General features: G+C 41.1%; 2 protein-coding genes, 1 non-coding gene and 2 pseudogenes across 30 annotated transcripts; 2 read left to right on the plus strand and 3 right to left on the minus strand.

Annotated features, from left to right (window-relative positions):
* The first annotated feature begins 2097 nt into the window (after positions 1-2097).
* ERBIN (erbb2 interacting protein) lies at positions 2098-128865 on the plus strand. Of its 21 annotated transcripts, none has more exons than XM_036309240.1 (28): positions 2098-2231; positions 46566-46613; positions 50558-50755; positions 55352-55469; positions 61746-61824; positions 63407-63496; positions 68799-68855; positions 71989-72052; positions 75384-75458; positions 76059-76203; positions 77443-77515; positions 77820-77949; positions 78289-78404; positions 83986-84055; positions 94425-94524; positions 97674-97795; positions 99615-99788; positions 100630-100812; positions 106736-106850; positions 108639-108822; positions 110965-112513; positions 117076-117219; positions 119123-119164; positions 119846-119962; positions 122487-122696; positions 123673-123765; positions 124865-124939; positions 125640-128865. In XM_036309240.1, the coding sequence occupies exons 3-28, from the start codon at positions 50567-50569 to the stop codon at positions 125745-125747; spliced, it is 4422 nt and encodes a 1473-aa protein (XP_036165133.1). In that variant the 5' UTR covers positions 2098-2231; positions 46566-46613; positions 50558-50566; the 3' UTR covers positions 125748-128865. The 21 variants fall into 21 exon arrangements, with proteins under 21 accessions (XP_036165133.1, XP_036165138.1, XP_036165136.1 ...); XM_036309245.1 differs by having other exon boundaries at positions 122568-122696; XM_036309243.1 differs by having other exon boundaries at positions 99615-99776.
* LOC118657143 lies at positions 23783-23886 on the minus strand. Its single transcript, XR_004967880.1, has one exon. It is a non-coding gene; the product is annotated as a U6 spliceosomal RNA (small nuclear RNA).
* On the minus strand, positions 23889-24807 carry LOC118655988 (annotated as a pseudogene).
* A 10568-nt stretch (positions 128866-139433) lies between the features above and the next one.
* LOC118655989 lies at positions 139434-144635 on the minus strand (annotated as a pseudogene).
* A 13135-nt stretch (positions 144636-157770) lies between these two features.
* On the plus strand, positions 157771-207176 carry SREK1 (splicing regulatory glutamic acid and lysine rich protein 1). 8 transcript variants are annotated; one of them, XM_036310466.1, is made up of 13 exons: positions 157772-158051; positions 168986-169119; positions 174919-175034; positions 180623-180787; positions 180906-181084; positions 182252-182382; positions 183259-183373; positions 189469-189588; positions 190257-190643; positions 197428-197523; positions 201128-201269; positions 202365-202510; positions 203085-207176. In XM_036310466.1, the coding sequence occupies exons 1-13, from the start codon at positions 157891-157893 to the stop codon at positions 203131-203133; spliced, it is 1941 nt and encodes a 646-aa protein (XP_036166359.1). In that variant the 5' UTR covers positions 157772-157890; the 3' UTR covers positions 203134-207176. The 8 variants fall into 8 exon arrangements, with proteins under 8 accessions (XP_036166360.1, XP_036166359.1, XP_036166358.1 ...); XM_036310465.1 differs by having other exon boundaries at positions 157773-158051; positions 201125-201269; XM_036310470.1 differs by lacking the exon at positions 157772-158051 and adding an exon at positions 159354-159373 and having other exon boundaries at positions 201125-201269.
* The last annotated feature ends 81182 nt before the right edge of the window (positions 207177-288358 follow it).

Genomic DNA, 288358 nt, shown 5'->3' on the forward strand with positions numbered 1-288358 from the left:
CTAGCTGCTGCTTAAGCGCTCTTGCCTCCAGTTCAGCAGTGAAGGAGCCTGAACCCTTTGGTCCTAACAGAGAGTGAACCCTCAACCTCTGCTCTGGGAGAAGGAGCTACCTGTGTCACTTCCAGCAGTTGTGGAAGTCGTTTAAAACGCTCCCGCCCCTAACAATGTCTTCCATGTCGTCGGGAGGCATTGCACACGTTTGTCGGTAGCGTACAACTCAGTGCGGTGAAGGATTCTGATGGGCTGGATGAACTCCTTCCTCCCTTTGGGTGCGAGTCAGCAATCATGTGCAGGGCGCACAGCTCTTTATTCCAACTTGGTGACACGGAATTATCTCTGGGACCCAGGCGGAAGGACTGAACCGGCGACTCGAGGGACACGGGAGAGTAATTACGTCCCGCGCCCGGTTAAGCACCGCAGAGCCTGGGGGCGGGGGCGTGTTCCGGAGCCAGGACGTGCCTCCTCCGGGGGAAACCAGGCCGCCTTCTCCGCGAGCACATTTAAAGCAGTAACTGCGAAAACGGCAATGTTACGGCTGAGGCGCTCTCTGCCATATGTGTTGACAGGAAGCGCTGAGTCCCTGCAGTAAACGCCGACGCTGCCAGGCTGAGCGGCGGGGGCCAGCGCCGCTCAACGACGGCCCCGCCGGCACCGCGGGCGCTGGAAGCCCGCGTCGCCTTCAGAGCGCGGCCCCGGTTTCCTCTAACAAAGGCTCGACCTGGAGGCGGGTTCGCGGGCCGTCTCCCCCTCCCACCGACGGCTTTGTCTGCCCGCCCGCCCGGGCGAGGCTGGGGCTCGGAGGACCCCAGCGGCTCGCGGTGCGGGAGCTCGCAGCCCGGCCGGCGTGGGACGCGGCCCCCCGCGCGCGCCCGGAGAGGACGCGGGAGAGCGCGGCGGCGATCCCTGCAGCCTCCGCCGCGGCCGCCCCGGACGCCGAGCCCCCGCCGCAGACGCACAAAGGAACTCCTGCCCCGCGCCGGGGCCTGCGGGCTCCGCGACTCCCGGGCGGGCGCGGGGCGGCCGGGATCCTAAGCATCCCCCCACCTGGGGCGGCTCGGGAGCGGCCCGGGCCGGGGAGGGGGGCTCAGGCCGCGCCCCCCTAGCCGAGCCTCGCCACCCCCGGCCCCCCGAGCCGCCGCCGACGTGGGCCGCCCCGCCCCCGCGGCCGTGACGGGCTCGCGCGCCTCGGGCCGGCCGTGGGCGGTGGGGGCGCCCCCGCGGGAGGCCGCCCCGCCCCCAGCCGCCGCGCGCAGCCTCCTCCCCGCCCCCTGCTCCCGGCCGAGGCCGCCGCCGCGGAGCCTGGGAGGCAGCACCTCCCTCCGCCCCATACCCCTCCCCCCGGCCCCGCTCCCCTCCCCGCCCCTCGCTCTCTTGCTCTCGTGAATGTGGCGCGGCGGCGCGGGACGCAGCCTCTGCCCCTGTGGCGGCCCCGCGAGCTCGTGAGGAGACGCAGCCGCCGCCCCCTCCCCTGCGCTTCCCGGGGGAGCCGCGCAGCCGGGGAAGAAGGACGAGGAGGGAGCGGAGGCGCGGCGGCGGGAAACCGAGAGCGGGAGACGAGGGCAAGTGGGGAAGGCGGGGCGGGCCGGACGGAAGGACGGACGGCCCGACAGACGGCCCGCTCGGCCCCTCGGCCCCGGGCGGCGGCGCGGCGAAGGGCGCGGCAGGCGCTGTCGAGACAATAACCCCGCCGCCCGGCTCCGGGGACGGCGCGGAGGAGGAGGCGGCGGCCTAGCGCGGCCGAGGTCCCAGCGCCCCGCCGCGTTCGTGTCCCCGCGGCCGGGCCCCGCCGCCGCCGTCGGGAGAGCGGGGCGCGCCGGGGGCCCGGGCCGAGGCCGCCGCCGCCCCCTCCGCCGCCGCCCCGGCGCGGAGCTGGTTTTCCGGGTTCCCCTGGACCGAGCTGGATCCTGCCGCTCGCCAAGGCCGGAAGTGAGTTTCGCACGGTAATTCCGGGCGGTGTCACGAGTGAAAAGTTTTTTTTTTTTTCTCCCGGCGGAGATCCTGGTCGGGGCTGGGAAACTCCTGCAAAACTCGAGACGCGAACGCCAGCCCGCTCCCAGCCCCAGCCCCAGCCCCAGCCCCCGCCGCCGCCGCTCTTCTGACCGCGGGAGGCCGCCCCGCATCCGCTCTCACCGGGAGGAGTTCGGCCGGAGCCCCAGTGACTAATGAAGGGGAGGAAACCATGTCTGGCGGAGCCCTGAGAAAGCTGCCCTGAGACACCGTCCGACCGAAAGGTAATGGGCACGAAGGGTGTCTCCAGGTCCCGCAGCTCCTGGGCAGGGAAGAGAAGAATGCAGCTTCCTTTCCCCCAAGTTGTCCTCCGTTCTCCTTTGCTGCTGTCGAGCTGGGTAGTGTTTCAGGTGCTAAAGAGCAGAATCGGCCCCCATGCCACCCCCCCCACCCCACCCCCTCCCCAGCACCATCTGGACTCGAGTTATTTCAGCAGAGGTCGGAAGAATGCGGTGGGAAGAAAACTTTCAAGCGATCGGAAGAAAGACCGCCTTTGTTCAGCACTAGGTCCCGAAGTCTTGCTTTTCCGGAGCATATGCGGTATATATAGATACACACACACACACACACACACACACACACACACACACACTTTTTATTTATTAAGTTGCTGAGCCTGGCAACTTTTGCTGTGGGAGAAAGTTAGTTAGGTGGCTGCAGCGAGTGATTTGCTGCTGTTGAGATGGCTGCCGCGTTTGTTTATACTGAGACCGAGTATCTGGCGTTTGCGTTTCATCCTATAGAGAGATTTTTTTTAGTTCCAATCTTTATAACTATGTGAGAAAAGCCATATAAACAACAAAAAAAGCGCCATTCTTAGTTGTTTTTCTAGGTAGGTAATATTTCTTCAGTATCTGGTTCCTTTCAGGCATTTAGAACCTTGTAATAATCGTCGGGTTAATTAATTGAAAGCAGCGTCTGCTCGATGTTTCTGTGTAACTGACTTAGTGGGAAGAAAAAGGAAGGAGTCGTGTTATGGATGAAGAGAGTCAGGATAAAAAAACGAACCCCTGTGAGTGGTTGGATTTGTTGGGACTTCTCTGCAATTGAGAGCAGAACACACAGGAAGGGAAGTAAAGCCCTTGCAATGATTTTCATGGGAATCGTACTGACTGATAAATAGCAGAGTGTTTTTTGAATAGTAGAGTGTTTCCATGGTTGTGTCGGCCCTAACGTTGTGGCCCGCTCCACCTCCGTGGCTGGTAAGAGGTGCCCCACTCGGGGGGCAGGAACTGGGGAAGCGCGGGCGACATTCCACCGGTCAGGGCTGCAAACACTTCGGAGCCCGTCGGCGGCCCTGAGAGGTCCAGCCAGCTCTGGTCGCAGCAAGCACAGTGGTGTCTTCAAAGTGTGTGTCTCCACCCCCCCTTCGCCCCCCTCCCCATACTTTTGAGGTAAAGGGAGGTGAAAGTTAATACTGTGCTTTTGACTAGTTATTAAATAAATGTGAGATTCTGTGGGTAGGTATATCTTAAGTATAAATTGTTGGGTTTGTCCATGCTTCCCCAAGAAAAATTGTTGGCTTAAGTTCAAAGAAAAGAAAAGGTAGGTCTTAAAGAGCCGGATCAAATATTTCACAGCTTGTTCTTTGTTATTTAGTAAATACATTTCAAAATGGAATTCTTTTGACTGTTTGTTAGTATATATTTTGATTTTTTTCCCCTCAGAGCTTAGTCTCTGGAAATTTTTTTTTTTTAAGTTGGTAAGATTTGGGAACCACCCAGAAATTCCTGTTAAGTCAAAGTAGCCTTATCAAGGAATTTAAGTGCATAACTGATCTACTTTATGATTTTGGAACATATCATTAGGCAGCGAAAGGTTATTCTTGGGCACCTGAAAGAGCGGAACAAAATAAATGGCATTGAACCTCAGTTTCCTTATATGGCTTATACTTGGCCTCAGAGCAACAAAGCCTTAATGGAGCAAATCTTTTATAGAGAATTATCACTTTAATTCTCTGCATTAGTAAATTTTACATATAAAAAGTATTGCAGCACTCAACTACTTAAATCCCTGTTTTTAGATCTTGTTCTTGAATTTTTTTCTTGAGGGGGCAATATGTTTGCAGAGACACATTTTTTAGAAGCGAGATATTCATCTTTGTAGTTGCCATCAATGCCTCCCTGCCCCTCCCCCTGAAAGGAAAATTTACTTTGTGGATTACTTACACTTTTGTTAGTTTAACACTGAATTAACTTAATGAATATTAGGCCTTATGTTATTGTCACAGTATAAATATTTTCAAAGCCTTGTTTAAATGTGACAATGGTTTGTAAAGAAATTTTAAAAAGGTGATAATGAGTTAAAATATCTCTAAATGACTTTAAATTTCGGATATTCTTGTATTTGTGTGGGTTTTCTCGGGTTAAATTGTCAGATCTAGAGTATTTCCAGTATTTGCTTATACTGCATAAAATGTACATTTAATGGAGCTGTTTATTTGAAGGTGCTAGTTTTCAGTAGTGATAAACTTAATCCTTCAAGTAATTAATTCAAGTATTACATTATGAAGTCAGTCTACTGTTTGAGAACAAGCGGTTGCAGACTTTTCATGTATTTTTCTAGCTTACAGAGGTTAAAAAATGGAAACCATTATTTTATTGTAATAACTATAGATATTTTACATTTATCATTAGTAAGTCTTTAAAATTCAGCTACTTTAGAGATATTGGTGCTGAGCTCTTGATAGTAAACAATATCATACTTTAATAAACACACTTTAACTTTTCAGAAAGTTAGATGCATATATGGCACTTATTTTAAATAATTGCTTATAGATAACCTGATTTAGAGTTTAAGCTATTTTTGGTTTAGAAATAGATAATGGCAATATTTAAAAGTATTTGGGATAATGCAGAATTTTACTGGTTTTGGATGGCAAAGCACTTCTTTATGTAATTGTTATTTATCTAGAATTTTTTTTAAACACATTTCATTGCCTTTCACTCTTTCCCATCCATTTCTGTTACATGCTTTGTTTTTTTCTGGGAACACTGGATAAAAGTCCTAAAGAGGTCCTTTTCTGACAACATATTGTTCACAATAGGTTATTCCGTTTTTGAGTGCATACTATTTGCTCTTGAATAGAAAATGTGTACATGAATTGTTGCTGTGTTATATTTGCTTTTGAATTTTCTAAGGAAATAAGCCCAGCACTTCTGTTTTTTACCTATCTTTGATTTATTCCACATTATTTGCTTTTTGTTTTTTTCTTGGTGCTTATCATCACTAATTATTGAATCCTACTACACTCATGTTTCAGTTTACCTTTTAGCTGTCTCCTCTATCTTATATTTCCTAATTGTAAAAAAAAAAAAAATCTAGCTGTTATTCCACTTTCTTTACTAATTCCTTTAGCTTCCTATTTTTAGTTAGCTTCATTTACTTCTCCTATTTTAGCTTCATTTACTTCCCCTATTTTCTCTATATTCAGCTGATGTTTCTTAATTATATTTTGTCCTTCCCCTCTCCTAGACTTTATTAGTCCATGTTTATCACCTAAAAAACCTGTTTAAAACATGAGTAGATAAAGTTTATTTTGTCAGCCCTGTGTAATTCTGAATATCCCTTTTGCATTCCAACTCAGTTTACATATCAATATTTTAATCTGGTATTTATTAATGTGTTGTTTTTATTTGTACTTTGTTGCCTCAATTCTTTTTTTTTCTTTAATATCCCTTAAATTACCTTTGCTAAGATCAGGTTGTTATGTACTATTGTATTAAGACTCTCTACAACCACCTATCCATATTTTATGTGTTTGGCCTCTTAAAACACACAAACCTTTTATCTATGTACCTACCTTCTACATTTTGTTCTTTTTCTTCCTGTCTTACCTCTTAAAGTTAGATGTCTTCTCTGTAGTGTTCCTAAAATTTTGAAATTGCCTTTCTTTGTTTTTATGAAATAAGCACAGTGAAATTCTGTCATTCACTTTATTCTTGTCACTTCAAATTTTGTTCCAGGTGTCATTGGATGAAGAAGGCCTTGCCAGGCTTTATAAATAAGTGATAGTATGTAAGACAATAAAAAAGAATATCAAAAAATTAAGTTAATAAAAGAAGTACCTACTTACATGGTGGTTATTTATGACTTTAGATATAGAATGTAGTAGAAAAACTTGAAAATAAAAAGACATCTAAGAAATCAAAACAGGCAAAATAAAGTCAGAGGACTTCATTCATAAGGCCATCCTTATGCCAAGCCCATTTAATTTTGTATATAGTAAGCTCTTTCCTGCCTTTTTGGTGTACCAGAAGGGGTGAGGAGGCAGTTTGACAGCATTATAAAGTTATGGCCTATGGCAGTGGTTCTCAACCTTCCTAATGCCGAGACCCTTTAATATAGTTCCTCACGTTGTGGTGACCCCCAACCATAAAATTATTTTCGTTGCTACTTCATAACTGTAATTTTGCTACTGTTATGAATCGTAATGTAAATATCTGATATGCAGGATGTATTTTCATTGTTACAAATTGAACATAATTAAAGCATAGTGATTAATCACAAAAACAATATGTAATTATATATGTGTTTTCCGATGGTCTTAGGCAGCCCCTGTGAAACGGTCCTTCGACCCCCAGGTTGAGAACCGCTGGCCTATGGTGTGACAGCAAGGGAATAGAAAAGGAAAAAAGACTGAAAACTTCGAAGACAGGGTTGTCTTAGACAACTTGCTTTGGGACAGAGTGCCTTATATATTTCATTTGTCCTTAGAAGGAGACACTCTATTATAGCATAGTATAATTAGAAGTAAATAACCCTAAGGTCTTGGGATCTCCTTATATTCTAGCAAATTACTGAGAACCCAAAGCTTTGGTTTATGTGGGTTATATTTCCCATATTAGAAATTTTAAAATATTAATTTAAAATAACAATAAACTATGCATAACACTGTCTTAAAAAATAACTATTTTTCAAAACAAATCTTAAGCCAAAATGTGGGATTGTTATATATTTCTGCAAGTCCCTTATGTATGGTTGAATAGAAAACAGCTCGTCTCGACTTGTCATATCCACTTGTACATTCAATCTTGTTGCAGTATGTTTTGGTTGAAATATATGAAGAAAATCCAACATTATACAGATATTGTTTGAAAAGGGGAGGAGTATTTTCATAGCGTTTTTAGGTGATTGAGGGTATTCTTTGATACCATATCAAAATTTTTTTAAAATATATTTTATTGATTTTTTTACAGAGAGGAAGGGAGAGGGATAGAGAGTTAGAAACATCGATGAGAGAGAAACATCGATCAGCTGCCTCATGCACACCCCCCACTGGGGATGTGCCCGCAACCAAGGTACATGCCCTTGACTGGAATCGAACCTGGGACTCTTCAGTCCACAGGCCGACGCTCTATCCACTGAGCCAAACTGGTCAGGGCACCATACCAAAATTTGACAAATAGTATTTTAAAGGGTAGCTGCAATGTCAAATGTGAAACCATATCAATGAATTCTTCATTTCTTGTTACCTAAAAATTTATTGTTTTTCTTGCATTTTGAATCTTTTACCTGCTCATGGTTTAACACCATATATTGGTGTTTGAAAAGTACTGGTTCAGCCCTGACCAGTTTGGCTCAGTGGATAGAGCGTCGTCCCAGGTTCGATTCCAGTCAAGGGCATGTACCTTGGTTGCGGGCACATCCCCAGTGGGGAGTGTGCAGGAGGCAGCTGATCGATGTTTCTAACTCTCTATCCCTCTCCCTTCTTCTCTGTAAAAAATCAATAGAATATATTTTTTAAAAAAAATTTTTTAAAAAGAAAAGTACTGGTTCATTGAATTACACATTTCCCCCCAAATGTTGACACATTTAATTATGCATTAACAAAAAAAAATGTTTATATCACCACTAATCTCATCAGAAAGTCTTTAATTTTGTGAAGCTCTCAAGCTCAAAGTTTTTACCATTCTAAATTTTCACTTGGAAGTTGAAGTACTAATCATTGGTAACAAACATGTTAGTGTCTTTCCTTTGAAGTTGCAAGCTAACTTTATTTTTGAGAAGATGTCTGTCAAAAAACAGTGGGGTAGTTTTCTATTTGTTCGTTGGTCAAATGGTGTTCCATGAAAGAAAGGTTAATTACACTCATAACTCAAAATAATTATACAAGAGATTTAAAGAAAGACATATATTGAAATGTTGAGATGGAATAAAGTTATTTTTCACCGCTTCATTAGAGATATTCTTTTTTTAAATTTTTTCTTTTTCTTTTGAGTTTTAGAGAGAGAAGAAGGGAGAAGGATAGAGAGATATTGAGCCCACAACCCAGGCATGTGCCCTGGCTGGGAATAGAACTGGTAACCTCTTTGTTCATGGTTCATGCTCAACCACTGAGTCACAGTGGCCAGACCGTTAGAGATATTCTTAATTGAAAGTGGCATTTAAAAAGATATCTGGGCCCTAACCGGTTTGGCTCAGTGGCTAGAGCATCGGCCTGCGGACTCAAGGGTCCCAGGTTCGATTCCGGTCAAGGGCGTGTACCTTGGTTGTGGGCACATCCCCAGTAGGGAATGTGCAGGAGGCAGCTGATTGATATTTCTCTCTCATCGATGTTTCTAACTCTCTATCCCTCTCCCTTCCTCTCTGTAAAAAATCAATAAAACACATTAAAAAAAATAAAAAGATATCTGGGAGTATGTAGTGTGGTATTAGTATGGCTTGGTACCACAGCTTATTGTGTGCGCTGAGGTACTAGCATTTTTTTTACCCACAATTTCTTTTGCACCATTGCTGTCAGGAAGGGGCAAATGATCTAGTATTATTATGAAAATAGTTTTGACCTTGAAGACTACTTGAAAGTGTCTCAAACTTCCAGGGCCCTTAGATAACACTTGGAGAAATAGGTGAATATTGGGATTTATGGAGCTTTCATTACTTCTCTACCTCCTCCTATCCCGCCCCCCTTTCCCCTGGTGTCAGGGAGTATCTTGAGGCTTGATATTTTAGCTCACTTATTTGGTCTTCAGTTCTTTTTAATTATTTTCTTACTTTTCGGGGGGGGGGGGCGGGGGTCGGATAGAGTTGCTAAGAGCTCTGCTTTTTTATAGGAGTTGATTTTACTTTTACATTTTCCTCTATTTTCAGTATAGGAAATTTGATCTTATTGTACTTAGTATACCCATCAGGCTTTTGGTTTTTCCTCAGATGTCAGATTTATTTTGTTGTGGTGGTTCAAGTTTCATGTTATGGTCCAGACTATACCATATTGGTTATTTAAGTATATATCCCCCACCTAAGTGAATCCCTATTCTTCTGGCTTTGGTTTATTTAGCTAATGGGTTTCTCTTTTAGGTATTTGGGTTCCTTGTCCTCTAACATGTTTCCTGTCCCTCGGGACATAATAATTCTCCTGTTTTCACAATTATACTGCCCAAGTGTCTATACCTACAGTATAGAGAGCTGTGCTGGAGGCCTTAAACATGGCAGCTATTCTGTGGTTTTTACTACCTGGATGACTGCCCAGGACACACTGCTCCCAATCCTTCTTGTTAAGAAAACTTATCCTTCTTTTGGAGATCCCACTTTATGCTTGTTTTGTGTATCTGGTTCCTCAGATGTGTTGTGCTTTATTATCATTCCCCTCCCCTCAACCCCCAATTCATTTTGTGTTATCTACAAATTCCTTTCTGTTCTCATGTGTAGATATACTACTCCCAGGTTTTTAGTACTGCTGTACATTTTTTTGTAATTCTTTTTTTCATATTTTAAAGTTTGGAAGAATAATAAATATACAGGAAAGTTGGAAGCATAGTACAAAGAACATTTTTGTTCCTGAACCACTTGACAATAAGTTGCCCACATGATACGTCATTAACCCCCAATACTTAATGTTTATTTCCTACAGTAAACAAGGACATTCTCATACAGAATGGCTTCGTAACAATCAAAATTAGGAAGTTAGCCGAAACCGGTTTGGCTCAGTGGATAGAGCGTCGGCCTGCGGACTGGGAGGTCCCGGGTTCGATTCCGGTCAAGGGCATGTACCTGGGTTGCAGGCATATCCCCAGTGGGAGATGTGCGGGAGGCGGCTGATCGATGATTCTCTCTCATCGATGTTTCTAACTCTCTATCTCTCTTCTTTCCTCTCTGTAAAAAAATCAATAAAATATATTAAAAAAAAAAAATTAGGAAGTTAACAAAGAATGCATAAATTTCACCAGTTGTCCCAGTCTTTCAGAGCAAAAGGATCCAGTTTAGAACCATGGATTACATTTAGTTGTCATGTTTCTTTAGTCTTTAATCTGGAACAATTTCTGCATTTACTTCCATCCAGGGTCTTGACCAGGGGTGGGCAAACTTTTTGACTCGAGGGCCACAATGGGTTCTTAAACTGGACCGGAGGGCCGGCACATAAGCATGGATGGAGTGTTTGTGTGAACTAATATAAATTCAAAGTAAACATCATTACATAAAAGGGTACGGTCTTTTTTTTCAATAGTTTTATTCATTTCAAACGGCCGGATCCGGCCCGCAGGCCGTAGTTTGCCCACGGCTGGTCTTGACACTTTTGAAGATTACAGATCAAGTTATTTTGTAGACTATCCCTAAATTTGCATTTCTCTGATATTCTTATGAGTATATCTTTGATTAGGTTTCATGACTAGATTTGTATTAGATCTTTGGCAGGCTTATCCTGAAAGTGGTACTGCATTCTTCTCTTTGCATCTTACTAGGTTGTAGGTAGTTCCACTTGTCCCGTTGCTGGTAGTCATTGATTGTGTGTGTAAGGGTTATAACTGCTAGACACCTATGGGAAGGTAATCTTAGCTCATTTGTAATTAAATATTTTTAGGATAGTTTTTTTTGAAACTGCAAATATTTTCTTCCTCATCAGATTTTTAATTTATTCACTTACTTACACTTACTAGAGGCCTCTACCTACTAGAGGCCTGGTGCACAAAATATGTGTACAGGTAGGGTCTCTGAGCCTAGCCGGTGATCAGGGCTGATTGGGGCCTTCTGGCTGCTGGCTGGGGCCTTCTTTCATCCCTCGTTGCCCCCCTGGTAGTCAGCGCATGTCATAGCGAGCGGTTGAACTCCCGAGGGGACACTTTGCATATTAGCCATATATATATGATTATATTCACTGGGTGGTACTCCATTATCTTTTTTTTAATCCTCACCTGAGGATATGTTTTTATTGATTTTTTGTTGTTGTTTTTAGAGAGGGAGAGAGGAGAAAGAGGGGGAGAGACAGAGAGGAAGTGGGAGAGAGCAAAGGAGCATGGGGAGAGAGTCAGAGAGAAACATAGATCAATTGATTGCTTCTTGTATGTGCCCCAAAACCTAGGTATGTGCCCTGACTGGTAATCGAACCTATAACCCTTTGTTTTATGGGATGACACTCCAACCAACTGAGCCCCCCCGGCCAGGGCTCCATTATCATGTATTTTGATTAAATTGTTCAAGAATCAGTACTTTTATTGTCCACATTGGATAAGTTTCTTGTGAAGATAATGTTGGAGCTCCATTTTAGTGTGAGTACAGTGATTTTGATGCAGCTGTGTTTTTCCATATTGAGGTTATATTGTTTGCATAATTCCAATGTTTGGAGCATGTGTCTATCCTGATAATGATGTCCTTGGAATTTCAAACCTTAGAGTAATTTTAGAACCTTTGTGTATCTGGTGGTGGGATGGGGAGGAGGTTGTTTTGTTTGTTTTGTAATCTAAAAATGAATCTCCTTGACAAGGCTAACACCCAGCCTAGAAAAAGTTGGTTTGACTTCCCCATCCCTGAAGATTTTGGAACTGGTTTAAGAGGCATACTGGGATATCTTTTTGTGACTAGAATAGATTTACTCTCAGTTTTCTAGGAAAAGATAAGGATCCTGGCTGCAGCAAATGGATTCTTTGGGTGCCCTATTAATCTCTGGAGACTTAAAAAGCTTTAGTTAATTGTTCTGGGACTAACTGCAGAATAGCAGAGACTGTGTATAGTAGATACAGTTTGATTTGTTAGATACCTGATATCAACATAGTGTCTTGTTTGCTATTTCTTTTGAAAACAGTTCACAAACAAGAAATTCTGGGAGTCATCTTCGTTATCTTCCTAACCTTAGTTATTAAAATCAATACTATTTCTAGCAAGTCTATCTTTTAAGTATTTAAGAGTGAGATACTTTAAGGTAGGCTAGGAAGGTTGGAACTGGAAAGGTAAAGGGCTAAAACAATTACCTTCATTTTTTTCTGCTTCTAAAAATTCACATACAGAACTTATAGAAGATGAAAAGTCTTCATAATCCCATTTCCCAGAGATACTCTTGTTAGTGTGTTTTGTATTTTTGGACATTTATATGCATTACAGCATAACTGTGTGCATGTACATACATGTGCATGTATAAGTATCTTTAAATAAAAATGGGAGATATATTTTATTTATATGTAAGGGAATTGTGTGTGTGTCTGTTAGCATTAGGATTGTTTCTAGGTTGTTATACATGATAATACTGTACAGAATATGGGTTTATTCTTTTTTAAATATATTTTTTATTGATTTCAGAGAGGAAGGGAGAGGGAGAGAGAGAGATAGAAACATCCATGATCAGAGAGAATCATCGATTGGTTGCCTCCTGCATGCCCCTACTGGGGATCGAGCCCACAAACTGGGTATATACCCTGCCCAGGAATCGAACCCTGACCTTCTGATTATAGGTTGATCCTCAACCACTAAGCCATGTATACTCACAACTATAAACCTACTTTTGCCCTACCCTTAGACATAAGAATGGCTTCTTGACTCTTGTGGTTTCTTAACTTTTTTGTTTATCTCTGAAAAAAAACCAACAATACTAATTGTAAACATTTTCCTTGAACTGCTTAGTATTTAGTGTGATGCACAGTAATAATTATGTATATCAGTAACAGTTATTTTGGTCTTTTATTTGATTACTAGTGGCCCGGTGCACAAAAATTCATGCACATTAAAAGGGAATTAATTAGAGGAGATATTTTAATATTGCTATTTGCCCTTTCTCTATAATAGAAGTGTCAGAGATGGAAGAAAACTAGTAAAATGTATATGAAAATCTTCCTCCTGTCAGTGTCTGGGACCCATAGTCAAGTCCCTGCCCACCCATGTGTGCCTCAAAATCGCATGAGACCTAGACCTGGCTGCTCCCCCTCTCCATTGGGCTAGATCCAGACCCGGCCGGTCCCACCCTTGTCAAGCCCCGCCAGGCAGCAGGCACAGCCTCAGGTCCCCTGGCCCGGCACCTGGACAGGGGGCACGGCCTGAGGTTCCCCAGTCTGGGGCGGGGGTCATGCCTTGAGGTCCACTGTCAAGCCCCGCTGGGTGGGGGATTCGGCTTGAGATCCCCTGTCAGGCCCTACCAGGAGGGGGCGCAGGCTCAGGTCCCCTGTCAAGCCCCGCTGGGCAGGGGCGTGGCCTGAGGTCTCCTGGCCCAGGGAGAGGGGAGCAGCCTCAGGTCCCCCAGCCCAGCACTGGAGTGGGGGGCGCACCTTGAGGTCCCCCGTCAAGCCCCACCATGCGGGGGGGCGTGGCCTGAGGTCCCTGGTGCCAGGACAGGGGGCACGGCCTGAGGTCCCCTGTCAAGCCCTGCTGGGCAGGGGGTGCGGCCTGAGGTCACCTGGCCTGGCGGGGGGGGGGGGTGCAGCCTCGGGTCCCCTGTCAAGCCCCGCGCCGGGGGGCACAGCCTCAGGTCCCTGCTGATTGCTCGTTACGGGAACTCGGCCTCCGCTGTGGGTGCAGCCATCTTGTGTTATGGAAACCCCACCTCCACTGTGAGCACAGCCATCTTTATGGTGGAGTGACGGTCAATTTGCATATTCCTTCTTTATTATGTAGGAGGATAATAGTAAACTCTCTAGTTATGTAGTTTATATGCCTAATAAATATTTCCCAAGAGATCTTTGCCACTACTTACACCTTAGGGTTAATTTTGTCAATTTTCATGTTTCACTGACCTTGGTATCATCCTTCATTGTAATATATTTAATAGATGATTTGGTATAAATGAAAGCTATGTTCTCCAGAATGCTAATATTTTCTTCATATTCAGTGGATTTTATCACTGAAAGCGACTAACTTAGAAATAGTCTGTTCACATAACCTTCTTCCTTTTCTTTTTAATTATCAGAAGAGGAAACTATTGGCCCAGAGGGGGAAGTGAAATCTTAGAGGTCATCTAGTTTGCTAGTGACATAAATGAGATTAGAAAAATAAATTCAGGTTTCCTGATTATTGGCTTTTCCCTTATACAAGCATTTTCCTAAGTATGTTATGAAGTGTACAGTTTCTTTGGAATAGCACTGTGTTTTATGTGCCAGATGTTCACTTTTATTTTACTTTATATTGTATCTCCTTTCTTTCTTTTTTTTTTAATATATTTTTTATTGATTAAGATATTACATATGTGTCCTTGTCCCCACGTTACCCTCTCATGCCCTCACCCCCCCGTTGTCCATGTCCATTGATTAGGCCTATATGCTTGCATATAAGTCCTTTGGTTGATCTTTCCCCCTTACCCCCACCCTCCCCTACCTTCCCTCCAAGTCCCGACAGTCCAATCAATGCCTCTCCGTCTCTGGATCAGTCCTTGTTCATCAGCTTATGTTGTTCATTATATTCCACAAATGAGTGAGATCATGTGGTATTTATCCGCTCTCCAGTTCCATCCATGCTGTGGCAAATGGTAAGAGTTCCTTTTTCTTCTTCCTCTTCTTAAAGAATACCTTTCAGCATTTCATATAATGCTGGTTTGGTGGTGATGAACTCCTTTAGCTTTTTCTTATCCGTGAAGCTCTTTATCTGACCTTCTATTCTGAATGATAGCTTTGCTGGATAAAGTAATCTTGGTTGCAGGTTCTTGCTATTCATCACTTTGAATATTTCTTGCCGCTCTCTTCTGGCCTGCATGGTTTCTGTTGAGAAATCAGCTGACAGTCGTATGGGTACTCCCTTGTAGGTAACTGACTGTCTTTCTCTTGCTGCTTTTAAGAATCTCTATCTTTTGCTCTTGGCATTTTAATTATGATGTGTCTTGGTGTGGTCCTCTTTGGATTCCTTTTGTTTGGGGTTCTCTGTGCTTCCTGGACTTGTAAGTCCATTTCTTTCACCAGGTAGGGGAAGTTTTCTGTCATTATTTCTTCAAAAAGGTTTTCAATATCTTGCCCTCTCTCTCCTTCTGGTACCCCTATAATTCTGATGTTGGTACGCTTGAAGTTGTCCCAGAGGTTCCTTACACTATCTTCATATTTTTGGAATCTCTTTTTTCTTTTTCAGTTGGGTATTTTTTGTTTCTTTGTATTTCAAATCTTTGACTTGATTCTTGGGATCCTCTTGTCTGCTGCTGGATCTCTGTAAATTATTCTTTATTTCAGTCAGTGTATGCTTAATGTCTAGTTGGTCCTTTTTCATGTCCTCCATGGTCTCACTATACTTATTGAGGGATTCATTAAATTTATCGGCGGTTTCCATAAAATTCTTGAAAAACCTTATAAACGTGGCCTTGAACTCTATATCCAATCGTTTGCTTTCCTCCATTTCTGCCATTTGTGACCTGTTTCTTTGTCTCCGCATTTTGGCAGCTTCCCTGTGTTGATAGAGTGGCCCTGCGCGCCAGGTGTCCTGTAGGGCCCAGTAGCTCAGCCTCCCCAGTTACCTGGGGTGGACACTCTTGGTGCACTCTTGGTGCCTTGGTTGTTGTAGGATCACTGGGAGGAATTGACCTCCAGGCCAATTGGCTGTGAGAATAAGCTGTGTCTAAAGTGGGAGAACTTCTGTGCTGAAGACACCCTTCTGGGGCAAGACTTGCTTCAGTGGGGCTTTGGTGCTCACTGAGTCTGCTCCCTGAGTGTGTCCCTTATGGATCTGAGGAGTTGCATGATCCCCCTCTGACCACTGGGTACAGTGGCTCCTGGATCTAAGGAGGTGCTAATTCAGCCTCTGCCTGAGGCCACACAGCAGGAGCCACGAAGAGGCTCAGCTGTGAAGCAATGCAAGCTGCTGCGGGGCCTTGGGCCTTCTCTTGGAAGTTCCGGGTCTGCCTGGCTCGGCTGCAGTTAGGTACATTCACATGCAAAAGCCTCTGCCGCAGCCTGGGTGGGGCGGGGTCTCAGGGAATCAAAGGGCGGATCAAGCAGCTATGGCTGATTCTCCGCCCGGAGTCGCGGGTCTCAGTGACCCGCTAATTGCTGCAAGCACCTCTGAGGGAAAGCCCCCTTCATGTTCGCCCGCTGCCGGACAGACCAGCTTCTCCCTGTATGAGTCCTGGGTCCCCAGAGACTTCCCGGAACTGGAGTTCAGAGCAGTCGGGAGCTTGTGATTCAAAAAGACAGCCGCGTCCTCAGGTGCCACCCCCTTTACTCGCGCGCACGCGAGCCGCCGTACCTCTGCACTTCACCTCCGCAGCGCCTCTGGCTCTCAGTGTGCTTTTCTTTCCTTCTAGTTGTAGAATTTACACTCAGCCAGCCTTTCTGTTGTTCTGGATGATGTTTGCTCAGTCCTTTGCGGTAATTTTCAATTGTTGCGTGAGGCGACAATTTCCCGGTGTTTACCTATGCCGCCATCTTAGTTTCTTGTCGTACCTCCTTTCAATTCGCTTCTCCTCCTGTCCCAGCTTTATTGAGATATAATTGACATATAACATTGTATAAGTTTAATGTTTACAACATACTGATTTGGTGTACTTACTTTGCAATATGATTACCACCATTGAGTTAAGTATCACCTCTTATCATTCCATTATGTCACATAATTACCCTTTTTTTGTGATGAGAATATTTAAGATCTATCTGTTAGCCACTGTCAAGCATCGTTAACTGTATTTGATCCCCAGAACTATAGTTTGTTTTTTTCCTTCACAACTATACTTCTAACTGGAAGCTAGAATAGCACTGTTTTCCAAATGTTTTCAATAGATGTTATTAAAAAAAGTTTTGAGTTCATAAATAAGAAAATCTTGTATTAATATACTTTTTTACCTCTTTGGCAGATGCCAGTTCTTCATAGATGATTGTTTTAAATTTTAGAAATAACTAGAGTAACATCTCAATTTACAAAAAAATGTTAGCATCAATATTTGAGCCAAGAAGTTCTATGGAGCCCTGGCAGGGTAGCATTGTCCCTGATACACCAGGTTGTGAATTCAATCCCAGTCAGGCCACATACAAGAATCAACCAGTGAATACATAAATAAGTGGAAGAAGAGATCAATGTTTCTCTCTCCCCTTTCCTCTCTCTCTCAAATCAATAAATTTAAAAAAAGTCCCATGGTAAGATTTATCCTAAGGCAGTATGTAATTTATAATTTTAGATTTTAACTTTATTTTTTAGTAGTTTCAACTTTATAGGAAAATTAAGAAAGTATAGAGTTCCCATAAACTTCACTGCCCCCATTTTTCCTGTTAACCTGTATATTTGTTATAATTGGGGAACAATTATTGGTACATTATTAACTCACATTACAGTACAATATTAACTCATATTACATTACATTTACTTTAGGGTTTACTCTTTGTGATGTACATTCTATGGGTTTTGACACATGTATAATGACATGTATCCACCATTGCTGGCTAGAATAGTAGCAGTGTATTCAGTGGTGAGTGAAATTAAAGGAGAAGAAGGAGGAATTAGAAATACTCTGTTAAAAGGTACTTGCACTATTTGAGAAAATCAAATTGCTTTTTTACTGGCACATATACAGGAATTGTGTAACATCGATGTTCAAGTTACCTGTATTGAATGTTTGGAAACTAATTTTTAAAGAGATGATAAACTTTTGGTACTTCGCCTTAACAGTTTCTGGAGAAACAAGCAGAAGTGGAAGCATTCTCTTCACTAATTTTTTAGTTATTGTTCTACTTATCCATCAAGTCCAATTCAAGTACCATTGTTTCCCCTGAAGCTTTTCCAGATATTTAAGAAGTTTTCCCTTCTTTGGAGTTATAACTTAAAATCTTTTTTTTCATTGTTTCCTTTTTTATTGAATTTCTTGACATTGGTTAATTAAATCATATAGGTTTCAGGTATACAATTCTATAATACATCATCTGTATATAGTATTGTGTGTTCACCATCCCAAGTCAGGTCGCCTTCCATCACCATCTATATCTCCCTATACCGCTCTCCCCCATCCCATTTTCCTTCTGATAATCACCATACTGTTGTCTGTGTCTATGAGGTGGTGTATTTTTTGTTTGTTTTGTTTTTTGCATGCGTGTGTGCACGAGTCTGTATTTGCTTGAATTGTGGTAAAATACACATAAAATTTACTTTGTTAACTTTTTATGTGTTCACTTTGGTGGTATTAAGTACACATTGTTGTGCCAGTCAACACCATTCATCTTTAGAACTCTCTGCATCTTGCAGAATTGCAATTTTTTACACATTAAACAATAGCTTCCCATTACTTTCTTCCTCCTAGCTGCTGGCAGCCACTATTTTTTCTGTCCATATGATTGTGATTACTTGAAGTGCCTCATATAAATGGAATCATAAAATATTTTTCTTTTTAGATCTGGCTTATTTTATTTAATGTCCTCAAAGTTTATCCGTGTTAAAATTTCCTTTTTGAGACTGAGTATTCCATTGAATATACCTTTTTTTTTCTTTTTTTTTCTTAATTCATCTGCCGAGGACAGCTGTGTTGTTTCCATGTTTTAGTTCTTGCTTAGCATCACTTTGAATATTTCTTGCCACTCCCTTCTGGCCTGCAAAGTTTCTGTTGAGAAATCAGTTGACAGTCTTATGGGAGCTTCCTTGTAGGTAACTAACTGCTTCTCTCTGTTCATAAGAATCTCTTTGTCTTTAACACATTGTATGCGGGAAACGTGTTTACACGTTCTACCAGTGTAGTAGAGCGCAGGACACGTATTAATACGTTTTTTATAGACTAGCGGTAGAATGTGGGTAACGTATAAATACGTAAACTAAAGTTATCGTAATTTTACTGAACGTTGCCATTTGCGCAAAAAATTAGCAAAAATGGCCCGCGCCAACTGTTAGCACGCGATAAAACTACCCGCAAACAATGTGTTAACTTTTGGCATTTTGATTACGGTGTGTCTTGATTTGGGCCTTCTTTGAGAACACGGTGCTTCCTAGACTTGTATGTCTATTTCCTTCACCAGGTTAGGGAAATTTTCTGTCATTTTTTTTTTACATAGGCTTGCAAGTTCTTGCTCTCTCTTCCTTCTCCTTCTGGCATCTCTATGATAATGAATGAATGTTGGTATTCTTGAAGTTGTCCCAGAGGCTCCTTATACTGTCCTCATTTTTTTTGGATTATTTTTCTTTCTAAGGTTTTTTATTAATTTTTAGAGAGAGGAAGGGAGAGGAAGAGAGAGAAACATCAGTGTGAGACATTAATCAGCTACCTCCTGTATGCCTTCCCCCAATCTCCCCAGGATTGAGCTAATAACCAGGGCATGTGCCCTGACTGGGAAGCAAACCAGTGACCTTTTGGTCATGGGACAAAGCTCAACCAACTGAGCCACACCAGCCAGGGCTGGGTTCCTTTTACTTTTTGCTGTTCTGGCTGGATGTTTCTGCTCCTTATCTCTATCTAATCTCTGATATGATCCTCTGCTTCATCTACTCTACTGTTAATTCCCTGTAATGTATTCTTTATTTCTGACTGGTTCTTTTTTATGTTTTTAGTTTTGTTTCTAAGTTTCCTTTTTCTTTGTTGAAGGTCTCACTGAGTTTACCTACTGTTCCCCTAGTTTATTGAGCATTCTTATAACCAGTGCTTTGAACTCTGTGCCTAATAGATTGCTTGTCTCAATTTTGTTTAGTTCTTTTTCTGGAGTTTGGTTCTTTTCTTTCATTTGGGACATGTTTTTTTGTCTCCTCATTTTGGCAGCCTCCCTGTGTTTGTTTTTATGTATTAGGTAGAGCTATAAAGTTTCCCAAGCTTGATAGAGTAGCCTAATGTAATATGTATTGTGTAGGGTCCAGTGGCACAGCCTTTCCATTCACCTGAGTTGGGCATTCCAGGTGTGCTTCCCCCCCGCCAGCCCCCCACCCCATGTGCACTGTGTGCACCCTCCTGTTGTAGATGACTGTGAAGCAAGACCGGCTGCCACTAGTGCTGGGCCTGACGCTACTTATGATTGGTATGGACATGCCAAGGCCATATGCTGCTTGTTTGAGAGATTTTAGAAAAGTCTGAAGCATGGTCCAAGACAGGCCCCTACACATGGAAAAGCCACTGGAAACAGCTTGGGTGGGCCCTCACGTTGAGTTCGGCAACAATGATAGCCAGGTTGATGGAGACTCAGATATGGCACCTGCCTGCCAGCTCTGTGGGGAGGGGCTCAGAAAAGGAACAATGGCCTCTGCCAGTACTTCTGCCTGGGAGAAAGCTGCTTGTCCAGCTCTCATCCTGATGCCAGACAGTTCAGTTCTTCCTTGTATGTTTCTGGTTTCCTTCAGGAAGCTGCAGCCCCCGTGCTTGAGCCCTTTAAGAGGAACATCTGGGACTCCAGCAGTCCTCTGTCTCACTCACCCACAAACCCCGTTTGTTTTTACAGCCAGAAGTTACGGGGTCTTCTCTTCCTGGCACTGGAACTGTGGACTGGGAGGTCTGGTGTGGGGCTGGGACCCCTCACTCCTCTGGGGGCTTCTCTGCAGCCCAGATATCCCTTCTGATATTTATCAGCCACATGTGGGTGTGGGACCAGCCCCTCCTACTAGCCTTGATGTGGCTGCTCCTTTATATCCTTAGTTGTAGGACTTCTGTTCAGCTAGCTTTCTGAACAGAAATGGTGGTTCTATATGATGGAAGCCCCCTTTCATTCTTTTAGCAAGTTTTTTACAGAGTAAGATTTTTCATTTATGAGGTCCAATTTATCAGTTTTTTATTGTGCTGTTCTTAAATATAAGATGCTTTGCTTATCTCTATGTCCTGAAAAATTTCTCCTATAAGTTTTTCTGAAAGTTTTAACATTTGACACTTTTTTTTCTTGTAGTTGGTATATTAAGGAGACACTCATAAATTTCAAGAATTGCTTAATTTCTGATATCCAGTTTTAAGTTTGGGAACATGACTTTTTTTGTTGCTGTTAATCCTCATCTAAGGATTATTTTTCCATTGCTTTTCAGAGAGAGAGAGAAAGGGAGAGAGAGAAAAAAAAAGAGAAACATCTATGTGAGGTAGACACATCAACTAGTTGTCTCCAGCATGCACCCAGACTGGGCAGGGAGTGAACCTGCAACCCAGTTACGTGCCCTTGACTGGGAATCAAACCCGAGACCCTTCATGCATGGGGCCACTTGAGAAACACTGGCCAGGGCAACACATGACTTTTAAACAACAATTAAAGCTATTTATCATAATTTGTTATACTACCAAGATTCAATTACAGTTACTTTGAAGCATACGTTAAATGGTTTAAAGCAGTGGTTGCCAACCTTTAAGACCTTATCCGTGGACCACCGGTTGGCGACTGCTGGTTTAAAGTAAGCCTGTAACATACCTAAAAAACACCTTCATGCCTCAGACATGCAAATTGTCCATGTAAAAGTATCATCACTCTTAATTTCTAAGTTAGCCTGCTCCAGAAGTCACTACTCTGATGCTTATCACGTTGCAAAGAGAAAGTAAAAATGTAACCAAGGACTGATATAGTTACATATATTTTTTAAAAGATGGCATGAAGAAGGGATTCATAGGTGTAATTCTATAAGTGCAAGTCCTCAAGAAGCAGCTTATTATGATAAACCCCTTCTTTGGAAAGGTATCATTTCTTTCAGTGATACCGCAGGGTAAATTATATGCCATGCCAAATAACAGTTGAGGCAATAGAATAAATGCAGAGGTATTACAGTGAATCCCACTTAATGGAAATATACAGAGTAACACTTCTCTACAAATTAAGTTCTCTTTGACTGCCAGTTAAATTAAGGGTCATAGACCAAAATCAATTCATATACCTAGCATTTCAGTAAGCTATTCTATGTACATAGCTGAAATTAATTACAAAGTGTGGCCAATCAAATGCTAGGGAAAATTATTAAAAGTAGTTTTTACAGGTATTAAATTTACCATGTACACTGAAGTTATAAATACAGGGCGAAGTCAGAGCTTTTATATTTGAGTTTCTTCATCATTTAACTGTTAAAGCACTACTATCGATGTATATAAAGAGCCAGGGTCTGTTAGGTTCAAAACGACCGAAAAGATGACCGAACTCCAGGCTGCACACGTAGCAGGCTCGGGTGGGCGGGGGCTGGCGAGCAGGCTGAACTGCTGACCGCTCCGGGGGTGGGGGGGGGGGGGGAGGGAGAGAGAGAGAGAGAGAGAGAGAGAGAGAGAGAGAGAGAGAGAGAGGCGGGGCTGATCAGGAGCTGCCGGTGAGGCCTGGAGAGAGAAGCAGGATCTGATCCGCAGCCTCCGTGGCAGCTTGCTGATCAGCCCTTGCCTCTTTCTTTCTCCAGGCCTCGCCAGCAGCTGCACCTCTCTCTCTCTCTCTCTCTGAGAGGTCAGCAGTTCAGCCCGCTCGCCAGCACCCCAGGGCAGCTGCTGATCGGCCCCACCTCTCCGATCAGGCCCAGAGGTAGGCCTGGAGACGCTGACTGGCAAAGAAACTGACCAATCAGAACCAAATCTGGGTGAACTGCGAGGAGCCAATGGCTGCCTAGGAGGCGAAGCTTCTGACGCTGACTGGCATAGAAACTGACCAGTCAGAACCAAATCTGGTCCCAAATTGCGAGAGGGATGTCCAGCAGTCTGACATCCCCCAAGGGGTCCCTGATTGGAGAGGCTGCAGGCTGAGCTGAGGGCACCCCCCAGCCCCTGCGCACAAATTTTGTGCACTGGGCCACTAGTAGTTGAATCCTATATAATAAAAGCCTAATAGGCTAAATTTCTGGTCGTCCAGTTGGCTGTTCAACCAATCAAAGCATAATATGCTAATGATATGCTGAGGCAGCTCAACTGCTTGCCATGACGTGCACTGATCACCTGGGGGCAGACAGTCGACTGTTTGACCAATTGCTATGACATGCACTGACCACCACGGGGCATACGTTCCAACTGGTAGGTTAGCTTGCTGCTGGGCTCCAGCCGATCGGGACTGAGTGGGATGAGCCAGACACGCCTTGGAACACTCCCACGGTCCCTCCCTGGCTGGACAACCTCCCACATCCCTCCCCGTCCCCAGTCGTGCACTGGTGGGGTTTCTCAGTCTGGTCTGCGCCCTCTCTCAATCTGGGACCCCTCAGGGGTTTCAGCCCAGTGGCAGAATGACCGGTTGCTGTGACAGGCACTCAACACAGAGACTGCCCCTTGGTGGTCAGTGCACTCCCACAGGGGGAGCAACACTCAGCCAGAGCCGGGCTCATGGCTGGCAAGCACAGTGATGGTGGTAAGGATGTCTGACTGACAGCTTAGGCCCGCTCCCTGTTGGAGCGGGCCTAAGCTGTCAGTCAGACATCCTCCGAGGGCTCCTGGACTGTGAGAGGTCACAGGTTGGGCTGAGGGACCCTCCCAAGTGCACAAATTTTGTGCACTGGGCCTCTAGTATTAAAACAAAAGCAATAGCAAGTGGTAAGTATATTTTGATTATAGTCCTTAACTCATTCACTACAGCATATAAAATGCCAACAGTGAGATTTATTCACTGGCCCCTTTAAGAAGTCTGACACTGAACACCATCCCTATGATAAATTGGCATGCCTTCATTTGGCATGCACTTGATAACTCTGTTTGACAATCAGACCTGGATGAGAGGTGATGACTGTGGTTTGGTTGTCAAGAGTAGCTATTGGCTTTTATTATTATTATTATTATTATTATTTTTTTTTTAATATGGAATGCTCTACGAATTTGTGTGCCATCCTTGCACAGGGGCCATGCTAATCTCTGTATCGTTCCAATTTTAGTATATGTGCTGCCAAAGCGAGCATAGCTATTGAAAGGCACACAGTGCTTCAATCAGTTGTATGTCCATAACACACAAAAAGGTCGTCTCCTTGTCTAGTGAAAACACCATGGTCCTTCTGATCTAAAACAGTGATAATATTTTCTGGCTCCAGTCCTGGTTTTTGGTGTCCTTCATCATGGAATGTTATCTTCTGGTCATTTTTCATATCTTTGTCAATGTGAACTTCTAGAATCTTCTCTCCAACTATCTTCCTTCCATTGCAGCTTTTGCATGTGTCTTCAGTGCATCTGACCTGGCATTCCATGCACACAGACTGAATTTGCTAAAGGTCCCATCTGATGAGTTCTCATTTGCATCCCAGTACCTCTGAGATTGGGCCAGTACTCTACTGCTCCTTTATTCCCACCTCAGTCTTCACATTTGTTACAGATCATATTTGTTTGCTGAGATAGTTTTCTTGTTGCACCATTATATAAATCTAAGGTTACTGAGAGCTGATGCTTCTTTTTATCTGCATCCTTCCTCCTCCTTCAAAGAATATATCAAAGATGTCAATGGGAGAGCCAAAACTGCCCCCTCTCCACCTTCTTTAATTGCCTGTTCTCCTTTGCCATATAATTCCCTTTTCTTTGCATCAGAGAACACTTCATAAGCTTGAGAAATCTGTTTAAACTTCTCTCCTTCATTTGGATTCATATCAGGTGGTACTTAAAGGCCAGCTTCCTGTAAGCCTTTTCAGTTCTTCTTGGGTGGCATTGGGTTTGACTCCCAGGACATCATAGTAAGTGGTTTCTTTTACCAGTTTTGACAGCCAGTGAGCAGTCCCCGGCCTGTGTGGGGGAGTGGGAAAGAGCCTATTGCTCTGTGCAGCTTGGGGAGCTGTACTCCCATTGAGCATTCTGGAAAGTCCCACCAACATTTTACATTCAAATCTGTGATCCATTTTGAGTTAAAATTTTAAATAAGGGGTAAGATTTAGGTTAAGGTTCTTTTTTTGGCCTATGGATGTCCAGTTGCTTCAGCACTGTTTCTTAGAAAGGCTACATTTTTCCTCTGTGGAATTGCCTGTATCTTTGTTGAAAATTATTTGGAAATATTTGTGTGGCTAGGCATTTTTTTTAAATAAGGAAAGGTAAAAAATAGAAAAAAATCACATGCAATTCCACCCCTCTGATATACTTATAACAGGGTAATATGCTAATTAGACCAGATAGACTGGACATCTTCCAGATGTCCTTCCAGACAAAGCCATGGTGGCGGGGGCTGAAGCAGAGGTTAGAGGCACGATCAGGCTGGCAGGGGAGATCGGTTAGGGGCAATCAGGCATGCAGGCAGAGGCAGTTAGGGGCAATCAGGCAGGCAGAGTGGTTGGGGGCGATCAGGCAGGCAGGCAGGCAGGTGAGTGGTTAGGAGCCAGTGGTCCCAGATCGTGAGAGGGATGTCCAACTGCCGGTTTAGGCTTGATCCTGCAGTTGGACATCCCCTGAGGGGTCCCAGATTGGAGAGGGTGTAGGCTGGGCTGAGGGACACCCCCCCCCTTCCCTCCCTGGGCACAAATTTCGTGCACTGGGCCTCTAGCCTATAATAATAAAGGCGTAATATGCTAATTAGACCAGACGTCCTTCTGGACGAAGCTGGGGCTGCGAGGGAAGCCTGGGTCCCAGGTGCCTGCCAGTGGCCAGAGGGAAGCCAGGTCCCCGGTGCCAGAAGGAAGCTGGTGCTGGCAGCTGGGGGAAGGAAGGCCTACTCTTGCACGAATTTTGTGCATCAGGCCTCTAGTCTATTAATATTTTATTGTGTTTCTTTCTAGTCTTTCCTTAAGCCTGTGTGTATGTGCATAAGATGATATATTTTTTGTTCTAAAAAACACAAATTGTTCATAGCTTTTTGTTCTTGTATTATGAGCAATCTTCTTTTATGTAGCTCTGCTGTAATTTATTATTTATGAGACTTTATAATATTCCCATTTTTTATAACAAAAATTCAACGCAAAATAATAGATTCTCAGTTTTAACTTGTTAAATTAATTTAACCTATGCATCATTTACCTTAAAAAGGACAAAACTCTACTTTACTTTTTGTCCACTTTTTAACCTACTATCTCTGCCAAGCATTGCAGTATGTACTAGTATTGGGCACTTTAGAGTAGAGTACTCCTTTGAATTGTATAATGTGAAGAGATTTCTGTGTATCAATTTACAGAGCACTGTTTCTACACTTTGGATATCTATCTACCTTGTCTACATCCTATGTAGGAACAAGGACTTGAGGCAGATTTCTGGAGATTCTATTCTCCTAGCTTTAGAAATTATATATAGCAACAGCATTTATACATCTACCTTGTGCTAAGAACTGTTCTAGGCTCCGGGGAGCGGACAAGGAACAAATACTATATGAAGTCCTGCTTAATTATGTTGTAGGCTGTAAGTAGCACCACTTTTATTCTAGTAAAGGAGGAAACTGAGGCATTCTTTTCTTTTGTCAGGATCCATTGTGCCATACAGCCTCTTGATTTATGTAGTTAGTTTGCTGTGTAACTTTCTAGGTGTGTTTGCTTGTTTGGTTGGTTGGTTGGTTTGGGGATCTTTTGAAATGATACTTCAAGGGCAAACTTAAAAAAAAAAAACTAACTTCTTTTATTTGTTCACCATATGATAGAATTATTTAAATAAGATACCTATATGTTCAGTTTGACTATTTTGACTATTATTTTAATATTTCTTCTTAAAAATAAGATTTGAGGTGATTTTTTAATAGGATGTGAATACTGTAGTTAATAGGATTGGAAAGTCAGATCCAAAAAAGTGCTGGGGTCCAACCCCAGCAGGTCCAGGGGTCCCCAAAGGTGTAGACGGAGTCAGCGAAGAAGGAAGGACACGGAGACAGCGTTCAGTTGATCAGCAGCCTAGCCAGGATCTCTAGCCAGGATCTCCAGCCAAGTTCTGGTCTGGATCTCCAGAGAGGTTCTGCTTCAGATCTCCAGCCAGGTTCTGTGTCCATGTTCTCTTGCTAGGTTCTCCAGCCAGGTTCTGTAGCCATGTTCCCTCGCTAGGTTTTCCAGTCAGGTTCTGCCCAGGTTCTCCAGCCAGGTTCAGTTACCAGGTTCTAGTCAGGTTCTCTTGCCAATTTCTGTAGTCAGGTTCAGTGCAGGATCTTTTGCCATTTTCTCTCCAGCAAAGTTCTTCTGTCTGTGTAGGTTCCTTCTTCTGAGTTCTGTCTTCTTCGTTCTGTGTTCTGAGTTCTGCATTCTAAGTTCTGAGTTCTAAGTTCTGTGTCTTGCTGTCTTGTTGCATCTGTATTTATACCAGTTGATTCAGTCCTATCAATCTCTATTACAAAGGTTAGGGCGTTTCTTATCTTCATTCCAGGGAGTAAAGATTATGTAGCTTAAGCACGATTGTTCGTAGTTAAAGTGATTAATTACCCGCCTGGCACCTAATTGAGGGGTTTTATTCCCTCCCTAACTTCAGGGGAAAATCCCTACCTGGGGAAACAACCTTTCTCAGAGAGGAGACCTTGGTTAAAACACATAGTGCCAAGAAGGTGAGCAAAAATATTAAGAACAATATGCCATATATGCCAGGTCCCTTGAAACAGCAAGGATGGACCGGCTCCCGGCAAATTCCCCCTTTTTTATTTTTTAAAAGCAGGCATTAAAAAGAAAAACCCCAATTGCTCTCTTGTATCCATTTTAAGAGTAGGATTGGCGCTTTCCGGTATTACCTGAGTCCTGATCTATCACCCCAGGGAGAGCTTGCCAATCCTGCACTTTCCCGGGGTGGAAAGGCTGCAGTGGGGTTAAGGATAAGGCTCCTTGGGCCTACCTTCTCCCATGCCTTTACATTTACCTTTCCTTCCTCAGAAAAGCATGGACATACTTCTTGTATAAAACGTTCTGTCTGACTGGGAGTAACCTTAATTCCTCTGCTAGCAAGCATATGTGTTAAAAGATCAATACAGAGTCTTATTTCTTTAGACTCAGTATGGCACATCTTCTTAATCTAAAGATCAATACAGAGTCTTCTTTCTTTGGACTCGGTATGGCACATCTTCTCAATCTAAGTTCTGTACTATCCACCTTCTTACCCTACTTATCCTCATAGGGGGGTTTGCAGCACCCTGGTGGAGTCCTATCCGTCCCGAATGTGGGGGTTCTCAATGGGGGGGGCTTACCTAGGGGAATCCTGTTCCAGGGGTTCCCAAAGGTGTGGACAGAGTCGGCGAAGACTATCCACCCTCTTCCTACGGTGGAGTCCTATCCATCCCGAGAGTGGGGCGCTTACCTAGGGGTCCCTGTTCGGGCGCCATATGCTGGGGTCCAGCCCCAGCAGGTCCAGGGGTCCCCAAAGGTGTGGACGGAGTCGGCGAAGAAGGAAGGACATGGAGACAGCGTTCAGTTGATCAGCAGCCTAGCCAGGATCTCCAGCCAGGATCTCCAGCCAAGTTCTGGTCTGGATCTCCAGAGAGGTTCTGGTTAGGATCTCCAGCCAGGTTCTGTGTCCATGTTCTCTTGCTAGGTTCTCCAGGGTCTCCAGCCAGGTTCTGTAGCCATGTTCCCTCGCTAGGTTCTCCAGCCAGGTTCTGTGTCCATGTTCTCTTGCTAGGTTCTCCAGGCAGGTTCTGTGCAGGTTCTCCAGCCAGGTTCAGTCACCAGGTTCTAGTCAGGTTCTCTTGCCAATTTCTGTAATCAGGTTCAGTCCAGGATCTTTTGCCATGTTCTCTCGCTAGGCTCTGTCTCTAGGTTCTGAGGCCAGTTTCTGTCCAGGATCTTTTGTCATGTTCTCTCCAGCAAAGTTCTTCTGTCTCTAGAGAACGTTCTGTGTAGGTTCTGTGCCTAGGTTCTGTCTCTCTTGGTTCCGTATTCTAAGTTCTGTGTCTTGCTGTCTTATTACATCTGTATTTATACCAGTTGATTCAATCCTATCAATCTCTATTACAAAGGTTAGGGCGTTTCTTATCTCCACTCCAGGGAGTAAAGATTATGTAGCTTAAGCATGATTGTTCGTAGTTAAAGTGATTAATTACCCACCTGGCACTAGTTAAGAGGTTTTATTCCCTCCCTAACTTCAGGGGAAAATCCCTACCTGGGGAAACAACCTTTCTCAGAGACCTTGGTTAAAACACATAGTGCCAAGAAGGTGAGCAAAACATATTAAGAACAGTATGCCATATGTGCCAGGTCCCTTGAAACAGCAAGCATGGACTGGCTCCCGGCAAAAAAGGAGTGAGGAACTATGTAACTTTTAAGTAATTTAGCATCATTGCTGTGATAGAACACCTGATTTAACTATAAGCTTCCTGTGAGCCAGTCTTCTCATTACCCCAAATAACGATACATCACAAGTTCTTTAGAGGAGATGAAATTTTTTTTAGTGTTTAAATTATAAATGATTTTCAAAGTGTCAATTCCCTTATGAAAGAGCTACTGAGTGATGAGTGGATAGTGTTGACAACAATTTAACAGCACATATTCTATGGCTCTCAGGCTCTTTTTCATAATTTTTTAAAATAAAAAGAAAAGGGTATAATAACTAAAACTCAGCAAAGATGGATTATATAAGACAGTAGGCAAGTATGCTTCCAAATAATAGATTTTTTTAATACCCTAACTTGATCTAAGGTTATAGTATTTTCAATATCCCCTAACCATTATTGTTCTAGTTTGGACTTTTTCTAGCTAGATAGAAAACAATTACAAGGTTTTGTTTTCTAATGAAAAACTAGCATATCAGAAATCTATTTTGCTTATTGATGCTCTGGAAATCAGTTGAGGAAATCACATGTTTGTTTATTATTGTGTTAAGAAAGTTGAGAAGTATTTACACCTGACAAAAAGGCTGTTTCTTCTCTACAAGGGTACTTGTTATAGTAAAGCCTGTCGTTTTCTTCAGGAGGCAAGTGTAGATCTGCTCCTAGCACCTAAATGCAAAAGCTTGACTGAGACCACTAACAGCACCAAAGAATGATACAGATGATTTTAGCTTAAGAGATTTTCAAGATTTCCATTCTTGAAATAAACATTTACATGTCTGTTATGAATTAAAAACTTCATAGTTCCAGGAAATGTCATATCTTGGGCAGCATGGTGTCCCAGTTTGCTTGACTGAGTTCGCTTAAAAAAAAATCAAAACTGTTCAGGTAATTGATAGAGGTGACTAAGAGTGAGGTAGTATTCAACACTAAATGTTGGAATTGCATGTTGGAATAAGTGACACTGACACAGATTAGAGATGGTAATGTATAGCCATTCCTTTTTTCATAATAAGTTAAGCATCAGGTCTAGTTATCCTTTTCTTTAATAGACTTGATTTCTTTCAGAGCAGTTTTATGTTCACAGCAAAATTGAGTGTAAGGTACAGAAATTTCCCATATATCCCTTGTCCCCAATATGCATAGCTTCTCCCATTCATTTAACTCTTAACAAGTGTACCACAATGACAAATAATATCACCCCAAAGTTAGTGGTTTATTTTAGGGTTCACTCTTGGTGTTGTACATTCTGTGAGTTTGGACAAACATATAATGACATGTATTCATTATTATGGCACCATAGAGAATAGTTTCATTAACCTAAAAATCCTCTGTCCTCTGCCTGTTCATCCTCTCCCCACCCCAACTGGAAACCTCTGATGTGTCCATAATTTTGCCTTTTCCAGCACGTCATATAATTGTAATTATATGTATGTAGCCTTTTCAGAATGGCTTTTTTTTTTTAACTGTGCAGTATGCATTTAAGATTCCTCCATGTCTTCCTGGCTTGTTAGCTAATTTCTTCTTAGCACTTAATAATTCATTGTATGGATGTACAGTTTATTTATCCATTTTCCCCCTGAAGGACAACTTGGTTGCTTATAAGTTTTGACAATTCTGAATAAAACTGCAATAAACATTCATGTATAGGTTTTTGTGGAGATACACATTTTCAATTGCTTGATATAAATACCAAGTAGCGTGACTACTGGATCATATGGTAACAGTATGTTTAATTTTCTAAGAAAGCACCAAACTGTCTTCTAAAGTGGCTGTACCATTTTGCATTCCACCAGCATTAAATGAGTTTCTTGTCCTCACCAGCATTTGATGGTATCAGTGTTACAGATTTTGGCCATTCTAATAATTTTACAGTGCTATCTCATTGTTTTAATTTGTTTTATTTCTGATGACATATGATGTGGAGCATCTTTTCATATGTTTACTTGCCATCTCTGTATCTTCTTTGGTAAAGTGTTAAGAACTTTGACCAATTTTTAAATTGGATTGTTTTCTTATTGTTGACATTTCCTAGCTCTTTTTGTATTTTGGATAATGATTATTTATCAGATGTGTCTTTTGCAAATACTTCTGTCAGTCCGTGGCTTGTCTTATTTATTATCTTGACGTTGTCTTTTTCAGAGCAGAAGTTTGTGGTTTTAGTGAAGTCTAGCCCTTTCTTTCTTTCATGAATTGTGCCTTTGGTATTGTATCTTAAAATCATCACCATACCCAGAGTCATCTAGGTTTCTTCTTCATTATCTTCTAGGACTTTTATAGTTTTGTGTTTTTCATTTAGGCCTGTGATCTATTTTGAATTTATTTTTTGTGACAGGTGTAAGGTTTGTGTCTAGAGTCATTTTTTTGCATGTGGAGGTCCAGTTCTGGCACCATTTGATGAAAAGACTGTCTTTGCTCCATTGTATTGCTTTTGAGGCTGAAATTTTTAAAAATTACATGAAAGTAATTTATGAGTTAGTGGTCACCTTTTCTCAGAGAACAGTGTCTGCTGTTACTTTTTCCAATCATCCATTTTAGTATATGAATATCTGTATTGAAATTTTAGAATGGTTACCATCCATAGGCCATGGGGTTTTATTGCAAAGGACTCCCGTGTGTGTGTGTGTGTGTGTGTGTGTGTTTTCTCCATAGGAATATTGAAAGTGTAATTACTCAGAGGGAAGGTGGGGGAGGGTGGGTGGGTAGGAGGAGATCAACCAAAGAACTTGTATTCATATATGCATAACTCATGGATACAGACAATAGGGTGGTGAAGGCCTGGGGTGGGAGGCAGGGGCAGACTAGAAGAGGTCAATGGGGGAAAAGGGGACCATATGTAATACTTCCAACGATAAAGGTTAAAAATAAAAAGAAAGTAATTAATATCATGTTGGTCCTTGACATTTTTGGTCCTTGACATTGAGAATCATGACGTTATGGAATGCTGTTATACTTGGAGTCTTAAAGACTTACTGTGTGGGGTTTTTTTAAAGATTTTAAAATTGGTTTTTAGAGAGAGAGTAAGGAAGAGGATGAGAGAGGGAGAAACTTTGACTTGAAAGCAACACATAGATTGGCTGCCTCCTGCACTCTTCCCGCTGGGAATTGTGCCCAAAACTTGAGCATGTGCCCTGACCTGGAGCCTGACCGGCAACCCCTTGGTGCCTGGGACAACACCCAACCAACTGAGGCACACCAGCCAGGACAAAGACTTACCTCTTATTTGTCCTTATTTGACCTTTGTTCGTATTTAAATGTACATAAAATACATAACATTAGAGGGACACCAGAATTCATTGTGTTTGAATGAACTTGGCACAGAGCACCCAGCAATTCTTAGCTGCTCTAACAACATTTCTCACTTCCTTTTACTACAGAGAATTTTAAAGAAATTTGTTACTTAACAAAAGTACTTTCAAAAGTAATGTTTGAAAAAAAATCAAGGCTGATTGCATGCATTATATGAATTAGATAAGCCCAAGAGGATTTAAGTATAGTATAGGTAGGGGGTTTCTACAATAGGACTTGCTATAGTTAAGGTATGAGACCTTGGAGCCAATAAGGCTGAACTCAGGAGCTCAACTGGGCCACCTTCCTAATACAGGTTTCCCCACTATCTGACAGCAGAGTGTTCCTATGAAACCTTTCGTAAGCCTAAATGGCATAAAGTGAAGAAGCAATTGCCATTGATTTATATGGGAAAATTTTTATCATTCCCTGACCAACCCCCCCTCCCTCAGTAACCTACCAAATCATCCTATATAATAAAAGGGTAATATGCAAATTGACCCTAACAGCAGAATGACTGGGAATGACTGGTCACTATGACACACACTGACCACCAGGGGGCAGATGCTCAATGCAGGAGATGTCCCCTGGTGGTCAGTGCGCTCCCACAGGGGGAGCTCTGCTCAGCCACAAGCCAGGCTGATGGTTGCCAGCACAGCGGTGGTGGCAGGAGCCTCTCCCACCTCCTGAGCAGCACTATAGATGTCCGACCGCAGCTTAGGCCTGTTCCCCACTGGCAAGTGGACATCCCTGAGGGCTCCCGGGCTGCCAGAGGGATGTCTGACTGCCAGCTTAGGCCCGATTCCCCAGGGAGCGGGCCTAAGCCAGCAAGTGGACATCCCCCGAGGGGTCCCAGACTGCAAGAGGGCACAGGCCAGGCTGAGGGAACATGTGCACCGGGCCTCTAGTACCAAATATTACAAAAACCTTTGTTTTATTTACCATGATTGAACTGTTTAGTTAAGTCCAGTTTTACGCTATAGCTAATACCCTTTCAAACTCTTCAAACTCTTTTAGGCTTTTCTGATACCTTAGGACACATCTTACTAACAGATGCACATACTAAATCAAGATACAGTACATATGCTTACAGTCACAATTCAAAGCTACACCAGCTTGATTCTGAGATGCTGAGTGTATTTCCCTAGGAAGGAGTTTGGTGGCGCCACTCCCACTACTTGGTATGTGCTGTCTCTATAATGCCGTGGTTCTCAACCTTCCTAATGTGACCCTTTAATACAGTTCCTCATGTTGTGATGACCCCCAACCATAAAATTATTTTCGTTGCTACTTCATAACTGTAATTTTGCTGCTGTTATGAATCGTAATGTAAATATCTGATATGCAGGATGTATTTTCATTGTTACAAATTGAACATAATTAAAGCATAGTGATTAATCACAAAAACAATATGTAATTATATATGTGTTTTCCGATGGTCTTAGGCGACCCCTGTGAAAGGGTCGTTCGACCCCCCAAAGGGGTCGCAACCCACAGGTTGAGAACCGCTGCTATAATGGCTCACTGCAAAACAAATGCTGAACACTGTTTTTGCTTTTCACCTTTTTTCATAAAAGCAATAATCCTCTTTGGATTTCTTTTTGTTAAGAAAAACAGTACTGCCCTAACCGGTTTGGCTCAGTGGATAGAGCGTCGGCCTGTAGACTCAAGGGTCCCAGGTTCGATATTGGTCAAGGGCATGTACCTTGGTTGCGGGCACATCCCCAGTAAGGGAGTGTGCAGGACGCAGCTGATCAATGTTTCTCTCTCATCGATGTTTCTCTCTCATCGATGTTTCTAGCTCTCTATCCCTCTCCCATCCTCTCTGTAAAAAATCAATAAAAAATATATTTAAAAAAAAACAAAAAGAAAGAAAAACAGTACTAATGTCGGTCTTTCCTAAAAGTATAAAAGCAAAGTGGTGTACTGTGAACTTTCTGATGGCGGGGGGAGGAAAGGTGCAGATCTGTAGTATAAGCTAATTAAGCAACACACTTCTCTCATCTGTGGAATGGGTACAAAACTAGAACCTGCTTTACAGGGTTATTTAAATCATAAATGAGATTGTTCATGTATTAGCAGACTATCTAGCACAGAGTAGCAAACAATAAATATTTAGTTTTGTTTTTACTTTGTATTATCAACTAGTGAGACAATCACTAAACCTCAGTTTAAATTTTGACTTTAAGACAGCGATGTCTTATAACTACAGATGTCAAGTTAAAAGTTTCTAATTTCATTTTGATTAAATGGAATAGTTTATAAAAGTCTGTACTACAGCAGCATTTTCAACCTTTTTCATCTCATGGCACACATAAACTATTGAAATTCTGCAGTGCATCAAAAATACCTATTTTTGCTGCTCTTACAAAGTTATAATTTTGATTCATTCACACTGGACTGCTACTTTTGTATTGGCTGTTATGTTTTTATTTGATAATCTAAGGGAAAAGAGGTCAGTGCCCCTGATTAAATAGGTATTGCATGTTTTAAAAATTTTTGTGGTGTACCGGTTGAAAATTGCTGCAATATAGCAAGATAATTAATGTTTTGAACTGTACATTTTCTACTATAGTGATTTGTTACTAAGACTTGGTATTTCTTTAAAGCCCAAACATTGTTATCCTACATAACAATGATGGTAATAGTTTTCTTACTAGTGTTCATACATCTTACCAGAATGTTTATTTCTTGCATTCCAGCAGATTCTTAACCATGTGCCATTTTAACTATTGTCTGACTTTTTAAAATTAATTTCTGTTTTGTATCCCCTATCTATATATATAAAGGCCTAAGTGACCATTGCAACCTAACGGACGACCGAACAGGCTGCATGGGGCAACCAGGCCAGTAGGGGGGTTAGTGAGGGGCGACCAAATGACTGAGCAGCAGACTGCATGGGGCGACCAGGCTGGCAGGGGGTGTCAGTGAGGGGTGACCAAAAGACCAAGCAGCAGGTTGTGTGGGGTGAACAGGCCGGTAGAGGGGTCAGTGAGGGGCGACCAAATGACTGAGAAACAGGCTGCGTGGGGCGACCAGGCCCACAGGGGGGTTAGTGAGGGGCAACCAAACGACCGAGCAGCAGGCTGTGTGGGGCGACCGGGCCAGCAGGGTGGGACAGTGAGGGGCCACCAGACTGGCAGGGGGGGCAGTGAGGGGTGACCAGGCCAGCAGGAGGGGCAGTTGGGGATGACCAGGTTGGCATGTGGGGCAGTTTGGGGCAACCAGGCTGGCGGGTGGGGGGGCAGTTAGGGGCAACCAGGCTGGCGGGGGAGCAGCAGTTGGGGCCGATCAGGCTGGTACGGGGGGCATTTAGGGGTGATCAGGCAGGCAGGCAGGTGAGCAGTTAGGAGCCAGTGGTCCTGGATTGTGAGAGGGAGGTTCGACTGTCAGTTTAGGCCCGCTCCCCAGGATCAGGCCTAAACTGGCAGTTGGACATCCCCCGAGGGGTCCCAGATTGGAGAGGGTGCAGGCTGGACTGAGGGGACACCCCCCCCCCACACACACACGAGTTTCATGCACTGGGCCTCTAGTTATCTATAATAATAAAAGCATAATATGCTAATTAGACCCAGCATCCTTCCGGACGAAGCTGGGGCTGCGTGCGAAGTCTGGATCCCGGGTGCCAGCCAGCGGCCAGAGGGAAGCCAGTGCCAGCACCTGGAGGATGCAAGGCCTACCCTTGCACGAATTTCGTGCATCGGTCCTCTAGTATTTTATAAGCCCTTTGAGGTCAGAGAACCACATATTCTACTTTATATTCCCACAGCACCCTTAGTAGTGAGGCAATGAATAAATAGGTGACTAAATGATGTAATTGAGAGCTATAAGGGGGAAAAAAAAGACCTATAAGAAAAAGTAATGCTTGATTAGTAGAAAATTAAATTTTTGTTTTTCTTCTAGTTTTCTCTACATATATGATGCTATTTTACTTAAAAAGTAAATGGATTTCAGCTCTAAAGGATATTTTAAATGATTTAATAGAATCATAGGTATTATACCTAAAATGTTCATCTGAATCCTACTAAAAATGAATCTTTTAATAGATAAGGCTTTCATCATGTAGTGATATTTTTAAGCTTTACTTATAAGTATTAATTTTTCTGTAACAAAGTGTTAACAGTGATCTGGTTTTCTTTGGACAGTTTGTAATTTTTATAATCATACCAAGGCTAAGGTAACCCCAAAGCAAACACATTAGCTTTAGAGAAAAACTAGAGGCCCGGTGCACGAAATTTATGCACGGGTGGGTCCCCTCAGCCCAGCCTGCACCCTCTCCAGTCCAGGACCCCTGGACCACTGGCTCCTAACTGCTTGCCTGCCTGCCTGCCTGATCGCCTCTAACTGCCACCCCTGCTGGGCTGGTCACCCCCAACTGCCCCCCTTGCTGGCCTGGTTGCCCCCAACTGCTCCCCCTTCTGGCCTAGTCACCCCTCACCCCCCCCCCCGCTGGCCTGTTCGCCCCATGCAGCCTGCTGCTCAGTTGTTTGGTTGCCCCTCACTGACCCCCCTGCCAGCCTGGTCGCCCTACGCAGCGTGTTCGGTCGTCTGTTCGGTTGCGATGGTTGCTCAGGCTTTTATATATATAGACTAGAGGCCCAGTGCACAAAAATTTGTGCACTCGGGGGTAGGGGGTCCCTCAGCCCTGCCTGTGCCCTCTCGCAGTCTGGGACCCCTTGGGGGCAACCACTTGCTGGCTTAGGCCTGCTCCCCAGGGGATTGGGTCAAAGATGGCAATCAGACATCCCTCTGGCAGCCCGGCAGCCCTCAGGGGATGTCCACTCGCCAGCGGGGATCAGACCTAAGCTGCAGTCAGACATCCTTAGTGCTGCTGAGGAGGCAGGAGAGGCTCCCACCACCACTGCTGTACTGGCAGCCATTAGCCTGGCTGGTGGTTGAGCAGAGCTCCCCCTGTGAGAGCGCACTGACCATCAGAGGGCAGCTCCTGCATTGAGCGTCTGCCCCCTGGTGTGGTCAGTGTGTGTCATAGTGATCAGTCATTCCCAGTCCTGCTGTTAGGGTCAGTTTGCATATTACCCTTTTACTATATAGGATAGAGGCCTGGTGCACGGCGGGGGGGGGAGGGGACCGGCTGGTTTGCCCTGAAGGGTGTCCCGGAGCAGGATGGGGGTCCCACTTGGGTGCCTGGCCAGCCTGGATGACGGGCTGATGGCTGTTTGCAGCTGGTCACACCCCTTTCAGGGTGGGGGTCCCCACTGGGGTGCCTGGCCAGTCTGGGTGAGGGGCTGAGGGCCATTTTCAGGCTGGCGGGCAACCGAAGCTCCCAGCCTCTTTTTTTTCTCTTTTTTTTTTAATTCTGGGATTTATTTATCTTCTATAGCTGTCACTGGAGCTGAGGCCCGGCTCCAGCTCTGAGGCCGTGGCTTGCTGAAAGCAGGTATCTGGGTTTGTTTAGCTTCTATAATTGAAACTCTGTTGCCATCACTGGCACTCTAAGCTCTGAGGTCTGGGCTGGCTGAAAGCAGGTATCTGGGGTTTGTTTAGCTTCTATAATTGAAACATTGTTGCTTCCGGAACTCAGAGCTGGACCGTGGCAGGCGGGGAACCTTGGCTTCCTCCATCACTGGAGCAAGCAAGCCTCATGTTTGCTTCAGCTGCGTGGCTGCCGGCTGCCATCTTTGTTGGCAATTAATTTGCATATCCTGCTGATTAGCCAATGGGGAACACAGTGGAGGTATGGTTAATTACCATGTTTGTCTATTAGATAGGATGAGGATTTCAAACTATTCTTTCTTGTGGTGGTTTTTTTGTTCTGTTTTTCTGATTCCTACTTTTTTTTGTTCTTTGCTCATGGTTCCTTCTCTATTGCTTCTCTTCTCTGATTTAGGAAAAAAATCTATGCTAATAAAAGAGTAATATGCTAATTAGACCGGGAGACCTTCTGGACATCCTTCCAGACAAAGCCAGGGGTGTGGCCAGCCTGCAAACCACCCCCAAATGGCCCTCAGCCCCTCGCCCAAGCCAGCCATGCCCCCCAGCAGGGACCCTCACACCGATGGGGGCATGGCCATCCTGCAGATGGCCCTTGTCCAGACTGGCCACACCCCCTTGCGGGTACCCTCACCCCGATGGGGCGTGGCTGGCCTGCAAATGGCCATCAACCCCTCACTCAGGCTGGCCCCACCCCTAGCAGGGACCCTCACCCCGATGGGGGCGTGGCCAGCCTGCAAACTGCCGCAGCGCCTCGCCCAGGCCAGCACCACCCCCAGAGAGGACCCCCCACCCCGATGGGAACTGGCCTGAAAACCGCCCCAGGCCCCTTGCCCAGGCCAGCCCCCAAGGGGACCCCCACCCTGATCCGGGACCCACTTCAGGGCAGACCAACCCGTGCACCAGGCCTCTATACTAATAAAAGGGTAATATGCTTATTAGACCGGATGTCCTTCCAGACAGAGCCATGGTGGCGGGGCCAAGGCAGAGGCAGTTAGGGGTGATCAGGCTGGCAGGGGAGAGCAGTTAGGGGGATCATGCCAGCAGACAGGTGAGCGGTTAGGAGCCAGTGGTCCTGGATTGCGAGAGGGATGTCCCGTATTAGGGAGGGTGTAGGCCGGGCTAAGGGACACCCCCCCCCCTCCTGTGCATGAGTTTCTTGCACTGGGCCTCTAGTATACTTACAAAGGAATTCATCTTAAGAAATAAGAGCTTTGCTTTCACCAGGTGAATTTGCATTTTAATAGAGGTGTTTGGAGAGGGTCTAAAATAAGAGAAGGAAAGGGAGGGAGGGAGGGAGGGAGGGAGGGCAGGAGGGGGGAGGGGAGTGGAGGGGAGGGGAGAGAAGGAGGGAGGGAGGGAGGGAGGGAGGGAGGGAGGGATAGAAAAGAAAGAATTTAAAGCAGTGTGGCACAGTGTCCAGGATCCTCAAATCAGGTCATGCTTTTCAGTAGGTTTGGATCGGTTTCTAGGATGGTATACACACTGCACAAAAAACATACTAGTGGCATTAACTTGTGTTCTGGTATGTTTCTTTTTTTAAAAGCTATTTTTCAGTTGAGCTATAATTCACATGCAATAGAATTCACCTGTTTAAAGTGTACAGTTTGGTATTTTTAGTACATTTGCAAGGCTCTGCAACCATTTTCACTATCTGTAACTCCTAAAACATCTTATCACCTCCTAAAAACCCATACCTATTATTAGCCACTCCTGTTTCCCCCTGCCTCTAGACTCTGGAAACCACTAATCTACTTTCTATTTCCATTAATAATTTGCCTATTCAGAGCATTTCATTAAATGGAATCATGCAATATTTGGTGTTTTGTGTCTGGTTTCTTTTTTTTTTTTGTAATGTTTTTATTGATTTTTAGGGAGAGGGATAGAGAGATAGAAACATTGATGAGAGAGAAACATCATCGATTGGTTGCCTCCTACATGCCCCATACTGGGGAGCGAGCCTGAAACGTGGCCATGTACCCTGATCAGGAATCAAACTATGACCTCTTGGTTCCTGGATTGACACTCAACCACTGAGCCACACAGGCCAGGCTATGTCTGCCTTTTTACCACAGCAAAGTTCATCCATATCATAGCATGTATCTCTATGTTTATCTCTTTTTACAGCTGAATAATCTTCCATTGTATGGATATACATTTTATTTATCTAATCGTTATGGATGAATATTAGATTGTTTCTACTTTTTGGCCTCCATGGTTAATCCTGTTGTGAACAGTAGTTGCTGCAAGTTTTTCTGAAAGCGTGTGTTTTCGATACTCTTGGTTATATACCGAGGAGTGGAATTGATGGTCATGTGGTAATTATGTTTAACTTTTTGGAGGAACTGCCAAACTATTTTCCAAAAGTGACTGTACCAATTTACATTTCCCTCTATAATGTTTGAGGGTTCCAGTTTCTCCACACCCTCCCTGACACTTGTTATTGCATGTCTTTTTCATTATAGCCATTGCTAGCTGGTGTAAAGGTTTATCTCATTGTGGTTTTGATTCATATTTCCCTAATAACTATTGATGTTGAGCATCTTTTCGTGTGCTTATTAGCTATTCCTGTATCTTTGAAGAAATGCCTGTTCACATCTTTTGCCCATTAATTTTATTTGGTTTTTTATTGTTGAGTTTTAAGAGTTTTTTATATATTCAGGATACAAGTCTCTTATCAGATATATAATTTAAAAATATTTTCTCTCATTCTGTGGATTGTTTTTTCCCCTTGCTAGATAGGGTTGATATTCTTTTTTATTTTAATGGGGATGTCTCTGGTATTTCTTCTATTTTCTTGAACATGATGCTAATGGTTGTTTGTTTTTTTTTAACTGAGGAAATATCCTGTTTCTAGTTTACTAAGGTTTTTGTCAAGAATGTTAGATCCTTTTTGGCAGTTTCAAAAAGATTCCTCCACCCCCCCCCCCCCTTCATCTATTTGTGTGATGTACTGTTAATAGATTTTTCTCATGTTTATTCATCTTGGCATTTATTCTCCTTAGTCATGTATGGTATTACTACTACATTTGAGTTTCTCCTCAAATCTAGGATTTTTTTAAAACATTCTTGAATACAAATGGTATATGTGTGTTTATGTTAATTTTGGGGTATTTGATAGGTGCTGATATTCGAATTATGTTGAATTTGTATCATGAATTGGGAACATAATGAGTCCTGAACCTTGTATTAAATTCCATTCCTTGAAATTTTGCAAGTGCTTCGTGTCTTTTAGAGAAATAGTTTATTAACAAACTTTTAAATTTTTTGATATTCTATTTCTTGAGACCGTTTTGTAATTTAAATTTTTTATAGGAAGTCATCAAAATGTAAAATATATTACTACATATTTTAACTTAGTAATTTAAAAAAGCTTTTTGTTTTGTAGTATATGATAGGTAAAGGTCTGTCTAATCCTAAATACAAAAATACTTTTTTATTTGTGCTATTAAATTCCCATTCTGATTTCTACTGGTATGTTTTGTATCATTAGACTTGCTGGGAAACTGTTTATTCTTAATGTTTATATTTGGCTACTCCCCCCAAAAACAGATCCAGCTCTTGAATTCACTCATCATTTTTACTCTTTCACTCTTCTAAATTATTACTTCCTGCTTTTTCCTTTAAATCCCTCCATTGAATGGAGATATTCTGGTGTCTAACAGGCCATTCTGGTGTCTAGCAGCACATCCTCTGGTCACCTGTGATTTTAACTCTAGGTACAAAAACAGTACCATAGAGCTCAGTCACCTCAGGCTGATTTTTCTAGTGAAAGGGAGCCACTGTGATTTCTCTGCTATGGGAGGCTAGCTAGACCAGGAAACAAGCATGGGCTAATAGTGAAGGGAATTTAATGTCCATGGAGCCAATTCCTAATAGTGGGAGACAGGAGCAGATGGATAACAACAGCTCACCTCTCTACCTATAGGCCAGGGGTGGGGAACCTTTTTTCCCCCAAGGACTATTTGGATCGGTATAACATCATTCTCAGGCATACAAAATGATCAGTTTAAAAATTAGCCTGCTATATTTGGTCAGACATTTAATTAACTCACCCTAATGTCTTGCCAGGGCCGGACCAAATGATTTCACAGGCCTTATACAGCCTGCAGGCTGGACGTTCCCCGTCCCTGCTATAGGCAGACAATTCTAAGAGCTCTCCTGTGTTTAAGTAAATGAGTTGTTCTTGGGAATGATTTTGATAATGTACCGTTGCTTATATTGACTTTCCCTCCATCTCTGTCATACTCTTCCTGCTCCCACAGGTCATCTCCTAGACAGAATACCTGTCAGCCTTTGCTTTTGGGAGAGCCCAAACTGAGATAGGTGTCATAACTCTTAGTATTTAAAGAGTTAGTAATATTCAGGACTTGAAAATGGATATCACCCAGGGTATGACTATAGAGAAGAGGGCCAAGATCTATGTTCTCTGTCACTATAATGTGTTAAGTTGGCATAAAGTGGAGCAACTAGCAAAAGAGACTGTTGTCACCAGTGGTGTAGAACGAAATTAGGAGGTATTGTCTTGCTAGCTAAGTGAAGAAAAGGTGTAAAGTACTGGGGAGGGATGCTGCTAATCAAGTAAGAGGTGAACTTAGAATTGTCTATTGGATTTGGCAATATGTAGGCCTTTGATAACCTGGGAAAAACAGTTTCCATTGAGGTGTTAGGAACAAAAGTGTGATTGGAGTGGATTTAAGAATAAAGGCAGTGAGTGTATACTCTATAAACTGTTTGTAATTATGCTGTAACAGGGAACAGAAAAATGGGTTGGTAGCTGGGGAGATGTCTCCAGGAGAGGTCCTTTTTAAGATGGGAGGAGAAATATGCCTACTTGGTATAGCATATTGCTGCACATGTTCAAAATCAGTTGATCCTTGGAGCAGTTTAGAGAACTAGGATTCTCTTTGGTTTATTTGACCATCTGTTCTGTTCCCGTTAAGGCTTCCCAGATCATGCTTAAAGAGTTCAAGGGGGGAAATAAATTACCAAATGTCATTAGCAGAAACTTTTGGAGATTGGGAGTTATTCTGGCATGGAGATGAATACGAGGAAATAAAAATATGGGAAGTTAATTCTGCCACAGAATTGTGTTGTGGGAAAGGGTTTAGAATCCAGTCAAGACTGTATGAGAAAGGTATTTCTACATTTGAAATAATGCCAAGATTTAATTTTCCTACCGCATTAAGCAACATCATTGTGAATGTATGTTTGTGATACATATTGCCACAAATGTTGCCTTGCACAGCTTTTTTGACTGGTTGTTGAACCAGCTATATGTTAGAAATTTACACCCAGACAACCAGTACTCTTCTCTGCATCCTTTCACCTTCCCTCAGTTTGGTTATGAGTTATAGTGAGCTGCTTTCTCTCCTTATTCTCCCTCTAATTCCTCCTTCTGATTATAGGATGACCAAATGTTAGGCTTTCAGAGGTAAGGAAACCAATTAATTCTGTGTGAGATGTTTGCATTTGTAGTCTTATTTCTAACTAGGGGCCCAGTGCACAAATTCATGCAACTTGAAAGGAACTGTGGGCCGTGGGGCTGTGGTGAGCACAGGGGTGGGTCTCAGCCCATCCTCCGCGCCCCCACCTGGCCCCTTCCACTGCGGCCCCGCTCCCCTGGCTGCTGGCAGCCCTGCTCCCGCCGCTGCCACTCCCATGTGCTGACAGCGCCAGCCCTGCTCACACCTGCTGATGGTGTGGAGTGATTGGGGCCAGCGCTATCAGCGGGTGTGAGCGGCGGCTACTGCCCTGATTGCCCCTCGGGATCAGTGTGGGTGGAGAAGCCCTGAGGGGTGATCAGGGTTGCCCGCGGCGGCTCCAGCACCAGCAGCAGGAGCGAGTGGGGCTGGCGCCAGCAGCAGGAGCAAACACCGGGTGGGACCGTGGTCACAGGAGCAAAGAATTTTCAGTAACCACCAGAGGCTCGCCCCAATGACAGTGACCAGTACCCCACCTTGGTCTGGTGCCCCTGCTCACCTGCTCCACCATCCTACCACAGCCGACGCCTGCCATGTTCCACGCTCTGCTGCCTGCTGTCGACGCCCACCCTGTTCCGCGCATGCCCCCTGGTGGTCAGCGCACATCATAGCGACTGGTTGTTTGGTTGTTCTGCCATTTGGTCTATTTGCATATTAGCCTTTTATTACATAGGATCGTGGAATGAAAGATTGTTTTCTGTAAAAATAGGCCCTCTTGTTTTACAAAGTATGTCATTCCTCCTAAACTGCGATGGAGAAGAATTCTGAAGATTTTTCTTCTACCTTGAGCAGTTTTCCTTCATGATAAAGAATCTTGAGTTTTGGGGGTGGGGGAAGGTAGAAGTGGGGGAAGAATCTTGAGTTTTATATCTAACTAGAGGCCTGGTGCACGACATTTGTGTACTGGGGGTGGGGGGGTCTCTCAGTCCAGCTTCTGGCTGAGCGGTACTCCCCCTGTGGGAGTGCACTTACCACCAGGGAGCAGCTCCTGCATTGAGCATCTGCCCCCTGGCAGTCAGTGCGCATCATAGCAACCATTTTGCCGTTCGGTCCATTTGCATATTAGGGTTTTATTATATAGGGTCTTCTAAATCAAAATCTCTAGGTGTGGTAATCTATACTTCTGAAAAATACTGTACATGAATTTTATTCAATTAGTTCCACCATCGCACCCCAGGTTTCTGTTTTCTTCCTCATGAGTAGCTTTTTTATTGGTGAGAGATTTTGCTAGGACTGTGTGAATTGTTGCCTAAATTGCTTTATAAAAAAATTTCAATGGGCTCTTCTCTTTCTTTAACTAGATTATTTCCACCTGCCTACAGATCCATTGCTGTGACTCATTCTACCCTCACTACTGCTCTATTTTTCTAATGTCCTTCATAGCCAAACAGCCTGAGTTGTCTTTATTTATGTCAAGTTATGCTGTTCTTATTTCTTGAGTCCCCTCCAAACATTTTGTTCTCCACCACTCCACAATAAATGAGCTTGTCAAGATAATAACCTTTGCATTACTATACAGTGGTAATTCTCATTAACATACTAGTAGCTGATAACTTCTTCCTTGAAACCATCTTTTTTCTACCTACATTTATTCCCTTGATGCTTTCACCTAATTTTATTGCTTTAAATATCATCTCTAAGCAGATGACTTCCAAATTTATATCCTCAGCTTGGATCTCTTTCCTCCATCTCTGAACACCCATATCCAACTGTTCACTCAGGATCCCACTAAGACAGCTGTCAGGTGTTTTTACACTAATGTTTCAAAGCACAAGCCCCTCTCATCTCTCTTCTCTCCAACATGCTCCTTCCATGGTCTTAGTCCATCTCAGTTTTATTGGCAGTTCCATTCTACCAGGCTATCACATATGTGGGAATATGTAGAATGACAAATTTTTTAAAAATACATTTTACTGATTTTTTACAGAGAGGAAGGGAGAGGGATAGAGAGTTAGAAACATCGATCAGCTGCCTCCTGCACACCCCCTACTGGGGATGTGCCTGCAACCAAGGTACATGCCCTTGACCGGAATCGAACCTGGGACCCTTGAGTCCGCAGGCTGATGCTCTATTCACTGAGCCAAACCGGTTAGGGCTGTAGAATGACAAATTTAGTGTCCATCCTTTGCTTGCTACGTACAAAGGTATTGTTTGTGGCATGTACTATATGTAGAATTTGTGGAGAAGATTAAACAACTCAGTAGCCCTAAACTACTTAGCATAGAGACAAATAGCCTGTTACATTACAGTGACTCTGTAAAACTTCAAAACACATTTACTAATATCACTGAGTTTTCAAGAAAGAGACTATGATATATATGCTTTTTATTAATGGGATTGTTTTGGGTTTCAGATTATCTCACGTTGGAATATATGTTGATTATAGGTATAGAAAATTTAGCAATGGTTTAAGCAAATAAAAATTTAGTTATCTTACAAACTAAGAAATCCAGAATTAGATAGTAGTTAGCATTGCTTCAGCTAATTTTAACAGCAATGCTATTAGAGACCCCACAGCTGGTTTTGTGCTTCTACACTGTCAGCCTTATTGATTTGGTGTTAATTCTCTTGCTTGCTGACTTTTATGGTTCTAGGATGATTGCTGAGTAGTAGACATTACATTCACATCTAGTCCTGGATATGGACAGCACATTAAAAATTTTTTTTTAGAATCAACCCTCCTCATTCCACCCCCAAAGCAGATTTCTGAGTATATGTCATTGGTTTTAACTGTTACCCATTCATTGCCTTTCCAGCCTTAGAAAGCTTAAAAGTGGGTATTTACTGGGGTCTTTACCAGCCTGAGAGAAGAAAAATTCTGGAAAGGAGAAATAGAATCTGATAAGCAATTAATAGCTTCTGCCACATAAAACTAATAAAAAACTACTCAATTTCTATATAATTGGTGATTAGCGTTTATTTGCTTGTAAAAACTTGATCATTTCTCAGTAAGTTCAGATAAATGGGATTTTAATGGTAGATTGAGAGATATTTGTTATTTGATATAGAGCAGGGCTCTAGATAGCATACAAATGAATTAAGAATAATCCAATGACTGACTGAGAAGTTAGCCATTTATTTAGAATTTAGCAAGTTTGCATGTATCAGTTTACACTGGTGAATTTTTGAGAATTTTAATTTACATTTTGAGGTAAATAAGAAATTAGAAGAGATGTTTCTTAGAGTCATAAAAATCTAATTTTTGTGTTAATTTTGTTTGTTTTCATAGAATGTTGGCTCAGTTAAGAAACAGCAGGGAGATAAATTCAGCCAAGTGGTAAGTGGCTTTAATTTTTGTTGTTGCAAAGTATTTTGGGGGGAGAAAAAGAAAGTGTTTTGGCTTATTATTATGCCTTTTTTTCTTGGCTCGCTCCTCTTTCTCCATTTGATTAGAAAATTTTTTCATCTACCGTGTTGTCTGACTTATGAAGTGACTCTTGCTTGTCACAACACTAAAATTCTAATTAGTAGTCTCCATGTTGATCTCTTCCTGTTCAGACTAAGTGAGGCTTTCTCCCTTTGGTTTGCTTTCTTACAATATTGTGTAAGGGAGGATTTCTTTGGGTGTTGTCACTCACTTATGTCCTTCTCTCCCTTCAATAATTGAAGTTCCCTCATTTTCAATCAGCAGTGTTTAGTCTGCTGAATTGGGTCCATTTTTGTATTGGCTCAAGGCCTACTGTATTTAATCTGAAGTCTAAACTGTTCTCTTCATAGCCTCTGTTCACAGAAAGTTTTCATTTGAGATATAAACTCTTTTTGTAGCTTCCTAGAGCTATGCATCTAATTCCTTTTCTGAGTTAATTGTCTCTTCTGACCTCTGCAGTTTCTGAACATATGTCTGCGCATGATCTATTCATGATTTCCAATATAGAAAAATGTTGGAAGTTGTTTTACGTTCGTTAACTATTACTTTGAGGGGGAACAAATAGTGGTAGACTGAGACTTGACTTGGGGTGGTGAACACACAATACAGTGTACAGATGATGTATTGTAGACTTATACACCTGAAACCTGTATAATTTTGTTAACCAGTGTCACCCCAATAAATGCAATAAAAAAACCAATTACTCTGCCCTATAAATTGCCATATATCTCAAGTGACCTACACAGATAATATCTAAAACAACTTCTTAAAATCACATATATCCTATCTAATAAAAGAGAAACATGGCAATTAGCGTACGACCACTACCCTTCCCATTGGCTAATCAGGGCGATATGCAAATTAACTGCCAGCCAAGATGGCGGCCGGCAGCCAGGCAGCTTGAAACTAACATGAGGCTTGCTTGCTTCACTGACGGAGGACTCCAACGTTCCCCGCCTGCCTTGTCGGCCTCTGAGCCTGCAGTTTGAAACATTGTAACAAATATAGAAGCTAAACAAAACCCCAGAAACCTGCTTTCAGCAAGCTGGGATCTCAGAGCTGGAGTTATACATTGTTTCGATTATAGAACCTAAACAAACCAGATACCTGCTTTCAGCAGCGGAGGCCTAAGAGCTGGAGCCTCAGAGCTAAAGCTGGCCCAGAATAAAAAGAAAAAGAAAAAAGGAGCAGTTGGGAGCTTCTGTCACCCGCCAGCCTGAAAACAGCCCTCAGCCCCTCACCCAGGCTGGCCAGGCACCCCAGTGGGGACCCCCACCCTGAAGGGTGTGTGACCAGCTGCAAACAGCCATCATCCCCTCACCCAGGCTGGCTAGGCACCCCAGTGGGGATCCCCACCCTGGTCCAGGACACCCTTCAGGGCAAACCAGCCAACCCACCCATGCACCAGGCCTCTATGCTATATAGTAAAAGGGTAATATGCCTCCCGGCAACGGGATCAGTGTGACAGGGGGCAGCGCCCAAGACCCCTGATCACCCTTTGGCTCTGTGTGTGACAGGGGGCAGGGCCACAACCTCCCTATCGGCCCTGCTCTGTGTGTGACAGGGTGCGGCACCCCAACCCCCCCCCCCACCCCTCGGGCCCTGCTCTGTGTGTGACAGGGTAGAGCCATAACCTCCCCATTGGCCCTGCCCTGAGTGTGACAGGGTGCGGCACCCCAACCCCCTGATCCGCCCTGCTCTGTGTGTGACAGGGGGTGGTGCCCCAACTCCCCTATCGGCCCTACTCTGTGAGTGACAGGGGGAGCTCCCCAACCCCCTGATCGGCCCTGCTCTGTGCGTGACAGGGTATGGAGCCCCAACCCCCCAATCGGCCCTACCCTGAGCGTGACTGAGGGTGGCATCGCAACCTCCTGATCAGCCCTGCTCTGTGCATGACAGGGGCAGCGCCCCAACTCCCCAATCGGCCCTGCTCTGAGCCTGACCAGGGGCTGCACCTACGGATTGGGCCTGCCCTCTGCCACCCAGGAGCAGGCCTAAGCCAGCAGGTCGTTATCTCCCGAGGGGTCCCAGACTGCGAGAGGGCACAGGCCGGGCTGAGGGACCCCCTCTTCCCCCCGAGTGCACAAATTTTTGTGCACCGGGCCTCTAGTTTAATAATAACATCCCATGTCCTTTATTCTCAGAAATTATACTCACAAATCTGTTATGATTTCTGGAAAATGGACTTTTAGGCCATATCTTTCCAATTCTTGGCTACTATCATATTATGTAAATATAAGCAAAGTAGTTATAATATGATGAACCAGAATAATAGAGACATCTCACCGTAGTTGTTCCATAGAAATTTAGTGATAGAAATGTTCTGTATCTTCTCTTATTCAGTATAATAGCCATAGCCACATATGGCTACTGAGCATTTAAAATGTGCTTAGTGCAACCAAGAAACTAGATTTTAAATTGTATTTGGTTTAACTTGAATTTTAAGATTAAAATGCCACATGGTCTAGTGGTTACCATATTGGGCAGAGATGAGATGCTTTTCCATTGTTTTTACCCCCTGATTCATTATCAGTTAGTCTTAGCATCTCTTGAACAAAACATTTTGTTTTTATTTTTTGGAATCTTTTTAATCTTAAAAACACATAAGTACAAACTATATTCCCCTTTCGCAATTAAATTTTTACTAGATCAATAAAATTGCTTATTCTTAATCAGTAACCCTCTTCATATAAACATGTATTGTTAATAAGCATTCAGTAAACTTTACTGAATATTTGTTGACAAGATTTTTATTACTGTTTTTATTCAGTATAATTGACATTATATTAATTTCAGGTGTACAACGTGAATGATTTGATATTTTGTATATATTGCCAAATGATCACCACAATAAAGTTAACATCCATCATCACACATAGTTACAAATTCTTTTTCTTGCAGTGAGAACTTTTAAGATCTATTCTCTTAGCAACTTTTAAATATACAGTACAGTATTATTAATTATTGTCATGATCCCCATGAGACAAAGATTTTATAGAAACATTTGATGTTTGATATCATAGTAGAAGGGAAGAAAAAATTTTCCTTAATGGTCTCTGAGTCCCTGGCTGCATCTGAAAATTAAACTAACAAAGACAGATTAACAGGAGAAAAGCATACACATTTATTTAATACTAGAGGCCGGATGCATGAAATTGGTACAAGGGGCTTGGCCCTCGCAACCTCGGCTGCCTCGGCCCTTCCAGCCCCGGCTTCGTCCAGAAGGTATTCTATTGTGTATTTTTTTTAAGAGAGAGAGAAATGGGGAGTGGAGAGAGAGAGGGAGAAAGAGAGACAGACAGACATGGGTTTGTTGTTCCACTTATTTATGCATTCATTGGTTGCTTCTTGTATGTGCCCTGACCAGACATCGAACCCGAAACCTTGGAATATTGGGATGATGCTGTAACCCAGTGGTTCTCAACCTTCCTAATGCCGCGACCCTTTAATACAGTTCTTCATGTTGTGCTGACCCCCAACCATAAAATTATTTTCGTTGCTACTTCTTAACTGTAATTTTGCTACTGTTATGAATCGTAATGTAAATACCTGATATGCAGGATGTATTTTCATTGTTCGCGACTCACAGGTTGAGAACCACTGCAACCAATTGAGCTATGTGGCCAGGGCCAGAAGTGCTTGAATTTAATTTGAAATGTAATATATATAAATTGTATAGTACGGCAATGTTAAATGCACTTCATTGCGTGTAGGTGAGGTATTTATCTGTGATACATAAATTGTGATAAATGCATAACTTGTTTTGAAAAATTGTTTTAATATGTATGTTTTTTCCTTTTACTTATTTTGTTAATATGTATGTTTTAACTAAATTTATTGTTTGAATATTGCAGTGTCTAAAAATGACTACAAAACGAAGTTTGTTTGTGCGGTTGGTACCCTGCCGATGCTTACGAGGGGAAGAGGAGACTGTCACTACTCTTGATTATTCTCATTGCAGTTTGGAACAGGTTCCCAAAGAGATATTTACTTTTGAAAAAACTTTGGAGGAGCTCTATTTAGATGCTAATCAGATTGAAGAGCTTCCAAAGGTATGTTAATACTGTCTTTAAAGGATTGCCTTGTTACTTTTATACCTAGAAATATGATATTCCCAATGTTGCCTTAATGCTGCAGATGTATAAGGTATACCCTAAAAATATATGCACACAGTAATTATAAAGGCAGTGTTTTCAAAATTGAGCTCTCAGCTGTTGAAGTATGTATACGTTTTTTTTGGGACACCCTGTATTTGTGTGCACTGTTTCCACTTTTTTTGGTTCAATTTTATCTTAGGGTATGCCCCACTATCGTATCTAATAAAAGAGAAACATGGTAATTGGCATACGACCGCTACCCTTCCCATTGGCTAATCAGGGAGATATGCAAATTAACTGCCAGCCAAGATGGCGGCCGGCAGCCAGGCAGCTTGAAACTAACATGAGGCTTGCTTGCTTCAGTGACGGAGGACTCCAACGTTCCCCGCCTGCCGCTGCAGGCCTCTGAGCTGAAACTCTAAGCAACTATGTAACAAATATAGAAGCTAAACAAAACCCCAGAAACCTGCTTTAGTCCGCCGGGCTTCAGCCAGCAGGATCGCAACATTGTAAGCAAAGGCCAGAAACCTACTTTCAGCAGCGGAGGCCTAAGAGCTGGAGCCAAGCCTCAAAGATAAAGCTGGCCCAGAATAAAAGAAAAAGAAAAAAAGCGGTTGGGAGCTTCAGTCACCCCCAGCCTGAAAACAGCCCTCAGCCCCTCACCCAGACTGGCCAGGCACCCCAGTGAGGACCCCCACCCTGAAGGGTGTGTGACCAGCTGCAAACAGCCATCATCCCCTCACCCAGGCTGGCCAGGCACCCCAGTGGGGACCCCCACCCTGAAGGATGTGTGACCAGCTGCAAACAGCTATCATCCCCTCACCCAGGCTGGCCAGGCACCCCAGTGGGGACCCCCACCCTGATCCAGTACACCCTTCAGGGCAAACCAGCCAGCACCCACCCTTGTACCAGGCCTCTACCCTATATAGTAAAAGGGTAATATGCCTCCCAGCACCGGGATCAGTGGAGCCGCGAGGCCTACCGGCACCGGAATCAACGTGACGGGGCAGCGCCCAACCCCCTGATCGCCCTGTGGCTCTGTGTGTGACAGGGGGTGGGGCCACAACCTCCCTATCGGCCCTGCTCTGTTTGTGACAGGGGAAGGCGCCCCAACCCCCTGATCAGCCCTGCTCTGTGCCTGATGGGGGGAGCTCCCCAACCCCCTGATCGCCTTGCGGCTCTGTGTGTGACGGTGCAGCGCCCCAGCCCCCTGATCAACCCTGCTCTGTGTGTGACGGGGTGCGGCACCCCAACGCGCCCCCCCCCCCCCACGGGCCCTGCTCTGCTTTTGACGGGGTAGAGCCATAATCTCCCCATCGGCCCTGCCCTGAATGTGAGAGTGGTGGCGCCCCAACCCCCTGATCAGCCCTGCTCTGTGGCTGATAGAGGGTGGCGCCCCAACCCCCTGATTGGCCCTCCTCTTTGCGTGACAGGGTACGGAGCCCCAACCCCCCTGATGGACCCTGCTCTGTGAGTGACGGGGGGTGGCGCCGCAACCTCCCCATCGACCCTGCCTTGAGTGTGCCGGGACGGTGCCCCAACCCCCCAATCGGCCCTACCCTGAGCGTGACTGAGGGTGGCATCACAAACTCCGGATCGCCCTGCTCTGTGCATGACAGGGGCGGGGCCCCAACTCCCCAATCGGCCCTGCTCTGAGCCTGACTAGGGGCTGCACCTAGGGATTGGGCCTGCCCTCTGCCACCTGGGAGTAGGCCTAAGCCAGCAAGGCGTTATCTCCCAAGGGGTCCCAGACTGTGAGAGGGCACAGGCCAGGCTGAGGGACCCCCTCTTCCCTCCAAGTGCACAAATTTTTGTGCACTGGGCCTCTAGTATATATATATATATATATATATTCCTCAGCCAAGGACAGCCTTAGAGAGAGGAAGGGAGAGGTAGATAGGTAGCTAGATGATGGATGGATGGATCAATGGATGGATGGATGGACAGACAGACAGACAGATGTATGTATGTGAGAGAGAAACACTGATCACTTGCCTTCCGTTTGCTCCCAAATTAGGGATCAAACTTGCAACTTAGATATGTGCCCTGACCAGGAATCAAACCAGCAACCTTTTGATGCACCGGATGATACTCAACCAACTAAGCCAGTCCAGCCAGGCTCAACTATTTTTAAAATAGAATTTTTAACCTCTGTCTCTTCATGTTAACTGCTTGAGTAGTTGTGTAAATAACTTAACATTTTGTATTTAATTCCAGTTTTGTTATAGCCACTAAGGTAGATAATAAGACTACACAATTTCTGCAGCCAATAGATTTAACTAGACAAAGAATTGAAATTAATTTTCTTTTTCTAGTTTTATAGAACATTGATCCTATATTATTATCATTGGGGATAAATTGGCGTTTTTTGTTTATTACATTCTAATTCAGTTGTTAAACAGCTTCTTAGAGGTAGCATTGTGTTTACCTCATTTCAGTTTGTTTGGAAAGGTTTTGGAGGACTTAATATTTCTGAAATGTAGAAACAACTAGAAGGAAAAAGTTGGATTGTTGCCATGAAACATCTCATCTACTTGATCAAAATTTTTTGTGACTACTTTTTCCCTTAAATCTTAATCCCTCTTTACTTCTCTACTCAATTTCTTCTTTTTTAAATGGAAAAGCTGCAGTAGCTTTAATTTAATTGTTAGAACCATTTACCACCCAAACAGCAGTATTTTTCTAATTGTGGGTAGACACATGAATGGCTTACAAGTCAATTTAATACGTGTGCCTTTCCAAATAATAAGCTATGATTTTGACTGGCAAATTTAGAAAATAAAAACATAGCACACCCAGTTAAACAATTTTCAGATAAATAATAAATAATTTTTCAGTATAAGTGTGTCTTATGCAATATAGAGGACATACTTTTACTAAAAAGTTATTCCTGAAATCCTAATTTAATCAGGCATTCTGTATTTTATCAGCAATGCTAACTTTAATGGAATAGAAAATAGAGTGTGTTGTATATATCCATTGTTACATGAAAAATTTGTTTTAGATTTGTGTGTCTGTGTTTATACCTACTAGATGGCAATTTTGAAAAAGGCTAATATTTCAGTGGCCATTAGTAAACAAATTTTAAAATCCAGTGCCGTTCTAGGTTGTCTTATAAAGAAATCCATATATGGCTATGGATAAAATATTAAAGGTTGTGGGTTGCCCAGCTGGTGTGGCTCAGTGGTTGAGCGTCAACCCATGAACCAGGCAATTGGGTTCCAGTCAGGGCACATGGGAGGGTTGCCGGCTCAATTCCCAGTGTGGGGTGTGCAGGAGTTAGCTGATGGATTATTTTCTCTCATCATTGATGTTTCTCTCTCTCCCTCTTCCTTACTCTCTAAAATCAGTAAAACATATTTTTTAAAAAAGGTTGTGGGTTGCATGTTTATCAATTATTTCCCTATGTGTGATCAAGTGCTATGCAATGTACTTTTTCCATGTTGTTCTTCATCAAATAATTATCTTTCTTAGCTAGTTCTCCTAGAGAATGTGGAAGACTAAGATTAGTTTCTTTCTCTATTCACCACCAGTGGGGTATCAATCTAGGGATTGTTGAAAAGAGAGAGGCTTGTTATGATAGTGCAAATAACTGAATAACTTAAACATAACCATTTTTCATTTTTGAAAGCATGCCCTTCTTAAATAGGGTTTATTCATAATGCCATTCTGACAATAGTTTTTTTTGTTTGTTTTTCTAAAAGACTTTACTTTGTTATAAAAGTTTTAGAGTCACATCAATATTAACAGGAAGATATACAGATTTCCCATGTACCTACTCTATCCTCACACATGCCTCCACCATTATCAACATCTCCCACTAAAATGGTACATTTGTTACAATTGAGGAGTCTACTTTGAAAAATCGTAATCACCTAAAGTCCATAGTTTACATTAGGTTTCACTCTTAATGTTAAACATTTTGTGGGTTTGGACAAATGTATAATGAATGACATGTATATTATGATGGTGTCATACAGAGTATTTGCACTGCCCTAAAAATCTTCTGTGCGCCATACAGGATTTTTTTTTTTTTTTTGTATGGAACTTAGAAGTGGCCCACTTACCTATTGCTGTTGGTAAATATATTTTTAGGTCACATTTAATTATTGTGACTTAAGCATAACAATATATTTGCTCCCATACTTATTTTGTCCTCCCATACCAGAATTCTATATTTTGAGTAAATTTAAGTCGATTGTACTTACTTTAATTTATGTAAACTTTCATTTTGGAATAAGGGTGCTTGAAATACAAGCCCCAAAATTTACAATATTTTATGGCCACTTATTTTTTACTACCTCTATAGAGAATACAACCATGTACTTATTCTCACTTAGTGCATTTGCTCAATGAGGATATAAATCATTCTGAGTAGGTTGATTGTGTTCAGATTCATAAGAGCATAAAACAGTGATATCTTTCTTGGTATTTGTGTAGGTATAACTGATTCACTTATAATAATACTGATTATTTGTATAAAGGTTAATAAATGAAAAATTAAAGAAACTTAAGAAATGATCAAAGTCCTTTCTTCCCTTGTTTTAATAGCAACTTTTTAACTGTCAATCTCTACACAAACTGAGTTTGCCAGACAATGATTTAACAACATTACCAGCATCTATTGCAAATCTCATTAATCTCAGGGAACTGGATGTCAGCAAGAATGGTAAGATTCCCTGCCCCCCCCCCCCCCAGGTTTTTGTACTTGGGAGCATGTTATATTAAGATTTCTGTTGTGTTTTAACAAATAAAAATATAAAATTAAAAAGTCATTATAATGTATTACTTTAGTTTTCTTTCTTTTTTTTCTTTTTCTTTTTTTGGGTTTTTTTTTTTTTTTTTAATATATTTTATTGATTTTTTACAGAGAGGAAGGGAGAGAGACAGAGAGTTAGAAATATCGATGAGAGAGAAACATCGACTAGCTGCCTCCTGCACATCTCCCACTGGGGATGTGCCCGCAACCCAGGCACATGCCCCTGACCGGAACCGAACCCGGGACCCTTCAGTCCACAGGCCGACGCTCTATCCACTGAGCCAAACCGGGTTCGGCTACTTTAGTTTTCTTATATATGAAATTTATATAGTTGACCTATGAGAGCTTAAAGCAAGGTAGAGAATAAGTATAAAAAATATGAGCCCAGCCAGCATGGCTCAGTGGTTGAACATTGACCTATGAACCAGGAGGCACATGCCCGGGTTGTGGGCTTGATTCCCAGTGGTGAGTGTGCAGGAGGCAGCCAATCAGTGATTCTTTTCATCATTGATGTTTCTATCTCTCTCTGACTCTCCCTTCCTCTCTAAAATCAATAAAATACATTTTTTAAAAAGTATAAAAAAATTAAAATGTCCTTTAATTTAAATGCTGGGATACATGTATGTGCATATTCATATATCCTTAAAGTTATATATTTATTTATATACATTTCCCTGTTGTTGTAATGATGAGAAACTAGTAACTGTGTCTATTGTTGATAACACAGTTAACATATATCCATAAGAATGGAGGTCATGTAGCTCCATCATTACTGACATGAAAGATTTAGTGTAAAGGAAAATAATTGTGCAACATTATATATGAATTGAACATGAACAAATCATTTAATTTTTTGAGAGACCACTCTGTACCAAATACTTTATTAGGAGCTGGAAATGCAATTAATGATGAGATATAAAAAAGACATGGTCACTGTTCTCCTGGGATGTATAGTCATCTTTAGTTTAGTATACATTGAAGAGAGTGGAAGATATATTCCAAAATGTTAAGTGCTTACCTTGGAGTGAGAGAAAAGTAGACACTTGCAAATTTTAGAATGAGCATGTATTTATTTTATAATTTATGAAAAAAAGGAAAAGTAACAAGGATCAGTTCTAAATGCTCTGCTCAAAGATAGAAGACTTCAATGAACACTTAATACTCAGTCATCCTATATAATAAAAGGCTAATATGCAAATCGACCTAACAGCAGAACAACCAGTTGCTATGATGAGCACTGACCACCAGGGGGGAAAAGCTCAACACAGGAGCTGCCCCCTGGTGGTCAGTGCGCTCCCACAGGGGGAGTGCAGCTCAGCCAGAAGCTGGGCTCATGGCTGGCTAGTGCAGCGGCAGTGGTGGGAGCCTCTCCTGCCTCTGCAGCAGCACTAAGGACCCCTCGGGGGGTGTCCAACTGCTGGACATCTCCTGAGGGGTCTCGGACTGTGAGAGGGTGCAGGCCTGTTGAAGGACCCCTCCTCCCACCATTGCACGAATGTCATGCACTGGGCCTCTAGTATTTAAGTAATTCTTTATAGCAACTGGAGAAAATTTTGACAAACAAGCCTCAAAAAGTTAGTGCAGTAGTACCAGAGGACACCTAGCAATTGTATTCTATAGCCCTTTGTCTTGATGATATGAGTATCCAGCAGTTATTCTATATGTCAGTTTTCCTAAATTTCAGGTCTTATTATGAAAACCACTTTAGGAGAGATTAAAAGTCTTCCTGTTTTCAGAATTAACAGTTAATTTTGGCAAATGAATTAATCATTATGTCTACCCATCTCCATTAAAAAGCAAAAGTTACTTTAAAATAAATATATAAATTTATTACATGTCTTCATTTACTAAATCCTAATTATCTTAATTGTTTAATATCAAACAATGAAATTGTGTATTTCATAGGAAAATGGTTAAATTAACACTTCCTCTATAAGGATTTAGAATATGTTTATATTCATTGTAGGTTTAGGTTCAGGTTACAGTGATTAGTACCCTATTGCGTTTCAGTTGTCAATAACCAATACGTTTTAGTTGTAAGGCTAACTCAGTTGACCCTTGAACAATGTGGGGGTTGTGGGGCCTAGGGGCCACGACCAACCTTACAGTCAAAAATGTGTGTATAAGTTAAGTGGCCCTATGCATATGGGGATTCCGAGCCACAGATTGAAAACAACATACTTTTTAAAAACCTTTTTTATGATTTATTGGTTTATTTTTCATGTCTAATTTTTATTTTGGAATGTGAAGTTACTTTCAATTAAAGCATAGTTGACATACAATATCATATTAATTTCAGGTGTATAACAGTGAGATTTCACATTTACACACCTTATAAAGTGATCACCACAAAAAGTTCACTATTCGTCTGTTACCGTACAAAGTTAAGATGTTATTGACTGTATTCCCTATGTTGTACTTTACATCCCCATGACTTACTTATGTTATAACTCTAAGTTTGTCCTCTTAATCCCCTTCACCTTTTCACCCATACTGCCATCACCCAACCCTCTAGCAACTGTCAGTTTTTCTGTATCTATGAGTCTGTTTGTTTTGCTTGTTCATTTGTGTATTCTTTTAGATTCCTCATACAAGTGAAATAATACAGAATTTGTCTTTCTCTGATTTATTTAACTTAGCTTTATACCCTCTAGGTCTATCCATGTTGTCGCAAATGGCAAGATTTCATTCTTTTTCATGATTGAGTATTATTTCTTTGTACATGAATATGTATGTGTATGTACAAATGTTGTGTACACACACACATCCACTTCTTTATCCATTCATCTATTGATGAACACCTAGGTTGCTTCCATATCTTGGCTATTGTAAGTAATGCTGCAGTGAACATAAGGGTGCATATATCTTTTCAAATTAGTGTTTTGTTTTCTTCAGATAAGCACCTAGAAGTAGAAGTGCTGAATCTTCCTTTGTCTATTGTTATAGCCTTTGTTTTCAAGTCTATTTGTCTGATTTAATATTGCTATTCAGCTTCTTTTTTTTGTTTCTTTTTTGTTGTTGTTTCCATTTTCATGACATCTTTTTCCATCCTTTTACTTTCAGTCTTTATGTGTCTTTCAGTCTGGAGTATCATGTAGGCAGCATGTGTAAGAGCCTTGTTTCTTTTTTTATCCTTACAGTCACCCCACGTTTTTTCAATGGGATACTTGGTCAGTTTACACTTAAAGTAATTATTTTAACCTTTTTAAAATGAATCATTTAACTTTTCAGTTAAATTTTTTCTATTATAGTGTTTTAAAATTTTAATATAATTATTTGATTGAATTCATTTATGATATCCTTCTTTTTCTTTAAAGATTTGTTTAGCAATAAAAAAGAATGAAATCTTGCCATTTGCAACAATGTGGATGGACCTTGAAGATATGCTAAGTGAAATAAGTCAGACACAGAAAGACAAATACCATGTAAACTAACTTATATGTGGAATCTTAAAAACAAAACAAAACACAAAACAAATGCATAAACAAAACAAAAACAGACCCATAGATATAGAGAAAAGCTGATGGTTGCCAAGCGGGAGGAGCTGGTGGGATGGGAATTTTAAAAAAAGAGTGCTCAGAGGAGCCTGACTAAAATTTGATCAAGGAGAGAGTTTTTATTGCTAGTTTTCTGGGTTAGAGTGGCACTATCGATGATTCAGGAGAGATAAGAAGGAAAAATATAAAATAAAAATAAAGTTAGTTATTTGTATTGAAAGTGCCTTTATTCCCTGTAAAACAGAATTAGGAGGCAGGTTCCTAGGATAGTCCTAAAAGCCAAAGGGAGCTTTGTAGTATACAGTGGAAGGAAGCTATTATGGACTCATTTTTCTTTTCATTCAGATGACATTTACTAAATAATTCTCTGTCTCTACTCCATGTATTTAAATCAGGGGTCCTTAAACTTTTTAAACAGGGGGCCAGTTCACTGTCCCTCAGACCGTTGGAGGGCCGGACTATAGTTTAAAAAAAAAACTATGAACAAATTCCTATGCACACTGCACATATCTTATTTTGAAGTAAAAAAACAAAACAGGAACAAATACAATATTTGTATTTGCATGTGGCCTGCGGGCCGTAGTTTGAGGACCCCTGATTTAAAGGAGTGATTATCAATTAGCATTCATGTACACAAATTAATAGAAAGTCCCTACCCAGCTTGAAAGAAAATGAGTCTAATTGTGGAGCCCTGTAATAATCACAAGCTCTATAGCATGGTAAATAGATAAGTGGAACAGGGAATTAGAATAATACGTAACACTTCAAATGGTGAACACACAATACAATATGCAGATGATGTATTATAGAATTGTATCCCTGAAACCTATATCATTTTATTAACCAGTGTAACCCCAATGAATTCAATTAAAGTATTTTAAAAATTAAAACTGAATAAAGAGAAGAGATTTAAACTTAAAAAAAAAAGAATATACAACAGGAAGCAGTACCCCAGAATATTCTAAAACTAGCAATATCAAGAAAGGTTTAGAAGCATAGGAGGAATTACTGAATTGGACTATCGTTCAGGTACAATGTTTTCCCGGCTTCTAGAATACTGGCACATAGTAGGTGGTCAAGAAATAATTGCTAATGAAAAAATGGTAAACACAAGGAGGGCTCTATGCAAAATTAGTTAGAGATAGAATAGTATAGCCCAATATAAATAATAAACCAGCACATAACAAATGCTACTGTATTCCAAGTATTATCATAGTAAAAGAAAAAAGTTAGTAAATGAAAGTATTATTCATCAGATTTTGAAATTATTTAAATTTTTAGGATTCAGATGACCACTGATTTAGAGGTGGATGAGAGTTTCACCTTATGTCTGAGTGAGAAAATTGAATTACCCCTAAATTTTTTCTGTATTATAACATCTAATCATGTTAAATCTTTAAATAAGATGTTGTAATGTTATATCTAAGCTCCTGTGTTTTTTCATTTTAGGTGTTCGTATCAGTTCAATCTAATAATATTCTAGTATATTTCAATATGCTGGATACTGTTTTCATATTAATTAGCTGTATGCCCTGCTTGGAAGAAGGCAGGAAACATTGTGGCATACTTGATCTGTGTTTCCACAAGCTGAATTTATTTAAAAGCAATTGTTTTAAGATCTTTGCTTTTAGATTTTCTTAGTTTCTAATCTTTTGCATAGTCCAGTATTTTTCAACTGGCCAGATAGTGTGGTTTAGTGATTAAAACACTTTTCTAGGAATAAGACTTGGACTCTAATCATTGCTTCTCAGTTTATTGTTTCCATTATATTGGGGAAGTAATCTAATTCTCAGTCTATATATATTATATTATCAATATTACCATTTCCCTGCCTGCCTCATGAGACTGCTAACCACATTTTGGACCAGTCTGTGTATAGGAAGTATATAAATTCAAGGTAATATTATTCATCATTATTTCTTACAGAATTCATTTTTATTATCTTTTGCATTTTATGATTAAACTGGAGTGTTAATTTATGAGTCTTACTAGTAATTTGCTTTTCCCTTTTGTCTCTATAAAGTTTTGGTTTATTGTTACCATTTTAAAGCAATAAAAAGTTTGCCAAGCTGCTATCCCAAGCCCTTGCAAATAGCAGTTGGTGTTAAAGCAATTATCTGTTGCATTCAAATGGCCTACCTTCTTGAGAAGACTAATGAGAATGATGATTAAAACATATCAAAGTGGTAGATGGAGAAAGCTTGTGGGGAGGGGAAATAAAAGAACTGAACACTTTGTAGTTATTAATTCTTCCTGTATGGGCACACTGAATAAAAAGCCAACAATTATAAGGCAGAGAAACTAGAAAGAATAGCTTAGATAAGCGATTTTAAAATTGTTTGCCACAAGAATTTTTAAAATGAGCAATACCTGACTAGTCAAGAGCACTGACCTCTTTTCCCTTGGATGTCAAATAAAAAAATGACAACAGCCAACACAACAATAGCCACCTGGTGTGAGTGAATCAAAATTATACCTATTTTTTTGTCATATCAGCAAAAAACAACATTTTTGTGTGTGCTACAGAATTTTAGTAATTAGTTCATGTGTGCTATAAGTTGATAAAAGTTGAAAATCATGCTTAAATCTTTCTGTTATGGGAATTTACCTGGAACTTAAAAATTGTTTAGACTGGTTTCATGTAATAGATTCTTTTAATTTGATCATTAATTATTTGTTCATTTTTTAGGAATACAAGAGTTTCCAGAAAATATAAAAAATTGTAAAGTTTTAACAATTGTGGAGGCCAGTGTAAACCCTATTTCCAAGTAAGTTCTTCTCTGTTGAATTATAAGTTACTTTTTAAAATTACTATCAAAATATGAATAGTAGTTGAATATACAACTATGAAATAGTAATAGGATATTACTTTCTATATTGAAATGAACTTTTAGTATTAATCTTAAATCTGTAAAAAATTTGTTTTAAATTAAAATGGAATCTTTTAAGTAATCTTTCTAGTCCCATATTTTGCAAAGGTAAATTTGACATCCAAACAGATAATGCAAGTGTTTTGCTCCAGGTTTTACAGATAGTTAACGTCCGAAATGCGACTAGAATTCAGGTCTCCTCGCTCATTGTTGCTGGCACAAGATGAGAACGGCTTCACCTGCAAATCAAATGTGTGGCACACTCAGACTTTTGAAAGTAGTAAGCTGAAAGGTCAAGGAGGGAAAAACAACAAAAAATGGAAAAATCCTATACCAGAGGTCATATATATTCTTTGGTAATATATATACATATAATGGCTAAACACAGAACACTTTCCTGGTGCCAGCGCTGTTAAATTTTATAAAAATGGAGTGGTGAAGCAAAAGAGGAGAAGAGTGAAATGAAACATGTGCTAGGATTGCTAAGTTGAAAGTTGAAACCAGCTTTCACATAGTATAGTAATGTACTTAATGAGTGTTTCTAAAAATACCATTTCTTTACTTACTGTGGAAGATGGAGGAATGTGACCTAGGAGAGAAGGAAGATGAGTCAAAGACTGATGAGTCTACTGCAAGAAAGTTTTGTACTTGATAAAATCCAGGACAAACATCTAAAGATTGTTTTATCCTCATCTGAAAATACTGCTCTAGCATCAAGTTCTAGATCTGTGATTTCTTTTGTAAGTCAGAGGGAATACAAGTTAAAGCTAATACTTATAGGTTCTTATAGGGCTTTAAAATGTCATGGAGCTTTTTATATTATTTCTTTTTTGTGCTTTTTATAAAATTATAGAATATTTGATTATTTGGGGACTTAATGTTGAAACTGAAAATAATCTAAACCAGTAGTTCTCCAATGGGGATAATTTTTCCCTAAAGATTTATTTGGTAAATTCTGGAGACATTTTGGGTTTTCAGAGCCTGTGGTACTGGGCGGTGCCACTCTCCTGGTTTCTAGTGGGTAGAGCTAAATATCCAACAGTGCAGAATATCCAACAGTGCAGATGACAGCTTCCTCACAACAAAGAATTATCGAGCCCCAACCATCAATACTGTCAATTCCTTATCTAGTCCTTTGGATTGATGTTAGCCAAGGAGAATTTTAAGAGTGCCTGCAGATGTTATAATTATGTCTTAAATTCTGTGTATTGTGGCTTATTCATAGCTGACAATTTTGTGCAGATTTTATCTTAAAGACAAATATTGTCTCACTACCTTTTAACAAAGAGATACAGATACAAGCATTGAAACAGGTAAGTTATTACAAAAGGCAAATTTCAATTTGAGGATCACTTGTAAAAGTAAAGAGGTGACTATTATCTGTTAAGAATATGTATTGGTTAGACAGATTCTTAGGTTTTAATAAGAGACTGAAATTGTGTATGTGAATTTAACTTAAATTCTGGTATATTTTGTATAGGCTTCCCGATGGATTTTCTCAGCTGTTAAACCTAACTCAGTTATATCTGAATGATGCTTTTCTTGAGTTCTTGCCAGCTAATTTTGGCAGGTAAATTATAGTTCTTTTCTAAAACCTTGTCTTGTTAGCTCCTGTAAAGTTTATAAAACTATAAGTTGCTTTAGTAATACAGTTAATTACAGTTTCATAGGCTCTTTTGTAATTATTTTTAAGCATTGTGGTTTTTAGTTTCTTCAGAACTTACTTTGACTTTGAATTTATTTTTTCCAAGTTGGCAATAAGCAGTGAAATACTGAAAATGAAAAGTAATGTGAAACTTGAATTGTTTTTTAAAATATGCAAAAATAGCCTGACCAGTGTGGGTCAGTCGTTGAGCATCAACCTATGAACCTACAGCTTGATTCCTGTTCAGAGCATATTCCTGGGTTGCAGGCTCGATCCCCAGTACGGGGCGTGTAGGAGGCAATCAATCAATGATTCTCTCTCATCATTGATTTTTCTATCTCTCCCTCTCCCTTAGTCTCTGAAATCCATAAAAATATATTTTAAAAAATAAAGTATGCAAAAATAGAGTTTAATTGGGGGTTATTTCTTCATATTTGAGATAAGTAATGCTTTATTCTTAGCATTTATCATATTTGAAAATCTGATTAGTGGTTTATGTCTTCTCCACTAGAATCTCAAAATTCTGGAGAAAAAAATGTGTTTCTCGGTTTTCCACCACATTGTTTCCTGCCCCCCCCCCCCCAATATCTAAACATTTTATAGTCCCTGAGTAATTTTTTTAAAAGAAAAGATGAATCACTACTATGTATCAAATTATTATAATTTTTAAGTTAATTGCTAGAGAAACTGCTATCCAACTACATGTTAATTTTAGAGTCATCTTTTTTGTCTAAAATTAAAGAAAAATATCATATGATCTCACTTGTGGAAACTTTTTAAAAAATCCTAAACCTCCAAGCTTATAGATATAGATAACAGATTGGTGGTTCCTGTAGGTATGTGTGGGTGAAGGTGATAAAAAGGTACAGACTTTCAGTTAATTTTTAATACAGTATTGTGCACATTGTAACTAACAAATAAGTCATGGTGTGTAATATACAGTGTGGTGACTATATTTAATAATTACTGTATTGTATATTTGAAAATTGTGAATAGAGTAGATCTTTTTGTTGTTGTTGTTAATCCTCACCTGAGGATATTTTTCCCTTTGATTTTTTTTTCTTTTGAAGAGAGAATGGAAGGGAGGGAGGGAAGGGGAGAGAGAGAAACATTGATGTGAAAGAGACACATTAATCAATGGATCGGTTGCCTCTTGCATGCACCCCAACCAGACCAGGGGGTGAACCACAGTCCAGGTATGTGCCTTTAACTGGGAATCCAAATGGCTACCCTTTGGTCTGCAGGCTGATGCTCTAACCACTGAACACACCAGCAGGGCATGACAGTAGATCTTAAAAGTTCTTATCACAAGAAAAGAATTTGTGACTATGTATGGTGATGAATATTAACTAAACTTATTGTGGTGACCATTTTACAATATATACAAAGATGAAATAATTACATTGTACACCTGAAACTAGGATAATGTCAATTATCCTATACTAGAGGCCCTGTGCACAAAGTTTGTGCGGGGGGGGCGGTGCGGGGGGTAGCTCTGTCAAGCCTGTGGCCCTTTCACAGTCCGGGAGCCTTCGGGGAAAGTCCAACTACATTTTTAAAAAATCACCTTGTACTTAATTTTCTTACTAACTCCTCCTTTTAAACACCCCTCACTGTCATATTCTGTTTCTTCTTTTTATTTAACTAGTAGAGGCCCAGTGCACAAAAATTTGTGCACTCGGGGGGGAGAGGGGTCCCTCAGCCTGGCCTGTGCCCTCTTGCAGTCTGGGACCCCTCGGGAGATAATGACCTGCTGGCTTAGGCCTGCTCCCGGGTGGCAGAGGGCAGGCCCAATCCCTAGGTGCAGCCCCTGGTCAGGCTCAGAGCAGGGCCGATTGGGGAGTTGGGGCCCCGCCCCCTGTCATGCACAGAGCATGGCGGATCGGGAGGTTGTGATGCCACCCTCAGTCACGCTCAGGGTAGGGCCGATTGGGGGGTTAGGGCACCACCCCCTGTCACAATCAAGGCAGGGTCGATGGGGAGGTTGTGGCGCCACCCCCTGTCACGCACAGAGCAGGGACAATCAGCGGATTGGGGCGCTGCCCCCTGTCACTCACAGAGCAGGGCCTATCAGCGGGGTTGGGGCTCCGTACCCTGTCACGCACAGAGCAGGGCCGATCAGGGGGTTGGGGCGCCGCACCCTGTCACACACAGAGCCGCAGGGCGATCAGGGGGTTGGGGAGCTCCCCCCTATCAGGCACAGAGAAGGGCCGATCAGGGGGTTGGGGCTCCTTCCCCTGTCACAAACAGAGCAGGGCCGATAGGGAGGTTGTGGCCCCACCCCCTGTCACACACAGAGTCGCAGGGCGATCAGGGGGTTTGGGCGCTGCCCCATGTCATGCTGCTCCAGGGGCCAGGAGGCCTCGCGGTTCCACTGATCCCGGTGCTGGGAGGCATATTACCCTTTTACTATATAGGATAGAGGCCTGGTGCATGGGTGGGGGCCGAATGGTTTGCCCTGAAGGGTGTACTGGATCACAGTGGGGGTCCCCACTGGGGTGCCTGGCCAGCCTGGATGAGGCGATGATGGCTGTTTGCATCTGGTCACACCCCCTTCAGGGTGGGGGTCCTCACTGGGGTGCCTGGCCAGTCTGGGTGAGGGGCTGAGGGCCGTTTTCAGGCTGGTGGGTGACAACCGCTCCTTTTTTCCTTTTTATTTTTTTATTCTTGGATTTATTGCTGTCACTGGAGCTGAGAGCCCGCTTTAGCTGTGAGACCTCGCTGCTGAAAGCAGGTTTCTGGCTTTGTTTACTTTCTGTATTTGAAATTTTGTTGCGACTCCAGCTCTGAGATCCTGGTGGACTGAAAACAGGTTTCTGGGGTTTTGTTTAGCTTCTATATTTGTAACAATGTTTCTTAGCAGCTCAGAGCCCAGCAGTGGCAGGCGGGGAACGTTGGAGTCCTCCGTCACTGAAGCAAGCAAGACTCCTGTTCGTGTCAGTAGCCTGGCTGCCGGCCGCCATCTTGGCTGGCAGTTAATTTGCATATCGCCCTGATTAGCCAATGGGAAGGGTAGTGACATACGGCTAATTACCATGTTTCTCTTTTATTAGATAGGATTTTCCTGGCCTCACTCCATTTTAGCATCCTTCTCTTTCCTGCTTTCTTTCCCTCCCTCCCTCTGAATCTCTCACAGCCCCTCTCCCTCCCTCCCTCCCTCTCTCCCTCTTCCCTTCTCTTCCTTCATTCCCCATGTCTGTCTCCTTCTCAACCCTCCCCCCTCACCCCCCATTCCTCTTTCCCTTGTGAGCCTGAACCCTGCCTCTCTCCCTCCTTCCCTATTATTACCCCCCTCCCCACCATGTTCACTGGTTTTCTCTTTTAAACCTCCCCCTTTCCTCTCTGGGACCTGCTTCCAGCCCCACCTGAGCGCACTTTGATATTAAAGCTTCCATTCAGGGGGCATTAACCCCCAGCCCAGGGCCCAGCCCCAGCCAGGCCTTCGCCACTCCCCCTTCCCCAGCCTTCCCGCTGCCGTCCTCCTCCCATTCCCTGCCAAGGCCACCCCAACTTCCAGTCAACAAAATACACTTAATACGCCACCAGCCTAAGCCTGGCCAGTGTCTTTGGGGTCCAGCTCTCAGGGACAAAAGCGGTACCCTCCTTAGTGTCCAACTCCACCCCAGCTAAGCTGTGCCTCCCCTCCCAGCCCAGGGCGCCCAGCCTAGCAAGGGTGGCCGAGACCCATGCGGCCCGGGCGCTGCTGCCACCTAGAAGGCCTCGAAACGTCCACCCCTCCATCCCAACGGCCTGCACTGGGGCCACCGCCCTCCTCCTGCGTCTGGGCAGGGCTCCCTGCTCTGTGCCACCTGTGCCCCACCCCTCGCTGGGCGCAATTGCTCTGCCCCCCGTGGTCACCACCCCTTCCCGCTTGCAGCCCTGCCTTTCCTTCCCTTTTCCATTCCTGCATCTTTTTCTTGTTTCCTTTCTATATTTCTGTTTCTCCTCTTGGCCTGTCTGCATGCAGGCCTGCCTTCCTCTCCCTCTCTTTTCTTATCCCCTCCTCTCATATTCTATCCCACCTACCCCGGGCCTCACAGCTGCCTGAGCAGGGGTCGGGGATGCAGCCTGCTGAACGGTCGTTACTCGTTACGTGACAGCGACCTGGGCAATTTGCATATTCCTCTATTACTAGTGTAGATGAGAAAAGGCTAATATGCAAATCGACCAAGCAGCAGAACGACTGGTCACTATGACACACACTGACCACCAGGGGACAGACGCTCAATGCAGGAGCTGTTCCCTGGTAGTCAGTGCATTCCCACATGAGGAGTGCCGCTCAGCCAGAAGCTGGGCTCATGGCTGGCGAGCGCAGTGGCAGTGGCAGGAGCCTCTCTTGCCTCCGTGGCAGCGCTAAGGACCCCTCAATGGACATCCCCCACAGGGTTCCGGACTGCAAGAGGGTGCAGGCCGGGCTGAGGGACCCCCTCCCCTCCAGTGCACAAATGTCATGCACTGGGCTTCTAGTATTACAATACAGAGAAAAACAATTCTGGGTAGTATTGCAGCCCAATGACTACATTGTCATGCTCCATGTATTTATAGACATAAACATATTTGTATATGCATCTATACATACACACACAGATAAAGGTTATATGCTTGTTGAATTCCTATTCTGTATCTGGCATTTGGACCACTTTTTATTTTTATTGAAATATATTTGACACATAACACTGTGGAAGTTTAAGGTATACAACATGTTGATTTGATACATTTATATACTGTGTAATGTCATTGCTATTGCAGCATTAATTAGCAACTCTGTACCATCTAATTTGCTCATTTTTCCTCTAAATTTATTGGAAAAAGCATCTTAGTAGTGCTGGAGGATATCTCCTTTTCCATGTCTCCTTGTGTTCCCTTATGGTTTTCTCTCTAAGCCAAACTCTGGAGTTAAATTATTATTCAGAGATAGTTAATAATTTTGGGAGGTATTTTCACAGGCATAAAGTGCTCTAGGTTTGATATTTAGGAACAGTCACTTTGTGCTGTGAATATGTCTGGAAGTATTTACTCCCCTCCCCCTTCCAATAATTCTGAGGAGCAGAAATAGTCTTTTCTTCCTTTGTATTACTTTGTATTCCTGTGTAATTTTTAATACAGTATTCTGCATATTGTAATTACATAATAAATACTGATTGCTTTAAAACTTCAGAGTATGATATTAATTTGTTAATTCTTTGTCTTTGTCATAGATGCTTGATTTTTTTTCTTTGTTTTGCAGATTAACTAAACTCCAGATACTAGAACTTAGAGAAAACCAATTGAAAATGTTGCCAAAGTAAGTACAGGTGCTGTGCTTTCTAAAATTTAATTTAGAATTTTTAATTCTTAGGTCCTTAGAGAAATATTAACTTTTTAATATCTGAAATACAAGTGCAAATTATTTTTAAAAACTGGCATTTGTGGTCATATTTATATTAGTTGTGGTGAATGTATAAATCTGTGCATCTGTATTTGGCATTTAATAGTGATTTCATAGTCTCTGGAACACAGTCTTGTGACAGAAGTCAAAGTAATAAGTATGTAAAACCTGCTTGAGCCCCAAATAAAAGTCCCAATTCATATACCAGAACTCTTACATGGTACTCACTAGAGAAATTCAAAGGGTCTTCATGTGAAGTCTGATAACTATAGTTCTAAGAGCCTGTCTGGTTTTTCAGTCTATTGTAAATGAGAAATGTGGTGGAGGGCCCTCTACTGGTAAGCGAACATCAAAAAGAGATGGCAGTCCAAGAGCAAATAAAATAAACAGATCTACAAATTCAGAATACACTGTGTAGTCTGTTCGTTTGTTATAGAAATGTCGTAAAACACTCTGAATTAATTGCTATATTTTTTTACAGTTTAGGCATTGGCAAACTATAGTCTGTGGTTAAATCTGGCCCACTGCTTATTTTTGTAAATAAAGTTCATTGGAACTACATTCATTCATTTTCATATTGCTTATGGCTGCTTTCGCTCTGCAGTGGTAGTGTGGAATAGTTGTGACAGAAATTACATGCAAAGATTAAAGTATTTACTATCTGCCCCTTTATAGAAAATTTTGTTGACTCCTGTTACAGTTTGTCAAAAGTTAATTGTCACCTCTTCAGAGAAGTATCTCTAGTTCCCCAGGAGTTAGTTGTTCTGTTTACTCGACTCTTGGCACCGTGTTTACTTAATTGTTATGACATTTACCACAGTAGTCCCATTTTTTTTTATACATTTCACTCCCTTCTTACCTGACCAGCACATGTAAATATATATCTTGTACTCATGTACTTATATCTTCCTCCTTCCCCTACCCCCACGACTATAATCTTTGAAGGCAAAGAGCATGTCTAGTTTTAATTCACAAAAGACATTATATATTAGTTCAGTAATTGTTCAGTGCAAGAATGAATGGCATTTTATAGTGATAGTTGTGATTATAAATTAAGTGGGAATTAAAGTGGTGAGTATAAATTAAAGTGGGAATTAGACTAAGGTTTAAATACGTTACATATTTGGTTTTTGTCATTGTCTCCTTAATTCAAAACTTGACTTTTTTTCTAAGAGGTTTGAATAATCAAAATGTAATTTATTTACTGAAATAGCCTACAGTTAATATGATCTATCTGATCATAAGGAATTCACTGATTTTAACTCAGTGAATTTTAACGCCTTAGCTTCAAATTTGCAAATATAATTTTTTTCTGTTTTGTTTTGTTTTTAAGACTTATGATTAGAACCTTTGAAGCTTTACAAACTCAAATCAAAGATCAATGGGAAAATGCCCTAACCGGTTTGGCTCAGTGTATAGAACATCGGCCTGCGGACTCAGGGGTCCCATGTTCGATTCCAGTCAAGGGCATGTAACTTGGTTGCGGGCATATACCCAGTGGGGAGTGTGCAGGAGGCAGCTGATCGATGTTTCTCTCTCATCAATGTTTCTAACTTTCTATCCCTCTCTCTTCCTCTCTGTAAAGAATCAATAAAATATATATTAAAAAAAATCAGTGGGAAAGCTGTTTTAGATTCATAGTCAAGGGAAACTTAATACCATCTTAATAGTGGAGGGCATGTACCACGAACACAGAGGATGTGTATTTTTCCTTTGAGACAAGAGAAGAGAAGATAAAAATGAATTAAATACAAAAGAATTTTAGAGGTAAATAGGAGGAAATTTGAGGGATATTGTTTCTACTTTCTCTTTGAAGTGGGAAGCTGGATCTTAAATGAAAAGACTTGAAAATGTAATAAAAATGAAATTGTGTGTCTTAGGTAGATTTTTGAGGTGTAGGAGTAGGACCAAAATTGCCAGTAGTAGCTAGCTACAACAAGTTCAGATGGGGATGCTTTTAGGACTTGACATTACATTTCCTCTTTTTAGTGCATATATGTGGCATTCACATTTTCTTAAATCAGTTTTAAAATAACTTTCTAAGGATGTCATTTGGAATTTTTCTAATGCATTGCTTCTCTTATTGTTCCTTCTTTTGTAACCTTCCCTTGTTGATATGATTAATTGATACATGTGAATTTTCTGTTATTTTGTCACAGCCCCTCTTTACTTCTCTGAAATGTCCACCTGATACAGCATTATGGACCAAGGAATTAAATATCATAGCATGTAATCTTTCTTAAGAAAGATCCTGTAAATACCTTTTGCATTGTTATGAAGCGAACTAGAACTGCCTTATAGGTTTCCTGGGACAAAGACAGATAAGAGTAAGGGAAGTGAATTGTAGTACCTCATGGTACCTGAAAACAGACTTCAGTAAATCTAAGTTAAATAAAGCAGCTTTGAGAAAAATTGGTTTTGTGAGATGAATTAAATTAGAATTGATAGAATGGCATATTTGAAACAGAGGCGTTGGGGAAAATTAGCTTTCTCTAATGTTAGGTCTATAACACAGTGACATTACAATTATGATATGTGTTTTATATTTTTTCACTAAAAAGCCAGAGAAACATTTGTTAGTTTATTTTACTTACTGTTTCTAATATGTTAAATTTCCAGACATGATAGAATTGCACTTGCACACTATCTTTCATACTGAATTTTTACTGTAACTTTTCTATGTTTAGAAATACCACTGTGCTCCAGCTACCTACAGTATTCAGTACAGTAACATGCTGTATAGGCTGTAGCCTAGGAGCACTAGGCTGTACTATATAGCCTATAGATGTAGTAGGCGTAACTATCTAGATTTGTGTAGGAATACTCTGTGATGTTCAAACAGTGACCAAATCACCTAACATTTCTCAGAACATATGCCCGTCATTAAGTGAGACGTAACTGTACTTTTTTTTCTTAGAAAATTATTCAACATATGAAAACCTATACATCAGTAGAGATTACATAAGAATGTTTTATACTGTTCATTTGAAAGCTTCCATGTAATTGATATTTTTGTATACTTAATTCTTTATTAATCCATTGTGCACAGAACCATGAATAGACTGACCCAGCTGGAAAGATTGGATTTGGGAAGTAATGAATTCACAGAAGTGGTAAGTTCTCAACAATCTTACTGTCCAAAGTCTTATATTTCATCAAGAACAAAATGTGAAAATTAATGTATTCTCTGCATTTTTCAAGTATGAAATTGGGTAAAGATAAACACACAATTTTGAGAGACAAGATATGAAAGTTCTCAACAGGGAAAATTAACCAGATAGAAACATTTGACAGGAGTGATGATAAAAAGTAAAATTAATGAGAAACCCATGTACAAAGGTAACCAAAAGTTTTTAGGCATAGGGAGTAGAAAGTTTGAGAGATTGTAAGGGAAAAACAAAGTTTCATCAGACTAGAATGCATGAGGCAAAAGTGCTACTTCTGGTCAAAAATAACTCTCAGGGGTATTGCTTAGGAATTTATTCAGTGCTAAAACTGAATAAATTGTACTTAATAGCTAAAGGGGAAATATTGAGTGAAACATCTGTTATTGTAGGGTTGGTAGTGAGATCTCTGGATTATGTTTTTGCTTTGTATGGTAAGTGTACTATGATACTGAATGAAAAAGGAAAGGAATATGTAAGCAGTTTTTTAGCTTTTGTCATTTTTCCAAGAGAACTCAGAAATTTGCCAGATATATTTTTTGAAGAAGTTATTAAAAATGTTTACATTATGTCTGCAAGTTTATTTTTTTTTAAATTGTGGTAGATTTCAAACGATAGTGTTGAGAACAAGAATTCTGCAGCACTGCCAGCTGCATGATTGCCCTGTGGGTATTGTTTTGTACATTTGCTCACTAAATACACTCAGCTTCTCAGGTTTTGGGTACCTCATTTTATTTTAATGACTCTTTCATATTCTTATATTTTAATTGAAGGTGATTTATGATTGGCTTTACTGTGTGTTTTGGAAGACTTTACTGCTTATGAAAAAATACATATTCTGTGCTTCCCAAATTAACTATTGTACTCTCTCAATATATGTTTTATATGTATTAATCTATTTCCATATTAACTGTTTGAAAATTCTTAATTATTGTTTATTTTATGAATTGGAGCAGCATTCAAAAATCATTAATTTTTCACCCTAGCCAGTTTGGTTCACTGGATAGAGTGTTGGCCTGCAGACTGAAGGGTCCCGGGTTTGATTCCGGCCAAGGGCATATGCCTGGGTTGCGGGCTTGATCCCCAGCAGGGGCCGGGTAGAAGGCAGCCAATCAGTGATTTCCTCTCGTCATTAATGTTACTATCTCTTCCTCCCTCTCCCTTCCTCTCTTAAATCAATAAAGAAATATATTTTTTTAAAAATCATTAATTTTTGTATCATTTTGGTCTTCCAACTATACACACACACACACACACACACACACATATACACACTAATAATAGAGGGATATGCAAATTGTCCAGAACGCCATCACTTAACTACCAATCGGGACGGGATGGGGCGGGGCTGTAGCAGAGAACTCTCAGCACATCCGTGCCGGGGGTCTGAAGGATGCGGAGAGAAAGGGAGAGCAGATAGACAGTTAGCGAGATCAGGCCAGGAGGAGAGAGCAGATAGGCAGTTATGGGGATCAGGCCAGGAGGGGAGCACAAATAAGCAGTTAGGGGCATCCGGCCAGGAGGGGAGCGAAGATAGGCAGTTAGGGGGATCAGGCCAGGAGGAGAGAGCAGATAAGCAGTTAGGGGCATCAGGCCAGGAGGGGAGTGAAGATAGGGGAATCAGGCTCGCAGGGGAGAGCAGTTAGGCAGGGGGATCAGGCCAGGAGGGGAGAGCAGATAGGCAGTTAGGGAGATCAGGCCAGGAGGGGAGAGCAGATAGGCAGTTAGGGGGATCAGGCCAGGAGGGGAGAGCAGATAGAGCCATCAGGCCCACAGGAGAGCAGTTAGGGGCATCAAGCAAGCAGGCAGGTGAGCGGTTAAGAGCCAGTGGTTCCAGATTGTGAGAGTGATCCCGGATTGGAGAGGGTACAGCCCGGGCTAAGGCACCCCCCTGTACCCCTACCCCCCATGCACAAATTTCGTGCACCAGGCCTCTAGTACTTTAAAAAAAAACATACTATTAGAATTATAACAGGTAAAGCTCAAAAGGGAATTTTAAAATATCCATGTTGTACCTAGAATTCTTACCAATATTTATATGTTAAACGTAAAGTGGAATGATGTGCCTTTTATCTATTACTCATGTTATTATGGTGATTAGATATGTTGGTACTTGATGCCATCACAGTGTCATTAATTGGACACAGGTTTGTGGGGTGACAAATATCTTTGAAGGATGAATTCAGAAGAGCTTCCAAGGGTGAATGTCCACAGTCAAATTTTGCTTGAATACCAAGGACCACTACAACTCTTTGATTGATCTTTTGGGTCCAACATTATATTATAAACAATCTTCCACCATGTAATTGCTGGGAGTTTAAAATAACTGGGCCACTCAGTTGGTTAGAGTGTCATCCGTACACCAAAAGGTTGTGGGTTTGATTCCCAGTCAAGGCACATACCTAGGTTGTGTGTTTGATCCCTGGTTGGGCCACATATGGGAGGCAACCAATTGATGTTCTCTCTCTCTTCCTCTCTCTCTAAAAATAAGTAAAAGCATATCCTCGGGTGAGGATTAAAAAATAGTAATCTATAATATAATAGTAATCCTATATAATAAAAGGCAAATATGCAAATTGTCCCCTCAACCAGCAGTTCGACTGAAAGTTCAACCAGGGGCTGGCCCCTTCTCCAGCTGGACCCCACCCATGCATGAATTCATGCACCAGGCCTCTAGTCTATAATAAATAAAGTATAATATGCTAATTAGATCGGACATTCTTCTAGATGAAGCCGGGGCTGCAAGGGAAGCCCGGGTGCTGGCAGCGGAGGGAAGGAAGGCCTACTCTTGCACAATTTGTGCATTGGGCCTCTAGTAAAATAACAGAATGTGCTTATCATGTGATTATGCTGTGGTTTACTTACCTTTCCCGTACTGGACATTTAAGATGTATGTTGCCCTATTTCTTCTTTTCTTTCCTCTTTTTCTTAACAGCCTTCGTGTTTTTACAGGTAATGATTAAGAGAAGCTTTTTATTGTACTCTTGAAAGCAGTGGCACTTATTTTTATTTCTTTATTGTATAAATATATCTATTATGTAATCAAAAGCTTACATGAATGTTATTCAATCTGCTGTTAGGGATTGTCTATCTTTGTGTTCTCCTGTAGTTGTAATATAGTAGAAAGGCTTGACTCTCAGCTCTGCTTTATTTCCTCCTCAGTTTTTTGTTTTAAACTAAAAGTTGTCATTAGACATTTCTAGGGGCTTTTTTTCCCCCCCCAATAAAAACATTCAGGTAAATAATTGGATTCCCTCCTCTTCCTTCTAACTCCAAACAGCCTGAAGTACTTGAGCAACTAAGTGGATTGAAAGAATTTTGGATGGATGGGAATAGACTGACATTTATTCCAGGGGTATGTATATCAAATTTTAAATGGTTTTCCTTACTGCTCTGTATCCTTTACAGTTTTATTAATTATATATTTTCAAATCATTTTTACTTGGTGAAAATATGGATGGTTATTTAATTCTTAGTAGTATTAAATAGTTATAAAGAATTTTTTTATTGTTAACACATAATTAACTAAAACCAGAAAATTTTCACAATAAACTTTTGTAAAATAGTCTTTTTTTAATACCATGCAGTGTGCCCTTCCCAGTGGTTGCAATTGACTTTGTAACCTAATTCAGTTTGCCCATGGAATTGTTCAAGTAGAGTATTTTCCATGTAGTTTCTGTTTTATCAACTGACATTTTGTTCATTCCCACACCTAAAGAATAAGAATCCTTGTGTGTGTTATCTCCATTGTCACTCTCCTGGGCTAAAATTAGTAGAAGCTCTTAGCTTTATTACTGAATACATAACTAATGGTACTTTTTTTTAAAATTATGAGTTTCCTCTTTCATATAAAATATTTAATTATAGTGTATAACTTGGTATTAGGTCCATTACCTAAACGTTTTACAGATCATTTACTGTTGATAGTCATTCGATCTTCTTTTTTTACCTACAGTTTATTGGTAGTTTGAAACAACTCACATATTTGGATGTTTCTAAAAATAATATTGAAATGATTGAAGAAGGAATTTCAGCATGTGAAAACCTTCAAGATCTCCTATTATCAAGCAATGCACTTCAACAACTGCCTGAAACTATTGGTTTGTATTGCTTTCTAGTTCATGTAATTAATTTTTAGTAATGTAAAATCTGAGGAATTAAGTTTTTGCCATTGTTGAGATAGTTTTACTGTACTGCTGAAGTCACAAATCTTACTTGAATTTTTCCTAATTTACTAATAATTTTTCCTAATTTACTCCTTTGTTGACATTACTGTATTTTTATTTAAGGAAATGTCATTTTTATTACTGTAATAAAATTTATTGTTTTAAAAAAAGGTTAATTGATCCAAACTTGGTTGAATTCTTGGTCGTAGCCCTTAACCTTATAACTTTTTTTCAGTCTTACTTCATTTTAGACCAGGGGTGGGCAAACTTTTTGACTCGAGGGCCACAGTGGGTTCTTAAACTGGACCGGAGGGCCGGAACAAAAGCATGGATGGAGTGTTTGTGTGAACTAATATAAATTCAAAGTAAACATCATTACATAAAAGGGTACAGTCTTTTTTTTTTTTTTTTTTTTTTTTTAGTTTTATTCATTTCAAACGGGCCGCAGTTTGCCCATGGCTGTTTTAGACTCACAGCCACAAGAGACCAGTTTAGCAAATTTTATGAGTCTATTAATTCGTCTAGTTGCTTGTCTGATAATGCATCAAGGGAATTAAATTATTTTGATTAAAGAATCAAAAAGTTAAATCTTGGCTTCTTTGTGATGTTTAAATATAAAACAAAAAAATACTTTTACATGTTTTTCAATTGAGCTACATAGTCTTTTTAGCTCAGGTTACATTTTTTAAATTCCATAATTTATTCAGAATGTTTATTTTAAATTAAGCTGCATTTTCTTGCTTTAGTATTTGTTATACATAGAATACATAGAATAGTTTGTTACACACCTATGAAGGCTACCTTCATACTACCATTTCTTTAATTCATTAATAACACAAGTTTGTATTACATGTTTTTACTGTGCATGGCATTGTTTTAAGGAGGAGGACTATAACCGTGAACAAAGCAAACAAAAAGTCCCTACTCAAATGATGCTTACATTTCAGAGGGGGTTAATAGGTAAATATACACTAATGTTAAGAGGTAATATGTAGGTAAAAATTGAAAATATATGGTAAGGGAATAGAATGAAGGGGTTTGTGTAGTATCGCCAGGTTGATTAAGAAAATTTTTTATGATTAAAGTCAAATGTCATTTGTGCTCACATTGACTGTTGGTTGACTTGCTTATAGTTCAAGCTGGAAAATTGTGTATTATTTCTTCTCTCAATAGGTTCATTGAAGAATGTAACAACTCTTAAAATAGATGAAAATCAATTAATGTATCTACCAGACTCTATTGGAGGGTAAGATTTTTGTGAATTAATAAAACTAGAAGACTTTACTTTCAATTCAGCATGCCATATATATTTTCAGATAATTGCATAAATAGCATCTAAAGGAGATTTCATAAACATTTAAAAAAGCAACTGATTGCAGGTTGGGTATATTTATAATAAAGATAAATCGATTTTTTTATTGGTGAAGTTTATCTTAGTGGAGACAGTTTTGCTAGTTTCATTAAAGTCAAGTTCAAAAGTTCCTAGGTTCTTAAGTTTTGGTTATATATAAGAAATATTTTTTAATGCATGTTTTCTTTCTTAATTAAAGGTTAGTATCAATAGAAGAACTGGATTGTAGCTTCAATGAAGTTGAAGCTTTACCTTCATCTATTGGGCAGCTTACTAATATAAGAACCTTTGCTGCAGATCATAACTATTTACAACAGTTACCCCCGGAGGTACTGTATTTTAACTTTCTTTTGAATTTTCATTTTTTTCTAATTATTTATTATAGGTATCTAAGTATGGTTTTATTTTCTTTCAGAAATAATTACGTAACTAAGTTACTTTTTTAGCTACATTGGTTTACAAGAGATACCAGATATACTTTTCTTCATACATGAAAATTGATAATTGAACATATAATTAATAAAGGGAAAATGTAAAATTAATAAAGGGAAAATATAATTTACTTTTATAAATGAGAAGAGTATTTTTCATAACTTTTGAAAATATTTTACTTATGTCTGTTTAGCAGAAAGCCAAATTTCTGATCTCCAGTTTTATGTTTCTTTCAGATTGGCAGCTGGAAAAATATAACTGTGCTGTTTCTCCATTCCAATAAACTTGAGACACTTCCAGAGGAAATGGGTGATATGCAAAAATTAAAAGTCATTAATTTAAGTGACAATAGGTTTGTAATATGTATTTATTGGTTTGTTTATAGAAGACATTGATTAGATAAAATTAAAGTTTCATGCCCTAACCAGTTTGGCTCAGTGGATAGAGTGTCGGCCTGCGGACTGAAGGGTCGGGTCCCAGGTTCGATTCTGGTCAAGGGCATGTGCCATGGTTGCAGGCACATCCCCAGTGGGAGGTGTGCAGGAGGCGGCTGATGATGTTTCTCTCCCATCGATGTTTCTAACTCTCTATCCCTCTCCCTTCTTCTCTGTTAAAAATCAATAAAATATATTTTTTAAAAAGTTTCACTATATATATATGATAGGAAATCTAATACATGTTCTTTTTATATATACTCATTTTTATTTTTATTTTTATTTTTTTTAATATATTTTATTGATATTTTACAGAGAGGAAGGGAGAGAGATAGTTAGAAACATCGATGAGAGAGAAACATCGATCAGCCACCTCCTACACATCGCCTACTGGGGATGTGCCCGCAACCAAAGGTACATGCCCTTGACTGGAATCGAACCTGGGACCTTTCAGTCCACAGGCCGACGCTCTATCCACTGAGCCAAACCGGTTTCGGCTATACTCATTTTTAAATAGAATTTTTATCTGAAATGATGTAATTTTACCGGATTTTAATCATACTGTTGTTATTTGTCACAGTTCTTTTTTTCTTATGTTTTTATTGATTATTAGAGAGAGAGGCAGGGAGAGAGATAGAGTGATAGAAACATCAATGAGAGAGAAACATTATTGATCTGCTACCTCCTGCACACCCCCTAGGAGGGACGGAGCCTGCAACCCCTGAATGGCCATCGAACCAGTGATGTCATGGTTCCTGGGTTGATACTCAACTGCTGATCCATACCAGCTGAGTTTCATGGTTCATTTTGTGTTGACTTTAGTTTTGCAACCTTTATTCTCTCCTTTATAGCAACCTTTTTTATTCCTAAAGTCAGATCTTCAGAACCTTAATACTGCTGTTGAGCAAAGCAGCTTTTAATGTAATCTGCTTTTTTGTATTTTTCTCTGCAAAGGTGTGATTAGACACCCATCATATAGCTTGGACGATATAGCCAAGGTGTAGAGCAGGTAGATCACTAGGGCTGCTAAATTGTAACGAAGTTTAAGATAAGAACAATAATTTTTCCAGAGGTAAAGATAAAATACAGTAGTCCCCCCTTATCCATGATTTCACTTTTTGCGGTTTCAGTTACCTGCGGTCAATTGTGGTTTGAAATATTTAATGAAAAAGTGCCAGAAATAAGCAATTTATAAGTTTTAAATTGTGTTCTGCTCTGAGCATCATGATGAAATCTCATGCTGTCTCCCTCTGAGCATGAATCATCCATTCGTCCCGCATATCTGCACTGTATGAGCTGCTTGCCCTGTTGTTGATCACTTAGTAGCCTCTTGTTATCAGATCACCTCTCACCGTATCACAGTGCTTGTGTACATGTAACCCTTATTTTATTTAATAATGGCCCCAAAGCACAAGAAGAGTGAGGCTGGCAATTTGGATATGCCAAAAAGAAGCCATAAAGTGCTTTCTTTAAAGGGAAAGCTATGTATGTATTGGGGGTGGGCAGCGGGGAGGAAGTAAATATAGGGTTTGGTACTATCCTTGGTTTCAGGCATTCACTGGGTGCGGGGGTGGGGGGTGGAACTTACCCTCTGTGGAAATGGAAACTTCTCTAATGATAAAAGAGTGTTTCTAGAGCATTTTTACATTTTGTTTTCATAGTTTCTTATAAAGTATTCAAAACAATTGCTGGGAGCCGGTCCATGCTTGCTGTTTCAAGGGACCTGGCATATATGGCATACTGTTCTTAATATGTTTGCTCACCTTCTTGGCACTATGTGTTTTAACCAAGGTCTCTGAGAAAGGTTGTTTCCCCAGGTAGGGATTTTCCCCTGAAGTTAGGGAGGGAATAAAACCTCTTAACTAGTGCCAGGTGGGTAATTAATCACTTTAACTACAAACAATCATGCTTAAGCTACATAATCTTTACTCCCTGGAGTGGAGATAAGAAACGCCCTAACCTTTGTAATAGAGATTGATAGGATTGAATCAACTGGTATAAATACAGATGTAATCAGAACCTAGAAACAAGATGCCGGGGTCCAACCCCAGCAGGTCCAGGGGTCCCCAAAGGTGTGGACGGAATCGGCGAAGAAGGAAGGACACGGAGACAGTGTTCAGTTGATCAGCAGCCTAGCCAGGATCTCTAGCCAGGATCTCCAGCCAAGTTCTGGTCTGGATCTCCAGCGAAGTTCTGCTTAGGATCTCCAGCCAGGTTCTGTGTCCATGTTCTCTTGCTAGGTTCTCCAGGTTCTCCAGCCAGGTTCTATAGCCATGTTCCCTCGCTAGGTTCTCCAGCCAGGTTCTGTCCAGGTTCTCCAGCCAGGTTCAGTAGCCAAGTTCCCTCGCTAGGTTCTCCAGCCAGGTTCTGTCCAGGTTCTCCAGCCAGGTTCAGATACCAGGTTCTAGTCAGGTTCTCTTGCCAATTTCTGTAGTCAGGTTCAGTCCAGGATCTTTTGCCATGTTCTCTCGCTAGGTTCTGTTTCTAGGTTCTGAGGCCAGTTTCTGTCCAGGATCTTTTGCCATGTTCTCTCCAGCAAAGTTCTTCTGTCTCTAGAGAACGTTCTGTGTAGGTTCTGTGCCTAGGTTCCGTCTCTCTTGGTTCCGTATTTTAAGTTCTGAGTCTTACTGTCTTATTACATCTGTATTTATACCAGTTGATTCAATCCTATCAATCTCTATTACAAAGGTTAGGGCGTTTCTTATCTCCACTCCAGGGAGTAAAGATTATGTAGCTTAAGCATGATTGTTTGTAGTTAAAGTGATTAATTACTCACCTGGCACTAGTTAAGAGGTTTTATTCCCTCCCTAACTTCAGGGGAAAATCCCTACCTGGGGAAACAACCTTTCTCAGAGACCTTGGTTAAAACACATAGTGCCAAGAAGGTGAGCAAACATATTAAGAACAGTATGCCATATATGCCAGGTCCCTTGAAACAGCAAGCATGGACCGGCTCCCAGCAAATTCCCCCTTTTTTATTTTTTAAAGGCAGGCATTAAAAAGAAAAAACCCCAAAATGCTCTCTTGTATCCATTTTAAGAGTAGGATTGGCGCTTTCCGCTATTACCTGAGTCCTGATCTATCACCCCAGGGAGAGCTTGCCAATCCTGCACTTTCCCGGGGTGGAAAGGCTGCAGTGGGGTTAAGGATAAGGCTCCTTGGGCCTACCTTCTCCCATGCCTCTACATTTACCTTTCGGGCACCTTTCCTTCCTCAGAAAAGCATGGACGTATTTCTTGTATAAAATGTTCCATCTGACTGGGAGTAACCTTAATTCCTCTGCTAGCAAGCATATGTGTTAAAAGATCAATACAGAGTCTTATTTCTTTAGACTCAGTATGGCACATCTTCTTAATCTAAAGATCAATACAGAGTCTTCTTTCTTTGGACTCAGTATGGTACGTCTTCTCAATCTAAGTTCTGTACTATCCACCTTCTTACCCTACTTATCCTCTATAGGGGGGTCTGCAATACCCTGGTGGAGTCCTATCCATCCCGAATGTGGGGGTTCTCAATGGGGGGGGGAGCTTACCTAGGGGAATCCTGTTCCAGGGGTTCCCAAAGGTGTGGACGGAGTCGGCGAAGACTATCCACCCTCTTCCTATGGTGGAGTCTGATCCGTCCCGAATGTGGGGCAAAGACTATCCACCCTCTTCCTACGGTGGAGTCCTATCCGTCCCGAGTGCGGGGCGCTTACCTAGGGGTCCCTGTTCGGGCGCCCGATGCCGGGGTCCAGACCCAGCGGGTCCAGGGGTCCCCAAAGGTGTGGACGGAATCGGCGAAGAAGGAGGGACACGGAGACAGTGTTCAGTTGATCAGCAGCCTAGCCAGGATCTCTAGCCAGGATCTCCAGCCAAGTTCTGGTCTGGATCTCCAGCGAAGTTCTGCTTAGGATCTCCAGCCAGGTTCTGTGTCCATGTTCTCTTGCTAGGTTCTCCAGGTTCTCCAGCCAGGTTCTATAGCCATGTTCCCTCGCTAGGTTCTCCAGCCAGGTTCTGTCCAGGTTCTCCAGCCAGGTTCAGTAGCCAAGTTCCCTCGCTAGGTTCTCCAGCCAGGTTCTGTCCAGGTTCTCCAGCCAGGTTCAGATACCAGGTTCTAGTCAGGTTCTCTTGCCAATTTCTGTAGTCAGGTTCAGTCCAGGATCTTTTGCCATGTTCTCTCGCTAGGTTCTGTTTCTAGGTTCTGAGGCCAGTTTCTGTCCAGGATCTTTTGCCATGTTCTCTCCAGCAAAGTTCTTCTGTCTCTAGAGAACGTTCTGTGTAGGTTCTGTGCCTAGGTTCCGTCTCTCTTGGTTCCGTATTTTAAGTTCTGAGTCTTACTGTCTTATTACATCTGTATTTATACCAGTTGATTCAATCCTATCAATCTCTATTACAAAGGTTAGGGCGTTTCTTATCTCCACTCCAGGGAGTAAAGATTATGTAGCTTAAGCATGATTGTTTGTAGTTAAAGTGATTAATTACCCACCTGGCACTAGTTAAGAGGTTTTATTCCCTCCCTAACTTCAGGGGAAAATCCCTACCTGGGGAAACAACCTTTCTCAGAGACCTTGGTTAAAACACATAGTGCCAAGAAGGTGAGCAAACATATTAAGAACAGTATGCCATATATGCCAGGTCCCTTGAAACAGCAAGCATGGACCGGCTCCCAGCAAAACAATCCCTAGAAATAGTATAACAGGTATTCCCATTTTGTAGAGGAGAAAATTAAGACTCAGATTTAATGACCTTTAATGAAAACCCAGTTTTCTGACTAGATAGGATATTCTGACTTCTATTTTTTTAAAGAATAACCACTGCCTTAAAAAAAAAAATTAAATCCTTGTTTTAGCCCATACATTGTACCCTAAGACTAGGGCCCTAAGTTCCAACAAATTGCCTTGGAAGATGGGTACAAAAGAGTAGGTAAGTGTAAGACAGAAGGTTTAAGTAGACATTCTATTTAAATAGGATTCTATTCTAATTTAGCATTCTAATGAGTTTTATATTACTTTGTTTTTACTTGTTATAATGTTAAAACAGTCCTCTTGAATATGAAAGTGCTGGCTTACAATGAAATATAGATCAGTGCAGTTTCTATAACAAGCTGTCACTATGAGTGCTTCCTATAACAGAGTTTGTTCTCTAAATACAAGTAAAACATCCAAAACAGTTTTATGAGACATTGCTTAATGTGTTCTTGTCTTTTCATTAAGGTAGGGATAGTTAATATTATTTCTTACTAGATAATTTTTTGAGGTTATTGGATTATCCATCCCCCCACCCCGACCAAATTGATTCAATTAAAAAATTGTATCTTAAAAACTGATTCCTATAAAACTGAATAATATTTTGTTTTAGGTCCCATTCAAAGACCTATATTGTTGTTGTTTTTCGTGAATTAGCTACTTTTCTCCTATTTTCATATGCAGTAACATAGCATTTTTTAGAAGACGGAGTTATTTTCATTTTAACATTTCTCATGTTAAATTTTAATTTTTGTTTGTATATTTTCCCATAGGTTAAAGAATTTGCCCTTTAGCTTTACGAAGCTACAACAGTTGACTGCAATGTGGCTCTCAGATAATCAGGTGAGCATTCTGATTTTGTAAATTACTGAAGTTTCAATTGTTGTAAACAGTTATGTACTCTAATTTACATAGTATTATTTGAGAGCAGTTATACTGGTGAACACACGTAAAAACATATTATACATTAAAGAAAACCTTAGAAAATATTTAGATGCAGATAACTTTAGTGAAATATATGTAGATTTTTAAATAGTAAATTCTGTTGGACTTGTCTGATCTATAAAAAAAATATATTCGGTTAGGAGGTCAGACACAACACTCCCTAACTTTTTAGTTTTTATAGTAATTCTCTATGGCATATATCTGTAAAAATTTGATAATTTAAATTATACTTCTAATTAAGCACTTTCACATACCTTAAGGAAGTGTTTCTAAGGGATTAAGAGTTGTATCTTGGGCTTTTCTTTGTTTGGCAAACATTCATTGAAAGCCTACAGCAGACCACGAACTATTCTGGGAGCAGGAGATATATTGGTGAAGCAAGTACTCTTCTTACGTCCTTATTGAGTTTACATTCTCATGGGAGACAAATATCTGTGTAATGTTTCAGAGCTAAAGAAAAATCTTGATGGGCATTAGAAGAATATGAGGGTTGAATATACTATTTTCTGATTTTTCTCATAAAATAAAGCTTAGTATTTGACTTTCAGCGATGCCTTATAATAATTTATCTAAAGCTGTTTAGATACACTGGTCTCATGAGGTATTTATAAGTTCAGTAGTGACATTTGCTTCAGGGACTGTATTATGTCTCTCTTTTGGAGTATATTAACAACCCCGTTGTGTACTACAGTAAAGAAATCCACTTGTCTTGTGTATCAGGATTCTCCAAACTTCCTAACTGAGGATCCCTTTCCACCTACCTCTTATTAAAACCCTAAAAGTCTTAAGTTGATGTTGATCCACATTTATGAATCGGACTGTAGTATTTACTTGTTCTGAAAATTAGGAAAGGAGATATTAAAATGACAATATCTTTGTTTTTATTAGAGCTTGAACACAAGTGTGTCCATATATTTGGTGCTCTTGACTCTCTGATCTTTCTTAATTGAATTACTTACATTTGAACCTGATTTGAAATTTTGCAGCTGGATTCATTGACATAACTCCCAATCTTGGAGACTCTTAGACTGTTAGTAAAATAACACTGTGGTGGATAAATTATTGCTAGCAGATTATGCCAGGTGACTCAGTTTAGTGAAATTATCTAGTATCTAATATAGTTTCTTCATATTTGCATTGTTCTATTCTTGCTTCCACTTGTTAATTACTTTAATACAAAAATTATGGTGATGAGGGTCTTGTGTTTTTCTCACTTTGACAAAATAGTAAAGTAGTAAATAGTAAAACATATTTACAGAGCTATAAAACCTCCCTAACAGTGTGACCCAGATGTTTTACTATAAAAGAACAAAGTATGGGGGAGAAGGTATGTGACAGTGGTTTGACTATGAATTATGAAAATAAAGTGCTCCTGAATATTTCACTGACAATGTAGGGAATCTACACTAATAAAAGAGAAACATGGTAATTGGCGTACAACCGCTACCCTTCCCATTGGCTAATCATGGTGAAATGCAAATTAACTGCCAACTAAGATGGCAGTTAACCACCAACAAAGATGGCGGCTAATTTGCATAATGCAGGCAGGATGGTACAGTGCCATCAGAGAGCGGGTTGGAGGTGTGAGTGCCGGCGGTCGCCCGGGACCCGATCCCGCCGGCAGACCCGGATGCGGGCCGGCAGAGCGGCTGTGGCGTCCACCCCCACTCACGCCCCCAACCTGGACCCGATCCCGCCGGCAGACCTGGACACGGGCCGGTGGGGCGGCTGTGGCGTCCACCCGCACTCACGCCCCCAACCCGCACTCGCACCCGGTTCCCGATCCCGCTGAGGGACCCCCGCTTCCCTCCGAGTGCACAAGTTTTTGTGCACTGGGCCTCTAGTATACCTATAAGCAGTACATGCAATAACATAATTTTTCACGATTCTCTCTTATGGCTTGAACAGAACAATTGATTATTTACTCCTCATTCATTTTGCCATTCTCATTTAAGAACCATTTAATGAACAACTGCTTCATGCCAGGCAAATGAAGGTCACTTTAATACAATATGGTAAAAGACTTGGTGTAGGACAGCGGCTTCAGCATCAAAGAAAGGAAACATAACTTGGGGGTGTAAAGGCAGGTTTCCCAGAGGAGGAGATGCCTGCAATGCCTAATTACTTCTCAAAAGAGTTACAGGATTTAAACAAAGGAAGGGGAAGAGTGTTCTGGTTTGAGAGAATATTATGAGCCTAAGTATTTACTGGTGAGTCAGTCTAGTATATTCGGTAACTCTACAAGTAGTCCATCGTGACTAGAGCATTACCTATTAGATGGAAGAATAGGAAATGAGGCCAAAGAGGTGTACAGTGACCAGGTCATAGAGCATGTTGTATGCCATGCAAAGGAGCTTGTATTATATTTCAAGAACAGTAGACTTTATTTTCTTGCACGTCAACTCTAATAAATTAATGAGTGGCTTTGAAAGATTGTTTTAAGGATTCTGAAGCTATATTCAGGCTCAGTTGAAAATTGCTGTGATTAGGGTGACTGTAATTTATTGTCCATATTAGGCTAGGACACTTAATAGTGAAAGAAAGGCATATAGTCATTAATCAGTTACTCATCTGTCTTCAATTTAAGAGGAAGAAGTGATTGTGTGATACATGTGAATCCTCCTATAGGAGAAGAGGAATCAGTGTCACATATGAGCAGGCAAATGTGATCAGATTGATATTTTAGAACAGTTGTGGGGAACATCCAGCCCACAGGCCATGTAAGGCCTGAGAAATAATTTGGTCTGGCCCTGCCAAGGCATTAGGAGTGAGTTAATTAAATGTTTGACCAAATATAACAGGCTAATTTTAAAGTTGATAATTTTGTATGTTCCACAAATAATGATATAAATATCCAAATGGCCCTCAGCAGAAAAAAGGTTTCCCACCCTTGTCTTTTTGGGCTGTGTTATAGAAGATGGATTTAGCAAGGGGTGATGCCAGGTGTGAAGGCAGGGGAGACTGGTTGGAGAGCATTGCCATACTCAAGACAATAGAAAATGTTGCCTTGAAATAAAGTAATGATAACAGTGCCAGGGAAGATCCGGTATATTTAAGGCATAACTTAAAAAGTCATGTCAGTACAACATTTGAAGAGGGCATGTATGTGAGAAGAAAGGAAGTAAAAGCAAAAATGATTCTCAAAAGTTTTGCTTGAGTGACTAGGTGGAGATTAATACCATAACCAAAATAGGGAATTACAAAGGAGAAAATACGTTTCTGGGAAGAAGTTAAGTTCCAGTTAGGTATACTGCGTTTGAAGGACCCTTAACATTGAGGTAGGCATGTGTAGAACAGTTCTAGTGGCCATGAGACCCCTGCAACTTAATTTTAGGCTACAGTTTCTATGAACTTGATTTATCCTTTCTTTTAATTTCTAACTTCCAGCGATTTCTCAAAATTATTCCTAAAGGCATAATTTCCTTTTTCCCAATACCATAATATATTTATTCCTTTTAACATGTAAAATTTCTTTATTAAAAAGATTTGTGGCACAAGAAGAAATATAAGATTTATCCCATCATCTTAATTACTTTTCCTAGGGGGCTGTTTCATGACTTTTATTATTTTCTCAAAATTGATTATTTAAAATGTTTTTAAATGCTAGGGATGGATGAATTCTGAGGACTACTACTATTTAAGTGGCAGGTGAGTTAATAGTCTTAGAAAGAGTGACCATAGAGGTAGAAGGAAAACTATGTGGTGGTGGTTTCAAGTTAAGGGTGAAGCAACTAGCTTGAAAGGAGTTGAATCAACTACAATAAAAAAAATGGAAAAAAATAAAACACTTGGCGGCTAAATAGCATGCTATTAAACAATGATTGGGTAACCAAAGAGATCAAAGAAGAAATAAAAAGCATTCTGGAAACAAATGACAATGAAAACACAACAATTCAAAATCTATGGGACATATAGTGAAAGCAGTCCTGAGAGCTCTACACGCCTACCTCAAAAAACAAGAAAAAATGGTAATAAGTTATCTCACCCTACAACTTAAAGGATTAGAAAGAGAGTAACAAGAAAAGCCCAGAATAAGCAGAAGGAAGGAAATAATAAAGATCAGAGCAGAGATAAATGACATAAGAGACCAAAAAAAATACCAAAGATCAATAAAACCAACAGCTGATTCTTTGAAAGGACAAACAAGATTGATGAACCTCTAGTCAGGCTCACCAAGAAACAAAGAGGGAGGACCCAAATAAACAAAAACAGAAATGAAAGAGGTGAAGTAACAACTGACTCCACAGACATATAAAGGATTATACAAAAAACTATATATAATCTGGCCTGTGGGGATCGGGCACAAACCAGCTGACATCCCCTGGGGGGTCCTGGATTGCAAGAGGGCGCAGGCCAGGCCGAGGGACCCCACCAGTGCACGATCTGGGCTGGAGAGGGACTGCAGGAGGGCTCCAGGGTGTCTCCAGACCATCTCGCCCAGTCCCGATTGGGGCCGGCTGGCCAGGGAGGAACCACAGGAGGGCTCCAAGGCATGTCTGGCCCATCTCGCCCAATTCCGATCAGCTGGACCCGAGCAGTAGCTAAACTACCAATCAGAGCATCTGCCCCCTGGTGGTCAGTTCATGTCATAGCAACTGGTCAAATGGTCAGACACTTAGCATACAACTTTACTCCAACAAACTGGACAACCTAGATGAAATGGACAAATTCCTAGGAAAATACCAGCTTCCAAAACTCCATCAGGAAGAATAAATAGGCCAATAACTACTGGTGAAATTGAAACAGTAATCAAAAAACTTCCAGCAAACAAAAGCCCTGGACCGTATGGCTTCATAGGGGAGTTTTACCAAACATTAGAAGAAGAGCTAAAACCTATTCTCAGGTTATTTCAAAAATTCAAGAGGAAGGCACACTTCCAAGCTCTATCTATGAAGCCAGCATTACCTTAATCCCCAAACCAGATAAAGACACTACAAAGAGAATTATAGGCCAATATCCCTGTTGAACTTAGATGCTAAAATCCTCAACGAAATTCTAGCAAATCGGTTCCAGCATTACATTAGAAAGATAATACACCATGACCAAGTGGGATTTATTCTGGAGATGCAAGGATGGTACACTATCCATAGTCGATAAACGTTATACATCACATAAATTGAGAGACAAAAATCACATAATCATATCAATTGGTGCAGAAAAGGCATTTGACAAAATCCCATATCCTTTCCTGATTAAAAACTCTAAGCAAAGTGGGAATAGAGGGATCATACCTCAACATAATAAAAGACTTATATGACAAAGCTACAGCTAACATACTCAGTGGGCAAAAACTAAAACCATTTCCCTTAAGAACAAGACCAGGATGCCCACTTTCACCACTCCTGTTCGACCTGGTTCTAGAAGTGCTAGCCATAGTGATCAGACAAGAAAAAGAAATAAAAGGCATCCAAATTGGAAAAGAAGTAAAACTGTCATTATTCACAGATGACATATTGCACATAGAAAACCCCAAAGAATCCATCAAAAATTAGACTTAATAAATGAATTCAGCAATGTAGCATAGTACAAAATTGACACTCAGAAATCTATGACTTTTTTATACACCAAAAATGAACTCACAGAAAGAGAAACCAAAAAAAAAAAAAAAAAACAATCCCATTTACCCTTGCAACAAAAAAGATACCCAGGAATAAACTTAACTAAGGAGGTAAAAGACCTGTACTCAAAAAACTATAGGACGTTGAAAAAAAAAGAGATAAAGGAATGCATAACCAAATATACCATGTTCGGGGATTGGTAAATCAACATCATTAAAATGTCCATACTTTGCTAAGTAATCTATAGATTCAGTGCAATCCCCATTAAAATACCAACGAGATATTTCACGAACTCTCCAAAAATTCATCTGGAATAAAAAAAAAGACCTCGAATAGCTGCAGCAATCCTGAGAAAGAAGAACAAAGTTGGAGGGATCACATTACCAGATATCAAGCTACTGATATATTACAAAGCCACTGTTCTCAAAACTGCCTGGTACTGGCACAAGAACAGACATAGGCCAATGGGACAGAACAGAGAAACCAGAAATTGACCCAAGTCATTATGTCCAGTTAATATTTGACAAAGGAGGCAAGAACATACAATGGAGTCAAGACAGTCTCTTCAATAAGTGGTTTTGGGAACATTAGACAAATACATGAAAAAAAAAAAAAGAAACTAGACCACCAACTTACACCATACGCAAAAATAAACTCAAAATGGACAAGTGATTTAAATGTAAGACAGGAAACCATAAAAATTTTAGAATAATCCATAGGCAGCAAAATATCAGACATATCTCCTAGCAATATGTTTACTGATACATCTCCTAGGGCAATGGAAACTAAGGAGAAAATAAACAAATGGGACTACATCAAAATAAGAAGCTTCTGCACAGCAAAAGAAACATGAACAAAACACCAAGAAAGCCCACTGCATGGGGAGAACATATTTGCCAATGTTACATCCGATAAGGGCCTAATCTCCAAAATTCATAGGGAACTCATACATCTTAACAAAAGTAAGATAAACAATCCAATAAAAAACCGGGCAAAGGACTTAGACACTTTTTGAAGTGGACATACAGAAGGCCAAGAGACGTGAAAACATGCTCAAAGTTACTAGTCATCTGAGAGATGCAAATCAAAACTACAGATACCATCTCACACCTGTCAGAATGGCTATCATCAACAAACAACAAGTGCTGGCGAGGATGTGGAGAAAAAAAAACCCCTGTGCACTGCTGGTGGGAATGCAGACTGGTGAAGCCACTGTGGAAAACAGTATGGAGTTTCCTCAAAAAATTAAAAATGAAACTCCCATTTGATCCAGTAATCCCACTTCTAGGACTATATCCCAAGAAATCAGAAACACCAATCAGAAAGGAAATATGCACCCCTATGTTCATAGCAGCACAATTTACAATAGCTAAGATTTAGAAACAGCCTAAGTGTCCATCAGCAGATGAGTGGATTAAAAAACTTTGGTACATCTACACAATTGAATACTACGCTGCTGTAAAATAGAAAGAACTCTTATTATTCACAACACATTGGGTGGACATGGAGAGCATTATGCTAAGCGAAATAAGCCAGTCGGAGAAAGATAAATATCACATGATCTCACTCATTTGTGGAATATAATGAACAACATAAACTGATAAACAAAAATAGATCCGGAGACAGAGAGGCGTAAAACAGACCGTCAAACTTCAGAATGAGTCAGGGGAGTGGGGCGGGGGGTAAGAGATCAACCAAAGGACTTGTATGCAATGCATATAAGCTTAACCAATGAACACAGACACTAGGGGGGTGAGGGCATGTGCTGGGGAATGGGGTGGTTGGGGAGAGGTCAATGTGGGGGGGAAAGTAGACTTATGTAATACTTTAAACAATAAAGAATTTAAATCTTAAAAAATGGAGTTTAATATAACAGGATAAATGCCGTTGAGAGGTCAGTTCAAATGAAGTCTGACTTGGGGTGCTGAGCACACAATACACTATAGAGATTATGTGTCATAGAATTGTGCACCTGAAACCTGTATAATTTTGTTAACTAGTGTCACCCCCAAAAAAGTCAGTAAAAAAAAATACATTATATTTTGGCAAGTTATAGCCAATGAGTTACAACTAATGTGAATTTAGAGAGATGTCAAAACCCGAATTGAATCAGTCTAAGAAATAAATGAGGGAATTGAACCATGTGATTGTTGATTAGACTTCTAAGAGGGTTGAATGAGAAAGAAAAGTGAAACAAAGTAAGTGGTAGCTTAGGGTAAGAAGGGATCCTTGAATATTGTTTTTAGGTTGTTGGGAATACTCTGTGTGGAGATTGAGATTAAGGACATGAGAGGGGTTTGGATAGCTGAAGTGGAATCTGATAGAACCAAAAGCTCTGGTAGGGATTCTTACCTTGAAGGGAGCTTGAGTTGAAGTTTGTAAATGATAAAACTCTTAGAATGTAGCCATTTCTGAACTCTTAGCAGTTCTTGAATCCTATTTAAAAAAAATTTTTTTTATTGATTTCAGAGAGGATGGGAGAGGAAGAGAGAGAGAAACATCAATGATCAGAGAATATCATTGATTGGCTTCCTCCTGCATGCCCCGCCCAGAGCATCGAGCCTGCAACCTGGGCATGTGCCCTGACTGGGAATAGAACCGTGACCTCTTGGTTCATAGGTCAACGCCTGCTGGGCTTGAATCCTATTTTTATCTTTAAAAAATATTGCCGAAACCGGTTTGGCTCAGTGGATAGAGCGTTGGCCTGCGGACTGAAGGGTCCCAGGTTCGATTCCGGTCGAGGGCATGTACCTGGGTTGCGGGCATATCCCCAGTAGGAGATGTGCAGGAGGCAGCTGATCGATGTTTCTCTCTCATCGATGTTTCTAACTCTCTATCTCTCTCCCTTCCTCTCTGTAAAAAATCAATAAAATATATTTTTATAAAAAAAAAAAATATTTTAAAAGATATTACCTTTTTCAGACTACAATTTAGAAATTTAAGGAAGGATTTTCAGGCAACTTTGAGAACTGTGTTGAAATTGGTTACCACAAACTTGTAGTTAACACTAATTTGCTCAGTTGTGTAATATAGAAAAAGCACATAATTGTAATGATTCTGCATTGCACCTTTGCCAAGCCAGGTGCAAGAGAAGGACATTGTAGCAAATAGATCTTGATAATTGGCAGGAAAGTGGTTGTAATGAGATATGGTGAGGTACAAAAGGAGAAGCAAAGATAGGAAAGAATGCTGGTGACAGAGTTGAAGGTTCAAGGGAATGACGGTCTTGGTGAGGCACATTGACAAGTCATGTGAGAGCTGCCTAGGGCCTATGTTGCCATACCCTGTGGTTGTCCTTTTCACTAGCCACTCCTCAGCTTCACTTTTAGGAATTCTTCTTGTACTTATCCCATATACTAGTATGTAGTGCCCCTCCTGGTGCTCTAGACTAGCAGTGGCCAACCGGTGGTCCACGGACCACTGATGGTCCATGAGGTCCGAAAGGTTGGTGACTGCTGCTCTAGACTATGCTTTAATTTATTTCCCTATACTTTCCTCTTGGAAACATTTATTTACTGGACTAAAAGTATGGCTATGTTATCTATATTTTATGTCTGTTGAATTAGCCATGACTGTGGAGAAATTGGCATAAAAGAGTTAGGATAGATTTATACTACTAGAGGCCACTGGATATGTGGAAAGGACGTAAAATGATAGAGGCAGGATTTATGTTTCTCAAAAGAACAGGTGTTTATACTTGTGGAGAGATGGGTAATGATCTCACAGCATTTGTAGGCACTAACTCACTTCCTGATCGAGGGTTTATGAGATGGTGAATAAGCAACCCTTATTTGAGGAGGTTTCAGGGAAGCCCCGTCTTTGGAGAAGGAGTAGATATACCATTTCCATTGTCGGAAGAGATCAAAGGGAAGTTTTCAGTGAAGAAGACATTTGAGATGCAGAGGAGTTTGTTTACTGTGGAACAAGGAGGGCCCACAGAGGAAATGTTTGAATGGGAGTAATAATATAGCTAGCTGCAGGGTTTTCACAAGAGTAAGTCCAAAACATTAATTGATAGAGTGGCAGGAGCAGGAAGGACTGGGTAGTTCCCTGCCTATCTGGGGTTGGCCAAGGCTTAGATTAGTAGGATGTTAAGTCAGAAGGGTGGCACAAGCATTAATATTAAGTAAATTGAAAACAGCAGTTAGGGAAATAATTTTAAGAAAAAATGAGGTCCAAAATAATGGGCTTCCAATTCCACTACTGAGTAACTTGTGACATCATTAATAGAAACATTAGACACAGAAAAGAGAAAAGCAGGTTACAATTTATTGTTTTAAGTAGTCTTTCAGCTGAAATAAACTGCATAACTTAACTAAACCTTCCAAATCATTTCTATGAAAGTATCTTCTCAAATAAGAGTAGTAGGGGAAATACAATGAATGGAAAGCCTATTTTATAGCTTTATTAAATCAATATGGTAAGTAATTATTGGATTGTGGATATGAGATCTTTTAATACTTTATTGATAATCAGTGATAAGTTCAATACAGTATTAGTTCGCTTTGTACCTCAAACTAAATTTTATTTAGACTTTTATGAGGTTTAAAAGCAATGCTTAAAGTTTTATTATGTATATATAAATTTGTTTTTGCAATCTACACATTGATACTTTATAGAAAAAATGGTGAGTACTTATTCAAAAGAATTGCTAGATATGTATTTGCTTTAGGATTATTGAAAATTAACCGTTTATTTTCTTTCTATAGTCCAAACCCCTGATACCTCTTCAAAATGAGACTGATTCAGAGACCCAGAAAATGGTGCTTACTAACTACATGTTCCCTCAGCAGCCAAGGACTGAGGATGGTAAGAATTTCAGAATGTCTTTTCTTTAAAAAAGAAGAAGAAGAAGAAGAAGATATATTTACAAATATATATATATATATATATATATCTCCTATCTAATAAAAGAGAAACATGGTAATTAGCCGTACTTCCACTACCCTTCCCATTGGCTAATCAGGGCAATATGTAAATTAACTGCCAGCCAAGATGGCAGCCAGCAGCCAGGCAGCTTGAAGCTAACATGAGGCTGGCTTGCTTCAGTGATGGAGGAAACCAACGTTCCCCGCCTGCTGCTGCTGGCCTCTGAGCTTGCAGTTTGAAACATTGTTACAAATATAGAAGCTAAACAAAACCCCAGAAACCTGCTTTCAGCCAGCCGGGATCTCAGAGCTGGAGTTGATGCAGTGTTTCGATTATAGAACCCAAACAAACCAGATACCTGCTTTCAGCAGCCGAGGCCTCAGAGCTGGAGCCAGAGCTAAAGCTGGCCCAGAATTAAAAAAAAAGGAGCAGTTGGGAGCTTCAGTCACCCGCCAGCCTGAAAACAGCCCTCAGCCCCTCACCCAGACTGGCCAGGCACCCCAGTAGGGACCCCCACCCTGAAGGGTGTGTGACCAGCTGCAAACAGCCATCATTCCCTCACCCAGGCTGGCCAGGTACCCCAGTGGGGACCCCCACCCTGATCCAGGACACCCTTCAGGGCAAACCAGCCGGCCCCCACCTATGCACCAGGCCTCTATCCTATATAGTAAAAGGATAATATGCCTCCCAGCACTGGGATCAGTGGAGCCGCAAGGCCTCCCAGCACCGGGATCAGCGTGACATGGGGCAGCGCCCAAACCCCCTGATCGGCCCTGCTCTGTGGGTGATAGAGGGCGGCGCCCCAACCCCCTGATCCGCCCTGCTCTGTGTGTGACGTGGAGATGCCCCAACTCCCCTATCGGCCCTACTCTGTGAGTGACGGGGGAGCTCCTCAACCTCCTGATTGGCCCTGCTCTGTGCGTGACTGGGTACGGAGCCCCAACCCCCCTGATGGGCTCTGCTCTGTGCGTGACAGGGGTGGCGCCTATTATGGGCTCTGCTCTGTGCGTGACATCTATTATGGGCTCTGCTCTGTGCGTGACAGGGGTGCGTGACTGGGTACGGAGCCCCAACCCCCTGATTGGCCCTGCTCTGTGTGTGACGGGGTGGCGCCGCAACCTTCCCATCGACCCTGCCTGGAGTGTGACGGGGCGGTGCCCCAATCCCCCAATCGGCCCTACCCTGAGCATGACTGAGGGTGGCATCGCAACCTCCCGATCCGCCCTGCTCTGTGCGGACGGGGCGGTGCCCCAACTCCCCAATCAGCCCTGCTCTGAGCCCGACCAGGGGCTGCACTTAGGGATTGGGCCTGCCACCCGGGAGCAGGCCTAAGCCAGCAGGTCGTTATCTCCCGAGGGGTCCCAGACTGCAAGAGGGCACAGGCCGGGCTGAGGGACCCCCCCTCCCCTCCCGAGTGCACAAATTTTTGTGCACCGGGCCTCTAGTGTGTGTGTGTGTGTGTGTGTGTGTGTGTGTGTGTGTGTGTGTGTGTATATGGTGGTGAAGACCTAGGAGGAGGGTACATAGGGGATGGGCAGAGGGGAAGTAAAAAGGGGGTAGAAATGGGAGACATCTGTAATATTGTCAACAATAAAAAATATATTAAAACAAAATAAGATAAGGATAAAACAATAATACTGGTAAATCACAGCAAGTTGTGAAGTGAATTTTAAGTCTCTAAGAGTTACTGGTTTGAAGGGAATTTGGAGAATCCTTTATAATAAAAGGCTAATGTGCAAATCGACCAAACGGTGAAATGACTGGTCACTATGACATGCACTGACCTCCAGGGAGCAGATGGTCAACACTGGAGCTGCCCCTGGTGGTCAGTGCGCTCTCATAGAGGGCTCACGGCTGGCGAGTGCAGCGGTGGTGACAGGAGCCTCTCCCGCCTCCTCAGCAGTCGAACATCCCCCAAGGGCTCTTATGCTGCGAGAGGGCACAGGCCGGGCTGAGGGACACGCCCCCCCACGCCACCCCAAATTTCTTGCACCGGGCCTCTTAGTTGGTTAATAAAGTTCTCTGAAAATGGGATAAGAAAGCAATGTCTCAGGGTTATAGATAGTGGAATTTAGAGGTATGTGCATATAATGTTCTTCCTTACATGATTCCTTGAAATTAAACAGCAAACATCTATTATGGATCTCTCTATTCTAAATCACATTTAGGTAAATGTTGGGAACTCATATTAAGTGTTATATGATTAGGATTATTAAACCAGGAAATATTTTGTTCACTTCTGTTGTTGGTTGTAGAATTAACACTACCCTTGGATCTATACACTAGGTAAAGATAATCTGTAAAATTCTGAGTACAAATGTTACTTCTTCTAAGTTCTTAATTACATTTTGCCAAGAAAGGGGAATATACCAATTACTATTGGTCACAAATGTTCAACAATTAGGGCATTAAAGCCTTTGAAATTAAGGAGCAAATTGTTTTTGTATATGTTGTACTGTGTGTGTGTGTGTTTGTGTGTGTGTGTGATGTTTATTATATGTGGCACTTAATATAATTTTTATGTATTTTTCTGAAACCAGTAAGCATCTTTATGACCCCAAATTAATTATAAATTATCTCTTAATACATAGAGACACTGAAGAAAAAAATCAGTTTTAATTTTTAAAATAGACCATAGGCAATTTAAATAAATTCTTAAGCCTCAGTTTTCTTATCTTGAAATAATGATAATAGTGTCTCTTTTGCAGGAATTTTGTAAAAAATGAAAAACACTGGTTACAAAGTGCCTAGGCAAATGACAAAATCAATTTGCCTGTTACTATTCTTACATTGTTTTGGCAGGTTTAGTACACAGCTTTGAAATACTTAAATAGATTAAAACTAAAATAATTTTACTTTTGTTCCATAACTAGTGATAAATAATTAGAAAACTCATTACTTCACTCTGCTAATTATTTGTTGCTCTTTGCAAGAAGAAATAAAATATATGCTTTGATAAGTTATTTTGTGGGTATATTTAATGAGATTTATTTTGATGAAACAAATGTTTAGCTTTGGAATTGAATTAGCAAGTAATAATTTTTCATTATTACTCTAAAACATAGTGGATTTTTTGTTTGTTTTTCTAGTTATGTTCATATCAGATAATGAAAGTTTTAATCCTTCATTGTGGGAGGAACAGAGGAAACAGCGGGCTCAAGTGGCGTTTGAATGTGATGAAGACAAAGATGAAAGGGAGGCACCTCCCAGGGTGAGTGTTCTTTCCTCCTTCAAATTTGAAATAGATCTGCTGATACTTACTGGGTACTATATACCCACTAGAGGCCCAATGCATGAAATTCGTGCAAGAGTAGGCCTTTCTTCCCCCGCTGCTGGCACCGGCTTCCCTCTGGCACCGGCTTCCCTCTGGCACCCAGGACCCAGGCTTCCCTCTCAGCCCAGGCTTCGTCCAGAAGGTCGTCCGATCTAATTAGCATATTACGCTTTTATTATAGACTAGAGGCCCGGTGCACAAAAATTTGTGCACTGGCGGGGGGGAGGTGTGGGATGGGGGGTTGTCCCTCAGCCAGACCTGTACCCTCTCACAGTCTGGGACCCCTTGGGAGATAACTACCTGCTGGCTTAGGCCAGTTCCCGGGTGGCAGATGGCAGGCCCTCTGTCACGCCACCCCGCCTCACTGCCCGCCACACACAGCAGGCCTGGCGGTCGGTAGGGCAGGGCGGGCGGATCACAATCAGCCCAGCGGGTGGCAGGGTGAGGCGTAGGGCGGGCAGATCACAAGCCGCTGCGCCCCGCCAACCGGCCACATGGACTGCAGGTTCGGCGGGCGGCAGGGCGGGGCACAGTGCAGGCGGATCGCACACGGATTGCAGGTTCGGCGGGCGGCAGGGTGGGGCACAGGGCAGGCGGATCGCACACGGACTGCAGGCCCCGCCAGCCGCCGCGCCGCACACATGGATGGCGGGCGGCAGGGCAGGGCGGGATCGTGATCTGCCTGCCCTACACCCCACCCCGCCACCCGCTGGGCCGATTGTGATTCGCCTTGCCCCGCCAGCCGCCAGGCCGCGCACACATATGGCAGGCAGGCAGCTTCTGGGGCTGCACACGGGCGCCTGGATGGCGGCTCGCACTGGTGGCTTGCGCTGTCCTGCCTGCGGTATGCAAATTAGCCGCCATCTTTGTTGGCAGTTAATTTGCATATGCTGATTAGCCAATGGGAGGTATAGCGAAGGTATGGTCAATTACCATGTTTGTCTATTATTAGATAGGATACTGTGCTGTTTTGGGAGACACAAAGAAATATATTATTTCATTCCTTGCTCTCAAGGCACTCGAAGTTTTACTGATTATGTATCATGTGAAGTAATTTGAGAACAATATAAAATTATGTGATTAAAAGCTAGATTTCATAGTGTATCTAACTATAAGAGGAAAAAAGGTTATTGCTTCTCCCTTCCCTTTCATTAATGATATATATATATATATATATATATATATATATATATATATATATATATATATATTAGGGATAAAGAACGCTATTATAAGCCTTTTGTTTCTTTTTGGGATTGAGAGTGTTTGTCAGTGTTAGAAGTAACAAATACCAGTTTCCAAGTTACTTAAGGATGTAACTCTTTTTCCTTTATATAAACTAGCTGAACTTCAGAAAATGACAGGTTTACCTTTAAAGTGTTTGGTTCACTGCACATAAGACAATATATAAATGTGGGAATTTTATATGTATCTGGATTAATATCTAGCTGGAAAACATATCTGTTTGAAAGACAAGTGACAATGTTGGCAATATCCACACTGTATATACCTCAAGTGGAATATGTTTATGCCTGTTAAGAAGATTTTAAAACAGTCAAATCCATATCTCATCTTTGACTAGTGATAAAACCATACTTTTATTGAGTCTAAAATGCTTTTAAAGGCCTATCATCTGTTCTCACAGTTGCTTCTATGAGCCAGATATCCAGTGTAATTAAGATGGATCATAGATTGAATTTTGAGGTGTCTTTAGAAATATTTATCCATATTTTAATTTTTTTCTTAATTTCTCTAGGAGGGAAATTTAAAGAGATATCCAACACCATACCCAGATGAGCTTAAGAATATGGTCAAAACTGTTCAAACGATTGTACATAGATTAAAAGATGAAGAGACTAATGAAGACTCTGGAAAAAATTTGAAACCACATGAAGATCAGCAAGTTGTAAATAATGATGTGGGTGTGAAGGTTAGAAAACTCAATTCAAAAGAATTAAGCAAAACCTACTGTCAAGTTATTTTAAAATATTAAATGATAATTGATATAATCATCCTTTTTTTATACACTAAAATGTACTCCTAGTTTTAGGGTGATATTCTCAGCTACTTGAACTAAAAGGTGTAGCAATCAGTGAACCTTCCTAATTGGTAGTATTACACTTCATTGTGGTTGCAGACTATTCAGATAGGCATGGGAGTGTCAGCATAAGCTTACAAAACAATTTATTGCTTGAGCAAAGAAGATAATGAATGTCAGAAAATTCATTGTAATGAAAACATGTCCCCTCCCCCCACCCGTAATACTGATTCATTCTAATACTAATTGTAAATGTATTACTATGACATACCATTGGCATTTCCTTGGGATATTTCAGAAACGTACACAAATTCCTAAATTACATCCCTTTAAGGGACTTTTTTCTCACATTGTATCACAGAAAAACGTTTTATCGTGTCACTAGAGTTATTACACATTTCACAATGAGTAGAAAACAATCTAGCCATTCTGAATTTGACCATGGTGAGCTAAGTGACTCACTCATGACCATCCGCTTTGGCAAGTTCTAAGATGGAATGTATCCTCAGCTAAATAAAGTGTGAAGTTTAATGTGGCTCATGGACTTTTGGGTACCTCCTGTCCCCAGAATCAGCATTTTATCTGAGTGCTACAGATTTCCATGTTTAAAGTTTCCTTGATTTATCCAGGATAAGAAAACATTATATTACTTTTAAATTTTCATCTGAACTTTAACACAAGAATAGATATAAAGCATAAGGAAAATGAATTCTTTATCTTCTCTTTTACTTAGACTTCAGAAAGTACTGCTCCAGTAAGAAGTAAAGCCGATGAAAGAGAAAAATATATGATAGGAAACTCTATACAGAAGACTAATGAACCTGAAGCTGAGACCAGTCCTGGGAATCCACCAGTGACTGCAAATATGAAAGCCTCTGAGAACTTGAAGCAGGCTAATCATGATGATGTTTTTGAGGTATGGCTTTATGATTATTCTGGAATGATCATAGCAACTGATAAGAATGTAATATTTCATTGTTACTAACTGAAGATAGGAGAGACTTCATATTGATAGCAGAAAATAATGCTAATGCTTTACTATTGAGAAATTTTATAATGTTTGCTATAATATAATATCACTCATTTACCGGTTTAAACTTAAATTTTTTGACCCAATGTACTCAAATATTTACAATGTATTTGAGTTCTATAAAATATGTAATAGTAATTGCTTTATTTCTATAACTTGAAAATGAAAAGATTGCCAGTGGTATACTCCAATTATTTGGTTTATTTAAGCATTCATCATTGATTATGAAGTATTTTTTTCCTTAAATATCTGAGACATTTTTCCTTAGAGTTTCTTCTAGTGGATTAATCAATGAAAGCTGTAGCCTTTTTTAAAAACAGCTTTATTGATGCGTATAACTCACATATACAACTCACCCATTTAAATAAAGGGTACAATTCAGTGGTCTTTAGTATTCTAAAAGTTGTGCAACCTTCACCATAATCACGTTGAGAACATTTTCATTACCCAAAAAACAAAGTTCATATTTCTTAGCTACCATCCCACATCCTCTCCCATTTCCCTAACCCCTAAGCAGTTAGTAAGCTACTTTATCTGCCTTTATAGATTTGGCTTCTCTTGGTATTTCATGTAAATACAACCATACAATCTGTAGTCTTTTGTGATTGGTCTTTCACTTAGGATAATATCTTCAAGATTATCCATATTGTAGCATGTCTCGATACTTCATTCATTTTTTATATCTGAGCAGTATTCCATTGTAATGGTAAATAACAGACATTTGGGTTATTTCCACATGTTGGATGTAATGAATAAGACTGTTGTACATATTTGTGTGCAAATTTTTGTGTGGATATATGTTTTTTTCTTTTGGGTATATACTTAACAGAAGAGTTGTTGGATCATATGATAGCTTATGTTTAACTGTTTGAGAAACTTCCATTTTTCCAAAAGCAGTTGCACCATTTTACATTCCCCTCATACGCTGAAGGTCATGGGAAATGGTAACCTGTAACTTTTAAAAATGAGATTCTAAAGTGTTTTTTATTTATGGGTACATTGCCCACTATGTGTCCACTAGCTCCAAGTGGCTATTTAAATTTAATTTAAATTAGGTAAAAACAATTAAAAATTGAACTTCTCAGTTACACTTGCCACGTTTCAAATGCTCAGTTTGACACATCTAGATAGTGGCTATCATGTTGAACCACTTAAATTATTTCTGTCATTACAGAAAAGTTCTATTGGAAATCACTGGTGTATAGAAATACTGGCATTGTGGGTTTATAAGAGCCTCTATAGTCCTGAAAATTTAAATGTGTTTAAAGCACATCATCTAATGGTTATCCTGTGAGCTTGTATTTACTACAAGAAAAAACTCATGCTTTTGAATGCACTAAATGGGTCACATTATTCAGTAAATTATTATATATGTTGAACCTAATAACAGTCTATGAAAAGGTTATTGGTTTTGTCCCAGGAACTTATTGCTCATTTAGTATAATTTCTATGGGTAAGGAGCTATACTGGCAGAATTGAAAAATGGATACATCTACACTAATCTACACTAATAAAAGAGAAACATGCAAATTGGTTGTCACTCCACTACACCCACCAGCCAATCAGGGCGAGTATGCAATTAAGCCAACAAAGATGGCGGCAGCCATGGAACTGGAGTGAGCAGGGGGCTTGGGTTGCCTCTGGCAACGGAGGAAGCCAAGCTTCCCGCCTGCCCTGGCCACCACTGAAGGAGTGGCTGGGGGCCAGGGTCACCAGGGGCAACCCAGGCTTCTAGTCGGCCCTGGCCTCTGCTCAAGGAGGGGCTGGAAAAAAAATAAAAGGAGGGGCCCTCCACTCAAGGCGGGGTTGAAAAAAAAAAGGAGGGGCAGGAGTCTGGGTCATGGGGAGGCATGGCCAGCCTGAAAACGGCCCTCAGTCCTTTACCCAGGCTGGCCACACCCCTATGGAGTAAGAGTCCCCACTGGGGGGTGTGGCCACCCTGCAAACAGCCATCATCCCCTCACCCAGGCTGGCCAGGCACCCCAGCGGGGACCCCCACCCTGAAGGGGGTATAGCCAGCCTGAAAACAACCCTCAGCCCCTCACCCAGGCTGGCCATGCCCTCCCAGCGGGGACCCTCACCCCATGGGGGCGTGGCTGGCCTGGAAACCACCGCAGGCCCCTAGCCCAGACTGCCCCACACCCCAAGGGAACCCTCACCCTGATCCAGGGCACCCTTCAGGGCAAACCAGCCAGCCCCCACCCGTGCACCAGGCCTCTATACTAATAAAAGGGTAATATGCTAATTAGACTGGGAGATCTTCCAGGAGACCTTCCAGACATTCTTCTGGACAAAGCCATGGTGGCAGGCTGAGGTAGAGGCGGTTAGAGGCCAAGAGGGGAGGGCAGTTGTGGGTGATCAGGCCAGGATGGGACGGCAGTGGTGGGTGATCAGGCTGGTGCAGGGGGCCATTGGGGGTGATCAGGCCGGCGGGGGGCAGGCAGTCAGGGGTGAGCAGACCAGCAGGGGGGAGCAGTTGGCGGGAGCATACTGGCACGGGGGGGCAGTGGGGGTGATCAGGCTGGGGGGGTGGCATTTGGGGGCAAGCAGGGCGGGGGTGGGGGCAGTTGGGGGTGAGCAGGCCAGCATGCAGAGTGGTTAGGGACAGGCAGGCAGGCAGGTGAGCAGTTAGGAGCCAGCAGTCCCAGATTGCGAGAAGGATGTCCGACTGCCGGTTTAGGCTCGATTCCTGTAAACCGGCAGTAGGACATCCTTTGAGGGGTCCCAGATTGGAGAGGGTACAGGCTGGGCTGAGGGACACACACACACACATCCTTCCCCACCCCCGTTCACGAATTTCGTGCACCGGGCCACTAGTAATGATATAATTAAGGTTAAACTGTGTGAAGTGTATAAGAAAAGTACTAATACAAGTCAAGTATTAAAGGCTACAGAAACTTAGAAAAGAGATATTTTCTGGATCCAATATTTCAAGGATGCTCTAAGATGAAGAAAGCATTTAACCCGCATTTTGAAATACTAAATTAGCTGAAATAAAATTGAATGAAGTGTGTAAGCATAATAAGAGCAAATGAGTGGTGTTTGGAAAATGTAGAAAAGAGCATGTTTCATCTGACTAAATATGTCAGGGGTGATAAATATCCTATCTAATAAAAAGGGAATATGCTAATTAACCCTCACACCATCTCGAAGATGGTGGCACCCACAGACAATAAGGAGGGGATATGCTAGTTGACTGCCCCACCCTCAAAGATGACAACACCCAGTCCCCTCCGCCCCACTGTGGTGGCAGGCTGGCCTTGCCGAGGGCCTGCCTCTGGAGTCCTTCAGTCCCCTCAGCCCCCCAGCCTCCCGGGGCTGGCCCAAGGCGCAGGCAAGCCTTGGATGGCAGCTGCCCAGCCGCCCAAGGCCACCCAAGACTCAGGTAACCAGGGCCGCCCAAGGCTTGCACTGCCGGCAGTGACAGCAGCAGAGGTGTGATAGGGGCATCGCCTTCCCCTGATCACCGGGTCACCTCCCGCCCCTGAGGGCTCCCAGACTGTGAAAGGGAACAGGCCAGGCTGAGGGACCCCCCCCCACCCCCTCCAGTGCATGAATTTTCATATACCGGGCCTCTAGTATGAAATAATATGAAATAAAATTAGTAAAGTAGATTGGTTCCTGATTATGAAACTCCTGGAAACCATGCTCAGAAGTTTGAACTTAATGTTCTATCATCTTTGGGGGATCACTGAAGGCTTTTTAGTAGAGCATTACTTGTGAAGGGCTATGTATTAGGGAAATATGGCAGCAGATACTGAATTCTCCAAGTTTAAGGGCTTTTGAGTAATGATAGTAGAAAATGAAGCCTAGACGTTAGTTGCAAGAATATTACAGATGTAATGTGTGATACCCCTGCCTTTAAGGAATGGAGAAGAGGAAACAGTCATATAACCATGCCTGAAAGCAGTGATGGTGTTAAGAGAACAAATAGACAAGGAAGGACAAGTTTGTTTTGGATAGGTGGATTTGAAGAAATGACAAAACCATCAGATAGACATATTCATTAGATAGTTGGGATCTTTAGCTCAAGTGAGAAACAAAAGCTAGATTATAAATGGGATATATGTCTATATTAAACATAATTATTGAAGAAAGTGATTCCATCCAGGGGGAAAGAATAAGAAAGGAAAAAATATGAGCTAGCTGCAGGAAGATTGTGATATGAGCAAAGGAGAAAGGTGGGAGGAGATGTAGAGACTGCAGTTCCCAGGAGCCCAGGAATAATACAATTTCATGAAGGAGAAGTCTGGCCAGCAGTTTAAACGCTGCAGATATAAAAGATTAGGACAGACCATTTGCCCCTTCTTATCCCATTCATTCTGTGACTAAGTCCTGTTAATTCCAAAATTTCTTTATCTCTTTGCTAGCCATTACTGCCATTGCCTAAGGACAGATGCAGTCTCTTCAGGGCTATTGTGAAAGCTAGATGCCTTTCTGCCAGTCTCTTCCTATACCTTCTTAATAACAGCATTACTAGTTTAAAAGATAGTCTGATCTTGTAAGTTCCTGGCTTGGCAACCTCCAGTCACAGCCAACACATACTTAATTGAGTCCATACTCAGAGCATAATATTTCACCATGTAATCCAGTCTCCCTTTTCTGTCTCTCCCACATTTACCCTGAGCTCCAGCTGCATGGCGCAGATTTGCCATCCTTTCTTTATTTCCATCCTTCCTCTACTCAGAATGTCATTCCTCTCTTAACTAACCCATCACAACTAAACCAAATTACATTCTTTTCCTATTCTAGTAACGCTTTCCATCATCATACAGTTTTAAACAGGGTTAAAAAAAAAACTGTGGCCCAAATCTGGCCTCTGCCTGTTTTTGTATGGCTTGCAAGCTAAGAACAGCTTTTACATTATTAAATGGAGGAATAAAAATCAAGAGAATATTTCATGATATGAAAAATTGGATGAAATTCAGTTTTACTGGTACATAGCCATGGTCATTAGTTTATATTATTGTCTATGACCACTTGTCCACACGGCAGTTGAGAAGTTGAAACAGACTATTCTCAAAGTGCAAAATGTTGACTAGCCTTTTCACTGAACATTTGCCAACTCCAGTCCATATCTTTATTATGGCACTTATGAGTACCTAAAAGTCTTAGCACTTTTAAGAGAACACCTATTTAAAACCTTTTATTTATTTTATCGTATTAGTAGAATAATTTAAGCTGATTTTATATGTAATGTATACAATATTAAATTTTTTCCATTAATATAGGTCTTTTTGTTTCCTACCCAAAATAGCTCTCAATGGTAGATAACTTGGGATAATTGCCAAATATTAGAGAAAAATTCCTGGAGAATATAAAATTCTGTCTTCAAATTGGGCAAAAGTTGTTATTAATTTATATTAGTAAAAGAACATCTCAGTTCTTCTGATTCCTTGGAACCCAGTGATTCTTGGAGCCATAAATTTGAGGATTATAGGAAGAAGAGGTTTTTGTTGGAGCAAACTGTTTTTCAATGGCAGGGATTGTGTTTTATGTATTTTTATGTCTCTGGCACCTGACATAGTTCTAGGCACATAGTAATCATTAATACATTTGAATTAAGGTCTGCCCCAGGAAATTATCCCATAGGTGCTTTGAAATATTGTTAATAACTACCACAGTTTTATTGCTGTATCTTAAAAGTTTTTAAATCATATACTACTTTTAGTCACTGTTACTATAAAAAGCTTTCATATATGTTCTAAATATTCTTTTCTCTTTATAAAGTTCTTACGACGTAATATTTATTCATTTAAAAAAACAATCTATTCGCATAAATGTTTTCACTCTTTTGTCTTTAAATTAGGAATCTGAAGAACTTTCTTCTGATGAAGAGATGAAAATGGCAGAGATGCGACCACCATTAATTGAAACCTCTATTATCCAGCCAAAAGTGGTAGCACTTAGTAATAGCAAAAAAGGTTAGCTGTGAAGCAAAGCTCTGAGATTAGAAATGAGCTGAATAAAATGTATAATTGTTTTGGAATATCATTAAATGTCATTACGTTATTTAAAACACTTTTTAGCAACAATTTTTAAAATATACTTTTTTGAAAGGTCTTTTTCTTCTCTCTCTTGTTTTTAAAGGAAAATCTTGATAGACCTTTTTTCTTCCCTCATGCATGTCTACTTACAAGGACATGGACTTTATAGGGAGACAAGCCTAGATTATGATTCCATTTCTACCACTTATTTACTGTATGATCCTTGAGGAGCCTAATTTTATCCATGTGTACATATCTAATTTGACATAAAGTAAGGCTAATGAAGGAGTTTGTGAATATTAAATGTACTAGATTATTCAATGTACTGAAACCTAGCCCAATACTGGATGTATAGTAGATGTTTGTTATTATTTTATCTATCCCAGAACTTATTTTCAACCATTCTTTTTCTGGCCATTCTTTCATTTAACATAAAAGGGGACTTGAAGGATATCTGTCTCTTCCTTTTAACCTTCCCTCACTCCTCCCCACTAGTGTCTGAACATCTCTATATTACCTCGACCAAGTATTGATCCAGCTATTGCCTTTTATGGCATTAATGAAATTTGCTAGCAAGGTGCTCCTCAAGTAGCTTGGATTTCATAATAATAATAATGGTGGTAATATATGTTGAATACTTACTAATTGCTACTTTCTATATACTAAATATTTTACATGTTATCTAATGATCACAATTGTCCCATGATTTGGAATTGGAAGAAGAGGGATATATCTAGGAAAGAAATTGTTACAGATAGTTTGACATTATTTTAAAAATTCATAATCTGAGACCCTAATACCTTAAAGTTGAATTAGAGAGCCCTGTGCTACTGTTTTTAACTGTAAACACAATCTAGACTACTTGAACTAAAATATTTGGAACAGCTAAAATATCCTTAATTCAGATTCATGTAATCTATGACTGTATCTGTATATATACTCTTTCTATGATTTGGCTAGAATTGAGTTAGTTAAAAACATTCTTGAGGGTTCTAAGATATTATGTTATCTTTTTTATCACTACTTTTAAAAATACTATTTATACTACCTACCTATACTGGAATATGAATATTGTCTATTTCTGTTTATATTATTGTTACACATAAAGCCATCTCACATACGAAGAGTTCAGTATTCATGTACAATTTTTTGAAATGATTTAAAAATACGAAGAGAGAGCTGACCTTGTGAAAATTTCTTGATTTGTTTGGTGGTTGTTTTTTGATTGATTGCATTGCTCATTTTTATTGTCAGAATAGATAAAAACAATTCCTTACATGTATGATATAATTTCTCCCCAAGATCAGTTTACTTAAGGTATAAACTATACTTTGTATTTATTATTATTATGACTTTTTAAAATTGTAAATGAGTGGGAAAGCATATTTACTAAAACTAACCGATAGCCTTAGAACACATTGAATAATATAATCTTGTCAGTAATTCAAACTAATAAAATTCTGGGTAACCCTAACTTTGGTTATATTTTTTAAAAGTAAAGGTGTATCTGTCACTATTTTAAAATTCTTTCATGTTTGTGTGTATTAAGACTGAATTTTTATAGATGCCTCTGGTTATCTATTAATTTATATAATTCTTTACCTTATACATTGAACCAGGGCAGTATAAAATGCTATTTGTCATCACTGGGAAGTAGTTCACACAGGATTTTTGGTGACTTTATCAGAGGCTTGAGTTTTTTGTTTGTTTGTTTGTTTGTTTCAGATGATACAAAGGATATAGATTCTTTATCAGATGAAGTTACACACAATAGCAATCAGAATAATAGCAACTGTTCTTCTCCATCCCGGATGTCTGATTCAGTTTCTCTTAATACTGATAGTAGTCAAGATACCTCACTCTGCTCTCCAGTGAAACAAACTCATATTGGTATTAATTCCAAAAGAAGGTTTGTAAATATCTTAGCAAAATAATTTATTTTTACAAAAAATAGAGCTAGAAATGCAAATAAATATATATGACCAACCTAAGGATTTCACAAATATTATAGAAGTGGTTCAGGCAGTATATGGTTTCTTCTCCACTTTATTACTAATTATTTTAGCTTTTATACATTTCCCTTTTAGTTTTTAAGGGGCAAAGATTTAAAAGATTTAAAATATGTTCTTATTTTCTTCATTAAAAGGTTGAACAGTTCTAGATAATTACAGCATAAATAACCTATTTTGGGGTAATTCAATTAGAAACTGATACTTTTAGGATTAGAAATGCAAGATCATTTTGGGGTGATGCTCCAAATTAAAGGATTTATTTAAATTCTTTTGATTAGTGATGTATCTTTGGATTAGACTTAAATTTATAGGTCAACTTCTCTAAAAAGGCTTAATTCCTACATGTTGGAATTTAGCTGAAGTTTAAAACGAATTTATTATTTGGGCTCTCAAGTTTGGTTATCAAAGTAAGACTGTACCATTTTACTTTGATGTTAATCTATCAGGTAGAGTATTTGATAGAAAGATTTGGGTTACTACTGAGCCCAAAACTTAATGTATGGCTATTGCTAAATATTTTTTAGAGTTCAATTGTTGTTATGCTCCAGGCGACATAGTTAAGTCAAATTTTTGTATGTATTGATTTATATTGTTGGAAAAGAAAAATGCCTTTTTTATCTCAAAATGAGTTTAGCTGTTATGTAGTTGTAATTATGATTAAATATTTATATCTGTTCTCTGAATTTGAGGTTAAGACCCAGTATGGTAAATTATTAATTTTTATAACCTTTTAGATGTTAAGATAATGAGTAATTTGTTGAATAATAAAATTTTACTGATGTTGGGAAGTAGTTTAGTATATTCTAAATCATGTTTTTTATATAATGAAATAAAGGCTAAGAAAGACATAGCTGTATGTCTGTTGTATTTCTAATCATGAGTATTATTTGTCACCTAATGGGAAGATTAATATTAAGGAATATTTGTTGAAATATAACTTGACTACTTTTTGAAATACAATTCGAAGACACAATTATGTTTTCATATTACCAAGCAGAAATAAAGTATTTTCTGTAATTTTGGAATATCACCTTTAAATATTTCCCAAATTCAATGTAGATTAAGTTTACTTTCAGGTTTTTGTGTATTTTATTTATTTGTTTTTTGTGTGTTTTTTTGTTGTTGTTGTTAACCCTCATCGAGGATATTTTTTTCCATTGAATTTTAGAGGAAGAGGGAGGTAAGGAAGGAAAAAGAGAGAGAGAGAGAGAGAGACATCACTTTGAGAGAGACACAATGATTGGTTGCCTCCCACATGAGACCCCACTGGACCAGGGATCAAACTTGCAACCCAGGTAACATGCCCTTGACTAGGAATCAAACCCGAGACCCTTTGGTGCACAAACCAACACTCTAACCATTTAGCAACACCAGCCAGGGTTAATTTCAGTTTTGATACTTCATATTTTGTAGAGCTATTGTTTAGTTCTTTATATAATTTCCTTATCTATATATTTGAATCTAATAACAGTTATTATGATAACTATGGCTAATATAAGGTTTCGGAATTATTCATAAAAATGTTCTGTGCGTTTTACTCAACTGTTCAAATTATTGGCTCTTTCTCCATGTATCTGCCCATCTTTCAAGCATGTCATATTTTAAAGTGTATTTTTATTTATTTCAGAGAGGAGGGGAGAGGGAAAGAGAAACATCAATGATGCGAGAGTACCATTGATTGGCTGCCTCCTGCATGCCTCCTATTGGGAATCAAGCCCGCAATCCAGCCATGTGCCCTGACTGGGAAAGAACCGTGACCTCCTGGTTTATAGGTCGACACTCAACCACTGAGCCACACCGGCAGGGCAAGCATTTCATATTTTAGCACATTTGTGAAAAGCTGTACCAGAAGAGGACACATAATTTTTTTCTTTATTTAGCTCAAACTGTATTGTGACTAAGTGATTTATGACATTGATGAAAATTAATCTTGATTATAAATTTTCAGATAGTTTTACTTTTCTCCATTTAATATAAATCTCCCATTACTAAGAAAACTGGGCTTTATGATGTTTTTGATAACATTATTTTTGTTTTAGGCAAGAAGATGAAAATTTTAACAGCCTTTTACAAAATGGAGATATTTTAAACCATTCAACAGAGGAACAATTCAAGGTTCATGATAAAAAAGATTTCAACTTACCTGAATATGATTTGAATATTGAGGAACGATTAGTTCTTATTGAGAAAGGTATTGACTCAATAGCCACATCTGATGAATCTCACAAATTAGACCATATCAATATGAATCTTCATAAACTTATAACCAATGATACATTTCAACCAGAGAGAATAGGAAGATCAAAGGCACAGGATATCATGCTTGGAACGGCCTTTTTAAGCGTTAATGCTAAAGGACAAGCTGAGCGCTTGGAAAATGGAAACAAGTGTCCTAATCTGGAATGTGTAAATAAGGTGAATGGACATTCTGAGGAAACTCCACAGTCTCCTCTGAAGACTGAGCCCCAGGACACTGATCCTTCTGTTGATATGGGTATTTCCAAGAGCACCGAAGATCTCTCCCCTCAGAGAAGTGGGCCAGTTGGGTCTGTTGTGAAATCTCATAGCATAACTAATATGGAGACTGGAGAGCTAAAAATCTATGACATTCTTAGTGATAATGGACTTCAGCAGCCAAGTGCAACAGCTAAAGTCACATCTACTATTGATGGAAAAAATATAGTCAGGAGCAAGTCTGCTACACTTTTGTATGATCAACCATTGCAAGTATTTACTGGTTCTTCTTCATCTTCTGATTTAATATCAGGTACAAAGGCAATTTTTAAGTTTGATTCAAATCATAATCCTGAAGAGCCAAATGTAAGAGGCCCCATAGCAAGTGGCCCACAATCTGCGCCTCAGATATATGGTCCTCCACAATATAACATCCAGTACAGCAGCAGCGCTGCAGTCAAGGACACTTTGTGGCACTCCAAACAAAATCCCCAAATGGATCACGTCACTTTTCCTTCTCAGCGCCTTCCTCGATCAGAGAGCACAGAAAACCACAGTTATGCTAATAAACATTCTGCCAATATGAATTTCTCTAACCATAACAATGTTCGAGCTAATACTGGATACCATTTACATCCAAGACTTGGCCCAGGAAGACATGGGGAAATGTGGGCCATCTCACCAAATGACCGACTCATTCCTGGAGCAACTCGAAATACAATTCAGCGACAAAGTAGTGTGTCCTCTACAGCCTCTGTAAATGTTAGTGAGCCAGGTCCCACAAGGCGGGCCCAAATCCCTGAAGGAGATTATTTATCATACAGGGAGTTACATCCAGTGGGAAGAACTGCTCCAATGATGTCAGGATCACAGAGACCTCTTTCTGCACGAACGTATAGTATTGATGGTCCAAATACATCTAGACCTCAAAGTGCTCGACCCTCAGTTAGTGAAATACCAGAGAGAACTATGTCAGTTAGTGATTTCAACTATTCACGGACTAGTCCTTCAAAAAGACCAAATGCAAGGGTTGGTTCTGAGCATTCTTTATTAGATCCTCCAGGAAAAAATAAAGTTCCTCATGATTGGCGAGAACAAGTACTACGACATATAGAAGCCAAAAAGTTAGAAAAGGTAATTAAACATGAATTTTTTTATTCTCACGAATTTACTGATTTTCCTTTACAAATTTGGCATTCTTGGGTTTTTTTTAAAACAAGGTGAAACAAGATACTCTGGATTTTTGAATATATAGGATGTCCTTAAAAAATGTATGCATACACTTTGAATAATTATAATGGCAGTGTTTATTAAAATACATTTCATTTTCAAAATTGAGCTATCAGCTGTTGAAAATGTATACATTTTGGGGGGACACCCTATATATTTATATTCTAGGAGTTTTTCCTTGGTGCTGACAATAGAATTCCAAGTTCCAACTTGTCAGACCCGGAGCCATTGAGGTGGTAGTATAAGCTTCTCTCCCTTCTCTTACTCCTCAGTGTTTTTTTGATAGGCTTACATTCATTTTATTTATTTTTGTATGTGGTTTTTAGATTGTGCCACACATACTATGAGTAATACATGTATATACATATGTACCTCTGTTTAGCATTTTCTGACCTCTTGTCATCTATTAATAATTGATTAAGTAAATATGTATGCAAAAAATAAGCAGTTTATTGTACAGTTAACAGAAAAACAGATGTACTGTAAATGTAAATATTTCATCTAAGATTTTTCCCCCCAGTTATATGACTAACACTGTCACTGACACAGATGGCTTCTGGCATGGCATTACTCTTTTCGAATTGCATTTGTGACCTATTTAAACTCACTTGTCTGGCTCTACTATAGTGTGTACATGTTTGTTTTTTGAAAGAAGTTACCATTTTTAAATATCCTGTAAAACTCATATATTAGTGTCACAGTTCTGTGCTCAAATGTATAGGCATATTCTTTCTTTAGGATTTAGCTTGGTACCTCTTAGTGGATTTTACCCAAGAATTATCTTACCTCTGTTTATTAAATATAATATACTGGTTTTTGAAAAATATACAACCTCAGTTAGTCGTTATTTTAAAAAATTCCTTAAGTTGAATTTTTCAGAAATAAATGCCTAAAATATAATTAGTACCTTATATCAACCCACATTGCATCTCTGCCTGTAATTGTTAGCTCTATGCAATGCTGTCCTCTCAACTTTAAATAACTAAGCCATCTGTAAGGTTAGGTAACTTCATTCTCATCTATTTATTGTGTTTCAGCTATAACTTTGTACATACAGTTAAGGTTCTTTGAACTTGTATGTTTTTGGTGACAAATTTGAAAATCTCTTAAGCAGAGGAGTAATATAGCTGTTTTATAAATAAACTTCTGGTGTGGTACTGGGTTTGAGGAGGAGAGGCTACAGAGTTAAGTTGACTGGGTAATGAAGCCATCTAGTAGTAGTCCCGAAAATACATGAGAATATATCAGTGGAATTGAGGGAAAGAAATGAATTTAAGAGGCAGTTCTGAAATAGACTTGATAAGAATTTACTTTTGATTGTAAAATTCCTATAATCAGTCATTGAATCAAGAAATTAAACTTGAGATTGGTGCCTGGAATAACTAACTGGTTTTGAGGAATGCCAGTAACTACTACTGAACATAGAGGAAGAATAGCAGATTTGGAGGATGAAATGAGTTTGTTTATTATACTATACTATACTATACTATCTTATATAATTAAAGGCTAATATGCAAATCCACCAAATGGTGGAACGACCAGTCACTATGATGCCCACTGACCACCAGGGGGCAGACGCTCAATGCAGGAGCTGCCCCCTGGTGGTCAGTGCACTCCCACAGTGAGAGCGCCGCTCAGCCAGAAGCTGGGCTCACAGCTGGTGAGTGCAGCGTTGGTGGCGGGAGCCTCTTCCCCCTCCATGGCAGTGCTAAGGATGTCCAATTGCAGGGAGCAGGCCTAAGCAAGCAGTCAGACATCCCTTGAGAGAAGCCGGACTCACGGCTGACAAGTGCAGTGGCAGTGGTGTGAGCCTCTCCCACCTCTGCGACATCCCCCAGGGGGTCCCAGACTGCAAGAGGGCGCAGGCTGGGCTGAGGGACCTCCCCCACCCCCCAGTGCACAAATGTTGTGCACCAGGCCTCTAGTGTATTAATATTAGTTGACATCTCCAATGGCTATTTTCCCATTACTTTCCTATCTGACAGAGAGTGCCTGGACTTTAGTAAATGGAAGCAAGTAGCAGCCACTACATTGTTCATTGTGCCTCTCTGCTTTTTATATTTAGAAATTTGCCATACGGTTGCTTGGAGAGTATATGAAAGTAGTGTCTCAATTTTGCCCACTGGTAATTTAGAGATGAGAATTGAGGTGAAACTAGGAAATGCATAGGGCAATGTGATGTAGACTCCAAACTTGAAAGTATTGATTGACAATGGTGGAGGTTGATGAAAGATCTCTGTTTGCTCCTCTGTAATCCCCCTTTCCTCCCCAAAACATAATTCTGATGGCATGGTAGACATTTGAAAAATTTCTTCAGGGAATTTCACAATGCCTTTCCTACCTCTAGGGGTAAGTCCTCCAATCAAAAGTTGCTACTTTGCCCAGCTGGGAGTTTATTAATAATACAGAAATAGATAAGTTATTGACCCTTACTTGGTTTTGAAACGTGGTAGTCACACCTCTCCCACCCCAACAAACTATCTAGAATCCACACATATAAAATAGGTTTCACCTCAGAAATCTCAAGACTTATTTATAAATAAAATTTAACAGCACTGAAAATGAATAAAATTTATTTCAAAGTTGAATTATTAAGTCAGCATTTGCTAATAGTACTTATTAAATTAAAACAACTTAGATACATAAGCACTCAACCAGATATGATTAAAGATTAACACATGATAATTTTCTTTTCTTTTTTTTTGAAATTTCCAGTTTATTTTCTTGACATTTCCGGGCACATAATCTTTTTTTTTTCTTTCTTTTTTTTTTCTTTTTCTCCCCTACCCCCTAGTGTCTTATGTCCATTGGTTATGCTTATATGCATGCATATAAGTCCTTCAGTTGATCTCTTACCCCTCCCCCTTCTGCTCCCCTACCCTCCCCGGCCTTCCCGCTGCAGTTTGACGGTCTGTTTGAGGCAGCTCTGCCTCTGTATCTATTTTCAACATGATAATTTTCATGTTCAGTTGCTCTTATGCAACTATTTGCATGTAATGAACAACAGTGCTCAGGACATTTGCCCAGCACTGTTCTGTTCAGTGTTTCCATGTGTTGTGATGGAGTGCAGTTTTATATGAGTGTCAGAGCACAAGCCTGAATTAAAAACCAGACCTGTTCTGAGCATAAGCTTTCTTATTCAGTGAGATATTTACAAAACGTCATATGTGTTCAAAGATGGCATAATAGGCTTTGTTTCAAATCTACATATCCTTAAACAAGGTCAGTCAGTCCACTCAACAACATGTTAAAACAAACCATGTGTATGTAACTGTGTGTATAATTTCTTTATTTTTACATTCTAACCAGCTGTTTATGGAACCTCTGAATTGCCTCTGCTAAATCCTTATTTATCGTGAAATGGTTTGGAAAAGTACAGGCCTAGCCTATTAAGCTTAGCTTTTTCTTTAGTTATTACTTTAAAATCCACAAAATAACTAAAAATGTACCTTGTAATTTTATAGATCCATTTAATTCTGGAATGTCATGTTAATGTTTCTTAATAGTAGACATCAGTTTCATAATCTGAAGAAGGTGTATATTCCCTAAGAGTAATATAGAAATGCTTATAACGTCATTGCATATTTCTTCATTACAAGCCATGCTCAAAATGTGGTTTCTCTCAGTTTTACCATCAGACTCTCAATATTCAGGAACATGACTAAAAGCATGTACATGAAAGAATAGCAGTTAACAACTCTGGAAGTAAAGAAGCAGGAATAATGAGAATCAGGCAGTGCATTTATTGAGGTACATTTTTCAGGCAGCCCTAGGATAAATGATTAGACGTTTATATAAACTCAATATTTGGAAGGATTCTATCAATTGTTCTTTGCATTTAAGCAGCAAAGGGCACTACTAACTCCTAAAATATAATGTTTTTAATATCTATTTATTTGGATGGGAGAAAGTTTTTGTGCACTTTCTAGTTTTTGTTTTTATTTTGGTAATTATAGAGCAGTGGGAGCCTTTTAAATGTTATATCCTAAAATTCTGTGTTTATATTAAACTTTTACAATGGCCAAGAGCCTAATATGTTTTGCCAAATATAATTTGTGCTATATTATGTATTTAAACTCTGCTTTTATTTAATAATAAGATAACTTCTATAAAATGAAGCAGACTTTATTTTTACTTAACTGGTTGTTGGTAAAATTTATCTTTAGAGAGTAATTAGTTTGTGTCCCATGTATAGCTGTACAGATAGATCTAGGTATGACATCAATTCCTATTTTTTAATGTCTAAACTTGAATGGTGGGATTACATGTAATTTGTGTGTATATTTGTATGTTGTCATGTATCTATATGGTAAATAGTGCCAGTTTCTTTCAGTGGCACTGAAATTCCATGTTGCATGATATTTCTGTGTGGTATTGGGCTTACTTGTAAAAGCATCTATACATAACATGTCTTGTAAATTTTGCATGCTACACTAATCTGTTAAATCTATCCCCTCTTCATTCAGAGTGTGCTGTCACGGTCCTTTAATTCCAATTTCACTGCTGTAAGCAGCTTTCACTGTGGCAGCTCTAGGGACCTGCATGGCAGCCAAGGCAGTCTTGCCTTTTGTGTTGCAGACGGAAGAGGTTCTGGTGGGCACATTTTCCGAGTGAGTACCTGTAGTAGACCAGTACTTTAGTGCACAGAGAGAAATAAACCCCACATTTTAATGTTTTAACGTTTCTGGAAAATAAAATTTGCTGTGGGGTTAGGTATCTTGTTACCTCCCAGTTCCACCATGGCTTAGTGCTAAAACTTGCTGCAAAGCTGATTTAGTCTTTATCTCTTAGGTTTCTATGGTCATAACTAAGGATGTAGTCAACTCTTTTTTTATGTAAAAATGGGTGAGCAATAGAAATAACTGAGAGGGGTTAAAAATTATTATTTATAGTGTTTTCTCTCTTGAAACTAGCTTGCTCTCCCTAAACTCAAGATTTTAAGACTGCCATATGTAATCCACAGAAGAGTTGTGGGGAGCAGTAGTTTTCATGTTAACGATTGAGTATTGGCCAAAAAAAGCACTAAGAACTAAGTGGAACTAAGTTTGATCATAAGTAGCTAAATATAAAAAATGAGGCTGAAAAATTGCAATAAGTACAATGAAAAGACAAAACCCAAATTCTTTATTACCCACATTTCAGCCATAGTCATTCGTGGTGAAAATGAAAGGTTTATTCTTTTAATATTGAAAGTTAAGGATAGGGTGTAGGAATAGCAGAGAAGGAGAAAGAACAGAACAACTCTGGCCTGGCTGTTTTAAGATTTTCTCTGCCTAACAACTTGAGGTAGTAGCATAGCCTCCAAATAAATATTTCCTCTGCCCCTCTCCTTCCATCCTGAAAAGACCTTTCTTCCTTATGACCTTATTTTATCCCCTCCCCAGTTTTATTTCCATATTAACTCTGCTTACTTTGGGATGCTTTGCTTTTTCCTGAGCATCTACTCTCCCCATCCTCACCCCGTCTTAATATACTCCTGATTTGTTTTAGGATAGGAGCTTGGCTCTGACTGTGTCTCACCCATCTTGCTTTGCCTTCTGTCACCTGGCACCACTTGGTTTCTATGTTATATTACAGTGGCAACAATCGTTTTGTAAGTTATCAGATTGAAACAGGGAGAGAGGGTTCTGGCACTATTCTAGCAGAAGTCAAAGTAAAGACAGGGGCCTTTATTAACTCAGGGGTAATCTTACAGTCATCTGGAACAATTGTTCTTTACAAATTCTTACACAGTAATATTTTTTGCTTGTTATTCTTAAATTCAGAGCCTTTGAGTCTGTTGTTGCATTTTACTTTTTCAATTATAATATACTTGTTCTTTTAAAGATTAAATAAACATAGTTGTACATTCAGGCTTGACTTTAAACTTAAGCTATGAGCTAAGTTGATTTTTATGCATTCTGAAAGCACAGTTGAAAATGGAGAAGGAAAATAAAGTTTTCATTTAATTAAATACACAAAATTAGACCAAAGTACTAAAAATGCTAAGCCATGGTTTGAACTAGCAATTAACTGTACATGATAGATCTGTTGCAGATACAGTTTCTAAGATTACATTATAAACCCTTAGGTTTATATGTATCCTGTGGCATATCATAATGAAGTAGATTCAAATTATTTTTCAACATGATGATGTAATTTGCATATTTATATTGCTACCCATGTACTGTTTTGAAAGTAACAATTTCTCTAGTTTTCTAAAATATAGCTAAGTGTATTTAGAATGAAATTAAAATGAAAATTTTAGGTATCTTGCATCCCAGTATATTTATAAGAAATGTTCAAGATAATGAAATTGCATCTACTTTTAATCTAAAACTATCAGTGAGATAAGCTATAATATAAGGGTATCACTTGACATATAAAAATAGGAATTCTGGTTAGTTAATTTTAAAAGCATTTCCCCAAACCAGTGCTTTTGAAAATATGGAGCTGACTAATATTAGTATGATGAAATTAGGGTAAAACAAGTTTTATTTAACGGTATGTTTATTGGTACTGCTCATCATTTAGAAGAAAATCCTCGGTGATACTATGCTGTTGAAAGAACATCAGGTAATTTTTTTACCAAAAAACTTTCTGTGGTGCTCAACAGGAATATATTTTAGTTGCTCTTAAAATTTGGGACTCTTAATTGGATTAAGAGTGTGGCTCAAAGTGTTACAGCTAGCTATTATTATAAATAAAACTAAAAGCATTATAAAGAAATAACAGTGTGTATCTGTATATATGTTTTATATATTACAAGAACAAACAGCCCTAGCCTGTTTGGCTCAGTGGATAGAGCGTTGGCCTGCGGACTGAAGGATCCCAGGTTCAATTCCAGTCAGGGACATGTACCTGGATTGTAGGCTCAATCCCCAGCCCTGGTCAGAAAAAAAAACAACAAAAAAAAACATTTTGCCATTAACTTTGGAAGATGGCTAAAAGTGCTAGTTTTTTTCCCCCCCAGTTTTATTGAGATGTAATTGGCATAACATTGTATTAGTCCAAGGTGTATATCTTGATAATTTGATATATGTATGTATATATTACAAAATGATTACAATGATCAGTTTAGTTAACATCAGTCATAAAGGTACTCAGATTGATGGCAGTTTTGATGTTAATGTTTCATTTGGTTCTTCATCTTTCTATAGCGCTATTTTTTTCCTAATCTCTCAAGTGTCATCATCATTTGGTTGTACATCTTAAAGATCATTACTTCTTTATTTTTTATTTTCCCCTAATTTGAAGCATCCCCAGACATCCTGTCCAGGAGATCCTTGTCAAGATGATATATTCATTTCAGGACAGCACAACTACTCATCAGCTACACTTAGTCACAAAGATGTTCCTCCAGACAGCTTGAAAGTAGGTGCTCAGGAAATAAAGTGGTATCTGTGAGCTTACTATGTTTGTTGTTTTTGAACTAGAAATAGCATAGATGCTTTAACACTGAAAATACTTTTTTGAGAACTTTCCTTCCTTGCTTAGTTATTAGTAAGGATTTATTTTTAAAATAATTGAAAAATCGAAAATTGTATTCCGCTATTTTTCAATTTATTCCATGATTTTTTCCTACACTAGTGAATTATTTTGTTGTATTATTTTGTATGTCTATAGTATCACCTACTTATTTTATCATTTGAATCAAAGGGATTTTGGCATTTGTGATAAACCTATTTGAAGAGTTAAACTTGAACCTACCTTAAATTCTTCATTTGAAATTATTTTACTATTACCAGGAGCATATTAAAATACTTTAAATGTAACTAAAAGTAATTAGACTTTTATATGTGGTAGAATAGATGATGGTTTATTATTATTAATTTTGTAGCTAAAGTGTCACTCATTTAGAAAGTTTATTTTTCTGTCACCAGTGCCAGATAGATAATTATTTTCTCTTCTTTTTTTTTTTAATATATGTATTTTTTATTGATTTCAGAGAGGAAGGAAGAGGGAGAGAGAGATAGAAACATCCATGATGAGAGAGAATCATGGATCAGCTGCTTCTTGCAAGTCCCCCACTAGGGGTCGAGCCCACAACCCAGGCATGTGCCCATGACCAGAATCAAACCTGGGACCTTTCAGCTTGCAGGCCAACGCTCTATCCACTGAGCCAAACGAGCTAGGGCGATAATTATTTTCTTTAGTACTCTCTTCTGTCCTTTCTCTTAACTAATTCCATATCCTAGAATAACCAGATATAATTATGTAGCATAGTAATATATGATATAAATTTTTATATTGTTCTTGAGAGTAGAAACCCAGCCACATAACATTTAACTTCATACATATCTATCATTTTTTGGTTTTTCTTTTAGTTGAGCTCTGTTATCCAGTTTTGTTTTTTCATTTAAAATCCATTGTATGGTTTAGGTTGCTGAGATTGTTTTATGCTTTTTATTGCTCTGAGCCACCTGTGTATTATACATAGCTTAATATATTACCCGAATACGTTTAACATTGATGTAGAAAGTCAGGCGCTAACAAGTATCTGGGTGTCAAGGAGCCTTAAGCATGGGTCACAAGTAATTATTGTCTGGAGAATTCTCCACAGGAGAAAAGTATTGAATTTGCACATAGGAAAAAAAGGATATAAACATGGAGAAAAGCAAGTGTTGTTTACCGAGTTGTGTGTAAGTAATAAAGAAACAGCACAACTACTTAGGTACTCCTGGGCAAACTAACTGCTTCAAATCTACAGTGATCGAGTGGTAAATACCCAGTAAAAAGACTTTTCAGGAAATACTGACATCTTTGTGCTAATACCATCTGTCATTAAACACTCACATATGTTTCCAGTCCTCAGAATTAACTAGCTTCTCAAATATAAAACAGTGAAAAACAGGACTCTTTTAAAAAGTGAAAATCATCTTTACCAAAGCAAGATTTACAAAGAAAAGCATTTTCAATTTTTCTACTTTTGGATAATTTTTAGGGAAATTGGGTTCAAATATTTCCCTCACAATTTTTCTATGATTTCCATGTGGATGAGGTCATCTTTTATTAATAATCAACAATGATGTTTTAAGTAACTGAATAGCTTAAAGATTTATTTCCTCTTCCAATCAGAATCTCTCCACATGCAAATATTTACAATACAAATGTAACCTTATTTGCCAGACAGAATAAGCTATTAGCCAAATGCTACAAAGGGATTTTAAATTCAGATTTAATCTCTAAAAATGAAAGGCATTAAAACAAAGATAATTCTCTTAAAACACCAAAATAATCTCAAATATTTTGTTAGCATGTGAAAAGTAAAATAGAATGTCAAAATTTCGTTTTTGTAGTTACTATTCTATGGAATTAATATTTAGAGAGTTTTGAAATTGCTAACTGATACACAGCCCTGCATAACTGAATTGGCTTGTTAATTCTAGAAAGAAAGGAATAAATATAGAAAAGATATAGGATTAGGAAAATATTCTACCAAAAAATTACTTTTGTTTTAAAGAAAAACCACTGGCAAATGCTTGTTTTATGTGCATGTGAGAAATTAAAGATAGTAAAGGAAAAGATACCCTTTTAATGGGCTTACTTAAATTTAAGATTTTTGCCATACTGTTTACCATTTTAACATTTGGTTATGTGAAAATAATAGGTGCATTTATATCAGACAGAAAAGCAAATATTTTAAAATGTAGATATGATTTACTTTCATTTAAAATCTTTGAAAACTCATTCTATCATCAAGCACTCAGGCAAGTTTAGAATTAAAACATAAACAGGGTTTTTTTAGTGTAAAATTAGAAAAAATAGTATAAGTGGCATGACACTGTGATTTAGAATGTTAACCTCTAGTGCTTTTGAAATGCTCCAAAAGAAAATCCAACTATTTGTATTAAGACATCATTATTGGTCATTTTAAGACACTTCATGTTTTTCTTAGATGCCTTTGAGTAATGGACAGATGGGCCAGCCTCTCAGGCCTCAGGCAAATTATAGTCAAATACATCACCCCCTTCCTCAGGCATCTGTGGCAAGGCATCCCTCTAGAGAACAACTAATTGATTACTTGATGCTGAAAGTGGCCCACCAGCCTCCATATACACAGCCCCATTGTTCTCCTAGACAAGGCCATGAGCTGGCAAGGCAAGAGGTAAGAATGATCAAGAATATTTGAAATATGAGACTAAGCTTTTAATGTATTTTATAGGTTATTTAATTATTAGCAATAAATCCATATAGAATTTTAACATAGTTTTTTTTAACCATTTTGTGTTTAAAGGTCTTGTTTTCTGTTAAGTTTATAAAGTGTTAAACTGTGGGTTTTTTTGACTTTATGACCCCAACCCCCATTCTCATTAATTGACATAAGATGTAGTGTTTTAGGCATGATTTTCTTTTTTTCCTAAGGTGGTTATTTTTCCCAAACTGATTGATGAAAGCAGACCTTCTTCAACAATATAACTAGGCCATTAAACTTTTTTTAATATATTTTTTTTTATTGTTAACAGTGTTATAGATGTCTCCCATTTTCCTCCTTAGACCATTAAGCTTGAATTGGCATGTTGTGGTTTGCTGTGGTTATTTGACACTCGGTTTGTGAAACTTGACTTTAGTCTCCAAACTACTTTGAGAATTAAATCTTACAAAGTACTTTAAAAAAAAAGTCGCTAGTCATATATTTTGATAGCTTATTGATAAAATGATATTATTAGAAACTTAGAGAACAAATGCTTTATTCATTTTGGATCTATGGATTGCCCAATAGACAGAGATACTATGTAATGTAGATGTTTCATAAATAGAAACTAATAATGTACATGTTTTGTGTGTATGCTATGTTTTTAAGATCCATGTCTAAAAAATACAATAGGGTTAACATTAATTGGTTGCCTATTCTCATAAAACAGCAATAGATTAAGTTATGAGCTTTGCTTTATAATCCTAGCTGTGCCGTTAACTCACTAACTCATTAACATAATATTCCATGTCATAGTTTCACTTCATCTGCCCAGGTATTTGTTTTAGATGAATCCCTACGTAGTTATGTTTGTTTGTTACAACTTAATATACCAATACTTAACTATGGATGTTATTGTGTTGCAACTTACCTTATTTTGATATCTCAGATTCGAGTGAGAGTTGAAAAGGATCCAGAACTTGGATTTAGCATATCAGGAGGTGTTGGTGGAAGAGGAAACCCATTCAGACCTGATGATGATGTGAGTTTTATTTATATATTCTTTTAAAAACCCATAAAGTTTTATTCACTATTAATATCTATTATCCTATATAATAAAAGCCTAATATGCAAATTGACCAAATGGTGGAACAACCGGTCGCTATGATGTGCACTGACCACCAGGGGGCAGATGCTCAGTGCAGGAGCTGCCCACAGGACCCAGGCCAGCCGAGGCAGGTGCCAGCGGGGGCCCCCCGATTGCCCCGCTGGTCACCCCACAGAGGGTGGCGACTGGCAGCAGCCGTGGGGCGATCAGGGGGCGGCACTGAAGGAGGCGACTGGTGGTGGCGGCAGGGGACCAGGCCAGTGAGCAGGCAGTGCCAGGCTAGCCAAGGCGGGTGCCAGCATGGGCCCCTGACCACCCCACCAGTTGCCCTTCAGATCAGACTTGATCACCAGCCAGGCATAGGGACCTTACCCATGCATGAATTTCGTGCACTGGGCCTCTAGTACATATGTAAAAATCTAACATGTATTTCTGTAAATCTAGACAGACACCTTTTTTATTTCTTTTGGTATTGTTCAGCTTTTTGTTTTGAAATGTGATCGGTTTAATTGTTCGAGGTATATAAATTTAACCAAATATTTCACATGTTCCTCATACTGTGAAGTGATTTTTAACTTCGTAATTATTTTTCTGTACATCTATAGAAGTAACTTCATCACTTAAACAGAAATAACTATACTGAATTGTCAGAGGCAAAAATAAAAATAATAGAGTTGGGTTGCCCTGCCACCAGCCTGCTCACCAGTGGGTGACAGGTTTGATCCCCACCCCCACTCAGGGCACGTGTGGGAGGCAACCAATCGATATGTCTCTCTCACATGGATGTTTCTCTCTCTCTCCCTCCCCCTTTCCAATCTTTCTAAAAAAAAAAAATCAATGGAAAAAATATACTCACTCCTTGGCTGAGGATATAAAAATAATAATAGGGTTGGTTGTCACGATGTTTTCAGAGAAGACAAGGAGAAATCCTTACAATTCAAATTTTTGCATACTGAGAAAGATTGCTTCTTGGTACTCTGTTATTTATGCATACTGCTTCCCATTAAGTAATTTTTTGTTGTTGTTATTAAAGGGTATATTTGTAACAAGGGTACAGCCTGAAGGACCAGCATCAAAATTATTGCAACCAGGTGATAAAATTATTCAGGTAACTAAGATACATCTTTTTATTATTTCCTTTATTTTTTACTTTGTAATTAATCTGCCTCCTCATCAAGAAATTATTAAATGCCTTATTTGAAAATAAGCATTTTATGAAGTTTATCTTTAAATATTTGTAGATAAAAAGAGTGATATTTTCTATAGACTACTCTAATGCTTTCATAGTTTAAATAATATCCACCTTGTACTGTGGAAAATCATACTGATACTTTTAATACATGTTTGATATATTTTAGTATTTTATTTTAGTTCAAAAATGGTAACTTCTCTAAAATAAGGTGATGAAAGAATCTTTGTTGTGTTAGGAGAATTAAAGTAGTTAATTCATGGAAGCACTTAGAACTGTGTGTCTGGCACACAGTAAGACCTCGGTAAACATTTAGCCTAAATTATAGGAAGTGTAGTGTTCTTGATCTGTTACCCCTGCAACTTGGTGACTTTAATCGCATGGTAGTGCATACACACAACACTGACGGCACTGTGTCTTTGACAAATATTCCTGGCATTGGCTATTATGTAGGAATCATCTGAAAATATAGGTTCCTGGATCCCACCTTCAGAGATTCTATTTTAGTGCTCAGGAGTCTCAATGTTGTTTTCAATTGCCAAAATCATTCTTATTTTCTGCAAATAAATTACTATGAAATGTTTGGTTTTTTAAAAAGTATTTTTCTTCTTTCTTCTAGGCTAATGGCTACAGTTTCATTAATATTGAACATGGACAAGCAGTGTCCTTGCTAAAAACTTTCCAGAACACAGTAGAACTCATCATTGTACGAGAGGTTTCCTCATAAGAACTGTGGACAAAAAGGGGGGGAAGACAGCAAAATTTATTGGAAGATATTTGCAGGGGAAATTAATATTTTGACTATTTTTATATATAAAGAAGAACTCAAAAAAAGTATGTTCAAATTTGTACATTAATGAAATAATGAAACTTGTGGCTAGAGGGGAAGAACCACTGTACAGTATATAGCGAAGACTGTTGAATTCAAACCATATAAAACTTCCTGTTAGGTTTTTTTAAAGACATAGTAATCAAGGCTACAAAAACAAACGTATGTTGTTTTTGTATAGATTGTAGGTTTATTTTTGGATTTCATATACAGACTGAACTCTGTGCAAGGCTCTTGTTAGCCTTGATTGTAGCCCAGAGACAGATGGCAGAGCTAGCTGTCTCATAGCTTTTATGCCCTTATTTTTATTCAACTGATTATTAATGTTTTTCTGCTGAAACTTTTTTTTTTTAATGTGGGCAAGAGATTTGAAGTGTTGGCTTTTGCTATGTGCATATTGAATCAAAGAGTGAGCAGGTGAAGGTGGTGCTGGTGGGTTCACTTTCCAAGGCCTGATTAAGTTAATTCCTGTAAAAATCTGAAAGCAAAGAATGAAAAAACAGCTTTCTGTCCATGTGTTTTTATTAATAGAATAATGCAATAAAAAATGTAATGTCTTTTTAAAGAAATAAAAAAGACGATGATTGCATTTTATGAGCTCTACAGGATCTATACTTGTCATAGACATTGACTACATAAATTTCCTACTGGTGATTCAATTTTCCATTTTTTAGTCACAGGAAATTTTAAACTCTACTGTAGATGTATGTCCATGCTTTTTCTGTGATATGGAAATCCCTTGTTTTCTTTTTTTTTTTTTCTTTTTTTGCAAATGATATTTGCGATTTGTTTTATAATTAATACTCCATTTTAATCTTAATTTATAATTTTTATTTTAAGCAGCAAAGGAAACTAAAATGGCCAGTTTTAAGATTGTGTTGCTATGACACAAAATGTAAGAAGATTTAGGAAAGCCTCTTGCTTTTGTTTGGCCCCACATACATTGCCTTGGTAAAGTAAAAGGAAACAGTACGCATGGAGCTAGGAAACCAAAGCAAGTTTGTGAAACTGGCACAGTGATAGAGCGTTGCTGTGGAGGGTTGTAGAGCAAAGGGATGGGTCCTTGGGGCCTACCAGTGTGTAAAGGTGTTCAGATAAAGGGCTGTTCCTACAGGTAACCTTAAATGTGAACTCGACACTTCAGAGTCTTTAAAGGGTTTCTAAGTGTGTCAGTGTAATAGTGTTTTACCACCAACTGCCTTTGTTGTCATTAGTGTAAGAAATTGTGGGTAGAGGTTTATTAATTTGTTTATCCAAACAAAATTTTGTTTTATTTTTCTGTATGTAATCAAATAAAAATTGAATAGCATTCAATGGTAAGAATGAATGCATGGATATTTGGACCATAAAAAAGTGCCATAGAAGACCAATAACTGTTTTTATTCAAGGCTGATCTAGAGCCTTTCATTAGAGCAATATTCAGTTATTGCAATTCATTTTTAATTACTAAGAAACATAATTTTGGAATTTTTAATATGTTATTCTTCTTCAACCTTGTTTTAATTAAGACTTTCATAGGACTAGCAAAAACAGCAATCGACATTATTTTTCAAAAGTGAGTTAGACTCATTGCTCTTGCTAGTCAGAGTAACTTTTCAAAAGATGTGAACTCAAATATTGCACTTCTTTCAAGATGTTATCAATTGGTTATTGTACTGTATAGTTTTAATAATGTTGATTGAAACCCTTTAACAACTCTTTGTAAATTTTAACTCATTTTTGTTGATTTTCAGTACTATTTACATAGGAATTGATTTTTATGGATATAGTAGAAGAAATGTGCTGTATTTTGATAAAATTCATTTATTGTATGTGTGTTGTAATCTCTAAAAAAAGAATGACAAACAGATTCTTTAAGATAAGCCTTGGTGTTCCCTTTATTCATAGTTGATTTTAAACTATTTTAGCATTGTAATTTTACAATGTAATTTCAATATATGTAATTTTACATTGTATTTCACATCAGTTTTATTGATTTAAATCAATTTTTCAGTCATTTTCTGCTTTTAATAGGAATACATAAAAAAAGATATAATTATTACATTTTCAACTACTTTACCTCGAATTAGATATACAAACTATAATTTTAGAAAAGGAAGTAAGCCACAAAGAACAATTGATTTATCAATGATCTAAACTTAATTGTCTGCTTTTATATTGAAATATTACAAATGCAACAGGTATTATTATATGCACTAGTATTTTTTCTACTCTAGTTAATTTAAAATATTTCTTAAATGTTCTTGTAACACAAAGTTGAATAAGGAAATTTTGTTACCAAGAGGAGTAACATGATACATGATATAATGTTAAAAACTAATAGCAAAAAGTTTTGCACTTAAAATAATAACTAAAGTTTTCTTCTAAAATATTGGAAAATTGAAATGAAATAACAAGGACTCTTCATTCGAATTTTTGTTTTGGTAATGATAAAGTTTCAAAATTTAAAAGATTAATAATTTGAGGACATAGAAAGGACATTTTTAGTTTTTTTAGTTTTTTTAAAGGTGAGTGATTTACAGTCAAGGCCTACACCCATAACAGACTTTATTTTAATAAGTATCATGTAACAAACCATCAAAACTTTCTTATTTTTAGTAACAGTGTTTAAAATTGGCTACCCTAAAATTTTAAACCATTAAAAATTATGTGTCAAGGGTAATTTACTCAGTACAGAATTGTACCCATAAAACTAAAGTTGTTTTTCTCATTCATTAAAGAATCATTAGTTTATCAGAATCCATGAAATTCTAAAATTCCCTATGTATTTATTTTAAAAATTTTTTCTGACCTCTTTAGAATTAAATGTTTATATACTTTTAAAAAATTTAAACACAAATATTGCTATAAATTGAACTAAACTTTTAAGCATTAATTTGCTGTTTAAAAAAAATCCCATTAGCAGCTATGTAATATTTTTGTCAATCAGCATTTATAAAACATTCCAAATTTTTGTATATATCTAGATTGTTTTAAGTAACCACAGTGACTAGGTAATAAACTAATGCTATTTAAAGTTGTGTGATTTTATGAAATTCAGGGTGAGAAGAATTGTCACAAAGAGAAAGATATACAATTATTTTCTTTGACCACTGAGAAAATCTATTTCTGGGTATGGAGAAAGTGTTGTATTTTACTTTAAAGGAAGCCAGTGGAGTATGAAATATTTTTCAGTTAGTTTGAAATTGGTGATCAATCCAATCTACTTGGAAGGATATTTTTTTCCATTCTTTTGAAATTCTTATTAGCTTATCATTTTGGTTTAAGGTATATAGATTTCTTAAAAAAGAGGTACTGAAATCAAAATTAAAATAATTTCATGTTTCATCAAAAGCATAAATACACGTAGTTGATGATGTACAAAGGGAAAAAGATCACTTTTCTTTTAAAAGGTAATATAGATTATATAGGCAGCCAGTTCAAACGGTTAGGCTCAGGAAAGGTTGGCACGTTTCTTTACCTCTGTAAAACTTGAAGCCCTGTGGATAGTAAGCATCGTTACTCAGTTTTGGAAAACTCTTAAGAGAATGCTATCTTCTTTTTAGTATACATTCTCTTTGTGAAGTTACAAAATAAGTTTATGGTCTCCAAAAATACACAGTCCCAACAACATCCAAGCATCTGAGAAACTTTCTAAACAGAGCTTAGGGAAAACACCTCAGTAGAATCTCCTTGGGGTTTGTTTTTGTTTTGTTTTTGTTTTGTTTTAATCTTTATTGTTGAAAGTATTACATATCTCCCACCCCACCCCCATTGACTTCTAGCCCACCCTCACCCCCACCCCAGGCCTTCAACACCCTATTGTCTGTGTATGCATACAAGTGTTCATTGGTTGATCTCTTCCCACCCACCTCCCCTGCCTTTTCCCTGAGTGTTGGTGAGGATGTGGAGAAAAGGGAATCCTTGGGTTTTATGTTCGAGAACGATAAAGCTGTTCCTGAACATTTCCATAGAATTGTTAGGAAAGGGCTGGCAAAAATGATCCTGTTACTATAATTACCTTTTCAAATAAACAAAACACCTAAGGAAAGTTCGGATCTCCCATTGGATTTCACGTGGTCCATCGAAGCTGCTCATTTGGCCCTCAATTTCAGGATCAAGTATGAGAAGCTCATGAATGACCGCTAAGGGAAGAAATCCGAGCTATAAAATTATGCTCCCCAGCCCCATTCCCCTGAATTCAATAAAGCTAATTTTATTTTGCATGAAAATTAAGTCTAGAAATATTTTTCATGACCTGACCTTCCTTTAAATCTAAACAAAACAATTGTGTTCCTCCAAAGCAAGGCTTTAGAAACTTATTAATTTTTTTGAGAGGGAAAGGGAGAGCGAATCGTCAATATGAGAGAGAAACATGGATCAGTTGCCTCCTGCACATACCCCGGCTGGAGGTCGAACCTGCAACCTAGGCATGTACCCTCGCCAGGGAATTAACCCACAACCTTTCGATGCACAGGAGGATAATGCTCCAACCTGCTGAGCCACCCGGCCAGGGCTAGAAGGATCTTTTTTTAAATGAGCTTTTTTCAATTAATTTCCTTGTTCAAAAACAAACTAAAGAAAAATAAGGTAGCCCTAGCTGTTTTGGCTCAGTGGATAGAGTATCGATCCACAGACTGAAGAATTCCAGGTTTGATTCTGGTCAAGGAAACGTACCTCAGTTGCAGACTTGATCCCTGGCCCTGTGTGGGAAGACAGCCAATCGATGCATTTCTCTCACATAAATGTCTCTGTCTCTCCACCTCCCTCCCTTTCTCTCAAAAAATCAATGGAAAAGTATCCTTAGGTGAGGATTAACAACAACAACAAAAAGAAACTAAACAGCCCTAACCGGTTTGGCTCAGTAGATAGAGCCTCGGCCTGCGGACTGAAGGGTCCCGGGTTCGATTTCGGTCAAGGGCATGTACCTTGGTTGCGGGCACATCCCCAGTAGGGTGTATGCAGGAGGCAGCTGATGGATGTTTCTCTCTCATCGATGTTTCTAACTATCCCTCTCCCTTCCTCTCTGTAAAAAAATCAATAAAATATATTTTTTTAGAAACTAAACAATGTTACGTGTTTTTACAAAAATTTTTTTTAAAAGTCAGGTCCAAAGGCAGAACCTTATATTTATTACTATTGAATTTCACTTTGTAAGCTGGGGTTTACCATTTGTTCCTATTAGGATCTTTCTGAATTGTTCTGCCAGTAATGAAGTTGCTATTGCTTCTAATTCCTGCACTCTACAAATACGATGCACATGCCCCTTCTTTTCCGTATAGGCCATAGAAAAATGCATCAAGTTTTATTCATAATCCCTCTTGCATTCCAGTGTAGCATTCATAGGTTCTCCACTTTAACAAGAGCCTCACCCTAGATGTGCTCTCATTGTCTCTGTCCTGGAGATCTTGTTTAAAGGGCAGGCACCAGTGAGATTTCCTCACATTTCAGAGGACACCCCAGGTTGACATCACCCACATACCCACCTCTACAAAGAAGGTCACCTCCTGTATCCAGCTGCTGCTCCTGCTGCTGCTTTTTTATTCACTCTGAGCAGGACACAGGCTACCCAACTGTCCCCTCCCCAGCTGTCTTGAATTGCAGATCTATTTAACTAATACTGCTTGGGAACTAAGGAAGTTCTCATTTCTAATTTGTGAAGCAGGGATAGTAATAGTACCTAGTAAATAATTAATGGATAGCTGTTACCAACAAGTTATCAAAAAAGAAAAATTCCCTTTTCATAATGTAAAAGTTTTTATAGCTAGTATCGGAGGAAAAGATGATAAAATGGAGGATCCACAGGATCAAAGAGAGAGAGAGGAGGCAGACGCCAGGCCTTCTCTAAGCGAGAGACTTGAAGCAAGAGAGCTGCTCTTCCGTTGACCTTGAAGAAGCTCCTTACTGTGAACTGCCAGTGGAGATGGGCAGTTTCTAGTAGCTGAGGGCCTTAGTTCTATAACTGCAAGGAACTGGGTTTTGCTAACAAGCTGAATGAGTTTGGAAGAGGACCCCAAGCTCCAGGTGAGCACACAGCCCAGCTGCATTGACGGCAGCCTGAAGGACCCTGAGCAGAGTTCCCAGCTAAGCATGGATGGACTCCTAACCATCAGAAACTGTGAGGTAATGCCCTAGCTGGTTTTGTTCAGTGGACAGAGCGATGGCCTGGGGACAAGGGTCCTGGGTTTGATTCCAGTCAAGGGCACGTGCCCGGGTTGCAGGCTTGATACCCAGTAGGGAGTGTGCAGGAGGCAGCTGATCAATGATTCTCATCATTTATGTTTCTCTCTCCCTCTCCCTTCTTCTCTGAAATCTATAAAAATATATTTATTAAAGAAAAAAGAAACTGTGAGGTAATATGGGTTGTTTGAAACTGCTAAGTTTCTAGTCACAGCAATAGAAAACTAAAAACAACTAGCCATAGTTCAGTTTCTACTTGCACTCCCCATGGCCCCTCTAACTCAGAGCTAGAGTGGATCCTGTCTGAGACCCTAAAACCCCAGCCTTGGTTTTGTATCTAGAACCCCATTTTGAAAGTCCCTTCCCCAGGCCCCACTCCACTCTCTTTGTTCAGACCCCCTTGGTTAATACTGGCCCTAATGGGACTTGTTAGATTTGGTAATAGGAAGAGCACTCCACTCCCTTCTGTCAGACCTGCGAGCACCCAGAATACCTGGGAAAGGTGTATAACAAGACGATTGGTGTCATGCAAAGGATTGTATTCTGAGGACAACAGTGAGTGATGCAAGTGATTTGACTTGAACTTTATAAAGATCACTCGTGAAAAATGGATGTGGTAGCAGTAGCTGGGGTAAAAAAAAAACAAAACCCAAAAACTTAGAGTTAGTGACATGTTTAGAAGGTATTGTAAAATCCAGAATAGAGGGAGAGCAACTAAGATGGCGGCATAGGTAAACACCGGGAAATTATTGCCTCACACAACAATTGAAAATTACCGCAAAGGACCGAGCAAACATCATCCAGAACAACAGAAAGGCTGGCTGAGTGTAAATTCTACAACTAGAAGGAAAGAAAAGCACGCTGAGAGCCAGAGGCGCTGCGGAGGTGAAGTGCAGCGCGCGCGCGCGAGGAAAGGGGGTGGCGCCTGAGGACGCGGCTGTCTTTTTGAATCACAAACTCCCGACGGCTCTGAACTCCGGTTCTGGGAAGTCTCTGGGGACTCAGGTCTCATACGGGGAGAAGCTGGTCTGTCCGGCAGCGAGCGAACTTGAGGGCGGCTTTCCCTCAGAGGTGCTTGCAGCCGTTACCGGAACACTGAGACGCGCGACTCCGGGCGGAGAATCGGCCATGGCCGCTTTCTCCGCCCTCTGACTCCCTGAGACCCCGCCCCACCCAGGCTGCGGCAGAGGCTTTTGCATGTGAATGTACCTAACTGCAGCCGAACCAGGCAGACCTGGAACTTCCAAGAGAAGGCCCAAGGCCCCGCAGCGGCTTGCATTGCTTCACAGCTGAGCCTCTTCGTGGCTCCTGCTGTGTGGCCTCAGGCAGAGGCTGAATTAGCACCTCCTTAGATCCAGGAGCCACTGTACCCAGTGGTCAGAGGGGGATCATCCAGACTGCAACTCCTCAGATCCATAAGGGACGCACTCAGGGAGCAGACTCAGTGAGCACCAAAGCCCCACTGAAGCAAGTCTTGCCCCAGAAGGGTGTCTTCAGCACAGAAGTTCTCCCACTTTAGACACAGCTGATTCTCACAGCCAATTGGCCTGGAGGTCAATTCCTCCCAGTGATTCTACAACAACCAAGGCACCAAGAGTGCACCAAGAGTGTCCACCCCAGGTAACTGGGGAGGCTGAGCTACTGGGCCCTACAGGACACCTGGCGCACAGGGCCACTCTATCAACACAGGGAAGCTGCCAAAATGCGGAGACAAAGAAACAGGTCACAAATGGCAGAAATGGAGGAAAGCAAACGATTGGATATAGAGTTTAAGGCCACGGTTATAAGGTTTTTCAAGAATTTTATGGAAACCGCCGATAAATTTAATGAATCCCTCAATAAGTATAGGGAGACCATGGAGGACATGAAAAAGGACCAACTAGAAATTAAGCATACACTGACTGAAATAAAGAATAATTTACAGAGATCCAGCAGCAGAAAAGAGGATCCCAAGAATCAAGTCAAAGATTTGAAATACAAAGAAACAAAAAATACCCAACCGAAAAAGAAAAAAGAAAAGAGATTCCAAAAATATGAAGATAGTGTAAGGAACCTCTGGGACAACTTCAAGCGTACCAACATCAGAATTATAGGGGTACCAGAAGGAGAGAGAGGGCAAGATATTGAAAACCTTTTTGAAGAAATAATGACAGAAAACTTCCCCTACCTGGTGAAAGAAATGGACTTACAAGTCCAGGAAGCGCAGAGAACCCCAAACAAAAGGAATCCAAGGAGGACCACACCAAGACACATCATAATTAAAATGCCAAGAGCAAAAGATAAAGAGAGAATCTTAAAAGCAGCAAGAGAAAGACAGTCAGTTACCTACAAGGGAGTACCCATACGACTGTCAGCTGATTTCTCAACAGAAACCATGCAGGCCAGAAGAGACTGGCAAGAAATATTCAAAGTGATGAATAGCAAGAACCTGCAACCAAGATTACTTTATCCAGCAAAGCTATCATTCAGAATAGAAGGTCAGATAAAGAGCTTCACGGATAAGAAAAAGCTAAAGGAGTTCATCACCACCAAACCAGCATTATATGAAATGCTGAAAGGTATTCTTTAAGAAGAGGAAGAAGAAAAAGGAACTCTTACCATTTGCCACAGCATGGATGGAACTTGAGAGCGGATAAATACCACAGGATCTCACTCATTTGTGGAATATAATGAACAACATAAGCTGATGAACAAGGACTGATCCAGAGACGGAGAGGCATTGATTGGACTGTCGGGACTTGGAGGGAAGGTAGGGGAGGGTGGGGGTAAGGGGGAAAGATCAACCAAAGGACCTATATGCAAGCATATAGGCCTAACCAATGGACATGGACAACGGGGGGGTGAGGGCATGAGCGGGGGTGGGGGGGGTGGGGGGTAGAGGGTAACGTGGGGACAAGGACACATATGTAATATCTTAATCAATAAAAAATATATTAAAAAAAAAAATCCAGAATAGAGGTAATACTGGCAGAAGCCACGATACTGGAATGCCAGATTAATAAGGTACAGTGGGGTGAGGAGGCAGTCAGGGTGGAGGAATTAAGAGTGACTCCCAAGTTGTGGCTGGATTTGAAGGATAGGTGGTGACGCCACTAGTCGACCTCAGGAATAGGAAATGCCTTACCCTTGCTTAATCTGGAGCATTGAAAAATCCCACCTGGCGCTCAGGAGAAACTGGTGAGAGAGAGAGAGACCGAGGGCCTTCAGTCTATTATTGTTACGATGATAACTGGATGCCAGGAGCTAGTCGTCTTCGTGCCTTTTCTGAACTCCAAACTTTCCTGTTCTTTGATATTTAAAATTTACACCACATAATTGATTCTCATATTGTTATGTGTATTATTTAGTCTTATTTCCAAAACTATTGGGAACTCCATGATGGAAGAATCTTTTATATCCACTCCAGTGTTCTGGGTATGCAGTAGGTACTGAACACAGTGGAAAGGACCACTTGTTACCCTAGAATTTTACATTTCATCCACATAAGGAGAGAAAACAGGCCAAGAGGTCAGACATATAAGGGAAGTTGTGCAGGGTCTGTTAGGCCATTGTAAAGATGATTTTGGCTTTTACTCTGTGGGAGAGAGTATAAAATGAAAGTGTGAGAAGCCCGTTGCTGACTTGCAGCATAACTAGCTTGGAAAACAAAGGCTTTCTCATGTACATATTAAAAGTACTCAACATTTGAGTTCAATAAATGTTGTGGATGATGAGTAAATTCTGCATGTGCTGTTCAGATGGTGATATAGTATCATATAAATAGTACCATTTCACATTAGCAATATTCCCTGGCATGAACATGCATTCATTGAAAAACCAACAGCCATCTGTCAAAAGTGAATCCTAAATTGGCTGTTTGGCCCCATAAGAGGCTATAATGAACCTACTCTTGACGTTTAGAAAAAATGGTTGTCTTCTGACTGGCAAATCCTGGTGGCACTTCTCTGATTGAGGTGTTATCAGCACCGTATGCTAGAGCATTAACCTATTCCTGCCGTCAGACTTGCCTACTCTTTGCCAAAAATCCCATCTGTTCTCCATCCTCAGTTTCTTCCCAACCCAAAAGCATGTTTGTTATCTTTAGGAACAAAAACAAAAACATCACTACTATAATCACCATATTTGTAGTTTAAAAATGAATCAGACTTAACTGGTTAAGTTTTTCAAGTATTATTTATTGATACATTAGGCAACTGTATAGATGTCAGAGTACAGAAAATCAGCTTTTTTACCTCAATGTTTTTGAAAACCTTGTCACTATGTTAAGAAAGTGGTTTATAGCTGTATATAATCTTCCCTTTTTATCTTTATTGATTTCAGAGAGGAAGAGAGAGGGGGAGAGGGAGAGAGACATCAATGATGAGAGAGAATCATTGATCAGCTGCCTCCTGCATGTCCGCTACTGGGGATTGAGCCCACAACCCAGGCATGTGCCCTTGGCAGAAATCGAACCTGGGACCCTTCAGTCCACAGGCAGATGCTCTATCCAGTGATGGCGAACCTTTTGAGCTCGGCGTGTCAGCATTTTGAAAAACCCTAACTTCACTCTGGTACCGTGTCACATATAGAAATTTTTGATATTTGCAACCATAGTAAAACAAAGACATATTTTTGATATTTATTTTATATATTTAAATGCCATTTAACAAAGAAAAATCAACCAAAAAAATGAGTTTGCGTGTCACCTCTGACATGCGTGTCATAGGTTCGCCATCACTACTCTATACACTGAGCCAAACCTGCTAGGGATATAATCTTCCCTTTTTATTTTATTTTTATTTTTATTTTATTTTATTTTTTTTATATATATATTTTATTGATTTTTTACAGAGAGGAAGGGAGAGAGATAGAGAGTTAGAAACATCGATGAGAGAGAAACATCGATCAGCTGCCTCCTGCACATCTCCTACTGGGGATGTGCCCGCAACCCAGGTACATGCCCTTGACCGGAATCGAACCTGGGACCTCTCAGTCCGCAGGCCGACGCTCTATCCACTGAGCCAAACCGGTTTCGGCAATCTTCCCTTTTTAAATATCATTATTTGTGATACAGCTTTAGAGATACCACTAATAAACTAAGAATTTCATTATCAAGCATTCATTATATTATAAAATATATTGACAAAAGCCAGCCTGCATTAAAACATTTAAAAAGACAGAAGGATTCCAATAGACTAGTACATTAGGAAAAATCAAATGTACATTTATTTGTACTTAAATAATTCCTGGGCATCTTTTATTTTGATCAGTAACAAAATTTTTTATGACACTAAAAATCCAGAAAATAATCTGGATATTATTTAACTACAGATAATTTCTAAAAGCTTGTATTATCTAGTTTGATCTAAACTCCTAACTATAAAAGAGAAAACAAAATAAAATATTGGCTTTAGAATTGGCCGTCATCAGACAAAATTGGTATTCCCGCCCGGCCAGTGCGGGTCAGTGGTTGGGCGTCGACCCATGCACCAAGAGGTCCTTGATTACAATCGCAGTCAGGGCACATGCCACTTTTGACAGTATGGTTGGGCTTGGAGGGCATTGTGCTACGTGATATAAGTCAGAGAAAGACAAATACTGTATGATATCACATATCTGGAATCCAAAAAAAGCCAAACCAGGGGCTGAAGGGGTGGGAGAAATGGGGAAATGTTGGTGAAAGGGTACAGACTTCCAGTTATAAGCCAAATAAGTTGTGGGATCTAATAAACAGCATGGTGAGTAGAGTCAATAATACTGTATTAAGTTAATATCTATCATTGTGTAGAGTTATATTTTATGTAGAACTTAAAATATCAATGCCGGGAGCTGGTCCATGCTTGCTGTTTCAAGGGACCTGGCATATATGGCATACTGTTCTTAATATGTTTGCTCACCTTCTTGGCACTATGTGTTTTAACCAAGGTCTCTGAGAAAGGGTGTTTCCCCAGGTAGGGATTTTCCCCTGAAGTTAGGGAGGGAATAAAACCTCTTAACTAAGTGCCAGGCGGGTAATTAATCACTTTAACTATGAACAATCATGCTTAAGCTACATAATCTTTACTCCCTGGAATGGAGATAAGAAACGCCCTAACCTTTGTAATAGAGATTGATAGGATTGAATCAACTGGTATAAATACAGTTGTAACAAGACAGCAAGACACAGAACTAAGAAGACAGAACCAGAAGACAGAACCTACACAGAACCTAGCGACAGAAGAACTTCGCTGGAGAGAACATGGCAAAAGATCCTGGACAGAAACTGGCAACAGAACCTAGAGACAGAACCTAGAGAACCTGGCTGGAGAACCTAGCAAGAGAACATGGACACAGAACCTGGCTGGAGATCCGAAGCAGAACTTCGCTGGAGATCCAGACCAGAACTTGGCTGGAGATCCTGGCTAGAGATCCTGGCTAGGCTGCTGATCAACTGAATGCTGTCTCTGTGTCATTCCTTCTTCGCCGACTCCATCCACACCTTTGGGGACCCCTGGACCTGCTGGGGTTGGACCCCGGCATATCAATCACTTCTCGGATCTGGAGAGAATGTTTATAGGGAAAAGTCCATCACAGAAATCCACTTATTTAAAGCAAAGGACTCGATTTTGTTTTTCAGTTAACAATCCTGTTGCCCAAGCTCATCAAAGGATCAGTTAACTGGATCCAGAAACTACCTGGAGAGGCCATTCCCATGGCATCCAACTTGCCTTTTTATTGATAACTGTTCAGTTAAATTTCATTTCAAATTAAAGTAAAACCAAGTGTATTCAATTCTTTTTTTTTTCTTGGTAAAGAAGAGTTTATTTTTAAAAAGCTCTAGTGTTCTGCCCCCACCCTTGGCTCCTGGAGTTAGGGTCAAGAGTTACCTGCACAGGACTGAAGGCAGGGAGGTGCGGGGTGGGGGGAGGCGGGGGGGTAGGGCTGGGTTTCTGTTGGGAACACCCCACTTCATCTATTGTGCATTTTAAGGAGATGGCAGTCCAGCTCCTAGTGGTAAGAAAATGTAGACTCCCAAGATTCATGTTTTAACTTTACTCACAAGTTAAACAACGTCATTTGCCTCTGTCATGATTTCCCAAACCAGATTTAGAGATGCTGGGATAGCAGCAAGTGGGGCTCAAGCCCACACACATAATTTCATTTAGTATCCAAGTAATAAATGCCAACTCTTCTGCTCCAGGGCTGGAGTCTCTAGGCTTTTACCCCGTAATCCTGAACCCTCAGGTGAGGGTTCCCTCCTCCTTCTTCAAGGACTCAGGGTGGCGAGCAGCCAGGCAGCCACATACTTACTTCACATGTAAGTAGGAAGCCTAATTTCAGATTCAGCTCCTCCTGCACCAGCAGGGGTCAGTCAGCATTGGGCACTTTGGGGTGGCACTGGGCGTTGGGGTCTCCTCCTGAGGCAGTCAGGTGGGGTGCCAGGGCTCTGGTGAGACTTCAAGGCAGAGCCACTTCTCAGTCCTAGCTCTGGGCCAACACAGTCCCCCGGTTTGGCTGTGCCAGCTCACAAGCTCTTAGCTGGGGTTCTGGCACCTGGGGCTCAGCCAGAAACAGATTGAACAGTGTTGCTAATTCTTCAGCAAAGTCCTCTGGCCACTGGGCTTCATGGAGGCTGTCCAGGCAGGCCTCTATCTCTTTCCGTCCATCAGACCTTTCTCTACCAGCTCCCGGAGTAAGAACAGCAGCAGGTCCCACTCCCTTGGCCGAGTGTCTGCCAGAAGCCCCACGTTTCTTGGGCTCAGCAGGAGCTGCAGCGGAACAGGCACCTGAAAGTCATCCTTCCACAGGGAAAGCAGCATGTGGAGGAGCCTTCGAGCCTGCCCTCTCTCCAGCCGGTGTTGTGTTGGGGGCCCTAGGACAGGAATTTGGTCTGTAACAAAGAGAGACGCTAATTCCACAGAGCACTTGCCAGATGCTGCTCGGCAGGTGGGCATAGGAACTGGTGGCACCCACTGCAGTGTCTGACCCAGCTGGCCTAGGAGCTGCTCCAGATGCTCTGGGGACACTCCTTCCTCAGGGTCTCGGGGCCCCACGGCCACAGAGAGCACATCTTTGATCTCCGAGATGAGGTGGGAGGGGAGGGGAGCATGGTGCTCACAGGCAGGGGAGCAGCCCCTCCGATCGCCCCGGACAGCCGGTTCTGGACCCTGGGCTCGAAGCATGTGACTCACTGCCGCTTTCACCTCTCTCCTGATCAGTGCTGTGATGTTGGCTGACAACCAAGTACAGGCTTTCTCTGTCGCAAGCCCCACAGCAATGTTCTCTGCGCTGCTCAGAACGGCTGCGGGAGTCTCCTCAGGGGCAGTGCCCGCCCGGCACCGGGGCTCTTCTTTTGGCAGAACTCCCGCCCCTGGGTCAATGCCTGGGCCCCATGAGGGCACAGCTGGGAACACAAGATCTCCAACAGCTGGCCTGGACCTCCCCCTTCCTGTCTCTGTGTCACCAGCTGCTCTTGAAGAAGCGACTCAGCCTGGCGCACCAGATCTGCCACCAGCGTGGCCTTGATATGTTTGACACAGTTAGAGCCAATTCTCTCTGCCACAAACTCCACAGTCCTGCGCAGGGAGGGTGGCTGGTTGTGGAAAAAGGCTTGGGCCAACTGTGCCTGCAGCCCCTGGGCGGTCCGGAGGGGCTGGGCTCCCAGGCTGGTGGTGGTGGTGTGGGTGATTTCCCCACAGAGCCCCCACTCCGCCCACTGCTGCCTGATACCCACGAAGGGAGCAGTTTGCGGAGCTCTCCAATATACGGACAGCAAGTGTAGAGCAGGTGCTGGTCCACCACAGGCACGCCATCCAAACCATGCTCTGAAGTGTTTGTATCCACCTCAAAGACATCCACCTGACCCTCCTCCACAAAGAACAGGTCCTCAGGGACTGTGGGAATCTGGAAAAGCCAGCCAAGGACAGCAAGCAGCAACAGCTTGTTCAGGAAGCACATCTCCCCTTCACCGTCCTTAGACAAAACCAAGCTCCGGTGTAGGTGTAGCAGGAGAGTGAAGACGCTGCGGTAATAGTCCAGCATGGGAACAGTGTGGTCAGCCAGAGAGAGGAACTCCGCCAGCCAGGGCACTGTGAGCACCGCTCCGTGCGCCCGCGGCCCCTGCTGTAGCAGAGATCGTGCATCCAGGACTGGGGGCACCTGGCTTCTCAGGGCCAGAACGGAGTCCTGGAGCTCACGGGTCAGGGGTGGTTCAGGCCCCCGGTATGGCAGGAAAGCCACAAAACCCAGGAATTTAGCCAGAAGCCTAAGGCTGAGCAGCACCACAGCAAACTGCCTCCGTCCACCCTGCCAGTCCACATCTGACTCCATCTTCATCACCAGGCTCAGGATGAGGCAGGACAAAGCTGTTGAGCTCCCGAATCTTCAAACTCAGACTATCCATGAGATGCTGATTAAACTGGAAGCTGCTGGCACTCAGGATGAAGTCCCTGAAGAATCTCTTACAGCCCGGGAAGGAGGGCAGTGGGCAGGGCCCACAACTGCTCTGAGGAGCTGCAACCGTCCCAACTTGTCAGCTCCAAGCATATTTAACGCATCTGGAGCCTCACCCAAGACAGTGCCCCCAGCACCACCAGGACTCTGACACATCTGGAGAAGTTGCTTTTGGAAAAGCCGAACAAAATGACTGTGGCTGCAGAGAGCTGACCCATCATGGCTCTGATCCTGCTGCCCAAGCCCTTCTCAAAATCCCAGCCAGGCTCCTCATGGCGATCGTCCCACTCTCGAAGCACCTCATAAAACACATCCCTGTTTTTGTTTTTGTTTTTTTAATAGTTTTTCTTTTTTTAATATATTTTATTGATTTTTTTACAGAGAGAAAGAAAGGGAGAGAGATAGAGAGTTAGAAACATCGATGAGAGGGAAACATCAATCAGCTGCCTCCTGCACACCCCCAACTGGGGATGTGCCTGCAACCCAGGTACATGCCCTTGACCGGAATCGAACCTGGGACCCTTCAGTCTGCAGGCCGACGCTCTAGCCACTGAGCCAAACCGGTTTCGGCACATCCCTGTTTTTTAAAAGTATGAAAGGCTCGGCCACTGGAGAAGTTGGCACGATTGTCAGTTTCTGGCTGAACGGAGACAGCTTGAACAGAGGGTGGCATCGCCAGAGAGACCTCAGCAACACTGCCCTCATAGGCAGCTCGAAGGCGGCCCTGCAGAGCTGGTGAGAAGCATCGCAGCCGCTCATTCTCAGCCAACAGCTTCAAGGTCCCTTTGTCCAGGTAGGGAAGAACTTGAAACTGATGTTCCAAAACCTGCACTGCAAAGAAGACACAATCGTGCACACTCTGGAATAGTGGGCTTTCCAGGGAGTCTAGGACGCCTGGATTGGGTTCAAGGTCACTGTCCTTAGCAGCCACCATCCTCCGGGCAGTAAGGAGCTGAAGGACGAAGAAAAGCTCCAAGAAGAGATTTGGCACCAGGTTTTCTGCAGTGCATGACGAGTAGACAAGGGCCACCAGCTCCAGGCGCTGGCGGGAAGACACGTTGGCAGGGTCAGCAGGTTCAGCTGTGAGGTTTCCTGTCCGGGTGGGCAGGGAAGACCCCGATTCTGGGGTGGGACAGGTGGGAGCAGGTGACTGCTGCAGCTGCATAGAGCGCTCCTTCCCAAGCATCTCCCGCTCCTCTTGCAGACTTCTGCACCCTGCGGCCGGCCCGGGCCCGAAGGGCTCCAGTGCAGGACTGAGGGCTGGGCACTGGGGACACAGTTGATGGGGGGTGAGGTGAAGCAGGTCTTGGGCTTGGAGAGTGCCCGCTCCTCGCTCACCGGGGTTGGGTTGATCCTGAGTGAAGGCCTCATCCTGCCTGCACCGCCGGGGGGCACCGAGCCCAGCGGAGGGAACTCGGGGCGCTGCGCGCGATCCAACGCACGGCGGGCTGCGACCGACACCTCCTCTCGCAGCAGCGACTCCAAAACGGCCGCTCCGACGTGTTCAGTTCTTTACAGTTAATCTTGCTCAGGTTCAGCAAGATATAAATGATATCATTGACTGTACCTGAGAATATTGGCTTTTATCTGAGACTTGAGATCCTAGAACAATGCGAAGGTTAGAGAAATCCCCACCCCTCCTCTGTATTCCAGAAGTGGCTCACAGCAGGGAGCCACCTCTCCCCCAGAGCCTTAGGCCTCAAGGGTGAACTGTTGACCTATGACACAGGTCCTCCCAATTCCCACTCTTTAATTCACAGATGATTAGTTGAACTGCTAGTCCCCACTAATCAATCAGAATATAGGCTAGTCAGCCAAAGGTTGCATTTTCTCCATGCCCCCAGGTTCTGGAACCTTGACCCACCCTCCACCTTCATGAGGCTCCCTCCAGAGAATTGGAAGACCTCAGGCTAAAATATTTTCTGATCTGCTATCCAATCAAATCATGTTCTCGCCTCACCTTCCTATACTGGCTTGTTCCTAATCTTGCTAACCCTTCCCTCTGTAGAAACTCTCTTCTGCCTAACCTTGGGGGGAGTGCAGACTATATGCAAGTCCCCCAGGCCTATTGGAATAATCCCTTTCATCCTCCCATAATCCTTTCCAAAAAAGTATCTTCTTACCAAGTCTGAACCTCTTTTTCATTTAACACAATTCTTGGACTATTTTGTCTGCCCCGTATCCTGTGTAACTCACTAAATTCATGTGCACGTGGAATGACCACTCCAGTTTCAGTCAATCCTCACCACTCTTCTGTTGGGGTCCAGCCCTAGCAGGTCCAGGGGTTCCCAAAGGTGTGGATGGAGTCAGTGAAGAAGGAATGACACAGAGGCAGCATTCAGTTGACCAGCATGGATGGGTTCTCTCGCCTGGTTCTATCCAGGATCTCCAGCCAGGTTCTGTCTTTTATTGTCTTGTTACATCTGTATTTATACCAGTTGATTTTAATCCTATCAATTTCTATTCCAAAGGTTAGGGCATTTCTTATCGACATTCCAGGGAGTAAAGATTATGTAGCTTAAGCGTGATTGTCCGTAGTTAAAGTGATTAACTACCTGCCTGGCATTTAGTTAAGGGGTTTTATTCCCTCCCTAACTTCAGGGAAAAATCCCTACCTGGGGAAACAACCTTTCTCAGAGACCTTGCTTAAAACACCTAGCGCCAAGAAGGGGAGCAAACACATTAAGAACAGTATGCCATATACGCCAGGTCCCTTGAAACATATGCTGTGCAGATGTTTCTTCCCTGCAGCGACTGTGTCAGGCAGCAAGGATGGGCCAGCTTCTGGCACTCTTCAATGTTATTATATAGAGGCCAGGTTCATCTTGTGGCAACACAAAATTCAGCCGAATAAATTAGGTCTGATTATCTTTTAGTGTTTCATGGATCAGGCCGCAGGCAGCAAGGCTTTTAGCTACTGCAAGGGGCTCTCAGGGGTTGCACAACCTGCAAAGTTTTCATAGGAAGAAGGTGGGGCAAGGAAGCGATTTACAAAAGAAAAGAAAGGCGTGTTCTGGGGCCAAGGTGTCTTTTCTTTGGGGGAAGAGGATGAGAGGATGTTTATCATGCAGATGCCTCTTCTTTCTAAGGAGAAGCCTCTTTAGACTGATTACCTTACTCGTACTTGACTGTAAAATTCCAGACCAGTTGATTAAGATTCCGTTTCTCCTTTCACCTTGTAACATTTCCCCGTCGGCTGCAGGCACAGCTTTCCATGCGGCTTCTAACTGGGCTGCGGCACGTCAGGTCTCCTGGTTATTTTAAAAATACCAAAAAATTCACATGTAAAGACTAAATTTTAAATGATTTCACCACGGAAAGAAATGATAATGATGTGATATGATGGAGGTGTTAGCTAACACTTTAGTGTTAATCATTTTGCAATATATTTATGTTCAAATAAATACCTTGCATTTTCTTAAATTTACACAATCTTTTCTGTTGAACATAAAAAAAATCTCAATAAAGATAGGAAAAATGAAATCTGGCATCCTATATAATAAAAGGCTAATATGCAAATTGACCGAACAGCAGAATGACCAGTCGCTATGACGCACACTGACCACCAGGGGGCAGATGCTCAACGCAGGAACTGCCTCCTGGTGGTCAGTGTGCTCCCACAGGGAGAGTGCTGTTCAGCCAGAAGCAGGGCTCACAGCTGGTGAGTGCAGTGATGGAAGCAGGCCTCAGCCATCAGTTGGACATCCCCCGAGGGCTACCAGACTGTGAGAGGGCAGAGGCCGGGCTGAGGAACTCCTCTCCCAAGTGCATGAATTTCATGTACCAGGCCTCTAGTTGTATATAATTGAAAATCAAATATGATATTTAAGATAGCTCTTTTGGAAAGGACGGAATATTTCCATAAATATGCCTTTGAATTTATTAGGCAAGAAAGGCAGTTATTTTCCATACTAAATGGTTTTCTCTTGATTTCTCCAATATTCTTGATATTTTAGTTTATCTGTAAGTTAATCAATATAGCCATTTTAGAATTCAATTAATCATCTTGAATGTTTACACAAACACCCTCTGTGACACATGAGGTGACCTTTGGTTTATTATGATCCAACTATAAGCCTGAGGGCTCTGCCACATGTCATCAGAAAGTTGCTTTTTGTTAGATTTACATAAGATCCTACATCCTCTCTGACCTGATTGTAATAAAGATGTTCCTGAGGCAGTTTCTAAACAAAAAGAAAAAGTAATTTAGTTTGTTTTATTGTGCTTCCTTAGATTCTAGAACACAGTTAAATACTAAACATTTTAAGAAGTTTCAGGATGGACACCTGTGTGGTAAGCCAGAACGTGGCCCTTTTCCATCTCTGACACAGTGGTCAGCATGTGTGCAGGACAGCCGTCACCTTCGCAGTATCCAGAGTAAATGGAGTCTCTTTTCAAGTTGTCAATTTAATAATCTAATAATGAGATGACAGTGACTCCTACTTCCTGGGGTGTCTTTTGGTAAAACATTTTTGGAGCTTTCCTTACTTTTGTTCACTTTGGTAGGTGATTTTTCAAATATAATAAATTTATCCTTAGCAAAATATTTTTAAATAAATTTACTAAACTAATAGAAAGAGTCACCTTATTCTTTTTAAAATTTATTTTGCCAACACCAAACATGGTATCTATCTTCTATGAAAGGATGAATTGAGTTGTGTCTTCAGGAAGGAGCTTTCACCCTAGCTGGTTTGGCTCAGTGATTAGAGTGTCGGCCGGTAAACTGAAGGGTTTTGGGTTCAATTCTGGTCAAGGGCACAAACTTGGTTTGTTGGTTCCACCCCCGGCTGGGCCCTGGTCAGGAGTCAATCAATCGGTGTGTCTCTCTCACATGAATGTTTCTCTTTCTCTGTTTCTCTCTCTCCCACTCTCTCTAAAAATCAATGGGAAAAAAATATCCTCTGGTGACGATTAATAAAAAAAAGAAAAAAGAAAGAGTTGTCTCCTTAAAGGCATTTTACTGTCTAAGCCAGCACTGTCCAATAGGACTTGCTGAAATGGTGCACATGTTTTATGTGTCCTGTGCAATACGGTAGCCAATAGCTATATGTGGCTCTTGGATATTGAAACATGGCTAGGATATGGAACATGAAAAGGATGTCTGTTCTCATCAATTTTATTCAGTGTTGTACTGGAGGTTCTAGTCAGGGTAATAAAAAAAGACAAAATAAGTTAAAGGCATACATATTAGAAGGAAAAAGAAACTGTTCCTATTGACAAATGACATAATCCATTTGTAGAAAATCCAAAGGACTCAACAAAACTACTAAAACTAGCAAGCTCTCAGGATACAAGACAAGTATAAAAAATAATTTTATTTCTATATACTAGCAACGAACAGTCTAAAAGTGAAATGAAAAAGACAATCCCATTCCTAATAACAAAAAGAATAAAATGCTTTGTAATACATTTAACAAAGAAGTGTTAACAAAGCCCTTGCTGAGACGAAGTAATGAAGATCTAAATAAATGGAAAGAAATTCCATATTCATGGGTTGGAAGTCTCAGGATTAAGATGACAGTTCTTTCCAAAGTGACCTATAGTTTCAAAGCAATCCATCACAATCCTAGTAGGTTTCTGTGTTTGCTTTTGTAGAAATGTTGCAAGCTAATCCTAAAGTTGAAAAGAATCTAGAATAGCTAAGGCAATTTTGAAAAAAAAAAGAATAAACTTGGATAGTTTACAGTAATCAATTTCAAAACTTCTTATGAATATATAGTAATTAAGACAGTGTGGTATTGGTGTTAAGATAGATATACTAGTATAGATTAGTAGAACAGAATTGAAAGGCTAGAAATAAAATTGTTCAACTTATGGTCAATTGAATTTTGACAAAGATGCTCAGACCATTCAATGGGGAATGCATAGTCTTTTCAATGAATGGTGCAAAAACAATTTAATATCATGTTAAATAGGTGGAGGAGGAGGAAGAATAAAGAAGGGGAAGAGGAATAAGAAGAAAAAAAGAGGAAAACGATGAAGAACAATATAAGTCCTTACTCAAACTACACATAAAAGGATATATCAGAGGCCTACATGGAAGAGCTAAAACTAAAAATTTCTAGATAAAGACACAAGAAAAACCTTTGTGACCTTGGGTTAGGCAAAGATTTCTTAGGTGTGGCAACACAACCACAATCCGTAAAAGAAAACTGATAATTTGGACTTGAAAATAAAAAACGGTTACCCTTTCAAAGACACTATTAAAAATGAAAAAACAAAACATTGATATATGTTCAAAAAATAAAAGAAGTTACAGAGTGAGAATAAATATTTGCAAGTCACATGCCTGATAACAGATTTTTATCCAGAATTATTAAGAACTTTTACAACTCTAAAAAAGGAGACAAGTAACCAAATTAAACAATGAAAAAAGATTTCAATATTTGAATTGGCTTATCACCTGAAAAGATATATGAATGGCTAATGAGCACATAAAAAGTTGCTCAACATTAGCCATTAGGAAAATGAAAATTAAAACCATAATGTGATACCACTACATACCCACTAGCATGGCAGTAATAAAAAAAGATGACATTGCTAAGTGTTGGTAAAGATGTGGAGACACCGTAACTGTCATCCAGTGTTGGTGGAAATGTATAATAGTACAGCCTCTTTGTAAAACAGTTTGGCAGTTTCTTAAAAAGTTAAACATCGTATGAACCAGCGATTCCACTCTCAGGCATTTCCTCAAGAGAAATGAAAGTTGTACAGGAGTGTTCATAGCAGCATTAGTTATAATAGCCCCACACTGCAAACAATCCAGATGTCATCAACTGTTGAACAAATAAAATGTTGAATATTCATATAATGGTCTGCGATTAGCACTAAATGGGAATAAGCTACTGATACATCTTCCTGATGAACCTCAAAAACATTATGCTCTGTTAGGAGCTAGGTACTAAAATGATGTGTTGTGTAACTACATTTATATATAATTCCCCCAATAGGCACATGTATAAAAGACAAGAAGCAGAGCAGTGGTTGCCAGGAGCTGGGGAATTATTGGAGCTGATTCACAACACTATTGAGATGATCTATGAATGTTTGCTACCGAAGGTCCCAGAGCTGCCCTGTCACCTCCCTTTCTAAGATTTCTTCAGGCAATTCTTTCTGCAATTCCAGTAAACACCTTCGTTGTCTCCCTACATATTTTCTGTTTTTTGTTTTTTGTTGTTTTTTTTTTCAGATTATCCAAAGTCTGTTCTAAATATGCCATAGTCACACTCCTTCTCAAGATTTGGTTGTGCAATTATTTCTTCCACTCCATGAAATTAACTTTCCAACTTTGTCTACACTTTCTGTTTAAGCCAGCTAGAATTACCTTTTGTAATAATAATAATAAAGTTATGCCATTAATAATACAAAAGTTATGGTTCATTTAAGGATTCATTTAAAGATGAGGCTCCAGAGCTAGCCCACTGGAAACATCATGAACTAATTGAGAGTTCTGAGTACAAAAAAGGACAAGGCAGTATGATTTAGCACAGGAAAAGACTAAGAGCATTCCTGCTTCATTTCTGGAAGTCCTATTTTGAAACACACTACTGCACACACATCCACACACGTGCACCCCACATGCATAGTTCTCACTCCTCTGATTCTTCTTAGTATAACCTATTAACCCCCTTCCAGGCTCTCTTGCTGTCTTCAGAATATATCAGCACTCCTTGAAAGATAGGGCCACTTACAGATTCTTCCTTATCTGAAATTATTCTAAATCAGTCTCTACTGTCAAAATTTACTTTAAAATTTCATAGAGTAGTTTCTTTGCAGATCTCACTTGTTTGAAAAATCAAGATAAGAAGAGTAAACAGAGACACCAAAACCTTTTCTTGTAAATACAGTCCACACTCATCTGCATACCTTCACACCACAAGCATTCCCTGTCTGTCTGTACTCCCTGGAACTGCTCTCTCCAGTCACCTCTTGCTTCAGCACCCATAAAATTCTCTCTCTCTCTCTCTCTCTCTCTCTCTCTCTCTCTCTCTCTCTCTCTCCCTTATTCCCCCCCCTCCCCCCCTTATTCCCTCTCTCTCCTCTCTCCTAATTTACTTATTGGAGTTGATCTTTCTTATGTTTGGTTTCTGGTTTGCTCTGTGAGCCTGGGCCTACTTGTAAGAAGCCCTCTCTGAGCTGAAGCTTTTTTGTCACTGATTGTCTCATCTAAGAGGACTAGTAATGAAGAAGCATATGCAAATTGGGGCTATGAGAAAGATTACAGAGGTTGGAGACAGAACATGGCATGGAGGTTGGAATTCTAAAATATCTCAGAGGCAGGCTTATGGTCAAGATGGCAGAGTAGGTAAACGTGGTACTCACACCCTCCCAGGACCACATCAAAATTACAACTAAGGCACAGAACAACCATCATTCAGAATTGCCTGAAGTCTAGCTGAACAGAAGTCCTATAACTAAGGACATACAGAAGAAGCCATGTCGAGCCTGAAAGCCTTATCAAATAAGAATTCAATTATGAGGATTTGTTTCCTACCCAAAATGGTTCATTTAAGGATTCATGAAGTATTCATCCTTCCGTGAGTTCATGGGGAGAAGATGATGTCTAGAGCCTCTACCTGTATGGCAATCAAATGGGACTGGAGGTATAATTTTGCTAATAACCAAATGCTTTTTTATTGGTTTCTTGCTGGACCAAAATAAGAGTTATGAAAACCAGTTTTGTGTCAATTGGGAAAATCTGAAGATGGATTATGACAGTATTTTTTTAATATTCTTGGGTAAAATAATAACATTGTGCTTTGCTCATTGGAGAGGAATGCTGAATTATCAAGGATGACGTGTCAGAGTATCAAATGGTTCAGCAAAAAAAAGAAGTCTGAAGATAAAGCACATGTAATAAAACTATGACAATGGGGAATCTAGGTCAAGAATAAATAGGTGTTGCTTCTCCCCCGCCCCCAAGTAAACAAAAATAAAATTATCTCAGAGGTCCAGGGTGGAGCAGTCTGACATTTGCCAGAGTGGCAGTTCTAGGACAGGCCCAGGCTTGGGAAATTCTGGGAGATTCATAAAGGATGTAATACTATGGCTTTTGCTTCTCTAAACTGGTTCATGTAGCTTTTTTTGGCACGGGGGGAGGGGGGGGTCTAAATAGTCACATTATATCTATCAATTGACACACTTTATTCCTGATTTTGTCATCTTTGCAGAATTTGACACTTTTCGTCATTCTCTTCTGACCACTTCACTTCTTCTTTAAACTTTTCCTCCCAGAATAATCAATGAAAAATTCACAGGAGAGAACCCTCACATCCAAGGACCAAAGGTGGAGACCGCACAGAGACTGGTAGGAGGGGTGGAGGCATGAAAGGGCTGCCCAGGCCCCCACAGATGGTAACCGCAGTCCCGAAGAGATGTCTCAGCTGTGGGGGGTGGGATGCCATGAAGAACTCTGGGATCTAATCCTGAAACTGGGCTCCCGGGCAGAGAGCACCAAACTGAGGAGGGTACCCACATAACATCTAGCTGTGAAAAGCAGTGGGGTGCTGTCTGCCAGGGAGTGGCAGCTGAAAGTTCGAGCACCCTCTTAAAGGGCCAACACACAAAATTTCCCCATGGAGCCACCCACTTTGTGCTCTAGCAGAAGAGGGTGAAGTGGACTGGAACTGTGAGAGCAGAACTCAGGACCGAAGACCCAGGGGACAGAGCTCAGAAGGCAGACACCCCAAGTTTCCTGGGCTGAGTAATTCCCTAACACAACAAGGCTATTATTAAAAATAAACGGTCAAATAAAGAGCTTCCCAGACAAAAAAAAAAAAAGGCTAAAGGAGTTTATCACCACCAAGACAGCATTACAAGAAATGCTAAAGGGATTGCTGTAGGGATTGCTGAGAAGAAACAGAGAGAGAAACCTAGCCATATGGAATGAAAATGGCTATAAATAAGTACCTCTTAATAATAACCCTATATGTAAATGGATTAAATGCTCCAATCAAAGGGCATAGGGTAGCTGAATGGATATAAAAACATGACCCAACTATATGGTACCTACAAGAGAACCACCTCAAAACAAAAGACACACACAGGATGAAAGGGAAGGGATGGAAAAAAGTTTTCCATGCAAATGGAAAAGAAGAAAAAAGCTGGAGTAGCAATACTCATATCCGACAAAATACACTTTGAAAGCATCATGCTAAGTGAAATAAGCCAGTTGGAGAAAGATAAATATCATATGCTCTCACTGATTTGTGGAATATAATGAACAATATAAACTGATGAACAAAAATAGAGCCAGTGGGAAAAAATATTCTAAAATATAATGGAAGTAATCCTGTTATTTGCAGATTTTTAATATTTCCTGCAACTTTTGTGATATCATATTATGTTAGTACAGTTTTGGTAATATTATTATACTTAAAATCCTTTTATTCATGAAATATTAATGTTTATTGCATGTAATATTATTATATGTAAGATCATTTTTCTTGAATAATTGGTGTTTATTGCATGTAACATTATTATATTTAAGATAATTTTTCTTGAAATATTAAGGTTTATTGCATGTAACAAACATATTTAAAATTGTTTTTCTTGCCCTGATCGGTTTGGCTCAGTGGATAGAGCATCGGCCTGTGGACTGAAGGGTCCCAGGTTCGATTCCGGTCAAGGGCATGTACCTTGGTTGCGGGCACATCCCCAGTAGAGGGTGTGCAGGAAGCAGCTGATCGATGTTTGTCTCTCATCAATGTTTCTAACTCTCTATCCTGCTCCCTTCCTGTCTGCAAAAAATCAATAAAATATATATATATTAAAAAAAATAATAATAAAATAAAATTGTTTTTCTTGAAATAAAAAAAACTTGAAAAAATCCTATCTAATAAAGAGGGAATATGCTAATTGCCCTTCACGCCATTGCAAAGATGGCGGTGCCCACAGCCAATAAGGAGGAAATATGCTAATTGACTGCCATGCCCTCAAAGATGGTGGTGCCAACAGCCACAAGATGGAGGTGCCCAGTCCCCTCAGCCCCATCAGGGTAGCAGGCGGGCAGCAAGCCAGGCCTGCCCCCAGGCGGGCCTGGCAGCTCTGTGTTCCTACCTCTGGAGTCCCCCAGTCCCCTCAGCCCTCCAGCCGCCCAGGGCCACCCGAGGTGCAGGTAACCAGGGCCACCTGAGGCTCAGGTAACCAGGGCCAGCCGAGGCTTGCGCTGCTGGCAGTGGCAGCAGCAGAGGTGTGATGGGGCATTGCCTTCCCCTGATTGCCGGGTCGCCGCCCGCCCCTGAGGGGTCCCGGACTGTGAGAGGAGGCTGGCTGGGCTGAGGGATTTTCATGCATCAGGCCTCTAGTAAAATAAATAAAAATGCAAAAAAACCCCAAAACACCCAAAAACTTTTCCTCCCCTTACTTTTGTGACTATCCTCCCTCCTTGTTTGGTTTTACTTGTATTTGATTATTTGTTTCTTTAATATTACCCACTGCACTTCTGCTTATGTGTGCCTGAAATAACTGTATCTACCCTCAAGCTTAAATCACTGTATCTTAGTGCTAGACAGTTTCCTGACATTTCTTTCCCAGAATGTGCCCATAATGGATCTCAGTAGTTTCTACTCCTTCCTCACAAAGCTGCTCTTCTTATTTTTAGGCCTAAATTATAGCACTATTATGCAGTCCTCCAGGGCCAGAAACATAAATTCCTTCTTCTGCTTTATCATCAATAGTAGATTACTAAATTTACTAAGTACTGCTTTTAGAACCAGTGGCTCTCAAAGTGGGGTTCTCAGATCACCACCAGTAGCAGCAACATGTGGGAACTTGTTAGAAATTAAAATTCTCAGTCCCGCTCCAGACCAAATATGAAACTCTGGGGATGGAGACAGCAATCTGTGTTAACACACCAATGAGGTGATTTTGATTCACCGTAAAGTCTGAGGGCCAGTATCCTAAACTAGAAGTTTTTAATCCTAGGAATCCATTTAGGATGACCAAAAAGCATTTGTAAGTGTGTCTAAAACTGAAAGTGTATCTGTATATACTTCTCTGAATGAACAGCTTTTACTCCTTTTATTTTCAAACTAGAGGCCCGGTGCATAAAATTTGTGCGTGGGGGGTGGGGGGCGGGAGGAGGTGTCCCTCAGCCCAGCCTGCACCCTCTCCAATCTGGGACCCCTCGAGGGATGTCCAGCTGCCCGTTTAGGCCCAATCCTAGTGGATGGGATCGGGCCTAAAGGGGCAGCCGGACTATCCTCTCACAATCCAGGACTGCTGGCTCCCAACCACTTGCCTGCCTGCCTGCCTGATTGCCCCTAACCACTCCGCTGCCAGCCTGATCGATGCCTAACTGCTCCCCTGCTGGCCTGGTCGCCTCTAACTGCCTTCCCTTTCAGGCCTGGTCCCTCCCAACTGTCCTCTCCTGCTGGTTTGATTGCCCACAACTGCCCTCCTCTGCCAGCCATCTTGTGCCCACATGGGGTGGCCATCTTGTGAGTTGGAGTGATGGTCAATTTGCATATTATTATTTTATTAGATAGGATGACCAAGTAATCCATATTTAGGACTGTCCCTTGCTTTCCATTACCACAATCCAGTCCCTTCGCTTCTGATTTGCACCCTTTTCAATGTATTTCCATGCTGCAGAGACAGTAATTCTAACACATGATTTTGATCATGGTTACTCCGCTGCTCCAGGGACTTCATTAGCTCCCAACAGAGTATGATTAAGTGATCTATTAGTATGACAAATACCACCTTTTACCAAGGCTTATTATTTTTATCCATTTCTAGTCATTCTCAGCCTTTGGTCTAGCAATAGTAAATCTGAATATTCTGGAACTCATTTAGGCTCTCAGACCTCTCTCTCTTTGTATATTCTGCATGCTTATTCTGGAAGGCCCCTCACTACTCCTCCCTCCTTGCCTGGCTAATTCCTATTTATTTCAGATTCAGTGCAACATCGCTCCTGGGAAGTTTTCCAGTAAGACTAAGTTTAAGTGGCCCTCTTAGGTGCTCCCATGACCTGTGCTTATCCCTCTGGTAGTAGTTCTCAAACATCTTTATACTCTTGAAAAATATTGAAGACCCTAAGAGATTTATGGGTTCCAGAGATCTTCCCAATATTCACATACTTATACTAATAAAAGGGTAATATGCTAATTAGACCGGGTCAACTGGTCATCTTCTGGATATCTGCCTTCCTTCCGGACAAAGCTATGGTGGCAGGGGCCAAGGCAGAGATGGTTATGAGCGATCAGGCCAGCAGGGGAGCAAGCAGTTAAGGACGCAATCAGGCCAGCATAGGAGAGCAAGCAGGTAGGGGCGATCAGGCCAGCAGGGGAGGGCAGTTGGGGGCAATCAGGTCGGCAGGGGAGGAGAGGGCAGTTGGGGGCGATCAGGCAGGCAGGCAGAGGTGGTTAGGGGAGATCAAGCAGGCAGGCGAGCAGTTAGAAGCCAACAATCCTGGATTGTGAGAGGGATGTCTGACTGCATCCTGTGGGATAGGGTCTAAACTGGCAGTTGGACATCCCCCGAGGAGCCCCAGGTTGGAGAGGATGCAGGCTGGGCTTAGGGACACCCCCTTCATCACCATGCATGAATTTTGTACACCAGGCCTCAAGTCTATAATAATAAAAGGATAATATGCTAATTAAACTAGACGTCTTCTGGACATCCTTCCTGGCAAAGCTGGGGCCAGAAGGAAGCCAGCAAGTCCTGGTGCCTGCCGGCAGCCAGAGGAAGGAAGCCCGGGTCCCAGGTGCCAGAGGGAAGCCTGGTGCCGGCAGCTGGGGGAAGGAAGGTCTATTCTTGCATGAATTTTCATGCATTGGGCCTCTAGTATTATTATGAAACTAGAGGCCTGGAGCATGAATTCATGCACCAGTGAAGTCCCTCGGCCTGGCCTGTGGGATCGAGCCTAAGCCAGCTCTCTGATATCCCCCCAGGGGTCCCGGATTGCAAGAGGGTGCAGGCCAGGTCAAGGGACCCCACTTGTGCAGAATTGGGGCCGGGGAGGGATGTGGGAGGTTGGCCAGCTGGGGAGGGACCATAGGAGGGCTCCAGGGCGTGTCCGGGCTGTCTTGTTCAGTCCTGATCGGCTGGACCCCAGCAGTAAGCTAATCTGCCAGTTGGAGTATCTGTCTCCTGGTGGTCAGTGCACATCACAGCAAGCAGTTGAGCAACCTTAGCATATCATTAGCATATTATGCTTTGACTAGAGGCCCGGTGCACAAAAATTTGTGCACTCGGGGGGGGGGGGGGAAGGGAGGTTCCTCAGCCCAGACTGTGCCCTCTCGCAGTCTGGGACCCCTCGGGAGATAACGACCTGCTGGCTTAGGCCTGCTCCCGGGTGGCAGAGGGCAGGCCCAATCCCTAGGTGCAACCCCTGGTCGGGCTCAGAGCAGGGCTGATTGGGGAGTTGGGGCGCCGCCCCCTGTCATGCACAGAGCAGGGCGGATCGGGAGGTTGCGATGCCACCCTCAGTCATGCTCAGGGTAGGGCCGATTGGGGGGTTGGGGCACCGCCCCCGTCACACTCAAGGCAGGGTCGATGGGGAGGTTGCGGCGCCACCCCCTGTCACGCACAGAGCAGGGCCCATCAGGGGTTTGGGGCGCTGCCCCCTGTCACGCACAGAGCAGGGCCCATCGGGGGGTTGGGGCTCCATACCCTGTCATGCACAGAGCAGGGTCGATCAGGGGTTTGGGGAGTTCCCCCCTGTCACTCACAGAATAGGGCCGATAGAGGAGTTGGGGCACCGCCCCCTGTCACACACAGAGCAGGGCGGATCAGGGGGTTGGGGCGCCGCACCCTGTCACACTCAGGGCAGGGCCGATGGGGAGGTTATGGCTCTACCCCATCACACAGAACAGAGCCCGTGGGGGCGGGGGTTGGGGTGCCGCCCTCTATCACCCACAGAGCAGGGCCGATCAGGGGGTTGTGGCCCCACACCCTGTCACACACAGAGCCGCAGGGCGATCAGGGGGTTTGGGCGCTGCCCCGTCACGCTGATCCCGGTGCCGGGAGGCCTTGCGGCTCTGCTGATCCCGGTGTTGGGAGGCATATTACCCTTTTACTATATAGGGTAGAGGCCTGGTGCACGGGTGGGTGCCGGCTGGTTTGCCCTGAAGGGTGTCCTGGATCAGGGTGGGGGTCCCCACTGGGGTGCTTGGCCAGTCTGGGTGAGGGGCTGAGGGCTGTTTTCAGGCTGGCGGGTGACTGAGCTCCCAACCGCTCCTCTTTTCCTTTTTCTTTTTAATTCTGGGCCAGCTTTAGCTCTGGCTCCAGCTCTGAGGCCTCTGCTGCTGAAAGCAGGTATCTGGTTTGTTTGGGTTCTATAATCGAGACACTTTATCAACTCCAGCTCTGAGATCCCAGCTAGCTGAAAGCAGGTTTCTGGGATTTTGTTTAGCTTCTATATTTGTTACAATGTTTCAAACTGCCAGATCAGAGGCCTGCAGCGGTAGGCGGGAAACGTTGGTTTCCTCCATCACTGAAGCAAGCAAGCCTCATGTTCGCTTCCAGCTGCCTGGCTGCCGGCCGCCATCTTGGCTCGCAGTTAATTTGCATATCGCCCTGATTAGCCAATGGGAAGGGTAGCGGACATAGCCAATTACCATGTTTCTCTTTTATTAGATAGGATTGGTTGAATGGACAGCTGGACAAACAGACACTTAGCATTTTAGGCTTTTATTATAAAGAATGGTTTGACCTTGTGGACCCACTATAAGTTGCCTCTAGGACCCTCAGAGTTCTGGGGATAGCATTTTCACATACTACTATTTCACATACTGCTGTCACTTTCTCTCATTAGGTTGCAAGTTTTCTGTGGACCATCTGTAACTGTTTTCTTTGTGCCCCTAAGTGGTGCATAAAACAATAAATATTAATACCTGCGGAATGAGCGCATAAATGACATTATAAACAATGACCGCACAGCCTTGATCTTACTACCTCTGTCCTTAATTTACACGTTTTGTAAAACTTTCCACGTTTTTTCCCTTTACAATTATGAGGCCGGCCAATTTTTTTAAATAGTTGGGGTGAGGGAGCCACCTGTATATTAAAATGACGCGTTTATGGTTTGGTCAAGTATTTATCTGCGATGTCAGCGTCATTCCTCTCCAGCGACAGCAGGCCGGGCTTTCCGTTCCCTAGTCCTAGCTAAAGGCCGGAAAGAGCTGAGTTTCCCACGTTTATAGGAGCACAAGTACTTGGCCCAGTGGCATCCGGGTAAACAAAAGCGACAAACCCCTTGGGGGAGAAGAGGAGCAAGAGCCACTGCCTCGTAGACAGTGAGCCAGGCCGTCGCCTCGCGAGATCTGCCGCGTTGCCCGAGCGACGCTTCCGGCGGCGCGCGCAGCCCCGGGAGCAGGCGAGTTGGGAAATGAGCGGCTAGACCTGCCCGCCGCCGGGAACTCGCCGGCGGGAGCGCGCTCGCGGCCGCGCGTGCTCCGCTTTCCCGGCTCCGTCGCTGACGCGTCGCAGACGTTGGGGCACTGAAGGGAGCTGCCGTGGGAGCGGGATGAACAGCGGCGGCGGCTTCGGTTTGGGCTTAGGCTTCGGCCTCAGCCCTACGACAGTGATTCAGGTGACGAACCTGTCGTCCGCGGTGACCAGCGAGCAGATGCGGACGCTTTTTTCCTTCCTAGGAGAAATCGAGGAGCTGCGGCTCTACCCCCCGGAGTAAGTGCTCGAGCTCGGCGGGGGGAGGGGCGCGGGCGCCATGGGGACCTGGGGACTGGCGCGGGGGAGCGCGGCCGGGGGCGCGCGGTGCCCGTCACGTGACCGCCCGGCCTTACCTGGGTGCCCACGTTTGATTAGGGCGGCGCGGGGCACCGCGATCCCACCTTTTTTGTGAGCCGGGCTTTGGGGGCTTAACCTCTGCACCGAGCTCTTACAAAGGCTGCCTTTTTTCCGTGCCTGCAGGACTAGTGCTCTCCGCCGAATCCTGCAATTCGGGGTCTCCCCCTCCCCTTTTCTCCAGAACTTAAGATGGCCGCAGGTGGGCCCCGAACTGCCCTCCCGGCGGACGCCTGGTGCGCGATGCGAAAATCGCGGGGATGCGCCTGCGAACTGTCTGGTTCTTAGGGCCCGGTGCCAGGCCGCTGTTGCCGCCGGGAAGCCTGGGATTGCAGGGAATTGGGCTGTTTGTTCTCGGGGCGGTGCTCACGAATTCAGCATCTTCTCGGTCCGCTCGGCCGAGCCCCTCCGTGTGGTTAAACATCACGTCCCGTCACCCTCTCGGCCGCAGATGAGTGTTTCCTCCTGGAAGGTCACGCTGTCCCGACGCCTCCCGAAAAAGTATTAGTTGGTGCGGGATTCTCTCTGCTGCATATTCTTCCAAGTCCAGATAGGCCAGGTCGCGGACACTTCCTGAGTAGTTAGTGTGTTTTGAAGTAAGATTTCCCTATTACAGTAATACTCTCTACTCAGAATTTGTCAGGGGTTTGTGAGTAGTTCACATTCTTATACGCATAACGTGTTTTTTTTTTTTTTTTTTTTTTTTTTTTAAAACGATAGAGCTTAGAATCTTAAAATCCTCAATATTTTGTTTATTCTGTCGAAATCCTGTGAAAGAAGGGAGAGGAGTTGTCGAGTATTTTTCTTTTTAAAAATATTTGTGCCTTTTTGGTTTATTTCACTTAAGTCTTTAGGTTTTCTGTCTGTATATCGCATTGCTACTTCCTAGGTATTGGTAAAAGCTGGCCCAAAAAGCCCTCTGCTTGTTGTTGTCGGGTAATTCATGCATACAGGAAAGTTGAGAGAACGCCCAGGTCTCCTTCACCTGCGTTCATCGCTTGCCTCGGTTGATTTCTTTCCGCCTGTCTCCCCTTCTCACCGCCCCCTCTCCTCTCCCGCCTCCCGGTCCTTGGGAAAGTGCGTGCAGTAGTTGTAGACACCGTAGCCATTCATCCCTCAACATGCCAGTATGTGTCTCTGAAGACAAGCACAGCCTCCTGCAATGCCGCACTGTTTACATGCCCAAGGAGTTTAACATTGAGAAGGTAATATATGTTTATGGTAAAAGCCCCCCAGATATTCTAATGTTTTTTTTTCCTTCTTTTTTTTGACCTAGATTGTAATCAGACTCTACCCATTGCATTTGGTTATCTCCTTTAATCTAGAACAGCCCCCTGTCATCGTTTTAAAAGTCATGACATTGATACTCTGTCTTGTAGTTTGTTTTTGTAGAATGACTCATAATCTGGATTTATATAGATTGCTTCTGCATGAAAACATTCAGGTAATATTTTATCAAGCATACTTCATAAGTGTACGTACACTCACATCTTTGTTGACTAGCTGTGACATACATAGCTTTGAACATCTTATTTAACTTTCGAAAATGCTTTCTGCTATCCATTTAAGCATTGGAAACTTCTTAATTGAGAAGTGCTTGGAGGAGTGCTGTATCCTGCAAGAATTGGAATCATGCAGTAAAAATATTTTGTATTTAAATCTTCGTAACCTAACCTTGCTTGTAAGGTTGTGGTAATAAGGTTTCTTGCAGGTAGAACTACATCACAGAATAGTCTTCATTGGCAACATAGTACCACTTACATAGTTGAAATGTGGGCTTGGGTGGCACATGCTGCCAGTAATTATCTGACACTTGGTAATGAACTGTTTTTTGAAATCAAGTGTTAATTACTTGCCCTTTAAAAGTCAAAGAGAATAAAGAGCTCTTTATTTAAACATTGTACATTAATATGAAGTGAGTGTGTCACAAACTGTAATATGTTTAATGAAACTCTAACATAAATATAACACATATGGGCCAGGCAAAATCCTTAACCAGCTTTTCCATAAATGCAATCCCTTATTCCTGTTTTTAAAAAATATTGATATACTTTTGTTCTGCTCTGTAATGAAGTTGTCATATAATATGGTCAATATATTACAGATGTGTTTGCAGGTTTGGGTTGAAATGGATAAAAATGCAATAGTAGTAGTTGTATGGAAGATATACATTTCAGTGTTAATGACAGTGAAATTTTTGCAGCAAGCTTTTTATAATATACTTTTTATAATATGAGGTATAATGTGCAATAGAAGAGTGCATGGATAAGTCTATTTATCCCAAGTGAACATTTCTGTGTAACCAGCACCCAGATCAGAATTGTCTACACCCTAGAATTATGCTTCCCTTCAAAGGGTGATCCTGTCCCTGATTTCTAATACCATTTCTAACATCAACACTGTTGATTTTTTGCTTGCTGGTTTTCTTTTTCTCTCTGGTCTTCAAAAGTACTAATAAGGCAAAATCTGTCAACTACTTAAGTTTATTTAGTTAAAAAAATATAGCCAATATAGTCACTTTATGAACATTAGAGAAAGAGAAATACCACCTCTCCCACCACCCTAACAAAACCTCTCTCCATTTCCATGTGTTTTCTTCAAGTCCATTTTATATGTGTTTATTTTAATATGGTGTGATCAAAGGATTTATACAAATAAGCATTTTTCAGTGCTTTACTTATAGCAGTGGTTCTCAACCTTCCTAATGCCACGACTCTTTAATACAGTTCCTCATGTTGTGGTGACCCCCAATTTCATTGTTACAAATTGAACATAATTAAAGCATAGTGATTAATCACAAAAACAATATATAATTATATATGTGTTTTCCGATGGTCTTAGGCGACCCCTGTGAAAGGGTCGTTCGGCCCCCAAAGGGGTCGCGACCCACAGGTTGAGAACCGCTGACTTATAGTAATATTTACAGACTAATCTATCCTTAGTGTTTGTGTCATTGAAATGATATCATTGGAGATGTATTGGCTGCCTGTTTTGCCTTGGGGTGTGTGTGTGTGTAAGTGGATTTTAGGGAGAAGCGAGCATTTGAAATGTGTACTTTTGATTGTCAATAATGATTGGAGGGCCTTCTGGCATTTATTGGGTGTCAGTCATTCATATTAGAAAGTCTTATACAGGGAAGAATTGTGCCATACAGAGTATCACTGGAACCCTACTGAGAAACCCTATTATAATTCATGTGTCAGTATTTTCATACATAAAACTATGTACTTTGTCCATGCTTTGGTGATAGATCCTCAAAGGGTATGTAGTAATATAATAAAATATTAGATATATTATTACCAACTTGCCTTTTAAAAAATCGTGCAGTGTCATCACCATGTTTAGTGAAAGACAAAATAACCAGTGAGGGCCCAGGAAATTTAAATTATGCTCAAAAAGTTGGTTTGTGATTTCTGCATAAATCTTCAGAAATTCTGACTTAAAAACAACAACAATTGTAGAAAGTCTTATATTTTAAAAAACAAAATTCAGCAAATGAGGTCAAAGTATAATTTGCTATTTGGATACTGCTACTTTCTCTAGAGGCATACATTTAGACCAAATGAAAAATGTAACCCCCTTTCAAAAAGTAAAAATTTCATTATAAAATGATAATCCTATTAAATTAAAGAAGACCTATTTAATAGCTTAGAAAGCTTTACTCTTTTATTTAATTTTATTTTTTCCGTCACCATTAATTCTCTCTTCCACCTAGAGAGAAAACTTTAAATATAAGATTTGGAAACATCCTGATTTATAAATAAATATAAATACACATTTGTTTACTGAGATACTAATTATCTGTACATATGCTTGCTACTGTATCATAATTTAGCCTATCATATTAAAAATAAAAGTGTTACTACCTCTTCAGAAAAGCTCACATGTTTATATTTGTATAAATAAGTATAAATTGGTCTTTACTCTCTGTTTTAAGGAAGGTAATTGGAGATAAAAGTGAAGAAAATGCTTAAAGCAATGGTGTAGCCATGTTGACTATCCATGTTCCTGTGATAATGCTGTTCAGAATAGACCAGAATTTTTTCATTTGTTCCTGGACTTAATCTTGGTGGCAGTTTTAACATGTAGTTGCTTTACTGACCAGGCTCACATTTCTAGTGACATGGGCTTTTGAAGTGATATGGGTTTCAAACAGAGTATATATTTTAGTTTTCAACAGTGATTATTTAGGTTTTCATTCTTTCCCCAAAAGATCTGTCAATTTGGAAAATGTTTCAGTGGTGGTTTGTCAGATTCTAAATTTCAGTCCTAAAAGAGAGTATACTGGTACTTGTTGCAGTTGCTAGGACTTTAGTAGCTGATTGTAATCAGGTGTTTTTTTTGTTGTTGTTGCAAAAGACAGAAACAGTGCTATGCAACCTACCTCAAGAAAGAGACATTGAAAATAATGGAGGTTTCATTAAATTGAATAAAGACTAGAGTACAGCCAGGCCTCATGAGACCTGGGGCTGGGAATCAAAATGGTTTCAGCATAAGGTATAAAGCCTCCTCTTAGAGTCTTTGTGAGCTCAGTTTGTTTCTGTGTATTTGCTCAGTTTCTTTACAGACCTATTCTCTAGTCATCTGGCATCTGATTCAAGCCCTGACTGGAAGTGACTTTCCAGGCAAAAGAAAGGGAATCTGATTTGTTGCCAGTTAATTGGTCAAGCCACCCAAATTATAGGTTGCTGGCTAGCCAGTGAAATGTGGCTAATCAGTTGTGGCTTAAAGTTTACATCCTTTGAGGGTTTCACATCGGAAAGGCCTGTGCTGAAAGTATGTAGAATGTTTTTTGGTAGCACATATAAGATGGGTATCTAGCCTTGGCCGGTTTGGCTCACTGGATAGAGCATCGGCCTGGGGACTCAAGGGTCCCAGGTTCGATTCCGGTCAAGGGCATGTTCCTTGGTTGTGGGCACATCCCCAGTGGGAGTGTGCAGGAGGCAGCTGATCGATGCTTCTCTCTCATCGATGTTTCTAACTCTCTATCCCTCTCCCTTCCTCTCTGTAAAAAATCAATAAAATATATAAAAAAATAAAGATGGGTATCTAATCACTTCGATATCTTAAAAAGGCTTTCCAGGAAACTTGAGCCTTGAAGAAAAGTGGAATTACCATTCAAAAAGGGAGTTACAGAGACATCATAAACAAATGGAACAATATGTACAAAGATGGCCCAGATGTTCTGGATGTGTGCTGGGAACCACAAGTAATTTTATGCCTGGATTTCTGGGCGCATTTAGATGATAAACAAGAACAGAGGGTGTCTTTGAAGAAATTTAAGCAGTGGAGTGACATGATGAAATTTAGGGTTTAGAATGATCACTGGCAGCTTTTGTGAAAGACCATTAATTAGGAGTTAAGATGTAGGCAGTATGATTGGTTAGGAGTCATTGTAGTAATACAGATGAGAAATGATGAAGCCTGAATTAATGCGACACAGGATTTAATGAACAATTGTATGAAGAAGAGGGAAAGGTCAAGGAGGGAAACAATCCCCAAATCTCAGGAGTTTGATTAAAAATAGATTATACTACCCTGGCCAGTTTGGCTCAGTGGGTAGAGCGTCAGCCTGCAGACTGAAGGGTCCCGGGTTCAGTTCCAGCCAAGGGCACATGCCTGGGCTGCAGGCTTGATCCCCAGTGGGGGGTGTGCAGGTGACAGCTAATCGGTGATTCTCTGTCATCATTGATGTTTCTATCTATCCCTCTCCCTTCCTCTCTGAAATTAATAAAAAAAAAGTTAAAAAAAAAGATTATTTCTTACACTAAACTGGTAGGGTGGGGAACTCATTGTGGTCACTCCTTCTGGGATGAAGCTGATGTATCAGCCACTCATCTCTCTCTTTTTTTTTAAAATATATTTTATTGAGTTTTTACAGAGAGGAAGGGAAGAGAGATAGAGAGTTAGAAACATCGATGAGAGAGAAACAATATCCACTGAGCCAAACCGGTTAGGGTAGCCACTCATCTCTTGAATGTTGTTGATCACTGTGGCAGAAGAAAAGAGCTGAGCAATGGCCCTTAAACTACTGAATAGTGACATGGCAGTTATGCTTGAGTTTAACTGGCCAAAGCAATTTGCATGGCTACATTTAACTTCAAGGAACAGAGAAATAGAATGTTACCATGTAGCCAGAAGCAGATTTGGAAATATTTGGTGAATAGTGCTAATGGTGTTCACATTAGTGACTCCCAGATTTCTGATTTGGGAAATGTGGTATCTTTAACTGAGTTGTGAAGTACAGGACAATGGGCAGGACTGGTGAGGAAGGAGAAGGATGAGTTTTAAGACTGAATAAGGGTAGGCCCAGTGACTATCAAGGTGTAGTATTTCAGCAGGCTCTTGGATCTGGGAGTCTAGGGCTAAGAGAGACCTAAGTTGGAGACTTGGTAATGTAAAGGAATTAATTGTGGATGTGTGTATTTAACCTCAGTGACAAATACATGAAGTGATTGGCTTAGCTGTTGAGTTGGGGGCTGGAGGAGGGCGAATTGGGAGTCGGCTGGCCTGAAACCTGAATTGGATGGCGTTAGGCAGGAGTGAGTTAAGTTAGGTGGGGTGAGAAAGAGGTAGCTCTATTTTTATTTCTGCAACTTCAATTAGCCTAGTTATGTTAATAATATGAATAGTTTCAGGTTCCAAGTGCAAATATGTTTTATCACATTTTATATTATTTTAAAAAATATTTTTATTGATTTGAGAAGAAGAGAGAGGGAAAGAGATGGAAACATCAGTGATGAGAGAGAATCATTGATTGGCTGCTTCCTGCACACTCCACACTGGGGATCGAGCCCGAAACCCAGGCATGTGCCATGACCGGGAATTGAACTGTGATCTCTTGGTTCATAGATCCACGCTCAACCTCTGAGCCACACCAGCTGGGCTATCACAGTTTTTGATCAACAGCATGAATATGTATATTTAACCAGTATCAAGATGGATTTGTTGCTATATCTGAAAGACTTTTTAAATTTAAAAAATGATGAATATTTACCAATTAAATAGTATGTTAAGATTGTTTTAAAATTATTGATTAACTGAATGGTAAAGGTTGCTTGAAATTTGGAATTAGATGATTAGACTTTTAAGTTCTATCTTTGCCATTTACTAGATTTAGGATTATGTTAAATGTCCTTGACCTGTTTTATAACTAAATTACTGTTATTGCACAAGGGATATCTGATATTTTCAAATAATCTCTTCTTTTTGAGTCTGAAAAACCTTCATGTTTTAAAGTATTGTACATTTATGTTATATACTAGGTATACCAGGTGTACCAGGTAATAATGCGGATTTTGTAATCAAAGAAAACACGGTAATTTCAAGAGAAACATCAAAAGTGCTTTATTCAAAGTAATGTCTATCACTAGCTGCTGGGGTCCAACCCCAGCGGGTCCAGGGGTCCCCAAAGGTGTGGACGGAGTCGGCGAAGAAGGAATGACATGGTGACAGCGTTCAGTTGATCAGCAGCCTAGCCAGGATCTTCAGCCAGGATCTCCAGCCAAGTTCTGGTCTGGATCTCCAGAGAGGTTCTGCTTAGGATCTCCAGCCAGGTTCTGTGTCCATGTTCTCTTGCTAGGTTCTCCAGGTTCTCCAGCCAGGTTCTGTAGCCATGTTCCCTCGCTAGGTTCTCCAGCCAGGTTCTGTCCAGGTTCTCCAGCCAGGTTCAGTCACCAGGTTCTAGTCAGGTTCTCTTGCCAATTTCTGTAGTCAGGTTCAGTCCAGGATCTTTTGCCATGTTCTCTCCAGCGAAGTTCTTCTGTCTCTAGGTTCTGCGTGGGTTCTGTCTTCTTGGTTCTGTCTTCTTAGTTCTGTGTCTTGCTGTCTTGTTACATCTGTATTTATACCAGTTGATTCAATCCTATCAATCTCTATTACAAAGGTTAGGGCGTTTCTTATCTCCATTCCAGGGAGTAAAGATTATGTGGCTTAAGCATGATTGTTTGTAGTTAAAGTGATTAATTACCCGCCTGGCACTTAGTTGAGGGGTTTTATTCCCTCCCTAACTTCAGGGGAAAATCCCTACCTGGGGAAACAACCTTTCTCAGAGAGGAGACCTTGGTTAAAACACATAGTGCCAAGAAGGTGAGCAAACATATTAAGAACAGTATGCCACATATGCCAGGTCCCTTGAAACAGCAAGCATGGACCGGCTCCCGGCAACTAGCTACACATTTCCCCCATCTTTCAGGTAATTTGTGGATACCGTCCCAATAGAACTTTTCTTGTTTTGAGGCAAACCATTCAGAGACCCAATTTTCCACTTCTTCATACGTTTTGAAGTGCTGCTCAGAAAGTGCGTGTGCCATCGATTGGAACAAGTGGTAATCTGAAGGAGCAAGGTCTGGTGAATACGGCGGGTGGGTTAATGCTTCCCAGGCAAGATCTTTTAACGTGTCTTTAACTGGTTTTGAAGTGTGTGATGGTGCGTTATCAAAGCAAAATTACTTCGCCTTGTCTACTGGCACATTCTGGTCATTTTATGATCAAAGTGTGGTTCAAATTGATTATTTGTTGTCAGTAGCGATCAGTATTCACGGTTTCACCTGGTTTTAGAAGCTCATAATACACCACACCTTCCTGATGCCACCAAACGCAGAGCATTGTCTTCTTTCTGAAGCGATTTGGCCTTGCAGGCGATGTAGATGGTTGACCTGGATCAACCCATGAGTTTGTGCATTTGGGATTCTCAAAATAAGTCCACTTTTCACCGCCAGCCACAATTGGATGCAAAAAAGACTTTCTTTCGTGCCCTTGAAGCAACATTTTCTGATGACTTTGTGGTGGTTTTCCATTTGTCTTTTGTTCAGTTGATGTGGCACCCATTTTCCTTCCATTAAAATCTTTCCCACTGCTTGTAAATGATCGGAAATTGTTTGCTGAGCAATGTTTAATCTTTCTGCAAGTTGTTTTTGAGTTTGACAGGCATCTTCATCCAAAATGCTTGTAATTGTTGGTCTTCAAACTTTTTTGGTTGACCTGGACGTTCTTTGTCTTTCACATTGAAATCATATTTTTAAAGTGTTTAAACCAGTGTTCACAAGTATCTTGAGATGGAGCATGATCACCATAAGCTTCTCAAAGTATATGATAACTTTCAGCAGCACTTTTCTTCAAAATAATGAATTAAAATTTCCCGCAAATACTCTTTTTTTGGCACAAAATTTGACATTTTTAAGTGTAAAAATACCTATGATGTTAACACCCTCAGCAAATTTACCTTATGAAGTTTTGAAGCTTGCTGTCAATGCAACAAAATAGCATACATATCAAATCACATGTATATCAACATGTGTAACTCTATTGAAAAAACTCTGCATTATTAACCGGTACACCTGGTATATATTTTGTTGGGGTAATTTTTTCCTTGTTAAAGATAATAATTAAACACTTTAATTAAACATAATTATGGGCAGGTTGATAAAATGATCATCCATGAGTATAGTGTATTTTGCAAACTAACAAGATAAGATTCATATTATGAAAAAAATGCTTTAATCTGTGCCGTTTCCTTTTTACTATAAGCTTGCCTAGATTGAACTAAATCTAGTAGGACTTGTAAGAGTCTTTGCTCTTTTGCATATAGTAATATGTAACATTTTGTTTGTGAAATCTTTTGTCTGAACAATCACAATGCCTAGCCTGAAGTATCCTACTGTATACAAAAGACTTTAATTCCATGTTATCTCATTGTTTCTAAGATTGTTAATGAAGTTTTTAGAAATTTAAATGTGCCAGGGAAGGCTTAGATGTAGTTACAAAATTTTAAGTCTTGCAGATTGGCGCTTTTATAAAGGTATTTTATAAAGGTATTTATGTGGTTCAACATCTTTGGATTAAGTAGTTGTTTTCACATTTTGCTCAGATTAATAATTTAATGTAAAGTTTTTTCAGACTTTTTAAAAAATTTATTGATTTTTTTACAGAGAGGAAGGGAGAGGGATAGAGAGTTAGAAACATTGATGAGAGAGAAACATCGATCAGTTGCTTCTTGCACACCCCCTACTGGGGATGTGCCCGCAACCAAGGTACATGCCCTTGACCAGCATTGAACCTGGGACCCTTCAGTCCACAGGCCGACGCTCTATCCACTGAGCCAAACCAGTTAGGGCAAGTTTTTAAATTTAAAGTTTTTTTTTATTTTTTATTTTATTGATTTTAGAGAGGAAGGGAGAGGGAGAGAGAGATAGAAACATCAATGATGAGAGAGAATCATTGATTGGCTGCCTCCTGCTCGCCCCCTACCGGGGATCGAGCCTGCAACCCAGGCATGTACCCGTGGCCGGAATCGAACCCAGCGACTCTTCAGTTTGCAGGCTGACGCTCTATTCATTGAGCCATACCAGCTAGGGCAAATTTAAAGTTTTTAGAAGTAAGGCTAATGGCGTGCTTCGTTATCACTAGTCTTTGCAGACAGATCATCATTAAAAGAGTAAGTTTTGCTATTTGATGTCTTAATGATCTTTTTTTTTTTTTTTATATTTTATTGATTTTTTACAGAGAGGAAAGGAGAGAGATAGAGAATTAGAAACATCGATGAGAGAGAAACATCGATCAGCTGCCTCCTGCACATCTCCTACTGGGGATGTGCCCGCAACCCAGGCACACGCCCTTGACCGGAATCGAACCTGGGACCTTTCAGTCCGCAGGCCGACGCTCTATCCACTGAGCCAAACCGGTTTTGGCATGTCTTAATGATCTTTAGCAATAAAACTTTGTAAGCCTTGATTCTGTAAAGTTCTCAGAAAATTTTTTAGTGAAAACGACAGAACCAGCCAAATGTTTGTCTAATTGTTTTTCTTTTTATCTTGCAGCAACGCACCTCTTGCTTTTTCTTCCAAAGTATGTTATGTTAAGTTTCGTGACCGATCAAGTGTTGGCGTGGCCCAGCATCTAACTAACACGGTTTTTATTGACAGAGCTCTGATAGTTGTTCCTTGTGCAGAAGGTTGGTACTTCACATGTTTTCTTCTATTTTAATCTGTTCTGTCTATTAATTACCTTTGACTTTCTTAGAAATTGGCAAGTAGCTAGTGCTCTGGCATGTGTGTATGTATGTGAGAATGAAATTTGGAGATTGAAAGCATTTTTACTAATAAAACATATTAAAATGGTTAATTTGTTTCTTAATGTAAGTTTAAAAAATAGTTAAACATTAAACAATTTTATAAATGATTTGGCTTCTCCAGTTTACTTTGGCTTTCTATAGTTAATTTACAAGCTGTAAAGAAAGCTTCCAGAAATAAAAAAAATATATAAAAAAGGTTGTTTGGGGATATTATTTTAAATGTGTAAATGAGTAGCCTCTGTGTATACAATATTAGTGATATTACATCAATAAAAAAATGTGCACATTTTGCCAATTTGGGGTTAAGTGATATTTATGGTTATAAGAAAACATTCGTAATTGAAGCTTTAAAATATTCTCTTAAGGTTGCTATGCAACTGGAATTTACTTTTCTCTTCTGGCTTTTTTTGTGGGGGGGGAAGGAGTAACTGAAGAAAAATCATGACAAGTAAATTTCCTTCATCAAAGAAATAGTTGTTGAAGATGGGAACAAGGCTGAAGCCTTATAGTTATTCGTTAAATTTTATGACTTAACCTGCTTTAAGAGCAAATTATTACTAATATTTATTTTTTAGTAACTTCTATTTACAGAGCCACTCATATAATAAGCTGTGCCGAATTTGACAGTTCTGGTGTGTAATTAACTTTTATCTAGAGCACTATGGCATGTATACATGGATTTTAGAATTGGGTTATTTAAATGTCTTTAAAACGTATTTTTACTGGTGGATGGTGGTAATTTTGCAACATAATAATTTTACCTGAAACAATTTAATGTACTTTCATATGTAATATTTTAAAACCTCTTTTAAATACCAGACCAACATTAAAATAATGTATACTAAACAATTTGCCATACTTTTAAGGTTTTATGCTTATTTCAAAATGCTGTTCTGAGATGTCAGAAACATTAGTCAGATACTGCAAGTATCATTCTTTTATTTTTGAAGTCCCAGAATAAAACATTCTGGATTTTTTCAGATTAATTTGAAAGTATTTTTCCTATGCCTTGGGGTTAGAGTGGGGTGGGGAGAATAAAAATGGATTAAAGTTATTTAATTATTTGCTAACTCTGTCCTTATCTACTGTAAGGAGGTAGTGAGCCTAAAATTGGAGAGCCAGGTGAGGAAAGAGCTGGTAATGGTTTAGTTCTGCAAAACAAGTTCATACCAATTTCACAGGAAAGAAGGTTTATTTTCATGGGGGAAAGAAGGTTTATTAAACGGGAATGTTAATTATATCATAAAAATGAGTCATTAGCAGCACCAGGTATTGTATCATGTTGGCTCATTACTGAATTAGAAGGAAGAATTTTACCAGTTGCTGCTTTATTGGAACCTTACTGTAGTCCCATAAAACCTTTTAATATAGTATTTGAGAAACCCTGGCTCTAATTTATCATAAATGTTCAAAGTTATGGGCAGGTATAGGTTTCTTATTTTGTTTGTTTTATTTGATAGAGATGAATAAATGCATTTTTAATATCATTTTGAGGCAAAGTTTCACCTTTTTGAACATGAAAATTTAAATATTTTTATTCAATTTAGTTACGTGTTTTAGAACAGTGGTTGCCAACCGGTGGTCTGCAGACCACTGGTGGTCCGTGGGGTCCGAAAGGTTGGCGATCGCTGGTTTAGAATACTTACCTATAAAGAATTGGTAGTAGGAAAACATTCAGACACACATTTTTCATTAAATAAAATACAACTGAGATAAATTTATAGAACCTAAAGAATGTCATAGTGAGCCTTTAAAGATCTGATTATGCACTGCAAGCAAAGTAATAAAGTATTATATATATTGTACCAAAAAAAGATAGCAAAGTGAATTTGAAATAAACCAAAGAAGGAGTTCCAATGGAGTAAGTTCTATAAGAGAGATGTACTGTGGTGCTGTAAGTAGTGTTCTATTTATTTCATATTGCATTCTTTCCTTGATGTTATAGAAATAACATTATGAAAGAAATGAGAAAACCATAGAAAAAAATTTTAGTTTCTTTCAATTTGCTGGGTTTAAAAAAAAATAGACATTATTGTGAGGAGATTCTAAGCTGTATATGTAATGTTTGATGTGTAATAGTTTCATACATATTAAGCATTAGCTATTGTCAATGAAACATGCCATTTCAAAATAAATATACTTTCATTATGCTTGTCCAAATATGACCTCTTTTTGTTGTGTGCATCTCAGATTTATTTTTATAAATGTTAACACTTAGAAAAAAAAGAAAAGGTCAGACATAACAAGATTGTCAGCCTAATCATCAGTCATAACTTTATGTCCACATTTTCTGGTAGATGGATTTTGACTATTAATTTGGTTTTGTATGTTTTCTCTATGTGATATTTGTGCATTATTAGATGACTAGACTGGCCAAGGCAGACCTGTTACACTTGCCTGACACTTGCCTGAGTTAGGCATTGTTTGCCATGCCACTAAACCTGCCGTCAAGTGAAACCTTCATTGGGGAAATGAGATCGGAGTCTGAACCGCAGAAGATGGACGCCCTGTCTCTGTTTTTTATTGTTTTACTTTACTTTAATTTCTTTTTCTTTATTTTGTCCCTTTTTTGTTTTTGTTTTGTTAAATCTCTTTCACTTTAACTTGTGAGCTGGTTTTCCAGTTCTTTGTAAATGGTATTCCATTAAGGATTCATAACATTGCATTGCAGAATATATGGGGAGATGATCAGAGCTCAATCTTAAGATAAAATAAAGTTTCACAGTAAATTAGGGTATAGTGAGTATTAGAAGGCTCAGCGGGAATGTTAATTGGTGTTTATAGACTGATCAGGTACATTTGTTCTTGAAACACTGATACGATTATTAGAAACATTTTCTGACCTTAGTGCAACATTTTGCAGTTTTTCTCCCAAATGTATATGTCTTATAAAAATCAACTGATTGCATCTCCCTGCTAGAATTTTAGCCATACAGAATCATGGAAAATAAGTATATTTCTTATAACAATCTGGGATAGAGGACACAAAGAGACTTTCACTTTAATGATAGTTATTCATTATAGAAAATAACATTTCCTTATAAAGACCTAGTTGCCTGTGAGGGGAATGGATATTTGAGAAGCTATTAAGTACTTATGTGTGTGTGTTTCTCTGTTTTCTTGAATTTTTTGTTGAGAAATACTCAGAGTTTACTAGCTTCTAAATGGATTCTGAGATTTAGGACTATTAATGTCATACAGTGAGAAACATTGTTCTCTCAGTTGTCATTGAGTATAATTTGGGAAAAATGCTAAATGTTCATTTTTTTTATACTTTTATATGCTGATAGTATTTAGAGGGTAAGTTTGATAAAATTCTGTCTTGGAAGTTAACTAATGGAACTTTCTTTAAGTATCTTTAATAATAATTAGGATAAGAAAAAATTAGTGTGCTTACAGTTAGACTTTATAATAGTTTTTTACTACTATGAGAAGCAGTGGGAGTCAATCTACAGATGCTTTTTTTTTTTTTTTGAAGCCCACAGTGAAAGGCTTTATAATATTAAGTATTCAACTTTTGGCCTGTGTTGAATACTCTTATTGTTTGTGTATCTTTTTACATCTCTTGTATGGATAATTTGGCTTATTTAATTGACAAATAATATATTAAATTGGGACTTTAGATTGGAACATTAGGGTAGCAGAGCACAGAGTTTATAACCGTAGGACCTAAGTTGATTTATCAAGATGTATTTAGGTTTTACAAACATTTAAAAATAATTCCTATTTATAACAAAACATGCCTAATAGCAATATAAATAGTATAGTATATTTGTGGGTATACAGATATATGTATTAATACTAGTAACTATTAAATATAAAATACTGTTATTTGATATTTTCAGTAAGGCCTACCTTTCATTTATCTTTATGCATGTTAAAAAATTTATGCTTATGCAGAATTTACACTAATAAAATAGCTGTTTTTGAAATTAGTAGATTAAAGTAATATAGACTTAGATGTTTCAAAGATTAGAAAAAAGTAGGCATTTATTAAAGCTAATGTAATTTTTTTCTTCCTGTAAATAAGGTGTAACCATTATTAAAAGCAAGTTTTAAAATCCATCTTGAATTCCATTCATATTTAGAGATATGTTTAAATAGTATTGTTTAGAGGTTTATCTCTGCATATCTGGTTGCTTTAAATAAGAGTTTTTACCACTAAAACCTAGCATGGTGCTTTTGAAAAATTTACTCCATGTGCTATTTTCAGTTTAGCATGATTTATAAACTGTTTTAAATTATTTTTGAACTCATAATGGAAATGTGTAGCTAACAAATTATGAGTAGTTCTTCCAAAATAGCTACATGTAGTCAACTTTTTTTTGTTGTTAATCCTCACCCGAGGATATTTTTTCATTAATTTTTAGAGAGAGTGGAAGGAAGGGTTGATACAGAGAGAGAGAGAAAGAAAACCACATCTTTTGGTTGCCTCCTGCACCCACCGGGGATCAACAAGCCCGTAACCTAGCATGTGCCCTTGACCAGAATTGAACCTGGCACCCTTCAGTCCTCAGGCCGATGCTCTATCCACTGAGCAAAACTGGCTAGGGCACTGTAGTCAACTTTTTTAGAAGTAAATTTTTTGGGGGGAAGAGAGAGGACCAGGAAAAATGCATGGAAGTTGAAGTCCTTATTAAAATTAATTGATTAGAATTCAGTAATTAAATATCACAAATTGATGGACTTATGTCAGAGTAAATTTTTAGTTTTAGTCAGGAATTTTTTTCTTAGCATCTAAGGTTATTTCAGTGTTATTAGGAGATGTTTATAAGCAACACGTTTAGGGATCAGCTATCTTCAGATAAGTATACATAAATTGGTTCTAAAAGTCAATGATTTAAAAAGTTTCCTGAGATTAGGGAAGTTATTTTATTAGTTATTCTAAAAAGTTTTAGCAGTTTCCCAAGGCATATTCTTTGGACCTGGGTTCTTTTGAGCATTCCTGACGTTGGGAGGTGACTTACTAACTGAATGGGTGTAAGTTTTTTTAAAAATTGAAGCTGATTTCATGCAGTAGGTTTTTGTTTTTTTCTGTCTACTTGAAATTAAATGGAATTTATTGGAAGGGTTATCAAAATTGTTTGCATCACAAGTAGGTAGTTTCAATAACAGGATAGGGGCACTCAGTAAGGAACAAATTTCAATTCGCACATATTTGTTTTTTCTTTTTCTTTTTTTTTGACTAATTTGGTTATTTGCCATTTCTGGGGATTAAACTTTAAAAAATGTTCTTCTTTTCTGTATCTGATGTTCTGTGTGCTATTAGTGATGCAGCCAACACGAACGGTTGTCATGTGTAACACAACTTTCGATCACCGCGAAAACACCGTCCTGGGAAAGCGTCCATGCTTGATATCGTTTGGTTCATGAACATTAAGTTTCCAGTACAGGTGACCCATAGCTCAAAGTGTTAAATAATTGTCTACATTATTCAATTTTTAAAATAATATTCCATTAATGAGATTGTTAGTCTTTGAAATTTTGCTCACTTTTATTTTTCCTAGTAGAGCAGGATAAAAGGAAAGACTTAAGTTGTAATTTATTTCTTTATATGGATCTGATAGATAGATTCATTTATTATTATTATTTTTTAAGTACAAGGGTAATTGTAAAATCATAGTGTAAAGTTTGTGTGGTGTTTCTGCTTTCTGTAATGTTTGAAACTTGCCTCTGCAGGTAAAATCCCAGAGGAATCGAAAGCCCTCTCTTTATTGGTTCCTGCTCCAACCATGACAAGTCTGATGCCTGGTGCAGGCTTGCTTCCCATACCGACCCCAAATCCCTTGACTACAGTAAGTATTATATACCTTCTTCTAAAAGGGATGAATGTTCAACTGTTTAACCAGTTGAATAAAGAGCTTAGAAAATTTTTATCTTGAATCTTTTTTATTTTAATGGAGTGATCCGAAAATCGACTTAATTTTCCCCCCTCAATTGTCAATTACTGTACTTAAACTATCCTTTGGAATTCTGAAGTAATTGAAGAGTCATTTAAATTTAGAACTTACGTTAATTATTCATTAGCAAATCAGTTATTGAAATTCAGCATTTTAGACAGCATGGTGAATTGAAGAATCTAGGTAACAATATTTCCCAATTCATGAGTACTACACTTATTTAAAAAATATGAACTGATTTACAACCTGATAATGGGAAAAAATATCTCAGAGAAGGATTTATCTAATTGAGAAAATGTAATAAGGTAAAAACATGACAAAATATTTTTTTATGAATTCTGTAGAAATAATAGTAATTTAATATCTCCTTTGTGATTTCTGAGTGGGGTTAAAAAAAGATACTGTTGTTACTGTACTCTTGGTTTTTATGTAAAAGATTCAGGTCATAATTATTTTAAAAGAGTGGTCCTGGGTTCTATTCCAATCAGGGGCTCGTGCCCAGGTTGCGAGCCTGGTCCCCAGTGAGGGAGGGGCATGCAGAGGGCACTCAGTCAATGATTCCCTCTCATTGATGTTTCTCTCTCTCCTTTCTTCCTCTCTGAAAGCAATAAAAAAATACGTTTTTATAAAAGGGTCATTTTTCTACGAAAACAAACCCAAGACAAAATATAAATCTCACCTTAAATTGAAAGTTTTATCTAGCTTTGTGGTACTAGATTTTTAGGGAGTGAACTCATGTTTTATGATTATAATTAATGTGTCCAAGTTATAAAAGTGGGTTCTGAAACTGAAGTGCAAAATTTTAGGTCTTTTAATTTTACATGACATTGTTCTGATGGAGATCTTCATTGTGATTTGTAGTGGGAAATGCTTTTTAAATTCAATAGTTGATCATTTGTATTGAGCTTTCTAGAAATTTTATTTTGGGTACATTTTGGTATATTTTAATTCCTTTGACCCCCCCTGCCACCCTCAAGTATTTTCTTGCTATTTTGAAAACCATTAGGGTTTATTTATCAACAATATAAAGTTTTTATTGTTTAATTTGTTGCCCTTAGGGAGAATAGTTTCTTCTTAATTCATCTGTAGAGAATCTGTTGTTATAGAACTTAGTTTATGAGGAATAATTTCAGTTAGAAAATAGAAAGGTGGCCCATTGTGTTTTAGCTCCTGGTTACCTCTCTGACTTTTTTTCCTGGCTCACTCTACTTCACCTTTGCCATTTCTTAGACATGTCAAGTACATTTCTGCCTTCGGGTTTTTGTACTTATTTATCCTCTGCCTAGAACTTTATTTTCCAGACATTAGAAAGGTTTACTTTTAAACTTTTTCATAACAGTGAAACTGTTCATCAGGTTTCTATTTAAAAGGGAGGCTAAAGTTTCTGAATAAGAAGGCAAAATGTGTTACATCTGGAGACCAGATCATCTTTAACCCATCAAAGACCAAAGGGCAACTAAATATTTAGGTTCCTTAGCCCAGGGCTAGAAAGTAGATTAAGCTAAAGAAGGGCAACTTTAATATTACAGAGCAGGCACATCCAATAGAACTTCCTGCCATGATGGCAATGCCTGTTTGTATCTGTACTATTGGGTGTGGTAGCCACCAGCAGCCGAGCTGTTAGGCCCTTGAAATGTGGCTAGTGTGACTGAGGCACTGAATTTTAATTAAAAATCAAAATCAAACTTTATATTCAACAATATAGAAAATATTTAATTAAGGTATTTTCTACAACTTTTTTTTTAAAAAAAAATATATTTTATTGATTTTTTACAGAGAGGAAGGGAGAGAGATAGAGAGTTAGAAACATTGATCAGCTGCCTCTTGCACATCTCCTACTGGGGATGTGCCTGCAACCCAGGTACATGCCCTTGACCGGAATCGAACCTAGGACCTTCCAGTCCCCAGGCCGACACTCTATCCACTGAGCCAAACTGGCTTCGGCTCTACAACTTTATGATAACTTGAAATGGTGATGGTGAGCAACAAATCTAAGATCTGTTAGTAGCAAGATACCACAGATTATAATAAACTAGAGGCTCGATGCACGAATTCATGCACAGGTGGGGTCCCTCTGCATGGCCTGCAGGGATTGGGCCGAAACCCGCAGTCCAATGCCACCTGCAGCTCCTGCTCATCCTGACCCCACTATGCCTGCCTCAGGCTCATGCCCAATCAGTCCCAATCGGGAGAGGTTCGCACTGCTGCAGCAGCGCTTGCCAGCCATGAGCCCTGCTCATCAGCCATGAGCCCTGCATCTGGTGCCCTCGCAAGGGGAGTGGCCTGCGGGATCGGGCTGAAACCAGCTCTCTGACATCCCCCGAGGGGTCCCAGATTGCAAGAAGGTGCAGGCCAGGCTGAGGGGCCCCACTGGTGCACCATCGGGCAGGGAGGGACTGCGGGAGGGCTCCAGGGCATGTCTGGCCCATCTCGCTCAGTCCTGATCAGCCAGACCCCAGCAGCAAGCTAACCTACCTGTTGGAGCATCTGCCCCCTGGTGGTCAGTGCACGTCATAGTGACTTGTTGACCAGTTGACTTTCTGCCCCCTGGTGGTTAGTGCACGTCATAGCGAGTGGTTGAGCAGCCTTAGCATATCATTAGCATATTACGCTTTGATTAGTTGTTCAGTTGTTCTGCCGTTCCATCTATTTGCATATTACCCTTGTATTATATAGAATACTATGAAGGGAAAAAACCAGTCATGTGGTAGAGAGTAAATGAAGCTTCATATAATAAGGTCAGGGAAACTGACTTGGAGCAGATGATTAAACTGATACTGGAAGAAGTCATCTGGCAGAAGCGGGGAGAAGAGCTTTCAGGGCAGGAGGAAGGAGCACTATGTGAAAAGCCCTAAGGTGGACCCGGGCTGGGTGGCTCAGTTGAGTGGTGCATTATCCCGTACTCCAAAAGGTTGTGGGTTTGATTTCAGGTCAGGGCACATAGGTTGTGGGTTCAATACACATTTGGGCCAAGTATGGGAGGAGCCAATCGATGTTTCTCATATGGATGTTTCTCTCCCATTCTCTAAAAATCAATGAACAAACATATCCTCCGGTGAGGATTTTTTAAAAACCCTAAGATTTGAAAAACGTGTGTGTTCAAGGTACAGAATTGCAATCAGTGTGGTTGAAGCATAGTGAGTGAAGGGAGGGATAGTTAGGGCTTTTTAGGTCATGGAAAGGAATTTACCAGTAATTTTTATTCAAAGGTAATGAGAAGTCATGGATGAGTTTTAGACAGGGGTAAGACATGATTTGACATGCTTTTAAAAGATCGCAAGCTGGCTGTTTTGACAAGCATAAGTGATACTTTTTTTCATCAACTTGTATTTTCACTTTTAAGAAGTGTTATTAACGGTTGTTGAGTCTTAGTAATTTTGCAATAATATATCCGTATGTAGTCAGTGCTCAAAATTTTCTTAAATTGTATAAGTGGAAATGGAAGTGGTAGTGTTTTTGTCCTTGAAAGGGTTTTTTGTTAATTCTGCAAAACTTTTTCATTTTCAAATTCTGAGATTTCCATCTTTTCTAGTTTAAGTATACATTAAAAATATGTTCTTTAATGCTTGAACTAAAAACTGAGTGTACTAGTGTTATGAAAGATCACTCAAAGGTTTTTGTCCTTTTCCTGCAATAGTATAAATAAGGGCTTAATATTTTAGGGGTATTTTCCTTAGGTAAACTTTGCCCCTGTTATTTAATTTTAGTCTGTAAATGATGGGACCCTGCTTTAACCATGTGTTAGCTGAGTATCTTTGGGAAAATTATTTAATTTCTCTCATTCTTTCTTATCTGTGATAATAGTAATAATAATGGTCTCTTAGGGTTGATATGACGATTAATAACCCAGGAAAAATTAAGTGCTATGATATTGTTAACTAGTGCACAGTTGGTGTTGGTGAATGCCCAAGATCCAATCAGTTCTTATTGTTTGTAAGTTCACCCACTAGCTAAAATTTAGAAGACTCAAAATCAGTACTTGTGCTTTTGCAGTCATTCATCGACACACACAGAATCATGATAAATTTGAGTTTTTGATATGTACATTCCCAGATGAAGTCAAACAGAGGAGTGCTCTTTTTTTAGATTTAATGCTGTTCAAGTGTACCTCTTTTTTGTTTTGCTTTGTTTTGTTAATCCTCACCTGAGGATATTTTCCCATTGTTTTTCAGAGACAGTGGAAGGGAGGGGGAGAGACAGGGTGAGAGAAACATCGGTGTGAAAGAGACACACCGATTGGTTGCCTCCCACACATGCCCTGACCAGACTGGGGATCAAGCCTGCAACTGAGATACATGTCCTTGCCCGTAATTGAACCCTTGACCCTTCTGTCCACGAGCTGATGCTCTATCCACTGAGCCAAACTGGCTAGGGCCAGGTGTACCTGATTTTACTGCACTGTGCTTATGTCCTTACATGTTTTTTTTTTTTTTTTTTACAAATTGAAAGCAATACCCTGCACCAGCAAAAAGATTACAACTCTCCCTGTTGTGGTGGTGCAGTGGTCTGTAATTGAAACGGCAATATCTCCAGGGTATGCCTATAAATAAGAGTCCTTGTTGTGGTCTGTTTAGTGCCATGTTTTTCACATTTTGTACTTTTTGTGAATGATTTCACCATTTTAATAAGCTCCCAAGTGTAGTGTTAAAGTGCCGTCTAGTGTTTCTAAGGGCTGGAAGGCTGTGATATGTCTTACAGAGAAAATATGTGTTAGGGTTCCTTCAGGAATGAGTTGATAGTGCTTCTGACTATGAGTTCAATGATAATGAATCAAAAATAAATGTTAAATAAGGTGTCTTTAAACAGAAACACAACATAAAACAAGGGTATGTGTTGGTTGATGAAAATATTATGACCAGAGACTTGTTAGGAACCTAGCCTTCTATTTTCCCTAGGAACAGTGATTCAGTATTCAACAGTTCAGTGTTTGTGGCAACTTGATAGTACATAACTACTGCAGATAATGAGAATTCAGTAGGACATAACTACTGCAAATAATGAGAATTGAGTGTTTTTAGTGTTAAGATTAAGAGTAGATAAAACATCCAGATAGTCGCCCTAACCGGTTTGGCTCAGTGGATAGAGCGTTAGCCTGCGGACTCAAGGGTCCCGGGTTCGATTCTGCCAAGGGCATGTACCTTGGTTGCGTGCACATACCCAGTAGGGGGTGTGCAGGAGGCAGCTGATCGATGTTTATCTCTCATTGATGTTTCTAACTCTCTATCCCACTCCCTTCCTCTCTGTAAAAAATCAGTAAAATATATTAAAAATAATCCAGATAGTCAAGAAATATGTGGCATTTCGAATTACATTAAAAACTTCTGTGACCTCCCTCTTAATAATTCAGACATATCCCTGGCTTAAAGCTAGGAGCCCCTAGTTTCTTCCCATTGTTGTTGAGTTGATCAATTCTTTTCAAGATTAGTTAATGGTAATTTTTGATACTAACCAAAAATGTGCTTTTTTCCCCTTCTTCTTAATAGCTGGGTGTTTCCCTTAGCAGTTTGGGAGCTATACCAGCAGCAGCACTAGACCCCAATATTGCAACACTTGGAGAGATACCACAGCCACCACTTATGGGAAATGTGGATCCTTCCAAAATTGATGAAATCAGGAGAACAGTCTATGTTGGCAATTTGAATTCCCAGGTAATGAAGACACTGATTCTTTCCCCCTTCTTAAAAATCATATAGATTGATAAAGTAATATTTACCTGATTTAAAAAAAAAGAATATACTTTATTAAAATGTTACTTTGTTTCTTTAGACAACAACAGCTGACCAGCTACTCGAATTTTTTAAACAAGTTGGAGAAGTGAAGTTTGTACGGATGGCAGGTGATGAGACTCAGCCAACTCGGTTTGCTTTTGTGGAATTTGCAGACCAAAATTCTGTACCAAGGGCCCTTGCTTTTAATGGAGTTATGTTTGGAGACAGGCCATTGAAGTAAGAAACCCTAAACAAAGAAATTTTAATGATTTTTGGAAAACTTTAAAGTATTTTTGATGTAATTAAGGCTTTTTTTTTTCTTTTTAATAGTAATTGGCAATTTGTGGAAAGGAAGACTTTGTGTTAAGTATACTAAATGAGTACCTGAGATACCATTTTAGCCTTTATGGTTGTATTTGAAGACATCTTATTTTCTCTTTTATAAAGTTTAATTTAATGTTAATGTTGGTTAAATATCCTATATAATGATCATAGGTATTTTTCCATAAGCTTTAACAGGTCATGTGGGTTTTGCATTATGACGGGACTAATGGACAATTTAACATATGGGTTGAACTTCTTTAATAATACAGTAATAAGAATTTTGGTAAATCCAAAATCCCAGGAAGAAAATAATATTAAGCACTCAGAAATGATCTGAATCATACATTTTGAGTTTTAAGGTTGGCTCCTATCTTTGTTTGCAAAATGAGAAATTGATGTAGCCTGTCAGATACTCTATTTTATGCAGATTATTGAGGTAATTACCTTAGTTATACAGTTTGATAAGGATTCTGATATTAAAGGATAAATAACTGTTCCTAATGAAAGCTTGTCTTCTATTGTGGAAGGGGTGAGACTGAAGAAATTCTTCTATGTGCATCAGAGAAACCACTGTTGCCTGGCAGATAAAGAGTTTTATCAAATGCCTCCCACATTCAAAGCTGGGTTTGACTCAGCTGTGGTCCAGGGGTGATTAAAATAGTGTACAGAATATACAGCTTCCCTTGCTCTTCCTAGGGTGAGAGGTTATCAACAAAATCTTATAATCTAAGAATAGAAGTGATTGATTTTAATATTGGTGTCAACATTTTAATTTATTATAATTCTAAGGTGTACAGGGGAAGTGGTTATCCTGGCCTATTTAAGTTGTTAAAGAAGTCAGCTAACATTCAGAGTTTTTTTCTCCTCTTGCTTTTGGCTTTGTTAGCAAGAGATGATGGCAGGTGGAAATGAGATTCATTATGGTTTTTGAGGTTGGTTGTGGTTATTCTGTATTTAGCTATATTACTCTTAATGTGCTTTCAAGGCGTCGATTCATAAATATATGTATCATGTAAACAATTGTTTCATGTTTTGTAAAAGATGGTGTGTATTTGTGATATGCTAATGTTTTTAATTTAGAATAAATCACTCCAACAATGCAATAGTAAAACCCCCTGAGATGACACCTCAGGCTGCAGCTAAGGAGTTAGAAGAAGTCATGAAGCGAGTACGAGAGGCTCAGTCATTTATCTCAGCTGCTATTGAACCAGGTAAGGTCATAGTGTTGTTACACAGGTCATAGTTTAAGATCATAGAATTTTAGAACTGCAAGGAATTTTAGAAATTAATCTTGTTCAGTTCCTTCATTTTACAAACAAGAAGACTGAAACTCAAGAAAGAGTAAGTGACTTACTAATGTCAAAGGTCAAAGAAGTACTTAGCACATTCTTTTCCCATGATACTGAATTGAGGCACATTAGCCTGAGTTAATCAGTTTTATACTTTAAGAGCAAAATTAGTGCTCAAAACTGACTTGCTTAAAGCAATGTATAAATGTTATTGTGAGACCAAAAACAAGAATAAATATATTTAAAATGTGATGATTAGGCAGACTTACTTTTCATCAAAGTTTTAATTGTAAATATAAAAAAGATTCTGTGAGTTAGGGAAAATACAGACACTGTTTTAGCAAGGTAAAAGAACACTTACCTCTTCAAACTTTTGTGTTGCTAACTAAAATTTAAGAATCCAATTTAAAACTGTCTAGATGGTTTACATTTGAGCAAGTTTTCTAAATTAGCACTCAGAATTTAAGCCTCAATTCTAGCAAAATAAATGGAGAAAGATTTAAAATCACTGTTATAGGAATTAGAGACATGTTATAATCGTACATTATGGCAGCAACAAAATATTACGAACAGCTGTTTATAATCATCTGGTTTATATGTACTGCTGCAGGGTGGCTGCACTCAACGAGTTTATGCAATGACTTTCTTGGATGTTTCTGAAGGATAATTGCACAGGAGGAGGATGTACAGAGAGTAGGCCCCTTGCACTATATGTGGTACATTCCACTTGTGCCTGATTATTAACTGGGATCTTTAATTGTTCTGAGCTTACACTGCAAAGTGGTTTTTTCCTCCCAGAGTCTGGAAAGAACAATGAAAGAAAAGGCGGTCGATCTCGTTCCCACACTCGTTCCAAATCCAGGTCTAGCTCAAAATCCCATTCTAGAAGGAAAAGATCACAGTCGAAACACAGGTGAGAATTTCTGCTATCAATTTAAATTTTTTTGGTTTTGTATTAAAAATAGTTAAGATTTCTGAGTTTTTGTCCAAATGTCAGAATTTAGAAATTTCATAGAGTTCACCAGAAAGTATGGTTACCATGAAATATTGCTTTAATTATAATTAACTGTAGTTAAAAATGTAATTTTTAATACATCATTTTTATTTCAATGAATTTTTAGTTTTAGAAGTTGGTTTTCTATCTTAAGATGCAATGTTTCTGATTTTTCTAAGAGTAAACGAGTGTTTATACAGACTAGCAGAAACTTTGCATATTGAGAAACGGGAACCGTGTATGTGGTGATACTGATGGCTGATTGCTGAAGTTGCTGCCCCCTCCCTCTTCCCAGTCCACTCAAGTGTTGGAAGTACCATCCCAAATCTTGTTTTCAAGTCCTTCTTCTCTTCAGTACTTTGGTACCTGAAACAGGAGTGACTTCCAGCTTTAGTTCCAACTATTGTATTGTGCTTAAGCTCTGTTTCTGTTTTGTTTTATTTTTGAGCATAGCTCTGTTGTTTTAACTTTTTTTAAAATCTGTTGTGTTTGACTCAAAGGGGATCTCAGTTGTCTTCTTTAAGATGTAGAGGGACTGTTACTGAAATGTGGAAATGTATATAGTGGATTCTAACTGTATGCTGTATGCACACACATACCTAGGCCTGAAGAGAAGAGGTAGATAATAGTGTGTGCATGTTTATTTGTGTGAGATGTGAGGGTATTAGAAAAGGAGGGGAGAGTTTTAGGGGAGGGAACCAGTATGCTGCAGTATGTTGAACCTCACCAGCAAGCTCAGTTTAGTCTGTTTTTCTGTGTTGTTCAAGGAGATTGAAACAATGAGATAAGAAAATATTTCTTTGACTCTAATAGGGCATACTTCTTGGCTATTTACTGGTTTATACTTCTCTGTTATTCTTAGTTTGGAAAATCTCCTTTGGCATGTGGTTTTACTGTATTCTTCCATCCAAGGTCTTACAATAAAATAAAGCAAGTTCAGATCCAAGTGAAGGAAGTTGTTTCATGTAAAAGGAATGACCAGTGCAGCAGAAGCCAGAACTGGAGAAGGAAAGGGGTATAGAAGCAGTGGTGCTAGATTGTTGACATTTTTATAGGTTGACAGGATGTGGTGAACATAAAGGAGGTCAAGGAAATACAGAATTGAATTGAAGAGTTCATTTTGTGTTGATTACAAGAGCCAGGCTCCAAATCTAATACCTTAGTAGTTTTCTAGGCTAGAATAAAACCAAACTTAATGATTGACATCATTGTTTCCTTGATAATCTCTGGGAAGCTTTATCTGTTGGGGCAAGTAATTTAACTATCCTCTTTAAGGTTTTTGCTCTCATCGTTTTAACTATATTTGGGTATTTTCCCTTTGTAAGGGTTAGTGGGGAGGAGGATTATTCAGTCTAAACTGAAATTTGTTAATTGTTTCTCATTCATGCGACTGCTTTCATGTAGGTCTAACTGTGTAGCGTTATAAATTACTTATCCTTGGCATGCATACAATTGACCCTTGAACAACATGGGTTTGAACTGCATGGGTCCACCTATATGTGGATTCTTTTCAGTAAATATATAGCTCTCCATATCTGTGGGTTTAGGGTTCATGAATTCAGTCAACCACATATCGAAGACAGTACATATTTTCGATCTGCAGTTAGGAATCCACAAAAGTGAGAGGCCTACCATATGCATTGTTCCATGCCATCCTATATAATAAAACCCTAATATGCAAATTGACCAATGGCGGAATGACCTGTCGCTGTGATGCACACTGACCACCAGGGGACAGACGCTCAATACAGGAGCTACCCCCTGGTGGTCAGTGTGCTCCCATGGGGAGCGCTACTCAGCCAGAAGCCGGGCTTCCAGCTGGTGAGCACAATGGTGATGGTGTGAGCCTCTCCTGCCTCCGTGGCAGCGCTAAGGAGCAGTGAGCAGACGGGTGGTAAGGACGAGGGGTCCCAGACTGCAAGAGGGCGCAGGTCAGGCTGAGCGCCCCCCATTCCATGAGTGTCGTGCACTGGGTCTCTAGTTTTGTATAAGGGACTGGAACGTTTGCAGAATTTGGTATCTGTGGTGGGAGGGGTTAGTTCTGGAATCAATCTTTTTTGGATTCTGAGGGATGACTGAAGTTTTGGGGGAGTTAGAAGATTTTTGACTGTCTGGTGGGTCAGCACTCCAACCCCTGCATTGTTCAAGATTCAACTGTATATATACACACATATCTACATACATACACACACATATACATGAATACACACACACATTTTTGGTAAGCATATACTATTTTTATACATGGTTTATAGAAACATAAAGCTTTTACTAAGTTCTTAAATACATAAGAGGATAAGTTATGTTTAAAGGGGGTGGGGGGAAAAACTCCTTACCCAGAAAACTTAAGGATCTTGCCATGGAAGTAACTTCCCCCACCCCAGTAGGGGAGAGGGATGTCGGACATTTCTTGGCTTTGCCTCCCCTGCTGTTGGGATTTGATGCCCTTAGCGCTAGCTCTGACCTGCTAGACTTAGCAGGAGTGTGGGTTGTAGGAGCCCTGTCTCTTGAAGGCCACCTTTCTATGTTCTCACTGTGCTCAGGTGCTTCTAAGCCCCTGCCCTTCTTATTCCTTCCTCTTAGGAGGGAGGAAGGGGTTTTTTGTCACTGTGACCTTGGTTAGGACTGGGATGATTTGTTCCCACTTTTTGTTTCCAAATTTTTATGTGTTCTCATCCAGATAGTGTTAGGAAAGATGGGTGGCACTCTAATTATTATATTTTAAAGACCAGCATAGGACTGTAAGACATTTAATAACATTTTATGGGAAACAACTGACTTACAATTTTTGCAACGTGATGGTAAATTGCCCTTTATTCACTTTAATTTATAAATGCAATTTTGCACATTACTCTAAAATGAGAACAGCTAACAATAATTCAAATCTTATCTTTGGTTGGATTAGATTTACTCTTGACTTGAAGCTTTTAGCATTCCTAGTTAAAAAACTTGTAGGTGACTAGAGGGTGATGTAGAGACACGAAAATATTTAATGTCAAAATTAAAATACAATAATTATTCTTGGGCAGTAACTTTCAAACTCTAAGGAGACCTACAGGGTAAGGTAGGAAGCCAAGTAGCTTGTATCTATCAGGGGTCTGGTTAAATATTTTAAAGGGTTTTCTTTGCTTAATTAAGGTGGAAAGCACTGTTTGATTAAAACAAATTATTTATATTTTTAGTAAAGTTAAGAACAGAAGTCTTAAGATTTTTTATTAAGTACAAAGAAGCAAAGGCCCTTTATCCTATGTGGATGTCTGTAAATGGACTAAAAATGTTCTCAGTTTTGTATTTTTGCCTTAATACCTATTAGTTGATCCTTGTATCTCTTAGGTTATTATTGATAAAAATTTCAACAAACTCTGACTTATCTTCTTATATTAAAAACGTGGTATGAAGATAAATGTATAATTTTTAAAGACATAATAGATGAGTGGTTCAGTTGAAAATTAGCTGTTGAAAAACAAATTTTGACTGAAAAAGGCGTTTAAAAAACAAGATTTCATTATTAATCAAGGGTTGTCTGATTTCATAGTATACCACAAGCATTTAACTATATGTATTTCTTTTATAGATATTTGTTTTAATTCATGAAAACATGACTCTCAAAATGAGTTTTAATTATATAAAGCATACTTATGAAAGCTCATTTGACCTCTTTGGAATAAATATAGATAGAATTTAAAGTTTTCATATATACTGTTGATGGTGATGACAGTGAGAGTTAGGAATTTTAAGCATTTACTCTGTGCCAGAGACTGCTAGGCAGTTAATTTTCCATACATCATCTGATTTAATTATCATGACAGCCCTATAATTCTTACTCCATTTACAAATGAAGAAACTCAGGATAGAGAGGTTGACTAGTCAAAGTTCTCACAGCTAGTGTGCGGCAGAGCTGAGTGTTAGGCTCAGATTGTCTGACTCCAAAGCCAGTGACTCGTCAGTTTATTATTAAGGTTGTGTGCATTCAGTATTGTTATATTTTAATAGTTCCTAGGATATTTCATTATAAAAAACACTAGAGGCCTGGTGCACAGATTCGTGCACCGGTCGGGTCCTGCAGCTAGGCCTGTGGGGATTGAGCTGAAACTGGCAGTCCGACATCCCTCGGGGGGTCCTGGAGTGCAAGAGGGCACTCTGCAAAGTTGCTGTCACTTGGCAGCTCCAGTGTTGAGCATCTGCCCCCTGGTGGTCAGTGCGTGTCATAGGTACCAGCCAGTTGGCTGGTCGTTTAGGCCTTTATATATATAGATATTACATAAGCAGTTATTTCAGTGGGAAAAGAAGCCTAGAGAATTTCACAATTGGAAAAACCAATGTTTTTTTCCTTCTACAATTTCAGTAATAAGGGTTTCTTTTAATAGCTATCTTTATCTATATATATAAAAGGCTAATATGCTAAGTGTATGTCCAACCGGTTCAGTTGAAAACAAGACGCACACTGACCATCATGGGGCAGACGCTCAATGCAGGAGCTGCCATGACATGGACTGGCCATTACAAAGAAATGGTACCGTGGACCTGGCACCAACAAAGCAACACTCGGCTTCCCCCAAGTGGGAAACAGGCCTTGCCACCTTCCCAGAGCGACACCCCACCAAATCGCAGCCAATGCTGCTGAGACCCCATGGCGCAAAATGTGGCCCACAGCCCAGCTTGGAAACAGTCGCTGTGGGTGCCAGGTAATGACGTCACGTAGGAACGCCCGGCTTCCTCTCCCCAGCATCTAGCCTCCTTGGAGTTTCTTCAGCCCAGGAACATGACTTGCTTTATAGACACATGCAAACATTTTACACATCAACCAAATGTCTGTGAAGCATTTTCCTATGCCTCATCTCATTTGATCCTCACAGAAGTCCTGGAGTAGGTAGATAGGAGACTTGAGAAAATCCTGTTTTCTTTTCATTAGCTGGAAAACAGAGAGTTAGAAAGTTTAGAAACTTGACCTGACTGAAAAGAATAAACGGTAGACTTTGAAAATGACTTTAGGTTTTCTCATTGTATAGAATATAGTCAACACTGCTGCAGTTAAATATTTTACCCTTTGTTCTCCCTTCGTGATCAACAGTAATAATCAGCTTTGTGTTGATATTTACTGCTCTGTTGCTGACAATTACTTGGAAGAGAAGTTGGGGTGCTTCACTAGGCTGGAAAAAACTTAGCTAAATCAGAAAGCAGGTCTAATTAAGCAAGTTTATTCTATATATATAAAAGGCTAAGTTGACTCGCACATGCACAATACATATAAAACTCTCACTGGCGCCAATCACTAGTATAGTTATAAAAGCAGGGCCTTACAAATCCAACGTTTGGTTATGTCTAGCTTTAACTCAAGTGATGATGCTTATTTTTCTGTCACACTAGTACTGTCACTAGTGCTATGCTGCTTATATCTTCATAATATGTATTTTGACAAACAGCACACAGCCATTTATAGAAACTATTGAACTGTGTAATCACTACTCAAGATTACAACTTGTCAAGATAAGTTGTAGTTCCAAGTAGTCATTACATGCAAGTCAAGAGTTAAAGACAATTTGTGATATGGAAACTTGGATCATAGGAGAAGTCGTTTATATTAAGGCACGTAATAATTAGCAAAAGAGATTCGCATGAGAAGAAGAGATAATGCACAGAACTAGCATTATTTTGTCTTCTGTTTTCACAGAGGTATATTCCGTTTTGTGAGATATTCTGGAGGGGGGAAAAAAGGAAAATAAGTTAGCAAAAGAAAGCCACACCTGAGAAATGTTAACTTAAATCTGACACAGGAAATAACTTAAATTCTTTCTCTGTTTTTATCTTGGTGTTCTGAATAATGATCAATCTGATAAAGTTTCCATAAATAAAGTATTTTAGATAATCTAACTAAAGCACTACATAGTGGAGAATTTTAAAATATTGATACATATTTTGGGATAGTTTTAAAAATTCTCTTATTTGAAAGACATCACTAAAAGTTGAAATTCTAAGAAAAAGATTTGACATTCTAACAATTTGTTTTTCTTTAGGAGTAGATCCCATAATAGATCACGTTCAAGACAAAAAGATAGACGTAGATCTAAGAGCCCACATAAAAAACGCTCTAAATCCAGGGAAAGACGAAAGTCAAGGAGTCGTTCACATTCACGGTGAGTTTTGGGTGAAAAAAAAGGCTTTGTTAAAAATCTGTTGTGAGGGAAAATAAACTTTTTTTCTGATTGTTTTAGTAATGATTAATATTGGTTGCCGTTGATTTGGATCTGATTGCCATTATGACTCATGAGGTTTCTGTACTTAATTCCACCTGGTATTTGTTTTTATTTTACTAATTAATCAATTATTTTAATCCTCACCTGAGGTCATTTTTTTCATCAATTTCTAGAGAGAGTGGAAAGGAGGTAGGCAGGGGAAAAAAGAGAAACACACACACACACAGAGAGAGAGAGAGAGAGAGAGAGAGAGAGAGAAAGAGAGAGAGAGAGAAACATTGGTGTGAGAGAGACACATTGGCCACTTCCCGCACACACCACAACTGGTCCAGGGATTAAACCTGCAACCCAGGTAAGTGCCCTTGACTGGAATCAAACCTGCAACCCTTTGGTGCATGGGCTCTAATGATTTAGTAGTACTGGCCAGAGTGATATTTGTTTTATTTAGTAGCTTCAGTTACAACTGAGTTATATAGAAACTTGTTATGTCTTATAGCTATTATAAATTGTTTTGTATTGGTAATTATTGAAGAAAGAGAGGAAGGTCCTTTTGGTGAGTAGAATTATTTCAGTTGTGAATTTACTTTCTTATTTTTTCTTTTTTAAAGGGACAAGAGAAAAGACACCCGAGAAAAGATCAAGGAAAAGGAAAGAGTGAAAGAAAAAGATAAAGAAAAGGAAAGGGAAAAGGAGAGAGACAGGGAAAAGGAACGTGAAAAAGAAAAGGAACGGGGTAAAAACAAAGATAAAGACCGGGATAAAGAACGGGAAAAGGACCGGGATAAGGATAAAGACAAGGAAAAGGACAGAGAAAGAGAGCGGGAAAAAGAGCATGAAAAGGAGCGAGACAAAGAGAAGGAAAAGGAACAGGATAAAGAAAAGGAACGAGAAAAGGACAGATCCAAAGAGATAGATGAGAAAAGAAAGAAGGATAAAAAATCCAGAACACCGCCCAGAAGTTACAATGCATCAAGAAGATCTCGAAGTTCCAGCAGGTTTGATATGCTTAAAATTTTTACCAAGGTTTTTACTGATGACAAATGAAAATAAGAATTTTAACTGAGGGGGATAAGATTTTCTTTACAAGTGGAATCAGTACAGTAATATCAAAACATTTTCCTTTTCAGAGTAAGCATTTCTCTAAGAGGGCTTGCCACATGATTGAATCTGTGAGAAGGATGGATGGTATTGGGCAAAATTATTTTGAAAAGTTTTACTTCTCTTTTGTGATCCATTATTTTAACGTGGTGGCAGCACTAGCAGATGGTGCTGCTGCTGATTTTCTTGGAAGGTGGGATGGCAGGGGCAAGTTTTAATTTTTTTAATTGGGGTGACATTGGTTAATAAAATAATATAGGTTTCAAGTGTACAATTTTATAATATAGTAGAGGCCTGGTGCATGAATTTGTGCACCAATGGGGTCCCCCGGCCTGGCCTGTGGGATTGGGCTGAACTGGCTATCCAACATCCCTCAAGGGGTCTTGGATTGTGAGAGGGCGCAGGGCAGGCTGAGGGACCCCACTGGTGCACAGTCAAGGCCGGGAAGAGACGCAGGAGGTTGGTCAGCCGGGGCGGGACCACGGGAGGGCTCCAGGGCGTGTCCGGCCCCTCTCGCTCAGTCCCGATTGGCTGGACCCCAGCAGCAAGCTAAGCTACCGGTTGGAGCGTCTGCCTCTGGTGGTCAATGCATGTCATCGTGACTGGTCGAGCGGTTGACTGTCTGCCCCCTGGTGGTCAGTGCACGTCATAGCGAGCGGTTGAGTGGCCTTAGCAGAACATTAGCATGTTATGCTTTGATTGGTTGAATGGATGATCGGACACTTAGCATTATTAGGCTTTTATTATATAGGATCACCTGGATATTGCATTGTGTGTTCACCACCCAAGTTCAAATCTCATTTCACCACCATATATTTACCACCCTTTACCTTTGTATCACCCAGTCCCCTTTCCCTCTGGTAACCACCATACTGTTGTGTGTCTGAGTTTTTGTTTGTTCATTTTTTGCTTTCAGTTTTATATCCCACATATGAGTGAAATCATAGGTTCTTGACTTTTTCTGTCTGACTTATTTCGCTTATCATGATATTCTCAAGGTCCATCCATGTTGTCGCAAATGGCAGTATTGCATTTTATGGCTGAGTAGTATCCCATTGTATATTTGTACCACATCTTCTTTGTCCAGTCATCTAGCAAAGGACAGTTGGACATCACAGCACACCTATTAGGTTGGGTATTATCAACAAGATAAGTAATAACAAGTGTTAGAGAGGTTGTGAAGAAAAGGAATCCTCATTCGCTGCTGGTGGGAGTGTAAACTGAAAGTTTCTCAAAAAATGGAGCATAGACCCAGTAACTCTTCTGGATTTCTACCACCAAAATGTGAAAACATTTATTCCCAAAGATATATGTACCCCTATGTTCATTGCAGCATTATTCACAGTAGCCAAGATATGGAAACAGTGGAAGGGCCTTTTTAAAATTTAAATATAGAAGAATTGACCTCTTAGACTTTCGTATTTCTTTGGAGTGGTGTGGTTAGTTTTATGTGAAATGATTTCTGAAATTGCAGTGTTAGTGCTTTTTCATCTAAGTTAGTTTTTACTGCACTATTTTGTTGAACGTATGAACGTTTACATTTTTTGTTTTGTCATTTTTAAGATTTTGCTTTTTTCTTAGGACTGTTCCCTTAATCTATTAATAAGTGCTCTGCCACCAGGTGGAGTAGGTTGCCATAGTAACTGCAGCAAAATGAGGACCTTCATTGATTGAAGATTATGTAAACCTACATTTCATTATTCCGGATGATACTGTGGCTATAAATAAATAGAAGTTCTTGTGTTAAGCTATATATTAAAATATATATTTTAAGCAAGTTTTAAAGGTATGTTAAGCATAATTTTTCATAGAAAATAATTTCAGAAACAGGAATGTCTTTTTTTAAAATTCTTTTTAAAAATATTATTTTATTGATTTCAGAGAGGGAAAGGGAAACATCAATGATGAGAGAAGAAGCATCTATCAGCCATCTTTTGCATGCCCCCTATTAGGGACCAAGTACACAACCTCGGCATGTGTGCTGACTGGGAATCAAACGGTGACCTCCTGGTTTTATTCTTTTTTTTATTCCTTTTTTTGGTTTTATTCTTAATGCTAGTCTTTGTTTAGATAATACAAGATAATTCAAGCATTTCAGTGCTTTTAGTATATGACAGATTTTATGTGTCAGCAATTTTTCATGCCTAACCTTATTTAATCTTTAAAAAAGTCTATGTGCCCTAACCAGTTTGGCTTAGTGGATAGAGCGTTGGCCTGCAGACTCAAGGTTCCCAGGTTTGATTCTGGTCAAGGGCATGTACCTTGGTTGCAGGCACATCCCCAGTAGGGAGTGTGCAGGAGGCGGCTGATTGATGTTTCTCTCTCATCAATGTTTCTAACTCTCTATCCCTCTCCCTTTCTGTAAAAAATCAATAAAATATATTTTAAAAAGAAATAAGTCTATGAGAAGACTATTATCATGGTTGTAAAACATAAGGAAACTGAAGGTTAGAGGAAATTTTCCATCTACTTTGTACTTTAGTATCAGAAGTACAGTAGCCCTTTCTCTTTGTAGAAATTAAGTTTACTTGAGAATTCTCTAACTAGTTCTTGGTTACTTGCTTTAAGAAAACTTGATTCAGAAGCATAGAGTTGAAAGCAACACTTTGTTAAAACTAGAGGCCCGGTGTATGAAAATTCATGCATGGGGGCCGTCCCTTAGCCCCGCCAGCCTCCTCTCACACTCCAGGAAGACTCAGGGGCGGGCGGCGACCCGGCGATCAGGGGAAGGCGACGCCCCATCACACCTCTGCTGCTGCCACTGCCGGCAGCGCAAGCCTCGGCCGGCCCTGGTTACCTGAGCCTCGGGTGGCCCTGGGCAGCTGGGGGGCTGAGGGGACTGGGGGACTCCGGAGGCAGGCACACAGAGTGGCTGGGCCTGGCCTTGCCACATACCTGCTGCCCAGCGGGGCTGAGGGAACTGGGCGCTGCCATCTTGTGGCTGTGAGTGCCACCATCTTTGAGGGCGGGCAGTCAATTAGCATATTCCCTCCTTATTGGCTGTGAGTGCTGCCATCTTTGCAATGGCGTGAGAGTCAATTAGCATATTCCCTCTTTATTAGATAGGATGGGCTTAAACTAAGCTGGTAATATTTTAGCACATTGAACCAAAACCTGAAGAATTAATTTAACCTCATTTACTGTGGGTATCGTTGAGATCTGTGACTGCATGTTTATGGCTCAGTGATTTTAATGATTCTGTGTTACATATTCTTTTGTGTTTATGTAATTGTTTAGATACCGCTCTTCACAACACCAAATAATGTTTTTGATGCCATTTAGTTGAATTTGCTTTTTCTGGTGACTGTGAATGAAATGTTTAATTTTTTCTTGGCCCATTTTAAAGTCGCTTGATATTTAAGAAAGTTCAGATATTCACATTCAGTGCTAAATATATTCTTAAATAACCTCTGGGGTCTGGAAAATAAATGCTCAGAATGTTTCATACTTTCAGAGGAGCTTGGTGAAGATATACAATTTCTCACTTTTTAGCATTTTTCTGCTTTTCAGTTGCTCTGATTTGTTTAGTAAATGGGGGAAACATTTCAATTGCTCAGAAAAATAGTCTACTTAATATTTTTATTTCCAATATTCTCCTAATCTACTTTTTAAAATAAAATTTTTATATATAAAAACTTATTTTTTAAACCCTCACCCAAGGATAAGTTGTGTTTTTTTAAAAAATATATTTTATTAATTTTTTACAGAGAAGAAGGGAGAGGGATGGAGAGTTAGAAACATCGATGAGAGAGACAGGGATGGAGAGTTAGAAACATCAATGAGCGAGAAACATCGATCAGTTGCCTCCTGTACACCCCCTACTGGGGATGTGCCTGCAACCAAGGTACATGCCCTTGACCGGAATTGAACCTGGGACCCTTCAGTCCGCAGGCCGATGCTCTATCCACTGAGCCAAACCGGTTAGGGCCAAGGATAAGTTTTTATTGCTTTAAGAGAGGGAAAGAGAAACATCTATTGGTTGCCTCTCCTACAACGCCTCCCCCCCACCCCCTCCCAACCAGGAATTGTACCCACAACCTACATATGTGCCCCCACCAGGAATCAGACCTGCAACCTTTTTGGTGCAGGGATGAAGTTCCAACCAACTGAGCCATCCGGCAGGGGCAATGCTTAAAAACCTTTTAATGTTTAAAAGTTACTGTCAATAAATAGACCAAGAAAGGGAAGGAGAAAATATTTATTGAGTACCTATTATGTGCCAGGCTCTGTGCTTGATACTTTATTGGTATTCTAAATCCTCATCATAACACTGCAAGGCTTGAGTTATTTTCATTTTCCAGTTGTAAAAACAGGTTCAAGTTTAAAGTAACATGACCCCAGTTGTGTGGCTGGTAAGGTGTGGAACTAAAATTTAAATCTAATTCTAACCAACTGCAGTTCTTCCTACTAGAGCTGCCCACTTCTTTCTCAACTAATTGGTATTCTATTCAGCCTTAGCTCTTACCATCAATTGGTAGTTATTAGATATCCACCTGTACATAGTACTTCCTGAACAAAGAGTTACACTGATCAAGGGGTAGCCCATTTTGTGTATACTTAAAGTCTGCAATTCACAGATGTTCTCATGCTCTGGAAAAAGTGCTTTGGGTTCTTGTGCTGAGCTGTTAACCGAATAGCATTGATTTAATGGGATATTGTTACCTAATTTCTTCATCAGTCAGAAGTCTAATTTTGGGGTATCCTGGAAATAAAGTTGGGTAATGGAGGAGAGAGCTTCAGGTAGATTTGGAATTGATTTATGTGTGTTCTCAAAATTCTTAAGCTTCTTTTGGTCTTAATATCTATTATATATACCACATCTAAAATATTATTTAGATTTTTATTTTATAAATGAAAACATAGAATGTTTCTTTAACCTAGAATCAATTTACTGAGGTGGTAAGAACAACTTGAATTATTAGAAATTGATTCTTTCGGCTATATGGCCAATGGCCACTAATTATCAGAACGCCTTGTGAGATAGTTGGATACATTAGTCATTTAATAACTATATCCTCATACCTCATTCTTGAATTATGAACATATTAAAATTTATTGTTTTTAAGTTGACCACCTTACTAATGAATTAGAGTATTCATATTTGCTAATATGTTAAGCAAAATAATTCTAATAACAATAAACACTTAATCTTAGTAATTTTTTTTACTTTGTCATATTTAAATCCATGGTTTTAAGTGTTTTACTTATCTTAAGCAACTCTGCACTCAATTTTAAATGAACAGAACAACAGTAATGAAATGGTAGGAGATGGGAGGGCTAAGCATAAGATGAGTTAATGTAAATACTTTTAGAGATACTCGGAATACTTAGGTCTGGAAAGTTCACATTTTTCAAGCCAACTTATTTTTCATTTCTTGAAAAAGGCATGTTAGTGACCTTATTACAAAATAATCCACCGTGGGGCAGCAAGGAGCTAGATGCATGATAGTGGATCTGATAGACAAAACATGTTTTTAGATGCTAAGGAAGAACATATATAACTTGAGAGAATCTGAAACATCCATTAATATTTTTTTCAACTCAAGAAATTATTGTTTAAATAAACAAGATGAGTTGGAGGTCCTCTACTCTTTCTAAGAGGAAATGTTAGGAGATCTTTTTATTAATCTGTAAGATTTATGGTTCATAATTTGACCTGCACTAAAATTGGGTAATAGAATGTGCTCATAAAGGACATGCGCTTAAATTGGCTTCCAAAGAATACTGGTTACTTGAGAGCATTAAGGACTCTTCTGCTTTTACGTGTTTGAATTGTCATTTCTTTATTTACTAGAGGCCCGGTGCATGAAATTTGTGCAGTGGCGGGGGGGGGGGTCCCCTCAGCCTGGCCTGTGCCCTCTCACAGTCTGGGAGCCCTTAGGGGATGTCCGACTGATGGTTTAGGCCTGCTTCCTTAGCTCTGCCGTGGACATCCTTAGCTCTGCTGTGGAGGCAGGAGAGGCTCCCACCACTGCCGCTGCACTCGCCAGCTGTGTGCCCAGCTTCTGGCTGAGTGGCGCTCCCTCTGTAGGAGTGCACTGACCACCAGGGGGCAGCTTCTGCGTTGAGCATCTGCCCCCCTGGTGGTCAGTGCAATCACAGGGACCCGTCATTTGACGTTCGGTCGATTTGCATATTTGCCTTTTTATTATATAGGATTTTTAAAATCTTTATTGTTGAAAGTATTACATATGTCCCTTTTCCCCCCTATTAGTTGAAAAAAATATTAATGGATGTTTCAGATTCTCCAGCTTGCCCCCCCACTCCAGGCCTTCACCACCCAATCGTCTGTGTCCATGGGTTATGCATATATGCATACCGGTTCTTTGGTTGATTATCTCCCACCCACCCACCTCTCCAGCTTTCTCTCTGAGATTTTGCACTATGTTCCATGCTTCCATGTCTCTGGATCCACTCTGTTCATCAGTTTATTTTGTTAATTAGGTTCCACATATGAGTGAGATCATGTGATACTTGTCTTTCTCTGACTGGCTTATTTCACTTAGCATGATACTAGATGCCTCCATGCTGTTTCAAAGAGTAAGAGATCCTTCTCTTTTCCTGCTGCATAGTATTCCATGGTATAAATGTACCACAGCTTTTTTATCTACTCGTCTACTGATACGAATTGCACTTTATTTAAATTGCTGTTGTAATATATGGCATATCGTTGACTTTCAGGGAAAGGCGAAGGAGGCGGAGCAGGAGTTCTTCTAGATCCCCAAGAACATCAAAAACCATAAAAAGGAAATCTTCGAGGTCTCCATCCCCTAGGAGGTAGGTTGAAAGTATGTGCCCATACTAAGAAGGAAGCAGGAGGGACAGTTTTCTCTTCAGTATATTTTTAAAACTTTATATATATATTTTTTAAATTAAATCTTTATTGTTCAAATTATTACATTTGTTCCTCTTTTTTCCCCCCATAACTCCCCTCCTCCCAGTTCCCACCCCACCCTCCGCCCTCACTCCCCACTCACTGTCCTCATCCATAGGTGCACGATTTTTGTCCAGTCTCTTCCCGCATCTCCCACACCCCTTTCCCCCCCAGGAATAGTCAGTCCATTCCCTTTCTATGTCCCTGATTCTATTATAATCACCAGTTCATTCTGTTCATCAGATGATTTATTCACTTGATTCTTAGATTCACTTGTTGATAGATGCATATTTGTTGTTCATAATTTGTATCTTTACCTTTTTCTTCCTCTTCCTCACAAGGTGAGGATATGTACTTATTTTCATCTTTCTAATAAAAGAGGAAGTACAAAATATACACTGTTGTGCAGTTGCTTTTTTCACTTCACAGCCAGATCTTTCCATATTTGTCAGAGAGTGCTGCTTTACTCTTTTTTACAACTGCATGGACTTCTGTTGTATGATAGTACCTTAGTTTACTTAACCAGCCTGCGGTAGAATGGGCTTTCTTAGTTTTTCTGCTCTAAATTATACAGTACTGTAATGAATCGTTTTGGACTTAATTCATTTTGTAATGTGTACGTATGTAGGAAAACTTTCCAGAAATGGTAATGTTGGGTTAGAGGATTGTGTTTGTAATTTTGAGAGTTTTCCATATTGCTTTTCATACGGATTGGCAATCCCTGTACTTTAACTAGCTGTGCATGAGAGTGCTTGTTTTCCTACAGCTATAACAGGTTATGTAATCAAAGTTGTGGGTTTTTGCCCACCAGATTGATGAGTAATATTACCATTATAGTTATTTTAGTTGTATTTCTCTTAAGAATAAAAGTGATCATCTCTATATTTGAAGGCCATTTCCTGTGAATTGTCTATATATTTTGCCATTTTCCTATGGAGTCTTTTATTTTAATATTTTCAGAAGCTTTTTCTGTATTGGGGAGACTATTCTTTAGTGATTTGATTTCAAGTATCTTTCCTAGTTTAAAAACTTATCCTTCTAAGTTATTGTTTCTAGATTGATCACCTTTATTTATGAGGTAATTTAGAGTATGTAATTTTGCTAATATGTTAAATAGGATAGTTTTTTAGTAATTATTCAGTAACTGTTTTTTTTTTTACTTTGTCATATTCAAATCCCAGCTTTTAAATACAAATTTTTTTTATTTTTATATAACTTAATTTCTCAATTTTTTTCTATTTAATTTCTAGATTTTGTCATAAATTTAGAAAGGTCTTTTCCTATTCTAAGGTTATGATAGAATTCCCCCATTGTTTCTTCTTCTACTTTTATGGTTTTATTTTTACATTTATATCTTTGATCCATTAGGAGTTTATCCAAATGTACCATCCAATTTTATTTTATTTTTCCAAATGCTTCACTGTTGTCCTAATACCATTAAAAACTCAATTTTTCTAATACTAGTTTGATAGATTGCTTTTATTATGTACTAAATTTTTCTATTTGGGTTTATTTCTGGGCCTTCTAGGCCAGCGATTTTTAACTTTTTTCACCTCATGGCACACATAAACTAATTACTAAAATTCTGCGGCACACCAAAAAATACATTTTTTGCTGATGAGACAAAAAATAGTGTAGTTTTGTTTCAGTCTTATAGGAGGACTGTTGTGTTTTGTTGGTTGTCATTTTTTAATTTGACAATCTAAGGGAAAAAAGGTTGGTGCCCCTAACTAAATAGTCTGGTATTGCATGTTTTAAAAATTCCTGCAGCACACTGTTGAAAATCACTGTTCTGTGCTGTTGGATTGGTTTGACTGATGATTTCTGTGTCATGGTTTTAATTATTCAGATTACATAGTATTTCTTAATAGCTGATAAGGTCTGTTCTCCCCCATACTTCCCATGGCTCTTTTTTCTAGCTTTCCTGACCATGCTTGCATGTCTATTTTTCCCTTTGAACATCAGAGTCAGTTGTCTAGGTTATAGAAATAAAACCTATTGATGATTTATATTACAGTTATATTTATTAGAGAAAATTTATAAGTAGCTTTATTAATACATAAGACTTTAATGAAGATGAATCTTTCTATTCAGGAACATAGTATATCTTTCTGCTTATTCAGGCCATCTTTAGTGTTTTTTAAGTGTTTGTTTCATACAGATTTTATGTATTTTCTAAATTCTTATACATATTTTACTTTTATTGCTTTTGTTAATGAGTTCCTTTCTTTTCATTACATTACATTATCTAATTGGAGGTTGGGTTTGTACATAGGAAGGTATTGATTTTTGTTTGTTTTTTCATTCCTTTGTTGGTAAGTCATAGTTTTTATAAAAAGCTTTGCCAGAGTATAAGGAGCATGTTTCCCAGCAGGGTTGTTTTGTTTATTTGCTTGTGGGCTATTGTTTTTAGGTGAGAATAATGAAAGACATAGGATATGATAGAGGTAGCCATATTTTTATTGAAAAAAAAAAGCTTTGTTTATGAAAGCCAAGACTTCTCTCAGTTTTAAATTCAGATTAGACAAAAAGATATATTTACAAAGTGTCACTGTCTTCCCTATTTCTTTAACCTTACTCCCCTCCACCCTCTGTAAGAGATTGTTTATTTTATCCTTCCTTTCTTTTTGCAAAATTGAGCAGATACATATATTTGATTTTCTCTCTTTTTTCACAAAGGACAGTCTATAATATATACGCAGAGAGAGAGAGAGAGAGAGAGAGAGAGAGAGAGAGAGAGAGAGTGTGTGTGTGTGTGTGTGTGTGTATGTGTGTATATGGTCAGTTACTACCCAACCCCACCTTCACCCAAGTTATTTTTTAAAAAATGAGAAATAATTCACTTACAATAAAATTCATCCTTTTATATGTGCAATTAAGTGTTTTTTTAAATATGCTTACAATGTTCTGTAACCATCACTACTACTTAATTCTAGAACATTTTTTGTCATTTTTAAGAAAGCCCATACCCATTAGCAGTTTCTCTCTCTCTCTCTCTCTCTCTCTCTCTCTCTCTCTCTCTCTCTATATATATATATATATATATATATATATATATTTGGTTTCATTTTATCCTAATTATAGTAGCTAGGTAAATTCTCAAATGTTTCAGAACTAATAAATTGACAGTACTAAATTTTGTTTTATGCGAACATCTGGCTGGTGTGATTCAGTTGGTTGGGCATTATCCCATGCGCTGGTCAGGGGCGTGCAGGAGGCAGCCGATCAATGTTTGTACTCTTACATCGATGTTTCTCTCTTCCTTCTTTCTCTCTCTCTAAAAATCAGTAAAAACTATTCTTAAAAAAATAAAAGTTAAATTAAAAGTTAATTGGAGTGTGGGTAGAATAGGTGGCATCATAGGTCTCATTTATGTTACTTGATCAAACTAGATTACTGATATGCTTATTTACTGATATGCTTTAGTGTTAGGTAACATTTTGTCAACAATAGATCAGGTCTTTCATTTCTTAGAAGTTAACTGACATATTAATATTCTTATAGCAGAAATAAGAAAGATAAAAAGAGAGAAAAAGAAAGGGACCATATTAGTGAAAGAAGAGAGAGAGAACGTTCAACCTCTACAAGAAAGAATTCTGATGACAGAGATGGGAAAGAAAAATTGGAGAAGAACAATACTTCACTTAAAGTAAGCAATGGTCATTCAGTGTTTCGACTTTTAATAATTAATAACTGAGATTGTTCTTTATTGCATAGAAGTAGTTTTAGGCTAAAAGGTCCTTGAGGGCAACTGTGTCTTGTATGTTTTTGGTATTCTTTTGTATTTGTTAAATTGACAGTCTTTTTAAAACTAAATTTTTGAAGGGATAGATAAGAGCTAATTAAAAGTTAAACAACCACATTCTCTATTTTAGAGAATCATGGGATGGCATATAGTAAGAAAAATTTTAGACTATTTACGGTACATGTAACAAATGTATTTGATATTTATATTCAGATTTCTACTTGATGCCATTTTCCTCAGTATTTTGTTTCAACAAATTTGACAGATGTTCTGTCATTATTAGTTTTGTAATATATACTGAAATTAGGTTTGTTGAATTAGATAATTAATGGAAAACCAAATTCTAGCAATTAAGGGTTTTGGGATGAATATTTTAAGAATTTATGAATTATGTGTATTGGTATAATTTGTATTTGAACATCATTATGAGTTCTGGAGCTTTTATCATACAGTTTTATTTACTCATACTGATAGAAGTTTGTCACTGTCAATAACATGCATTTCTTGAGCACTTACTATGTGTCAAGCACTATTTCTCATGTTCTCATTTAATCCTCACTTAAGCTGAGGGCAAAACATGGACGTTCTCGAATAGTCTTTGTTAGGAGGAATAGTGACTGGCTTTTCTCCATTCCTTTACTTTTGCTTCCTTGGTTTCCAGATTACAAATCTATCCCGGTGTCTTTGGCAACTATTTTACTCTTTCCACAGATCTGTCACATTGAAGTCAGTGAACAACACTTACTGAACACTTCCTTAAAATTTCTGTTGATCTATTTTTTTCTAATTCAATTTCCATGGGTTGCCATCTTTTATGAGAAGTGCAAAACACACATGGATACATATTTGTTTAATCTATTTATATGAAATGGTAATGGGAGAAAACCCAGTTTTATTAATTCTCAAAAAAATAAAGTTACATATTTTAGCCATAAGCAGATGTAGTAACAGGCAACTCTTGAGAAAAATATTAAATGTATCCCTTAATATTCATTGTAGGAGAAGGAGCACAATAAAGAACCAGAATCAGGTGTGGGCAAAGAAGCAGATGACAAGGATGCACCAAGGACTGAGGAAAACCAAGTACAGCAAAATGGGAATTGTCAGCCAAATGAAGAAAACCTTTCTACCAAAACAGAAGCCGTGTTAGACTGACAAGTGCACCTCTAAATGCACGCTGGAATAAAATCCAAAGCTTTTAATTACTCTTAACAAGATGTTAAATAATGAAGAATCCATTTGAGCATAAAGAGATAAGCTAACAGCTTTTCTAGTTGTTAGGTGGCTTTGTGGCCATCTTGTTAGTGAGTAAGAAAAGAAAGCATGGACATCATGAAGATAACTGATGTTACCCAAACTCATCTTCTAAAATCTGTGTATTTCCATGGTGGCTGGCACACTTGTCCTGTGGTTTGTTAGTGTTTGCCAAGAACCATTACAAATAAATGGGACATCAAAGATCCAAATTTGTATTCTCCTCAAAGACTGGAGATAAACATTGAAGGCTCTTTTAAAAAGTGTTAGTTACTGAATTTTGTATTGTTTTACTTTTTTTTAAATTTCAACATATACAGATTGATGATGTGCTTGAAATCGGTGCAAATATATACCCACCCTTGTAAGTGCAGAATATGTAAGAAGTTTTAACACTTAACTCCACAGGATTTATAGTGATTGTGTTAAATTCTCACTATTGTGTTTCTTTTTCTCACTGTTTAGGACAAGTTTTTCTTTACAATACTTTTACAGATTCAAATTCCTTAATTAAGTGGATTAAAAAAAACAACTGACAATGCATGCTACTACTGTTCTCTTTCAAAAGGAAGAACAACTGTGTTGAATACTAATAATGTATTAGTATTCAGTGTTTAGAATCATTGGGTTTCCCCACAAAGTAAGCACTTCTTTTTTAACTTTCTTGACATTTCCAAGCTTATTATGAATAATATTGTAGTGTGTATTGTCAGCAGTAGATGGCAAAGGTATCATTATAAAAAGAAAACTTGGGTTTTTCAAAGCGGGCTATGGGAGCACAAGCTGAAGCTTTAGTGCCTTCTACAATGTGGTATACTGTTTTCTAGAATTTTATATGTACTAGTCATTCTCAGCTCATACTCAATTTAGATGGATATTCCATTCACTCCCATAGAGAAGTGTGCAAGTGATATGTCAAAAGAGCCTCTTACTTAGTTCACCTAATATGAGAGGGAAGTCCTGTTTTCAAGAATGACTTTAGAGCTTAAAACAACAGTGCAGTTTTGGGACCATCAGTTTTATACTGTGATCATTGAAAATGAAGCATGTTCTTAATTTACTTAAAGCAAATCCTTTAGTTGTCTATATGGGATGGCCTTAATTATTACCTCTCAATCATCTTCTCATAAATGATATGCAGAAATTGAACTTAAAGGAGAATACATGAGGTTGTTTTATTTCTAAGGATTTGTTTACTTGATTTAAAATATAGGTCATCCATCATTCTTAGGTTCACTTTTTGTAGAAAGTATGCAAGCAGTAAAATGACAACATTGCTAATATTTCCCCACCACCCTAAACCATAACTCATAGTTTCAGAACTCATTTCATTATTGTTATATTTCCAAAAAAGATATACCTTTTAATTAGCATATTATTAAAAAATCAAGTATAATTATTTTAATACAATATAATACAATCAGATTACTCAGTTGCCTTACCTCATAGGAAGAGTTACTTATAGAGTTCAAAGCTGGGTAGCACATCAGTTATTTGGTTTCAACTTGAGTTTTCTTTTAAGGTTAATACTATTGAAACTTAAGTTTTGGGTGGGGAATGGAAAGAATTGCCCTTATTGCAAATAATGAAGCCTGGTTTGATTATGAAGCTGCTTAATTCCACCTCATGTGTCCAGAATTACTGTGGTATTTTTTCCCTTTTTGTCACTGTGTACATTAAATTTTTTGAAAATGCTTTACTATGTAAAGTATAGATGGTCATTTTAATCCTTCAACCACATACGGTTGGCTGGTAAACAGCTTATTCTGATACAAGAATGCTTGTATGGTGACTATGGAAAGATCGTGAAGGAGTATGTATGTCTTGCATCAACAGCTGTCTTATTTATGATATGTAAGTAGAATAGAGCAAATGTTTGACTCTGTTATTTTTAGTACCATTTCTTAATAAAGCTAAGTATTTTAGAGGAAAGTATTTGTTATGCATTTCAAAACAGCATCTTAGTTTTATTTTGTTATTTTTTTAGTTTCCATAGAAGTTGTTTTGACATGGAGCGTGCATGTTTGGTGTGGTGTCTATAAAACAATCATTTAAAGTTTGAGTGTTTTCTTATGTTCTGGGCTCTATTAAATGTTTGTTATGTTATAATTAGCATATTTAATTTGGGTCTTGCTACTAATTATTTTTCTTGCCTATATTTATTTAGCTTTAAAATAATGAAAGACTGATTTGTAAAAGTTAGGCATAAGTAGGAATACAAGAGATCTGGAGAAAGTGAAATAATTTTCTTAAATTAGAGCTTATGTAAGGAAAGCTGTCTAGGTCTATAGATAATTGGTGTGTGTGTGTGTGTGTGTGTGTGTGTGTGTGTGTGAGTGAGAGAGAGAGAGAGAGAGAGAGAGAGAGAAAGAGAGAGAAAGAGAAAGGGGGGGGGTTCTCCTTGTTCACGTATGAGAGCTGAAATGTTTCCATTTGTTTATTATTTTTTCAAGGAATTTGTTTTTTTTCTTTAAGATTATTCTTGTTCATCCCAGGTAGATATTGTCAGAAAAACTTGAGGTAAGGCCAAGATGATAGTCATTTTATACTTGAAAGCTCCTGTAAATATCTTTTTTTGTTTGATCATATGGAGAGTACATACACTCTGTTCCTTAAATTGTAATTGCTCTTCATCATTCTGGACAAATTCTGTTGGTCCTCTTGTTCTTTCTGTCCAGCACTGCACACTGAAAAGGTAATAATATAAGATGGCTCTTCATAAGATAGCCAGTTTCATGTGAGAAAACAAGTATAAATCTTCACTTCTGTAACCATCTCCTTAGTTATTTTCCATCTAATCTAACTTATAATTGCAAACACTAGTCAGCTTGTGATTTTCTGTTTAGAATTACTTTTTCAAGAGGTAAAATGCATGTTATGTTGATCTTCAGAAGTGTCAGAGGCTTAAATTTTGGCATACTCAAAAATAACACATTTAGAATTAATATTTTGTCAAAATATCTTATGATATTAGTCATTTTCATGACCCCATTTATTCCTATATATGTCGCTATTTTTATTTAAAACTTAAAAAAAACAAAAATGACCCAAATTTTTCAACTGAAGATAATGTTCAAATTTAAGGGATATATATATGTATATGTATATATATAGTACATATATAGTAATATATATGTATTTAGTACATATATATAGTAATAGGCTTTTAAAAGTTTAAAAATTTATTAGAGATGGTTTGATTTAAATCTTTAGTAGTTGGAATAGCAGTTAGAATGAATCCTTTTGGAGGGATGCATTGAAAAAATTAACATTTCAATTAGTCATTTTTTATATTTTCACAAAATAGTATCTGAATTTAACTTGGCCATGAAATAGAGTCATTTCAACAAAGTAATTATGTTTCCTACATGTTTAATTTCTTTTAAATCTTTGCTACTTAATATACTTAGTACTTTCTTATGTTTATTTGCTAATGTAATATTCATTTAAATTGAATTGTTTATTTTCAGATTTCAAAAGTTAGTGCCCCTAAAAGGGCTAAATTGTACTTCTGGAAGCAAGAGTCCAGTATAAATGTAATAAATTAATACTTTAAAATATAATGGACTTCCCTACTTAATTTTGGATTTGTGGGTTCATTTGTTTCTCTTAGTACATTTTTATTGATGATTCTGCTTAAAGACTGATACATTATTTTAAAAATAAAAGCTAAAGCTATTAATGACTTTTGGTCCATATTCTGTTAAGTTGGATTTAATAAAGAATAGGTTTGTTTTTTTTTCATTTCACTTTTGGGTAATTTTATGGTTTCTGGCAATTAATTTATAATTATTAGTTTATATCTAATACAATATTCCTTAATATATTATTTTTAAAAGCAGATTTGTAGCCTGTTGCCTGATTGTTAAATTTACTTGTATCTAGCTAACATTTTAACTTTGAAAATTGCCACCTTTTGGGAAGCTTCACATATTTTACAGTAAATATTTTCCCAGGACTGGAATGAATAGTTCCCTTCATTCTTGATTATAATTTATTTGCTAGATAGATATTTTCTTAACTACAGGGTATCCCCCAAAAATGTATACACAGCTTAAGCTGATAGCTCAATTAATGTTTCTTTTCAGATTTAACCCATTGGAATTAATAATTATTCAAAGTGTGTACACATTTGGGAGGTGGGACACCCTGTATATTAAGTTCAAATTCATGAAAATCACACTGAAAGAATTACAGTTGAGATTTAGTTCTACCAACTTAAGGTTACGGGTAGGCAGAAAAATGTTGGGGAACAATCTACAGAATTCCCTGATTTCCACAGGAGATTCACATTTTGGAATACTGTGTAATTGTATAGATAGTTCAGCTTAATGGTTAAATAGTACTCTCCTTAATCTTAATTAGGTTAATACATAGTGTTCTTTACATAATGCTATGAATTATCAAGGGAAGAGTTTAAAATGTAAGCAGGAAGATGCTGCATAGGTGGTGTGTGTTTATGTGAGTAGAACTACTAAATGGTACTAGAAAAGATTTATCAAATGATGCTGCTATTGTGTTACTATATTTTTAATAAAATGGAAATCTTAAAACCTTTCCAGTCTTGAGTAGTAATTTCACTTATTTCTGAGACATTTATTTGTATATTTACATCTTAAACTTTACTGTCTTTATAGTAAATCCATTTTGGATCTTAAGAAAAGAGGAAGGACAAGATTTGGCAGGATTCTAGAGACTTCAGTCTGATCAGACTCCAAGTGCCAGGAACAACCAACAATAGAGGTAGTGTTTACAAGGACTGATTTCTTGCCAGATCATAAGAATTCATTTTCTTAGAGATTCAGGGAATTCACTCAGCCAGTAGCTTGGACCCAGTGGGTCTGGTCTGCTTATGGCCTGGAGTCCAGGTGGCTCAGGAGCAGATTGAGGTGGGGACCATCCACCCTAGAAGTTGCCCACCTGCACGGGAGCTGGATCTTGCCTGCCTTTTATCTTTGTTGTTCTAACTTCAAGCTCCTACTAATTGCATAGTGTGGGAGCAAGCACATTTCAGAAACCTGAGCTGAGGTTGAACTGATATGCACCCTAATCAGAATGATATGATTATAGAACAAATTACAACCATTTAAGCCAAATAATTTAAACTTCAACTAGCAACTTAGACTGTTGTCATGTTTGGAGTATGGTGATAAAAGACCAAGTAGAATTTTGAAATCATATAGCCAGTGTGTTTGGTCTGAGAGCTCCCTAGATTCTTGTGCATGAAGGCTCTTCACTCATTTTTAAGAACAGTGATAATAAACTAATAAAGTGATAGCAATAATGCAGAATATATTCTTTAACTGCTTTCTCTGAACCTCTGGCAACCTCCCAAAGGAACTATTAAATCCAGTAAGTAGGAACAGGGCTGTCACAAGCCTCTGGTGCCTTTGTGTGAGTTAGGAAAAGGTGCTGCCTCTGGGTGGTGCAACCTCATGGGTGTGCAGCTTGACAAAAGGAGCTCACTTTGGAGTTCAGGCTTCCTTGTCTCCTGGTCTGGGCATCTTTGTGCAAAGAACAGTCTTTGCCAGCTGTCTGTGGGCACCAATGGCAGGAAGCTGCTTCAACAAGCCGCCTTCCTCCAGCCCCAAACTGCCTGGCCTGTTTGGCAGGTAGAGGGACTGAGCGATCAGTGAGACATTTATTAGCTTAAAAAAGGATGAAAGCCCAACTCTGAAATTCTGTGCCAATAAAAATATGATGCAAAGGAGTAAGAATAAAATGTACACAGACAACGGTAGTTTAGAGTTTGAAAGGATTTTGGAAATGAACTAGTTTTTCCCTTCCTGCTCTTTAACAGACTTGGAACCCCAAAGCTCAAAGAGGAAGCAAGTAGTAGCCCCATGTCTCACCACGTGTAAGTAGCAGGGTCTGTTCAGGGCCTGAATGCTGTGGTGCTGGGATGTGTTCTTCCCATGCACGACCCAGGACTTGGCTATCAGCAATTTCCTTAGAATATTTGACTGCTATTTTTATAAATTAAAATTTGGATGGATTTTTTTTCTGCTAAATGCCACTTATATTATAATCCATCTCAAAAATACAGATAAAAAGGTAATTTCTCTGATTCAATTATTACAGGACTTCCAAGCATCATTATTTATAGTATTAGGAAAAATATAATTTTAATGTCCATGGAATTGTGGCTCTGGCAGTAATAATTTTATTACACTTGATGAGCTAACCGAGATATCTGGGTTAATGCAATTTGTATTTAAAGATGTCCTAAAAGGCTAACGTAACTTCATTATCAGTACGTGACTTTTAAAAGTGTAATAGTTACTAAACAGTAAGACATCTAACCACTCTAATACGATTTTCTGTTTTTTCAGGTCAGGTGGCAAAAGTTTAATGAGCAATTAATTATTTGATGAATCAAATATGTCTTATTTTTTGCTCCAAGGGTTTGGCTAGCATTGATGAAATACTAGTTTTTCTTAAGAGTATTTTACCTTTAAGGAATAAAACCTGCCTTAGGAATTATCTCCAGGTTCTCCAAATCCTATATTATACCTAACTTCACTCCTGCTAATTACTATTCATAAAATCCACAAATCTTAGAGCTAAATTTTATTTTAGAAATCATTTAGTACCTCATTTTATTCAAGTGTCAGACAACAGGGTTGCCATAACAAAGTAAGCTAAACTGGGTGCTTAACCAACAGAAATTCATTCTCAAGGACATCAGTCTTTGGATTAAGGGCTCTTAGTCCAGCATGACCTCATCTTTATTTTTTTATTTTTTATAATCAGGTCTTTATTTAATGATCCGATCTGCCAACTTAATCTTTTCCATCAACACAGGGAGCAGAAACCTTTACAAGCTTCATAGGCTTTTGGTTAGGTGCTGCCTTTGTGGGAGCCTTAGCAGCAACCATTGCTGTCTTTTTAGACACTTGCTTAGTCTTTTTTGCTTCCTTGGCAGCCCTGATAGCTTGTTCTTGTTGAGCCTTCCTAACTTCAAATTTCTGATTCCTCTTGGCCATTATATCAACAAGAGATGACCCTCTGGAATTCGACCACATGGCAGGGTCTTTTCTTTTGAATTTCTTCCAACTGTCCCTTTTTGTTTTCTTCTGTAGAGGAAAGTCCAGTTTTATCTGCAAAGACTCCTCTTGGAAAGGAATGCCCACTTGCATTTTGCGTTAAGAAATTGGTCCAGGTCAGCATGGCTCAGTGGTTGACCATTGACCTATGAAGCAGGATATCACTGTTTAATTCCTGGTCAGGGCACATGCTGGGGTTGGGAGATTGATCCTTGGTGAGGGGGCATGCAGGGGACGGCCAATCGGTGATTCTCTCATCATTGATGTTTCTCTCCCTTCCTCTCTGAAATCAATAAATATATATTAAAGAAAAAAAGAAATCGGAAAACCTTCCCATCAGTCCTGGTGCACGCAGTACCTCCTGTGTAGCTTCACCATCATGGCTGCGGCTGCCAGCGAGGAAGAAAGATGGTGAAGAGAACCAGCATGACCTCCCCTTAACTAATGCTACCTGCAAATGCTGTTTCTAAATAAGGTTACATGCATAGGCACCAGGGTTTAGAACTTGAACATGTCTTTTTGGGGGACACAAGTCTACCTTCTACAGTGTGCAACCCTACTACGATGAATATGACACTCCTGCAGTTGTTAGGCACCTGCCTTCCTAGGGGCTCTGGGAGTGAGGTGGAAGTGGCATACAGGGAATCAGCACTTACACAAGCCATTTAAAAAAAAATATTTTATTGATTTTTTACAGAGAGGAAGGGAGATGGATAGAGAATTAGAAACATCACTGAGAGAGAAACACCGATCAGCTGCCTCCTGCACATCCCTCACTGGAGATGTGCCCGCAACCAAGGTACATGCCCTTAACCGGAATCGAACCTGGGACCCTTGAGTCCGCAGGCAGACGCTCTATCCACTGAGCCAAACCGGTTAGGGCCACAAACCATTCTTTTTAAAAAAAATACATTTTCATTGATTTCAGAGAGGAAGGGAGAGGGGGAGAGAGAGAAACATCCGTGATGAGAGAATCATTGGTCAGCTGCCTCCTGCACACCCCCCAATGGGGAGCCCACAACCCAGGCATGTGCCCTTGACCAGAATCGAAACCGGGACCCTTCAGTCCACAGGCTGACACTCTATTCACTGAGCCTAACCAGCCAGGGCCACAAACCATTCTTGTCCTTGCAAAGCTTATCGTCTCATGAAAAAACATAAGTCAACCAATAGGTGTTCGTTAGGAAAAATGAATATGTGTAGGACATGGTTTATGTAGTGTGGTTAGAGGAGGCCTCGGAGGATATGACATTTAATCTGGGTCTTACAGGATGACAATGAGCCAGATATGGACAGATAAGGAGAAGAATCTTCCAGGTGGAGGCCACAGCAGAAGCAAAGCCTCCAAGGTGGGAAAGAGCTCAACACTTTGTTGGGACTGAAGGAACAATGAGGGGAGACAGTAGAAGATGAGAACAAAGATGTAGGCAGGAGCCATACCTGATGGGCAGTGAGTGGCTGCCAAACATTTTTACAGCAATCCTGCAGCTAAGAAACAGGTACCTATGTGCACAGATATGCAACTGGATGGTAAAGAGTAGATAGAAGTCAGATTTTCAGTCTTATTTTGGAGGAAGCACCGCCAGTGTGTGGGAGGGTGAAAGAATTCAGGATGATGCTCAGCATTTGTGAACAGTTGGGTCAAGGGCAGTGAAATGGTGAAGCCTGGGGGAAGAAAGATTTTGTTGGAAGCGGGGGGGTGGCTGTAAACAGTTCAGTGTTTGACATGTTCCATTTTAGACAAGTGGATATACCACCTAGTGAATATGTTTCTGAAGCTCAGAGACAAGGTCTGTCTGATGATATAAATTTAGGGATTGGTGACTGTATAAATATAGGGTGTCCCCCAAAAATGTGTACGCCCACTTTGAATAATTATAAAGGCAGCGTTTATTATAATACATTTCATTTTAAAAAATATTTGTATTGATTTCAGAGAGGAAGGGAGGAGGGGGAGAGGGATAGAAACATCAGTGATGAGAGAGAATCATTGGTCAGCTGCCTCCTGCACACCCCCCACTGGGTATTGAGCCTGCAACCTGGGCATGTCCCCTGACCGAGAATTGAACTGTGATCTCCTGGTTCATAGGTCGACACTCAGCCACTGAGCCATGCCGGCTGGGCAAAATACATTTTATTTTCAAAATTGAGCTCTCAGCTGTTAAAATGTGAACATATTTTTTTGGGGACAGCCTGTAGATAGATTTAAAGCCATGGAAACGGGTGAGGTTTGAAGAAAGGGAGTAGAGAGAAGAAAAGGGGGTAAGCCTCAAGAAACTGAAAACAAACCCCTAAGCACATTAGTTACCAGTATTGTGTGCATAGCATAGTGCAGAGCACGGTGTGGTTAGTGAAGACTTGGAACCCCAGAGCCCAGCGTGTGAATTCTAGCCCTGATGTGTCCTAGCCCTGGACTACAGCAAGTTATTTAACCTCTTTGAGCTTCTGTTCCTACATCTGTAAAATGGGAACAAGACACCCTGCTTCCCAGGGCCTTAGTAAGTGTTTCCTATCTCTTACCTCTTGGGCATGCGTTTCTGGGCTGCTGCAATGGGGAAGAGAAGAGAGGACAAAAGAAAAAAAATATTTAGTGCTTTGCTTAAAGGCTTCCAAACAGAAAATGCATTGCATAGGTATTTAATTTAATACCTAACTCCTCTGTTGAGGGAATGTATGTTCCTTTATCCCTCGGTTGGTGTGAATCGGGAGAGCCCAATCTGAGTCAGTCTCATTTTCTGTGCGCGGTATGCTTACTGGGATTCCGTTTAATGATATTTATTTCTCATTTAAAAAAGCTCCTAAATGCCATTCAATACCTTCATCTGGGGCCCAATTGAGGAAACAGCCATCCAAAGCAATTTTGACTATTTCTGGACTTTAGCTGTAACCACTTCAGGTACCTGATGGAGCCATGAGGTTTTTGCGTATTTATTTAAAAGCCACTGGCAAAACAATAGACCACTGTTATTGTTCCTGTTTGGCAGGTCACCGTTGAGTTCACATTGGAGAGTAAGCTCACAGGGTAACTGCATCCTGGCTCACCTGAATCAGAAGGGGATGGAAGGAGTGGGAATCTGCTGATTCTTAAGCAGATTAGACTTTGCGAGCATTTCAGTGTGCTGAAAAGCAAGCTGTTGTCCACACTAGATCACTAAAATGATGCTTTATTCAATCACCCGTTGTCACTAAGTGAAGCTGACAGATAGAGCACGTTCCTAGTGAAGCGTGTCTTAGGAAAGGAATTGCCTCTGCTCTTTCACCTCTAAGGGTCTTTCAGCCATGAGTGTCTTAACATTTTTTGAGCCATGAGAAATTGGGCACAAATTAAATCTCAAGGAATAGTAAAATATAGAAATAACATAGTAAGCCCTAACTGGTTTGGCTCAGTGGATAGAGTGTCGGCCTGCGGACTCAAGGGTCCCAGGTTCGATTCCGGTCAAGGGCATGTACCTTGGTTGCAGGCACATCCCCAGGAGGGGGTATGCAGGAGGCAGCTGATCGATGTTTCTCTCTCATCGATGTTTCAAACTGTCTATTCTTCTCCCTTCCTCTCTGTAAAAAATCAATAAAAAATATATTAAAAAAAGAAATAACATAGTAATAAATCACATTTTCAACCTAAAAATCCAGCTTATTTTTTAAAAGTATTTTTTTTATTGATTTCTGAGAGGAAGGGAGAGAGAAACATCAATGATGAGAGAGAATAATTGATTGGCTGCCCCCTGCATGCTCCCCCCCCCCGCCCCCCAACTGGGGGTTGAGCCTGCAACCCAGGCATGTGCCCTGTCCAGGAATCAAACCATGATTTTCTGGTTCATAGGTCGATACTCAACCACTGAGCCATGCCGGCTGGGAAAACCAGCTTATTCTTTTTTTTTTTTTAGCCAGCTTATTCTTTAGTCTTTTTCATGAAATAGTTTTTTGAAAAGTGAGTTACCCATTAAAGTTTTGTTCTGTAAAAGCGGAAGAAGGTTGTGTGTGTGTGTGTGTGTGTGTGTTTCACTAGGTTTTCTAGAGCAGCGATCGCCAACCAGTGGTCCGTGAGGTCCAAAAGGTTGGCGACCGCTGTTTAGAGGACAGGACAGGCAATCCTGCCTCCCTTTGAGAGTCACAAACGGTCCCTGCCGGCTCCCTGTCACTACCGGGGAATTGTCCTCTACAGCCGCAGTGTGGACTGCACAGCCCCAGGGGGGCCGTTCTCAGGGCAGGCATCATGGATGGCCATTTCCTGGCAGATGTCAGGACAGTGTTCTGAGTGTCATTTCCTCCATCACACGAATGCTCTGTATGGTCGGCAGTGGAGCTGCCCCACAGGCCTCTAGCATGTGAGTCTCAGAAGCGATTTTCCTTCAAGGATAACCTTGGTCTCAGTGAAAGCAGGAACTCGTAGACTTCTGTATTGGGTTTGGCATGTTCTGGGTGTGTGTGGGGGTGGGACTTGGCTCAAATTCCTGATCTGTGTACCCGTACCTTCCTTGTGACTTCTTTGAATTGTTGACCTTCTTGCTCAAGGTCTCCCAAAATCAGCTTCTCTGTTCAAGTGAGCTGCTCAGGTGGCCCCATACTAGCCAGCTCCTTAGTCTGGTACCTGTCCCCATTTTGTTTAAGGAGCCCAGTTACTTAAGATTTTGTAAGTTCAGAAATGTCACTGAAAGTCTAAGGAGTTACAGTTCTACGCTGTCACTGTAACCATTTGGCACCACACTGGTTTCCTTCTCTTGAGTCCACTTGTCAGCCAAAGGTCCACGGTTCTGACCTTTGACCCTCTGCTGTGGTTTCTAGACCAAGACTTTCCCCCACAAGTTCAATTGTACCAGGCCTATGTTGGCTAGTCTACCTTGAAATTCTGGTGAATAAAAATGTTTTAAAAATAAATGTATTTTAAATTGTGTTTTAATTCATTTTGAATAGGTATTACATTCATATGGTTTCCCTCCTCAGTGACAATGTAATTCATTTCTTCTGTATCCTTCCAGAGGTATTTTGTCTACAAGCAAATTAATTCATATTCATCTTCTCCCCTTTCTATATAATCAGTAGCTTACGATATACAGGGCTCTGAACTTAGCCTTTTTCATTTAATTTACAGTGAGGATTTTCTTCACCTCATTTCTGTCATGGGTGAAAGGGGAGGGAGAAACCTGCACCAGGAAAAGCATCCATGCTGCGGGTGGACACCAGGGGTCGCTGGTGAGCACACTGTGCCTCTGGGCAGGGAGGGGGAGGTGCAGGGACTCAAACCCAAGAAGGCTGGGTTGGTTTCTCCAAAGGTTAGGAGGAGAAGGTAGAAGGCTGGGATCTTAGAACTGGGAGACATGCCTTTCGTGGCCTTCCTCCCATGGCCCAGTGACAGGCCAGCCGGCACGAAGACCTCCCTCCAATCTTCCCAAGGAGCAGGCCAGCTCTTACTTTTGGGAGGTTCAGACTCATGCACTCTCATGTAAGCTCTGGGTGTGGACACTTTACATATTTTAGGGTTTCAAATCCTCCATTTCCAGGCTTGGAAAAATAAAGGGGTGGAGAGATGAAGTGTTTTCGGGACAAGTGGCTAGTGTAAACACGGGCACCAGGAGCAGCTTCTGGAATTTTCCACTTTTCTCCTGAGGGTCAGTAACCCATAGAATCTCCAAAAAATCAATTTCTCAGGCCCAGGGTTGCTGGGCAGCTAGTTCCACCCACAACTTTTTCAAAAGATGTTAAACCTCTGAGGTCAGAACCACAGGGATGGTTACTCCTACTGAGGAGCTCTGGGGCCCAGCCTGCCTTCTGTAGTGTGGGCATGCATGTGCCTGTGCGGATGTGCGTGTGTGTGTGCGTGTGTGTGTGCGCGCGCGCGCATGTGTGCATGAGCGTGTGTGCGTGCGCGCTTTTCGGAAGGGCTTTTCTGAGGTAAAGCGAAGTTCATGAGCCGAGGCGGAGCTGAGCTGTCCAAATTGGTTTCAGCTGACAGCCTTTGTTAGCGGCAGCTGCACTCTTGCTATATCTCTTGTTATTTTTTCATTTTCTCTCTGAACCCATTTCTTGAGCTTGGGGCCTCAAAAATAACAAGCTTTTAAATGACTGAGTATACTCTCAGGCTCCAAGGAGCCCAACATCCCACTTGCGTTCTGAGCAGTACTCTTGAGTCTTCGTTTTCCAAATCCGATAGAACAGTGGCAGGAGCCTTGGGAGGAGGAAAATGAAGGCCTGGAAGGCAAGTAAAGGGAGGTGAAAGAGTGGGTCTGAGACACAGAAAATGCTCACCAAAGGCAGCAACCTTCTAGAGCATTCTTTAGCAATCTTAAGATTGCACTTCAGTTTGGATTGCTGAGCAAATGCCTTTTGGAAACAGACGCCTCTTAGGCTCAGGCTCACAGTGTCCTGACCCATGGCAGGGCACCTATAGGAAGCTGTGGGCATGTCCTCAGATGTGGCCTCGCAGGGGGCCCAAGAAGGTCTGCCTCTAGACAGAATCAGAGTCGGAGTGAAGCACAGCCCAGGTGCACAGGGAAATAGCAGACACTGGGAGATCTGCAAGTCCGAGGTCACAGTGACGCGGGGCCTTGGGGTGTGTGGGATGGGTCACTAGGGAGGACGTGGGGCTGGGAAATATGAGGATGGCAGTGGGAAGCTGACTGACATCTTGGCTGGTCCTGCCATGCTGCTGGCCTGCCCTTTGAGACTGGGACAAGAGGGGTGACCTGCAGCTTGCCAGGCAGATAATAGAGCCACCTAGGCACAGTGCTGAGGAGGGTGCAGGTGCTGAGGGAGGCAGGAATGTTAGAACGTTCTCTTTGCTCGAGAAAACCAGAGATGCTTCCTTAAGTATAAGGCAAGGAGGGCTGGGTATTTTCATGAGGCTCAGGATGGCTGTTGTTGGCAGGAGGCATGCTGCTACCGAACTGGCCTCCCTGGTACGAATGGGATGGTCAAATCCCATAATGGCAGACACAGTGGATGGAACTAACCTAACTGGTGGGGGAAAGTCAACACTGATTATAGAGACCCTATAGCTTAAGCCTTGACCTCAAGAAGGCTCTCCTCCTCCCGTAGCCTCTCCTCCAGCCCAGAGCACCAACCAGCAGCCCCGACTTGCACTCCCACTCTCACTAAGTCCTGCTCCGTGGGAACACTCCTCGCCTGTGAGAAACCCTCTCCACCCTCATGCCACTGCCTGGGTTCAGGCCCCATCTGTACTTGTACAGGTTATGCTACGAGCCTCCTGACTTCCTCCCTCTCTAAACTTGGCACACTGGTCTTTCTCAACTCAAGGCTGCTCATGCCATTTCTCTGCATATACTTTCAGTGGCTTTCCACTGCCCTCAGAGTGAAGCCTCCCTCCCACCCCCACCCCCCAGGGGTGTGCATGCCAGCGGGTGACTGAGCTGGCCTTGCCTGCCCTTCTGCGTCTCTGCACTCCTGCTATCCAGACCAGCCAGGCTGCTGCTGGCCCATCCATTCATCGGCCGGATTCCCAGCCTCAGTGCCTCTTCCTCTTGGTCTTGGTCTGGCCAACACTTGCTCCCCTTTCAAGTCTCAGCACTAGCAACATCTCTGTTGTGCCCCCACTGTACCCAAGTCATCTCCCTGTCATAGTAAATCTGTTGTGTCCCAAGTTACCAGCTCCAGGTGCAAAACCTCACAGTTCCTTTCCTGGTGCATAGCCGTGCCTTTTCACTGTGCCCTGCAAGGTGGAGGGAGCCAGGGAGCACTCTGAAACCTCTTTTATAGGAACACTGATCCCATTCACGAAGCCTCCACCCCTAGGACTTAAGCACCTCCCAAAGGCCCACCTCCTAATACCACCACGGCTGGGGGTTAGATTTTAACATGACTCTTGGGGGGATACATTCAGACCCTAGCAAGTATTATAATTAAGTGGTGAGATACTGTTTCTTTCCGTGGGCATGCAGCCCAGTCCCAAACATTCCAAGGCAACAAGCACTTTTGGCTTCAGAGAGGGAGCTGTGGCCTTTCAGGAGTGGGTATGCTGTACTCTGAGGGGGCTGCCCACACAGCCCTAGGACAAGGCAAGCATCGCACCATTTATCATAGAAATTGATTTTTCTCCAGCATGTATTACTAAGATATATCCATCTTACTTTGAACTTGGAATGTGCCGCAGCACAAAAATCACAATAAGCATTCAGCAGCAAGGTCAGCCAAAGGTATTGATGCTCAGAGACCTAAGTTGTTTCATTCTGATCTCAGCGAGAATCACGAATGGCTCTGCAGTTTGAACAAAACTCCCTCCAGCCATCTGAGCCTTGTCTTGCGTGTCTTAAGAGCCAGAGTCAAGACCTACCAGCTCACAACCTTTTATTGGCCATCAGTCAGATTACTACACTTGTTAGAGGCCCTTAGAAATGTGGGTTGTAGCATAGTGCTCACTCCCACTTGCAGTACTTGCACGTTCACCTGTAAAGGCCTGTTTTTGAGCCTGTGTTTTTGAGCCTGTCTTCCCTCTGAGCTGAGCTTCCCAAGGCCTGGGACTGTGTCTTACTAGCATTCACTGCTTTCCTCACCCCTAGCACAGTTTGCAGCTCACAGCTCATGGCCAGGGCACACTCACTGGTGAATGAATGAAGAATCGCAAGGCAGAGTTTGTAATCTATGTGCTGTGGAGATTTAATAATCCCATGAAAATTAAAATAAGATTGGGTTTCTCAGACATCTGCCCTGTGGCTTTTCCATTTCTTTCCTGTTTTCTTTCCTTGTCCAGCCCTTGTATTAGACAATCTCCATGACATAAACCTGCTCAATCTGGCCTTGGACCCAGTCATAGCCCTTGATAGACATAGCTGTAGTCGGATAGAAGAAACTATGTTTTCTTTAACTGGTATATAGAATCTAGAATTTAGTATCTTTGAGGCTATCTGGGGTGCTAAGGAGGTTGATCATGCCGCCTATTTGGGACATCAGACTCCTCTGGATTATAAACGACGGAGCGGGACATCCTGATAACGATCCTTCCTTTGTTATGTGGGTGTTGTGTCTGGAGGTGGGTGGGATCACCAGGGGTTACTTGGAAGTTACTGTGTCTTTGGCCTATACGAAGTTGTGTGCCGCCCGGTCGGCGTGGCTCAGTGGTTGAGCATCGACCTATGAACCAGGAGGTCAGGGTTCGATTCTGGTCAAGGGCACATGCCTGGATTGTGGGCTCAATCCCCAGTGGGGGGCATGCAGGAGGCAGCTGATCAATGATTCCCTCTCATCATTGATGTTTTTCTCTCTCTCCCTCTCCCTTCTTCTCTGAAATCAATAAAAAAAATACTGGGGGAAAAAAAGTTGTGTGCCATCCCTATCAATTTGGGTTAGAATTTAGCTGGGGCATTGCTTGGTTCAAATGGTGTGGGACACAATGAGGTCAAAATAACCTCCCAAGATCCTACTTACCAAATGGTTCCTGATTTTCTTTACTTTATCCTCCGACTTAGCATGGCTATACGGAGAATAGGTTCTTGTGGCTGAAAAGCAAATCTGTGTCCTTTCGCAGCAGGCTTTATCAGTACAGAGAAGGCACGGCATTTGATGTTCACCTGGAAAAGTAGTTTCCTATCATTTAATCTTTATGTTCCTTTGATTATTGAGAGCAATATTTGCAGACAACAGTGCTCCACTTTGCTATATTGAATAATTCAAGTTTATTAATAACCAGCTAGATAGAAACCACTCAAACATTACACTGGTTAAAATCATATGAATTTTAAGACCCTTATAGGGAAAAATGTGGAACATTTTAAAAATTCTTGAGCAAAGTGTGTGTAAATGGAATGATAAATTCCCCCAGCTGTTATGGAAATGCAGTGATTTGTATTAATAATCTGCCTGAATGCAGAATCCTGAATGAGCACTGTGTTTTTACTTATATCCTTCCTTGTATATTGGCAGCTTGTCCCGAATATCCATTAGGCAGCCTTAAGCTTAGGGAACATGGATCTCTTTTTTATCCACGACAAAATCCTGGGTGTGTTGACAATGAGGGATTAGATGGAGAAAATTAGAGTTGAAAAGGAGAGGGGAAGATGGAAGAGAGCTCTAAAGAAGACCTTTCAGCCGGGTACCTCTGGGTCCCTTCAGACTTGTTGTGGCTTCCCTTGACGTTTTGGCAGCACTCTCACTAAAACAGGCATTATTATGGACTCTGCTCTGCTGTGTGCTGCTGATTTAAAGGGCCAGGCGGAGCAGGAAAGCTGAGCAGGGTGCTTAGTCAGAGAAGGGGAGCCGGGTAGCAAGGGATCTTGGTAACAAAGAGGCTGTCTAAAGCCAAAAGCACTGGTTTTGCTAGAAATGAAGGCCTGCTGTTTGCAGTATATTCACTGGGGCCCTGTGCTGTTGCTGCCACATCCCACGGAGGAGGCCAGGGCTCTCAGAACAGCCAATTCTGTAGGCTCTTACCTAGATCACAGCCCGCACCAGCCAGTTCCTTTTCAGGGGCTCTGAGGTGAGTTTAAATGAGGCATCTTCCCGAGAGGCATTTGGATTTTAATCGGGAACACTTTAAAAGAAATAGAACTCTTACTATTATTTTGTAAATATTGTTTTGTAAGTATAACATACATACAGAAAAGTGCCTTGAATTTTCACCAGGCAATGTCAAACTCAGATCAAGACTAAGCACCTTGTGCCACACCTGGATCACCCTGTTGTCAAAGGTAATGGATTTTCTGATTTCTATAACCACAGGTTAGTTTTCTGTGTGTTCAATGGCTTTGTAAGGTATATACCTTTTTAAAAAATCTGGTTTTGTTTGCTCAACAGTATGTCTGTTAGAGTTATCAATGTTGTTGCTAGTAGCAGTGTTTTTTTTTTCATTGCTGTATAGTATTTCATTTAAAAACCCCTCTCAATTTACCCATTCTATTGTTGATGAACATTTTGGTGAGTATTCTTAAACATGTTCTTTCATCTACATATGAGCATTTCTTTTGGGTATATACGTAGGAGTGGAATTGGTGGGTCATAGAGTGTGCATATGTTTAATTGAGTAGATATGGACACGTTCCAAAGTAGTTCCACCAATTTATATTCCTACCAGCAGTGTAAGCACCAGTAACTCCATACCTCACCAAAAGGTGGTATTGTCAAATTTTTTATTTTATTTTATTTATTTTTTTACTTTCTTTTTTTTTTTAATTAAATCTTTATTGTTCAGATTATTACATTTGTTCCTCTTTTTTTCCCCCCCATAACTCCCCTCCTCCCAGTTCCCGCCCCACCCTCCGCCCTCACTCCCCACCCACTGTCCTCATCCATAGGTGCACAATTTTTGTCCAGTCTCTTCCCGAATCTCCCACACCCCTTTCCCCCCCAGGAATAGTCAGTCCATTCCCTTTCTATGTCCCTGATTCTATTATAATCAACAGTTCATTCTGTTCATCAGATTATTTATTCACTTGATTCTTAGATTCACTTGTTGATAGATGCATATTTGTTGTTCATAATTTGTATCTTTACCTTTTTCTTCCTCTTCCTCTTCTTAAAGGATACCTTTCAGCATTTCATATAATCCTGGTTTGGTGGTGATGAACTCCTTTAGCTTTTCCTTATCTGTGAAGCTCTTTATCTGACCTTCAATTCTGAATGATAGCTTTGCTGGATAAAGTAATCTTGGTTGTAGGTTGTTGGTATTCATCACTTTGAATATTTCTTGCCACTCCCTTCTGGCCTGCAAAGTTTCTGTTGAGAAATCAGCTGACAGTCGTATGGGTATTCCCTTGTAGGTAACTGAGTTTCTTTCTCTTGCTGCTTTTAAGATTCTCTCTTTGTCTTTTGCTCTTGGCATTTTAATTATGATGTGTGTGGTCCTCTTTGGATTCCTTTTGTTTGGTGTTCTCCGCGCTTCTTGGACCTGTAAGTCCATTTCTTTCACCAGGTGGGGGAAGTTTTCTGTCATTATTTCTTCAAATAGGTTTTCAATATCTTGCTCTCTCTCATCTTCTGGCACCCCTATAATTCTGATGTTGGTACGCTTGAAGCTGTCCCAGAGGCTCCTTACACTATCCTCGCATTTTTGGATTCTTTTTTCATTTTGCTTTTCCGGTTGGGTGTTTTTTGCTTCCTCGCATTTCAAGTCATTGACTTGATTCTTGCGCTCCTCTGGTCTGCTGTCGGGAGTCTGTATAATATTCGTTATTTCAGTCCGTGTATGCTTAATTTCTAGTTGGTTCCCCAATATAAGATTGAGGGTCTCATTAGTTTTCTTGTAGATCTCATTAAGTTTATCGGCGGCTTCTAAACAGTTCTTGAGAGACCTTAAAAGTGTGGTTCTGAACTCTATATCTTCCATTGACAATTTTGTCCTGTTTCTTTGTCTCCGCATTTTGTTATGCTTCCTTGGTGCACCCCCTAGTGGTCTTTGTTCGCAGTCTTATAGTTAAATCTTGATTGTTGTAGCTAATTCCAGGGAGGGTTTGACCTCCAGGCCAAGTGGCTATGAGAATCAGCTGTGTCAGCAGTGAGAGAACTTCTGTCCTCTAGGGAGGTGCTAATCTAGCCTTTGCCTGAGGCTATCCGGCAAATGCCTGTGTGCAGGGTTTGGGTGGGGCGGGTTGCACAGGATCAACAGGGTGGGCCGGAGAGAGCAGTTATGGCGGCTCTCAGTCCTGTCCCCAGGGGCTCTGCCTCTCTGAGTCCCAGCACCCGCTGCAAAGCTCAGAGAGAAAGCTGCACTCTCTCTGACCGAAGCCAGACAGTCCCGCTTCTCCCGTTTGAGTCTGGGTCCCTAAAGACTCGCCCGGATCTGGAGCTCAGAGTCTGCGACTCCCTCCCGATTGAAAACGCCAATCGCGCCCTCCGCAGCCAGCCCGCTCCGCGCACTCCGCACCTCAGAATTTGACTTCAGCACTGCGCCTCCTCTGAGTGTCCGTATGCGTTTCTCTTTCCTCCTAGTTGTAGGACTTCCATTCAGCCAGCGTTCCAGTGGTTCTGGGTGATGTCCCTTCCGTTTTTTAGTTTCACTTTTGAAGTAGTTGTTCAAGGCAGCAAACTCCGACGTTAACCTATGCCGCCATCTTGGTTCTCCCTCTATTGTCAAATTTTTAATATTTGTTTGTTTTAATTTAGCCATTCTGATGGGTGGGTGATGATGTTTCATTATGGCTTTAATTTGCATTTCCAGGTGACTGAGCATCTTTACATAGATTATTTGGGTATGATCTTCTGTGTAGTGACTATTCAATTGAGAATAGATGTCTATGGATGGTCTATTTATCTGCATATCACATATGTATATTATAGATTGATACACATAATTTTTAAAAGCATAATTGGGATAATGTAGGGCATAATTTTGCTTTTCTTCCCAATGATGGGAGTGACTGCCTCCCATTTATCTAAACAAGATATGAGCCACCTGGACATCCTTACCGTAGCCCTAAAAACGCCATACATACCATGGGTATATGTCATGCATGGACTACCTGTACACAAAGGCAATGTGCCCCTCTTGTGTTTTCAGAGGCATTTGAATATTTCTCCCATCCTTGTGTTTTCCTGGGTAGTGGAGTGTCTTTGATTTTAATGATGTAACTCCTGATGGCAAGTCTGTGCGGGGTGGGAGGGCAAACAGCGCTACCACCTCCTGAGTCTCACTGGACTGTAGGAACAAAGTGTCTTTGTGAGGAGGTTCATTGGCTAATCAGATGGTGTTGAAGATCTAGATGCAGCCAGCTTGACCCCCATAAGGCAATGCATCTGAGTTCGGCCTGTGGCCTGCACAGTTGACCTCGTCATGTGAGCTCTGGGATGAAAGTGAGTGTTGGATTCATGCTTGTTTTGTCTCTGAAATGCCCAGAGGGCCCTCCCTTGGGCTGGGTGGTATTCTGCTTGGGCAGAAGCTTTGCAGACCGCACATTTCTGGGAGTACCTGACACCGTGGAGTGGTGTCTCCAATCTGGTGCTGTTGGGGGCTCCATCCGAGTGGGGTCCAGCCCTCTGCTTGTCCACCGGGTCAGCAGGGTGTAAATTGGCAGCACCGTTGAGAAGACAGCCTGATATGGCTGCAGAAATGTGCTAAGCTGGGAGTTTCCTGCTACATGTCACTGGAGGGCTATGGCCGAGGTCTCTCCTGTGGTGGACGGGCCCTCCTTCCTCTTACCCCCGGTTCCCCAGGCCAGTGAGAAGACGCTGTCCTGCCTCAGCAGCGTGGGGCCGGGGCCCGGAGGGGAGCTCCAGGGAGGCTCTGTGCCCGGTGGAAACATCTCCCGTGCTGGGCTCAGAGCCTCAGGCGTCTGGAGGAGGGCTCTGCAGCCCACATGCTCGCACACCCGGGCTCTTGTTAGCAGGTGCAGTAGGTGTGGGGAAGCCCACGATTCTGAATTTCTAACAATTCCCAAGTGAGGCTAATGCTGCTGGGTCTGGGACTACAGGCTGAGCAGTGAGGGCTAGCGTAGAGGGTCTCAATGTTGTGTGGGCCACCCAGCAGCAGCAGCAGCATCCCGGGGGCTTTCTCAAAATGCAAACTCTTGGGCTTAACCCTGGATGTATTGCCACAGGAACTGTGGAGGTAAACCCCTCCCTCCCCCCCTCCGCAATCTGTGGTCTGACAAGCCCTCCAGGTGATTCTGATGTTTGCGAACCGCGGGGTTAGGGCACAGGCCCACTTTTTAATCTGATGCCACTGATGTATGTTTTCTCCGGATTAACAGAGGAGAAGCTTTTAGAATATTCAAGTGTCTGTGTAACGGCCGAGTGTGAATAGAAAGTTCCTTGCGCGGATCAGCCCTCCTGACACCAGCTGCCCACACCTGCTGTTCCCATTTGGCTAACAGCTGTGAAGAAAGAGGAGGCAGAAAGATTTTTATTCTATTCCAAAAGAAGTTCATGTTCACTTCTTAAACCTCACACGACACTGAATGTTATACCCGAAGAAGTGAAGGTTCCTATGCTCCGACTCGCCCCATTTCCTGGAGGAAGTAACCACTGCTCTCAATTTGACATGGAACATCAGACCTTTATTTTAAATGTTTTTTTTTTTAATTGATTTTTTAGAGAGAGAGGGAGAGGGAGAGGGAGATAGAAACATCAATGATGAGAATTATCTATCTGCTGCCTCCTGCATGTGCCCTACTGGGGATCTAGCCCACAACCTGGGCATGTGCCCTGACCAGGAATCGAACCTGGGACCTCTTGGTTCCTGGGTGGACACTCAACCACTGAGCCACACCAGTGGGCTGCACTGTATTTTTGTTTTTGCACAAGTAAAGGATTATACACAGACACACTAGAGAATCCACTTTTAACTACAAAAATTATCGTGCCCTGCATATTGTTCTCCACTTTACTCATCGTATCTCACCGTCTTCCACGAGGATGTGGAAGTTTCTGAAAACCTCAGGGCCACAGGGGAGCCAGCTCTGGGATCACCCATGTTGGTGGGGAGGTGCCCTGCCAGGGCTCTGCTCCACGGTGAGCTCCCAGTGGGGAGCAGGCCACGAGGGCTCCCTGCCTTGGCTGGGCTACACTCCATCTGATACACCGGCTCCCTCTGATGTTGCCTGGGAGAGGGGCAGTTAGCATACCACGTCTCATCACCTGCTTCTCCTCCCTCTGTCCTTCTTTCTACACCCCGCTTGTTGGGAAGGACTAACCTGTCTCTTTCCTGTTAATAGGAATGCGTCTGGGGTCATCCTGAGTGCATTCTGCCCGATGGAAGGAGCCTGGTGATCTGAACTGGCTCCCAGTGAAGGAAGTGAGTGCATCAGGCCCAGCTGGCAGCAACCCCTCTGGGCAGTTTTAACACCAACAGGTGGAGTGCATTTTGTTGGATAGACAGAGGAGGCTCTAGGCCAGTGGTTCTCAACCTTGGCTGCACATTAGAATCACCTGGGAATCTTTTTAAAATCCTGATTTCTGGGCCTCGTCCTCCGGAAATTCTGTTTCTTTGTTATGGGGTGGGGCCACAACATTAGTAACAAAGAAACAGAATTTCTGGAGGACGAGGCCCAGAAATCAGGATTTTAAAAAGATTCCCAGGTGATTCTAATGTGCAGCCAAGGTTGAGAACCACTGCTCTAGGCTGAGCTTCCAGGGTGACTCCTGGAACAACTGCAGAATTAGCTCACTGAGGGTGCTGAGGGCTGCTGGGAAGTCAGGAAACCTTTGTCTCGAGCACAGGGCCCCTGGCCCCAGCCAGCATCCAAGCCAGCGCAGTGTGTGCCCCGTGCTCTGCCAGCGGAAAAGCCACTGCACCGGGGATCTGCAAACCTGTGGTGTCTGCTGGGTGGAAGCCAGGTAAGGGGAGCCTGAGCTCTAAGGGGATCAGGAAAATGCCATCTTGTTTTCCAGCCTCCCTGTGAGCAGCGGGGCTACCTGGGGTGGGGGTGGGGTGGGTGGGGTGGGGTGGGGTGGGGTTGTGGAATAGAGATGTGAGACACCATGTACACACAGAAAACCAAGGGCTAGATAGAACGAAGATAAAACCATGCTGTTTAAAATTCCCCCAGTACTCTGGCAATTCCACAGCCTTAGCATTTAAACTCTTCCAGAGCTCTCCGGGGCTCAGAAGTTTCCCAAGCATTATGGAGAGTGATGCATCCTTTATGTGTCCTCCACCAAATGCTCAGTGCCACATCTCCAGGCCAGATCAAGGTACTGAAGGGACCCCTGGATAAAAAAGGAGAGTTGCCCGGATTTTGGGGGCTGTATTGTCTAGGGGGGACGCATAGGAGCCACCCAATAAGAACAATCACTGTTAAGCAACGGCGCTGTACAATTTTGTGGTTGCTGTACACACATCATCTTATTCTTGCCTCATAATAGCCCGACAGGTGAGGGTTATTTATCCTTTTGACAGGTGAGCCATCTGAATTTCAAGGGGTCACAGCTAGCACATGGCAAGGCTGGGATTCGAACCCAGAACTGGTTCCTGTCAAAGTTAACGCTTTTTTCACCTTATCTCACTGATTCCCATAACTGCCTAAGCATTGGGACACAAGGACACATTCAGCCTAATTGCATTTTTACAGACTTAAACCAGGGATTAGAAATGGTGGTGTGTGGTTCAAATCGAGTCTGTTGCCTGGTGTTTTGTAAGCACAGTGTTACTGGAGCAGAGCCAGGCCTGTTCGTTTACGTGTTGTCTACACAGATTTGTGCCACCGCAGCGGCACCTGAAAAGCAGGAAATATTTATTATCTGGCCTTGTACCAAGTGTGCCCCGATTTAAACAATTTCAAGCAAATTCCTTTTCATTTCTTATCTTTCAAATAAGAGCACAACAAACTGATTATCTGAGGACTTACTCTCTGGCGGTGCCTACTTGGGAGCTGTCCCAGGCATGTTCAATTAACGTGAAGAGGAACGTTTGCAGCGAAGAGCACATGGTCTTAGGGAAATGTGTGCTCGAGTCCTGGTCCCGCCACGTACTAGTTCTATGGACTGTGAGAAATTGCTTAATCTGTTGGTTCTCATTTATTCATGCATTAATTCAAAACTATTTATTGAGTACTTACTCTGTGCCAGTTACTATTCTATTTGCTGGGGACAAAGTAGTGAACTAAACACAAAAATCCTTGGTGCAGTTGGCATTCCACCAGGTGGAGGCAGACACTAAAAAAAGAATGAGAAACGTATAACACGAAGATGACAATCGGTGTCATGAAGAAAAATAAAATAAGAAAGAGGGACAGGAAATTTCAGGGCAGGGAGCGAGGGTGTAGACAGGCTGCAATTTTAAGTTGGGTGGTCAGAGAAGCCCTCAGCGAGGAGGTTTGATATTTGAGTAAAGACCAGAAGGAGAAGGAGTAGAATCTCTAAGAAAGAAGAGTCAGGTGAGGTGAGAGGAAGAGCAGGGCCTGAGGCAGAAGTGTGTCCAGCATGTGGAAGGAATAGCAAGGAGGCCGGAGGGGCTGGAGAAGAATGAACAAAGGGCTGCATCAGGAGAGGAGGCCTGTGTGGTGCCGGGAGACCCTCCCATCTAAGGTCTAATGAGTTACTGTAAAGATGTTGGCTTTCACTTTTAATGTGATGGAAAGCCAGTGCAGAGCTTTTGAGGAGAGAAGGACATAACCTGATTTATGTTTTAAATGAGGGGATGGGGAACGTCTGGCTCGTGGGCCATATAAGACCTGGGAAATCATTTGGTCTGGCCCTGCCAAGACATTAAGGGTGTTCATTAAATATTTGACTAAATACAGCAGGGCTAATTTTTAGATAATTTTGTATGGCCCTCAAATGATATTATAAATATCCAAATGGCCCTTGGCAGAGAAAAGGTTCCCACCCCTGTTTTAAATGGTCCACTGGGGTACTTAGTTGGGAAGAGGCCAGGGTGGAGGCAGCGCCACTTGTGAGGAGGCTACCGCAGTGATGCAGGTCAGAGATAACAGGGTTTTAGATCAGGGCGGCAGTGGTGAGTTGGTGAGATGTGGTTTGACTCTGGAAATATTTTGAAGGTAAATCCAACAGGATTTCTTGACAGACTAGATGTGGGGCATGAGAAAAATCAAAGTTTATGGTCTACACACCTAGGAGGATGGGGTTGCCCGTAGCTAAGATGGAGAGACAGCAGGTGGGCAGGTGTGCGGGAAAGAGTGGGGTTTGGTTTTTGGATGTGCTGAGTTTGAGATGCCCATTAGTCATGTGGGGAAGTAACGAGGCAAATGGATGGATGAATGAAGTACTTGGGATCATGTTATGGAGGGTATGCTGTCCAGAGTGTGACCATAGGAGTGAGTGGCTGAGGCAGAGTGGGGGGTAAGATTATAAGCCCCTGAAAAGACAGAATATTGGCAAGATTATCCATGTGGATATTAAAATCACCAAGGATTTCTGTAAGAGTACAGTTGGAGAGAGTGGCAGTGAGCCAAGAGCGAACTCTTAGAGGAATGAGGGGAGCAATGATGGGCAGGGGGCAGTAGATGACCGCAACAGGTGGGGGAATGGTGTAATGATCTAAGGTATAAAGCCCAGAGGTGCAAGGTCAGGAAGAAGAAAGGCCTAGAAATGGCAGCGAGCAGCAGCCCCGCCTGCAGTCCAGGGCGTGAGGGTGTGAGGGAGAACATGGCCACCAGCCCGAAAGGGCTGCTGGAGAAGCCGTGCCCTCAGGTTTCAGTTGAGTGAGAGGTGAGGGCTATGGTCCCACAGGAGGCCGGGCTGGCAGGGATTTGGCTGAGCTGGTGGTGCCATCTGGCAGGTGCAGTGGAGGATTTCAGGAGTTGGGGTAGGTGATGGTAGGAAATGGGGGATCAGAAAAGGGAATGGACAGATACTTCGGAGCCCTTGTGGTGATGATGTAGGAGGGATAAAGTACCTGGTGGTCACCCAGCCAAGGGTGGTATCCAAGTGTGAGTAATGGGAAGAAGGGCGGGTCAGGCGGCCTGGCCAAGGCATGCTGAGTTCTGGCTCCTACCAAGGACGGTGCTGAAGTTGGAGGAGAAAGGTCTTCTTTGGGATGTAGAGCTCCCTCTCAGTGCCTGGAGACAGGGGGCTCCCTCTGCTCTCCTGCTCTCAGAATCATGGAGGCTACAGCAAGGAACAGAAAGGACTCAACTAGCCCGGGAAAAGGGAGCCTGCTGAGATGTCCTTCCTGGGCTTGGAGGGCAGCCTGGATGTCAGCAGTTCGTGGCAGTTCACGGCTCCTCTTCAGTCTTAGCAACTTGAATTGCAAACACTTTGCAACCAACTTGCAGTCCTTCTTGCTCTCTGTTCAAATTTTGGATTTGGAATGGCTGACCTGACAGAATCAGGTGGCACAAACGTGTTTCCTGGGAGCCACCTTTCTAGATTGTGGGGCAAAGATGGGGGAGTTCGGGAAGATGAGAAAGTGATTGTGAGTTGGACAGACCTTGGTGAAGTGACTAATTCACTGAACTTAAGATTCTCATCCATTGCTTGGCTGGAGTGGCTCAGTGGTTGAGCATCAACCTATGAACCAGGAGGTCATGGTTTGATTCCCAGTCAGGGCAGATGCCTGGGTTGTGGGTTCGATCCCCAGTGTGTGGTGTGCAGGAGGCAGCTGATCAATGATTCTCTCTCATCATTGATGTTTCTGTCTCTCTCTCTCTATCTCCCTCTCCCTTGCTCTCTCTGAAATCAATAAAAAAAACACACCCACAAACCCACATATTTAAATCTTAAAAACAAGATTTCCATCCATAAAATGAAGAGCAATAATAATATTTGCCTCATTCAGTTGAAGTGTAGATTAAATGAGATTACATATAGGCAAACATTTAGCATAGTGCCTGGTACCTGTTGGCACTTCATACATATTAGCATTGCTTTTAGGTTCATGGCATGGAGTAATTTGTCATCAAGCTGAGGCACAGATTAGAGTTGCTCCTGCTGTGTGTGAGTCACTCAGCTAGTGAGGAAGCTAAGCTGGGAGAGGCACATGTGCTGGACCAGCTGGGGGCACTGGGGTCTGCCAGGTGCCCACCAGGACTCCCAGCAATGGGCACTGACATTTCAGTGTGGCTTTGTTGTACTTTACTGGGTCTGAAGGGGCATTGCATTTCTATTTGTATTGTATTGCTTTTATTGGGGAATGCTATCCTATAAAGAATGGCTTGAAATGGGGACCCCTGGTGGTCTGGTGACTCATGCTCAGCTAATGCTAAGGGTCTCCGTTGGCCTTTTGGTGCTGTCTGTTGTGGCAGCCCCTTCATCTCCCTGACCTTCTCCACTGACCTCTACTAGCCTGCTTTTGTCTGGTTACCCACTCAGTTTCTATTAGGACAGATCTTGAATGCGAGCAGCCATGCATTCACTTCTTGGATAAGAATTTTAGTTCTTTTATTTAGAATTTATTGGCTTATGTATCTATCTGAGCACTCGTGGATAAATGTGGGCATGATGCAAAGGTGTGCCTCTATTGCATGCTTTAAAGAGATCACAATTATACTATTGGTAAGAAAATGTGATGTGTGCTGGAATAATTTTGGTTCGTACTGCGAAATCCTGAGGACGCTGTGTACGTTACTGAGTCTGTAATGTATTATTGAAGAGGAGACTCTTGTAATTCAGATCACAGTAAATTGCAGTGACCGCAAGGTCGCCAAGACCCCTCCCACGATCTCCTCCGCACTGTTCAGGTAGCAGAGAGTGCTGAACTGTGGTGTCAAATACTGATTTTCCTGATTCCTTGCTTTATTGCTGTAAAACGTGGGCACAGTTTGGGGGAAATAAACTGCTATGGAGCTGAGGAGCAAAAGCCCTAAGGCAGTTTTGACATGAGTCATAAATAACACACAATTTTAACTTGGGAAATATATGACTTTAGAAATTCTTGGGGTATGTTACTGATGATATTATTTGATCAGTTTCTTCCAGTTTTTCCTATCAGATGTTGAAAAGAGTAGATAAGTGACAGTAGACAGGTGTTTTAAAATAGATTATTAAAAAATATTGGAATTTGTATGCCTACCCTCCAGTGACAGACCAGGTTTCTGAAGCCAGGTGACATCTCCTTATTACAGTATTGGGAATCACAAATGATGAGCCTACCATTCAAACTCTTATCAGGATTCGTGTTCAACTGCTATTGCTCTTGAAAGGGGCATGGCATATACTGGTTGCTCCTCTTTAGAGTAGCATGGTGTTTTGTCACTTCACTCACTCTTAAAGGATTTCATGGCAAGATACATACCATATTATTGTAAGTGCATTTTAAAGATACATTGTGAAGTATTGCCTGGTTACTATGAAATGAAATCTATTGATTCAATTCACCCGATTCTTAGAACAGGAAAATGTAAGAAGTTATCGTACGTTATCCACTTGAATTGCAAAGAACCATCTTTTCATTGTGAAGAGCAGTCCTTAGGGTAAACATGTTAGCAGCATTGAATTTTGTGTATGGGAAAGATTGCATCGTCACAGACTGTAAGATGTAGAGTCTCCATTTAACTCTACACTGAAAAATAAAGAGTGAGCCTGCTTTGTTCCCTGCCCTCTTGCCCTGTGTTGGATCGCGTTTCTCAGCCATGCTGGGTCATGGCCATTCAGACAGCTCCTGGGCCCCAGTGGGGTGACTTGCTAATCAGCTTTCTCACAAGCCGTCGAAAGAGAATAGACAGTGTTTATAAATGTACTAGGTGTATTGGTTAATAATGCGGATTTTGTAATGAAAGAAAACACGATAATTTCAAGAGAAACATCAAAAGTAATGTCCATTGCTAGCTACACATTTCCCCCATCTTTCAGGTAATTTGTGGATACCATCCCAATAGAAATTCTCTTGTTTTGAGGCAAACCATTCAGAGACCCAATTTTCCACTCCTTCGTACATTTTGAAGTGCTGCTCAGAAAGTGCATGTGCCATCAATTGGAACAAGTGGTAATCTGAAGGGGCAAGGTCTGGTGAATACAGCAGGTGGGTTAATACTTCCCAGGCAAGGTCTTTTAACGTGTCTTAACTGGTTTTGAAGTGTGTGATGGTGCGTTATCATGAAGCAAAATTACTTTGCCGTGTCTTCTGGCACATGCTGGTCATTTCATGATCAAAGCGTGATTCAAGTTGATTATTTGTTGTCAGTAGTGATCAGTATTAATGTTTCACTTGGTTTTAGAAGCTCATAATACACCACACCTTCCTGATCCCACCAAACGCAGAGCATTGTTTTATTTCCGAAGCGATTTGGCCTTGCAGTCCATATTGATGGTTGAGCTGGATCAACCATGACTTTGTGCATTTGGGATTCTCAAAATAAATCCACTTTTCATCGCCAGTCACAATTGGATGCAAAAAAGACTTTCTGTCGTGCCATTGAAGCAACATTTTACTGATGATTTTTCGGTTTTCCATTTGTCTTTTGTTCAGTTGATGTGGCACCTATTTTCTGTCCTTTAAAATCTTTTCCACTGCTTGTAAATGATCAGAAATTGTTTGCTGAGCAACATTTAATCTTTCTGCAAGTTGTTTTTGAGTTTGACACACATCTTCACCCAATAATGCTTGTAATTGTTGGTCTTCAAACTTTTTTGGTTGACCTGGATGTTCTTTGTCTTTCACATCGAAATAATCACTTTTAAAGCATTTAAACCAGCATTCACAAGTATCTTGAGATGGAGCATGCTCACCATAAGCTTCCCGAAGTATTCAGCAGCACTTTTCTTCAAAATAAAGCAATGAATTAAAACTTCGCGCAAATGCTCTTTTTTGGGCACGAAATTTGACATTTTTAAGTGTAAAAATATCTATGATGTAACACCTTCAGCAAATTTTTTTTTTTTTTATTATTAGTTAAGGTATTACAAATGTGTCCTCATCCCCCCCATTAACCCCCAACCTCCCCCCCCCACACACACTCATGCTCCCATCCCCCTGTTGTCCATGTCCATTGGTATGGCTTATATACATGTATACAAGTCCTTCGGTTGATCTCTTCCCCTTACCCCCGCCCTCCCCTACTTTCCTTCTGGGGATTGATAGCCTGATTGCTGTTTCTCAGTCTTTGAGTCTGTCCCTTTTCATCAGTCTATGTTGTTCTCTATAATCCACAAATGAGTGAGATCATGTGGTATTTATCTTTCTCTGACTGGCTTATTTCACTTAGCATAATGCTCTCCAGTTCCATCCATGCTGTTGCAAAAGGCAAGAGTTCCTTTTTTTTTTACCGCAGCATAGTATTCCATTGTGTATATGTACCACAGTTTTCTAATCCACTCATCTGCCGATGGGCACTTAGGCTGTTTCCAAATCTTAGCTATGGTGAATTGTGCTGCTATGAACATAGGGGTGCATATATCCTTTCTGATTGGCGTTTCTGGTTTCTTGGGATATATTCCTAGTAGTGGGATCACTGGGTCAAATGGGAGTTCCATTTTTAGTCTTCTGAGGTAGCTCCATACTATTCTCCACAGTGGCTGCACCAGTCTGCATTCCCACCAGCAGTGCAGAAGGGTTCCTTTTTCTCCACATCCTCTCCAACACTTGTTGTTTGTTGATTTGTTTGATGATAGCCATTCTGACAGGTGTGAGATGATAACGCATTGTCGTTTTGATTTGCATCTCTCGTATAATTAGTGACTTTGAGCAGGTTTTCATATGTCTTTCGGCCTTCTGTATGTCCTCTTTCGAAAAGTGTCTATCTAGGTCCGTTGCCCATTTTTTTATTGGATTGTTTATCTTCCTTTTGTTAAGTTTCATGAGATCCCTGTAAATGTTGGAAATTAAACCCTTATCGGTGGTATCATTGGCAAATATGTTCTCCCATGTAGTGGGTCTTCTTGTTGTTTTGTTGATGGTTTCCTTTGCTGTGCAAAAGCTTTTTATTTTGATGTAGTCCCATTTGTTTATTTTCTCTTTAGTTTCCATTGCCCTAGGAGCATTATCAGAGAAGAAATTTCTTCGGCATATGTTTGCGATTTCGCTGCCTGTGGATTCCTCTAGTATTTTTATGGTTTCCCGTCTTACGTTTAAGTCTTTTATCCATTTTGAGTTTATTTTTGTGTATGGTGTGAGTTGGTGATCTAGTTTCATCCTTTTGCATGTATCTGTCCAATTTTCCCAACACCATTTATTGAAAAGACTGTCTTGACTCCATTGTATGTTCTTGCCTCCTTTGTCGAATATTAATTGGGCATAGTGGTTTGGGTTGATTTCTGGGGTCTCTATTCTATTCCATTGATCTATATGTCTGTTCTTGTGCCAGTACCAAGCTGTTTTAAGAACAGTGGCTTTGTAATACAGTTTGATATCTGGTATTGAGATCCCACCTACTTTGTTCTTTCTGAGGATTGTTGCAGCTATTCGGGGTCTTTTTTTATTCCAGATGAATTTTTGGAACGTTCGTTCTAGATCTGTGAAATATGCTGTTGGTAATTTAATGGGGATTGCATTGAATCTATAAATTGCTTTGGGTAGTATGGACATTTTGATGATGTTGATTCTACCAATCCATGAACACGGTATATTCTTCCATCTGTTTATGTCTTCCTCTATCTCTTTTTTCAGTGTCCTGTAGTTTTCAGCATATAAGTCTTTTACCTCCTTAGTTAAGTTTATTCCTAGGTATTTTAATTTTTTTGGTGCAATGGTAAATGGGATTGCTTCTGTAGTTTCACTTTCTGTAAGTTCACTATTGGTGTAAAGAAATGCCATGGATTTCTTAGCATTAATTTTGTATCCTGCTACATTGCCGAATTCATTTATTAAGTCTAATAATTTTTTGATGGAGTCTTTAGGGTTCTGTATGTACAGTATCATGTCATCTGCAAATAAGGACAGTTTTACTTCTTCTTTTCCAATCTGGATGCCTTTTATTTCTTCTTCGTGTCTGATAGCAATGGCTAGTACTTCCAGTACTATGTTGAACAGGAGTGGTGAGAGGGGGCATCCCTGTCTTGTTCCTGTTTTTAGGGGGAATGGTTTTAGTTTTTGCCCATTGATTATGATGTTGGCTGTGGGTTTGTCATATATGGCTTTTATTATGTTGAGGTATGATCCCTCAATTCCTATCTTGCTGAGAGTTTTTATCAAGAAAGGGTGTTGGATTTTGTCAAATGCTTTTTCCGCATCAATTGATATGACTATGTGGTTTCTCTCTCTCAATTTGTTTATGTGATGTATCACATTTATTGATTTGCGGATATTGTACCATCCTTGCATCCCTGGGATAAATCCTACTTGGTCATGGTGTATGATCTTTTTGATGTACTGCTGGATCCGATTTGCTAGGATTTTGTTGAGGATTTTGGCATCTATGTTCATGAGGGATATTGGCCTGTAATTCTCTTTCATTGTATTGTCTTTATCTGGTTTTGGGATTAGGGTGATGTTGGCTTCATAGAATGAGCTGGGAAGTGTTCCTTCCTCTTGGATCTTTCGACATAGTCTGAGGAGGATAGGTTTTAGGTCTTCCTTGAATGTTTGGTAAAACTCCCCTGTGAAGCCATCTGGCCCCGGGCTTTTGTTTGCTGGAAGCTTTTTGATTACTGCTTCGATTTCCTCCATAGTTATTAGCCTATTGAGATTTTTAGATTCTTCCTGGTTAAGTTTTGGAAGGTTGTATTTATCTAGGAATATGTCCATTTCCTCCAGGTTGTCTAGTGTGTTGGAGTAGAGTTGTTCATAGTATTTTCTAACAATCCTTTGTATTTCTATGGGGTCTGTTGTTATTTCTCCTCTTTCATTTCTGATTTTGTTTATTTGGGTCCTCTCTCTTTGTTTCTTGGTGAGCCTGGCTAGAGGTGTATCAATCTTGTTTATCCTTTCAAAGAACCAGCTCTTGGTTTTGTTGATCTTTTGTATTGTTTTTTTGGTCTCTATGTCATTTATCTCCGCTCTGATCTTTGTTATTTCCTTCCTTCTGCTTACAGTGGGCTTTTTTTGTTGCTCTCTTTCTAATTCTTCGAGTTGTAGAGTTAGGTCATTTATTCTCATTGTTTCTTGTTTCTTGCAGTAGGCTTGTAGAGCTATGAACTTCCCTCTCAAGACTGCTTTTGCTGTGTCCCATAGGTTTTGGATTGTTGTGTTTTCATTGTCATTTGTTGCCATGATGTTTTTTATTTCTTCTTTGATCTCACTGGTGACCCAGTCGTTGTTTAATAGCATGCTATTTAGTCTCCATGTGTTTGATTTTTTTGGATTGTTTTTGTTGTAGTTGATTTCCAGTTTTATGCCTTTGTGATCTGAGAAGATACTTGATATGATTTCAATTTTCTTGAATTTGAAGAGACTTTGTCTGTGACCCAATATATGGTCTATCTTTGAAGATGACAAATGTGCACCCGAGGAGAATGTATATTCTGTGACTTTGGGGTGAAATGTTCTGAAGATGTCAATTAATTCCATCTGATCTAGTGAGTCATTTAGGATTGATGTTTCTTTGCTGAGTTTCTGTTTAGAGGATTTGTCCAGTGGAGATAATGGGGTGTTAAGATCCCCTACTATGATTGTATTGCTGTCAATCTCTCCCTTGATCTTCTCCAGAAGATTTCTTACGTACTTGGGTGCTCCTATATTGGGTGCATATATATTTACCAGAGTTATTTCTTCTTGTTGGACTGCTCCCTTTAGTATTATGAAGTGGCCTTCTTGATCTCTTTTTATGTCCTTCACTTTGAGATCTAATTTGTCAGATATAAGTATTGCTACCCCGGCTTTTTTTTCACTTCCATTGGCCTGAAAAACCTTTTTCCATCCCTTCACCATCAGTCTGTGTGCGTCTTTTTTTGTGAGGTGGGTTTCCTGTAGACAGCAGATATATGGGTCATGTTTTCTTATCCACTCATTTACCCTATGCCTTTTGACTGGGGAATTTAATCCATTTACATTTAAAGTTATTATTGATAGAAACTTGTTAGTCGCCATTTTTGTTCTTTACCGCTGCGTTCCTTCTTTGTTTCCTGTTTTTTCTATTTACAGCAGACCCTGTAGCATTTCTTGCATTGCTGGTTTGGTTGTAATAAACTCCCGTAGACCGTTTTTGTCTGTGAAGCTCCTGATTTGACCCTCAATTTTGATTGATAGCCTCGCTGGGTATAGTATTCTTGGATTCAGACCCTTCCTTTGCATGACTTTGTATATTTCATTCCATTCCCTTCTTGCCTGATGTGTTTCTGTTGAGAAATCGGTCGCTAGTCTGATGGGGGATCCTTTGTAGGTAACTTTCTGTCTCTCTCTGGCTGCTTTTAAGATTCTTGCTTTGTCGTTGGTGTTTGCCAATTTAATTATTATGTGCCTTGGTGTCAGTCTTTTCGGGTTCATTTTGTTTGGGACTCTGTGAGCTTCTTGGATTTGTGTGAGTTTTTTCCTCCCTATATCAGGGAAATTTTCTGTTACTATTTTTTCAAACAGGTTTTCTATTCCTTGCTCAGTTTCCTCTCCTTCTGGCACCCCTATTATTCGGATGTTGTTTCGTTTAGCATTGTCCCAGAGTTCTCTTAGGCTCTCCTCCTGCTTTTTAATTTTTTTTCTAGAAGCTGTTCTGTTTGGGTATTTTTTTCTACCTTGTCTTCTAGCTCGCTGATGCGGTCCTCTGCTTCTTCTAGTCTACTGTTGATGCTTTCTATTGAGTTCTTTATGGCAGTGATGTCGTTTTTCATTTCTTCTTGGTTTCTCTTCATTTCCTCTTGGTTCTTCTTCATTTCCTCTTGGTTCCTACACATATTGTTGAATTGGTCTTCCATTTTTTTCATCCACCTTATGACCATTACTCTGAATTCTTTCTCTGACAGGTTGCTTGCCTCCATTGCCTCCATTTCGTTTACTTCCTTTTCTGATGATGCCTGCTTTTCTCTCATATTTGGGTTGGTTCTTTGTTTCACCATGATTTCTCTTCTCAAGGTGTTTGGTTATGTAGTTCTCTCTCTGCTGCGCTGATTCAAAGGCACAAAATACAACACAACAAGGCACAACGTACAAGGCAACAAACTAAATGCATTCACGATATTAATAACCCCAAATAAAGGTGACCCCCCGAGCGAAGAGAATTAGGGGATATAGAAGAAAAAAGAGAAAAAGATTAAAGAGAAAAATAAAAAACAAAAAGGAGTGCCGAAATGAGATTGGGAAAAGGGAGAGAAGAAAAAAAACAAAAATACAAAAAAAAAAAAAAAAAAAAAAAAGTAAGAGAATGAAATAGAGGTGGGGAAGAGGCTATTTGTATGGGGAGAGCGAGGGATTGGAAATTAGATATATAAGTAGGGTGAAATTTAGACAGTGGTTAGAAAGAAGGAATAGGTAAAATCCAAAGCAGGAATAGGGTAAGAGAAACAGGACAACAAAAGGGGAAAAGTGAGGAAGAGAGTTTTGGCTTAAGGGTAAATGTGAGCTAGAGAGAAATGATGCTAAAGGAATGATGAAAATAGTGTGTATAACACTAATCCCAAAATAAAATAAAGAAAAATTAAAAAAATAATAAAAAATAAAATGACACTTGAAAAAATGGTAAAAGGATAGCAATAATACTGGTTAAAAAAATGTAGTAATTAAAAAGGTAAAATCAAGTGATGAAAAAAATAAAAAATAAAAAAAAATAAAAATAAAATAGGTTCTTAATGAAATGGTGAAAAAAGAATTAAAAAAATATATATATATATAAAAATATTCGGAAGTGAAGGTGCTTCAGATCTTCCACTCTTCTTTTTGGCACGCCTCAGTCCTGCCAGGCATTCAGGGGAGTGTTGAACTTCCCTGCGATACACTGTCCCTCCGTGCAGTAAACCACAGACCTGATTTTAAGGCAGCTTGTATTTGTTTACCAGACTGCCTTTATTTGTGATCGTAGAAGAGACAGTTCGTGGCTCTGCCTCTGGGTGGCAGTGTGTCTGGATTGACCTCCGAGGCTATAAGTCCTCTCTATCAGTAGGGTTTTTTTTTTTTTTTTTTTTTTTTTCCTCTATGGTATTGGGAACTGATTCAGGAAAGACCACTGCCCAGAGCTGGTTCCTTGCCACTGCCCGCTGTTTCCCAGGCTCCCCAAAAAGAACTTTCCCCTACAGGCTCTGTGAATGACCCCAACTGGGGAATCCCATGCACTGGGTTTAATAATCAAATGCACGGATCTAAGGGGAACTGTAACAAGAGCCTGATAGTTGTGCGAATTCGCAAGCCTCCACCTTCCAGGTCTGCGCACAGACTCCGCGCGCAGTCTCCGCGCGCTCACTCGCCCCTGGCACCAAGCAGCCAGCAGATTGGCAAAGTCCAAGGCTGCTCCCTTACATCCAGTCCAGCTGTGGGCTCATTTTTCGCGTTCCCTTCTGCCAGCAGCCCTGTGGGGTCCCTTCCCCACTCGCGGGTCACGCTGGTCCCAACGGCTGCAGACTCTGTGGGGCGCAGATTCCGCCCCGCGCGCGCGCGCGCGCGCGCGAGCTCGGTCCTCCCTCCAACCCGAACTTCAAACCGCACCTTTAGGGGATGTCCAACCTTTCCGTGAGAAGAAGCAGTGCTCGTCTGAGTTCAGGCAGTGACGCTGCTTGAGATCCCTTGTTTCCAGGTTAGTAGCTGGTCTCTGGATGCCGGCAACAACCACCCAAGATGGCGCAGTCTCCACTGCTTAGCTGGCGCACCACGAGAGGCTTCAGCTGCAGTCTCCAACCGTCCTTTTTTTCCTGGGGGTTCTCGGTCTTTCCTAGCTGCAGACAGTCTCTCAGCTGAAAATCCTCTGCCTATTCGGGCTGCATGTTACCCGTTTCAGCTGCTCACCCTTATCTGTTCCAGGACAAGGCACAGGACACGTCCGTTTATACTGCCGCCATTTTTCCTCCACCTTCAGCAAATTTGACATATGAAGTTTTGAAGCTTGTTGTCAGTACAACAAAATAGCATACATATCAAATCGCATATATATCAACATGTGTAACTCCATCTATTGAAAAAAATCCACATATTAATGGGTACACCTGGTATATCTGGCGCAGGATCCAACCGGAATTGGGATGCCCATTCACGGGTGGGCCAGACCAGTTTTCCTATGGGTTTATCAAAGCTGGTGCCAGTGTGAAGACTAAAGCTACAGTAATCCCAGGGGTTTAGCCACCATTTGGCTCCACACAGAGGTCCGGCTACCCCTAAGAAGACAGCATGAATTCCAAGTCTAATTCTGAGTTCCTGTCCCAAGAAAACAGCTGCCATTTATGTGAGATTTGACATTCCTTCTTCAAAACCAGGCTATTATAATCCCCATGGATTAGTTGGGATGTACACTGAGAGCTTTAAGATAATTGCTTTCATTTCCTTCATTGGACTCTCTCACCTCCATGCCTTTGCACAGGCTCTTCCCTCTGCCTCGATCACCCCTCTCACTAGTCTTTCTCCTGGTTCATTTCTACTTGTCTTTAGGACTCAACATAGAGGTAGCTTCTCTCAGGAGCCTCACTTAGATGCTCTTCTGGACCCCATGCTTCTGCTAGTGCAGCCTTTCCCACTCTCCACTGGAATTTGGCTTGTAGAACTGCCGCTACCAACTAGATCAGGGGTCCTCAAACTACGGCCCACGGGCCACATGCAAATACAAATATTGTATTTGTTCCCGTTTTGTTTTTTTACTTCAAAATAAGATATGTGCAGTGTGCATAGGAATTTGTTCATAGTTTTTTTTTTTAAACTATAGTCCGGCCCTCCAACGGTCTGAGGGACAGTGAACTGGCCCCCTGTTTAAAAAGTTTGAGGACCCCTGAACTAGATTATAAATGATCTTTTCAACAGTTTAAAAATTGTTTCTTTTTTACATTTAAATCCTTAATTTATATTTATTTTGTTTTGGTGTGAGGCAGGGCTCTAACTATATTGTCCTAACATTTACAGAAGAATCCTTCCCTGAACCTTTTCCTTACCGATGCTGAGAAGATCAATCACTACATACACCCATTCAATTTTTATTATACTGCCTGCAGTGGTTGATGCTGGGGAAGAGAAATGAATGAGATACTGTTTCTGACCTCAAGAACCTTGCATTCTGTTGTAAAAGACCTAAATACCACCAATCATTAGTCAGATAATATGAAATAGCCATTTTTGTAGGTCAAGAATGGTCAAATATTGACAATTTCATACAGTTTAATTCAATCCAATACAAAATAAACATAGTATGTTAACTTGTATTTCTCTAAAAATGGAGCCCAAGATAAGCACATGCACAGAGGTACTTTATTTGGAAATGATTCCAGGGAGCAGTGGTAAGGGGGTAATGGGAGAGTAAAATAGGGAGGGAGAGAAAAACAATATGGGAGGATGGTTTGGAGTTGGCCACTGCTCAAGCCATTGGTGTTCGGTTTGCTGGAACTTCTGAGGAGCTTTATGACAAAAGGGGAAATTTTACCCATCAGTGGCCCCAGAGGTGTTTCTTCCAGTTGGCCCAAGCATATGTCCACTGGGTGCCTATGGCTGTTCCGGTCTTGGATTCAGAGAAGGGCTGGGCCAGCAAGTGAGAGGCAAGTCATGCAGGCTGAGGAGAGGGGCCGCCAGATCACACCTGCATGAAGCTGGTTGACGTGAGCTGGGACTAGTTGCATCAGTGGCTGGAGTAAGTCAGGGGGTTGAGAGGATGTGTTGGATGCAAACATCGGTAGGTCTAAGGAGGAATGGTTAATTCTGTGGAATCTTGGCTGGGAAGGAATAGGGGTAGGGACTAGGGAAACAGAAGAAGGGAGGATTGAGTTGAGTCTTCAAGGATTCCTTGATCTCCTCTAGGCGGAAGGTTGATGGGAGTGGGTCTTCCAAGTAGAGAGAGCAGCCTAGGCACAAGAGGCAGGAGAGAACATTTCACATTTGGGAAACTTGAAGTATGTGGGAAGTGGGTGTGGCTGGAGAGAAAGACAGAAGGTGTATCTCTAGAACATTGTTATATACAAAACTAAGTTTATCAGCACTACTCTAGATGTCCATGTGTAGAAGAAAGGGTTGGACCACAAACTATGGCCTCCATCATCTTCCTATGATACTATCTCACTCACATTAGTGTCCTGCTCAGAAACCTTCAGAGACTTACCAATGTTTTATAATAAGTTTTCAATTCTTTGCCTGGAATTCAAGACTCAATGCTTGCACCCATGCCCTAAATAAACCCACTGTTCAGTCAACCTATTTTGTATGGGTTTTAGAATATTTCATTACAATGATTGGTATCAACATTGGTTGTGTGATATGCACTGTTCTAGGCACTTAATACGATATTCTTTCTAGTTCTCATAAGAACACAGCATGGTTGGCTATATTATCATTCTTACATATAAAAAAATTTAGGCTCAGTAATGTTACGTAGCTCTCCTAACTTTGCACAGCTAGTAAATAGCAGAACTAGGATTTGAACCTGTTTAGCCTACATTATCCCCCCACCACACCATACTATCCCTGTCAATATGAGCATTTCAGCCTCTGCCGGTTTTGCACATGCTGCTATTCCTCCAGTGGTATGGTGGTGAATGTTTCACAATTGGCTTTCTCTTTGTAGCTCTGACATGAATGTTGGTTGATATTTTTATTTACATTAATCAACATGTCAGAATTTCACTGTTTATTGATGACATGAGGGGACTTCTTTGCTGAATCAACAATAATTTTCAAGTGCTGGAAGGAGATGTCTTCAACTGTTTGGTGTCATTTACAATGTAATAACTACCAACATGATATATTTCAATGTTCCATCTGCATTATTAATATTTTCCTTACGTCTAAACAACCAACAAAACAACAAATTCAGCCCTGATTCCTACCATTTGCATATTTCTGTTGTGTAAGTGCTCCTAGCACGAGTTAGGAAGAGCTGCACAGCAGCACATGATATTATATAGTATTTCCATTACACAGATGCAATAGATGTAAACGACCTCAAGAGCATAGACAACAGTGATATGCAGTAAAATAGTAGGAAATGATCAGTCCTGAGTATTTACTTATATAACAGTATACAATATTAAATGATTTATTATATGTATAAATTAATTTATAAATAAAATGTAAGTCACTTAATTGTAAGCTTTTATAATTTAACTAGAGGCCCAGTGCACGAAATTTGTGCACTTGGGGGGAGGTCCCTCAGGCTGGCCTGCACCCTCTCGCAGTCCGGGAGCCCTCAGGGGATGTCCGACTGATGGCTTAGGCCCACTCCCCATGGGCCGTCAGTCAGGCATTTTTAGCACTGCTGTGGAGGCAGGAGAGGCTCCCACCATCGCCACTGTGCTTGTCAGTCATGAGCCCAGCTTTTGGCTGAGCGGCACTCCCCCTGCAGGAGTGCACTGACCACCAGGGGGCAGCTTCTGCATTGAGTGTCTGCTCCCTGAGTGTTAGTATGCATCGTAGCGACCGGTTCCGCCATTGGGCTGAAACTGGTTCTCTGACATCCCCCAAGGGGTCCCAAATTGTGAGAGGGCACAGGACAAGCTGAGGAACCCCACCGGTGCACGAATGGGGCAGGGGAGGGATGCGGGAGGTGGGCCAGCTGGGGAGGGACCATGGGAGGGCTCCAGGGAGTGTCTGGCCCGTCTCACTCAGTCCTGATCTGCCAGACCCCAGCAGCAAGCTAACGTACCAGTTGGAGCATCTGCCCCCTGGTGGTCAGTGCATGTCATAGCAATTGGTCAACCAGTCGACTGTCTTCCCCCGGTGGTCAGTGCATGTCACAGCGAGCAGTTGAGCGGCCTTAGCATATCATTAGCATATTACACTTTGATTGGTTGAACAGCCAACCAGACACTTAGCATATTAGGGTTTTATTATATAGGATTTCTAGTAATGGTTGCATTTATTTTTTACTTTTAAAAAATATTTTTGTTAATCCTCACCAGAAGATATTTTCCCATTGATTTCTAGGGAGAGTAGAAAAGAGAGGGAAAGACAGAGAGAAACACATCAATTAGTTGCCTCCTGCACAAACCCCTACGAGGTCCACAGGCTGATGCTATATCCACTGAGCCAAACTGGCTAGAGCAGTGGTTGGCAAACTGCGGCTCACGAGCCACATGTGGCTCTTTGGCCCTGTGGCATGGGCCACGAAGTTTCAATTGCACTGTATGTGTGTGCCCGCACGTGGTATTTTGTGGAAGAGCCACACTCAAGGGGCCAGTTTGCCAACCACTGGGCTAGGGCATTTAACAACTGGCTGGCAATATTTCTGAAAAATGTAACTACCAGCTCCCACACAGTGCGAGCTGGCTCCCGCACACACCTCTGCTTTTCCCCTCCCACTGACCCAAATTCAACCCAATCTTCGAGGTCCAACCAAAATTCAACTTGCTACAAAACCTTCCAAGTACACCCAAGCCTTCTTTTCCACAAACCCTTCAATCTTTTAAACTGATACAGTCCTTAACACCTGTTATAATATTGTTCAGTTCTGTCTTTTGTTTTTAGTTAATGTCTTTCACCAACAATATGGTCAATTCTGTGAGGGTAGGGAACTTGCTTAGCAGCCTTTGCGTTTTCTGACAATACTTAGCATCATCCTTACTCCTGAGGTACTGGACCTTCTGCTGTTGATTTAGTTGCTTTTTGGATAAATTACCCATATGCAGTTGTACAAGCTCCATTTGTTCCCATCTCATAAAGATGAGCACAAAACTACAAATCAGGTTCCAGGCTAATGGGAGTTCATTGTGTTTGCATAGCTCATACTCCACTGACTTTGGGGGTTGCAAACTCACTCAGCGTGACCTTGGCATGCACTGCTCACATCTCCAGACTCAATTTCTTTGAAAAGATCATCCTTTGGCCTTCAGAGACCTGCTGGCCCACATCTGCACATCATTACTGCATGGCATTACTTGCCTCCCCTGAGTCACCTCGTCCTTTTCGTATGCGGGAGTTGTGTCTACCTGTTGAATTTTGCATGAAAACCCAATGGACAGAAGCTCTGTGCTGAATTCTATATCTTGTTCCTTGCTGAGCTTCCATGAATATAAAACACCAGCACAAAGGGGAGAGTCAGCAGGTAGAGATCAACACTATCCATATTTAATGGAAAGGGAGTCTGAGTTCATAGATGGGAAAACCATGTTAGAAGGTCAAGTTCAATAACTTGCCCATCTTGCTGAGTGAGCTCCTAGCAAAAAAGAAATAAATATGGCAAATTTTCATGGGTTGTGTTTTAAAGTAGTACCATCATTTTATTTTTATTATTCTTTTGAAATATATTTTTATTGATTTTCTACAGAGAGGAAGGGGGAGAGATAGAGAGTTAGAAACATCGATGAGAGAGAAACATCAATTAGCTGCCTCCTGCACACGCCCTACTGGGGATGTGCCTGCATGTACCTTGGTTGTACCTTGGAATCGAATCTGGGACCCTTCAGTCTGCAGGCCAATGCTCCATCCACTGAGCCAAACCGGTTAGGGCTACCATCACTTTAGTTCCTAAGGGGAAAAAAGCAAGCAAGTAAGGGATTTAATAGCAATGGATAATAAGGAAATTTCCCTTACCTACAAAAGCAGGGACAGGGACACACATCCTTCACAAGAATCTGAGCTCTCCTTCGAAGTAATGTTTTGGGTTTCTTTGGATATATTCCCCAAAGAGGAATTGCTGGGTCATAAGGCAGTTCCATTTTTTTTTTTTTTGTGGTAAATCCATACTGCTTTCCACAGTGGCTGCACCAGTCTGCATTCCCACCAACAGTGCATGAGGGTTCTCTTTTCTCCACATCCTCGCCAACACTGTTTGTTTGTTGATTTATTGAGGGTAGCCATTCTGACAGGTGTGAGGTGATATCTCATTGTGGTTTTAATTTGCATTTCTCTGATGGTTAGTGATGTTGAGCATCTTTTCATATGTCTATTGGCTGTCTGTATGTTCTCTTTGGAGAGAGTCTATTCATTGCAGTATTACTTACAATAGCCAAGATTTGGAAGCAGCCCAAGTGCCCATCAGTAGATGAGTGGATAAAAAAGCTGTGGTGCCTTTACTACTCTGCCATAAAAAAGAAGAAAATCTTACTTTTTGGGACAGCGTGGATGAACCTGGAGAGTACTATGCTAAGTGAAATAAGCAGTGGGAGGAAGACAAGTACCAGATGATTTATTTCACTCATATGTGGGATCTAATGAACAAAATAAGCAAAATAGAAACAGACTCATAGATACAGAGAACAGACTGAGAGCTGTCAGGGGAGTTAGGTAAAAAAGGTGAAGGGATTAAGCAAAAACAAAACAAAACTCATAGACACAGATAACAGTATGGTGATTACCAGATGAAAAGGGGGTTGGGGGAGGTAGGAGAGGATAAGGGGAATAAGTGGTGATGGAAGGAGATTTGACTTAGTGCCGGGATCCAACCCCAGCAGGTCCAGGGGTCCCCAAAGGTGTGGACGGAGTTAGTGAAGAAGGAATGACACAGAGAGGGCGTTCAGATGATCATCATAGCAAGGTTCTCTAGCCACGTTCTGGTCAGGATCTCTAGTGAGGTTCTGGTTAGGATCTCCAGCCAGGTTCTGTGTCCATGTTCTCTTGCTAGATTCTCCAGGTTCTCCAGCCAGGTTCAGTCACCAGGTTCTAGTCAGGTTCTCTTGCCATGTTCTATCCAGGTTCTGTAGCCAGGTTCTGTCTCTAGGTTCTTCAGCCAGGTTCTCTCGCTAGGTTCTGTCTCTAGGTTCTGTTGCTAGTTTCTGTCCAAGCCAGGATCTCCAGCCAGGATCTCCAGCCAAGTTCTGGTCTGGATCTCCAGAGAGGTTCTGCTTAGGATCTCCTGCCAGGGTCTGTGTCCATGTTCTCTTGCTAGGTTCTCCAGGTTCTCCAGCCAGGTTCTGTAGCCATGTTCCCTTGCTAGGTTCTCCAGCCAGGTTCAGTCACCAGGTTCTAGTCAGTTTCTCTTGCCAATTTCTGTAGTCAGGTTCAGTCCAGGATCTTTTTGCCATGTTCTCTCCAGCGAAGTTCTTCTGTCTCTAGGTTCTGAGTAGGTTCTGTGTTCTAAGTTCTGTCTTGTTACATCTGTATTTATACCAGTTGATTCAATCCTATCAATCTCTATTACAAAGGTTAGGGCGTTTCTTATCTCCATTCCAGGGAGTAAAGATTATGTAGCTTAAGCATGATTGTTCGTAGTTAAAGTGATTAATTACCCACCTGGCACTAGTTAAGAGGTTTTATTCCCTCCCTAACTTCAGGGGAAAATCCCTACCTGGGGAAACAACCTTTCTCAGAGACCTTGGTTAAAACACATAGTGCCAAGAAGGTGAGCAAACATATTGAGAACAGTATGCCATATATGCCAGGTCCCTTGAAACAGCAAGTATGGACCGGCTCCCGGCAACTTAGGGGGAGTGAACACACAATATAATATATAGATGATGTATTATAGAATTGTACACCTGAAACTTATATAATTTTATTAACCAATGTCACCCCAATAAATTTAATTTGAGCTCTCAGACTGGGCTGATGCAGATCCCCACCATTCTTTCTTGGTAAGAGGAAGACACTGAAATACCCACAGTGTCTACCCTCTGCCAGAAAGTCAAGGGCTACAAGGGAGAGAGGCCCGAAGCCAGAGCCCAGCGGTCTCCTTACCGTCACTGGGTGTGTGGCTCCCTCTGTGAAACACACAGTTGCGCTTAGCAAGGTCTCCCAGTGACAGTATGGCCCAGAACAGTTTCTTCCCTGGTCCCAGTGGTTTCTGACATCTTTCTGAGGAAACTACTCCAGTGGCAACATGATCAGTAGCAATAGCCTCAGTTACAGCACCTGCAGCTCTCGGTAGCTATTGTTTGCAGAATCCTTTCTGGGGTTCCAGGGATCTCCCCTGTGTCTCCAGGCTTCTCCAACAGGTGCCAGACCTCTGGAGCTGGGCAGCCATCGTCACGCTCTCAGTATCAGATACACAAATAAAAACACTGGTAGAATAACTCTATCAACAGATAAAACATGGAGTCCCACCATCACCCCCTGTTTCTAGTCACACACACTTCCTTTGCATTGGACTTAGATGCACCAATGAGTATCTTGCCAGAAAGATCTAGCAAGTTCCCAACTTGCACTCAGTGTGGCTATGGGTTGCATTCTTGTGCTCATAGCTGCTTGCTCTTTAAAATAGTGGTTCGCCCTAATCGGTTTGGCTCAGTGGATAGAGCGTTGGCCTGGGTATTGAAGGGTCCCAGGTTCGATTCCGGTCAAGGCCATGTACCTTGGTTGCAGGCACATCCCCAGTAGGAGGAGTGTAGGAGGCAGCTGATCGATGTTTCTCTCTCATCGATGTTTCTAACTCTCTATCCCTCTCCCTTCCTCTCTGTAAAAAAATCAATAAAATATATTTTAAAAAAATAAAATAGTGGTCCATTTACTCATTCATTTAACCGCTGCCCAATACTTACTGAGCACCTACTCTATGCCAGGCATCATGGCATGGAGGATAGGTTCTTGCAGGCCAACAGAGACGATAACAACCACAACCACAACAAGAGAAAATACAGATGCTGAGTCTGTGCCATTCCTCAGCACCAAGAGGTAAATACTACTATTCTTCCCCACTTCACAGGTGAGAGAGCCACGGCACAGATAGGTTTAGCCGCCCGTGTTCACACAGCTCGGCCAGTAAACAGACAATTGCAGCTTCATTAGTGGCAGGTGATGCAGAGAAGCCCCAAGTGCAGGGCATACACTCAGGGGTCAGGTGTGGCAAAAACCTAACCTGGTTATGCACTTGCACCCACCGAATTCTAGGATTTTCCAGAGGTCTTGAAATTTAAAAACAAAAAAATTATTGCTTTCGAGCAAAACTAACAAGAAGGCAGTAACAATAAAATGAAGACATGTTCATTTGAAATAGAAAAAAATGTTCAGTGTTAGGGTAAGCGTGACCTTTACAATAGACTTCAGTGCTTCTGGCAAAACTCACCCCTATTTCTGGAGAAACGGCCTTTGCAGTGATGGGTTAGGAAGGGTGGAAAGATGGGTGATTGCTGAAGAGCTCTCAGGGAACCTTCTCAAGGTAGACGTGACCAGACGCAGGGAGCCCGTTTCCTCACACGTGGAAGCAGGCCCTGCAGACACAGCAGGGGGAGGCCCGAGGCGGCTGAGCTGCTCTGACCGGTGCTAGCGTGGAATTGCACCTCCCACCGTCGCGCTAACTCTGGCAGTCGAATGTGGAGCCGTGCCAGGTATTTTACACTGATTTTTAGAACTGAGAGGGGACATTCGAATCTGAGTCATGTGACCAACAGTTTGAGACACTTGCAAATACACACTTTGGCTATAGCCATATGACCCCAAATCCCTCATCAGCTCTATCAATTCAGAGAGAAAAAATGAACACAATGTAATACCCTCCCACCCCTCCAGGTTTCATGAGGTCAAAAGAAGTCCTTTCCCCATTTTGTTTGTTAATTTATTTTGTTTCTTAGATTCCACATATAAATGAAATCATATCTTATTTGTCTTTCCCTGTCTGACTGGTTGCCAGATTGGGGGGGGGAGGGCGGGGTTGGGGGAGTGGGTGAAAAAGGTGAAGGGGTTAAGAAGTACAAATTGGTAGTTACAGAATAGCCACTGTGATGTAAAGTACAGCGTAGGGAATATAGTCAATAATATTGCAATAACGATGTATGGGGCCAGTGGGTACCCGATTTAGTGGGGGATCACTTTGTAAGTTATATGAACGTCTGACCACGATGCCATACACCTGACACTAATGCTCTAGTAATGTCCTTGCCAACTGTAATGGACAGAAAAAGAAAGAAGTCCTTGACAGCTGTACTCAGCCGCTTATCTTGTTGTCATGTAGGGCCAGCTTGTGGTTGGGGTGCTGTCTTTTTGTTGACGTTCTGCTGTGGTGATCAGCTGAGAACACAGGCTCTGACGAGAGCTGAATCCTCTGGTGGTATTTTCCACACCAATTCGGGGCATGACAGAAGTTCCGCTGTCAGCGAGAGCAGAAGATGGTGCCAAAAGGAAGCAGCTTGCCGAGCTATTGGCCATGGTTCTACACTTACCTCTAGAAGAAAAGGCTTAGTCTCCAGTGTGGCTTTGCAGACCTGACTTCTTCCCCACCTTGAAGACGCAGTCACAGTTAACTCTTTAAGTGGCAAAGGGCATTTCATGAAAATATTTGATACTAAGAAATTGGGGGGCTGTGCTTTGCCAATTATTTTTTGCCATTATTGTATTTATTTTTAATCCTCACCTGAGGATATGTTTTTTTGATTGAGAGAGAGAGAGAGAGAGAGAGAGAGAGAGAGAGAAAGAAATACCAACTGGCTGCTACCCCTACTGGGGATTAATCCCACAACCTAGGCTTGTGCCCTGACAGGGAATCAAACCTGCAACCAACTGAGCCACACCGGCCAGGGCTGGGGGCTGTTACTTTTAAGGCCACCGTCAGGCTGAGGAACACGTAATGGGTCTAAGGTAAATTAACACGCCACAGAGCTCGCTGTTCCTGCGAAGATTCACCACTTTCTCCTGACTGAGCTTCCTGTTTGTGGTAAGCTTTTGTTTTTCCCCCGGAGTTCCCCAAAAGCCCCTTCTGACCGTTTTGCCAGTGTTTCAGTTGCTTTTATGGAGGCGTGGACTCTTGCAGTTTCGTCCTCTGCTGTTGTCACTGACATCTCCTAGGCCTAGGCGATATTCCTTACACGATTGTTGGCCTCTAGCTTTGCATTCTTAGAAGTTCTTTATATATGAGCGATAGTAACACTTTGTGTTCTTAGTTACAAACAGTTTTGCCCAGTTCATCATTTGGTATTTTACTTCGTTCATGGTGTTTTGACCTATTCAAAAATTTTTGATTATTATGTTGTCAGATTTATTAATCTTTTATCTTACACTGGATTTTCAGCCATAGTAAGAAAAATTTCTCTTCTCTCTAATTCTGGAACAATTTACCTATGTTTTCTTATAGTATTTGTATAGCTTTATGTTTAAACTTCTAGTCCATTTGAAATGAATTCCAGTTTATCTTTTTTCCTATAGCTAGCCAGCTACTAGTATACTCTCAGCACTCATTATCATTTCTCACCGGGTTGGGACGCCTCCTCTGGTGTGTCCTAAATGTCCACATGCAGTTAGGTCTGTGTCTGAATTTTCTCTTCTGGTCCATTGGTTTCTCTAGTCACGTGCCAATACCACACTGTTCCTAACTACACAGGCTTATCTTAGATAAGCTAGTCTCATGGACTCCCCACATTGTGTGTTTTTAGGTTCCCTATGCCGCCCTTCCCCATTATTCTTGCTTATTTGTTCTTCTAACTAAATTTTATAGTAAACTGGCTTTGTGCCAAGAAAGTTCAGCTGGTATTTTATATTGAGGTTGTGTTAGATTGATATATTACCTTCATGAGAACTGATATGCCAAAACATAGTGTGTCTTTATATTTCTTGAAGTCTACATTTGGGATGTAAAGAAATGCTTCCCAGTTTTTCTCATATAGGTTTTGCAAGTTCTTATTAAGTTTGTACCTAGGTATTTTATTTTATATTTTGATGTCATAAATGGACATTCCCTCTCATTCTAACTGGGTCTTGTTTGTATATATAACACCTAATAATTTTTTTACATACATTTTGTAATCTGTTATTTTACTATTATTTATAGTAGTCGTCCCCCCCCCCCCCACTTGGGTTCCATTGGGTGTTCCAGATATAAAATAACATTAGCTGCTGGGGTATTATTCTTGGTGGCTTTGGCAAGGACTGTGAAAGCCCCATGATAATGAAGTCTGGACATTAGTATTCAGCAAGAAGATCCATAAACCAAGTTATTCTCGCACACACTTCAGCATTTTTTATGATGTTACTTTGATTTTCGGCCAAAACCAGCCTCTAAAAGAAAATTCAGAAAGTGACAGTATCAGGATCCTTTGTGTCTACAAATACACATATGTACACACTCACAAACTGAATCTGTTTGGCTTTTTTTTCCTGTTTTTCATTTGAGAAAGAAGAGTATGTACAAGGCTGAATATATTAAAAAATGACATCAGATACCTCACCTATTGTTCTTCAAAGCTGAGATAATAATTTCTTAAATTTTGCCAACACTCCTCACTCTTAAATGTCATTTTGTGCCTCTTCTTGCTTCTCACAGTAACCCTGCAGCATTCGGGGGTTGGGGGGTTGGGGGGCTGGGGGGCTGGGGGAGGTGGGAGGCGGCCATCCCATTCTAACTTCCCAGAAAACAGCGGTACCGAGGCCAGTCAGCTGGCTGAAGGGGCAGGGATCGGAACTGAGGTTTTCTAAGTCTTCGTGTCTTTTCTTCCCAGCACACTCAAGTATCTTTCAACCCTTTTGTTGCTGTTAAAGCCCATTTCTTCCTTGTCCTCAGAGGAGTGAGAGCAGCTGCTCAGCACCCCTATTATAATATCCCTTCATATGAATGAATCTTGCAATGTGTTCCCTTCCAGCTCCCCTCCGGCGGGTTCAATTGCCCTGATTCTGTGCCTCAGAGTTGATCCCCCACCTCTTTTGTCGGTTTTAACAAAGGGGCTGTGGCTCTTGGGTCCCTGCTCCACAGAGCTCGTCCTCATTATTCCGCGACCTGCACGCCTCCTTCCGGAGAGTTGAGCGAAGCCTGTGGCTTTCTGATAGGAGCGTGCGGCAGGCGGCGCGCACACAGCTTTCCCACGGCTCGCGGATGACAGCCTCGGCCCAGCAGCCGCTCATTCACGGCAGATGCCGGGCGGCCGCACCTCTGCTCATTCCAAAACCCACACATGGGAGCGGGACCGTGCGAAGGGCCAGCCTCCACAGCAAGCCCAGGTTGGCAGGGAGAGAGAGAGGCTGTCATGAGAATATTTGGAAACTGGGCACCTCTGGCCGCACACGCCAGGTGAACAGTTCATTTCGTGGCGAGGCGCCGTCCTTTCAGCTTGTTATTCATGTGCAAACGTGAGCCCGACCGAGGATTCATTATCGCACCTGAGCCAGCTTGGAAATTAGAGGAGTTAGATACCATTAAATATGAGCGGCGAGGAGAATAAACCCGGAGAGTTAACAGCTATGCATGTTCCATGTTAAAGCGTGGGCACGTCAAGCCTGCTTCGGTGGTTTTGAAGAAACGAGAGCAGGTGCCGCTTCTCGCTCAGCAGCCTGGCTTTCTTCCCGCCTCTTCTCTCCGCACTCACAGACAGGTGCCGGAGCTGGGTGATGGGAAGGCGCTTCATCCACCCACCACGCTACTTGCTTTTCCTTTTTCTGGGATGATACTTGGCCGAGGTCACTGTCCTTAGAGAACATTGTTCCAAGAGTCAGAGAAATGGGTTCATGTCCTTGTTTATGAGCAAAGTCCCTCTGCAGCTGAGCACCCACCTCTCTTTGGGCGCCTGGTGATTCTGTCACTAAGCCCTTTAGGGAAATGTAAGAACCCCGGCTTCTGAAAAGCAGACTCTATTCAAGCTTAGTGTCATTTCAGGGCAAGAAGAGAAAGTGGGAGGGGTTTGAAGAAGCCCTTTTGTATGGTCTTCGTCTTCGAATGAAGAACTGGGGCTATTATGTGTTTGCAAAGGATTTGGATAATGAGTGAGGAGAACTTTCTAGAAGGGAGAAATGTGGTGAATAAAGGCTAATTATGAGGCTAAGTGAGCAACAGGAGTCTACCTACCCTCGTCCGAGGCATTCTGGTCTGGGTTAAGCGGGGCCTGGTTAGAGAGGTTATGGTATAACGAAGCAGGTGAGACCCCTGTTCCTTCTTCAGCAGGGAAGGGACATTGTAAAGGGGTGTTTTAGAGCAAGAGCCCGATGATGGTTTGTGTGGAGCATGGCCTGAGGGGCAGCACTGAGGACAATGGGAAATAATGACACCGACATCTATTACAAAGGGAATTTGCTCTGACCTTTGTCAAAAAGAAGCTGTGGTATAGTGGATAAAACACTGATCTGAGAATTAAAAGGCCTAAGTGTGAATTCTTATTCTGCCTTTAACTTGCTTGATAACCTCAAGAAGTACTTCTCTGAGTCTCTAAGTCAGAGCTGCAAACCAGATCTGGCCCTCGCATCGTTTTCACCTGCACACATGGCTAGCAAAATGTCTTTGTTTTCCACAGTCCCCACCACCCCCTGTTGCCTCAGGCATAACATGCTTCACACTTGTATATCACCAGCCTGGCCTCTTTAGGTGTCGGATCTCTGATACACATCTTGTTAAAATAAGTATATTTATATTTGCCTCGTTTGCTGTTGCCCACTTTAGGTTATAACTTCTTCGAGTCAGGAACCCAACTTGTTTTCTTCTAGTAGAGTGTTAAAGGCAAGTTAGTGGTTAATAATTACTAGTTGACTATATTTAGTATATTCAGGTATGCAGACATAGACCCTTTTCCCTCTCATTGCTTCTTCCCTAATTTCTGGGAAAACCTCCAGCAGTTAGAATGCATGTTTGGGGAATTACCATCAGGTTAGGGTTTTCTTAAACCTCTACTTTCTCTGATCCAATTTGGACCTTTCATATATTTAGAGCCACAGATGCACAAGTACCTGTGTTTGGAAAGAAATCGGATCTGGCCCCTGTACTTAGTTTATAACAGTGCCTTGGGGATTGGGAGGAAGAGAGACTTGATGGAAAAGTAATGCAGGAAAGAATCCTAGAGCTTCTCAGCTCAACACCTGTATTTTGCAGAGGGGGCCACTGAGCCCCAGATCAGGGAGGAGACTTGCTGAGAGCGCCCTCATCTCCAGGCCTGGAGCCCAGCACTCCACTGGGGAGCGCCTGACTTCTCTGGCGCAGCGGTCACGGGATGTTTGTAAGAGGCTGCATTCTGTCTGCTTGGGTCGTGTCTCAAGACATTCATTAAAGTTAATCAAATCTTTTAGATTGACTGCCCATACTGAGTTGCTAAATTTGCTTTTCAAAAACGAGGGTAGTGATGTGACGTTATAGAGCTGAAGACCTGTAGACTAGGTTTATTTTCCCAAAAGATTTGAGAGTCAAGTCACAGAAACCAGATGATTAAAAAATGTAAAGTTTAATCCAATTATCATAGAATTCCAAGTGTTTAATCACGTTTTGAGATAATTGTTTAGTTATGGTAAATGCTTTTTGCTTTCATTTTCCTTTCTTTATTTTATTTAATTATTTTATTGTCCTCAAGGAGGTATAACTTTAAAATGAGTTAAAATGTTATATTGCATTTTCCTTTATAACATAAAATTTAATTACATTGCATTTAATTCACTTACGCGTTCATCTAAAGACTGAATTTTTAAGTGTTTTTTTTAAGTTACTAGAAATAGAACTTTTCCCTTCCATATTTCTCTTTTCCTTTCTTTTTGTACCTCTTCTTCCTTTTTCCTCCTAAAGTGAATTCTTTTTTTTTTTTTTTTTTGTAATATTCTTATTTATTTCAGAGAGGAAGGGAGAGGGAGAGATAGAAACATCAGTGGTGAGAGGTCATCACTGATTGGCTGGCTCCTGCATGCCCCCTACTGGGGATTGAGCCCACAACCCAGATATGTGCCCTTGTTCAGAATTGAACATGGGACCCTTCAGCTCTCAGGCCAGTGCTCTATCCACTGAGCCAAACTGGCTAGGGCCTAAAGTGACTTCTTCAGCATTATTTCCTGTTCGTAGGTTTAGGAAGTTGTAACTTGTTGGAGCTGGCCAAGGCTGCAGAGATCCTCTTGTCTAGGAGCTTCTGGCCTGTGGTTCACTTGTACACGTTCACTGGTAAGGGGGGCTTGAAATTGTGTGCAAAATTCTGTGTCCGTGTGTATTTCTCTGGCATGAGGGTCTGTAGGTTTCATCAGATCCTCAGAGAGTCCTTGACTCCCAGAGGTTAGATAAGTGTCACTGATGAGAAAAACAATACCCAACATGTCAAAATAATTCATCCAGGATCATATGACTGTGTAGTGCAGACCCAGGAGTAGACACTGGGTCTTTGGCTGCTAATACAAGGCTTTTTTTCTGCTCCATTAAGGAAGGATGCTTAGTTTCCATTTTAATGGAGTTGTTTATATACGGTTGTTAAGTCTTCTTAAATCTGTATTCCATGGATGGCTAAGGAATTAGAAATAAATTACTAATAAAATATGATGAATTAAAACATATTAACCAACCCAAACCAAAATGCCCTCTAAATTCCAAGTGCTCTAATTCCTTTCATATAAATTTCACAAACTCTGAGTATGTCTGATAGATGTATCTGAAGACCAAACAGAAGAGGGAGGGAGAGAGATAGGTCGCATGTGTTAGGGGTGCGCAGTGGGGGTAAGCGAGGGAAAGAAGAGTGATAACTTCCAGATTAGCCAGTCATTTTTCCTCCCTAAATCAGAAGTGTGATGGGGGCACCTCCCTTGGGACCACCCAGGATTTCTTAAAATCACCAGAGTATCAGCTCTGCCCTCACTTTCTCTCACATTCAAGGAAGCACATCAGAAGGGAGAATCGCAACAAGCCTGACATCCTCCTGTGAAGCCCTAAGGATGCCGGCCTCTCCTCTAAGAGGCACCATGCCCCGGACCACTCTCAGAAAGCCTACAGGCACCAACTCCCCATCTAAATCAAGCCAGGAGACTGCTCCCCACAGTACTCACCTTGCCCCCCCGCCGACTCCTCACCGACTCCCCACCCTGTCAGGAGCTGCGAGTGGTCCTGTGGGCTGCATGACCTAGAAAAGCTCTCTTATCCCCGTCCCCCCTTTCAGGTTAGGGGTTTTGTCAGGGAGTGGAGATGTCTAGCTTTATTGTTCACATTAATGTAAATTATCACCTTTTCAGCCACAAATATCAACTCCTTCCCAATATTCTGATTGCGGCCAGCTCATTGATTGTGAACAGCCGTGAATGGATTTTAAATTCCTCTCCGAGCCGAGGTGCTGGCTTCAGTATGTACATAGGGAGAGGCTTTTTATTTATTTTTTCAATGGTGACAAAGATGACGGTTTAATCTTTCTCATGCTCTACTATAATAGAGATGAATCATGCCCAGGCAGTTTAATCATACCTGTCAGAATGGAGGCTGTAATCCTTTGCATTCTGTTTTATTAGCAGCGTTTAAGGATCTGCAGCAACTCAGATTGCTCAGCTGGCCAAACAGCTTGACATCTCTTTCAAAAGAATTAAATAAAATAAAGGAAGGAAGACCAAGTGAGCCGAGTCTGTGACACAGGCCGCTTGCAGCCCTGGGCTGGGCCGTGTTGCTGCCTGGGGCTGGAGAGGGAGGCAGGAGAGCCAAGAACCCAGAGAAGAGCTGCGGAGGGGACAGGAAACGCTGTTTCCCAGCCTGGGCCACCCACTGGCCATACCCTCCTCCCCAGTGAAGGGATTGCCAGACCGTAGATGGGTTCCCAGGAGGACATTAAAGTTGGGCTGGTTCTGGGTTTTTCTTGCTCCTATACCCCCCACTTCCTCTCCTGAGCCCAGGTGGACCTCAGGGTGACTAGGACCCCCATGCATCGTGATGTCTCGGGTGGGGTTTGGCTTTGATGGGTTCTAAGATGCCTTTTCCGCAGCAATCAGAAGGGCAGGTGACGATGCTCACCCCTCCACTGGATTTACCATTGTTCTCTGGGCTTTGGGGGGGCATACGAAGACCTCAGCAGCTAGCAGGGCATCGCTTTCAATTGTCTGGGTTTTACCAACATTTCCTCAGCCTCTGGCTATAGTGGCAACCATATGGCATCATATTCTGGAGCACACAGTGTTTAGTGGCAGCCTACTATCCTCAGAGGGGAGTTGAGGAAGAGTTTTTAACATGCCCAGACCATTATCTGGCCTATGGGAAAGACCATCTGCCAGCATCCATTACCTAGGCAGAGGGAGGGAGCAGGATGGTACAGGCAGGCAGGCTTAAGCAATTGTGTTTTTTGGCCTCTGGACTTAGGGTCTGAAGTTAAAAGTTAGGTATTAAATAATAATCAAAATAAAAAAAGAGTTGGGTATCACCTTGTAAACTTCCTAACATATGGGTTGCCTCTGTGATATATGAATAAATCCAGGCATCTGATGGCAGAAACTTCTTTGATTGACTTCCAGGGATTTTTTGGCAGTAGTGTCTTTGATTGATTTCTAGAGATTTTTTGCACCATTGACATCAAAATTAGATGGAAGGGATTCTTAAAACAGCCTGGCAGCAATGGTGTGTGTGTGTGTGTGTGTGTGTGTGTGTGTGTGTGTGTGTGTGAAGAGCCTTACCAGTGCATCTTTTATCTTTTCCTGAAATATACATAGAGATCCAGTACAATATGATCCTTCATACCACCATCCAAAACTAGACAACCTATTGACAGAATCTGGGAGGGGCTGGTGATAACTGTAAAGCAAGTGGGGCAAGACTCGAAAAAACTACTCAAGCTTTAGATAGTTTCCAAAGCAGATGCCTAAAAAAATGTCGAGATATTGCCTATCTCACCACCATTTGTCCACTCCGTGTGAGAACTTAGGTCCTATGTAACTTGAAAGTGATCAGTTACACTCTTTGGGTCCCCCTCGTTGAGGATAGAAGAGTACATTCTTTTTTTCCCAAGAGCCTGCCTCCCTTACCTACTTTCTATATCTCGACAGAGACTAAAAATCTCAGAATCACCCAAGCATGAAGCTTGTGTGTGCATGCGCACAGGCACACCACAGCACCCTATGTGCTGGGAGATGCAATGTCTGTGAATAAAGCAGCAACAGGCAGTCCTTGCAGCCCTGCACACTGGGAGTTTCACTCTCTCATACTCCACTGGGTCAAATCTGAGAGAACAAGAAAGAAGAGGTATGAAGTAGATACCTTTGCAGAGAATCAAAGATCAATTGATAAGAACCGCACAAAAGGGAGAATTGGCAGAGAGAGTGGCATATCACACTGTCTGTTGACAAACTGAGTTGAGACAAATGTTCCAGGAACAGGAAACAGTACCAGGGGGCACATGAAAATTTGTGCAGAGCCAAGGAAAGGATATAGTAACTGGGCAACTCAGACGAGAAGCATGCCTTTAAAAATCATCTCCCACAGAATACAGACTGGGGCAGCCACTGTGGAAAGCAGTATGGGGTTACCTCAACAAATTAAAACTAGAACTGCCTCCTGACTCAGCGATTCCACTTCTGGGAATTTATCTGAAGGAACCTGAAACAGTAATTCGAAAGAATATACACACCCCTATGTTCAGTGCAGCGTTGTTTACAATAGCCAAGATCTGGAAACAGTCCAAGTGCCCATCAGTAGATGAGTGGGTAAAAAAGCTATATAGTACACTTACACAATAGAATACTACTTGGCAATAGAAAAGAAGGAAATATTACCCTTGGTGACAGCATGGATGGGCCTGGAAAGTATTATGCTAAGTGAAATAAGCCAGTCACAGAAAGACAAGTCCTATATGATTTCACTCATTTGTGAAATCAAATAAGCAAAATGAAATAATAAGCAAAATACAGACAGACTCTTAGATAGAGAGTAGGCTGTTGGAGGTGAGTGGGGGGGGATAGGTACAGAGGGGATTGAGCAAAAAAAGAAAAAGAAAAAAGAAGAGAAAAAAACTCATGGTCATGGACAACAGTGACTGCCAGGGGGAGGGTGTGGGAGGAGGTGGATGAGGGTATAGGTGGGATAAATGGTGATGGAAGACTTGACTTGGGGTGGTGAACACACACAATACAGTGTATAGATGATGTGTTGTAGAATTGTGCACCTGAAGCATGTATAATTTTATAACCAGTATCACACCAATAAATTCAATAAAAAGGGAAAATAAAAAAATAAAAATCCACCCCACATAACAATAAAAATCATCTCCCACAGAACCCAGGAGAAAATTTCACAAGCCTTACAGCAGTTAGAAGACTTGACCTCTGTGAATCCGAAGAGAAAGCCAGAAGCAAAATGAGCTGTAATGAAAAGACAGTCAGATAAGATAAAAAAGGAAGTCAGAGGAATCAAGAGAGGATTGCTCACAGCTAGAATGCAATTGCAGCATTAACAATGATATTGAAGGCAGCAAGAGCAGGATTGAGGTGAAAAGAAGCTGAAGGCAAATGCCACATAATCTTCTTTAGAGCAAGTATATAATATGAAATTAATGATAATCTGAATTTTGAGGTTCAGATTGTATTAATAAAAAAAACTGGTAATGGGTAAAAGGGATGAGGGAATGTGCTTAATTTTCTACTTCAAATAGGGGCAAGTGGAAAAGCAAAACATTTACTTAGTTATGACAGAGAAATGTAGGCTAGAGAATTATTTACAGTGCTCTCGCTCTCACTCCCCCCAGCCCCTCAGAGCATGCCTGCCTGTTTGAGTGTACCTTCTTTCTGAGTGTACTTTTCTAAACTACAAGGGCCCTTCTTTGGCCTCCATAACTCATTTCCTGAGCCTATTTCTTCTACGGCTCACTTTTACTACCTCTGTAACTTTCTAAATACAATTTCTCTTAAAGAGAGAATTATTTACAGAGGCATTAAGTTAGTGATGTAAAAAACAAATTTATAGAACCCTGAAAAATATAAGTTAAAACCAACTAAACAAATACAAAGCTAAAAAGGGGAAGAGTCTAGAAGTCATAAAACTAAATTAGCACCAAGAAAGCATAGAATACTGTGATAAAAACAAGAACAACCCGATCAAATATAACTGGGATAAAATATCACTAATAAAAGAAGTAGAGTCTCATATTGAGTCAGAAAACAGAATCCAATCTTATGCTGTTGTAAAACAATATACCTAAAACAAAACTAAGCAAATGTTTCACTGTAAAAGGATGGGTGTAGGTATATCAAGATAATGGAGAAAAAAAAAAAAAAAAAAGCAGGGGATAATGCAAATGTGATAAGGCAGAATTTAGGAATAAATTAAGATTATGGGATACTTTATATTGATAAAAGAAATTGTCGTCAAAGATATATAATTGTCATGAAACCTTATGAAACAAATAATATTGCTTCAAAAATATACAAAGCAAATAATGTTAGTAGAGAGTCTGAACAACATCAATAATAAGGGCTGCTCTGATATGTATACCTTCTTTTCCAGCATCCATGGAAATAGTATTAAAATGACCAAAAATCGATCTTTCAAAAGGTAAAATAGGTATTACAAAAACTAAAAGTTAATAAAACAGAAACTCCAACCAACAATAGGATTTATAAGTCCAAGTGGAAATAAATACTGCAGGTAAAGGTGGAGTAAGCATTGTCCCAAAGCCTCATTATATTCTTGGTTAGGATGTTCCACTTTAGAAAATTGAGGGGAGTTTTTTTCTTTCTTTCTGAATATCAGTAAGAAAATACTAGAACAACCACATTCTTAGAATGGTTTGAATAAGATTTCTTATGTGCAAGGATGTTCTGAGGTTTTTAAATATATCTTCTAACTTTACAAGGATGCAGTTTTGTCCTTTTCTCTAATTGAAAAAAATTACTTCTTTCAATGCAAACCCAAAATAGAACAGATAAGACTCAATTTCCAAGCAAAAAAGCAAACAAAACAAAAAACCCAACCAAGCAAATGCCAGTCTTCGGAAAAGCACTGAGACACAACACAGCAGCACCTGCCCCCTCCCTATCCAACCTCCAGAATACCCCTGAGACCTGGCATGGTGCACAAGCTCTTTGGCATGCACATCCTTCCTGAGTGTCTGGTGAGAGTGGTCTCACCCATCCCCAGCAGTTTTACTTATTTGCACCACTTGCCTGGCCCTGTCCATTTGAATTTGTAATCCGTAATCAGCTCTAAAAGTTTAATAAGAGATTCTTATCTGCTTTTGGGTTAAAAGCATTACCCAGGAGTTTGCCCTCACAGAATCTGCCGGTGGCCTGCTGGGGCCGTCTCCGAGTGTACAGGAAGTTCAGCTGACACCTGCCCTGGAAAGGCTGCCGGCTCGGGGCTCTGCCAAAACTCTAAGGGTAGCACTTCAGTCTCGATTGAGAGGTGAGTTAACTACATCTCCCTGAAGCAAAACAGAGAAATGGAAAGATTAAGCAATGCTTGATAACAGTTGTAGATTTATTAGAAGGTTTTAGTAAGATTTCCTATAGGCAGTGGTATTCTGAAGTTTCTAAATATCCCTCTTAGGTATATTTAGTTCCTAGCTATATTTGTGTTCATTCTTCTATACTCATCTCCTTCTAGAAAGGATTTGAGGCAATTACTAAGACTGTGGCATGCCAATGGGTCTACCGCAGAGAAAAGCAAAAGAGAAGTTTAAGATCAATATGAACACTGACTAAAAGCCAGTCTGCGTTTTTAAAAAATTATCTTTATTGTTGAAAGTATCACAGATGTCCCGTTTTCCCTCTCATTGACCCCTCCACACTACCTCTGCTCTTCCGCCAGCCTGCTTTTTATGAGCACCTGGACCAGTAATTCTAAACAATATCAGTGACAAGATTCTTCTCCTTGCCATGATGGGCCACTCCATCATTATTTTAAATACAAACTATATTTGAATCTATTTAAAGTAGGTGTTTTTTATTTATTTTAACATTGCTTGAAAGTTGTATATAATTTTATATAAATTGGAATATAGTTAGTATCAATGCTTCATTTGTCATAAAAATTTATTTTTAGTAAAAATGTGTGATATAAAAAATGGGATCAAATTGTCACAGGACTCGGTCCATGATTTGCTTAGATAAATTGCCCGGGCAAGCTGTCTTTCTCTGCAGATTATTGATCAGACATCGCCATTAGCCTAGTCCAGTGGTCGGCAAACTGCGGCTCGCGAGCCACATGCGGCTCTTTGGCCCCTTGAGTGTGGCTCTTCCACAAAATACCACCTGCGGGCGTGCATATACAGTGCGACTGAAACTTCGTGGCCCATGCGCAGAAGTCGATATTTTGTGGAAGAGCCGCACTCAAGGGGCCAAAGAGCCACATGTGGCTCGCGAGCTGCAGTTTGCCGACCACTGGCCTAGTCCAACTTGCTCAGGTGAACACAGAGGAACTAGAAAAAGTACAATTCTTGGCATGTGCTCATGTTTCAAGCCCACATTTAAAAAAATGACAGGAAGCATCAGCCTCATTTATGCTTTTAGAAAAACTGTCATGTGCTTCTAGTGACTAGCAGAGCGGACATCGTGCCACATTTAGACTCATAGGAAAAGATTTGTTGGATGAATTTTTCCTAAAATGGTGTATATCTGTAATTTACCATCTGTATGCTGGTGGTGCACTTGAAATTAGACCTCAAAGCACGTCCACGCATCTTGTCATGAGTTCTAATCAGAGTGGGACTTTTATCTTCCCTGGAGATAAGCAGATGTCACCTTCTCTGTAATACTCTTTGGTGTCTTGTGATTTCCAAAAGGCAGAAGGCAGGCTCCGGGAAGGCAGGCTAATGCAGCCACGTGACACAGAAATGCGAGTCACCTGTCTGTGCACTCTCTCAGGAAGGTGTTAAACTCTTCCCTAGTTTTTGGGAAAATTAGGATAAGGTCGACATTTTAACGAAACGCAGCGCATTCTGCACACCATTCTCTTCACTTGGATCCACCAGCCCCGGCGATATCTTATTTCTGAAGAAAATTGAGTCTATTTACTTGAGTTCCCGTACAAAAGGACCCTCCCCTTCTAGGTGGAGTGTCTGCCTCTCCCTGTGGGCAGTGGTGTGTACCAGATCGATGGGACCATGAGGAGGGGAATTTGTGCCGCAAAGAGTGAACGTTTCAGGACCGACTGAGACCCCACGAGCTGAAGTGTGGAAGAGAGGCTTAGCCCTTTGCTGTCCATTCAGTGCCCTCTTGTGAGCTGGTCAGTCACCATCAGGCGATGAAGGGGACCGAGAGGAAGCAGAAAGCAGATCGGAGCACTCAGGGGTCTTCTCTGTGGCATTACTCCAGCTAGGGAGAGGGAAGGTGTTGGCTTGGCTCAGACTCAGAGCCCGAGGACAAGGGTGGCCCAGGCTCAGCACCGCAGCCCTGGAGGAAACAGGGAGGGGGCGGGCATGCGGGTGCCCCTCCTTGTGCTGCGGTGGACTTATCTCACTTGCCACAGGTGAGGGGTTTGACATCTGAGCTCGGTTATTAATGCATAACCTGAACAGAGTGTTCAAAAAGGCTTTGGAAATCTTCAAACAGAAGTGCTCCGAGGAGCATGATGCATCTGGGAAAAGAGGGAGACGCCACAATCTCCTATTCTGCAGGCTTTCCTGTTTCCTTCATTTTGAGGGCGGGCGGGGGGCGGGGGGAAGGCATAAAAAGCAGCCATTTTATAGCTTGTGGAGGTTTGACTTTGACAAGTTTTGGAAGGACCACAAAGGATTGGCATCGGGGTATAGAAATGGCTAATTCTCAAAAGGAGAAGCAGGTCTAAAGGTTTTTAAACACCTCTTTAGGGGGCAATTATGAATGTGACTTGGTATATCTAAAACATTCTTGAGGGTATACAGCTTGGCTCTGTTGCTCAATGGATAGCGCATTGGACTTCTAAAACATTCTTGAGGGTATACTCCAATCCACATACAGTTTCTTTGGTCACCCCTCCTCTCTTAGTGCTCATGTCAGAGCCCTTGGAGAACTGGTTCCCCAGTGTTACCTCACAGCCAAGTGCTCAGGCAAATGGTGCAACAAGAGTTATGTTAAAGCCGCTTAACAATTGGCAGCACAAACACTCACCAGTCAAGCAATCTATAAATTCAACGCACTTCCCATTAAAATACCAACGGCATACTTCAGAGATCTAGAACGAACTCTCCAAAAATTCATCTGGAATAAAAAAAGACCTCGAATAGCTGCAGCAATCCTGAAAAAGACCAAAGTAGGTGGGATCTCAATACCAGACATCAAGATGTATTACAAAGCCACTGTTCTCAAAACTGCCTGGTACTGGCACAAGAATAGGCATATAGATCAATGGAATAGAATAGAGAGCCCAGAAATCGGCCCGAACCAATATGCTCAATTAATATTTGACAAAGGAGGCAAGAACATACAATGGAGCCAAGATAGTCTCTTCAATAAATGGTGCTGGGAAAATTGGACAGATATATGCAAGAAAATGAAACTAGACCACCAACTTACACCATACACAAAAATAAACTCAAAATGGATAAAGGACTTAAATGTACGACAGGAAACTATAAAAATTCTAGAAGAATCCAAAGGCAACAAAATCTCAGACATATGCCGAAGCAATTTCTTCACTGATACAGCTCCTAGGGCACTTGAAACTAAAGAGAAAATGAACAAATGGGACTACATCAAAATAAAAAGCTTCTGCACAGCAAAAGAAACCATCAACAAAACAACGAGAAAACCCACTGTGTGGGAAAACATATTTGCCAATGTCATATCCGATAAGGGCCTAATCTCCAAAATTTATAGGGAACTCATACAACTTAACAAAAGGAAGATAAACAATCCAATCAAAAAATGGGCAAAGGACCTAAATAGACACCTTTCAAAAGAGGACATTCAGAAAGCCAAGAGACATATGAAAACATGCTCAAAGTCACTAATCATCCGAGAGATGCAAATCAAAACAACAATGAGGTACCATCTCACACCTGTCAGACTGGCTATCATCAACAAATCAACAAACGACAAGTGCTGGAGAGGATGTGGAGAAAAAGGAACACTTGTGCACTGCTGGTGGGAATGCAGACTGGTGCAGCCACTATGGAAGACAGTATGGAGTTTCCTTAAAAAACTGAAAATGGAACTCCCATTTGACCCTGTGATCCCACTTCTAGGAATATATCCCAAGAAACCAGAAACACCAATCAGAAAGGATATATGCACCCCTATGTTCATAGCAGCACAATTCACCATAGCTAAGATCTGGAAACAGCCTAAGTGCCCATCAGTAGATGAATGGATTAGAAAACTGTGGTACATCTACACGATGGAATACTATGCTGCTCTAAAAAGGAAGGAACTCTTACCATTTGCAACGTCATGGATGGAACTGGAGAGCATTATGCTAAGTGAAATAAGCCAGTCAATGAAGGAAAAATACCACATGATCTCACTCATTCATGGATAATAGAGACCATTATAAACTTTTGAACAATAATAGATACAGAGGCAGAGCTGCCTCAAACAGATTGTCAAACTGCAGCAGGAAGGCCGGGGAGGGTTGCGGGGCAGGAGGTAGGGGGGTAAGAGATCAACTAAAGGACTTGTATGCATGCATAGAAGCATAACCAGTGGACATAAGACATTGGGGGATAGGGGAGGCTAGGGGACTGTCTAGGGCGGGGGGATAAAAATGGACACATATGTAATACCCTTTGTAATACTTTAAGCAATAATAAAAAAAAAAAAACAATAAAAAAAAAAAAAAAAAACAAAACACTCACCAGTCAAAACGATGGATCGATACAGATGCCACTGGCACAGCTGTACCTGTGTGTGCTGGCTGAGGGTCAGCCCTGGGAGAAAGAGGCATGAGCTAACCTTGGAACTTCAGAATGTCTTCATTAGCTACCCCACCCCCACAGAAAACACGTGTGTGGGTACAGACACACGTGCGCACTCACACACACACACGCACATGCACACGCACATGCACATGCACACGCACACACACATACACATTCTAGCAGGAGAGAAGTGAGATTTCTCAGAACCAGAGTAAGGGCCAGGCAAGCCAAGGCAAGACTCTATAAAAGGCACTAAAACATCACTGTGATAAAAGGGAAATATTGTACCAGTTAATCAGGACTCCTTGCATAACTAAAGTATAAGTCAATTCCTTGTTGAAATAAACAGTACGTTAGTGGAGGCATAAGGCACTGATCTGCTGTATGTCTACTGAGTACTTCTGTCTGGGGCGAGATTCATGGTCCAGATGCAGATTGCACTACCAACTCTGAGACCTGCCAACTGACGGCTGCCTGAAGACTAGGTCAAATTCAACAGAGACATTAGAAGTACATCATGGTGTATTTCTCTGTACCAGACAGTAGCCACAGAAGTCAGAGATTTCTACCAGGTTGTCACCAGAGCACTGAGCTGTCACAAATGGGTACACGTGTGCTGTAAGGTTTCGCTCCTTTCAGGCCTGACTCGGGCAGGAGCTCCTCAACAGCCTCATCTGGGGCTCCTGGGAGGCAGCCTGAGTGGAGCAGGACCTCAAGGCTGCTCTGTGGTCCCCTTGGGGGCAAACATGATGAGTGTGCATGGCTTTTGGCTGATGTGCTGTGTGAGGTCAGGATGCTCGGCCACCCAGAGACCCGCTGCACTCCTGCTGCCTGTGCGGACAGGCCCGTGGAGCTGCTGGAGAGTTTGTGTCTTGGGGCCCAAGGACTGCATGGTTGAAGTGGGGCAGGTGCAGAGGTTGGATAGCGGTCCTTGCAGGTCTAGCTCCAGGTCCTGGCTCAGTCTTGAGCTAAGTGTCTGGATTCTTTTTCTTCTGATGTCGTAACTCGAGCCACAAGCTTAGTGGCTTGAAATAACACAGATTTATTATCTTAAAGTTCTAGAGGTCAGAAGTCTGCATTGGGTTTTACTGGACCAAAATCAAGATGTTGGCAGGGTGTGTCCCTCCTGGAGGCTCTCGGGGAGGATTCGATCCCTAAGCCTCCCAGCATCTAGAGCCACGTGCATTCCTTGGCTCCTGACCCCTTCCTCCGCCTTCAAACCAAAACGATAGCATCTTCAAATCTCCGACTCTGCCCTCGGCTTTTGTTGCCACGTCTTCTTCGACTCTGATGTTGTCACTTTGATGTATATGTGTATATATGTATTATATGTGTACGTGTGTGTATGTATATATATGTATACACACACGAATAGATATTTAGAAGATTCTTAAATTTCAGAGTCCCAAACTCTGGCCCCTCTGTGGCTCACCTGAGGCATGGGACAGACAGACTGGGAATATGTAGGCCTGTCTCCTTTGAGGCCCCGAATGAATGAGTTATCTCACTCAAGTGCCATTTTCTACCTCACACCTTTGTCTACCTCAAAGGTTATTGTGAAGGTTACAGGAGATAAGATGCACAAAAGCATTTGTCACAACTTCAGATGCTATGGGATCACTCAATAAATGTTAATTCCTTTCTCCTTCGAACTCTTTGTTAAGAAAATGATTCATGCCTCTAAGTTAGGCCTCCTGGGGTGTGTGTGTGTGTGTGTGTGTGTGTGTGTTTTAAGTGAAAAGATCCATTTTATAAAAAGGTGAACTGAATTACTGATATTCTAATAGTTACAACAGAAAGCGGAGCGCGAGGGCTCCCCACAGAACCTTCGGGGTTTGTATGAACGACTGTGATGCCCGGCCAGCGGGGGTGAGCTCAGCGCGGCAGCGAGGCGGTGTGCCCCGCCTTGGTCTCTTTCTTCTCTCTTAAATGTGCACAATCAGTCAGTTCCAAACACATCATTTTCCAATAGGAAGGTCAGCAAACAGCAACTGCGGAAAAGCAACAGCTGCTGAGTGAGCTCCGCCCTCAGCTTTTCTCAGGGGAAAGGCAGGGGCTGTGTGGGGCAGGAAGCCTGGCACAAACACCAAGGGCACGGGCCTCCTGGGAGACCCAGCGGTGCCAGTGCTCCCAGCATCCCACGGGGATTCAGACTGAAGTCATCATCACCGGGGAAAACATTTCGTGAGCCCCACTCTGCATTTGGTTTCCAGGTATAATAAATGAGGCGGTGGAAGGTTTCAGGTTAAAAGGCCTGAAATCCATTTAACGCCTGGATGGACATCAGGATCAGGCGACAGATGAATCATGTGAAAGCCAAGGCAAGCAATGGTCTCTTGCTGACGTACTATCAGCACTGAGGTGCCAGTTTCCTGATCATCTCTTACGCTTCAGAGTCCTTGCAGTTTGGGGGACACTGTGGGTACCCGTTGAGTAAGGGCTTGTTGACTTATTATGTTGTGGACTTTGGAATTACACAAACTGTTCTCTACTTTAGAAATGTGTAAAACAGGTTATAAATGTTGATAGTGTATAAGGATGTCTGAGCTTGCAGGTAGGGCAGGCATTTAGAGGATTAAAGACAAATGTGTGTGAGCAGCCCCGCTGGGTGAGGTAGCCACTCCTCACCTGTGGACAGGGGTATCCGTCCTGGGGCCCTGGTGGCTCGGTATTCTCTGGGTGTGTCCATGCCCAGGAGCCCAGGAGTTTGCAGAGGGTCAGTTTGGGTATAAATGAGCAGAAGCAAAGAGGCCTGGGCTTTGGCATAAGTTTGCCAAAGGACTGGTACCTGGTGTCAGGATTTCTAGACTCTTGCTTCCTGGGGGGCAGTGGGAAAGGGGAGAGGAGGCAAGGAGTCAAGAGTGATGCACTTGTCAATAAACTCTAGTAATTAAGCCAGGGAAGAGAGCCCAGGGCAGGGAACAGCGACAGGAACTTGAACCTGAACTCAGTCTGACATACTCTGTCCTTATAAGCAGGAGGTTAGCCATTAGACAAGCTTCGTCAAAATGTGACCGGATCTGTCAGATGACTTTCTTGTGTAGTGAACTTGAGCCGACACCGGTTGCTCTACCAATTTTCCTTAATCTATACTCTATTTCAAAGTCAGAAGGGACCAATGATTATGAATATGGTTTACTGTTGAAGAATCAAGCAGGGCATGAGTGATAATGTGGTATTTTTCAAATGCACATGTATATATATTATTCTGAGTACATGTTTCAGGTGAGATGATTTTTGTTATGGGTAAGAACAACAACATAAAGACCTCAAGAGGACTTAAGCAGGAAAGATGTTTTGGGGGTCACATGACCGGATGCCCAGCGTTGGCTTAATTGAGGGCTCTTTCCCCATTTTTCTGAGACCTTCTTGGCTTTGCTGGCCTCTGTGAGTGGCTTTCTTCCCGGGCTTGTAGCTTCTGGCCATGTCTAGAGAAAGAGAGCAAGGGTTGCTTCTGAAAGTTCGAGATGCTCACAGAAAATCTTTTCTCACGTCTCCTAGGTCCCAATTGAGCCCTTCTGGAGCCACTCACTGGGAAGGGATGGGATGACATTACTTTGGACCTTTCTGGAGCTGGGAATGAGACCAGCTTTCCGACAGGGGCTGCGTGGAGGAGGGTGTTCCCCTGAAAGAAGTTGGGGTTCTGTGAGGGAGGAAGAAGAGCGGGGAAGAGATACTTGAACAATGAAGACTGTGGGACAGCAGAGTGTTCAGTCTTTTCCTGCTCTGACTCTGAAAAACCTCCCCATGCTGTTGATTTAATGAATGCCTTGTAATTTTTATTCAGTCAACAAACACTTATTGAACCATTACATCTGAGCTTGGTACCATGCCAAATGCTGGAGATACCAAGAATAATAAAAACATTGTCCTGTCCCTTGAGGATTTTGCAGTCTGGTGGAGGAGGCATATGGGTGAACAAAACTATTATGAGAAATATAGGAGAAAGTTGTTGACTAGAGATAGGAGACTTGGTATGAAAACTCAGAGAAATGGGCAACTTAATCTACGTAGAAGGAATTTGCGGAAGAGCGCAGAAGTCTGGGAAGATGGGGGATGCCGGGCATCCCCATCCGAGGGGACAGCATGCACAATGGCACTGAGGCATGGAAGAGGGAGGGTGTTCCAAAAAGTATGACTTCTTGTGCGGGCATGAAACATGGTGAGCATGAGGGCGATGACAAGGGATGACGCCCTAGGATGCAGGTTGTGCCAAGACTTGGACCTGATCCTGTACATCATGGGGACTCAGGAAATCAAGGAGGTAGGAGAGCTGTGGAATAACACTAGAGAGACTGTTCCAGTAACGAGAGCCTGAACTAAGGCAAGGGTCAAAGCACTGGGCAGAGGGGACCACTCAGAGGGAGATTCAGAAGGAAGAGTCAGCAGGTTCTGGTGATTGCCTGGCCATGGAGGGAGTGAGAGGAGAGAGGGGGAGGCTGGGAGGGAGGTGAGAGGGAAGACGGGGCTAAAGGGAGGATGAGCCCAGAACCTCTGTTTGTGTCCAGGTGATGGTGTCAGTGATCGAGGAGGGAGCCAGCCCGGGGGGAGGAGCAGCAGGTCTAGGGGAAAGAGGACTAGTTCTGTTAGGGTACGTTGAGGAGGAAATGCCTGCAATACATCCAAGTGGCAATTCCAATGGCAGCCAGAAATATGAGTCTGAAAATCAGGAGAGGGCTTTCTGAGGAAGAAACATTTAAACAGCTGCTTGAAAGAAATCATGGAGCAAACCATGCAAATATTTTACACAAGGAGCTGGCCCTTGCTGCTGCAGCTTTTCCTAAGAGCTGTAGAGCTATGGAACCGAGGTCGGGAGGACGGTGCTCACTGTCAGGTAAAGGCATACCTCCTCTCTCCTCCCTTGGGCTTGTGGGTAGCAGTCCGTCCATCTGTGAACTCCGCTGTGGCTGCTGGCCCTGATGTTGAGTGTTCTGGATACAGCAGGACCCCCCAGCCTTCAGCTGTGCAGCCTCCTCCTCCTCCTCCTCCTCCTCCTCCTCCTCCTCCTCCTCCTCCTCCTCCTCCTCCTCCTCCTCCTCCTCCTCCTCCTCCTCTTCCTCCTCCTTCTCCTCTTCCTCCTCCACCCCCACCACCACCCCTGATTTCAGCACCAGGTCTTCCCTAGGGCTTGGCTGTCCACAGTGAGCTCCACTTGCAGATACTGCTCTTGAACACTAGGGGGCTCTCCCAAGAGCAAGCATCAGCCTGAATGACATCCTAGGAAAAGGTGTCCTCTGAGGATGGCTTCTTGTAGGAAGTGGTGCGAGGGATTGAAGCGTTATACAGCCAATGCTAACTAAAATTATACTTTTGATTTGGGCTCAAAAGTCACCTCGTCCAAACTGAATGACTTAGATGAGAAAATATCACAAAAGTCTCATGTCTCTACTCATCTTGGTCTTGAATTACATATTTGTTGAGTGAGGGAATAAATGAATGAGTAAATGAGTGCTTATGCAAAATTTCAGGAGCATTTTCACAAAGGGGTGAGAGTGGGAAATAAAGCAATTGCTGTTCTCCTACACTCGAGGCAAGTCCCCTCTGAGTGCTGTTCTCTGTCTACGTGAAACGACCCTTGATCCTGTCACTGCTCATTTATTCAGGGGCCTTCACTGGTGTCTTAATCGGAAAGAGTGAGAAGTTGGAGCTTGTGGCATTTGAACACTTTGGGTGTTTTTTTTTTTTTAATATTTTTTTAAAATATATTTTATTGATTTTTCACAGAGAGGAAGGGAGAGAGATAGAGAGAGTTAGGAACATCGATGAGAGAGAAACATCGACCAGCTGCCTCCTGCACGTCCCCCACCGGGGATGTGCCCGCAACCCAGGCACACGCCCTTGACCGGAATCGAACCCGGGACCTCTCAGTCCGCAGGCTGACGCTCTATCCACTGAGCCAAACCGGTTTCAGCAACACTTTGGGTGTTTATAGACACATTGGCAAGGTACCTCACTCTCAAGGAACATGCTGAACCATATAGATGGAGTTTATGCTTAGCCAGATGTGGAGGACGTAATATTAAAGAACAGCAAACCAATGGGTGCAATGGAGAATGGCTGATATTTTTGGATAAAAAGCATCGTTAGAAAGTCTTAATATTTTAAAGGGGACTATGCTGTTCATTCCTTGAACAAGGCTGTCATTTGGTGCCGCTGTCACTTTAACATACTGTCTGCTAAGGCACGCTTGTACCAGGGAATGTCTTGGATTAAATGCCATATTCAAGCTACAATTACTCATGCGTCTTAAGAAAGCAGGCTTATGTTAGGTACCAATTTAAATAAAATAAAAGATACAAGAAGCTTGATGAGGGCCTATTCTTTTCTATTAGTGCTGTTAGCATATTCTGCCATTGGATGTGATTTCTATAGTTCTGGCCCGTGGGGGATGGGCACGTGAAGATGAGAAGTGCAAAAAACCCCCCAAAGCCCCACTATACTCTGACCAATAGGCCAGTTTGGTGAATTTATTTTTTTGCCATTCTACAAAGGACACCCACAAAGGCTTTCATATCTGATACCACTAGATGTCACTAAATATCAAGATTCTTAGAACAACCAAATTGGAGGCTTTCACCACCACTGTTCCCCCTCATTCTAATAACATTTCAAACCTGTATTTGTACTGTATACATTTTCCACATCATTATTTTTCTCTGGATCTTTTACATTTAATGTGACATTTATTCCTGGGGACACAGCTTCCTCCCACTTAAGCCAGCTTATTCTTCCGATGGCGATAACTCCTCTATGTGGCAAGCGAATCCGCATTTCATTTGCTATTACAGTTATTATGGTAAAAATTGTCCATGATTCTGTGTTGGACATTGTGGAATACTTGTTCTCTGACATGTTTTGGCTGATCAAGAGCAATGTGGAAAATGGGAAACTGGATTGCCTGGCTTGTAATTTGGGTTCCTCAGGAAGGGTGGTGGTCTCACAGAGATTATTGCAGCCATCTGTGGCCTTCACAGGGCCACCAGGTCAACCATCTGGGGAGAGCAGAAGCCCACTCTGGTTAAAAAACCTGCATAAAGAAGGTCTTTGCTAAAACAAAACCCCTTACTTTGATGCCCCTTAGTCCCTTTATCTTTCTCGAAGGCGTCCTTGTCACATTTTCTGTGATAGTCTTAGGGGACTAAGGCCAGAAAAATTTTCTGTGCCTTGGGACTATCTATCCACTTCAGTAATTCAGACGGTGGGAAGGAGAACTCGTGGTGTGTCCCAGAGGGACCCTTCAACCGTGCATTTGATGTTGATGGCTTTCTTCGTATGGAGAATGGAATTCAGGGGTGCCTGGATCACACAGTCTAATGATAAAACTTGGGAGTTAAAACAGACTTTACAAATTACAGAGCGGTTCACATCTGTCACTGCTCTTCATTCTCACAACAAGCTATTAAGGATAATAGGGTGGGTGTTTCTGTGTCTGTTTCACAGAAGAGGAAGTGGAGGCTCAGAGAGGTTTAGTGGCTTGCCCAAGGTCGGCCAGATGTAAGGGGCGGGGAGTGGGGTGGGGTTGGGGGTGGGTGGGGTGGGTGGGTGTAACACTCACTTGCCTCTCTAGGAGGCAGGGCTCTGACAACCCCTCCCCTGACACCAAGCTGCTCCCTGCAGTGAATTGTTGGGGGAAATAAATGGGCTTCTAGCAGGGCCACATCCACAAAGTCAGTAAAGAATCTGCTGCTGGAGAACTCAGGGCAGGCGCGAAGGAGTCCCTGGTCTGTCTGCTGCCAAATGCCCACCTTCCCAAGGCACCTCCCCAAGGCTCATCATCCTCGGGATGCCGCTGATGGGCACTGCTTGCGGAAACTGCTATTTAAGAGATGTGGACAAGATGGAGAGCGCAGAGGCAGCCTGTAAAAACACCTCCACAAGGGCAGGTTCAAGATACGGAACTAATCACTAGAATAATCTGTAAATCTGTTGAGTGGGATTCCTTTTCTGATGAATAGAGACCTTGAAAAATACTGCTTAATCAATGACGACAACTGAGCTAATTTTCAATGGCAACTGATACTGGACTGAGAATGGAGCTGAAATTTCTTACTTATTAGCCATCGGATGTTAGAACTGAAGACCTGCCTGGTGTTATTTCGTAGAGAGGTCCTACCTGCAGAATCCACGTGTGTGAATTTCACCACAGCGTGCCTTCAGGGTACATTCTGAAATACCCGTCTTTCCGCCAGATGCCTGGTTATTTCTTAGCTCGGGCGTGAGTGACATTTGAGAAATAGGCAATAATGTTTGCCTTCACGTTCCAGGGCTGGCTTGTAAGACTGGCCCTTTAGTTCTCATCAGAGCTGCTGGTTCTCGACCTTGGCTGCACAAAAACTGCTTGGTGAACTTTTGAAAATTGCTGATACCTGGGCTTCCCCTCCATGTACTTGGTTTTGGGTGGAGCCTGGGCGCTGGTGTTTTAAGTAAGCACCCCACATGATTCTAATGTGCCACCAGGTTTGAGAACAACCCCCATGTCAGAGCATCCAAACTGGAGGACTTTTATAGAACACCCTTCTCACATTATGGGTCACCCAGAATTCTAATTAGCATAGCTTTCCATTCTGTGTGTGTGTGTTTTTTTGCATGTTTTAGAGACAAAAGTTTTTTTTATCTTTAAATATATTTTTATTGATTTCAAAGAGGAAGGGAGAAGGAGAGAGAGATAGAAGCATCAGTGATAACAGAGAATCATTGATTGGCTGCCTCCTGTATGCCTCCTAGTGGGGATTGAGCCCCCAGTCTGGGCATGTGCTCTGACCAGAATGGAACCTTGACCTCCTGGTTCGTAGGTTGACACTCAACCGCTGAGCACACTGGCTGGGCCAGAGACAAAAGTTTTATTCAAATAGCTAAGTGCAAATGTCTCCTAATAATAATTATTTTATGTAAAAGCTCAGTCACATTTTAGAACTAAATTAAAATCCCTGCTCTGGCCGAAACCGGTTTGGCTCAGTGGATAGAGTGTCGGCCTGCGGACTGAAGGGTCCCAGGTTCGATTCCGGTCAAGGGCATGTGCCTGGGTTGCGGGCACATCCCCAGTGGGAGATGTGCAGGAGGCAGCTGATCAATGTTTCTCTCTCATCGATGTTTCTGACTCTCTATCTCTCTCCCTTCCTCTCTGTAAAAAAATCAATAAAATATATTAAAAAAAAAAAATCCCTGCTCTGCTGTTGTCACTCTCCTGGTTCTGGCCTTTCTGACAGTAAACATATTCTGGGTGCCTTCCTCCTACACCTAGTATAATGTGTCACCCAGTTTAATCCAATGGTTCTCAAAGGTTTCTTTTTCTTTTCTTTTCTTTTTTGCCATTCATATGAGAATCATGTGGGGTGCTTGCTACCATGCAGGGTTCTGGGCCCCATTCCAGACCTACCTGATGGAGCCTCTGGCGGAAGCCGAGGGATCTGCACTGTGGCCACTGCTCCAGGAGTTGTGGTGGGAGTCAGTGCCAGTGCTCACCTGGTTTTAATGAGCACTAACCCCATTTGTCCGAGGGCATTAGTAAATCTGAGTACATACAGTATTTTTGGTTTGTTTGTTTTGCAACTGCAAGCTTCTCGCCTTTGCAGCCTCCATCACTTCTCCATCAGACCATCAACTGTTCTCTGTACAGGCTGTTTGCTAATGATTTAACCCCTCCAGCATTCCTGATGAACTAAAAGGTCCCTCAATTCTGTCACAAAGCAGAAAGAGAAAGAAAAATGAAGTAGCAGCATGATGTCACTACGCTGCTTGAAAAGCCCCATGATTGTCTATTTCCAATTAGCAGTTTCCCTGCCAGTTGGCCTCTGAGTCTCTCCAAGCTTGCCCTGGTATCAGGTATCCAGCGGCTTAGTGTTTGCTGATTTATTGGCATCAAATAGTCCCTTAATAACTATCTCTCACAGGATCAAACACCTCTGCTTTTTGGCATAATTTTCTCTCAAGAGTTAGGAGTTGCAAAGCCAAGCTCTACCCATGATGCTGAAAACTGATTATTAGGGAGCACAGTGTCATTGTAAAGTAGCTATGGGATGGTTTTCCATGCAGACGAAATCTTTCTGATCCCTGCTCTGCTGTTGTCACTCTCCTGGTTCTGGCTTTTCTGACAATAAACAGATTCTGGGCGCCCTCCTCCTACTTCTGCTGTCACACTTTTCTAAAAAATCAAGATGCCTTGGATCCATTTCCCAATTACACTGAAGAATTAACGTGATGAGTTTTGAGTTAAAAGGGCCAGCTGAACATTGAGCACACACACCAAGAGACTCTATTTCCACTACAAACATGTGAAAATGCCATAAAAATAATAAATTATTCAAAGTTAAATTAAAAGAAACCAAGCAGAAATTTTAAAAATGAGGGAGTCATTGCAATAAAAAGCTATGAGATGGATTATAGAATAGGTTAGACACAGATAAAGAAAGAATTAGTCAATTGAAAGATAGAAATGACAACTTTCCATATGTAGTACAGAGAGATCAAGAGCCAGAAATATGATAGAAATTAGGAGACATGGAGGATATGATGAGAAACTCTAACTTAGAATTACTAGGAACTCCACAAGTAAAGAATCTATACTAATAAAAGGGTAATATGCTAATTAGATCGGGTCGACTGGCCATCTTCCGGACGTCTGACTTCCTTCCGGACAAAGCCATGGTGGTGGGGGCCGAGGCAGAGGCAGTTAGGGGTGATCAGGTCGGCAGGGGAGGGCCGTTAGGGGTGAGATCAGGTCGGCAGGGGAGGGCAGTTAGGGGTGATCAGGCAGGCAGGCAGGTGAGCGGTTAGGAGCCAGCGGTCCCAGATTGCGAGAGGGATGTCTGACTGAGAGGGTGCAGGCTGGGCTGAGGGACCCCCCCCCCCTCGTGCACAAATTTTGTGCACCTGGACACTAGTAGAGATAATAAAAGAAACCAAAGATTCAAAGAAGCAATGACTAAATGATTTCTAAATATGAAGACATAATGTTTCAGAAACAAAAAGTCAGAATGCCAAGAAGGATTTAAAAGAAATATGTCTTTCAGTAGATTCCATTGTGATAGCATAGCAGAATATAAAATCCTAAAATCCACCAGAATTACCTCCATGGCAGTGACCATCAGGCTGACAGGAGACTTCTCAGAAATAGATGCCAGGAGACAAGGGTTGTTACTCTGGAACACTCTGAACCTAGAGTTTCACATCCAGCTCTGAGAACGAACCTAAACCTATTCAATCACTGCCCTATTCTTGTGGCACATTTTGGTGGCCTTCAGTGATTAGTGGTGAGTAAGGTCCCTTCTGTACAATATTACCACTGGGTCGGACGTTACAGTGAAAGCTAGTCTCAGACCAAATTCTGTTTCATGCACAAATGTTTTTGGTAAGAAGGCACAAATAGTCTGATACTTATCAAGTCAAGGAATTTCCAGTTCTGCACCCTTTATATATTTCTACCAGTGCCTGGCATAAACTATTCCCTTAGAGGCAGATATAACAATATTTTAGAAGCAGGATCAGCTGATCTTCTTGTTGGGTCATATGACAGGGTCTCCATTTAAATGGTGGAATACAGGTCAAAAGGAAGCCCAGTGCTCCGTAGGGAGGTAAGCTGATGGGCTGGCCCAGTTATGCACCTTATTCATGGAGGAGCAAAGGAGGTGTCTGTACAATATTTCTAACAATCCTGTAGTTTGACCACCAATTATGTATAGAAAAATATTTTTGTAGAATTATGCTAATTAACATGCTCTCTATGTGGTTTCAGATGGCAGTATTAATAGGGCTGGCGGAAGTTGCCTCTGTGGAGTGAGTCTTAAATGGGATTTTTCAAATTCTAATTAACTACTCTTGGAGTGTTTATTATTGATTAGGGTACTTCTAACTTAACCAACCACGACCATATTAAAACAAGTGTATACTCATAGATATATGTCATGCTATCTCTGCTGATATTTTAAAGTAAGTTATAGACTTTACAACACCAGTCAGATGAAATTTTAGGAGTCAGGGCAAAATAAGGACTTAAAAAACATTGCTCTTTTTCATTTCTTTTTAAAAAAATATATATTTTTATTAATTTCAGAGAGGAAGGAAGAGGGAGAGAGAGATAGAAACATCAATGATGAGAGAGAATCATTGATTGTCTGCCTCCTGCATGCTCCCCACTGGGGATTGAGCCTGTAACCTGGGCATGTGCCCTTGGCCAGAATCAAACCTTGGATTCTTTAGTCTGCAGGTTGACACTATCCACTGAGCAAAACTGGCTAGGGCTCTTTTTTCATAAAATATTTTTATTGATTTCAGAGAGGAATGGGGAGGGAGAGAGAGATAGAAACACCAATGATGAGAGAGAATCATTGATCAGCTGCTTCCTGTATGCCCCACACTGGGGATCAAGCCTATAACCCGTGCCCCGGCCGGGAATCGAATTGTACCCTCCTGGTTCATAGGATGACACTCAACCACGGAGCCATACTAGCTGGGCACAAAATAAGGACATTTATTTTTTTTATCATAAAAGCAAAAAATTTATTCATGTTTGAAACTACATAAAACTATGACGAGGAAGACTTTTTCAATCCAGGGTGTAATCCAGTTAGAAAGGAACAAGAAACATTTTTAATACATTAGAATCACCACCAAAAATATTTTCAGGACTCAATCAGTTTCAGAATTGCAGACAATACAAAAAGAGAGAAAGGAGAGGGGCCCCATTACACAGGGTGACATATACAGTACTGAATACTAAAATCCGAATGCATCACAATTAGTTGCCGCTTTTTTTTTTGGGGGGGGGGGGGCATGAATTAGTAACCAGATGAACATTCAAAATGTTTAGGACATTTTTAAGCACAGAAGAACTTGGAGCTTCCTACCACAGATAGGAAGAACTAATAAAGGATGTTTGAAAGTAGGAATGCAAATGAACCTGGAAGGAAGGTATGGGATGCAAGAGCAAAATAATAATTTATATATGTGTTTAAAAGCAAAATGTAGCTAAAATTCTGATCATAAAAACAACAAAGGGAGAAACTAAGATGGCGGCATAGGTAAACACCGGGAAATTGTCGCCTCACACAACAATTGAAAATTACCACAAAGGACTGAGCAAACATCATCCAGAACAACAGGAAGGCTGGCTGAGTGTAAATTCTACAACTAGAAGGAAAGAAAAGCACGCTGAGAGCCAGAGGCGCTGCGGAGGTGAAGTGCAGAGGTACGGCGGCTCGCGCTCGCGAGGAAAGGGGGTGGCACCTGAGGACGCGGCTGTCTTTTTGAATCACAAGCTCCCGACTGCTCTGAACTCCGGTTCCAGGAAGTCTCTGGGGACCCAGGACTCATACGGGGAGAAGCTGGTCTGTCCGGCAGCGGGCGAACTTGAAGGCGGCTTTCCCTCAGAGGTGCTTGCAGCAATTAGCGGGTCACTGAGACACGCGACTCCGGGCGGAGAATCAGCCATAGCTCCTTGATCCGCCCTTTGATTCCCTGAGACCCTGCCCCACCCAGGCTGCGGCAGAGGCTTTTGCATGTGAATGTACCTAACTGCAGCTGAGCCAGGCAGACCCGGAACTTCCAAGAGAAGGCCCAAGGCCCCGCAGCGGCTTGCATTGCTTCATAGCTGAGCCTCTTCGTGGCTCCTGCTGTGTGGCCTCAGGCAGAGGCTGAATTAGCACCTCCTTAGATCTAGGAGCCACTGTACCCAGTTGTCAGAGGGGGACCATCCAGACTGCAACTCCTCAGATCCATAAGGGACACACTCAGGGAGCAGACTCAGTGAGCACCAAAGCCCCACTGAAGCAAGTCTTGCCCCAGAAGGGTGTCTTCAGCACAGAAGTTCTCCCACTTTAGACACAGCTGATTCTCACAGCCAATTGGCCTGGAGGTCAATTCCTCCCAGTGATTCTACAACAACCAAGGCACCAAGAGTGCACCAAGAGTGTCCACCCCAGGTAACTGGGGAGGCTGAGCTACTGGGCCCTACAGGACACCTGGCGCGCAGGGCCACTCTATCAACACAGGGAAGCTGCCAAAATGCGGAGACAAAGAAACAGGTCACAAATGGCAGAAATGGAGGAAAGCAAACGATTGGATATAGAGTTCAAGGCCACGTTTATAAGGTTTTTCAAGAATTTTATGGAAACCGCCGATAAATTTAATGAATGCCTCAATAAGTATAGTGAGACCATGGAGGACATGAAAAAGGACCAACTAGAAATTAAGCATACACTGACTGAAATAAAGAATAATTTACAGAGATCCAGCAGCAGACAAGAGGATCCCAAGAATCAAGTCAAAGATTTGAAATACAAAGAAACAAAAAATACCCAACCGAAAAAGAAAAAAGAAAAGAGATTCCAAAAATATGAAGATAGTGTAAGGAACCTCTGGGACAACTTCAAGCGTACCAACATCAGAATTATAGGGGTACCAGAAGGAGAGAGAGGGCAAGATATTGAAAACCTTTTTGAAGAAATAATGACAGAAAACTTCCCCTACCTGGTGAAAGAAATGGACTTACAAGTCCAGGAAGCGCAGAGAACCCCAAACAAAAGGAATCCAAAGAGGACCACACCAAGACACATCATAATTAAAATGCCAAGAGCAAAAGATAAAGAGAGAATCTTAAAAGCAGCAAGAGAAAGACAGTCAGTTACCTACAAGGGAGTACCCATACGACTGTCAGCTGATTTCTCAACAGAAACCATGCAGGCCAGAAGAGAGTGGCAAGAGATATTCAAAGTGATGAATAGCAAGAACCTGCAACCAAGATTACTTTATCCAGCAAAGCTATCATTCAGAATAGAAGGTCAGATAAAGAGCTTCATGGATAAGAAAAAGCTAAAGGAATTCATCACCACCAAACCAGCATTATATGAAATGCTGAAAGGTATTCTTTAAGAAGAGGAAGAAGAAAAAGGAACTCTTACCATTTGCCACAGCATGGATGGAACTGGAGAGCGGATAAATACCACATGATCTCACTCATTTGTGGAATATAATGAACAACATAAGCTGATGAACAAGGACTGATCCAGAGACGGAGAGGCATTGATTGGACTGTCGTGCCTTGGAGGGAGGGTAGGGGAGGGTGGGGGAAGGGGGAAAGATCAACCAAAGGACTTATAGGCAAGCATATAGGCCTAATCAATGGACATGGACAACGGGGGGGTGAGGGCATGAGCGGGGGTGGGTGGGTGGGGGGGTAGAGGGTAACGTGGGGACAAGGACACATATGTAATATCTTAATCAATAAAAAATATATTAAAAAAATAAATAAAAAAATAAAAACAAAAACAAAACAAAAAAACAAACAACAACAAAGGCTTGAGACTGGGTTAATTTGGGAGGGAAGTTAAGGCAAGCTAAGATTGGGGAGGTGGAATACAATATCAAATAACTACATTTAGTTTAAAAAGTATGAAGTTAAGTACATATTTTAAAATCTAAAGGGTAACCACTAGGGGAGCATGCAGGAGGCAGCCAATCAATGATTCTCTCATCATTGATGTTTCTATCTTTCTCTCCCTTTTTGAAATCAATAAAAATATTTTTTAAAAAGAAAGGTCCAAATTTGCTCTTGTCATTCTTTGCGGTTGCCTTTCTGGACGCTTCTCCTTGCATTGCAGAGATGACTGGGACTCCTCTGGTGGAAAGCTGTTTGTTTCCCCAGAGCCACTCCTCTCCGGTGCTGACCTGTGCCAGGCTGAGGGCACACATTCTTCATCTTCATCCTCCTGGGGGTAAATGTTCTGTCTTCCTTAGTCTTAAGGTGGCCTTCATTTCTTGTAAAAGTGTTGTCATCTGACTGACCAGGGTTCCCAAAGTGCCTTTCTCCATTCCTCCTTCACTGATGGAGTAAGACTTTTCTATCACTTAGGCCAGTGGTCGGCAAACTCATTAGTCAACAGAGCCAAATATCAACAGTACAATGGTTGAAATTTCTTTTGAGAGCCAAATTTTTTAAACTTAAACTATAAAGGTAGGTACATTGTTATTAACTTAATTAGGGTACTCCTAAGGCTTAGGAAGAGCCACACTCAAGGGGCCAAAGAGCCTCAGTTTGCCGACCACGGACTTAGGCTATCCCACAAAGAAAAGAGATACTGCAGAAAATGAGCTTCAGGTTGCTGGAGATGGCCATGCTGGATAACCACCTGTGGCAGATGTGGTTAGGCTGGAAGTTCTGGAAGCTTCCTTTCTAGCTCTGAGATGCAAGGATTCTGGGATTATTGGCGCTAGCCCCTAAAATTGGGTTAATTCCTAGAAGCATGTTTGTGTATTAATAGGACATCTCTAATGAACTCAGACATGCTTCATGCAAAGGAGTCTGGGGTTTGATACTGTGTAGATTGGTGAGGTATTTTCTGATTCCTCTGAGAGGCATGCATTATAGGCAACTGTGTATTCTCTCCGAATGCAGCCCCGCGGCTGATGCTTCTCCTTGCATTGCAGAAATGACGGGACTCCTCTGATGGAAAGCTGTTTGCTTTGCAGTTAGCATAAGGAATGAAATCCTTACTGAACTCTTTCATGATTTATCCAGAAATTAAATGTATTCCGTTGTTCCTTGAAATCTAAACTCATATGGCATCCTACTGGCATTTTTACATGCCACCTTCTTTTATGAGTTATTCTTGGGTGCACGATTTTGGTTCTTCAATTCATGTATGAACTTCTATAGATAGAAAGTGTGTCTCGTGCTCTGTATCATCCACAGGGTCTAGCAGACCATTCTACACAGGTGCTCGATGGTCATTCATTGACTCAATAGCAAGAACCAATATGGAACTTGGTAGAAATGATTAAGGTTAGGCGTATTTTGTAAAGGTGATAGGGTTTTCTGTTAGTGTGTTTTGTTTTGTTTTTTAAAATCCTCACCTGAGGATATGTGTGTGTTTTTTTAAAATTGATTTTTAGAGAGAGAGGAAGGTCTGTAGTGATGTCAGCGTTGCCTGTTCCCATGGGCCTTTGGTCAGGAAAGGTGACTGTTCTGTGATACAAAATCTAGGAGCTGGACACATGCCCCTCCTCACACAGGATGCCTCCAACAGGCATTTGTAGCCATTTTGAAATTCATCCATTACTTTTCCCATTTAATTGTCACAACCACCCTGAGAGCTGATGTTTCTGTTCATTTTAGAGATGAGAAAACTGAAGCCTAGAGAGAGGTCTTGGGGCTTGCTCTAGGTCTCATGTGGAGGTGGTGCTGTCTGATCTAAAATCGCTCATTACTGCCCTAGCCAGTTTGGCTCAGTGGATAGAGTGGAGGCCTGTGGACTGGAGAATTCTGGTCTAAGGCACATACCTCGGTTGCAGCTCCTGGTCCTGGTTAGGGGCATTTGGGAGGCAGCCAATCGATGTGGAATAAAAAAACGCACCAAACAAACAAACAAAATCCCTTGTTGCCTTCTCTGAGATTCACAGTTCCTGTGTGACAGGCTCCTAGTGTTGGAATTGTCTACAATGGCAGTTCTATCACTCTAATTCATTTTTCTTTATCACTGGAAATGTAGACCTCAGTCCATAAATAATGCATAAATTAGTATGTTGAGCTGATCCCCACCCTTTCCCAACAAACCTTCAGTTCTTCCCGAGATCAATAAAGCTTAAAGAAAAGAAGAAGCCCGCTCAGCTTGTGTGTGGATCGGGGGGCCCTGCACTGCCACAGACCCCCTCCCTGGAGTGGAAGCCGTACTTGAAGGCCCAGCTTTCTTGTCACTAATGAGCTAGGATGTGATCAGACATCCAAAACCTAGCAAGGACCGAGTTGGCGCACTGGGATCCACACCGCGGATTCAATGCAGATGGAAAGAAACAGCTTTTTGAGGGCTTGTGTAAGGGGAGAGGCAGAGGGAGGCAGGGTTCCTCTGAACCGTGGCTATGCCAGGGGCTGCTGAACCTACCATAGGGGACAGCAGAGATGAAATCACACAGATGAAAGTAAAGGAGAAACAACCAGAGAAGAAAACAGCAACAATTCAACACGATCAGAAACCACTACTCATTGGCCCAACTCAACATCCGGAAAAAATTACCCGCTAGGGAAGCCAGAGCTGCTGCCAACCCAGTTGGCGCAAAGGGGGGAATGGCGCCCTCGCTGGGCACGCAGCTCTAGATCTCAGGCCCCTTCACCCCTCGCCCAGCAAGACCCTCCCAGCTGGACACGGGGGCCTATGGATCCACAGGCCATCTTGTCATGTTTCTGGCCTTTCCTTTTCTTAAGTTTTTCTTTTTTTAAAGGCTCAATAGCTACTTTTTTTTTTTTTAAGGACTGGGAAGCTGTAGCCTCTGAGATGATACGCAGATAAAAGATACCACGGGAATAAGAGCAGAAAAAGCTTTAACGAGAAGAGCTTCGATCCTGTTCAAAGCTCTTCCGCAGCCCACCGAGGGTCCGAGCTGGCGAACGCTGGGTGACATGCCGTGGGTGACACGCCGTGTCAGTGGGCGCGTGCTCGAGCTAAGGCCTTGTCTGATGAGCTGGGCAATTGGGGGACTGTTTGAACAGACCAAAGGAAAGTATCAAAAGGCAAATTGGAGTCAGGGAGAGAATGAAGAGCCCGTGATCTCCGAGGGAGATTGCAGAGGTAATGACAAAGCAGTCGGGTTTTTAAAGGGAGCTGTTATTCCAAGAAAGGTAATTTTGTTCAACTTTTTTTTTTAATGGAAAAAAGGATGAAGAGATCAGCACCAGCTAAACCATCACTGTCAGATAAAAGCTAAATCTTTCATTAGGAACCATTTCTCTGCGTGCCCTTTTGACACTGAAGAATATATTTGATGTAAAGATTTGGGACTTTATAAAATAAACAAAACCACAATGTCATGTTTTATGGGAGAAGAGCAGCCTTAAAACATGGGAGAACTTTCAAGATTAATAGTGCATTTTCCCTATAGGAGCTTTGCTCTTTTTAATCATTTTTAAGATCCATACTTGTGAGTGAGTGCACATTCAGCAAGCATAGGTTCGGATAATGAGAGGGACTGCCTTGAACCCCTATCGATTCAGGTATAAACTGTTACCCAGAGTCTTCTAGTACCCGCAAAACTTGGTTCCCTGAACAGGCTTCTTGTCCCAGACCACTACTGAGACCTGGCCTCTGTGCTCAGGGGGCCCACTGACCTCCCTCCCTTCTCTCCCTCCGCCCTTCCCATCTCCCTGCTCCACCCAGCCACCTGCAGGTTCAGCAGGCTCTTCATTCTGTTACCAGTGGGAAGGGATAAGAGAAACCCTCACCAAGAAGTCAATCCGCTGTTAGTCCTGAGGAACGTGGTGCTTCTACCAGGTTCCTGCCTGCCTTCTGCCATTACACCTCTCCTTGATCCCTCTTCCACCAGTCAGGACTGTGACCTGCTAAGTTTGCCTGTGACTGGCATTGGGTTCCACGTCATGACTCCTGTCTGCTGACTTCCCTAAGACTGTTCCGAATCCCCATGTTCCCACCCCCCTGGCGAGAGCTGTCCCACTGAGCTGGATTCCTGGGCCATGATTCTCTCTTCACCAGCCTTTATCAGCCCCCAGCCTCTCTGCTGGCTGCTGGGTGTCCTCCTCCTGCCTGAAGCTGTGTTCATTCTATTCTCATGGACACATATGTTCCCCAGGTTACCAAACCACTGGTCTTGCTTATAAAACTCTACCTCAGTAAGAAGAGTCCATGGATCGTCATTGTAGAGCGCTGCCATTAATACAACACAGACACACCCTCGGTTCTGTAGCTTAGACTCCTCATTCTCCACTCAATTTTTTTTTCTTAGAGTTCCCATTACTCATAGTGTATGTTCCTTATAATTCCAATGTCTCCATTGGAAGTGTGGCAAGCATTTTCTAAGTGTTCCCCAAGCGACTCTCATAGAAACCTGTGGAAATAATTATGATCTCTCATTGTTTACTAAGATCATTCAAGCGCATGAGTGTTGAACACATGAGTGTAGCCCTATAATGCTAACAAGACGAAGTCAGTAGGAGAGAGAGCCTGTGAGTTCAGATCTTGAGTTCTAGATCAAAAAACACATGGTTAGTAGTTTAGTTAAATAAGGTTCCCTAAATGAAATTAACTCATGGCTATTTGAAAATAGTCATGTGATAAAGTTCTGGCAAATCTTGTTAACTTTTAAGAATGAAAAGGGAGATATTGGTTGGTTAGAAAAGTCACATGGGAGGAGCTGTGTTGTAAAAATTTTAATTTTGGGGGTGGGGAATTCTGTCACAGGGTTTTTTGTGCCATTCACTTTGATGATCTAATTCACCTTCAGTTTTTCTATGACCCAAACCAAGACTGAAAGTGGTCAATAATGTGCCCTAGCTGGTTTGGCTTAATGGATAGAGCGTCGGCCTGCAGACTGAAGGGTCCCAGGTTCGATTCCAGCTAAGGGCACATGCCTGGGTTGCGGGCTCGATCCCCAGTAGCAGCGTGCAAGAGGCAGCCAATCAATGATTCTCTCTCATCATTGCTGTTTCTATCTCTCTCTCCCTCTCCCTTCCTCTCTAAAATCAATAAAATATATATTAAAAAAGAAAAAAAAGAGAAAGTGGTCAATAATGCAACCAAGTGCAACTAACATTTTCTAGATACAAATAGTTTGGAACATAGCCTGCCCATTGTTTTGAGTGACTTACAAATTGTTTTATGTGAAGAACATCGTGTGAGACTTCCCAATGTCTGTGTAGGTGTCACGAGGTATCAAGTCAGACTGATAGAAGTGAAGGAGCTGGCACCCTGAATTGTCTGCATGGCTCAGCAAGTCAAGGACTTTGTGTGCACATAATACACCCTGCCGATGAAATCGCTCACCTGAACAGATGAGTCATGGAAAAGACCTTAAATCACCTGGCCCCACCTCCCTTCAACCACAGAAACCTCCCATGACAGCCCAGACAGATGATATCACAGCCCCGGTTTCAATTCTTCCATTGAAAGGAAACTTACTCACCATGCCTTTGAACAACCATAGACTTGAACATTTCCATTGTAGAACAGCCTTAATTGTCAGAAACTGCTTCCTTGCAAGAAATTAAATATGCCTCCCCTTGGTCATATTTTTTTGTTCTCCACATCTAAACTTTTAAGTGCATTCACTTCATTTACACAACTCTAATAGGAGTGAGAGGTTTTCCCATTTATTGCCAGGGGACATGGATTTTTAAAAAATGCCCCAAGTCCCTGGCTTAGAGCTGATTTGGAAGGGGTAGGCCCTTCCCTCACTATTCCTGTTCTCCCTTCCTCCTGAGATGGATGGAGCTATTTTCACTACCCCTGCTCATGGCTTGTCATTCACTGATGCTGATGAATGGGAGTCTTTTCTCGGCACACCTCGTAGTCCGTGGTCGGCAAACTGCGGCTTGCGAGCCACATGCGGCTCTTTGGCCCCTTGAGTGTGGCTCTTCCTAAGCCTTAGGAGTACCCTAATTAAGTTAATAACAATGTACCTACCTATATAGTGTAAGTTTAAAAATTTTGGCTCTCAAAAGAAATTTCAATCATTGTACTGTTGATATATGGCTCTGTTGACTAATGAGTTTGCCGACCACTGTCATAGATCAATTTCTGGGACCTTCTCACCCTGTGCTCTCTACGCACTATTCAGCCCCTCTGCAGACCACTTTCTTTAAGATATCTTCCAATTCTTGCTGCTCCTGTGCCTTCAAATGACCAGGGCTCTTGGTCACCCCAAACTGTTTCCCTCAGGGAAGTAAGTCATTGCTGTCCCTATTCCCACAGCAGCTGAGTCGGCACCTCCGCGATGCATTCCCTTTTTACTCTCTCCCTGGCCCATCTTTGGTCTGGTTCCTGATCTGCTATGTTTGCTCGGTCTGATTCCCTTGCTCCGCCGGTAGCTGCTTACAAGTCTGAGGTTGTCCGCAGCTAATCATGCTGGTTCTGTTTATCTAGGTCTCCTGTGCCCCTGGCAGAAGTGCTTCATATACATTATCTCTAATTCTTTCAGAAACACTGGGTGGGAAGTGTTTTTACCCTCATTTTATAGACACAAAGTGATTTGGCTAAGGCCACACAATTTATAGATGATAGAGTTGAGATTAGATTGGTTCAAAAACCCCGTGCTCTTCCCATCCACCACCTGGTCTTTGAGGGCACAATTGTGTCTTGTTAATTGTTGTGTCATCTGCAGGGCCTTGTACACAGCAGGCCTGCAATGTAAGCATAT

This window comes from Myotis myotis, unplaced genomic scaffold (genome assembly GCF_014108235.1).
Source record: "Myotis myotis isolate mMyoMyo1 unplaced genomic scaffold, mMyoMyo1.p scaffold_m19_p_5, whole genome shotgun sequence".
Lineage (NCBI taxonomy): Eukaryota > Metazoa > Chordata > Mammalia > Chiroptera > Vespertilionidae > Myotis > Myotis myotis.

Bases quoted from the DNA above. Each gene is read 5' to 3' on its own strand.
- ERBIN (XM_036309240.1), top strand. From the start codon at position 50,567: ATGACTACAAAACGAAGTTTGTTTGTGCGGTTGGTACCCTGCCGATGC. The intron at 108,823-110,964 runs GTTTGTAAATAT...TTTTTGTTTTAG, and splicing joins GGTATTAATTCCAAAAGAAG to GCAAGAAGATGAAAATTTTA. The intron at 124,940-125,639 runs GTAACTAAGATA...TCTTTCTTCTAG, and splicing joins CAGGTGATAAAATTATTCAG to GCTAATGGCTACAGTTTCAT.
- SREK1 (XM_036310465.1), top strand. From the start codon at position 157,891: ATGAACAGCGGCGGCGGCTTCGGTTTGGGCTTAGGCTTCGGCCTCAGC. The intron at 169,120-174,918 runs GTTGGTACTTCA...TTGCCTCTGCAG, and splicing joins AGTTGTTCCTTGTGCAGAAG to GTAAAATCCCAGAGGAATCG. The intron at 183,374-189,468 runs GTGAGAATTTCT...GTTTTTCTTTAG, and splicing joins AGATCACAGTCGAAACACAG to GAGTAGATCCCATAATAGAT.